At 47.6% G+C, this 283,827-nt stretch overlaps 8 protein-coding genes and 1 long non-coding RNA gene across 33 annotated transcripts; 4 read left to right on the plus strand and 5 right to left on the minus strand.

Annotated features, from left to right (window-relative positions):
* Nucleotides 1–2,569: 2,569 nt before the first annotated feature.
* On the minus strand, nt 2,570–16,206 carry PMM1 (phosphomannomutase 1). 5 transcript variants are annotated; one of them, XM_043490673.1, is made up of 10 exons: nt 16,050–16,180; nt 13,709–13,831; nt 12,303–12,505; nt 11,899–12,016; nt 10,407–10,483; nt 10,005–10,096; nt 9,119–9,218; nt 7,256–7,331; nt 4,490–4,605; nt 2,570–3,618 (listed from the first exon to the last, which is right to left on the minus strand). In XM_043490673.1, exons 3-10 carry the CDS (start codon nt 12,357–12,359, stop codon nt 3,496–3,498), a joined length of 759 nt encoding a protein of 252 aa, XP_043346608.1. In that variant the 5' UTR covers nt 12,360–12,505; nt 13,709–13,831; nt 16,050–16,180; the 3' UTR covers nt 2,570–3,495. The 5 variants fall into 5 exon arrangements, with proteins under 5 accessions (XP_043346608.1, XP_038235443.1, XP_038235409.1 ...); XM_038379515.2 differs by lacking the exon at nt 13,709–13,831 and having other exon boundaries at nt 16,050–16,169; XM_038379481.2 differs by lacking the exons at nt 12,303–12,505; nt 13,709–13,831 and having other exon boundaries at nt 16,050–16,205.
* Nucleotides 16,207–25,824: 9,618 nt separating this feature from the next.
* Nucleotides 25,825–43,123, minus strand: DESI1 (desumoylating isopeptidase 1). The gene is made up of 6 exons (XM_038387236.2): nt 42,687–43,123; nt 34,137–34,158; nt 33,005–33,074; nt 31,416–31,525; nt 30,475–30,597; nt 25,825–28,968 (listed from the first exon to the last, which is right to left on the minus strand). The coding sequence occupies exons 1-6, from the start codon at nt 42,775–42,777 to the stop codon at nt 28,875–28,877; spliced, it is 510 nt and encodes a 169-aa protein (XP_038243164.1). The 5' UTR covers nt 42,778–43,123; the 3' UTR covers nt 25,825–28,874.
* Nucleotides 43,124–43,284: 161 nt separating this feature from the next.
* Nucleotides 43,285–64,898, plus strand: XRCC6 (X-ray repair cross complementing 6). 3 transcript variants are annotated; one of them, XM_038384194.2, is made up of 13 exons: nt 43,285–43,442; nt 45,595–45,688; nt 45,973–46,085; nt 46,785–46,923; nt 48,896–49,150; nt 52,529–52,712; nt 54,619–54,805; nt 56,345–56,513; nt 58,855–59,016; nt 60,277–60,406; nt 61,795–61,895; nt 62,654–62,767; nt 64,171–64,898. In XM_038384194.2, the coding sequence occupies exons 2-13, from the start codon at nt 45,610–45,612 to the stop codon at nt 64,368–64,370; spliced, it is 1,833 nt and encodes a 610-aa protein (XP_038240122.1). In that variant the 5' UTR covers nt 43,285–43,442; nt 45,595–45,609; the 3' UTR covers nt 64,371–64,898. The 3 variants fall into 3 exon arrangements, with proteins under 3 accessions (XP_038240122.1, XP_043346622.1, XP_038240111.1); XM_043490687.1 differs by lacking the exon at nt 43,285–43,442 and adding an exon at nt 43,625–43,809; XM_038384183.2 differs by lacking the exon at nt 43,285–43,442 and adding an exon at nt 44,722–44,942.
* Nucleotides 64,899–72,539: 7,641 nt separating this feature from the next.
* On the minus strand, nt 72,540–77,144 carry SNU13 (small nuclear ribonucleoprotein 13). The gene is made up of 3 exons (XM_038384518.2): nt 76,938–77,144; nt 74,788–74,908; nt 72,540–73,566 (listed from the first exon to the last, which is right to left on the minus strand). The coding sequence occupies exons 1-3, from the start codon at nt 76,938–76,940 to the stop codon at nt 73,304–73,306; spliced, it is 387 nt and encodes a 128-aa protein (XP_038240446.1). The 5' UTR covers nt 76,941–77,144; the 3' UTR covers nt 72,540–73,303.
* A 1,308-nt stretch (nt 77,145–78,452) lies between these two features.
* MEI1 (meiotic double-stranded break formation protein 1) lies at nt 78,453–144,462 on the plus strand. 13 transcript variants are annotated; one of them, XM_043490725.1, is made up of 31 exons: nt 78,453–78,669; nt 79,196–79,319; nt 85,610–85,660; nt 88,746–88,819; nt 89,476–89,581; nt 93,154–93,357; nt 95,091–95,221; nt 95,766–95,880; nt 97,116–97,232; nt 98,081–98,180; nt 101,179–101,313; nt 101,731–101,845; nt 103,699–103,790; nt 104,989–105,130; nt 106,585–106,696; nt 107,373–107,433; nt 109,703–109,800; nt 110,612–110,786; nt 110,890–111,037; nt 111,559–111,843; nt 115,524–115,689; nt 117,548–117,652; nt 120,605–120,715; nt 121,339–121,520; nt 128,061–128,142; nt 132,173–132,294; nt 132,736–132,817; nt 141,188–141,294; nt 142,007–142,138; nt 142,571–142,686; nt 144,232–144,462. In XM_043490725.1, the coding sequence occupies exons 1-31, from the start codon at nt 78,538–78,540 to the stop codon at nt 144,275–144,277; spliced, it is 3,768 nt and encodes a 1,255-aa protein (XP_043346660.1). In that variant the 5' UTR covers nt 78,453–78,537; the 3' UTR covers nt 144,278–144,462. The 13 variants fall into 13 exon arrangements, 10 of the variants coding, with proteins under 10 accessions (XP_043346660.1, XP_043346639.1, XP_043346656.1 ...); XM_043490704.1 differs by having other exon boundaries at nt 78,485–78,669; nt 132,104–132,294; nt 142,571–142,714; XM_043490721.1 differs by having other exon boundaries at nt 78,485–78,669; nt 106,588–106,696; nt 132,104–132,294.
* A 3,309-nt stretch (nt 144,463–147,771) lies between these two features.
* CCDC134 (coiled-coil domain containing 134) lies at nt 147,772–161,165 on the plus strand. Of its 4 annotated transcripts, none has more exons than XM_038420372.2 (7): nt 147,772–147,927; nt 152,699–152,811; nt 154,936–155,057; nt 155,509–155,593; nt 157,222–157,403; nt 157,658–157,729; nt 158,782–161,165. In XM_038420372.2, exons 2-7 carry the CDS (start codon nt 152,709–152,711, stop codon nt 158,905–158,907), a joined length of 690 nt encoding a protein of 229 aa, XP_038276300.1. In that variant the 5' UTR covers nt 147,772–147,927; nt 152,699–152,708; the 3' UTR covers nt 158,908–161,165. The 4 variants fall into 4 exon arrangements, with proteins under 4 accessions (XP_038276300.1, XP_043346716.1, XP_043346710.1 ...); XM_043490781.1 differs by having other exon boundaries at nt 159,064–161,165; XM_043490775.1 differs by lacking the exon at nt 147,772–147,927 and adding an exon at nt 148,215–148,236.
* Nucleotides 159,015–167,282, minus strand: LOC119862922. Of its 2 annotated transcripts, none has more exons than XR_005295437.2 (3): nt 166,915–167,282; nt 163,192–163,450; nt 159,015–162,357 (listed from the first exon to the last, which is right to left on the minus strand). It is a non-coding gene; the product is annotated as an uncharacterized LOC119862922 (long non-coding RNA). The 2 variants fall into 2 exon arrangements; XR_006273736.1 differs by having other exon boundaries at nt 162,880–163,450.
* An 844-nt stretch (nt 167,283–168,126) lies between these two features.
* On the plus strand, nt 168,127–206,094 carry SREBF2 (sterol regulatory element binding transcription factor 2). 2 transcript variants are annotated; one of them, XM_038419989.2, is made up of 19 exons: nt 168,127–168,312; nt 173,708–174,091; nt 175,233–175,414; nt 179,725–179,865; nt 181,105–181,326; nt 182,732–182,846; nt 183,037–183,218; nt 184,115–184,307; nt 187,359–187,540; nt 189,551–189,824; nt 191,487–191,656; nt 193,179–193,347; nt 194,002–194,128; nt 196,024–196,133; nt 197,188–197,320; nt 198,393–198,561; nt 200,410–200,595; nt 201,879–201,990; nt 202,877–206,094. In XM_038419989.2, the coding sequence occupies exons 1-19, from the start codon at nt 168,231–168,233 to the stop codon at nt 203,095–203,097; spliced, it is 3,354 nt and encodes a 1,117-aa protein (XP_038275917.1). In that variant the 5' UTR covers nt 168,127–168,230; the 3' UTR covers nt 203,098–206,094. The 2 variants fall into 2 exon arrangements, with proteins under 2 accessions (XP_038275917.1, XP_038275829.1); XM_038419901.2 differs by having other exon boundaries at nt 168,134–168,312; nt 179,725–179,871.
* Nucleotides 206,095–218,731: 12,637 nt separating this feature from the next.
* On the minus strand, nt 218,732–246,056 carry SHISA8 (shisa family member 8). 2 transcript variants are annotated; one of them, XM_038368689.1, is made up of 4 exons: nt 244,748–246,056; nt 226,262–226,389; nt 222,865–223,014; nt 218,732–222,310 (listed from the first exon to the last, which is right to left on the minus strand). In XM_038368689.1, exons 1-4 carry the CDS (start codon nt 245,308–245,310, stop codon nt 221,928–221,930), a joined length of 1,224 nt encoding a protein of 407 aa, XP_038224617.1. In that variant the 5' UTR covers nt 245,311–246,056; the 3' UTR covers nt 218,732–221,927. The 2 variants fall into 2 exon arrangements, with proteins under 2 accessions (XP_038224617.1, XP_038224607.1); XM_038368679.2 differs by having other exon boundaries at nt 218,749–222,310; nt 222,865–223,035; nt 244,748–246,040.
* Nucleotides 246,057–283,827: the final 37,771 nt, after the last annotated feature.

Below are 283,827 nucleotides of genomic sequence, written 5' to 3' on the forward strand. Positions count from 1 at the left end.
TGTTGGTACAAGCCCATCCCCTTCCCCCCATGGTGCTGCCTCCTTACTGCTGTCGCTGCCAGGCCAGGTGGGGGCCTGTGGGCAGGGAAAGGCTAGAACAGGAGGCCTGGCTCAATCTTTGCTTTTGCCAAGGATGGTAGCAGGGTGAGCTCTGCTCTACCCTAGCCAGGCTAACTGCTTAAACCCAGCCCAGCTGCTCCACTTACACAGCCTTAAAAGCAGGGCTGTGACAGCCCGGGCATTGGCCAACAGTGCAGTTTGGAGAAGGGGCCTCCACAGCTAAATCCATGAGCCTCTACAGCCAGAGCTGCAGAGCCTGGTGCTGTGGCTGCGAGATGCAATGGACTCCCCTCTGCTGTGGACTGGCACGGGGGGAAGCCCACCGCATGCTGACTTGGCCCCTAATATAGTTTGGGTTCTAACAGAGAGGGAGCCTAATGGTAGCCCAGGGCTGGCAGGGCATCACCTACTACAGTGGTTCTGAAACAGATTCATGGAGCTGCATCTGCTACCACGAGGAGCAATATTCAGGCGGCAGGTGCTGAACTGTGCTGGGCTCCCGCTAATGCAAGGCCAAGGGCGCACAACTCCATGTGAAGCTTAGCACTGCTGAGGAAAGGCCCTTTGCGTTCCCAGCTGAGTAGGGAAGCCAGCATTGCCCACCTTCCAGTAGTGGGCTCCTGGGAAGATGACCCCAGGCGAGTCCCAAGTGGGTGCAGTGCAGGCAGAGCACTGTGATGAGCTGGAGCCGGTTCGCACCAGTTCGCTGGAACCGGTTGTTAAATTTAGAAGCCCTTTTAGAACCGGTTGTCCTGCGAGGGACAAGTGGTTCTAAAAGGGCTTCTAAATTTAACAACCGGCCAAAAGTGGCGCCATGGGTGCTCCGGGGCTGGATTGGTGGCAGGGAGGGAGCCACGGGGAAAATTTGCTGGAGCACCCACGGAGAAAATTTGGTGGGTGTAGAGCACCCCCGGCAGCTCCCTGCCCCGCCCCAGCTCACCTCTGCTCTGCCTCCGCCCCCGAGTTACGCACTGCCCTGCTCTGCTTCTCTGCCCCCCCGACTTCCTGCGAATCAGCTCTTCGCGCGGGAAGCCAGGGGGCTGAGAAGCAAGTGGCAGCTTTGTGCTCAGGCCCAGGGAGGCAGAGGTGAGCTGGGGGGGAAGGAGGGGCAAGGAGGGCCACCCGCACTGCAGCAGGTAACCTGGGGTGCAGGTAACCCCACCCCACTCCAGCTCACCTCTGCCTCCCTGGGCCTGAGTGCGAAGCTGCCGCTTGCTTCTCAGCCCTCCCAGGCTTCCCGCACGAAGAGCTGATTCGCAGGAAGCCGGGGCGGGGAGGTGGAGAAGCAGAGCAGGGCGGCGCGTTAAGGGGAGGAGTCGGAGCGGAGGTGAGGTGAGCTGGGGCCGGGTGTGGGCAGGGAGCTGCTGGTGGCTGCTCTGCACCCACCAAGTTTTCCCCATGGGTGCTCCAGCCCTGGAGCACCCATGGAATCGGTGCCTAAAGTGCCACTTTTGATGTGATCGGTGGGAGGACGGCCGCTCCCCCTGCTCCCCACCTAGCTACGCTCCCCTGCCCCTAGGAGCCAGAGGGACCTGCCAGATGCTTCCTGGGAACCACCCCAGGTAAGCACCGCTGGGACTCCCCACCTCACCCACCGGCAGGTCCCTCTGGCTCTTAGGGGCGGGGTGGGCACCCACTATGGTGGCCCATGAGACCCTCCTGCCCAGTTCTGGGGGCAGTCAGGGGACAGGGGTGGATGGGGCAGGGATCTGGGGGGTATCAAGGAATGCAGGGGGCAGGGATGGGGCAGGAGTCCCAGGGGGGCGTGGATGGGCCATGACCCCCTCGTGGGGTGAGGAGGGAACCGGTTGTTAAGATTTTGGCAGCTCATCACTGGCAGAGCACCACGGGGTGGGGAAGCTGTGTAACCCTGCATCATGGCACAGATAAGCTCCTGAATAGGAAAAGCACCCATGTTAAGTATCCTCACACCTTCTTGTCAACTGTCTAAATGGGCCATCTTGATGATCACTACAAAAGGTTTTTTTCTCCTGCTGATAATAGCTTATCTTAATTAATTAGCCTCTTACAGTTTGTATGGCAACTTGCACCTTCTCTGTATGTGTATATATATATTTATCTTCTTACTGTATGTTCCATTCTATGTGTCTGCTGAAGTGGGCTGTGCCCATGAAAGCTTATGCTCTAATAAATTTGTTAGTCTCTAAGGTGCCACAAGTCCTCCTGTTCTTTTTGCCTCCTTAAAAGGTGACTGGCAAAAGGGAATGCGGCAAATTAGAGCTGTTCCGTGCTTTGTTTCCAGCTGGATAAAGAACGCTTGAAAGGGTTGGGTTGGCTTTTTAAAGTGTGGGGATTTTTGAACTAGAAATCGAGCTCTTGTCTAGGCTGGCAGTCCTAAGGGTGTCTGGTGTTGTCATCACTTCATAGCTTCTCCAGACAGGAAGACTTGAGCAATTGGGAGAGAAAAGGGCATAACTCTTAGACTGCTGAAACTGCCAGAGGTGGTGTTTGTTGGTGGTTTTTGTTTTTGTTTTTTTTCTTTTTACACAAACTTAATACCCACCCAACTCCAATGCCTAATAGTTAAAAAAATGTCTTTGTTAAAGTTTCCACTTCCTAACCTCTTCAACTGAGGTGCTAAGGGCAGAATAACCCCCCACAGACCTCCCACAAGTCCTCCAGCAAAATAAGAGATCAGGCACAACCTTCCTCATGTTTCTAGGGTAAACAAAAACAGAAATCCAGTGCACCCTTTTTCTATATTTTTTATAAATAAAAAGGGTACAAGCTCATAAGATCAGCCATAATGGATCAGACCAATGGTCCATCTAGCTATTATCAGGTCTTCTTATGGTCAACAGTGCCCTATGCTTCAGAGGGAATGAACAGAACAGGTAATCACTGAGTGATCCATCATCCCCCTGTCGCCCACTCCCAGCTTCTGGCAATCAAAGACTAGGGACACCCAGAGCATGGGGTTACAGCCCTGATAATTTTTTAAAACCCTTTGCAGCTCACCTTTAAGGATTGGTCTGCTGTGTGAAGCAGTCCGAGAACCACCTGACTTGCGGGGGTCCTAGACCCTGCTTCCTATTTAAAGGTGCTAACTGATGAGGAGTGCATCCCTTGTGCAAATATGTTTAGAGAGAGTGAGACTGTGATTGGCCCCTACAAATGCCTCAGATGAACAGAGCAGGAACTGTCTCCCACCAAGAACTGAACGTTCACCCGGAAAAGGGAAGAGAGTCTGGCAGCAGGAAGGAGCCTGGTCCCACACAGCCCACCTGTAACTGGGGGTAGTGGAAGGTTAATAACCCCGCTCCCTATCACCTCCTCCACCTCAGTTTAAATCCTTCCCTCACAACCAGCTCTGGAAATCTTTCTTAAAAGGGCCCTGCACAGAGGCCTCGAATGAAGGTGGTTTTCATGATGTGGGATCTTGGGAGGCGGGGTGCTGGAGAAGGGGTAATAGAGTCACGATTCATTAGCTCTCTCTGGAAAAAAGATCTCACGGCACCTTCGGACTGTGTCCTGGGGAGACTGGATGCTGTGTCCTACTGTCCGGGGGTCATCGTAAATTTCATAATCATTCCCTCCCTGTAGGAGAAAAAGAAAATAGGGAGGAGGGTAATAATCACAACCATAATCCCCTCTCTAGCTATAGCTTGCTTTGTCTTGCACAACCCACAATGCACTGGAGACTTTGTAGAAGGGTCATTCATCTGCCACTGAAATGCAGCCACCTCTGCAGCTGGAGGAGAACGTGGCAGCTTGTAACAGGCTACACTGTATGAATTGTGCTAATGGAGTATGTGGGAAAGGTCCCTGCTTACACCACTGTTCTGCAGCTACAACACTGTGGAGCAGTTTAGAACAGGAAGTGAAGAATACCACACCCATCTGAAATGATGAGAGAATTTTAGAACAGCACAATGTAGTCACCCAAGCCGGAGCTTGGCTAACACCACTCCCTCTACATCGATGGAGATGCCCAAGTCAGCTTATTGCAGCAGGTAAGGATCATCTTGTAACCGACTCCAGAGAGCAGGCAGAGCCGTTCCTGTTTAAACTGAAAAAGCCTCTGTGGAAGTGGGCGAGGTTTTGGTTTACATCTCATTGGTTACAGGGCACCTTCAGCAGCATAGCCCTTCCCAGACTTGTGCTGGGCCACTAGGTCAGTAAGGACTCAGAAGGAAGAGAGCCACCCGCTGAATCCCCAACACCACTTCTTACAGCACTCAGTTTCCCCTGGAGACGCAAGTTCTGCTGGGACTGCAGCCTGCTATGGTATAGTTGCAGGCCCTCATTTGCACTAGAGAGACCCCCACCTCCCCACTTGAGGGCAGTGTTGCTTGACAGCAATTCCAAAGGGAGTTAGGTAAAGTCCCATATAGCTGGGGAAGGACTCCTGCCTTCTCCTCTGAGAGGTTGCCAGCCTAGGAGAGAAATGTCCCCCGCGTATACTCACTGGGGTCGTCTCGTTCCCGAAGAAGTGGATGGTGTCGAACCTCTCATCGTCGAGGATGTCGAGGCAGTATCGCTTGTCCCAGCCCTCAGGGAAGACATCAAAGCTGATCATACCACCTGCCAGCAGAAGGGAGGTTGTTAGGCCAGGTGCGGGGTAAATTCCAGACCTCACTACCCTGGGGCAAAGGGAAATGTCTGTCCACGTTGTCGTCGAGGCAGGCACCAGCCCAGCCATGGTGATCGAGTCTCTAATGCATTATCAGGATGACAGCAGCTGCTGTTTCTATGACAATGGGCTGTGGTGGCGTCAGCAAGGCCCTTGTGATTCCAGTCAAGGGCACAAGCAGGAACCAGTGAGGCTGGTGGTGGTGGTGCTCCAGAGGAATCTGCCATGGGTACTGTACCAGAGTGGTCTGTCCCCTTTCAGGTGTAGTGGGATCTGGGGCTAGCCAACCCTGTTTCATGACATGGCCCCTTTAAAGAACAGCTGTTTAAGGAGGCAGCAGAGAAGCTAGAGAATGGGGGCCAGGTGTTAGTCATGAAGCTACCTCCTGATCCAGGATAAAACCCAGCTGTTGGCTGAGCAGAGTGGAAGAAGAGAGACTCCGTAGAGTAGGCCTGGATCCTAGCAGGCTGGGGAACTTGACTCTGTGCACAACCCATGGAGGAGCTGTGGAATCCCTTGACCAGAGGAATGGCACTGAGACACCAGGGCGAGACACCTGGGGAAAAAACTCCCCAGAGTGGCCAGAAGCTGCAGTGGGAATGACAACGCTCCCTAGCAATGAGCTAACTGGAGGAGGAACTGCGAACCTGAAGGCCTAGATGGAGGGTGAAATGGGAAACCCCGAGAGGGAAGGGCTTGGGCCTGAAAGGGCCAAAGGAGACTATTTCCTAAAGTCTTAACTGAACCCCAAGAAGGGGAACGTTACTGCAAGTATTCTGGGCTATGACCATGTTCTTGGGAGAACTAGGAAGGAACTGAGGGCTGGGTGCCTGCAGGGCCATGCTGTGCCATGAGGGGGTGTGCTTTGGGACAGACCCCTGCCACAGTACTTCCATGGCCCCATCCCCACAGTAACTCCCTGACCTCACAGGGGTGTTGAGAAAAGTACGAGCCTCCCCTTTTACATGGGAGGAGCTGTGGCACAGAGACACTAAGTGACTTGCTTGAAGGTCCCACAGAAAGCCTGGGGCAGACTAGGAATTGAACCCAGGTCTGTAAATTCCAGGCTGGAGCCCTACCCTAATCCTTCCCTTTAATACATCCATATGCATTCAGATATGGAAAATATCATCAGTGTGCTCTGTCTCTAAGCAGAGCTGGGCAGCGAGAGAGGCTCCTGGTACTGGCAGGGCTAGAAGATCAAATGCAGAAGGAACGACAGATGGCACTCAAGGACACCAAGTTCTGTCTCCTTGTTGATCAGTGGTGTGAGCAGAGGACTGGGCTCTAGGAACTCCTGAGGCGTTCTGCCACTTTTCAGCTCTATGCACACCCCTTTCAGAAGGAGTCCTTAATTTTGTGTGTCTCCACTTTGGGGTGCTCAACACTTTATGCCTTATTTTTAGAGGGGCTGAGCCCCCGCAGCTCCCATTATCTTTGTGTGCTTACTTACAATCCTAGCCTACTGCTGGCAGCTTACCAAAGTCATAGGAGAAAGGACCATTGTTCTGTTCTTGTTCCATGTGCATTTGAGGAGGAGAACAGGACTGCAATGCCTTTGTCCTTCTCTGCTATGACATGGTCTGTGTAAATGCTGGCTGGGATCACGAGATGTTTTTACTGGGGCAACCAAGGGGGATGCTGCCTAGAGATGCAGGTTCCTCCGAGCTCAGAGTCTCGGGGATTCTGAATTACACATAAGGTGGCAAATGATGTGCCACCTCCACCACGCTTCCCCCATCACTCATCCCTGCTACACTCTTAGTAATGGGCTTTCTTTTTGATGAGTGACTTCCATTTTCAGCCATACCTACCTTCCCTGGTGAATAGCTTTAAAGAATTCAGCCCAGTCACTCACCCAGCCTGATGACATTCTACTTCAGTGGAAAGACCCAAGAATGCTCCTCTCCTGCTGTGTTCCATGAGGATGGCTTGGGGCTGAGCACTCCTGAAAATCTGGCCATTAAAGTGAGTGACTGCATAAAATGGCATATTGGGTTCCACATTTATTGCCTCTCAGTGACTCCATATGCAGCTTTTCCTTGTAAATGGAGTAAAGGCAGTTTTCTTAACAGTCACCCCTGCAAACACCACCTGGGAGCTCAGACTCAGGCTGGGTTCTTCCACTCTCCTGCACCAGTGGATTCAGTGGGGTTACGTAGGTGGGACTGAAGGTAGAATTTGGCTCTGTAGTTGGAATGCAGTTAGCAATCCTGTTGCTGTTGTTTGAGACAGAACAGATTCAAGCTCTGTCCTAGAACTGTGTTGGCTCAGTACAGCTAACAGAAGTAAAATATAGTTAAAACTTAGTGTGTCACTAAAGCCAGCACATCTGAGTGATACCAGGGAAGCAGATCTACAGTTTTCAGACCATAATCATGCATTAAATAGGAAACAGGGCTTGAGATCCCTCCGCAGGGATGAACATGGGCAATACCCCTCCCAGGGATCTCCACTGGGAGTACACCTCTGACATTCACTCAAGCAGATGCTCTACTACTTTTAAGCAGGCAACACCCTAGCATCATTCCCTTCCAAGATCTCGACAGGAAATTCATCACACAGGGAAACCCCACAGTAGCTGTGATGCACTCTGCTCACCTCGAGAGAACCGTAGGCCCTTGCCAGCAAACTCTCTCTGCAGGGCTGCCACAAACTTCTCACGGATCCTCTCTTTCTGCAGATGAATAAACAGGAGGACAGTGGGATAGGGATAGGATTTTGAATGACTGTATCCTTGATAGGCCTCATTCCATTGATTGTCTAGATTTACCTACAGGCCTTGCAAGCCTCTCTCTGTACATCACCAGGTTATTTTCTCTGCTCTGATCCCAGTTTCCAGGCCAGAATCTCCTTGTTACCCCAGCAGCAAGTACAACCTCCTTCCTCTGTCTCCTGTACTGAGCACCCAGGACAACTGTTGGGGAGGGAGGGGGGAAAACGAGGGAGGCATTCAACACGGGCTGTGGGGATTCAAAATGGCCTCTGCATTAATGCTACTTTCATTTCTCCCTATATCTGATTCCCCTCCCCAGATCAGTCTCACACTGCTATAGCCAGCCCACATTAGCCTTGGCCATGTCAGCCTAGAGCCGGGGTGGGCAAACTACAGCCCAGCGGCCACATCCAGCCCTCGAACTTCCAGTGAGGAGCAGGATTCGGTGCTTGCCCCGCTCCAGCCGGGGAGCGGGATCAAGGCCTTGCCCTGCTCCGCGTGGCTCCCAGAAGCAGCAGCATGTCCCCTCTCTGGCTCCTATGTATAGGGGCAGCCAGGGGGCTCCGCATGCCATACCTGCCCCAAGCGCAGGAATTGCGGCCAATAGGAGCAGATGGACAGCGCCTCCGTGTAGGAGCTGGAGGGGGGGGGGACACGCTGCTGCTTCTGGGAGCTGCTTGAGGTAAGCATCACCTCGAGCCTGCACCCCTGAGCTCCAACCCCCTGCCCAGGCCCTGATCCCCCTCCCATCCTCTGAATCCCTCAGTCCCAGCCCAGAGCACCCCTCCTCCATCCCCAACCCCTCTTTCCCAGCCCCACCCAAGAACCTGCACCCCCAGCTGGAGCGCTCACCCCCTCCCATGCCCCAACCCCCAATTTCATGAGCATTCATGGCCCACCATACAGTTTCCATTCCCAGATGTGGCCCTCGGGCCAAAAAGTTTGCCCACCCCTGGCCTAGAGGACCCCAGGTCAGCTGTTGAGCAACCCCAAACCAAAGCCCCTTCCTGCTCTCCCCCCCACCCCAAGAGCTGATGCATTTCACCATCAACACTACTCTCCCTTGGAGGTTCAGAGGCCCAGTTCAGGACGCAAAGTCCATAGGTTCTCCACTCATCTGCCTTCATGTCTTGACGTAGTCTGACCCCTTCTGCCCTTGGGGAGGGGAGAAAGAAGCCATCACAGCTAGGTTGGTTCAGCCAGCATTTGCCAGGATCTGAGAGCTCTGTAGATCCATTTAGGAGACTGATCCTGGTCTGGAAGGCCCATTGAGGAGACACCTGCTCCGTTTGGGCTGGGGAATGGGACATGTCGTCAGCTGACAATGCTCCTTCGCTATGACTGGAGATGGGCCCCGAGCTGTAAGTTCACTACCTAAGTTCAGGGCTGCTGGCTTTGAGGTTCTGGTCTAAGACCATCTCTAATCATGACACTGAAGAAACACCACTGAAAATGAGAGGCTCTTCTTAGGACAGCTTCTCCGCATAGGGAGCCTGCACCCCTACTTGATCAGTGGCAGCAGATTAGGTCAGTTCTCTTATCTCATCTACATATTTCCTTTGGTTTCCCATCCTTATCACAGCCTCAACCTCCAGAGCTTATGCAGGCAAGCCCACAGGCAACAGAGTCATTGACATGGATATAAGATGAGACCCGAGTGCTGTGGTATTACATGGCCAGAAACAGTCAACGCCCCACAACTTAACGCCCAGTCATGGAGGAAGGGAGGGTGGATCTTGGCCAGTTACCTTGTCCAGCTCGGAGAATTCTATTCGCTCCTCCAGGGTGCAGCTTCGGCCAATGGGAGAGATGTTCAGCATTCCGTTGCGGAATTCTATGAAGGTCCCGCTGGGCGTGTGTAGATGTCCATTTTAAGAATTGGGAAGGGAAGAGAGAAGGAGCCATTAAAATAGGAGTGCCTGTAAAACACGTGATGCAAGGAATGTTTGCAGGGACACTAGGCAGGCTAAAAATGACAACAGGATTATCCTCATGCTTCAGGTATCAAGTGCTCACGCTCTAAGCCTAGAAATAAATAACTCTCCACTTTTGCTGCTGCAGAAGCACACCAAGGCACATCACTGGGATATTAATCACAGCCAAGCTTTGCCGATACAGAGTTGAGGGGAGTTGCCCCAGAATGACAGGGTGTCTTTAGAGAGAAGGAAACATGTCAACTCAATCCAGGCCAGAGCTCAGGGGGAGGGAGCAGTGTTTTGGAAGCTTAGATCATGCAAGAGCAAAGCTGATCTTGTGGTTAAGGCACTGGGACTCAAGTGACGTGGGTTCAATTCTTAGCTCTGCCATAGACTGTGTGAGATCCTGGGCAAGTCAGTCTTTGTGCCCCAGTTTCCTATCTGTAGGGAGGGAATAACAATACTTCCACTCTTCCATCCCCTGGTTCGTCTACTTAGATCAACTCTTTAGAACAGGGACTGTCTCTTAAATTGTGCGTTTGCAACACCAAGCACAGTAGGACTCTGCTCTTGGTTAGGGCCTCTAGGTGCTATCAAAATACAGAAATGAGGCCAAGAACAAAGCCAGTGGATCTGCAATTCTAAATGGGAGTGTGATGTCCAAATGCCTGGACCTGAATGGTACAGGAACAGCAGCTAGGTACAGGAGGATCATTACCGTTTCTTGGGCAGCTTCAGTAGCGCCATGTAGTTGAGACAGAAGTTGATCAGCTCCTGCAAAAGCTCCTCCCCCAGGTGATTCTGGATAGCCTTTGGGAGCAGGGGGAAGAAAAGGTTAGAGGTCACATGAAGCCAAGACTACCATCAACTTACCACAAAGCACGTGGACTGAACTATTCTACAAAATTCATCCAGGATGCCCACTATGATGTGATGACTGGACAGAAGGAGTAGGGAGGCTTTGGTAGGAACTGCGGGGAGTGGAGCTGGCAGAGCTCTGGATGGTGGCATACGGCTGGTTTCATTTGTTGATGATGGAACTGGAGACAGACTTGGTGGAGGAGACAGGGAAAGAGCCCCTGTGGCTTGGTGGGAGACATAGCAAGTAAGCTAGGCCTACCTGTTTGGCGACCAACTGCCCATTCTTGTACTGCACGGTGCCATTCTCCGCAAAGACGTAATCAAACTTGTCGATGACTGTGGGGAATGGGTGTGTGGGGCAGGGGACAGCAGGGTGGGGAAGGGAGATGAAGGCAAGAGAAAAAACATTAGCACAACCTGGTCCGTAACTCGGCGACGGAGCAGTGCGGAGTGGTGGACGTTGGCTGGATTCAGAGCTCTTTGAGATTTTACTCCATGGCCGTAGGCTGAGCAAACGGGTCTTGAGCCTCACAACTCCCTGGATGTTATGCCCATTTTACACATGGGGAAACAAAGGCATAGACAGCAGAAGCAAGCTACTCAAGGCCCTGCAGGGAGTCAGTGGCAGAGTTGAGATTAGAGCTCAGGAATGTCAGACTCCCAGCCATGTGCTCATTCTCCTAGACCATCCTGCCTCCACCCCTCCCCATCCCCACCCTCCCCACAGCAATGCACTTGGTGGTTATCTAACCCTAGCTTCTCCTCCAGCAATAAACAGATTGTTGCTGACTCTGCAATTAACTTCATGCTCCCTTGAGCCATGAGTTGTGTCACCAGGCAGCCTCTCTTTGCTAAGGAGCTAGGAAGAGGATTTCAGAACTCCGCTGTAGATGTTATACTGATATTAGAAAAGAGGAAAAAGGAAAGTGAGAGGAGAGGACAGCTGTCACTTCACCAGTCGTTCCTTCTCATCTAATCTGCCCAATCTCCCACTGCTGTTCAGGACCTTCAGACCTTCAAAACAGAGCATGTCCAAGCATAGGAGAGAGTTTGTGCACATTCCCTTTCCATTTACTCGGACTGTCAATGGGCTATGGAACTAATGGAGGTGACAGCTGATCAAACCTGGAGATGGTAGGACTATATTGCTCCTGGAGGTAGGGAAGAGAAGGTAAACTCTAAATGGGCCTCTTTCTATCCTCCCATGCTCTTTGCAGGCCCATGACAGCTAAAAGCACCTGCTGCAACTGCTGGAGTTGAAGACTACTCATGGGCTGGCCCAGAAGGAGACACACACAAATACGGTGGGTTACATGTGCACCTCTGCTCTGTTACAGAGGTCAGCTCTGCTGACGTGGATAGCCACAGTTCTGGTTGTTAGCTGAGCTGCTCCTGCTCTCAATGGCAAAATTTCTGTTCGTTCCAGTAACTTCAATGGGAGCAGGAGCAGGCCCTTAGGTACAAGCGCTACGCTTCTAGCAAGAGTGGCTGCCTGGGGGAGACTCTCTGAGCTCAGTAGCACGAGTGGCAATGGTAGCAGTGCAAGCGCTCTCTGTGGGTATGATTTTATCCTCTCTGTGGGTGGAATCAAACTCAGTGTTCAGGTGTCTATAGCTGCATGTAATTACTAAGAGCAGACAAGCCAAACTACCTCCCTCCCTGCAAAGGAGAGTAGCCTCTCTCTCTCCACCTTCTGTTTCCCCCACCTCTTCCCACACTCCCCTGATCTGGGGTAGGGGGAAGTGTCTCACCTTCATCCCCTTCCCCCAGCTGCTCAGCTATCTTGGAGTAGTCAGAGCCTCCCACCACGCCGATCTGGACTCTCTCACGCAGCTCCTGAAGGAACTTGTCCACTTCGGGATCAATTTTCTAGAGGGGCAGGAGCGAGAGGGCAGGTCAGAATACAGCCAGAGTAATGGACAAGCTCTGGCCCCACTTACAGCAGGGTCTCCAACGAAGGCCGTTCCCAGCCAGTAGTGACTAGTCTTTAACAGTGTTTCCCTGCCTGGTGAGCACCACTTTAGTCCAGGGAGGCAGGTGCACTGGAATTGTGAATAGCTGCATGACCCCAGATCTGGCCATCATCCCCTCCCCCTGCAGATGGGCTTCCATGGCTCTGAATAAAGTGGCAAGGGGTTCTTTGAAAACCACCTGCCTTCTCTCTGCTCTCACAGCAGCCTCTGTGAGTGGGCTGTGGGAGCTGCTCACACATGGAGCTGCAGGCAGCATCCCATGAACCCACACTTCTCTTCTCTGCTTCTGCGGCATTCAGCTCAGCCTTGGCAGCATGTGAGGCCTAGTCCCACGGCGATAGGAAGGGGTGCTGTCATCTTCCCAAGCCCAGCAGCACACAGTCATCTGGGGGGAATGGGAACAGGAAGGGGGTACCACCAGGGCATGGAGGAAAAAATACACTAGGAGGGGTGGAAAAATGATATGGAGGAAAGAAACAGCAAAGGACTGGTGGAGGGGGAAGAGACAAACAAGGAAAGGAGTGCATGTATGTATCCCCCCTCCATTTGAGGAATTAGTAAATTGGCACCCCATTCCCGCATGTCCTGTTGCTCCATGTCTTTCCCCTCGCCCTGACACACAAAGTGGTAATATACGCACTTTTCTGTATTTAACTAAGGGGGTGGGAGGTGCCTATACATCAATAATCCCTCACAAATGGGAGAGATCCTACCCAGAACATTTGGGAACCAGGCAGAGAAGTGTCCTAAGGGCTGGCTCCCCACAGGGACAAACCAAACTGCATCACAGAATTCACTAAAAAAGGAAAGGAGGACTTGTGGCACCTTAGAGACTAACAAATTTATTTGCGCATAAGCTTTCGTGAGCTACGGCTCACTTCATGGGATGTGAAGGAGCTGGAGATGAAGCAGTGACAGCAGCGGCCATAACGAAGGCGGCACTCAGGGGCCTGCTCTTGCTCCCTTCCCCTCCCACTGAAGGGCTGCCCCATTACTGCCTAATCCCATTAACAGAACGCCAGCTGAAGCAGCACAAGTCGCACCAAGCCTTTAACTTCCCCCTGCTCCCTGCAGGTCTGGCCAGAATAGTCACAAGCCATGCCGAGACAGGAGAGGAGAGGCATCCCACTATCGCAGGGCTGGACAACATGTGTCTGCCAGGAGCAGACTCTGCCACCACCCTGCTGTTTATCTTCTCTAGATAAAGGTAATTTGCTAAGGCTGGAGGGCTGACTGCACCCAGCAACAGCGCCTCCCCTCCTCCCCCTTCCCTTGGCCTGGGGACTTGTGTTCTCCTGCATCACCCCCTACAGAATAACTAGCTTTAAAGGTCGGTGTAGTTAATCACATGGATACTTTGCCCTCCCATACAGCCAGAGCCTGATAAACATGATTCTAGCCTCACAATCCATCTGCAAGGTAGGGAAGTGTTAATGGTTTGTACCTATAGGTCATGTCTCCACTAGAGAACTGAGCTGGTGGGATGATGCTGGTCTAGACACAAACATTGCAACATGTCCATTTGGCATTGTATCCACACTAGTGCTGTTCTAAGCTACTTCCCCTGCAGTGTCTTCTGGGTACCTACCCCACAGTTCCCAGCTCAGCTGCCAGCAGCAGTGGATTCTGGGAGATCTCAAAAGGTCACCAGTGGACTGTGGGTTAGTAGGGAGAGGACTGTGTGGTCTGTTCTGGTGCTGTCCAATGCAGGCTGAAATGATTCAGGGTAAATCCAATATTGTGCCCTGTTTAAAGCAAGTCATTTCTATTGGGTAAACAGTTAGAGGTTCTCATCACAGGCCCCGTTATGTTGGGCTCACGCACCATAAGTCTAATTCAAATGCATTTGGCTCACAGGTAAGCCATTGAGAGCACTTACGTGTTGTGGGCCAAACAAGTTTTACAAGCATGCAAGGGGGCCACACAGATCTTGGTCTGGTAAGTCCCTCTATTGTAGACAAGGCCATAACAGACAGATGAGTAAACTCAGTACCATAGCGGACAAGGTCGCAGTAAAAGAAGAGGCATGTGGGGTTAGTCTGTGTGTGGGCAAGAGGCCTTCACTACAGTGGGGCTCAGAACAGTTTATACGTGGATGCAGGGCCAGGGGCAGAACTTCATCCTGGAGTGCCAAAGAACGAAGGAATGTGGAGTACAGGTGGGATTACGCTGGAAAAGCCAGATGCTTCTAGGCTTCACCAGCTAGGCCCACCAGACCTGCTCTCGTTCCTTGCAAGGCTCCAGCATCTTTCGCAGGCTGTGAGGAGAAAGCAGGCCTCTCCCCTTTCCCTGCTTCTAATACCAAGCAGATGCTGTAAAATGGTTATTGCATAACAAACATACGGCAGGCAGCAATTTAAAGGAACTTTGACATATTAATCAGAGATTTTTTCTATTTCCCCAAAAGCCAAAACAACTAGGATGCAGGGAGGAGATTTAACCCCAAAATATATGTCTATGCTGCAATTAAAAACCTGTAGCTGGCCGGTGCAAACTGACTTGGGCTCAAGAGGTTTGGGTGAAGGGTCTGTTTAATTGCAGTGTAGATGTTTGTGCTAGAGAAAGTGGTAAGGTCCCAGAGCTTGGGCAGTCTGAATGTCTACACTGCAACTTAAACAGCCCCTTAGCTGGAGCCCTGCGAGTCTGAGGCAGTTGGCATAAACCAGCCCAAGGTGTTTAAGTGCAGTGTAGACATACCCAGCCCCTAAGAGGCTGTTAGACCCTGTCATCTAGCCCGTTCTTGTCTCTAAGTGATGTAAAGATCTTGTCCCAGATAAAACAAAAAGGTGCCCCTATGTGGGCTGTGGGAGGGGCAAGTGTGCAGGTTACTAGAAAGGTGGCCAGATCTCCTTAATCAAACATAACCTGTGGTCTGTGCATCCAGCCAGCTGGGCTGACACCTTGGGGTGATTGCCTATGAAAGGAGCTTTTTGGTTTAAGGTAAGGCTGAGACACATCAGTTTGCAGCACAATATGAGCATACTGAATTGGCACCTTTGAGAAACCTCTGCTTGGGGGGAGGCCTGGGATGGGAATAGCAGGGAGTGCGGCATGTTGGGATCACGGTGCATTGGAAGAACAGTGGGGGAGGATGCAGGGATAGCAAAGGTTGTAGCAGGGACAGCAAAGGTTGTAGCAGGGCAGGAGTGAGTGCACCGGCAGAGCTATGCATGTCAGTCTAGGACAGGAACAGCGGCGGGAGGGCATTAGCAGAGCTATGGGATCAGGAGTGAAATAGCAGTGGCTGCTGCAGGTCAGAGTGGTGCGTTCGTAGAGCGGCATGAGAGGAAGCTTGTCCAGCCCTTGCCCATAGTGTGTCAGCCCCTTCCCAGGACCATCTGCCCCTCACTTTTAGAAGCAATACATGTTCTCCCCCTGTTAAATCACTCTACAACACAGAAGAGCTACAGTTAAATCCAAAGGGCCAAGGCAAAGAGAATCCCTGGTGCTCAATGGTTACGTGACCTTGCACGGTCTCCTCCTTCCACCCACAGGGTATTTCACAGAAAGGCAGAGTAGGGCTCCAGACCTGCTAGAACAAGGCCCTGAGCTTGCACGCTTGGCTTCCAACAGGGCGCAGCAGGCGTGCTGGGGGCAGCACTGGCTGGGGAGGTCCGACTCCATCTCGCCACCCGCCGCCAGGCGGGGCTTAGGCGACCTGTTGCCCAGGAGGGAGAAACAGCCCCAGAAGAGATGCCGCAGGAGGCCGCTTCCTCAGCGGAGGGCAGCAGGGGCTGGGAGGCCGGGCTCCCCACCGCGCTAGACCCGACAGGCTCCCAGCGGGGCCACAGGGCGCCTCTGCGCGGGGCAGACGGGCAGGGACTCCGCTCCCGAGCCCGCTGCGCGCTCCGCACCCGCGGACACCTCCCCGGCCGGCTCCTCTCATTGCCCTGCCCGCGATGCTCAAGGAGGGGCCCACGGGCGGGTACCTGGCGAGCCGGCGTGAGCGTCCCGTCCACGTCGAAGAGGCAGAGGACGCGCTCCCGGCTCGGCGGCTCGGTGCCAGCCATCGCTGCGGCGCCGGCCGAGCCCCAGGCTGCGGAAGGCGCGCAAGGGAGAGAGGGCGGGAGGCGTCGCCCCGTCCGGGCCAATCGCGGCGCACGGGCGGGATCCGGGTGAGGGGCGGGGGGGGGGGAAGCACAGGGCTGGCGACACGTACACCCCGGCCCGCTCCCTGCAGCCCCAGGCAGGTAGCAACCCCCCTGCCCGTGCAGGACGGCCCCCAGGGGCGCGGGACGAGTTGATCGCGCCCGGCCCGGCGAGGGGGCCCTCGGGGAGGAGGGATGATAAGGGCTGCCAGAGCCTCCCGCCTGCCGAGCCGAAAGCTCCCCCAGCGTCTCAGAGACCATGGGAGGTGTTTTAGCCTCGATCGCGACGCAGCCGAAAATAGGCAGGAGAAAATGAGGGCAGAATTTGGCTCGCCCACCCCTAAAGTGCCGCCGCGTCTGGGGTGGAGCGCAGCGGCTGATGAACAGCCCACAGCAACGCTGCACAAGCTTTGGGGCAGTGAATGAAAACGAAGGTGCCCGAGTTTCTCTCTTCCCCCTCCCCCCACGGTTATTCAAAGTCTTTCTCAGCAACTGCTTTCACAGAGCAGCAGATTTTACAACCTGTTTTTACCATGAGAGGGACTGTTAGACTAGACATCAGTATTATTTTTGACCCTTTCTGCAAAGTACCCCAGGGGACAGTATCAGAGGCTGGACAAGAGGTAGTTACGTTTAAGGTCACCCCTAGCCTGTGGCTACAGTTCTCACATACCCTCGTCATGGTTCCTTATTCTTACCAGCTTAGGTTAAAAACTTCCCCATGGTACAAACTTTGCCTTGTCCTTGAACAGTATGCTGCCACCACCAAGCCTTTTAAACAAAGAACAGGGAAAGAGACCACTTGGAGACATCTTCCCCCAAAATATCCCACCAAGCCCTACACATCCCCATTCCTGGGGAGGCTTGAGAATGATATCCTAACCAATTTGTTACAAAATCAAAGACCCAAACCCCTGGATCTTGGAACAATGGAAAAAATCAGTCAGGTTCTTAAAAGAAGGTTTGCTTGTTTTTTTTTTAAAAAAAGGTCAAAATCATCTCTGTAAAATCAGGATGGAAAATACTTTACAGGATATTCAGATTCAAAACAAAGAGGATCCCCCTCTGGGCAAAGCCTTAAAGTTACAGAAAACAGGAATAAACCTCCCTCTTAACACAGGGAAAATTCACACAAACAAAAGATAAACTAATCTGCCTTGCCTGGTTTAGCTATACTGGTTGCAATATTGGAGACACGGGTTGGAGAAGATGGATTTCTGTCTGGCCTCTCTCAGTCCCAAGAGAGAACAACCCCACAAACAAAAGCCTTCCCTCCCCAAGATTTGAAAGTATCTTGTTCCCTTATTGGTCCTTTGGGTCAGGTGCTAGCCAGGTTAGCTGAGCATCTTAACCATTTACAGGTAACAGGATGTTGCCTCTGGCTAGGAGGGATTTTATAGCACTGTATACAGAAAGGTGGTTACCCTTCCCTTTATATTTATGACACCTTGGGACTGGGGGGTTGTTGGAAAGAGGAATCTAATCTTATGATGATCATGGAGGCTGGAAAATAATGAGGTAGGGATGACCAATCCCTTATTCCAATTACAGTTAAATTAATTGCATTTGTAAACCGTGCAAGACAGCAGCTGCTGTGGATGCTGTGATGAGCCTGAGGTAATCAGCTTTGGGCTTTACAGCCAAACAGCTCCATCAGTGAGGAAAGTAAATCAAGGATCAGTCTTAAAAAGCTACCCAATCTCACCACTTCTGGGGTTTGATGTAACACCTATCATCATGGTATCTATGTGTCACACCAAAACCCTGAACAAAAGGTGTTTTGTCTCTCCCAATTCCTCTGGGACAGAGGAGCATGACTGTGTGTTTGATTGGATAGTATCATTTCTGAGGAAGGCTTTATGGAAAAGGCATGGTTTGATCAGCACAACACCTGGGTTTGGCTTCAGTCTGGTCTCTGACAGAGATCTGCAGCTGGGGCTCTGCCACTAACAATGCTCTGTTCCCAGTGTCTGGGTTATCCATCTATACAGGTACTTACACAGGGCTGTCACAATAGGAGCTGAGAACCTCACAATAATTAATGAGCATTCCTCAGAACACCCCATGAGGTAGGGGAGCACTAGCCCCATTGAACAGTTGGGAAACTGAGGCATAAATGGATTAAGTGACTTGCTTAAGATCACACAGGAAATCTGTGGCAAATCTGGGAATTGAACCTAGAGCTCCTGAGTGTTTATGTACTGCCTAAACCACAAGGTCATCCTTTCTCATCAATAATAGCCTTGTGGAATGTAGCTGATTTGAAGGATTGCGCAAGATAAGGCATTCTCTGCACTAACTATATCCAAATATGTTCAGTGCCTTGTAGATTAGGATCAGGACTTTACACTATGCTCTGAAATGAATGGGGAGCCAGTGGTGTTCACAAAGCATGGTTGTTGTGTGTCTGTGTTGGCCTTTGCTGCTAATGAGGTGCATGGGGTTAGGGAACAGCATGTGGACTGGCATTGCCAAGGGAACTGCAGGTGATGTGTCTGTGGGGTAGCTCATCGTTATTGGATGGGGTCTTTCTTCTACCTCAACCACTGTAACAGAAGCAGTGGATGCCCAAGAAGACTGCTCTGCCCCACTCTTGAGTGCTGGCTCAAGCCATGCCTAGACTCGGCAAATTAGCTAACATGTTAACAAACGCTTTCACTTGGGAAACACAATTTTCAGTTTCAGAGTAGCAGCCGTGTTAGTCTGTATTCGCAAAAAGAAAAGGAGTACTTGTGGCACCTTAGAGACTAACAAATTTATTAGAGCATAAGCTTTCGTGAGCTACAGCTCACTCTCTCCTCTGTTTTTTCCACCAAATGCATCCGATGAAGTGAGCTGTAGCTCACGAAAGCTTATGCTCTAATAAATTTGTTAGTCTCTAAGGTGCCACAAGTACTCCTTTTCTTTTTACAATTTTCAGTGTCAACTCTTCTTTGCAAAGTCAAGTCTATTTCTTCCAGTTATATTGCTTTGACCTGGCTATCAGTTATACCACAAATAATTTGGTCCATCTGGAGTTCATGTGATTTAGCATTATTATGCAGGCCTGTACATAATGGTCAATAGTCTCACCTCACCCCCAGCTTCTTGTAAAGAATATATCTTTCCCAAATTGCATTCTTATATGGATCACAGTGTTCTTGACATTTCGGAATATTTGCTCTCTTGCTCTCATTGGAATGTGCTGTTGGGCTTCAACATCTCTGGACCCACCACATTTCACCCTGTCTGGTTTCTCTTCAATATTTATTGCTTTCAGTAAAATCTGCAACCATTTCTTCCTGTTCTCTGCCAGATTGAGGGATTCAGGTGACATCACTTGCTCCATTTTTGTCAAAGATTTTGTTTTTTTCTGATACTGTGTGTTAACACTGTGACCCACAGAAGTGCTGGTAAAAGACTTGTCTCTATTTCCTGGGTTATCAGCTGGCCTGGTCATACAAAAGATATAACCTTATCACACAGCAGGCGGCAGTATCCCTAATGTAACCAAGGTGACTATTACTAGGGTGCAGCGGTCCACTTCAGTGGAGATTTGCTCCATGAGTTTCTACCACTCCTCCCCATCTGCCAGAGATCATTCATAAGCTGTTGTGCCAATTCCCATAGCATCTCTGGTGCAGAGGATTCTAGAGCACCTTTTCGAAGAGGCAATTATTGCAAGTGGCTAAATGTGGGAGGGTCTGGAAATCTCTTTGGGGGGCGGGTCTATCTTTTTTGTTCTGTGTATGTTCAGCACCTAGCACAGGGGGGTCATGCTTCAGGACTGTGAGTCCTAGGTGCTAATGCAATACAAATAAGTGGTATGAACATACATGGAACTTTCTGTTGAGGTTCTTATACTGTGCTTGTATCAGAGTGCCTGCCAGTCATGCGTTAAGAAATGTGACTACACATCTGTCGTGTTGTTTGTTCTCTTATCCTCTTCCCAGCAGGAAAAGCATGTATAGTGGAGTGTCTTGTTTTTGGTAGGTTTCGTTTTGATCTCTATATACCTGCTGCTATGTGTTTATGTTAGAGAAAGCAGGTCAAAGAAACAGACTGGTCACTTGGAGCAGAAGATACAGAGGCTTGTGATGGTCCTTAGTTCCTAAGGGAGTTTATTCCACTGTCTTGGACCAGCCCAGGAGAAAGGGCTGGTTCCCAGACACACAAGCTTTACTCTTAGTGGGAGAATCCCAATAACACTGAAAGTCTGACCATGCCCCTTTACTAAAGAAGACAGAACCTTGGTAATTAGCAACCAAGAGACAATGAATCTCAGGTGCTTTCGAATGCACTTCATCAACCATCCTGTACTTCTGACTAATGAGGGACTTGGGGTCCCTGGGCTGCTCTGTATCCAAGGAAACAGAGACACATCCACCATCTTCATACAGAAGGTCTTGGCTCGTGCAAGATGTGTGTGCATGGGCTTTGTTCTCCCTCAGTTTACCCTGCGCCACAGCTACTGTTCTCTCCTGAGGAGCAGGAGGTCAGATTCTGAAAGGTGAGTTTGGTCTGGGTTATTTGCTTATCACTTTGGTGGTACTGGAATAATCCAGGTGGGACTGGAATGAGCTGGGAAGGTATATGGGTAGGATAGGCTTCAGTATAGAATGTCAGGTTTCAGAGTAGCAGCCTGTTAGTCTGTATTTGCAAAAAGAAAAGGAGTACTTGTGGCATCTTAGAGACTAACAAATTCATGAGAGCATAAGCTTTCGTGAGCTACAGCTCACTTCATCATGTAGCTCACGAAAGCTTATGCTCTCATAAATTGGTTAATCTCTAAAGTGACACAAGTACTCCTTTTTCTTTTTAGTATAGAATGTGACACTCTCCATCTGATTTCCACCCCCCCTTTGCTTTTCTAAGAGCCCCTCCCTACATCATCCCCATTAATGTCTTTGTGTGCTTTAATCTCTGATCTTTTAATCCCTCCCTTGGAGGAGTCTATTCTACTCTACTGTCCATTTGCTCTGACTGGTAAAGCTGGACTGCATACTAGGTAACAGATGTGAGCAGGACTCCTCTGTTCCAAATGCTGGGGAGTGGAGTTGCAGGGGATTGGGTCATTTACTGTATTTCCCCAGACTTTGGTGCTCTCACATTAATTTATGTTTGGTCTACTGGGTTCTCTCTGTTCTACTTGTGCCATAGCCTGCTTATAACAATCGTGTTCTACTAGGCTGGAAATATGGGTTTAGCTATAGGATGTGATCCCCAGGTACACTAGAAAGCTGTGTTTAGTGTGGCTGGCATACAGTTAGGTGGCTGAATGTTTATGTAGATCAGAGAACATGCCCTAACTATGGGCTTGTTTACACATGGAGTTATTACTGATTAACTTTCTGTGTGAACACTGTTATTCCAGGTTTCAGAGTAGCAGCCGTGTTAGTCTGTATTCGCAAAAAGAAAAGGAGTACTTGTGGCACCTTATTGACTAACAAATCTATTTGAGCATAAGCTTTCGTGAGCTACAGCTCATTTCATCGATGCATCCGATGAAATGAGCTGTAGCTCACGAAAGCTTATGCTCAAATAAATTTGTTAGTCAATAAGGTGCCACAAGTACTCCTTTTCTTTTTACTGTTATTCCAGAATAAGAATGCCTTGTTCCTGATTAGCTTCACCCAGTGGGTTAGATAACTAATGCACATGAGCTATCTTAGTGTAAAATCCTAGTGGAGACATGGCTCTGTAGTTCTACCTGCAGTGTAGCTAGGCAAGCTCAAGTGGGTGGAGGGGTATAGTGTTGACCTTCCCTAGTTACATCGTGGTGAAAACTGCCTGTCCCTTGTCTCCACTGGGATTTTACAGCAAGATAACAACTGAGTTATCTTATTATATTAAAAAACCCCAAACGGTGGGTGTGTTTTGGTAGTGAAGATGAGCGCATGTCTGGCAAGTTCTAGAAGAATCTAGCTTTGCACTGATGTGGCCTTCTCCTAACAGCCATGGAGGAATTTAGATGGAAGCATTCATATTTAGAATCCTGAAACCAGGTTGTTTGCCAACTTTATCTGTTGGGATTTAAGGTTTGTCTCTCTGTAATTAAAGGTCATCTGCAAAGAGGAAAACAATAATTAGAGTTCTGCTTCTTCCCTGGGTCCCCTTTTTTATGTTCCATAATGCAGACCTGCTTATGCTTTACCATAGACATTCAGGGCATAGCTAGGCTGGAAGAGAGTATGTCAACTCTGCAATGGGAGGTGTGATTGCTGCACATGTAGGCATACCCAAGCTAGCTTGGATCTAGCCAGGGTGAGTCCCGGCAGCAGTGACAACACCATGGGCTTCAATGCAGGCTGTACAAACCCATCCAGGATTCTGGCTAATTACTCTGGTGGCTAGCCTATGCTGCTGTGACATCTCTGCTATTGGTACTCAGGCTAGTTAGATTAAAGCTACCTCAGGTTTGACTGCATCATGAGGCAGTCACACCATGTGATTGCAATGGGCACCTATCTTGAGGTGACTGGAGAGCTAGGAAAATGGTGACATCAAGCAAGTGACAGTTGAGCAACTGAGAAACAAAGGGATTTGTCAGACTGTTGATGTCTCTTTGGCTGAGACTCTCAAAGCTGTACAGAGCATTTACCCCACACCTGCGATTAGTTTCAATGGAAGAGGTGTAGCTAAGGCTGTCCCCTGGGTATAGCCACCAGTGGCCAGCTGCCAGTGTAACTGCATCAGAGGAAACCCCTCGTGTAGCCAGGCAAAGCCATGATTTGACAGATACTGTTTTATTTCAACATAGCCACAGAATACCTCAGTTGCCCCCTCTCATCATAGTCCAAGCAGTCTCCACCTTCTTTCACTAACTCTAATGTTGTCTGATTAGTTATCAGACTTTCTTGGTTTTAAAAGACGCAGTTCCTGACTGCCAGCCCTGTCATCTCAACCTGCCCAGCTGAAAGCCAAGTCGGTCTCTCTCTTCCCTGTGCTTGGCATCACTGCTACAGATTCTGCAAGTTGTGCTCTGCTCCACAGTTCCATTTAGCCTTCAGATCTTTACGCAGTTGGTCCCAACACTCTTAAACATCAGAAAATATTTTGAGTTCTGCTCAGACTGAGTTGGCTTTTATTTATTTTTGATTGGTCTCCTCACAACGAGAAATCTCCAGAGAAGCTGAACGCAATGGCAGAGCCATGGACAGGGGAGGGAAGGGAAACAATTGTGGATGAAAGAACAAAGGTTCCTCACACTCTGTGTGAAACCACAGCCTTCTTGGGGGTTGGCTTCTTGGCTGGCTTCTTGGTTGCCTTCTTGGCTGGCGATATGTACTCTCCAAATCCTTGCGGTTATCATTTAACCTTTGAGCAGCTTTGAGCAGGGGGTTGGACTAGATGACCTTCTGGGGTCCCTTCCAACCCTGATATTCTATGATTCTATGATTTCAGTTCTCCTTGTGCTCGTTGCTTTCAGGAAGAAGTGCTCAGCTACTGTTGTTCTCCAGAACCTTCCAGCCTGGGTTCTTGCTGATGCTTTGGATCAGCTTCCAGGCCAGCAGGTGCATGGCTGAACATTCTAGACTAGTGAGGCTTGCCCATAATCCAGGAAGCTGTGCTTTCTCTTTGTAGCATGTTACAAGGATGAGAAACTGGGCCCCAATAAAGGTCACTCTTACAAAGTGAATCTTGCATAGATGAAAGGGATGTGGCTTGGGAGACTAGAGACCTCGCTTTACTCACAAACTAGTGCAGCAGCAGCAGCACTGCAGGGCCACAAATGTGTCTTGACCCTGGGCTTAATACGAAGAGGCTGCCTCAGGCTCTATGCGCAGGCTTCATTCCTTGGCATCTCTGGGACCGAGAAGGCGGCTTGCGGTGATAGTAGTTTGTGTGGAGACCTGTCCCCCTAGGAAGTGGACTGGAAATGAACTATCTTCAATCACAGAGGCCACCAGACAGCCATTGGATGGTCACGACCTTCAGGCACTGCTTCCCACTTGGCATTTCCCAGTCTGGCTTTGCAACAGCAACACCATGAGACCCAAAGCGTTTGTAGGAAATGCAAAAAGAAAAGGAGTACTTGTGGCACCTTAGAGACTAACAAATTTATTAGAGCATAAGCTTTCGTGAGCTACAGCTCACTTCATCGGATAACCATGAGACAAAATAGCAGTGCCATCTAGAGGTAGCTTGTTGTAGCAACTACAAGTGAGTTGGCATTTTGCATTTTTCACTCCTATATACAGATGTCAGACCAACTTCACGCCTCAAAATTGATGGGAGTCACACCTGGGATGAATTTGGCCTGTTCTTCCAAATCTGTCTCTCTTACTATTTTGGACACCTCTTTGCAAGAGTGTATGGAGAGTCCAAACCACTCTCTAACCATGCTGTCTACTGTTTAGTACCAGCTGGCTAGGAGGAATGCTCACTTCCCTCTGACAACAGGAATTTGCCCTTTGGGCAGTAGCAATATGTTTAATCATTCATAATTCATCTGGGCTTGCTGTAAGGCTGCACTTGCTCTGGGCAAACTGTCTGTCATTCCATAGTTACTGAACACTTTGAAGCCCTAACCAAAGCACCTGCTCTGACTATATGCTAGAGATCCCTTGATACATTCCCTCCACAGCAGCTGCTGCATAAAAGCAGTGCACTGTAACAATCAGCAGGGACTATCTGCTGGAATTCCCCCTTTGGAATAGGTGTCTGCTCTGCTTGAGGCCACTGCTGATAGTTAATGTCTAAGACCAGCTTTCCCATGCATGAATCTACGTTTGGTAACTATGTAGCCACTGATGCAACTGCAATCCTGACTCTGACCACTGTTTGAAATTCTTTGCCCTTTAAAATATCAGCAGAACACAGCTTCTTAGCATTAAGGGGGAGAGGTGGACATAATTACTCTGTCATTAACGTGCTCTGAAGTTATGTGGAGAGATGCTGAAGCATGATAACTTGCCTGCATTCTGAGGGCTGAACTGATCACTAACTAAAATTGAGAAGGAATTTTTCCTTTTTCCGCAAAGCTGTGTTGATGGGAGCACAGGGATTCCTATAAAGCAATGAATGTGTTTGGATGAGGTGGGTATTCTAAGCAATCTCTCCCCTACTTCAGCAAGGAAAGCCAGGCATTGGGCCTCCCTGTTATTTAAAAAAAACAAAATACTTGGCTGATATCTCAACATTTTGAATGGAAGATAACTAGAGTGGGTTCAGGGAGGTTCCAGCCTAGGCTCCCTCACTGCCCAGCCCCTCTTCCTCTGTTTTTTAACTCAGTTTACCTCCTCTAGCAGCAAAGATTAGGAGGTTTTATTTTTCCCCATCCATTCAATGTTATGAAGGCATCTTACTCAAGTGAGAGCCAAAGAGCACCCCCCTTCCATCCAGCCATTGTTCCGCAGCACTGACAGGCTCTTCAGAGCTCTGTCAAGCATGAAGGAAAGTAGCCCTGATGCAGGAGCAGGATGTGCGTGGAACCATTGTCCCCAGACTTGATGCTGCTTGTGACCTCCACCAGAGTGAGGTAGCTAGTACTCCCTTCAGTATCACCAAACGGCATGAGCTGCTGGGGCAGTTTCCCAGCCCACATCTTGGTATTGACAGATAGGCCCTGATGGGGCTCTAGTCACTTGCTTGTGTTCAGGAGCTGTGTCGACACACAAAGTAACACAGAACAACATACCATAGTTCTGTTTATTGCAATAGGGAAAAAAACAGAATAAACCAAACACCACTTTCTGCCTAGAGATGACATTATTTTAATGTAAAAATGCATCCCCTCTGTCCAGGCATTGTTCAGCAGCACTAAGGGGAACCCCAGAAATACAAGACAGAAAACAAGAGTTGAGGCAAAGGGGTTCTGCTCTCTTCCAAGAGAAAAAGTTCAGTTTCCATGCGCCTTTGTTAGTCAACTCACTGGAAGTACTTTACTTACATACATTTACGTATTTATTTCTCATTCTATCTTCTATACCTATAAATAAGTGTGGGTGGGTGGAATGCTGGGTATATGCACCTGCAATTTATACATAACCCGTCTGAGGGAGTAGGCTACTAATAAGCCTACAGAGCATTGGGTGGGCTCACTACACAACCATGTTAATTGGTTGGGGCAGAGGGGGCCCACTTTCATGTAATTAGTTTATCAAGGATCCCAGTGTTAGTGTTGAACTCAGGCCCCTTTCTGGGTTCCCCCCTACAGTGGGACTGTCCCACGGTGACTGAAAATGGAAGCCGCTGCTCAGTAAAATTTTGTCCAGTAACTTGTTTTAAAAAAGTAGCAGCACTAGATGTACTGGGATTAATGGGGTGGAAGGATGGCAGATTCCAAAATACACAAGGTGAATCTGTTCCCCTTCTCTCCTCCCTCCCAGAATAGATGTAAAAGGTCCTGAAGTTTGCTGGGCAGTCAAGTAAGATCCAGGCTCAGGCCTAATTAGTGGGATACATTGCTAGGGTGTATGCTGGTCTCCATTTATACAACAGGAGATGAGGAAGGACAGGACAGGAAGACATGTAGAGTATAGGAAAGCAAAGGAATACAAAGACCTGTTTGTTGGTGCTTCTGGAGGAGCAGAGAAAGAAGGGCTCTGAAAACCACTCACTTTAGAACAGTTTCTGCAGACTATGCATTTTCTGGGTTCGGGGAATGTTTATGCAAACCAGGAGCTGTTTCTAAAGGGCATCTGCTCCCACGTGGAGTCCAGATTCATCACAATGAAGGGCTGAGGAAAAGGACTGTTATGTTACAAGAAGATGACACAATGAAACACATGCTGGGTTGCATTGACCATTGCCCTGCACCTTGTGTAGTTATATACATTTTCAGTCTGATTTGATAACACATTTTACACCCACTATGCACTTCTGTAAAGGACTACACAACATGCAGTGCAACAGCAAACAAATTAAAATCCTCCTCTTCCTCCCAAATAGAGTGCACCACTTATAGTTGTTATTGAATAAGTGCAACAGAAATTGCTCTCCAAAGGATATCCTTTTGGAACCATTATCAAGGGTAGAAGCCTAACAGAGCAAGGACACAACTGCTTTAGGATCCTAGGAAGTGTTCTGTGCACTTGTGTGATTAGAAGTTGAGGCAAGTCTGGACTAAGCTTGGAGCAGTTCTTTGCACAACAAGACACTGGGCAAAGGGTTCTGCACATGCAAGGTGTTCCTGTTGGCAGGATCTGGGCCAAGTACTCCCCATTAGAGAGTATCAGCAACACAAGGCGCCATGGGGAAGTTCCCTCTGTCCCGTGACTATCTTTCTTGCATTCTCTCTCCTAAATACTGTTGCTGGAGAATCAATGGGGGGAGAATATCTATACTTGAAGGAGAGATAGCACAAAGTACCCCTTCTTTCCTTTCCCTAACCTCCTACCCACAAGAGAGTTAAATGGAGAGGCCTCAGTAATCTTAAATCGGGGAGGATGTAGTTCTGACCCAATCCTTTGCCTATTGTTCAGCCTTACCCACTTCCATGATAGGCACATGTATCCCTTGAAGTGTCCCTGATGGAAAAGTGGAGAAATTCTATTTAGAGGCTGTTCTGCTTTTGTCTTGCTCATCCCTCTTCTTCTTTAATTTGGGGAAATTTACATGGAAACCAGATAGGAGCTCCTGCAATGCCGACCCACTGCTTTCTTCACACATTTAATCAGACTCATCTGTGACATCACACTCAACTGCCATGGAAAGGATTATGGTGCTGCGGAAGGCTGGGACCTTAGTGCTTATGTTGTGACTGCAAACAGATGCAGCAGACTGTTTGCAAACTTTAGATTAATGTGCAGCTGCCATGCTATTTTTTCCCCACTGTGCATGCAACACTGGCTCAGCAAGGCAAGAACAGGCCCCATACAAAGGGAGTCAGTTTCCAGGGGTTCTGCACAGGGGCCTATGAGCTTGCTTGCTATGGAAAGAAGGAAAAGTTTTATTTAATTTTGCTTTTACTTGACCCTTATTTTCCCCTGACTGAAAGGGATACTGATCTTTTGGAGATGTCCTGTCCTCCATCCCTTAATTCTTGGATCTAGCATTACGAGGCTGGTGGTGACACTCTGCTGCAGCCACTATCCAACTCATACCTAATGTCACTGAAGACTGTAACACTGAGAGGCTAGCAGGTTTTATTAAGCTAGGACACCTTTCCCCTGTAAGTATCCCACTGTGAATGTTCTGACTAGGTTAGGTTAACTTCTCCACTTGAGCAAACACCACAACATTAATGGAATAGTGAGAAGGTTTTAATATTGGGGGACCCACTGCAGTATTACAAAACTCACTGTATCCTTCTGTTACAGACTGCAGCAAATATCCCATAATATGGGCAGTGAAAAAGAAAAAAAGATGCAAGTCTGGCAAGGGATTGCTAGGACTCTTAATCCATTGTCTCCCCTTGGGTACCCCAAATTGAGTAATGGGCTCTCTAGTCTCCATAGAATGCATTCCACATCTCCAGCATGGGGGCTATTTAGAAAATGTCAGTGTACACAGACAAGACAGCCTTAACAAGTTAGAATAATGCTATTGGAAATTATGGCAATCTTTTTTGGTAGCATTGTCCTACATGCAACCCAATAAATCATCTCCCTGGGAAATCTGAAAAAACATCTTGTCATTTCCTTGGAGACAATGCTGATGTGAAATTATAAAATAGAAATCTGATAGATTTGTGTGTTTAAAAAGGAAAAGCCTGGTGAGGCTGGGCACATCCATCCACTCGTGTTAGCTCTGTCCATTATGTCTGCGGAAGGTATTCCCACCAGGTGGCTGGATCTGGATGGAGTCCAGGAGAGGCCTCAAAGCTTGTCCAAAGGGTCTGAGGTGGCAAAGAAATTTAAAAAAGAAAATAAAAAGGGATATTTATAGATCAAAGTGATCATGCTACATATATACAAGGATTTCTCATGCACCCGTGAAATACAGCCACCTCTGAAATAGAATGAGGTGGCCTTTATAAAGGCAACTTAGTAAAGTCCTGCTCTTCAGTGAGTTACTTTATATGGTTTAATTTAACCAGTTAAATAAAACTTGCTACAGCAGCAACTTTAAATGTTTGTTCAAACTCTAGTTTTCATGAGCCAATTCCTTGAATCCTAACAAAGTAGTGTCAAGATAGCAGTACCCTGTCTGATACTAACTTTTAGTAATTTATCTAGTTACCTGAAGTGATCAGAATATGATTTTGCAAAGCAGTTTTCCATTAAGTGTCAAACATCATTAAATAGCGGAGTAGTAGCTATCCAACTGAAACGCCTAAGAGAAAGTTAGGGAGGCAGAATGTCAAATTTGAGCTAAACTGAAACGTGGCCAGAAACATAGTGACTATCATCAGTAACCTTGGGAAAAGGGCTATGGGATCCGCTAGTGGTCACAAGTGTCCAAATCTTAGTTTAATATCTCTTCTGAAAGGTGGCATCTCTGACAGCAGAACAATCTCTAGCACTTCTGTGCAACACTGGATCAGTATTCACTGAATAATCCCTACTGAATCCTGCAGCATCTGAGTTTTCCTTGAAGGTCTCCTATTCAAGTATACACTAGATCTGACTTTGCTTAGCATGAGCTTACAGCCTGGTATAGGAGAAACTTTTCTACCAACTGACCTTGTGTGTCATAGTCAGGTACAGTGCTGTTTGTGATAAGAGAACTGGATGGTGCAGCTCTCCTTACCTACTCAACTGAAAGTACATACCAAAGGAGGGCTGAGCTAGCCTCTAAGGCAGTGAGATCTACAAATCTCAGTTGTGATGAGAAGGGATGTTATAGAACTTTCAGTTATTTCCTCCCTTCTGCATCCTCTCCTCCCTTCCAGTCCCTGCTTTTAAGTATTTTAAAAGCAACTTTAAAGCTTTACCCCCATAAGGCAATATGGCAAGCCTCAACACAGTGATGGCCCTCTAGGGCAGGAAAGGTGACTCATTAGCGATGCCCACATCCTGCCCTGAGATGTAGACATTGCTTATTTTAATTTCAAAGAGGTACTAGTATCCTTAGCCACTGGCTTTTATACGGCTCTCTGACCTCTTATATACATCTTGTCAAGTGATTTAAAAAAAAGCTATAGGGAAGCAGTTAGTTTACGTTCATTGATGGTAGAAGAAAAGAATCTTACACCCTTCCCGCATCATGACAGGGCCAGTCATGGTATGGAGACTGTCATTGCATATAAAGGCCCAAATAAATGAAGCGGCATCCTCTCCCTGATCTACGAGGTACAGCAGGTACTAGTCCCCACCAAGGGCTTACTGGATGTGGCAGCAAACATCCGGGCATCAGCATGAAGCAACATACTACAGATAGAAGCAGAGAAGATTGTACTCACGTGGAAAGGACTTCGGACGGAAGGTCAGTGATGTAGGAAGGTATCTTTCTTCCTGTCAGGAACTGCGCCACTTCGTTACTAAAGGTGTTGCAGTTATGTTCAAAGAGGTTATAAGACTCTCCTCTGTCCCCAAGAAAGGAGTTCAAACACAGGAGAGTGAGAGTCAGCAATACATACCACAAGAAAAGGAACTCAAAGTAATAATCAATTACATCAGCACCCTTCATCCTAATGGGCCCTAACACGATTTAGACAACACACACAAGTCCATTCTCTCTCCAAAACTCAGCTGAGTTGGGGTGGAACATGGCAACCATTCTGTACTACTGACACTACACAACAGCCTTTTGGAGGAGAAATGAGGACCAACTTCTTCACTTGAAATTACAGAAGAAATAGTAGATCCAAGTAATTGCTGAGGTTGGAATTTCACCAGGACACTAAGTATTATTGTTAATTACTTTTGTAAGAAGTGCCCTGGGCTTTCTAATGAACCCAGGAAGTCAGAACCTTGATTTTACATATCATCTGAAAGAGGGCAGCTCCAGCACAGTGTTTCAGTACTGGCTCTCATGGTAAAGTGCCCCTGTTGAACGAACACCATTTCCTCCATCACTTAGATCTTCCATGAAGGTCTCATCCAATAAATACCAGGTAAAACCCTGTTTGCTGTCAAATCCAGTGCTCAAGATCCAGCGTTGCAGGCATCCTGATAGAATGCTTTTCCACCGTTGATCAAGGCCTGGGTCTGCCCAAGTGTTACGTAGCTTGCAGTTGATCATGTGCCAGTTCTAGCCCCATTATTACTTATTATCTGGATAGTACTAAACAGCATACTAGGCAGATGAAGCTTTGTATTAGTGAGACAGGCCCTGAGACCCCCACCCCAATTTTCTTTTTTTGGAAAAGATGTTAAAAATCAAATAAAACCCATAGCTCACCGGAACATGGATTCTCCCAGCGAGGACAAATATTCCAGAAAAATTTCTTCTGTAACTTCCGTGCTCCCCAGGTCTACAACTGAGTCTGGGGGCCCAAGCAACGTCCCTCCCTGTGAAATGCACAAGCAAAAGAAGATGCTAAATGGACAGAATGGATTCTAATGGAGCACTTCAAGGAGTGGGGATTCCTGCAGTCCAGAATGCTGCTGACATAAACAAACTAACATGGTTTGCCCAGGAGCAGGGAAAGAGGCTTACAGTATCAGATTCAGAGCAAACTATTCTGTCCCCAGCTCTCCCCAGTTAGAGAATGAGAGGTATAAGACACTTCATGTGGCTTATTTTGCAACTTGCTGCTTTATTCTCCATGCTGTTCCAGAACTGTGTGGCAGACCTGTGTTTTAAGGTGCTTTCAGATGGTGAACTTAGGGCTAAGACCACCCCAAGAACTGGAGAGGATGTCAAGGTAGTCAATGTGTGTGCATTTTAAATACCATGAATCACCAAGGTCTAAGTATAAAAATCCTCCATTTAGAGCAGGGGTGGGCAAACTTTTTGGCATGAGGGCCCCATCGGGGTTCTGAAACTGTAGGGAGGGCTGGGTAGGGAGGGCTGTGCTTCCACAAACAGCCTGGCCCCCGCCCCTTCCCACCCCCTGACTGCCCCCCTCAGAACCACCGACCCAGCCAATCCCCCCTCCCCCCGTTTCTTGTCCCCTGTCTACCTGCTCCTGGGAACCCCCTGCCCCTAAGCGCCTCACCACGACCCCACCCCCTATCCAGCCCCCCTGCTCCCTGTCTGCCCTGACCCCATCCATACCCCCGCCCCCAGACAGGGCCCCGGGACTCCCATGCCTATCCAACCGCCCCCTGCTCCCTGTCCCCTGACTGCCCCCCGGGATCTGCTGCCCCTTATCCAATCCCCCTGCTCCCTGCCCCTTTACCATGCCGCTCAGAGCGCCAGGACTGGCAGCCGTGCCGCCCAGCTGGAACCAGCCATGTCACCGCACGGTCTAGAATACCAGAGCAGCCCAGGGGCTCTCACAGCTGTGCTGCCCGGCAGGAGCTTGCAGCCCCATCGCCCAGAGTGCTGGCAGCACAGCAAGCTGAGGCTTTGGGGGATGGGAGACAGCGGGGGAGGGGCCGGGGGTGAGCCTCCCCGGCTGGGAGCTCAAGGGCTGGCAGGATTGTCCCCTGGGCTGGATGTGGCCTGTAGTTTGCCCACCTCTGATTTACAGCCAACTAAGGCAACCAAGGAGTGGCTGAGCTGCAGGAAGCTTCTTCCTTCTCAGAATGCTGAGCACAGGAAACCCCATAGTTTGTTTTGAACTCTCGCTGATGTTCTAACTTGTGGTTGGGACCAAACCCATTGTGCAGGTTCCCTTTTCCCCAGCTGACCAGCCATCATGACCCTTAGCACCTCACCTGGCTGCATCATGCAATCTCTTAAGACTAAATACACTTGTACACTTTTCCTAAAGGTCAAACACAGGGCACTCCTGATTAGAGAAATTAATCATCATCAAGAAACCATATGGGAAGAGAAAAAAGAGTAGAGCTAGGAAAAAGACCCAAGAAGGCTGAACTTACAGGTGCACAGCTCGAAATCCCACCACTGCCATAGAAGAACTCATCCTTATGGACCATTATGGAGGAGTGCCTGTTGAGGGAGAGCAAGGAGACATGAAAAGGAAGCCACATGAAAGAAGAGGAGGAAATGTTTAAGACAGCATATAAACCACTCATATGAGTGGATGAAAGGCTAGAACTGTAGTACATGTTGCCTAAGATATTACTGAGGCAAATAACTTAGTAAGAGGCAAGAAAAGATTAAGACCCTTCTCTGAGTATGAATAATGTCTGCTGGTACACTAACCAGAAGAAAAATGGTCACACTGGTTATCAAGCCTCATGCTACACTGCAGATGGGAGCGAATGCCTCAGTCAGGACCACCATGGTATCCACCAGAAAAGGTGGGAGAAGAACCCCCAATAGTTTCCCTTCTCCAGCCATATGTGGCAAAGGACAAAACTTCTCTCACGGGCGGTTAGAAATTTGGGAAAGTTTGGGGCATGAATTACCCAGGGTCACCATATGGACAGAGGGTGGCTGGATATGGGGATTGGAAAAGAGTTGGACAGTGAGTGGGATAGTTGGATGAGGGATGACAGAGTGGTTGATTGGTGAGGGAGGATGGAAGACATTGGTCAAGGGGCGCGTAATCCTGGATGGAGACTTTGGTGAGTTGGGCATGATGGTGTTTTATCTATTGGAGAACATATATTTTCTAACAAAATGTGCATATAGCTACTAAGTAACCATGTGGTGTTATTTTTGTAATCTTTGTCAGCAATCCTCCTATTTTCACCTGCTGTTGGTGCTCTCATGTTGAGCCATGCCTGCAATCAGAAGCTAAGTTGTTTGGGACACAGACAGTATCCTATGTTTGAAAAATGACTAGTACATTTAGGGTGCTACTGCAATAAAATATGTAATAATAATTATTGTTGGTATGGAGGTCCATTGACAAGAACTGAAAGGAGATTTGCACAGTGCCTAATTCAATGCTATCAATCTTTCTTCTAGTAACTCTAAGAACATTCAGAAAGTACCTCAAACTCTGTTCAGTACCAATGGGTTTCTTCAGATCTAAAACATGCCATATTGGAAATGCTATCCAATGTCGAACACACATTATGCAAGTTAAATCTAGTCACTTACCAGATCCCATCCAGCTGTTTTCCTGTATGTGGAGAGAAGGAGAGTGTGTCATCGGCAACTTCCTTTACACAGTTCAGTCTACTTGCTGTCACTTACCTATGCATCTTCACCTATTACCACATCCTGCCTTAAACCCAAGCTGCAACCTTAATGCCCAAGTTGCATCTTTCTAAAGCAGTGATTCTCAACATGGGCTACTTGTACCCCTGGGGAGACGCACAAGTCTTCCAGGGGGTACATCAACTCATCTAGATATTTGCCAAGTTTTATAACAGGCTACATAACAAACACTAGCAAGATCAGTAAAAGTAAAATTTCATACAGACAATGACCTGTTTATACTGCTCGATATACTATACACCAAAATGCGAGTACAATATTTATATTCCAATTGATTTATTTTATAATTATATGGTAAAAATGGGAAAGTAAACAATTTTTCAGTAATAGTGTGCTGTGACACACTTATGTCTGGTTTTGTAAACAAGTAGTTCAAGTGAGGTGAAACTTTGCAAGACAAATCAGACTCCTGAAAGGGGTACAGTAGTCTGGAGAGGTTGAGAGCCATTGTTCTAAAGGATCGAGAAAAATAGCTTTTTTTCCATTTTGTAATGAACTGTAGCGCTAGTGAATGGTGCCACACTGTCTGCACTGGTGACTTAATTTCTCTGTTTACTTGCATGAGGAATTGGCAGTGCCAGACTTCTCTGCCAACATACATCCTCCTAACCCTGAATAGGCCCACTTCTAGGGAGAAGAGAGCACCATTTCAGTGGCTGTCAGTCAGTCCTTGGCCTCTAAGCTTACCAACAAAGGTGCTCAGTCAGTACTAAGTGTACAAGTTTCATACTAATTTCACATAGTCCATTATAGAGCCATCATATAATAATGAATTTCCTTTTCAGTCACTACTGATAAAGGGCTAGATTAGAACTGGTGACTTACAAGTGAAGGCTCTGTAGCTCATTCTCAGTATCTCTTCTTAAAAATAAAGTATGGGGCTGAAATTTAAATAGGTTTTAAAATTATAACCTACCAAATCTGAGTTGTTGTTTTTTAAATCTATCACCTTATCCAGTTTTGTGACTTCAGCCAGCAGCAACAGTTAAAGACTTGTTGCGAAGATCACTGAATTCAGAAGATGAAACAAAAAAAGCCACTTTGGTTTCAGCTCATTTAGAAACATGGAAATCTGCCTCATGACACTAAACTAATTAGAAAGTGACTAAAAACCAATACATGGAAAGTGACTTGATCAGTGGAAGAGGAATTGGAGAATGGATAATGGAGAATTATACATACAGTGTCTATTCTTATGTATTTGTACATCACCTAACATAACTGGATCCTTATATGCACTATTAGAATATAAATAATTTATTTGAAAGAGAACCCAATAGTGTCTCCCTTTCAAATATAACCTATAGGGCATTTTAAAAACAGGATTGGGGTAGATTAAAAAGTTACAAATATTTACATCTTGAAACTAAATGTGAAAACAGCTTCCTCCTTCACTCATCATGTCAAGAACATAGTTCAGAACTCATTGTTTTCTCTGGCAACAGGTGATGACTCTGTCTAAGCAGTACAGATAAAATAAATTTCAGCTGCTAGTTTATAGAGACAGAATTCTGGCAGCAGGTTGGAGAGGAAGGAACTAGTTTTCTAAAATGTGATTTTCTCTCTAAAATTCTCTCTAAAAACGTATTTTATTAAACAGAGAGGATGTCAAGATAAACTGTGTTTTAAAGCATTCCTTTACATGTGCCAATGCCTAAGATTCCTAAATTGGAAATGTTTTAAAATCAAGGTCTCTTCACTATTTCTGCTGTTAGTTTTTGTACTTCATTTGTCATAGACAGTGAAGCTCTACTGGATAGTTCCACTTACTGATTATAATTTATTAGTAAAGAGAAGTTGTGTTTGGATTCCCAATGCTGCAGGGGAATATCAAAATTAAGATCAAGACATTTTAAATTGCTTTTTATAAAATTTACTAAAATTTAGGACTAAGCTATTTGATAGCCTTTAAGCCTTGATTCATCAAGATAGTTAAGCATATGCATATCTTTAAGCATGCAAGTAGTCCCATTAATCACATATTTATATATGATTTGCTGAATCAGAGCCTAAGTGATTTGGGAGCCTACATAAGGGTTTTTTTGATACTTTATTTTTTAAAAAGGTTCCCGTTTCAAATAACTATCTTGCCAACCTAAACACTATTTATGGGGACAAGAAAATAGGTTAAAGCTCATGGGAAACAATTCCACTGCCCTCAAATTAATTGTGGGAATTTGAAGAATTACTAGACTTTATTTACTTGTGCTGTGACTACGTTAGGACACAGGTTCATAGTTAGGATACAAGGTCACTTTTAGACTAGAAACTGAGCCTGTATAATTTTAGAATCCAATCAAACCAGATTACTCCCATGCCTGGGTTTATCCAGAAGGCCACGTAGTGGGAAGATTAGATGGCTGTGAATCATCTATCTTGTTGGCACAGTTAATTTATTAATCTTGAGGGTTAGGGGATGGAGCATGTGCAGGTTTTTAACCTCAAATAAAAGTGGAGTTTGTAGATGGATCTGGATTAATCAAATCCAAGAACAGTGTACTAGTGATGCATGAAGGGATTATATAAGGAGACAGCTACTACTCAGGATACAAATACCCTGACTGGGATGCAAAACTGGTGCCTACACTGGCACAAAAGTGAGAGCAACACCTATTCCCTCAGCTGGGTAGCAGGGAAATAAGATACTATCAAATTTAGCGTGTATAGGCACTTAGTATGCCACCTCATTTCTGAAAGAATATTGCCCTACTTAGTGAAACTGCAGCACAATGCCAACGGAGGGAGTGAAGAGGAGTCTGCATCTGAGTCTCAGTCCCTCATTCCCAGAGGTGGCTTAGAGTGTGCGGAGATAGGGTGTATGGGGGAAAGCACAGACTGTTTCATTTTCAAGCAATCCTGTTTAGCAAATGCTTTGGGACAAAGCTGATTCAGTCTTGCTCTGGAACCATCCAGTCCTCTTATTTAAATCATGAGAAGCTGGATTGCGGATAGAAGGAAAAAGATAGGAGATAACTCAAGTAACAGTTATCCCCTGCTCTCAGAGTCTTTACTGGCTAGTGAAGTGGGAAGGATGGTAGTGCTGGCTGAATATTCCATCAAGAACTGTTCCAACTAATGTATTCTTAATTGATTGACTGATTCGCACAGTGGCAGCTTTTGCCTTATACTGCAGTCTTCGGCTCCACTCATACAGGGATCCCACGTACATACATCTGACCCATGAGTCAGCCTCATTGGCTCAGGTACATGAGGGAAGCAAGTTAGAAAAGGCCCTGAACATTTCATTTGCATATCACCCTGAAAAACTTGTGCCAGCACTGAAGTGACAGTACATTAATCCTCACCATGGATCTCTCTTAATATTAGGGTAGTTTGTCCACAATCAGGGTGTTAGAACAGCTCAGCTTCCAGTTCTCATTTGCCCCCACCCCCTCCTGGAAGAATAAGACCAAACATTCTAAGAATGGAACTTTCACTGCTTTCCCATTGGTGAATATTATTTTACTGTTTTAAAGCAAGTTTAGTTGGACATGCTAAATTAGTCAAAGCACATCCCAAAGGGTAGAGCAAGTCAGATAAATGCCATTACAGTTTTGGCTTGCACATATGACGTCATAGACAAAGAAGCTGATAGTCCCTAAATGCAGTAGAGACTACAGTGTTCAATAGTGCATACCTCAATATCAGAAAGATGTCTGGTATACTAGAAGGAAATTCAGGGAACAGTAACACCAGAAAATGGATTAAGGGGATGGAAGGAAAACTATATGTGGCCAAAGGACATAATTAAATCACTATAACATCTGTTTCAACAATGCTATGGAAATCTAGAATTGTCCCAGTTCAGCATTCAGCTACTGTGGTGATGATCATTATAAAGTTACCTTACCGAACTTTCTACAAGTATTTGAGGGATAAGAGGACTAATCCTTGAGCTTTGTACTGACAAATATTAACACAATACCCATTACTACTTCAGGATTCCTCTAGCCTATCTGAAATTGCCAGGCAATTATGCCTTTGTTGTGGTAGGTCCTATGATGTGGATTCTGCTTCCCTTTGATACACATCTCATTCCATTCTTCCCCTCCTCTAAAACACGTTAAGAATCTTTTGGTTCTATATTTGTCACCTTTCTTTCCAATCTTTATTTTAAATATATTTGTATTTTAAGAAGGTGGCATTATGAGGAATTATCCCACCAAAGAAAGAGTCACATTGCTTTATCCAGTTTAGCTCTAACAAAGAAGAAGATACTATAAGAAGTAATCCTGGACTGGCTAGGGATGACAAGGGTTTAGAACTAAACCATCTAATACGTTATTTCCCTGTCTAATTTTTGTATTCCATGAAGCTTAAGAGTCTCACATCTGAACCGCTCTGGGCTCCAAAGGAATAAAAGCTATTGGCTGCATGAGATCCTCATATAAAGCCCATCTATGGAGTAGTGCCAAACCGCTTTTGTGGCCACTTAAAAAGGGGATTGGATGTATTTCAAGAAAGAAGGTACTTTTCCCATCTGCCTACTTTGGGGAGATCTGTGGAAAACAACTAAGGTCAGTTTTGGCAACGGGGAGCCCACATTAGAGATTTACTATCACTCAAAGAATAAAAACCAAGATCTATCTTTGGGACAATCCAATCACCAAATTCATATGATCCCAAATATTCTGAAGTTTGCCTTGTCACTGTGACTGAACAAGCCTAGTGGGCATTATTCCCAGAACTCATGACAACTTGCCCAACCTCAGCTGGTTATTAACCATCACTAGCAATCAGTATTTCCCACAAAGCTGTGGACTCTGATCCAATTTGTAATTTTCTCTTTCTTTCTGCAGACTCCTACAAACTTAGACCTGTGCACTGTTTTTCAAACACATTATTTTGCAATTATTGGTATCATAAAAATCATAGCATACTTATTACCATTCAAAAAAAAGTAAATAAAGAATAAGTGCTAAGTTTCAGAGTAGCAGCCGTGTTAGTCTGTATTCGCAAAAAGAAAAGGAGTACTTGTGGCACCTTAGAGACTAACAAATTTATTTGAGCATAAGCTTTCGTGAGCTACAGCTCACTTCATGGGATGCATTCAGTGGAAAATACAGTGGGGAGATTTATATACACAGAGAACATAAAACAATGGGTGCTCCCATACATACTGTAAGGAAAGTGATCACTTAAGATGAGCTATTATCAGCAGGAGAGTGGGGGGAGGGGACCTTTTGTAGTGATAATCAAGGTGGGCCATTTCCAGCAGTTGACAAGAACCTCTGAGGAACAGTGGGGGGGGGGGGAAATAAACATGGGGAAATAGTGTTACTTTGTGTAATGACCCATCCACTCCCAGTCTCTATTCAAGCCTAAGTTAATTGTATCCAGTTTGCAAATTAATTCCAATTCAGCAGTCTCTCGTTGGAGTCTGTTTTTGAAGTTTTTTTGTTGAAAAAACAAAGTCCATTGCCAACTGTTTCCATACATCTATTCAGGGGACACCATCACAGGGCCTAATCACATCAGCCACACTATCAGAGGCTCGTTCATCTGCACATCTACCAATGTGATATATGCCATCATGTGCCAGCAATGCCCCTCTGCCGTGTACATTGGCCAAACTAGATAGTCTCTACATAAAAGAATAAATGGACACAAATCAGACGTCAAGAATTATAACATTCAAAAACCAGTCGGAGAACACTTCAATCTCTCTGGTCACTCGATTACAGACCTAAAATTCTTCAACAAAAAAACTTCAAAAACAGACTCCAATGAGAGACGGCTGAATTGGAATTAATTTGTAAACTGGATACAATTAACTTAGGCTTGAATAGAGACTGGGAGTGGATGAGTCATTACACAAAGTAAAACTATTTCCCCATGTTTATTCCCCCCACCCCCGACTTTCTTGTCAACTGCTGGAAATGGCCCACCTTGATTATCACTACAAAAGGTCCCCTCCCCCCACTCTCCTGCTGATAATAGCTCATCTTAAGTGATCACTTTCCTTACAGTATGTATGGGAGCACCCATTGTTTTATGTTCTGTGTATATAAATCTCCCCACTGTATTTTCCACTGAATGCATCCCATGAAGTGAGCTGTAGCTCACAAAAGCTTATGCTCAAATAAATTTGTTAGTCTCTAAGGTGCCACAAGTCCTCCTTTTCTTTTTGCGAATAAGTGCTAAGTGTATCATGCAAGAACTTATAAAGCAGCAAAATACTAAGACTGGAATCTTATGTCATACCAGAGCTAGAATGCTTTGGCTTGGTCTGCATATGAATTTGCATTGTAATAACAAAAGATGTGAATGAACATCAGTTTAGTTTTCAGTACAAGCCTGTGGGTGGACACTTATTCCAGAAGAAGCATGGCTAAGGTTGATTCAGCTAAACTTCCTCACATTTAGTTAAATAATTGCAAATTTGTGTGTAAACCATGCTTTAGAGTCATATTGATATTTCCCCTCCAGCCCAAGATAAAACGTAGTCACTTAAACCATTACAAGAGAAAGTTGCATCCTTGCCAGTACAGTGGAAAAGAGCCTGAAGGGAGAAATAAGTATCTGTAAATATTTTGAAATTATCCAGCATGGGGTGGGATAGTGAAATGCACTCCTCTCAAAGCTGCTGTTTCTGTCCATCTGTCATACACAGAATTAATCACTTAGGGTCTCAACAGGAATGTTTTCTTCTCAAACTCACTGTTAGCATATATGGACCTTCATGCGGCGTATAATTCAGGCTTTCATTTTCACTTTTAAAAAGCCACAGGAAAGCACAACATCTTTCTCTCAGGACAGGCAGATGAAGTTACTGCCAGCAGTTCACACAGTCCATAGGGCCATCTATTCAGATACTGAGGTGGCTGGGAAGGCGGATATACATTGTTAGCCTGACATGGGGCAGACTCTGTAAGAGACTTTTACAGGTCCTCCTCTTCCAACAAGGCCACTTCACACTTCAGAAACCATACACAAGAGACACAATTCCTCAAAGTCATCAAACTATTGATCAGTCAGTTGACAAAGGACAAGTTCTTGGTAAGAGAATTGATAGTGATATGCATAAACTATTTCAGAGTAGCAGCCGTGTTAGTCTGTATTCGCAAAAAGAAAAGGAGGACTTGTGGCACCTTAGAGACTAACAAATTTATTAGAGCATAAGCTTTCATGAGCTACAGCTCACTTCATCGGATGCATTTGGTGGAAAAAACAGAGGGGAGATTTATATACACACACAGAGAACATGAAACAATAGAGACTGGGAATGGATGAGTCATTACACAAAGTAAAACTATTTCCCCATGTTATTTCTCCCCCCACCCCACCCCACCCCACCGTTCCTCAGATATTCTTGTTAACTGCTGGAATTAGCCTACCTTGCCTGTCACCATGAAAGGTTTTCCTCCTCCCCCCCCCCCCCCCGCTGGTGATGGCTTATCTTAAGTGATCACTCTCCTTACAGTGTGTATGATAAACCCATTGTTTCATGTTCTCTGTGTGTGTGTATATAAATCTCCCCTCTGTTTTTTCCACCAAATGCATCCGATGAAGTGAGCTGTAGCTCACGAAAGCTTATGCTCTAATAAATTTGTTAGTCTCTAAGGTGCCACAAGTCCTCCTTTTCTTTTTGCATAAACTATTGTAACCCAATTGGTAGGATACATGGCCTAGTCTACACCACAGACAGTCCAGGGTGTATGGCCTTATCATGAGTCAGAGTACAACATTAACAATTAGTTAGGGCCTGCACCTCCTTTACTCATAAAGTTCACCACTAAGATTCTGGGCAGAAAGATTATAATATCTCTTGTGAAAAATCTGTAAAGTGATAATAAATTCATACACTTCCAGGAATTGCTCTTTAGATGCACAAGTGTCACATAGTGTAGCATTTGACACTGGAACACTGCCACGGTAGAATTCGGTACTTCTACCACAGACATGTATAAACGGCTTGAAACAGGTATATATTCTAGCACATTTCAAAACTGGATCAGTCCCACCCTAATGGGATTTTATCAACAGTGTTGCACTGATCTGTGAACCCTACTCTATCGTGTCAAACGGGAAAATGTATCGTTGCTGCCTTGAAAATCTCTTTTCTTTTAGATAGAGGGCCACAGCTCCACTCCACCACGATACAATTACTGCGAGCGAGCCTTTGTCCCCTCGGGGTGTGTGTGTGTGTGTGTGTGTGTTGGGGGGCTCCGCAGGTGCCAGCGCTCTGGCGGGACACACGTTACTTTGCAGCTTGGGAAGCCGTCCCAGCGTCCGACTCCCAGGAGCGACTCGCCTCCAGAGCAGCAAACCGGGGTGGGGGGGACCAAAGGGCCACCGGGAGCAGGACCCAGGACAGTCCTCCCCGCCACGGCCCGGCCCAGCGCTGCCCCCATCCCACGGCCTCGCAGGCCCTTCCCCGTCCCAACCCTCCTCACCCCAGCGACCCTGCCCCCGGGCCAGCCCCCTTACCCAGCATGAGGGGGCTGAGGCGCCGGGCCATGCCCTTGGACAGGTCGTAGACATAGAGCTTCACCGGGTGCAGGGTGGGCGGCGGCTCCATGGGGGGGATAAGGGCCCTGAGAGGGAACTAGGAGGCTCCTTGCCCGGGGGAGGGCGGGCAGGTGCCGGCCGAGCAGAGGGAAGGGGAAGGGGGAGGGAGAGCCCGGGCCGGCCCCGCTACTCCTGGCTCTACAGCACCGGCAGTGGCGGTACCGGCACCAACTATGAGGTGACAGAGGGGGCGGAATGGGGAATGCTCCCTCTGCGCATGCGCCACAGCCATAGCCCGGCCGGGCGGCTTGTCCCTGCGCCGCTATGGAACCCGGCACCGCTGCTGAGGCGGGGCTAGAGGCAGGGCGGGGCGGGGCTATGCCGTTAGGATGCGTGGCTCCTGCTGGTGGGAGGGGCTATTTCATCAGGAGGGGTACATGAGGTAAGTGAGCGGGACTCCATCTTGTGGGCGGGGTTACGGATGGGCCCCAGTTATTGGCTGGAAGGCGGTGATGCCCTGTGAATTGAGCTCTTTCTGGGCGGTGAGTGGGCGGGGCTGTAACCTGGAGCTGAGGTGCCGGCTCTGGAGAGGGGGTAGAAGGTAAGGGGCGTGGTTTCCTCGCAGGCAATCGCACGGGGGCGTGGTTTCCCTCGGGCCACACCCACTTTCGCAGGATTGGGTGGGATTGTTTCCGGGGGCGGGTTTCCGGTTTCGGTGAGCTGCTACGGGCTCAGGTAATGGTGGGAGTCTCTTATGCGCGCGGAGCCGAGCCGCTCTAGAGGCTGTTGGAGCCCCGTCTCCTTCTCTACCGAGCCCACCGCCCATTCAGGAGGCTGCCGGTCCCCCTCCCCCAGTGCCCATGATTTCCCCCTTTCTCTCCCTCTCCCCCTCTCCCGGGTCCCGGCCTCCCATTGCTAGGGCGGCGCTGAGCTATGGCTGGCAGCGGGAGCGCTTGTTCCCGTCGCCTCTCGCGCCACATCCCCGGGGCGCGTGTCCTGTCCGGGCTGCCGCTGCAGGGACAGCCCGTGCCCTGCAGCCCGAGATCAGAGGGCGGGTCGCGGCTGATGGGCACTCGCGACTCGCTCTGTTGCGGCGCCGCACGTGAGGGCGCGAGACGCTAGCGGCGGGCTGGAGACCAGCGAGAGGGGGCGTGTCCCGTTCGCTTCCCCTGGCGCGAGGCCGGGGGGGGGGGGCAGCAGTTCCGGGCCGTTATCCCACCAGCGCTACTTCGCGCGCCTTCCCCTGCTGGCGGACGGGACGTGGGGCTCGGCGCCCCTCCCCCTCGCGGCCCGGGATTCTCCAACCGCTCCGAGCGGCTCTGGGATCCCCCCCCCCCCCGCAGGGCGCTTCCCGCTCAGCCCCGCTGGTGACTCCGGCCATCGCTGCCGTGGCAAAGTAACGTTCGGGGGGCCTCTTAGCATAGGCGCCTCCCACGCTACACAGTTAAGTCGACCTAAACTAGGTCAAGGTAGAGCCGCTGCAGTCATGCCTGTGGGGGTTCGTGTCCGCTCTGTCGGCGGTGCCCCCGCACTGACTTCACCGTGCGGGGCGTTGTGAGCCCCACGCGGGCCCGACAGACCTGTCTGCACTGACACTGCATCACCCTTGCTGTCTGGACAGCGCTGTGCCTCTCACGGAGGTGGCGTTATTAGGTCGGTGACTTACATTGAGGGGAGCAACGTTGTAGTGCAGACACTTAGGCTATGTCTGCGCTTATCATTTAAAACCCCTTCTTTGTGCTAACACCCTATGGTCGTTAATAGAAAGAACGAGGAGAACTTATGGCACCTTAGAGGCTAACAAATTTATTAGAGCATAAACTTTCATGGGCTAAAGCCCACTTCATCGGATGCATGTAGTGGAAAATACAGTAGGAAGATCGATACAGAGAGAGATACACAGAGAACATGAAAAAATGGGGGTTGCCATGCGTCTCTAAGGTGCCACAAGTAGTCCTTGTTCTTTCTGCTGATACAGACACGTGGCTACCGCTCTGAAACCTACACTTGTTAATGACTTTTTGCAGTGAAACTCAGAAGTTTCACTGCAGAAAGAAAACCACCTTCACGAGAGGTGTATAGCTCTTACCGCTGTCCTTTTTGCGCTGTTGTGAAAGTGAAGACACGTTCTACCAGCGTAAACACCTTTGGCCTCCGGAGGATGTTCCACGGTTCCAAAAATGACCGCTTCGTCCAGCATCTCCACTACTCTGACTCCAAGTAAATGAACTTCCTGTAAGCCCCAGGGAGTTTGAAACTCCCTTTCCCTTTGCTTGTAGATATGGTGGGGAAAGCAGGCAGACAGCAGGGGTTTTTAAAAAAATGTCACAAAAGAAACAAGGAAGTAATGGGGCTGCTGGGACATGAACCAATGCAGTAGGGGGCACTGAGCAGGGACCCAGAATGCCTTCCACTCACCTCCCCCTTTCCACAAGACCTATCGAGAGAGCTGCACTGTGGGATAGCTGCCCTACAGCGTTGCTCTCATCAGCGATGGAAGTGCTGGTAGAGTAAACACTCTGATGCCTGAGGAATTGAGTGAGTACACAAACCAGCTCTTTACTTTCACCAGTTCCCTATCACTGGTGAAACTTAAAGCGCAAAAACTCTGTAAGTGTAGACATACCCTTAGTTAGGTTGACGTAAGCTGCCTAACTCTGTAGTGTAGATCAAGCCTTACTTGTATCTACTTCAGGGGTTAGGCCTCCCTGACTACCATGCTTAGGGCATTAAATTTTTCCCAGCAGTATAGCTAGGTCGATCTAATTTTTAAGTGTGGACCAGACCTTAGCAACTGAAAATGAGTGCCCAAACCATGTGATCAGTTATTTGGATGGTCTTCAGACTGAAGATCAGTACAAACACCTGCCTCGTCTGCTCTTTTTAGCAAACAGTGGCAGCCATGTCAGAGTGGATGTCTTACTACAAAAATGAGGAGGATGAGGAAGAGGAAGAATATCCTGAAGAAGTTGAAACTGATGGTAAGAATTTGACCTTTAATCAAAAAGTGTTCTGTGAATGTGATCCTGAGTGCCTGCTTTCTTCCCCTTAGCATGGGGTCCTCTGCTCCAGACATATTTCTGAGGATCTCCATAGGTTCTTTTATTTTTGTTCTTTCAAGCCCCTGTATTGTGAATAACCTTCTGTGGATGAATTTTGGCTACTCAAGCCACTCCTCACATGTGCTTATATTACAGAGCACAAATAACATGGGTGGGTACTTTAAGTGGGGGAAAAAGATTATACTTTTTTTTTTTTTCTTCAGGGGAATATAAATATTCAGGTCGAGACAGCCTGATTTTTTTAGTTGATGCTTCCAAGGCCATGTTTGAATATTATGATGATGATGAGTGGACTCCTTTTGATATGACAATTCAGGTAAGATCATGTGTTAGAGATTAATAATGACCTATCTTGTAGACTGAAAGATTTCAACGTGCTTTATGGGTTGCCTATATACAGATTTCTTATCCACTATAACATAGCTGATGTAGCTAGTTGACTGCCTTATCTATTTATGTATTTCTCATCACCATGCTATCAGAGCACCATATCTTTGGTGTGAAAATCAGAAATCATTCTGCAGCAACAGGAGTGGTTGTGGGCTGGAGAGGTCTGATCTGTAGTAGGGATGTAAAATGTTAACCCATTAACTGGTGAGCATTAGTCTTAGTCCTGGCCGGGGCAGCCCTTTAATTGGTTAACCATTTAAATGATTAAAAATAGTTAACTTTTTAAACTATATTTACATCCCTAATCTGTAGTCAAACCCAGAAATTTTGTTGATGATTGTGTTTACAAAATGAGGAATAAATTTGTATTAGAGTAGTATCTCTAGGAAGTCTTTCTCTTGTCCTCTTCTGTAGAAAATGGTGTTATAATGAAAAGTACTTTAATGTTCAAATGAATCATAAACATCTTGTACCTAACTTGTTATGAAATGTGGCTCAAAACATTGTGGCAGCCCTTGGCATTGCCATTATGAAGGGCTGATTGCCAAAGATCGAACTCTAGCACCATTTTTTCAGCTAACTTTCTCCCTCTGTTTTCCCTGATTCTACTGTTTTCTCTTTCCAGTGCATCCGGAATGTGTACACCAGCAAGATCATTAGTAGTAACAGGGACCTCTTGAGTGTTGTGTTTTATGGCACTGAGAAAGACAAGAATTCTGTGGATTTCAAACACGTGTATGTTCTTCAGGAGCTGGACAATCCAGGTAAGAGATAATAGGAATATAAGGCTTAAGAGGAAATGGGGAAGTTTGTAAAATGCTTTTATCACCATTTGTCCCCTTTGGGGAGAGAAGCCTGTTACTGTAGCATTTTAATTTCTTTTTCTGTGCTGGGATTTTTGATAGGTGTAGCAACTTCCCTGCTTAGAGTTTCCTTATTGAATCAGGTAAAGAATACACGATATCCGTGTTTTATTTCCTTTGTGTTGGGTTCCATATTTTTCTGTACTTTAACACAAGGCCCCATTTTATGGCCACTGCCCTCTTTGATTAAAGAGGACTTCTAGCACATACATGATACATTTAGCAGTACAGCAGGTGCCTGACAGGCTTTCAAGAGAGTCCCATCCCGACTCTTGAAAGATTGTCAGGCACCTGCTGTACTGTTGAATGTACCATGTATGTGTGCCATACCTTTTGATTGCAACAGAAAATGGACAGGATGACCTGCTAGCGGTATTCTGTCTCAGACTTCCCTAATAATAATGTTAGCAGCATAGTAACTCTGGTTGAGAACCAACAGCAGGAGTAAGGTTAATGTGACAAAGTGTAGGAAGCAGAGTGAGATGTGGGACGCTCTGTAGAGAGAGAGATAAGATAATACTGTAATTTCCTTGTTTGAGGGAGGGGCAGGAAATAGAAGGTGAGTGCTTCCAGCCAGAGTGACTTAATGGAACTAAGCGCCCATATCTGTCATGGCAAAGCGGCATTTTATCTAAAAGCTATTGCTTTTTCTCTAGTGGGAATATTCAATAAATAGGAGTGGGAGAACAAGCAGATGTTTCTTCAGAGGGCTTGGACTGTTCTTTCTCATTGAGACTTCTTAGCCCTCGTGCTGAAGTACTTTTATGAGAGTGGGATGTTGTATGCAGAAAGAAGGGCAGCTCTGTTTTAGCTACTGTACTGGCAGGGTAGGAGTATCTCTGAAGTCTGATTCCCAGACTACTTCTTTGCAGCACCTCTTATAAGCAAAGTGCATCATGGTGGAAGTTATGCCTATCAAACTCTAATATATCACACCTCCAGAGACATGAGGCTATTGTTCTCTTGGCCCAAAGGTGCAGATGAAAGGTGTGGGCCATTAATGGGGGAAAGAGTTGGGGAAAGACTCCTGCTTGCTGGAGGATGTACCCTGGAGGGGGAAGGGTTTATGTAATCTAATTCTTCTCTCAGAACACTAACTCTAAAACTATATGCAGTTAGTTAAATAATAGAAGAAGGGGTAGGAAATTAAATAGTGATAGGATCAGGTGAGATCTTAAGAGATGGAGAATCCAGTGAGGGAGCAAGATATGAAAAAGCTGATCAGATAGCAGTGGTTGCAGAGTAAAAGGTTCTTCCGCTATCACTGGCAAGGTTTTGAAGCGAGAGAGAGAAGCTGGCACTAGACAAGCAGAAGGGGGAGCCATTGGTCAACTTGAGCAAGTCAATAGTTTGAAAAATGAGGATGGTTATCGATGAGTCCATACACCTAAGGATATGTGTACACAGTAGGTCGGAGGTGTAATTCCCAGCACATATAGACATATATGTGCCAGCTGTGCTTGAGTTAATGCCCAAAAATAGCAGTATGTCTGTAGCAGCTTGGGCTAGCTACATGGCTAGTTGCCCATTTACAATCCTGCCCGATCCTCTGCGTACGTACATGGGTGACTATCCCAAGCCACCGCCTGGGCTGCTGTGGCCACACTGCTATTTTTAGGCACTAACTTGAGTAGTGCTAACATGTATATGTCTACTCATGTTGGGAAGCATGCCTTTCAGTTGCTGTGTAGACATACCCTAAGATGCTGAACACTTTTCCTACTCAACTACTGGAAGGGCCATGCTGTGAAATGTTAGTCAAACATAAGCTGTAGGGAGCTATGTGTTTTCTCTGGCTGGAAAAATGGTCAGCAGGTTTTGGCTTTTATGTGCGAACCAGAACCAGTAATGCCCTTGCTGTCCTTCCATTTAGGTGCCAAACGAGTGCTAGAGTTGGATAAGTACAAGGGAGATCAGGGAAAAGCACTCTTTCGTGAGTCTTTTGGCCATAATGCTGACTACTCACTGGGTGAGGCACTTTGGGCCTGCTGTAATCTCTTCAGTGATGTCCGGCTCAAGATGAGCCACAAGAGAATCATGCTGTTCACCAATGAAGACAACCCTCACGGGCATGACAACACTAAAGCTAAGCTGGCCAGGACCAAAGCTGCTGACCTTCGAGACACAGGTGAGTATTTTCACTTTTAATTTAGAAATTGAGCCTTAATGAAGAGTAAAAGTGATGCTTCCCTGCAGCAGACACCAACTAATTGCTTTGTACAATCTTGGAGGAAAGTGAATGATGTGATCGGACTTGGGGAATTGCTAGGAGTAAACAGGACTTTGGGCTACTACATTTCTGGAGACAATTCTTCAAAATAGATTCATAGATTCATAGATACTAAGGTCAGAAGGGACCATTCTGATCATCTAGTCTGACCTCCTGCACAGCGCAGGCCACAGAATCTCACCCACCCACTCCTATGAAAAACCTCACCCATGTCTGAGCTATTGAAGTCCTTAAATCATGGTTCAAAGACTTCAAAGAGCAGAGAAGCCTCCCTCAAGTCAACCATGCCCCATGCTACAGAGGAAGGCGAAAAACCTCCAGGGCCTCTCCAATCTGCCCTGGAGGAAAATTCCTTCCCGACCCCAAATATGGCAATCAGCTAAACCCTGAGCATATGGGCAAGATTCACCAGCCAGATACTACAGAAAATTCTTTCCTGGGTAACTCAGATCCCATCCATCTAATATCCCATCTCAGGGGATTTGGCCTATTTACCTTGAATATTTAAAGATCAATTACTTACCAAAATCCCATTATCCCATCATACCATCTCCTCCATAAACTTATCGAATAGAATCTTAAAACCAGATAGATCTTTTGCCCCCACTGCTTCCCTTGGAAGGTTATTCCAAAACTTCACTCCTCTGATGGTTAGAAACCTTCGTCTGATTTCAAGTCTAAACTTCCTGGTGGCCAGTTTATACCCATTTGTTCTTGTGTCCACATTGGTGCTGAGCTTAAATAATTCCTCTCCCTCTCCTGTATTTATCCCTCTGATATATTTATAGAGAGCAATCATATCTCCCCTCAACCTTCTTTTAGTTAGGCTAAACAAGCCAAGCTCCTTAAGTCTCCTTTCATAAGACAAGGTTTCCATTCCTCGGATCATCCTAGTAGCCCGTCTCTGTACCTGCTCCAGTTTGAATTCATCCTTTTTTAACATGGGAGACCAGAACTGCACACAGTATTCTAGGTGAGGTCTCACCAGTGCCTTTTGTATAATGGTACTAAAACCTCCTTATCCCTACTGGAAATGCCTCTCCTGATGCATCCCAAAACTGCATTAGCTTTTTTCACAGCCATATCACATTGGCAGCTCATAGTCATCCTATGATCAACCAATACTCCAAGGTCCTTCTCCTCTTCTGTTACTTCTAATTGATGCGTCCCCAACTTATAACTAAAATTCTTGTTATTAATCTCTAAATGCATAACCTTACACTTCTCACTATTAAATTTCATCCTATTACTATTACTCCAGTTTACAAGGTCATCCAGATCCTCCTGTATAATATCCCGATCCTTCTCCGAATTGGCAATACCTCCCAGCTTTGTATCATCTGCAAACTTTATTAGCACACTCCCACTTTTTGTGCCAAGGTCAGTAATAAAAAGATTAAATAAGATTGGTCCCAAAACCGATCCCTGAGGAACTCCACTGGTAACCTCCCTCCAACCTGACAGTTCGCCTTTCAGTAGGACCCGTTGCAGTCTCCCCTTTAACCAATTCCTTATCCACCTTTTGATGTTCATAAAATATTTGAATCAAAATATAAAAACCCTTTCTAAATTAGAGGTGCTCAGTCCAGTTTTTTGTGGTTAATAGACACTAATTAAGCACCTTTTGTTTGTCTTGGCTTGTAGTCAGGGATTGAATGGGCCATAGAAATTAAACCCCCCTCATACTTCCTTATTTCCCCCCTCTTTTAGGAATGGAGTGACATGATCAGATTGACAGGCAAAGAGGATTACTTTAGTGTCTGTTGTCACACTGCAGGGCAACTGCATCTGTTTCCCTCTCCGTGGTTCAACAGCAGCACACATTCTAGGCTCCCGGTTCCTCAGCCATCATCACCTCTCTTTGGTGAAGACCCGCATCTCTCTCCCTTCTGACTGGGGTTTTTTCAGCCTGCATAGTTCCCTGCTTATACTGAAATATCCCCTGCAAGCTAGAATGCCTAAACAGGCCAGTGTCTGTGCTTTGCTTTCTCACCAGAGGCTATGAACAGCTGTAGTTGCCAGCAGTCACAAGTTAGCACACAGCTTTTTCTAAGTAAACATATTTATTCTTAAGGTGAAAGCATTACAAAGAAAATTTGTATGAAAAATAATAAAATAATCTACATGCATTCTAATAAGTTTACAAGAGATCACCCCCCAACTCCAGCTAGGACTCTGATAAGGATCAGTCTTTCAAACTCTGCAAAGGGGTTTTTCTGTGGTTACAGGTTCATAGCAGACTTAGCTCAGAACTAACACACCCATGAATAGTGCAGTCTTTCCTTTATAAAGCTTGGGCCTTTGATCTTGAGATTCTGGGAAGAGGTAATCAGTAGACAGTGGTCCCCTCCTCAAGCCATAGCTTGAAAAAGCTGGGTTTTTGCGTAACTGGAAATGGGAATTTGCATTCACCTTCCCTCTAGAGATTTCCCCTGGCAAATCACTTGACATTTAGTCTCCCAAGTCCATTCGTGCCTGGCACGTTGCTGAATATAGTCTTTTGACATTCACAACACTTTCCAGGGTTCACATCATATCTCTTCCCTTCCCTCTCCCCATCCAGAAAGGTTGCATACAATCTAAGCCAATAATAACACATCACCTTTGTATTTAATACGATGGACTCCAGAGATACTTTAACTTAATTCACTAAGGTTTTTCGAGGATATTGCAGAAATTGCCTTCGGTCACAGCTGCATTTTATATGAATTGAAGGAAAGCAATATGTTTCGAGGCCAGGAAGGAGGATGTTGTAGTAGTCACAGCAAGTGGCTGAGAGCCAATTCCTTCAGAATTCAGTTGGTGTGCTAGAACCTAAGGGTCGTCAAACATTCTTAAGACATTATCCCTTATACCTGGCAAAAGAGAATTTTTGTGGGGGTTTCTCTATAATGTTCCATCTTCTCTTCCTCTTCTCTCCCTATGGACAAGAGTGGGATGGATGCTAATTCTTCTGGAGCCTGTCAGTGCTGCTTTGAGCATTGGCCACAGTGGGTCACTCCCTCCCAGGTAGGGGCTGAGCATGGTCCCTCTGCTGCATTGCTTGACTAGATGCAAAGAACTACCAGGCCAATTCTCATTAATTACTTTCTTTCAAGAACCAACACTTGCCAAAAAAGAAAAATACTAAACAAAAGGACACCTCTTTGTTTTTGGACGACTGTCCATTTCCACTTTCTTTTCCATATAAAGGAATATCTGAGTATTGTATGAAGATGCCAAAATAAGTAGAAATCAATTTGAACGATCCTCCCTACATTTCTACCTTGCCCCCAGGTATCTTCCTTGACTTGATGCATCTGAAGAAGCCTGGGGGGTTCGATATCTCCTTGTTCTACAGGGACATCGTTAACACAGCAGAGGACGAAGACGTAGGGATCCATACTGATGCCTCAGGCAAACTGGAAGATCTCATGAAGAAAGTGCGAGCAAAGGAGACAAAGAAGCGGGCTTTGGCCAGGTGCGTACCACATGTCAACATTTTGAACATGTCAACATTTTGAATAACCATTTTGAAATAACAGCATCAGCAGCCTCTGGAAGGGATGTCCAGCCTTCTTCATGTGGAAGGATTGTTCTATAAAGACACCATTTGAGCAGTATTTTCACTCCTGGGCCTTAACTCTCTAGCATAAGACTAATGGAACTCTTCTAGCTCTTAGACCCTTGAGGATTGCAGTAGTGGAAAACAGAACGTGAGCTAGGCCCCTTCTGGCTATCACATGCCTCCTCCTATTCTGAGAGGTTGGCCTGAAATGATCCTTGCTCCATCCTGACCCCAGAGCCCTTTTCTTGACATGGTAGTCTGAGTATGGGGTTCATGTCCTCCAGGCATCTCAGAAATCATTTACTGGAAAAAAATCTACAACTCAAACCAAAAAATGTTTGTGTTTGTGGTAAAGTCAGGCTTAAGTCAGCCTTTGCACAAAAACTTCTTGACTGCCTTCACTTGTCTGAGTTTAGCTTACTGCATTCCAGCATGTTTGGTAGCTATTTCAGCTTGTCGCACCTGCATTAGTCATATGTGAGCCAGTGTCTTTGCAGGCCCTTGTTTTCTGGTTCTTATGGGGAGTGACACTTCTGAAAACTCACATTTAAAAAGTGTTATGCGATATTATTGTGCTCTTGACAAAGCTGCTGAAAATTCCTTCTGAACCATCCAGTTTGTGTGAGTTTGTTTCTTACAGAAAGTTCATTTTCATGGTGGCAATGATTTCAGCTCAGAGTGAGTTCAAGGGCCTAGTGATTGATTCCTCTTATGCCATGTTTTATAAGGATAAGTTAATGCTGCAGACTCATCCGAGCTTCCTCTTCAAGGTGGTGATAGACTTCTACCTATCCTTCTGCCAACATGTTTCCGCAGGCCGTGTGCCTGTCTGGGGAGGCCTTTCACCCTATGCTAGATGTCAAAATGTCCCTGGAGATTCTGTATGGAGCAGATTGAAACCCTTAGAAATTTTACCCAACTTCTTGTGGTGTGTGTGGTTTTTTTTGTTTTGTTTTTTGTTTAACACCAATTTGATCAGTAGTATTGTACTTGAAAAGATCATGTCTAAATGGATGTCTGCATTTCATGACTTGGCTGGGTTGAAACTAGAAGTCTCTGTCAAGGCTCTCACTCAGTTTGAGGGAAGGTTCCAGCCATAGCCAGCCTCAAGGTTCAGTCACAGATGTCAGCAAAGCAAACAAATGGTCATCTTTCTATGCATTTATAGAGCATTATTGCTTGAGTTCAGGGACAGGAGAGAGTCCCTTCTCAGGATGTTATCCCAGGTTTTCAGGTTGTCAGTTGCTCTTTAACTCTTGTGGAGTGAGAATCCTATACTGACATTATCTTTAGAGGAAGGGAAATGCCTTGCCTCACTCTCTTGCTTTTCTACTCATAAGTTTGTAGGTTTCCTTCTTTCTCAAGCCTTGTTTCTTTTTTCCCCAGAGGCATGTTTTTGCTATTGCATTGTCTTGCATTGGCTTTTTCTGGGAGTTTTGCCTCCTGCTCACTCAAAGGAGCTGGCTAAGAGTTTAATGGGCAGCATTTACATTCAGCCTGGGTGCGGTGCAGAGTTGTCAGTAGTGGGTGTGCCTTGTGCTCTACCTCACTGTAGCTGCCCTCAAGGATAAAAAGCAAAGAGAAGCTGTGAGTTCTGCTAAGTGGTTTGTATTAAAGAGCTATGACCCAGGACTGAGAATCCTGTACAATATCTTCAGAGAAGCAGAATTGCAAGGTAAGTAATATTTCCATTTCAGAGATGCAGATGGTGTTGGGAAGTGAATAAAGGTGAGCCTGGGGGAATAGACTGTCATGTGAGAGACCCACTTTATGAAGTGTCCCTTTAGAAATTTGAAGTCTGTCTGTTATTTCCACACAGGTTAAACCTCCATCTGGGTAAAGACCTGTCCCTCACTGTAGGTGTTTACAACCTGGTCCAGAAAGCTTTCAAACCATCTCCAGTGAAACTTTATAGGGAAACCAATGAGCCTGTGAAAACAAAGACACGGACATTTAACCGAGAGACAGGCAGCTTGCTTCTACCTAGTGATACCAAGAAGGCTCAGGTAACACACTCCCTACACACTTTGTTCTTCCTGTTGCTGGGGGACCTGTAGGGACATTAAACATCTAAATAAACCTGCTGCTTATTTTTGTGTTGGACTTTTAAGATGATCTGCAGAAAGGCACAGTACCACTTGTTCATACTGTTTGCATCTCTGTCCTCTTTGGTCTTTGTCACATTCATAAGTTAAGCAGAATTTGAGTGGGTCATTGCTTGGGTGAGGCTTTCAAGGGAGAAAACAGCTACTAGTGGAAGTGAAGCTGGGGCTTTATAGGGTGTGCCCTTCTGCCGGAGTCAAAACTGTATCATCCTGAAAACATGACACTAGCAGCCCTTGTTCTGTTGCTGGTGCTGTTCCTTGATGATCTAATTAGAGGATTTGACCACTTATGAAGAATATCATGGAATCATTAATTACCATAAGGTCAGGGGTATGAATCCCAATATTTAAGTTAACTTCCTACCTGGGTAATTGCACTCTGCATCCCTAAAATTCCCTCTTTATTCTTCACTTCCTCTGTTGCCATGTAATATTGCTGGTACAGAATGATTGCCATGCTCAGGTGTAGCTATATTTCAGGGCAGGATAAGTGATTCCTATACACACAGTTTGCAAAATACTTTGAGGTTCTGGGATGGAAGGAGTTATAGGCCTATACAATTATTTTGAGTCCATCCTTTTAGCTGAAGATGCTGGGTTTTATTGTCATTAGACACTGATTGCTCAAAGCAGAAGGTTTCTGGAAGAAGCACAAGGCTGAAATCCAAACATCTCTCTCCTGTCTGACCTTTTGTAGACTGGATGAAAGTACGGAGATTAAACACTGTTCTGATCAGCTCTATGAAACAGAGCAGTACTTTCAACCACCAGGTTGCTAGCAAATGTCTGCTTAGAAGAGAGGGTTGTGAGCACACTCCCATTACTGGGAATTTGCTGAAGCAGATTTTCTTAGTCATTCATGCCCAAACTTCCTCCATAAACTATCCTGCCAGGTCCTACATTGAATGCCATGGAGTACCATGGAAACTAGTGCAAAGGGATTCAAAGTGTGTCTGAGAGAGACTGGTGATGAATAGATAAAAATTAAACTATTGTCTGAATGTCTGATAAAAACCTGGGATTAGAGAAATCGAAAGGCGCATGAGAGATGCTCCATTATGGGCAGTAGCAGGTCTGCTCTTCACGTAGACTGGCTATCAGTCCTTTTAAACTGCTGGCTTTGTCAGTGTTGAATGTATTGGATTTGTTCAATCCTGTGTGTGAAACTGATTTGGATTTTGCTTTAACCAGCAGTGAGCTGGTAGTTCCATGCTGGCATGAGGAGAAACATCTCACAGATCTTTCCTTTGAGGTGGAAAATATCTTCAGTGGGTAATCTAGTCATCTTCCCCATTCCCACAGTCCTCTTTTTGCCACTCTCCCATATGTTCCATCATAGCTGAATTGATTCCATTGTCTCTTATGCCCTCTCTGCTGAATGGGTGACCTGTCCATTCTCATAATTGTCTTTTTTTTTTTTTTTCTTTCTGTATTTATTAGACCTATGGGAACCGTCAGATTGTGCTGGAGAAAGAGGAGGCAGAAGAAGTGAAGAGATTTGATTCCCCAGGTTTGGTCCTGATTGGCTTTAAACCATTGGTGATGCTAAAACAGCACCATTACATCAAGCCCTCCCAGTTCATCTATCCTGAAGAGTCTTTCATTAATGGTAAACAAAACTGGGAGAGATTGACCACCTGGCAGTGCAACAGCAAACTAATTGACAGAAGAGTGGAACAGAGCTATCATTTGAGAGGGACACGGGATATACAGAGTTTAGTTTGCTCCCTTGCCCAGTACAGTAACTCCTCGCTTAATGTTGTAGTTATGTTCCTGAAAAATGCTATTTTAAGCGAATCCAATTTCCCCATAAGAATTAATGTAAATAGTGGGGGTTACATTCCAGGGAAATTTTTTTTTGCCAGACAAAAGATTTTACACACTCTCTCTCTCTCTCTCTCTCTCCACGTTTTAAACAAACAATTTAATCCTGTACACAGCAATGATGATTGGTTGAGGTGGTGGAGTCAGAGGGTGGAAGAGGGTGGGATATTTCCCAGGGAATGCCTTGACGCTAAATGATGAACTAGAACTCGGCTGAGCGCTCAAAGGTTAACACGTTGTTAATGTAGCCTCACACTCTACAAGACAGCATGAAAGGAGGGAGGAGACACCATGGCAGAGAGAAACACAGACACACACCGTGTGTGTGTGTGTGTGTGTGTGTGTGAGAGAGAGAGAGACGCACTGGTGTGCGAGAGAGAGAGATGCATGCATTGCCCCTTTAAGTACGCTGACCCCACTCTAAGTACATTGCCTTTTTAAGTAAATCAGCAAGTTCATTCAGCAGCTGCTGCCAGCACGCTCCCTCCCTCCTGAGCCCTGTTGTGTCCATCCCTTCCCCCGCCCTTGCTCTGTGGAGATGAGGTACAGGAGTGGGGAGAGGGGGACACCTTGACATTAGCACCGATCTCGTGTCTTCCCCCCCCCCCCCCCCGCACAGCAAGCAGGAGACTCCCGGGAGCAGCTCCAAGGCAGAGGGCAGGAGCAGCACACAGCAGTGTGGGGAGGGACAGCTGAACTGCCTGGCTATTGATAGCCTGCTGGGCGGCTGCCGCATAGGGAACTTAGGGGTGCTGATGGGGGGGCTGTCGGTCCACCCTGTTCCAAGTCCCCACCAGCTCGCTCCAACGGGCTGTTCTTTCTGCAAACAGTGGACAAAGCAGGCGGCTCCCAAACAATGTTATAAGGGAGCCTTGTGCAACTTTAAACAAGCATGTTCTCCAATTGATCAGCAACAAAACAACGTTAACCGGGGCAACGTTAAGTGAGGAGTTACTGTGCAAAATCTTAAAAGAGCAATAATGTGGGTTTAACTGCCACTCTCTGCTCCCTAATCACAGCTAATATTCTCTTCCTTCCACACTATGCTTCTGAACCTGTTCTGTCTTCTATTTCCAACCTACAAGCAGCTGATCAAATGTGTCCACAAAAGGTTTGCTTTTGTCATTCATAGCAGTGTCTGTATTTGAAACCTGAAGTATATTGGAAGATGGACCAGAATAGAGAACTCTAGGGACATGGGTAGGAAATCTAGATTCAAAGGTGGCAATTATATTAGCTAAGCAGGACAAAGGCAATGCTAAGGAGGGATGTATGCGTTAGCGGCATTTGGGGGTTCTGGATTGTTTTATAAGCAGATGTAACTATAAGGGATGGAACTGGGACCTTTTTTCTCTTCTGTCACCATGTTATGTGTGTACTTGGGGTGGGGAGGTAATACTGTAACTTGTAAGTTAAAAGTGCTTAAGATGAAGTAGTTAATACTTCTCTCACACAGACAGTAGGCCATGAACTAAAAAGGGCTCTGTTAGGACAAGGTGCCCTTCTCCTTCAGCGTTTGAGACAATGCTCCTGGTATGGGGAATAAGGCATTACTCCCTAGAGCGTTGCACTGTTGGGGTGGATATTTAGCTAACTCCTTTACTGCCTTACAGTCCATTTAGGTCCAGCAGAACAGCACCTGCATGACTCTTGACTACATAGTCTGAGTTAGGTGTCTGGTGAAAATAAAAGCTCATGTTTGGTCTGGAAAGAGGATGGAGTTTTTACAACCTAGATTCTTAGTACCCTGCCTCTGCAGTGAGGGCTTGGGTCCACCAGTGCTAGGCCTCCAAGAGGGTGTCACTGTCTATATCCAAATTGAAGGGGGGCTTTTCCAGATGTCTCCTTCCATTCTCTCCCCCATCTCCTGTTGCAAATGTTGGCGAGTCCAGCAATTTCACCAGCATTCTCTTGCTCTTCTGTTCAGTTGAGACCATGTTGTCATCTCAGAGTTTTGCCCTGTTAACGTTATTTTTCTGCCTTCTGTTCTGGCCTCCATCTGGAGTATTGCAGGTATATTTAAAAAGTGGCAGATACTAAGTTCTGTAATGCTTTGGGTCAAGTGTCTGTATTCCAGGAGGGCACAGGGTTCTTAATCTGACAGATGTATGGCTTTTGTTGCACAGGGAGTACGACTCTGTTTAATGCCTTACTGACCAAGTGCCTGGACAAGGAGGTGATGGCATTGTGCCGGTACACCCCCCGCCGGAACACCCCCCCCCGTTTTGTGGCCCTGGTTCCACAGGAAGAGGAGCTGGATGAACAGAAAGTGCAGACAGCCCCTCCAGGTATGTGAAGAGACTGCATTTTTTCCATCTTGCAGCATGAAAAAAGCTGCCAGCTAGAGAACATGCACTATCCCTGCCAGATACTGTGTGCTGCGTAGTATAAAGATTGGGGAGAAAATGACTTGCAGAAAGAGGACATGGGCATGTCAGGAATCTGACACAGAACAAGGTGCTTATTGGTCTCTAGCCAAGGTTGCTCACCTGAAATATTTACTTTGCACAGGTTTTCCACAGTTTTTCGATTGAGGCAATTTAAAATGAATGCCTGCTACTATGGATTTCTGATGCAAGGCTGGTATTGGCCTTGTTTAGCTGTGCCTGTGTAGTGTGCCCTGCTACACATTTTAAAAGCCTCCATTTGTGTCAGTTCTTGCCCTGCATAAAATAACATTCAAGTCCAATGTGGCTGCAACAGTTTCCCTCCCCTCTCACATCTTTGCTAACTGCTTCAGGTAGCCAACATCAGAATGGAAAAACCTCTTTCTCTGTTGGTTACCTAGAGCTCTTATGCCTCCTTGAATTTTGTTCTGTCCCTGGGCTCTTCTGAAGGTTTTGTGTAGTGATGATTTTCATTTGATCATCACCGTGTACCAGTTGAGTGGGTTGTTATGAAAGAGCATGGTAAATTATTTTCCTTCTGCTTTTCCTCACTTTTATAATTGGAGAGCCCTGGATTGAGAGGTTTGTGGAGAAAAATAATGCTCCTGGCATGTAGTGTGTAATTCCATCCAAATCTCTTCATAAGCATTAATTCCATTGTCACAACACCACTGTGAGATGGATGAGTGTTCTCCTGATTAAAAGATGGGGTGATGCTGAAAAGACAGGTGACTTGCCCAGCTCCACTGAGAATCAGTGTCCGATGGAATTACAGCTCAAGAATCCCTAGTTCCTGCTCGCATACTTAGATTGTATCTCTCAAAAGTCAGCAGCATTAACTATTATTGATACTGATTTATATTATGTTAGTGCCCAGAGGCTCCAGTCAGGATTAGGGCTTCGCTGTGATGTGTGCTGTTTGAATACACCTGAAGATATTGTTGGCTCTTCAGAAAAGAAACTGCGTAAGAAATGTCTGAAAAGGGAAGAGATGCTAGTTAATTGTGCATAATTGACAGATTGTATACAATGTGTCTGGCTAGCATAGATAGATAGATTTTTCCTGCCAACCCAACTTCTGAGCATTTTGGGCTTGTCCTTGACATGCTGTTCTGAGGTCAGGCTTTCAGATAACTGCTCTCTGGTCTCTCTCTGGTCTAGGTTTCCACCTCATTTTCCTGCCTTATGCAGATGACAAACGGAAAATTGACTTCACAGAAAAGGTCCCAGCTAATCAACAACAGGTGGACAAAATGAAGGAAGTAATCCAAAAGCTCCGGTTCAAGTACAGGTGAATGGAGGCCAGAGGCATGGGGTATGAAAATGCAAAGCTATCACCAGCTGTGTTGTACAGTGTTCAGTGGCAGCTGTGGTATGCACACACAATCATAGATTTCAAAGCACTAAGTGGCTGAAACTGTGCAATTTGTAATGCAACTTGGGTGCTTTTTCTTAACTCTGAATGAATCTGTTAGGCTGTCTGGTGATCCAAGGACATGTCTACTCTAAACACTGTATAAAACCATTGTTTAAAATGCTTTGATCGTGCAACGCTTTTACAATATGTTGTCCACATACAACAGCTAAGCCAGAGAGCTTCCAGGTATTGATTATAATAGTTGGCCACAAAACTTGAGAGCAGAGCTTTAGGTAATGTCTGATTGATCTGGTGCAATCCACTGTGATGTCTGCCCCAGTGTGGTCAAACCTCCGATATATGTATAGCTGCACTGGTTCAGATACCATAATGATGGGTACAGTGTAAGTCTAGATAAGATGAGTTAGTCCTAACTCCATCCCAGGGTGCAATGTCTCACATTTGGAAATTACCCCAAAGCTCCTACTTCTAGGGGCCAAAATTGAGCTGCTAATTGAAAATTAGCTGTGGTATAGATCTCCATATATATAGGTTTAGGTCTGTTTGCACTGAGCTAGGAGACTGTTGCAGGGAGATCGATTGCCTGAACTAGTTTGTTACATTGTTTGTCCTTGTAACAGTTTACTGCATACATTCACATGCAGTGGGCTATGGCTAAGATATAGTTTTTAGTTTATTAATATAACATGTGTAGCAACTCTTACCGACAGCCATTTTGACACCACCCACACACAGCATGCCTTACTACAGTTGTACCGGTACATTCTGGGACTCCTTTAACACATGTCCCATAGAGCAGGGCCATTACACCATATTCCAGAGGCAGTCTGTTTCAGTGGCAATGAGAGAACCCATGTCTGATCTATCTGTAAGTCAAGCATTTTAGGATGTTTAAAATGAAAAGTACTACAGAATACTTGTTTAAAGGAAGTTATGCCTCTCCATCTTGAGGAGGCTCAACTTCATAGTGCTCACATTAAAGCGGACGTGTATTCAGATATTGGCTGTGTGGAAAGGGGCAAAGCTGGTTTTGAAGTGTGGGCTGATGCCATCTTCATTTTTTTTCACATATACACATCATGCTTATTAATAAGCTGGCAGCTTATTAAGCTAGTGACATGGTCACTACTTCTGCAGGCAGTAAACCTGAGAGAAAACCAGTCTTCCATGAAGCACCACTGGTGATGGAGATACTTAACTGTGCAGGGGAGAATAGGCTGAACTGGGGGCTCAGTAGCCCTATTTATGGGATCAGCTTACTCCTGATGTGTGTGTTGAATGTTTCTGGGTTTTGTTGGCAGGAATGACAGCTTTGAGAATCCAGTTCTGCAGCAGCATTTTAGGAACTTGGAGGCTTTGGCACTGGACTTGATAGAGCCTGAACAAGCTGAGGATCTGACACGTGAGAACGATGAGTGGATGCAAAGAGGGTGGGGGTAGAGGCCACTTGATTTTTCACTCTAGGCGGTGGTGTGTTTCTAGAAAACACAAACGGACTTCTTGTGCTTTTAAACCAGTTAGCGTTGTGCAATGCTAGGACTTAATTCAGAGTGTGTGGTGGTAGTAACACACTTCAGTCTCTTTAATGTTGTAATTCTGGTTCTGTACTCTTCCTCACATGCACCCCTTCCTCCCCAATAAATACTTGATAAAATGTCCCTTTCAGTACACATGGCAAAAATGATTTCTATGCCAAAGTGCTTGTAGTCTAACATGAGAGACAACAGGTGACTATAAAAAACAGATAGGGATAGCCCAACATAACAGTGAGATGAATTAAAAGCTGCAGCATACCTATTTCTCTAGCATGCTGTTATATTTTTTCTTCTGTTTGGTCTGTGCATAAGCATGTCTGTCCTTCCTATTTAGGTATACGTACAAGTCTAATTAGTAATAAGACATTATACATGGGCAATATAAGTTAATGGTATCATCGAGAACCTTCCTGACTCTTGTGCATTCAAAATTTGTAACTATCATTGCATTAACATACTTTTTTGCATTTAATTTCTCATGTTTGCAAAGCCTTTTGGAATGATAGTTATTCTGAAGACAATCCTCTCTTGCTGTACACTGGAATATGGTGGTGACATTTTAAAGTCATACAGGTTTCCCTGTGCTTGGTTATGTTTTTGTGAGTATGAATTTCTCTTCTGCCAGAGCCCAAGGTTGAGGCGATGAACCACAGACTGGGTGATCTGGTGGAGCAGTTTAAGCAGCTGGTTTACCCTCCTGACTACAATCCTGAGGGGAAGGCTGTGAAGCGGAAACAGGGTGAGTGGCGGTGAGGAGCCTGCACTATTGTGACATGCAGCATTCTGTCCATATCAGCTGTTGCTGAGAGGTCTGCATTTCTCAGTTTATCTCATGATTTAAAGAAACCTATTATGAAACCACTCTCGCTGATAGACTGTCGGTTGGCTTCATGCCAAAATGATGATGATCCACTTTGGATTGTGAACTCTCATTAGAACTCTCAAGCTGAAATAGTGTTTGGTCAGATTGGATTGTTTTTTGAATGGGAGATCTCTTAAGGAAAACCCAGCTTGCAGCAGGAAGTAATGTGGGTCAATAAATAGAGCAACCTTTAAATGTTTTTGCTCATTTGGCTTGAGGTGATTTTTTTGCGGGGGCAGGGGGAACAGGCCAGCAAAACTATTTTTTTATTTACCCATACCCTGGGCTGCTAAATTTTTTTTGTAAGGCTGTAGTAAGAGATTTCTTCCTTCAAAGTAATGATGCAGTGTTCCGCTATGAACTTGTCTTGAATTAGCTGTACACCGCAATTGTAGTTAGATTCCATGGGACTTCTCATAAGAGTGGGGTGTTAGCAAGGGTGTCCTAGCCAAATTCCATGTTGGGACTTTACATTCTGCTGTGCTGTCTCTGTGAAAATCCCCCATAGTGTCATTTCGTTATGAGTCTTTCCCATTAAGCCACAAAATGTTCTAGCCAGCATATATTAGTCAACAGCATATAAATATGTATATATTAATATGCATTAAGCACCAGTAATATTAAGCACAAATATTGTAACAATGATGTAGCCTAAACTGGCTGATGTCCTAATCCTGTTCACTTATGCTAAGTATCCTATATCTCCTTGAATTTGCTGAAGTAACCATTTGGCACAATCAGATAGGAAATTTGTTCTATGTCTTAGTACAAACTAGGGAAGTACCTTCACAGATCAGTAATTGGAATGCTAGTATCCAAAACAAAGATAAGGGAGGAACAGAAAAACAAGATAGGGACCTGAAATAAATTGATGGGTTGGATTTTAGTGACATATAAAGAAATGTGTAACTTGTAAAATCATATAAATAATACCAGCTGAAATGTGTAATTTGAGGAGCACACCTTCTGTATAAGGTGAATATAATATCGCTCCATGGGACTGCTCTTCAGAGACTGGTATTGTATAGAATCTTTTTTCCTGCACCATATCAATAAACCTAACTGACATTTGTTATTTGATCTCCTATGATCACTCACCAATTAAATACAGCTGCTTCTGAGATGAAACGCAGAATCTAGAAATTTGCCATGTATCCATACATAGCTATTAAGCCACTGCTTACTTATTGGTTACTAGACTGGCATATTAAGTGTAGCAGTGTTTTCCCTATACTTACAGTTCTTTTAATGTCGTGGGTCCAAATTTATTTTTCTAATAGGAGAAGGTGCTGGCCAAACAGAGAAGAAGCCCAAGATGGCAGTCTCCAAGGATGAGCTTAGGAGCCATGTACAGAAGGGCACTCTGGGCAAATTCACTGTGCCTGTTCTGAAGGAAGCATGCAGGGTTTATGGGCTGAAAGGCGGTGGGAAGAAGCAAGAACTTCTAGATGTACTGACTGAGTATTTCAACAAGTTCTAACCAGGAGCTGAGGACTTTGATGACAAAGGGGTGACTCCCTTCCGCTTAAAACTTCAATCTACTTACCTGGGTGTTGGGTCGGAGTTCAGTTTTGATGCTGGTGGAAGAGGGGGTGGGGAAAGGATCCCTTCTCTACATCCAACACTGCAGACTCCAGTCGGGAGGAAACTTATTTCTTCCTTTTGGTGATAATAGATCCTCTTAGCAAATGTGTCTTCTGCTGGTGGTAGCAGAGGGCAAAATAAACCCCATCCCAACTCTGGTCCTACAATTCAAATGAACACTGTTGTGCCTTGTTGATGTCTGAATAAATGCAAGTTAGTTTTGGAACCCTTACTTCTTTGGAACAGCAGGAATGGCATAAAAGAGATGTTGTCATGTACAACAAAACTTGTTCATTTTAAATAAGGAAGTGGAATAATCTATGGTAGCGGATGAAATAGTGCTATATTGCTATCAGACTTCCAAGAACTATAAAAGTGGCATCTTACTGTACTGATTAACACATTAAACTTATCAGAACCAAAATCATTATGCAAGAACAAGTTGGATTCTATTCTGCCTTAAGCATAATCAAAGTTGTCAGCATATACTGATAATGACATAGGCAGAAAACTATTTAGGGCTGAGTAATAGCAGTTGTTAAAAAAAAAAAAAATAAAAAATCTTTTCCCTTTTGAAAGCTAAATTGCCAAAGGAAAAAAAGGCTAAGGATAACTAGTTTCTTCTTAAACACTAAATATCAGGTCATGTATTCCCTTTGAGGAGAGAAGAGGGATAACAACATCCCATTAGGTGGTTTTTCAACAAACCCAGTGGTTTTCAAACTTTTTTTCTGGGAACCCAGTTGAAGAAAATTGTTGGTGCCCGCGACCCAACAGAGCTGGGGCTGAGGGGTTTGGGGTGTGGGAGGGGCTCAGGGCTGGGACAGAGGTTTGGGGTGTTGGCGTGAGGGCTGAAGGGAGTGGCTGGGAATGAGGGGTTCAGGGTGTGGGAGGGGGCTCTGGGCTGGGGTTGGGGTGCAGGAGGGGATCAGGGCTCTGGGCTGGGGATGAGGAGTTCGGGGTGCAGGAGGGACTCTGGGTTTGGGGCGCTCAGGACTGGGGGCTTTGGGGTGTAGGAGGAGCTCCAGGTTTGGGGGGTGGGCTCAGGGCTGGGGCACGGGCACGAACTTACCTCCAGTGGCTCAGTGGCGCAGCTGGGGTGCCCCATAGACTGCGCTGTGCCCTGGAAATGGCCAGCAGCCGGTCTGGCTCCTAGGTGGAGGCGCACAAGTGGCTCAGCGTGACTCTTGCCTGCAGGCACTGCCCCTGCCTCCCTCCCAGTTCCCAGTGGCCCATGCAAGGCCTGTGGCAGAGCCAGGGGTTGAGCAGTGAGCACGCTCCGGCACATTGGAAAGTTGGCGCCTGTAGCTCCAGCCCCGGAGTTGGTGACTATACAAGGAGCCGCATATTAACTTCTGAGGAGCCGCATGTGGCTCTGGAGCCACAGGTTGGTCACCCCTGCTCTAGTTTGTAGGTCTGATTAGGTAAGTTGCATCTTCATAGCACTCAAGTGGACTTCATGGTCTATTTCACTTTTAGCCTTTCCTCAGTCCTGTTTTTTAACAGACCCTTTTGTTGTGTAAGAATTTAGCAGATAGGCAGTGAAAATTGGGTTAGTTTAATTGCCTCTGCTTGCATTGTTAACTAGCGAACTCTCCCTTCACTCAAGAATCCTTTATTCCTGGTGCTCTTGTGCAGTGTGTTAAAGGAGACAACTGTCTTGGCATGTTGTGAATTGTCTAGGTCCTTTAATAGTGGTGGTTTTGAATATGTTCAGCTATCATAGTTGAGATAAACTCCCTTATAAGGAAATGACAGCTCTACTGTAGTTAAGGTTGAGAGGTTTACTGTTTAAAAGAGAACTATTCGAAGAGCTCTAAAATCCCCCTGGTAACACAATTGTCTTGTAGTGGTGTGGGATAGGGCTAGTAATCCAAATTTGGGATCATTTGAGCCTCAGATCCAGTATCCCTAAAAATCAGCCATTTACAAATGACTTTTAATGTGTTCTTGTGCACAGCTGGGGCTCAGGCAAATCCCAGCTGAGATCAATCTTACCTATGGCAAGCTTACAATTCCAGGTTGGTGCATCATCAGCTTGAGCCAAAGCCAATGAAATGTGCATGTAGCTAGAGTAGGGCTTTGCTAACAGCTGTAGGGCTTGCATGCCATCTCTTGTCACAGTAACTGGGTGACTCAAGGTGACATGCTGTGGTCAGTGAATCTGACCATGCCCAGTGTAAATTTGAGCCCTACTCTTGGCAGTTTTCAGAGACGGTGGCATGGTCTACACTTACAAGTTGGAGAACATTAAATCAGCCCTGGGTGCCCTAACTCCTGAGGTGTCCTCACTGGCAAGGCATGTAGAGTGCCCACACTCCATGGCTGGAGTGCCCCTGGTAATCCACCTTCATGAGAAGCATAGAGCTTTCTGCACCCCAGCTGGAGTGCCGCAGTGCCAGTGTGCATGCCCTGGTCTATTAATGTGCTCTGATCGGCCTCCAAGAAGTGTCCCACAGTGCCTGTTCTAGCCACTCTGGTTATCACTTAGAAGTCTATCACCCTGCCCTCAGGTGACCAACTGTCAGACTGCCCTTTAAATTCTCTGGGAATTTTGAAGGTTTGCCCAGCAAGGTGTGGAATGCTCTCAGTGCATCTTTCTCTGTGACCATGCCTCCATGCACCAAGTGATCCCCAGTATGGAGCAATGACGAGGTGCTGGACCTCATCAGTGTTTCGGGGGAGGAAGCTGTCCATTCCCAGCTACGCTCCAGCCTTAGGAATTACGATACCTATGGGCATATATCAAGAGCCATGACCTGGATCCAGTGCAGGGTTAGAGTGAAGGAGTTGCAGAATGCCTACCACAAACTGCCGCTCCAGTGCTGCCCCCATGACCTCCTGGTTCTACAAAGAGCTGGATGAGATACTTGTGGGCAACCCCACCTCCACTCCAAAGAGCAACATGGACACTTGAGAGGCCGTGGCAGCCCAGAGTGCAACAAGGCAGGAAAAGGAGAGCGGGAGCGAGCGAGGGTGCTGAGGAGGAGGGGGGCCCAGAGCCAAAGGATGACCCAAAATCCCTAGATGCATGGAGGCAGGAGCTGTTTTCAAGCCAGGAGGAAGGTAGCCAGTCACAGCAGATGATGCTTGGGGAAGAACAAACAGCAGCCTAGTAAGTGGCCTTTATTTTGAGAAGAGGATTGTTGGGGCGAGGAGGGTTGCAGAAAGAAGGGTTAGGGCTGTATGCATGCCTAGATGCGGAATAGGGCATTGATGTGCTCTCTCTCACATCGTGGTAATCGGCCTCAGTGATCTCATTGAAGGTCTCATGCAGAAGCTAGGCAATCTGCCTGCGCAGGTTCCTTGGCAGAGCTACTGTGCTCCTTGTCCCAGTCAGGCTAACATGTCTGCACCACTGTGCGATGAGGGGGCGGGGGGGATCATTGCTGCACACAGGCATAAGGGCCAGGGTGGAAGCTGCATTGTTGCAGAAGACCCTCCCTTGCTTCCCAGGTCACCCTCAGAAGCAAGATATCTTCCAGGACAAACCCATCCTGTGGAAACTTTGGGGAGAAGTGTTGAGTATAGGGGCCCCCTGCAACTGTTAGCTCTTCCCAAAGCACAGGACCCCAGAGGACAGTATGGCCTCAGAACAATCAGTCCCCCCTGCCCCTCTGGTTACTCACCATTTCGGGGTTCTTGTGGGTTGTGTGTGCTCACCTTGGGACATGCAGTTTGTACTATTGTGTGCACTGTGCTTGTCTTTAAGTTAGTCAGAATCATTGCTCTGGCTTGTGTTAACAATGCTGCCTCTGTTAAATGTTGCATTTTGGCTTTATAGATGCAATCTTGAGATCCCAGCTATCCTTGTTATCAGTGGCCGAAAGGCTGCACAAACTCAGGAAGTGGCCGTGAAGAAGCAAGGAGGACCTTTTGCATGAAGTCATGCAGTAGTCCCTCACTGAGACCAAAAGGAGGGTGTGCCCAGAGCATGTGGATCGCTGGCAACAAACCACAGGGGGGCTCCTAAGCATTATGGAGCACCAAACAGACTTGATGCAGAAGCTCATAGCACTGAATACAGAGCAGATTTGCACCTCTTTCCCTTGTACCCCCATGTCACAGCTAACCCACTTTTCCCAACATCCAGTTTCTTATTGCCAGCAGGTGCCTCCAACACCTTCACCACCCAGCCCTGTAAACTATGATCCCTTCACTCAATCCCCATCACATGCATTTTAACCAGCCTGAAGTGCAGCACGCATTGCCCAGTACTCCAGGGAGAAAGGCTGAATATGAAAACAGGACATATGCAAATCTTATTGTCCCATTCCCCTTCCCCCACAGCACAGATAGGTCATGGTATGTGTTTCTCTCCAGCAGTTGTGTTTCTTTTCAGTACATCAGTTTTGGAAACATTCTTTATTGCATTAAGTAAAAGAGAGCATAGCCCAGGAAAGTAACAGGCACTACGAGTCAGTGTATCATATGTAGATGCTACTAGCACCTGAACCACTGCACTTCACTCTCATGCAGGGCACCAAACGTTACTGGTGGCTTTCAGCACCAAATTACTTCAAGGCATCCCTAATCCTTACTCCCCACAGTAGGCCCCTCTTAATAATCCTGGTCTCGGGCTGTTCAAATTCAGCCTCCAGATGTTGAACCTCAGTGATCCATGCCTAAGTGAAGCTTTCACTCTTCCCTTCACAAATGTTATGGAGGGTTTAGCACATGGCTCTAAGCATAGGGGTGTTGTCATCGGCCAGGTCCGGCTTCCTATACAGACAGCGCCAGCAGGCCTTTAAACAGCCAAAAGCACACACAGTCATTCTGCACCAACTCAGCCTGTCGTTGAACCGCTCTTTGCTGCTGTCAAGGCTCCCTGTGTAGGGTTTCATGAGCAATGGCATTAAAGGGAGGCAGGGTCTTCAAGGATCACAATGGCCATTTCAACTTGCTTTATGGTGATATTCTGGTCCAGGAAGAAAGTCTCAACTTGCAGCTTCCTGAACAGGCCTGTGTTCCAAAAGATGCGTGCGTCATGCATCTTTGCAGACCAGACTGCGTTAATGTCCATGAAATGCCCACAGTGATCCACATGCACATGGAGAATCGTCAAAATACACCCCTTCTGATTTATGTACCCAGCCGCTAGGTGGTCTGGTGCCAGAATTGGAATGTGTTTGATCTGTCGCCCCATGGCAGTTAAGGAAACCCATTTGTGCACAGCCATCTACAATGTCACGTACGTTGCCCAGAGTCACGGTTCTTCTAAGCAGGATGCAATTAAGGGCCCTGCGTACTTGCATCAACACTATTCCAATTGTAGACTTGCCCACACCAAAGTGGTTAGCGACCAATTGATAGCTGTCTGGAGTAGCCAGCTTCCAGATTGCAATCACCACATGCTTCTCCACCAGCAGGGCAGCTCTCAATCTCATGTCCTTGCACCATGGGGTGGGGGCGAGCTCAGCACAGTCCCATAAAAGTGGCTTTTCTCATCCGAAAGTTCTGCAGTCACTGCTTGTCATCCCAGACTTACACGACGATGTGATCCCACCATTCAGTGCTCGTTTCCCAAGTCCAAAAGCGGTATTCCATGTTGGTGAGCATGTTTGTGAATGCCACAAGCAATCTCGTGTTGTATGCATGTCAACATCATCAGCAGACTCCTCACTGTCACTTTGTAGCTTAAGGAGTAACTAGACTGCAATTTGTGACGTGCTGGCGAGACTCATCCGCATATTCCTCAGCAGTTCGGGATCCATTCCCGCAGACCGAAAGGGAAGACAGAGGACGCAGTACAAAAACTGTTGAGAGATGGCACCAAATGTGGATGGAAGAAAAGGGATTGCTGGGATGCAAAGCAATGCCTCACGGGGCATGGGGACAGGACCCAGGATGCCCTGCACCCCCACCCCACAAGCCTCAGTGCCAGAATGGGAAGAGATGCTCTGTGGTGTCCGCGGGCACCATGGCATCCACCGGTGCATTTGTGTGTGCCCACAGGACACCTGCCAAAATGCCACCAGGAAGAGTTGCCGTTTCTTGGCGGCAGTGCTTCTTCCCGCTGCTGCTTTTCGGTGGCAGCATTTCGGCTGCTGGGTGTTTGACGCCCGCCACAGTCTTCTGGGAATAGCGATATGCTATTCGCATAAAAAAGATTGGGGACCACTGCTCTGTGGGATAGCTGCCCATAATGTACGGCTCTGAATGGCATCACAGCAGCGACACTGTAGTGTGGACACTTCCTACAGCCACAGAAGGGGTTTTTTTCCAGTAGTATAGTAACACCTCCCTGATTAACTGTAGATATCAATACTGCCACATCTACAGTGCTGTTATCATCAAAAAGGACATTTGCTCTCTGAGGCCTGGTCAACATAGCTAAGGTGGTCAGGATGTGAAAATCCACACCCGACCTACATTACTATGCCAGCCTAACAGTGTAAATGCAGCAATGTTGATGGGAGAATGCTTGATGCCGGGAGGTAGTGTTCCTATACTGCCAAAAACAAACCTGGTCAGCATAGTCTACTCTATAGGACTACTCTTGGATTCCTTGCCGACACTGGGCTCTCCCCATCATAATGGCCATGACTAATGCTTTCTACCATCAAAGACCTGAACTTAGGTATTCATGCCTATATCACCTCTCAGGTGGACTACAGCAATGAGATATACCTAGGCATGATATCTGCAGCACCTCTCAGCAATACATGCAACTGTGAGCACACCACACCTGTCCTGTGCTCTCTACAGAATACTGAATCAAGGTCTTAGTCTTTATCTTCAAAGTACTCAAGGGCCCAGACCCTATCTAAAGTTCCAGGACAAAGTGTGATTGACAGCTTTGCTCCTCTCACACAGTGGAACTGTCAAACAGTACGAGTAAAGCTAGTCTCTGGTGTAGACAGAACTTGTTCCACAGTTTGTTGGAGACGGTAGAACCAACACTGCCCAGGAACCATTACAAGCCACTACTTTCTGTTTCAAGTGTAAGGCATTTCTTTGACCTTGCTTTCTCCACTATAAACAAGGCAAACAAACACCTTATCAAAGACACTCCATTGCCTATGCTTCCCCTTGTGGGGAAGAGGGTGGGAGAACATGACAGTGTAGTCACGTTACTTAATATACTATTAGAAGGTGCCAAGAGATATGAGGAGTATGGTATAAAAACCTATATAGACTAGAAGACAGCCTGGTATACCTCTGACAGTCTCCAGAACTCAATGCTGAAACAGCATATACTTATCCCTCAAAATACACGTGCATCTCTGTATCAGAGCAAGAGCCCTTCCTACCTGCTCCAACTGATCCTACCATTCAGTACAGTTACACCTAACAGTTAACGCACTCAGAGTGCATCTAGATTAGCAGAACCCAGCCAATGGAAAATATATTCATGTCCACTTATGGCACCCTCCCCCACTCCCCTTCTAGTGGTAATGTCAGCTCCAAGATTGTAGTTAATACAGTGTTGTAGGGGTGGCACCTATTTTAACTCTTGAACAAAACAGAAGATTAACAATTAAAAAAAACAAACACGCAAGCGCTGGTATGGGTGGTAGGCAAATTGGCCAAACTAGCTCTTAGACCTAAAAAACAGCATTCCAATGAATAAAGGCCATGCCTCATTTCACCTTTAAAGTGAAAAGAATAATAGACTTTCTGTTTTCATGTTCAGTTCTAAAGCTAGGCCTTTGCTGACAGTAACAATACACTTTTGGGAAGAGTATGTGAGTATTTACACTGTTCCTTGCTATCCTTATTTCCCCTGCACGACATGTGGGCCTTGATAAGCTATTTCCTACCAGGAGTAGCAAGCTTTTTTTTTTTTTTCCCTCCCCTCTCTGTGTGTGTGTGTTTGTTTTTGTTTTTTGGGGGGGGGAGGGTAGAACACTCTGGAGAACTAGCTTTTTATAGATCACAGCAATGCTCCAGGCAGACATCACTACTAAACAAAATTATAGGGGGCAGCTCTAATATGCTGTATTATAATGCACAGCATTAGCCCTGGGGTGGTCTCCAATTCATTTTAACTAGTAAGAGGCAGTTAGCAGCACATTCCTATCCAAGACGGGCTGAGAGAAGTCATGTACATGAGTTGACAAACCTGGGAGTAAATGGATTTATTTAAAAAAATACCGGTTTAAAAAAAAAAAAAACACCCAAAACAAACAAACAAGCAAGGTTAGAACTATCACCCATAGCATTGTAGTAGGATTTCTCCTCCCTCTACACCTTACATACAGTGGCCGCTTGTCCAGTTTCACCATGTCTGCTGACCTGATCTTGGCCTGTATCCTACACTACATATCTCCCACTGTCTTTATTTCCCCCCCCCCCAATTATTTGCCTCTCCCTTAAAGCAGCAATTGCTGAACATACACCATTACACTACAGATCCACCTTAATTTTCCTCATTGGACCAAAGCATCTAGAACTCACATTAAATGATTCATGTCCGTTACAAGTCAAACTTATCACAGAAGAATGTGTGGCAAAATGAAGGAAGCCAATCCATTACTGGTGGAGAAAGAGATAGGTTAATCATGGCATAGTGGGGCAATATGTTACTTTGCATATCACACAGGAGGAGCTACTCTCACTCTGTTGAACAACAGGGTTTTGAGAACTAGTATAGCAAGAATGTCTTCTGAAAAGCCAGTGAGGGAGAGAGGGAGGAGAGAAGTCTAGTCTGACCCACAGTGGAGAGTGGAAATATATAATAGGAACAAGCCGCTGGAAAAACAAACACCTGGCATTTTGAAACGAGTTTGGTATCAAACTATTGTATTGTCTAGCTATCATTAATTCCCTCCCCAACTGATTTTTTTTTTTTAATTATAGATTTCAGCTGTGGGGTTTTAGGCAGATTTAGACCAACAGTCTCTCTATGGCTTGCTGGACCGATTGAATCTGAGGCTTCAGTTGTGACCCTTCCTTGATGGTAATTGAGCAGGCAATGACAGGCCGGGAGACACCACATGCCCGGCCCAGGGCCTGCTTGGAGCGCACAAAGACATAGGGCACATTCTTGTCCTCACACAAGAGAGGGAGGTGCAGGATGATCTCCAGGGGCTCAGCATCTGCAGCCATCACAATGAATTCCGCTATTCCTCTGTTCAATGTTTTAGTGGCTGTAGAGAGAAAAGGAAGAGGATTAGGTCGAGGTCTTGCGGTGGAGCATATTAACACAAGAGAATGTTACGAAACACAAAAATCTATTTAGTAACAGTGAGTCTATTATTGGTAGATGCCATGATAATGTTACTAGGAGCCCTAGTTAAGGGCCAGGACCCCACTGAGCTGGGTGTTGTACAACCAGAACAGAGACAGTCCCGCCCCAAAGAGCTTGTGAAAATCTCCTGAGGAAAATGGTGGATTTGGTGTCATAAAAAACAAACAAACATGCATGCAGATTGGACAAGGCTGTAGGGAACATATTCTAGGAATCAAACCTGTATTGTGTGACAGGGAGGGAGTGAAGGAAGGTGATGTAAGCGATTGTATAGATAAAACTGATCCAACAACTGTTTTCATTCTATTTTTTATAATTAGGACATAGGAGTCCTATTTGTCTGGATCCTTCCCCAAAGCCAATAATGTCCAAACTTTCCTCCTCATGTATTGCCTTACCAGTAATGGAATATGTCTGCAGCCCCCTGGGCTAGGAGTACAGTCACAGCTGGGTTGGGGGCAGGTGGCTGAGTCGTGGCAAGGAGCAGGGCTGCAGCCAACGTCCAGGAGGAGCGCTAGGGCTGGATGCCCTCTCCCCCCATGGGGGCTGGACTGGGCCCCCCCGGACATTCCTCCAGACACCCCAGTTTGGGACCACTGCCCTAAACACTATCTGTTCTTATGCAGCACAGTAATGGGCATTACAGACAAATATTAAGGATGTAATCCTGACAAATTAGTCTCACCACCAACCAGCCATCTTCCATAACACTCTCCCGATACCCCTCCCCAAAACACGCACAGGAACTGTTATACCAACAGCCCTTTTTATGCTGTTAACAGAGAGGCAGGTGAAAGCTGCAGACAGTTTTGTTCCTGTTAGAATATTCTGTGGGGGGATGGACCCAAACATTTACACAAGCCAGAAACTGTATAAAACAATGTGAATTTGGAAGGGTGAATTACCAAACATCCTAATCCCACAGCTGTAGACGGGAAGCCAACCATCATCTGTAACATCTAGTGTGGTAAACTAGATACTCTAGGAATTATCTGGGGGAAGTTCTCTTGCCTCAGAGGTCAGACTTAGACGATCACAGTGATCCCTTCTGGCCTCAATCTATGAAACCCTTTCTTTACTTTCTGCAAACACAGCATGTTTTATAACAAACAGACCTCACCTTCATTGGCACCCTTGCGTAGCTGTTTGTAGTTGCAGGACTGCTGTACAAGGTCCAGCAGGGTTTTGGTGAGTTGTGCATCAGCTAGTGGGTAAGCTTTGGGGTTCACATCTGCCTCAGTCTAGAAAAAGGCAAGAATTACAAGAAGCAGAGGAAGGCTTCACTTGGAACATTCACAGGCAGGTACTGAGTTGAACACATCCAAACTTCCTAGAACCACAGGTTCACATCCTGCCAGGATCAACTCAGTCCCTGATTCTTCTGAAAGACCTACACAAAATCTATCTGCAGATGAGACAGGAAACACTGAGATCTCAACTGCTCTGTATGGACACTAAAGATTGCCTGGCATCCCAAAGTTACATACACACACAGGTTTGTTCTCAATCCTAAACCAAAGTTCCCCTCTACATGCTGTTGTTTCACATATACCATACCAATTCCAGCCCAGACGTAGTTCAACAGTGAGCCCTTTGTAATTTCATGTGTGATGTTAATATAAAATGTTTATCTGCCAACATAGGGAGAGCAATTGCACATTTTTAGATCTGAACTTAAAAGAATAATCCTCTTAAGAGAGTCAGGCACCAGGTTTATTTTGCAAAGGCATGTTTTCAATATTAAGAAGGGAATGTTCTGAGAACAATTCAAAAGGAAATTTTCTACTTAACACTTCTCCCTTCTGCCCCCCGCAAGTGTTGGAACAATTCTGTGCTAGCGCATAACAAGCGGGAATTAAAATCAACCATGCTAGTTTGTGTCCATGATAAGTGAAGACAAACAGACAGCATCAATAGGGGAAGAGTTAGAATTCTTTTCTGTTTTAATTAAGGCTTTTCTAAAACCTTAAGTTAACAATTAAGCTGTTCTAGATACGCACAAATAAGTGACAGGATTTTTGAGGCCCTTCTGTAACAGGGACATGCTTCTGCTCAGGGTCAGCTCTACTACATAGGTAGCCAGATACATAGTAAATACTCAGATAGGTGATTGTGGAACTGAAAGGAAATTACACAGGTTTGTCTAGACAGAGACAGGCACAAGAACATCTCAAACTGGAGAAGCAGAGCTAAGAAAGGCACAACAGGATACTCCTAAAGGAGAGGTTTCAGAGTAGCAGCCGTGTTAGTCTGTATTTGCAAAAAGAAAAGGAGTACTTGTGGCACCTTAGAGACTAACAAATTTATTAGAGCATAAGCTTTCGTGAGCTACAGCTCACTTCATCGGATGCATCCGATGAAGTGAGCTGTAGCTCACGAAAGCTTATGCTCTAATAAATTTGTTAGTCTCTAAGGTGCCACAAGTACTCCTTTTCTTTTTCCTAAAGGAGAGTGTGTGATCTGGTGGCTAGAACACTGTGTGCAACTTGGGAGACCAGGGTCACGTGCCACTGGATGGCTCGGTGAGCTTTGGCAAGTCTGTCACCTCTTTCTCTCTCTGTTTCCCCTCTGTAAAGTGGTTTGAAATCTACAGACAAAAAGCACTATAAGAACTAAATATGGTTATTGCTACACGAACTTTCGCTGTAAGTTACCCCTTTAAATAACCCCTTATTATGGTCAATTAACATTCAATAAACGGAGACTCACGCTGTGAAATAATCAGCAACATCCTGTACTGGTGTCATACAAGGCAGGGGAGAAGCATAACCTTCATTTGTTCCCACCCAGCCCTGTACCCCCCCCCCCCCCCCCCCACACACACACCAAGAGGTGGGGAGGCAGCATAGCATCCTGCTGCTCTTCGCAAACTCCCACCCCACCCAACGGAGGAGCACGTGGGCAGCAAAGGGGCTGAGAGAGAATCGGGACACAGGGCTCAGAGGAGGGCGAGCAGTTGCCCACACAAAAGCCACAGGACATGGCCGCAGTTTGCTGTGACCGGCCAGCGGCCCTGTGCGCGGCAGCTGGAATCATGGAGGGGCGCTGAGATACACGCCCCCCACCCCAGCGGCCTCGTCCCCCGCCCACATGGCGGCGCCTGTGCTCCACGTGCCCCGGCCCAGGCAGGGCTCCCGGGAGCCAGCCCGGCGATCCGCCGCCGTGCGCACGCTGCTCGCAGAACGCGGAGTGTCCCAGCGTTCCGCCCGCCTCCCGCCACGTGCTCTGCCACCAGCTCACATGGGCCACCGCGGCCTGGGCGCCACTCACCATGGCTGCGCTGTAGGCGAACCGAGCCCTTCCCTGTGTGGAGCGGCGCGATCCTCTCGGCCCGAAAGCTTCACGGAGGAAAAAAACCTAAAATGCTCTAAATGCGTCGCGCCCGGAAATGAGGTTTAGCCGAGCCCGGCCGGGGAGGGGAGCCAGGAGAGACTCTCACCTTAAAGGGCCAGCGCTGCTCTTTTTAAAAACCAGCCGGGTCTAAGGTCCTGGATATACGTGGGTTGTGTTGTGTTGTGCATTGCGCCCCCTGCGCGTGATCAGATCCCCAGACAGAAGCAACAATTCAGGAACCAGAGGCCTGCTTCGCTTGCAGCTGAAAGAGATTTTTGGCTGTCTTCAGTATCCTGCTCAGTCTGGGATTTCCACGTAGAGATTGTTATGCTGGAGGTTAGAGGCAGAGCTGAATTCTGATTTCAAATGCATTCTGAATAGAAAGACAAACCTACTCACACTACACAAGGCACATAAATTATTCAGGTACAGGAGGGGGTAGGCAACCTGCGGCAGGCCAGCTGAGTTTCAGCGGCAGTCATGCTGACGGAGTCCTGGCCACTGCTCTGGGGGGACTCTGCATTTTAATTTAATTTTAAATGACGCTTCTTAAACATTTTAAAAACCTTATTTACTTTACATACAACAATAGTTTAGTTATATATTACAGACTTATAGAAAAATACCTAAAAACGTTAAAATGTATTACTGACATGTAAAACCTTAAATTAGAGTGAATAAATGAAGACTTGGCACACCACTTCTGAAAGGTTGCCGACCCCTGGGGTACACTTTGGAGTAACGGGGTGAAATTTTAACTGGGCATCAACATATGTTTCTAACAGTGCAATCTTTCAGATGACTGAATCCTCTCCCAAAGAAAGAGGTGGACGCTTTGTTGACAATATACTGAAGGATACAATTCCCTACTAGGCAGGGTATGGAGAATGAACAAGATGTGACTGAAAAGTATATCAGGTTTCAGAGTAGCAGCCGCGTTAGTCTGTATTCGCAAAAAAGAAAAGGAGTACTTGTGGCACTTTAGAGACTAACAAATAAATTTGTTAGTTTCTAAGGTGCCACAAGTACTCCTTTTCTTTTTTGAAAAGTATATGTCATTACAATTTTAATTTCTGTTGCTTTAGACTCTAAGGACTTGCTTTTCAGAACAGCTGATAATTCATAGTTTAGCTGAAGGCTCTGAGAGCTGTCGCACTTTGGAAAACCAGAGAGAGAGTGTTGGTTAAAAGATCAATATACACCTATTGCTGGGCAGGCAGCAGGCGCGTTGCATGGACAGTGGCTCCGCTAGGGGACGGGCTCAGGCCCGGGATGGAAAGAAAGGTGCGGAGGGTGATGTGTGTGGCCCTTTAAGGACAGAGGGAGCCGGAGAGGAATCAACTGCCTCCTTCGCCTGGGCCCCGCCCTCACCTCCGGGATGCACGTGCTCGGAACGCACAGAGCTTCTCCCCATGCGCCAAAACGAAACTCCGCCCCTCCAATTACGCATGCGCAGGTCTTTCCCCGCCAATTCTCTGCTTTTCTGTCCCCCCTAAGCACGTGACGCCTACTGGCGGCGAGGCCTGGGCGGCGCGCGATGGAGGCGGGGACGGGGCTGCTGGTCTGCGAGCGGCTCCACGCGCGCCACGACTCGCGCTGGCTCCTGCTGTTGCCCCCGGCGCTTTGCCTGGCCTGCGTCATCGAGACGCTGGGGGACGGCGGCGCCTCGGTACGGAGCCCAGCCAGGCCCACCCCGCGCCAGCGCGCCCCGCCCCCGCCTGTCGGGACAGGCCGCTGGGGGCGGAGCGGGCTCGGGTTCCACACCCGCCTCCAGCGCGTCCCCACACGTCTCCCCGAGCCGGCCCAGCCCCGCCCCGCCCCCTGCCTAGTCCGGCTCGGCGCCCCGCCAGCCCCGCCCCGTGCGCAGCCAGGCTTGGCTCGGCTCCCGCCGGTCCGGCCGGCTCCCCGCCCCCAGCCGGTCCAGTCTCGCCCGGAGTCTTGCCTGGCCCGGCTCCTTTCCGCCCCCTGCCGGTCCATTCCTCCCAGGTCCCCTTCAGATGGGACGGCCTCTGTGACTTGCGTCCTGGTCTCTGATGGGGGAATAGGGCTCGTGCCCTGCTGCGTTTCTGGGCTCCAGCACGGGTCAGTCGGGCACCTCGGCACGCTGGGCTGTCGTCCCCTTGTCTTCTTCGGCCCCTTTGCATGTCATGAGGGAGATCTCCAGTGATACTTTTCATTCCATCTTCAACCTTCAGCTGGTGCGCAAGAAGCACGTGCTGTCTTGCTTCCGGGATGTCCTGGCCTGGCATGCCGTGCCAGTTCTCCAGCTGCTAGCACAGGAGGAAAGGGTGTGTGTCCATTTCATAGGAACCCTCTTTGGTAAGAGCACCCCCTTTATGTTAACTAATACCGCTAACGGGGGAAGGCAGTGCTGATCTTTACTTTTCTGGGATCCCTCTGCCTCAGTGCTCCCTGTTTCTCTCTGCCCCATCTTGACTTTCAAAGCTCTGTGTCATGAATACTACACTCCCGGAGAAACACTATGCCTGCACCAGATCATACAGAACGCAAGTTTTTCTCATCCAGCTGGAGGCAGAACCAGCATATCTGTGTGGATCATGCTCCTCTTTTTGTTTCCTTTTTAAAGTCTTGCTACAAACAGAGAGCTTTTGGGGGTTATGTCTCTTCCCAGAATGCACTGCTGTTCTTCCACAGCACTGTCAGAGGTATAGAATAGATGAGACTGTAGCTTTGGGATGAAGTGGTAGAAAACCAAAGGGGTCTGGGTGGAAAGAACACATTGTGTGGTTTAACAGCACAATATCCAAAACACTAATCTGTATCACAGGTTTCAGAGTAGCAGCCGTGTTAGTCTGTATTCGCAAAAAGAAAAGGAGTACTTGTGGCACCTTAGAGACTAACAAATTTATTAGAGCATGCATCCGATGAAGTGAGCTGTAGCTCACGAAAGCTTATGCTCTAATAAATTTGTTAGTCTCTAAGGTGCCACAAGTACTCCTTTTCTTTTTACTAATCTGTATGATACCTTTTCAACCCATATCTCTGAATTTGTAGAAATTCTCATTGAAGCTTAAGGGCCATTCACCTGCTCCTTTCCAATCAGCATCACAGTAGAGCAGGGATTAGAAGAGGCGTCTTTCCAAGAATGATCTTTGCTGGACAGAGCATATGCATGATCAGTTTTTGTTTGCATCACAGCCCTTGCAGGAAGAGTTGCAAAGGAATGTTGGCCCATTGAACAAAGGAATAGTAAGGGAAGGGGAAGGTGGTGGGGTGCATAGAGGTCCCAGAAGCTGGTTATTTCACTGAACAAATATTGGATTCTCTGTTTCTGCCTTGTTACTCCCCAGATCTCCTTTACACTTGAGATTTTTCTTGCTCTTTAAGGGAAAATACATCTCAAGATCGCTCCCTCTTGTTCTTCTATCCTGGCACATTGAATAATTTCAGTGGTGTTTTCCTATTTTATTTGTATATATGATGCTGTGCGTTGTTCGGAACACAGCTTTGTAGATTTTAATAATTTTATTCACAGAGGTTATACCGAGCACAGTCTGTGCATTTGGCCCAGTATAAATGTGAAGGAAGCAGCCCTTGCCCTGAGGAGTTTACAGACAATTCAGACCTAGATAATATAGTGCTAACACTAAACACACACGAATCCAATAACTTAAGAGGCCAATGCGTGCTTTAAAAACAGGCAATAGCATAAAAAAATACCACTTCTCTATATTTTGGAAGGCTTACTGTAGAGAGGTTTTTGGGGTAGGAACTGTCTTTTACTGTATGTTTGTACAGTGCTTGGCACAATAGGGTCCTAACTGGGGCCTCTGGGTGTCACTGTAATACATATAATCAATAATAATAAGTATTAAAGAGGGATTGGAATGAGCTGATTTTGGTTTTTTTGGTACACTACCTGTGGGAGGGAGGTCCAAGGGTAAGGGCAGCAGCATGGGAAAGGCAAAACGACCAATGTGGTGGAGTAATAATTGGCCCTACAAATGTATGTAATTAAGAACTCAACTGTAAAAAGTATCAGAGTAGCAGCCATGTTAGTCTGTATTCGCAAAAAGAAAAGGAGTACTGTGGCACCTTAGAGACTAACAAATTTATTAGAGCATAAGCTTTCGTGAGCTGTAGCTCACGAAAGCTTATGCTCTAATAAATTTGTTAGTCTCTAAGGTGCCACAAGTACTCCTTTTCTTTTTGTAAAAAGTATGTGAAAGTTCCTAAAATGTCAAAGTAACCTATCAAGAATAAATGTTAATGGGAAAAGATATGAAAGGGAGACAGAAAAACTGAATTAGTCTAAACAAAAAGGCTACGGATGTAACTCAAGGATGGTGTTTGTTTGTTTTTTAAAGTGTAAAACCAGTTGTCAAGGCTGAATCCCCACTCTGTCATTTAGAGTGCAAAAGGTGGGGGCCCGCAAGGATTTTAAAAATTAATACTTGCCACTCCAGGCTTGTATTAAACTCCCAAGGTTACACTTTTTCTCTGACCTTGGCTTGGTAAACGCTACCACCACCCAAATGCAAAAAAAACCCCTTGGACCCTGGAAGGAGCACTTGGGAATTCCTCCCTGTGGGATACCCTTAGGCCTTTCACCCCATCCCCCTGGGGAAGAGCTGAGAAAGAAAACAAAGGAAATTAGCTGTTGCTACCAGCTAATCAAACATCATGCACAAACCTCTTAGGACACCAAAAATCCCATCCTATTCTTAAAAAAGGTAAAAGTTATTTAAAAAAAGAAAGAAAGAAAATACGTTTGGAACTTAGGCTTTTTGCTAGATCTTAAAAGAAACAGTTACAGAAAATAAGCATCAAGATAGCTCTCTTGAGGTTCAGCTTAAAGGTTACAAGCAAAACCAAAAGAAAAGGAGTACTTGTGGCACCTTAGAGACTAACAAATTTATTAGAGCATAAGCTTTCGTGAGCAGCTCACGAAAGCTTATGCTCTAATAAATTTGTTAGTCTCTAAGGTGCCACAAGTACTCCTTTTCTTTTTGCGAATACAGACTAACACGGCTGCTACTCTGAAAAAAGCAAAACAAAAGCATCTAGGGTTAGCACAGAGGAGATCCACAAGCCAAAATAAAGAAATACATCTAATCGCGTCTATTTAAACATGCCCTGTCCAATGATTTCTTCTAGATATGGAAGATGAATTCCTGCTTATAGCATTGCTGCTCCCTCTCGTTCTCTGGAGACAAAGGGAAAGTTTCTTTCTCAATTTTAAAAAAATTCTACCTTCCCATTGGCTCTTTTGGTCAGGTGGCCACTTTTTTTTTCTTTACCTGGGGGACTTTTTAACCCTTTACAGGTAAAGCAAGTAGAAAACAGCTACCAAGAGGGATTTTACAGCTAACTGTCTGCCTGGGTGTCCATCAAAGGGAGCTGCCCCTCCCCCCCACTTCATTTATCACACCGGAAAAACAAAATTGATGTATCAAAATCTAGGCCTAATTGGTAGACAAAATAATGTGACATTCCACTGGTGTTATCCGGACCGCTGATTTGCTAGGTCACTCCAATCCTTTACTCTGGGAATTAGCCTTACCCTACTGTGCTGTGAGAACCCCAATTCCTGGGCTGTTCACACACAACCTCTGGTATGTAAGCTGCTCCTTGGATTGTGCAATCGAATGACACTAGCCAATATCTCTGGTCCCAGACACAACCCTAGGAACCGCTGTCTTGAAGTGTCCAGTTCTGCCCGCTAGACGTTGCAAGCTTATATGAGTTCAACAATTTAACAAAGAAATTGATATGTACCCAGGCTTGTTATCCCAAGGGGAGTCTCTGACACGCCTCAAACCAAACACACTGCTTTAGGTAGAATAAACAGACAGATTTATTAACTACAAAGCTACATTTTAAGTGATTATAAGTCAAAGCACAACAAATCAGATTTGGTCAAATGAAATAAAAGCAAAATGCATTCTAAGCTGATCTTAACACTTTCAATGCCCTTACAAACTTAGATGCTTCTTACCACAGGCTGGCAGGTTGCTCTTCAGCCAGGCTCTCCTCTTTGATCAGTGCTTCAGTCGCTTGGTGTGGTGTCTGTAGATATAGGTGGAAGAGAGAGGAAGAGCATAGCAAACATCTCTCCCTTTTATCACGTTCTTTCTTCCCCCTTGGCTTTGTCCCCCCTCCCCCCTTCAGAGTCAGGTGAACATTACCTCATCACAGTCCCAAACTGACCAAAGGAAGGGGGGCGACTCACTCTAGAGTCCAACAGATCCTCTGTTGTTGCTTAGGCCAGTGTCCTTTGTTCCTGTGAGGCTGGGCTGGGTTTGTTCCATACATGCCCTGATAAGGTGTGAACTGCCCCTCTACTTTTGGAGAGTTTTTGTCTGGGCTTTTTTTAAGCCATGAGGACACATTTTCAGCCTCATAACTATATACATGAAATTACAACCTATAATATTACTGTAACAATAATTACTATGTCTAGTATCAGAGGGGTAGCCGTGTTAGTCTGGAGCTGTAAAAGCGGCAAAGAGTCCTGTGGCACCTTATAGACTAATAGACGTATTGGAGCATAAGCTTTTGTAAGTGAATACTCAGTTCATCAGATACATCCGACAAAGTGGGTATTCACCCACGAAAGCTTATGTTCCAATACATCTGTTAGTCTATAAGGTGCTACAGGACTCTTTGCCAATAATTACTATAATATCATGATAACAATGCCCAACACATCATGAGCCTTCCGAAGACACCCAACATGACAAACTTTGCATTAAATACCACACAATCATAAGGATGAACATGGGGGTGTTGGGTGTTTCCACGAGGTACAGAACGTCACACACTCCTTATGTGGTTCTTAAATTAAAAAACTTTGGAAGAAAAATTGGCTACTGAATGAAGCGTCACCATCATGGCTGCCACTCCGATGATCTACAGGGACCCCAGGCTTTCATCATCCATATCCTAAAAAATGTTCAGACCAAACTAGGCCAAAAAAAAGACCCAAATGACATTGCCACCTCTACTGGTTCCAACTAAATCTCAAACACCACCTAAAATAAAACAAAATCAAATGTTAACAAGAACAGCAACACCAACAGCTCAAGCCTCTCTCAACCAATTTCTTCTCTTGTCACTAAAAGAACAGTTATTACCATTTAAAAACTGTCAAACAAAGGGTTTTTTTCCTTCTAAAAACTCGCTCCAGCTAATTCCCCTCTCCCCCAAAAAAAGTTGTTTAAAATAAAAACCTTGTTTAATACTTTACCTTTCAAATCCTTTAACTGTTTTCCTTTCTTTGCTTTATCTTTAATTTAAAAGTTTTTTTAAAATATAATGGTATGTTTGCCATGGTACTAAGCAGGCTGAAGTCTCTGTATATCAAACCCCAGACCTGGTTTAATACTGTTTAAAGTTGAACAGTGACTGGGTTATGTTAACACCTTTAACCCATTTATTTAATCTAAATCAATTCTATGTTGGAAAAGGATAAAAAAGGAGGGCGTTTTGGGAGGAACATAGGCAGAAGAAAGGGAGATTAAAAGTGAAAGAGGGAAGAGATGTAGGCTCGGGTATTGTGAAGGACCATGATGGTGGGCATGAATAGTCTGAATTTAATGTGGAAAGTGAAAGGAAGCTAACTCTACAATATTCAGTAATAAAGGTAATTGATCCTATGACCTAGAGGGGATGGGATGAGGCAGGAAATAAAACTGCTTTCTCCCGATCTAGTGTCTCAGTACTGTTCAGTTGATCAGCTGTTTTATGTGGAGGGTTTTTGTCCTTTTGAAGCATCAGAAGCAAAAGGACAAAACTAGAACTAGAAATACTGTTGGTGGAACAGGCCCGGTATGGCAGAAGAAGGGATTGTGGTAGACCAATGCTATAATGTGGAAGGAGGTGGGGTACTGGATTAGAAGTCTCATCTGGTGCAGCAGAAGGTGGGATGATGGCCAAATCTTATTTTCCGGTTGTGAAAATAAAAAATTATGATGAACAGTTCTGTAACAATAGGTTCAGTTTACCTCTGGAATAGTCTCCACGGGAATGTGAATTTCTAATACTGATGGTGTTTAACTTTAGACTAGATAATCTGTTTGGAAGCGTTCACTGCTGTAAGGGAACAGGAACAAAACAGTTTATGGCAGGAGTGAGTAGAACATAAGAGACTGATCTGACAGACAGTCTGTAACTTCTGGGATTCTGGGTAGTGTGCTGTATGTTTCTAGAAACAGACTTTTGTGAGTTGGATTTAATAATACCAGCCGCAGACACTCAGATACACTGGTGATGGGGGTTGGGTAGGTACCTAGGTGGGTGGAAACAATTATTTTAGCAAAAAAAAAAATCTCTCACTATACCCCCTAAAAATAAAAACACAGCAAACAAGTTAAAATATTACAAGTTAGGTTGTATGTTTCAGCATCTTGTGAACTGGATACAGGGAGCACCTTGTATCCTGCTCCCATCGAGCAATGTCCTCTCATTCTTGACCAGAAAGACAGGTTGGTCTCATGTGAAGCAGGGCTAATAAATGGGTAAAATGCGAGAGTCCTGAACGGTCCCCAGATTTCTTTCAAAATCAGAGATTACAAGCCCCAACACTGATGATCTCAAATGGGAGATATATTACATAATTGTGGTTTATATGTGAGTTAATCTTTCAGGGATGTTGCATGCAGCAGAAGACAGTAGTGCACTGGATCTACCCACTGAAGGTGAGAGGGAGGTTCTGGGTCTCACTGGCAGGTTGGGAAGAGGAATCAACTGTATCTGGTCTGATGCTGGTATTGAGAGTCTCAGCAACTTCACAAATTGAAGAGAGCAGCTGTTCCCTCTCGTTGCCAGGGTGCTTTGCATGCACAGTGAGAGGGGAATCGTCTCCTAAGAGTTGTTTTTGGGGGAAGCACACCCACAGCTCATTTAATCTTTGGCATTTCTGCTGACATTGGTGTCTTTCTCACAAAAATCTTAAGACCTGACCTGAGAAGTAACCAGCTCTCTTCAGGGAGGGTAACAATTTTCAGTCAGTAGGAATGTGGGCTGGACTTGACGTGGTGACACAGAGGTAAAGTGTCTGTGTCACATTACTAATCCTCTGAGATGTGCACACTCCCAAACTGTAAAACTGTTTAACTTATTGGTGCCTCATACCTGAAGGTTTTCATAGATTTTAAGGCCAGAAGGGACTGTTAGATGCTATTTGCACCTCATTTTTGGCTTTACTAACAAAACAACCGGTGAGTTGCATGAAGAAAGACAACTGCTTTCCCAGTAAAAAAAAAAACTGTATAACCTCCTGTCCTGGATGGTCACCTCTTGCCTGATATGAAGAACCAAAACAATTTCTGACATGTTTAGATCACAGGCTTTACATGGGCATAAGGAACATTCAGTCTGACTTAAGAGTAAAAGTTTTCCAGCAGAAAACCAGACAAGAAAGCTATTATGAGGGTAATACACAGAGAATGGAGTCAGGGTACAGTAACTCCTCACTTAAAGTCGTCCCGGTTAATGTTGTTTCGTTGTTACATTGCTGATCAATTAGAGAACATGCTTGTTTAAAATTGCGCAATGCTCCCTTATAACTTTGTTTGGCAGCCACCTGCTTTGTTCACTGCTTGCAGAAAGAGCAGCCCGTTGGAGCTAGCTGGTGGGGGCTTGGAAATAGAGGGGACCGGAAGCCCCCCAATCAGCTCCCCTAAGTTCCCTGTGCGGCAGCTGCCCAGCAGGCTACCAGTTGCTGGGCAGTTCCGCTGTCCCTCCCCCCACTGCCGTGTGCTGCTCCTGCCCTCTGCCTTGGAGCTGCTCCTGGGAGCTTTCTGCTTGCTGTGTGGGGGGGAGGGAGTGGGGTGCTAATGTCAGTGTGTCCCCCTCCTCCCCACTCCTTTACCCCATCTCCACAGAGCGGGGGAACACACAACAGGGCTCAGGACAGAGGGAGCTTGCTGGCAGCAGCAGCTGTCTCAACATGCTGATCTACTTTAAAAGGCAGTGTACTGTATTTAGAGTGGGGCCAGCGTACTTAAAGGGGCAATGCACGTCTCTCTCTCACACACAGTATGTGTCTCTGTCTCTCTCTGCCATGCTGTCTCCCCTCCCTCCATTCCTGCTACCTTGTACAGTGTGAGGCTACATTAACAAAAATGTGTTAACCTTTGCGGGCTAAGCCAAGTGCTAGTTCATCATTTAGCAGTAATGCATTCCCTGGGAAATATGCCACCCTCTTCTACCCTCTGACTTCACCATCTCAACCAAGCTTCTCAATCGTCATTGCTGTGTACAGTATTAAATTGTTTAAAACTTATACTGTGTATATGTGTGTGTATATATATAGAATATAGTTTTTTGTCTGGCGAAAAAAATTTCCCTGTAACCTAACCCCCCCCATTAATTCTTTTGGGGAAATTGGATTCACTTACCATCGTTTCGCTTAAAGTAGCATTTTTCAGGAACATAACTACAATATTAAGCGAGAAGTTACTGTATATTGTTTGATATTATATGAAGGGTTGTTGTGGGTTTTTCTTGCTCCCATTGTGTGGTTTGTTTTGGGCATTTTATACTTTTATGGAACATACTTTTTTCCGTTTATATTGTTATAGTATTCAGTGACACGTTAAAAGTGAAGTGTGGTTAACCATTTGAATAAGTTACTAGGGAACTTGGTGGATTCTCCATCTCTTCAGGATTTCAAGTCAAGACTTTGGACCTTTCTGGAAGAAGTGCTTTAGCCAAACACAAGTTACTGGCTCAATACAGATGTAACAGGGTAAAATTTTAAGGCCTTTGTTATGCAGGAGACTAGATGATCTAACAGTCCCTTCTGGCCTTAAAATCTATGAAAACCTTCAGGTATGAGGCACCAATAAGTTAAACAGTTTTACGGTTTGGGAGTGTGCACATCTCAGAGGATTAGTAATGTGACACAGACACTTTACCTCTGTGTCACCACGTCAAGTCCAGCCCACATTCCTACTAGGGCAGATGGAATAAGGTTTTCTTACAGTTACTGTGAGCCAAAAATAAGAGGTCTTAATTGGTGCTGAGGAGGTGGAAAGATACAATTGGGACACCAATCTGAAGATATAGGACTTGATACACAGAATAATCACAATTGGTGTAAATAACACTTAGCTGTTATCATCAGTAGACCTTAAAGCACTTTACAAAAGAGATCAGTATCATCATCCTATATTTGGGGAAACTGAGGGAGAAAAGTGGTTTAGTAGCACTCACCCAGCAACAGAGCTGGGACTCAAACACAGGTCTCCAGAGTCCTAATTCAGCCCCCTGTCCACTAGGTTATTACAGTCTGGTCTGAACAAGACCACAGGTACTATTGAAGAGCCTGATACTAGATGAGAGCCCCTCAAATTATATCTGGTCATCAATGTGTTCTTATCTAATTTTGGAAAGGAAGTGTGGGAAACTTGCCCTGTGCATTGCTTATGTGTGTACTTGTGCTTGAAATAAGGGACTAATTCTTTTCCAGCCTGATATCTCTTCTTTACTTGACATCAAAACGCTGAATTGGTGACTTGAAGTTAATTTCCTTGTAAACAGACGGCAGTCACTAATGTAGGGTTTATTATGACTTCACTGCAGAAAGATCAAGCTGGGGCAGGAGGGATATCACATAACAGCAAAGGGAATGGAGATGTTACCTTGCTTTATAAGCACCCATATATGCGTTAAACACATACTCCACCTGCTCACTTGCCTGGTAAAGCTCTGTGGAAGATGTGTTCTGAGTAAACTCTAGTATGTGTAATTGTTACTGATCCTGTTTCTTCTGCTCAGTTCTGGTGCGACTTGTGGCGGAGCTGAAGTTGGAACAGTATGTACACTGTGTGTTGGATGAAAGCCAGAAAGAGGTCAGTAAAGATTATATCCTTGCTCCCTTTGGTTCCCCAAATTTGAAAATATGGAAAGTTACACAATATTGTGAATGGGCTCTTGTGGAATGTCCTAAATGCTGCCACTGCCTTCGTGACTTTGGCAATGTTGACATCTGCCCTGGAATTTTTACCATCATATCCCCTCCACCATGGCAACATAGCATCCTCTGTGGTTTCTCTTTTCCTTCCATTACTGCGGCAATAATATGGGCAGCTTTTTAGACCTGGAGCTGCTTGGCAGGCCTGCTCCCTTCGCTTGTGCTCTCTTCATTGCCAGGTTCATCACAAAATGTCAGACTTCCCCATAGCACAGACACTTGGGAGACAGCAGAAGTGGGGAGAGAGTTAGCCAGCTCCCCCATCCACCTACACATCAGCTTTGGGGGTGCAGCAGCAGGGCAAAAACCAGGAGGAGATTACAGCTGGGAGATTTGGTGGATGTGTTTAGGGACAATTGGCTGGACAAACACATATCTTCCGCTGATTTATCCTGAACAGTTAAGGGGGTTCCACTGGCTTAGAAGGTCCCATTTCATGGTGTTCATTGCACCATGAGGGGAGTTCACCATTTTGTGTGTGTTTCCCATTTTGGGCCACATCCTTATTGGTGATTCGTTTTCTTCCCTCCCCAGTTATCTAAGGCAGCCACCATGAGAGGGAGCCTGCCTACGTTTAATCTCCTGGGCAAACTGGCAGATGCCATCCCGGGCTTAGCTGATATATTGGTGATTGAACACGGTGAGTCATGCTTCATTATATCATGGTAGCATCTAGAGGCACTAACTGAAAGAGTGAGACAGACACTAAAAAGAAGAGGAGTCTGGGGGCACCTTAAAGACTAACAGATTTATTAGGGCATTCGCTTTCGTGGGTAAAAAACCCCACTTCTTCAGATGCATGGAGTGAAAATTACAGATACGGGCATATATATACTGGCACATGAAGAGAAGGAAGTTACCTTACAAGTGAAGAACCAGTGTTGACAAGGCAAATTCAGTCAGGGTGAATGTGGTCCACACTCAATAATTGATGAGGAGGTGTCAATACCAAGAGGGAAAATGGCTTTTATAGTGAGCCTGCCACTTCCAGTGATCTTCCTGAAAGCACCATCCTGGCCACCATGGATGTAGAAGCTCTTTACACCAATATTCCACTCAAGGATGAATTACAAGATGTCAAGAACAGTCTCCCTGATGAGGCCACGGCATACTTGGTGGCTGAGCTTTGTGACTTTGCTCTCACCCGCAACCATTTCAGATCTGGGGACAACATATATCTTTAAGTCAGCGACACTGCTATGGGTACCCACATGCCAACATTTTTATGGCTGACTTAGAACAACGCTTCCTCAGCTCTCGTCCCCTAGCGCCCCTCCTCTACTTGAGCTACATTGATGACATCTTCATCATATGGACCCACGGGAAGGAGGCCCTTGAAGAATTCCACCTGGATTTCAACAATTTCCACCCCACCATCAACCTCAGCCTCCAAGAGATCCACTTCTTGGACACTACAGTGCAAATAAGTGATGGTCACATAAACGCTACCCTATACCGGAAACCTACTGACCGTTATAGTTATCTACATGCCTCCACCTTCCATCCAAGACACATCACACAATCCATTGTCTACAGCCAAGCCCTAAGATACAACCCATATTTGCTCCTATCCCTCAGACAGAAAAAAACACCTACAAGAATCTTTATCAATTCTTAAAACTACAGTACCCAACTGGGAAAGTGAGGAAACAGATTGACAGAACAAGACGGGTACCCAGAAGTCACCTACTACTGGACAGGCCCAACAGGGAAAATAACAGAACACCACTGGCCATCATGTACATCCCCCAGCTAAAACCTCTCCAGCACGTCATCAACGATGTACAACCTATCCTGGAAAACGATCCCTCACTCTCACAGACGTTGGGAGACAGGCCAGTCCTCGCTTACAGACAGCCCCCCAACCTGGAGCAAATACTCACCAGCAACTACACACCACACAATAGAAACACTAACCCAGGAACCGATTCCTGTAACAAACCCTGTTGCCTCTTCTGTCCCCATATCTACTCTAGCAACACCGTCAGAGGACCCAACCACATCAGCCACACCATCAGGGGCTCATTCATCTGCACATCTACTAATGTCATATGTGCCAGCAATGCCCCTCTGCCATGTACATTGGCCAAACCGGACAGTCCCTATGTAAAAGAATAAATGGACACAAATCAGAAATGGTAACATACAAAAGCCAGTAGGAGAACACTTCAATCTCCCTGGACATTCAATAACAGATTTAAAAGTAGCTGCACTTGAACAAAAAACTTCAAAACCAGACTTCAAAGAGAAACTGCAGAACTAAAATTCATTTGCAAATTATCACCATTAATTTCATCTTGAATAGGGACTGGGAGTGGCTGGCTCATTACAAAAGCAGCTTTGCCTCTCCTGGAATTGACATCTCCTCATCAATTATTGGGAGTGGACTACATCCACCCTGATAGAATTGGCCCTATTAACACTGGTTCTCCACTTGTGAACACTGGTTCTCCTTCTCTTCATGTGTCAATATATAATGCCTGCCTCGTTGATAATGGGCTGTATGTGATGGCTGGTGGTGTTCTGTTATTTTCCTTCTTGGGCCTGTCCTATAGTAGGTGATTTCTGGGTACCTTTCTCACTCTGTCAGTCTTTTTCCTCATTTCCCCAGGTGGGTATTGTAGTTTTAAGAATGCTTGATAAAGATCTTGTAGGTGTTTGTCTCTGTCTGAGGGATTGGAGCAAATTTGGTTGTATCTTAGGGCTTGGCTGTAGACAATGGATTGTGTGATATGTCCTGGATGGAAGGTGAAGGCATGTAGGTAAGTATAGCGGTCAGTAGATTTCCGATATAGGATGGTGTTTATGTGACCATCACTTATTTGCACTGTAGTGTCCAGGAAGTGGATCTCTTGTGTGGACTGGTCCATGCTGAGGTTGATGGTGGGGTGGAAATTGTTGAAATCCAGGTGGAATTCTTCAAGGGCCTCCTTCCCGTGGGTCCATACGATGAAGATGTCATCAATGGTCTGAGGAGAGAGTCCAAATCGCCAGATAATCTGCCTTAAGAGTGCCGATGCCTGAGATGATGGGGCATCTAGGGTTTCCAGGTTTATGGATCTTGGGTAGCAGATAGAATACCCTGGTTGGGGCTCTGGGCGTGTGTCCGTGTAGATTTGTTCCCGTGCCGTAGCAGGGAGTTTCTTGAGCAGATGGTGTAGTTTCTTTTGGTACTCCTAAGTGGGATCAGAAGATAGTAGCCTGTAGAATGTGGTGTTTGAAGGTTGCCTGCAGTCTCCTGTTCATAATCTGACCTGTTCATTATGACAACAGCACCTCCTTTGTCAGCCCCTTTGATTATAATGTCAGAGTTGTTTCTGAGGCTGTAGATGGTATTGTGTTCTATACGGCTGAGGTTATGGGGCAAGTGATGCTGTTTGTTCACAATTTTAGCCTTGCACATCTGCCTTGTCAACACTGGTTCTTCACTTGTAAGGTAATTCCCTTCTCTCCATGTGCCAGTATATATATGCCTGTTTCTGTAATTTTCACTCCATGCATCTGAAGAAGTGAGGTTTTTTACCCATGAAAGCTTATGCCCAAATAAATCTGTTAATCTTTAAGGTGCCACCGGACTCCTCGTTGTTTTTGTGGATACAGACTAACACAGCTGCCCCTCTGATACAATCAGACCTTTTTCCCAAGGTCACAAAGCGAATCTGTGGCAGAACTAGACACTGGATCCCGATCTCTTGAGTCTCTGTCCAGTGCTTAGCCGCAAGACTGCTCTACCTCTCCTGCCAGTTCAGCCTGTTGAAGACCAGTCTTAGTGGACTGGAATTTGGAGATCTGTTTGCCTCTTGGGAGACATGCATGTGGTTGCACTTCCCCAGGTCTCCCTTCCCCAAGGTAGGAGTGTTGGTGTGAGCATGCTCAGCCCCTGAGTAGAGGAGTTGGGGAGCATGTATTGTTATGTAGTTTAACTGTGACCCCCTCTGGACAATTGTTACAGCATCACTCACTCCTCAGAGAATCACAATAGGTGGCCCCACATCTCTAAATATAAAGCTTGATTAGGGAAATAGGGAAAGATCAATTAACATGCCTTAGCTAATCTCAACCTAACCTCGACCTCTTTTCCTAGCCTTCATGGATAGGTCTGTAAAGTGTTTGTGGAGGCTTTTGCAGGGAATGTGCCTCTGCTGGATGACTTAGAAATGTCTGTTACCAGTGTTTTCTCTCAACAGCGGTCATTGTCGTTCACCACTCTAGGTAACTTAATGGAACACCTGCTGGCAGGCTTGATGTACCCCAACGAGGGTATAAAGGCTACTGTCTGCTATCTTTACGGCAAGCTGTATTCTTCCCCCATCAGTTCAGAAAGGCTGTCAGTGCACTTCACAGAGAAGCTGTGTGACCTCTTCCTGGCTACCCTAAGGAATGCACAGACAAAGGAACTGCAGGTTAACTGCATGGGTAAGACACCTCAGAGAAACAAAAGGTGGAGGGTTGTCTTTATTAGTCTGGGAGTCCTAATGTGTGCTGGATTCTGGATTGTTCCTCAGAACTCTGAACTTGCAAACTCTCAGCTGGTTGGACTGTTTCGGAGGTGGTGAGCATACTTGTCCACAGCTGCTGATCCCTTCTGTTACTGCACAACAATCGTTCATCCTAGCCCCATTGCCAAACCCTCCTGGTAACCAGGGAAGCAACACACCCTGCCCCACCTTGTTGCTGGAACCCCAGTGGTATCTGCTGTAACTGTCTCTGAAGGCCTCCAGCTTGCACCATGGCTTAACCTATCCCAATTTAACTATGTCATCTTCCTGGAAATCAAGTAATCCCCTAAGGTTAAAGTGACTGATTCCAACCTCTACATACAATCAGATAGATTGGTTTTGTAAAGTAGCTGGATTGATTCTGAGAAATGCAACTTGGAGATATGAAGTGTCTGTTAGTTGAGGCTGAAAAACTAAAATGGAGATTGGCTTTCTCTCACAAGCGCTGACTTTCCAATATGCTCACCTCTTCTCGCGCCTGGCTCACCCCTGCCCTGCCTCTTTCCACCGCTCCCCTGAGCGCACCGCGTCCTCACTCCTCCCCCTTCCTGCTGAGATCCTCCTGCATGCTGCAAAACAGCTGATCACGTTGGGTGGGAGGCACAGGATTGGAGGGGGAGGCACTGATCAGTGGGGCCCACCGGCAGGCGGGAGGCGCTGGGAGAAGAAGGGGGGCTGTTATGGGGGCTGCCAGTGGGTGCTTAGCATCCAGCATTTTTTTCTCCATGGGTGCTTCAGCCCTGGAGTACCCACGGAGTCGGTGCCTATGCTTTCTCTACGCTTCTGGGTGATGCAGTCAGAACCATTGCTTTGCATAGAGCAGCGATGTCATGCAGTACACAGGATGGTTTTGGCTTCACTCACACAGCTCAAATGCACACCACACAGCAATCTCTCTCTTTACTGTAGAAGGGGAACAGTAGTCTGCTTGCTTTTCACATCCAGCAGTCAGCCATTTGTAACAGATGACTCTTTTCAAAAGTTCACTCCAACAGCCGTGCTACATCACTTCTGAACTTACATTGGAGTGTCGCCTACAAAATCTCTTGTTTATGATTTGCATCAGTGCATGTTATGACGTACACTGTATGTTTATAATGTGCTGCTTGTGGTAGTATCTTTAAACTTGCAGCAGTTATAGAAATGGGATTATTAAATGGGAAGGTGTGAGAGCAGGTCGGGAGAATGGATAGCGAGAGGTGTGAATGGTTGGCACTAGTAAGTATCTGGGGGAGAAACTGGTGGTTGGGTCCCTGGCTGCAAGCAGCAGAGAAGTGGTGGGTTTTGGGCTGCGCTTTTTAAAAAGAGTTTGGAGGTGAGGAATCAGAAAGGCAGAAGGAGTGGATCAGGTTGTTGCAGAGAGCTGGTGCAATGGCAATTAAAGGATCCACCTATAGAAGAGGGAATGGGGAATGAGAGAATCAGAAATGGCAAAGAGGAGAATTGGGGATGGGGTGGGGTGTAAAGCATTGATGGACGGTGGAGATACATGGGGGCATGCCCAGAGAAGGTCCTGAATGTAAGCAGAAGGGTTTTGTCAAGAATACAGAAGTGGGTAAGGAGTTAGTGATATGTTTCAGGGCAAAATGTTGTGAAGCTCCCAATCCTCCCACTCCCAGTTTGCTGCTTGTTCTTTCTCTCCCTTTGTAGGTTTGCTAAAGGAGCTGCTGAATTCTGACCATTTTGTATCCGTTATTATGAGCAATTCAAGAAGAGGGGCAGATTCCGAGAATGCTGAGTTGCTAGAGGAAGAGAGCCCACTGCCGCTCATGCTCAAAAAGGTAATTGCTGCAGGGGTTACCACATCTGTCAACATGCCTTGTACAAGTGGCCATCAAATTATCTGTTTCTGTGAGGCGAGTTATCAATAGGAGCAGTTATTTGCTGCACTGGTTCAAGTAGCCTCATATTATGTCCCCCATACTGATCAATGTCAGATGCAGCCTAGGAAGGTGGAAATCCCCCATGATGCACCAGTTGTTGAATAGTGCACAGGTAGTGAGTGGAATTTCTTCCTGATCCCAGCTATGTTTAGCTTATACTCTGAAGCATGAGGATCAACATAGCTCTTGTAAGCATTAGCCTGGCTAGTGTGATTGCAGAGCTATTCTTAGTCATAGGCTTCTTTAATGTTTTTCTTAATCTTGCTGAATTACTTGCCTTGGTATTACCTTGCCATAGCAAGTTACCCTAGGGAATTATATGTTGCTTAAAGAGATTTCTTTTTGCCTGTTTTAAATTGGTCTTTTTCAAGCTCCCTCTAGGAATTATTTCCTAATCAAGTCTGTGATTTTGATTTTTTTCTTCATTTTTGTTTCCACACAGCTGTTGCTGTCCAGAGACGAGCTGCTACAGGTGGCAAGTGTTCAGTGTATGACTTCTGTGCTTGTGCATTCTCCCATCAGATATGCTCCTGCCTTCATTCACGCAGACGTCCCAGGTGAAGAAATACAATAATACCTTGTAGTTCTACAGTATCTTTCCCTCTGGGGGCACCTTACCGGTGTACAGTTTGGGCACATAGGTAATCAGCCTCAATCCATGTAATGCATCCACCTCTGGGGTAGTCACAACAGCCATTCTGCATCGACAAAAGCCACCAACAGTATTTTGGGAAGAGAAGTGAAAAATAAGCTCCTAGTTGAAATTGTAGGGGGAGTTTTATGTAATGTCCTGAGTTGGAATTTGGGCAGGTCATCAAGTCTAAGACTCCTCTTGCAAAAAGTGCCAAGGAGGATACTTATTAACTGTAATTGGTGTAAAAACTGCACTTCCAAATGCATGGCTAGGAGGCATTGGTGCAGTAGTGATTCAGAGCACAGACCATCCTTTACCAAATTACTAATTACTTCCTGCAGCATCTGAATTTTCCTTTGAAGTCTCCCATCTAAGAATTGACCAGGCCCAACCCTGCTTAGATTATGCATTCTCATGAGACCACAGCCCATGGAAGTATAACTGCAGAACCCAAACAAGCCAACTTCTGTCCTGAATTAACCCTATGTCATCCCCTTGACTTCAGTGGGGTTGCACAGGATGTTATTCAGCTCAGACTTTGGCCCAGGATGCCAACCCAGGGAGATGTTAAACTTTAATTTCCCGTCCGCAGAGGAATTAATCACTTTGGTTTTGTGCATCCCCTTCTTTGGATGTGTAAGAGTTTGAGAGGAGGGGTCACAGCTGCTGTGACAAAGCTGGCTTTATATCCCTTAAATCACATCAAAGTCTATAGCCATATTTCAGCTGCTTGCTAGCTCTGTACTGGAAGGATAGCAGCCCACCTGCCTTCAGGACCCTGCTGCTTTTTAGTCACTTTATTCTGAGGATAATGTACCATAATTTTCCTCTGCGTTCTCTCTACCTCCTTTAAGAGTCCTATTCCACAGTAATCCTTGCTTTGGCTGAGCAGAGCTGGAATCCCTTTTTCCTTCAGGACTCGTCAGTGCTGCTGGACACCAGCCAGAGGTGGTGGGTGGTTGTCTCCTCTTCCCTAGGGACCATTACTGAGTGTTACTGTTAAATTAGTATGGCAATAGGGTGGAAAAAAGAAGACATTGCACCCAGTTAAAGCCCCTGTCGTTCTCCCTGGCCCCCTTTCCCTTATACTAGGGGCCGTTGTGCCATGCATGGCGGAGACGCTGTTTTACTACAATGGTTTTATTTGTTTGTTTGCAGAATTCCTGTTTGAGCATCTCTCCTGCACCAGTGAAATTCTCCTCTGGTCGGTTTATTGCTGCCTGTTGCTCCTAACTGAGGAGCGGCTTTTCTTTTCCAAGTGTCACACAGTCTATGGTAGGTCCCAGTCTTTCCTAGCCTGGCAAAATTGCTAGAGTAATATCACATGGACACTGAAGATGGGGTTGGAATTTCAGAGCCTTTTACTGCAAAGTCACTGGTCCCAGTCAGGCCCCAAATTGGTAGTAACTGAAAATTATTCCTACATGATGCTTGTCTGGAGACTTCCATGACATAGGTTTATGGTGCCTGAGTCCAGTTCCTGATGGGCATATGTCCACATTACAGAAGCCACCAGCACTGTTGACATTAACTGATGTCTTGTTGGCAGTCTCCAGAAAGAGGCCAAGGACATAGGAAGACAGAAGCTGAATTCACCATTAGGGTGTGTCTATATTTGAGCTGGCAATATGATTCCTGGCTTGTGTAAATGTACTCACCCTAGCTCTGCTTGAGTCAGCACCTAAAAATAGCACCGTGTCTGCACCGGCGCAGGTGGTGGCTTGGGGTAGCCAGCTGAGTGTGAACCCAGAGGAGTAGTGGGATTGTACTTGGGGTAGCGACCCCAAGCAGCCATCTGGGCCACCACAGCCACTCTACCGTTTTTAGGTGCTAGCTCAAGCAGAGCTAGTGCAGGTATGTCTGCGTGAGCTGGGAATCATACCTTCCAGCTCAAATGTAGATGTGGCCTTTACAAGTGGAAGCTGAGGCATGTTGGCAGAGAGCACAGTGAATGGGGAACTTTTTGCTGCCATTGCCTATGTCCTGCCAATGTCAGCAGATCCTCCAACCCCTGTCCCCCTTTGAAAACTCATCTCCCACCCCCATCATAACTCTTCTTGGCCTTTTGGCATGTGTGTTAAAATCTCCCTGATGACATCTCGTGAATGCATGCCCCTCTGCAGGCATCGAGTCTGTGGTGAGGAGCCTGAAAGGGATCCTGCAGCTGAATAATGTGGAGCTGCACAAGCAGGGACTCTTGCTGTTCACTGAAATACTGAAACGGTAAGGGACCTCCTACTCACTCACACGTCACTGAATTGGAGGACATTGCGAAGGCAAGGGAGAGCACCTGTTCACCAAAGAAGGGCCCGAGAGCAAGTTTCAGATAAAACTGACTCATCCACATCTCACGCACCACCTACCAAAACAACTGCCCCTCAGTAGCTCCCGTGGCAGTGTCAGCAGAGAACTGAGTAAACAGTCCTCTCAGCCTTGGGAAGGACATTTCCAGGGTAGGACAGAGGCACATTGGTGGGGAAGAGAAGGGGGAGCCAGGGGATTGGGTCAGTGTATGTGAGCAGCTCTGCACAGCTTGTGCTGCTCTATGGCTAAACAGAGAACACAGCCTCCAGGGCTTTCAGTCCAACACCTGTCACCTGGGTTAAATTTTACATAGAAAAGAAACACTAGGCTGAAATACAAATTTGTTTCCCATCACTCTTCTTTTCTGCAAAATAGGAGAATTCATGTAGTGTCTGTTTTTACCCCACCCCCCTTTATTTCTTTGCCTTTCCATCACCCCAGTATCTCATCCTTTTTTTTTTTTGTTTTTGCTCAGTTCCCCAAGCTGGATTGCTGTGGCATGGCATTACAGTCATTTCTGTAGCAATAAAAAAAATGTGATGCTATTGGCACAGGATGGTGCTGGCAGAGCAGGGTCCGTCAGAAGGAGAGAAACCAGGACATGGGAAGGGAAAAGCTCTTGCTCAAAGTACACATTTCTGCATTAATCATTGCAAATGGAAGAGAGGATAATACTGTATCTTGCCAAGCTAATGGCATATTTAGTATGTGTTCTTTGCTATGCTTTGAAGTACAGTGTTTCTTTCACATGATCTATTTTGTGTTGGGGAAAGGGATCCCATCAATGATCCTCTAATTTTTCCCCTTCTGCTTGCTCTCTAACTGAGGGTTGCTGCATTGCAGTAACACCTCCTCTCCCCCACACCACCACAGTCACTGGCCAAAGGGGTGGCTGAATACAGGAATCCATCCCTTAGGAATCCATTCACTTTTTGAAAGGGTCAGGTGACTTGCAGGAGTGTCAGCACAGGAGGAGCAGTGGGCAGAGTTTGGGACCCAAACAGAGATGCTGCATTTAGACCTTTCCTCCAATACAAGATTACATCATAAAGTGCCCTACTGCAGTGATGTTTGTGCCCCCAGTAGGGAAGCATTTCTCAAGGATTCGTGTTTCAAACAAGAAAGTAAAGTTAATTAACAAAATAAGAAAGTAAGTAGAAGAAGGTGGGGTTTGATGCATGGAGACCATCCTTCCCAACAGCATTCTCCTCACCCTGTCTCCCAAGCAGCTGTTCCAGCTCTTCTTTCAGCTCTTGCCTGAAGCACCCGTGCATGGGGTAGGGATGGGGTGCTGAGCTGGAATTAATCCTTTCTTCACTGAGTGACCAAATACTGCTACTGCACCCAGTCATGCTTACTCCTGGCCTTTCCCCATTGGTAAAGGCCCCTGAGGGCTGAACGCTGTGGCACTGAAGGTTCTAATGTGTTCTGCAATGAGAAGGTCAAGTCACCAAAGCTATCATTTTTCAAGAACTAGAACCTTTTCTGAGACTTAAAAAGGGGATGTATCCAGTCAGTGCAGTTCTCCCTGCCTCTGTGATCCAGTGATATTTTTAAATTAAATATATTGGTCAATGTGGTGCTCTTATTTAAAAGATTACTTTTCAAGTTCATGGCATCATCCATGCTTCCTGGCCCCATTCGGCATTAGAAGTCCCACAATACTGCAAGAGAAGCTCCTTTCATGGCATTTCCAGCCTCTCTGGAAGCAGGGTATTTGTTTCTGTATTTAGAAATGTCTTTGTTCAGGTAGACATTCAGGTGCCAGAGTGTTGAGCATGGTGTGAAGTCCTAGGGAGGTGAGTTCTTTCTCTTGTAGGGAGGCTGTTTGTCCTGAAGTTTTCAGACCAGTGTTTGTTGATCCAATCACACACTTAGGTTTTTCTCCAAATCTTCTGACATTTATTTGATGTGACGAAGTGGGAATGTTCTTGATGTTTTCTCTGAATACTGTGTGGGTGCCTCAGTTTCTCCTATGCAGTTCTTAAGTATCTAGGTAGTGGGATAAGGGTGTGTGATTGTTGCAGAGCCCTAGAGGGGCCGCACAGAGAATGGCTGACCCCCTGTCTCCTGGCAACTGATGGCCCGGGCCCCTCTCCTCTGAAAAAGTGCCTACTGAAGGTGTTGGAGAACAAAAAGATCAGGTGAACTCCTGGCCCTGGAAAGAGACAAAGGCTGGAGGAGGAGCCGGGGGGGGGGCGAAGGCTGGGGGAGACTGCTGGAGAGTGAGTCAGTTTGGGCTGGCTGGGGATGTGGAGTGAAGTACAGTTGTTGTTGTCTGGCTCACTGCCCCCCAAAATGGACCCGGCTGAGGGGTCCTGTTCTCTGTACCTACAAGCTCTGTTTTAGACTGTGTTCTGTCATCTAATAAACCTCTGTTTTACTGGCTGGCTAAGAGTCACATATGACTGCAAAGTTGGGGTGCAGGACTCTCTGGCTTCCCCAGGATCCTGCCTGAGTGGACTCGCTGTGGGAAGCGCACGGAGGGGCAGAAGATGCTGAATGCTCCAAGGTCAGACCCAGGAACATGGAAGCCATGTGAGCTTCTTGCTCTGAAGACAGTCTGCTCACAGAAAGGAGATTTCACCAAAGTCCTGACTGGCTTCATAGGGAGCAGTTCCAGAGCATCGCCCGGGAACTAATTTGCCTGTCATGAGTGGTGCTGGGATCCAGCCATAACAGACTCATAGACAGCATGAATGTTTTGCCTGGAGACTACATGAAATCCATGGAGAGTCACTATCTCAGTACAATGCTAGGACTTTGCTGTGTGACATCTGGTAGCATGGCCTGAAGCTGCAAGACTTAGCGTCTTTTGGGGAATAAACACCGAGATGGTCTTATTTTTTGATACTCTCTTTTCAAGCAGGGGTTGTCACAAAGCTTTACTCATTTGCTCCTTGTTTCCCCTTCTCAGGCAGCCAGTGGAAATCAAGTTATTCACAAATCTAGCCATGTGTAAAGATGCCATTGGTGTTCTTGTGGAGGCAGTAAAATGTCCGGTGCTGGAGGTAGCAGCAGAGGCTGTGAAAGCGGTGGCAGCTATTATGAGGTAAGCAGGAAGGGGTCTGATAGGCTTCTTTCAGGAGAGATGTATTTTGGATGTGACACATTTGTCTTATCCATATTGGCCTCTTCAGATCTACTCCTGTCTGTCCAAATCCATCATAGTTGCCTTCAGCCCAGTTACAGGCTGAAGGCTTTGATTCTGTATAATGTGGCTGTGCCAAGAGTTGGTGAAGGTGTGCTGTTGTCAATCAAGTCTTTCTTCATGCTGACCTTGCCACGACATGTGACCTTCTAGGAAGTGAGCTGTAGCTCACGAAAGCTTATGCTCAAATAAATTTGTTAGTCTCTAAGGTGCCACAAGTACTCCTTTTCTTTTTAGGGAGTTCTGTCTCTAATGGGGAAATTTCAGAGGTTTCTTCCAACTCCCAGCTGCTGTCCTTCTTTCTCCCCGTCTCCACAGGAAGGACCACTTGAGCTGTCCCCCAGTGCAGTATGTAGAGTTGCAGAGACTGATTGAGACTATGCTGAAGCGGTGCGCTGACCTCTCACTGCCACCCATTAACAGGAGGTCTGCAGTAAGTCAAGGAGGACCACTGCTGTTCCTCAACAGGGGTGGCGGATGATGGCTTTTGTATATAGATGCCGCATAAACTCATACTTCCCCTTTTTCCATGGGTGGTGGGTAGCCGTTAGGGATCCCTACAGTTTCTCTTTATTCCTCCTTCTCTGGAAAGGCCTCAGTTCCTCTCTAGTTGAGGAAGGCTGGGTATGGGTCCCTTTGGAGGCCATTCTTGCTTCTGCCAGATCAATGGAAATGTGGGGAGGTTTGCTAAGAAGTGGTGCAAGGCATTCCTTCCCTCAGGGCTGAGTTTGCTCCCTCCATGTGGTGTCCTCAGCTCCAAGAGAGTTCAAGCTCCCCACCTTCAGGCTCCTTCACAGCGTGCTTCCTCTTTCATGTTTATTACCGGTGATGATCTTCACTCTGCCTTAAACTCAGGGGGTCACATTCCTTGGGCTGTGACCCCCCTCTCACCAAGAGAGCTACCAGCAATCATTTGGATTGCAAATCTGGTCCTCTTCTCGTGAAGGGGAATTGGGCAAAGATCCAGAGGTGTATTTGAGGAGGAGGAGCAATTTCAGGTGGCTGAACACGAGCACGAAGGTTAAGAACCCCTGTTTTAGATCTATATGCACATGGGTTTATGTCACAGGTGTGTTTGTAATGGAAGGAGCACTTGGCTGAAACGTAGGGTTGTGCAGGTAGGTGCTGAATTTTCTCTAAAAGAATTGTGCATGGTCTGAGTAATGTAGCATCTGTTGTTTTTGTCTTATCTGATGGGGGACTATGAAGTTGTTTCATGCTGCTTGGTTAGACCTTAGATGTCAGTCTATTTGCTTTTCATGAGCTATGAGCTCCATTAGCACTAGTGAATCTCTAATAGAGGGGGAACTGGGCTGTGGAAAAGAAACTAGGTGCTGACTTCTTTTGACTCAGGGAAAGCAGAAAATGCTTATTATAAGGTGGAAGTTGTTTCGGCATCAGATGGGAAAGGGGCTCATGGACATGCAGTTCTCAGACTGCTCAGGCATCAATCTGTAACTGTTCTTAAATGTTGTCCATTCGGAGGGAATTCAGAGAAGTAGCTCACGAAAGCTTATGCTCAAATAAATTTGTTAGTCTCTAAGGTGCCACAAGTCCTCCTTTTCTTTTTGCGAATACAGACTAACACAGCTGCTACTCTGAAACCTGTCAGATGATTAAGGAGCTGGTGGGTTTGACGTATGAAGAAAGATTAAAAGAGCCATGTATGTCCTTGCTCACCAAATGACTAACAGCCTGGTCCTACAATTGAGAAGATGCAGGAAGACTCCTGTGGTCCCTTGAAGCCACATTGAAGTCATGGGACTCTGTGGGAGTCTGCCCATTCAGTCAGCTGCAGGATTGGGGTCTAAGGAGGGATATAACAATCTACAAGCAACTTGAATGATGTAAAAACTGAGGAGGAAGAGGAATTGTTCAGGGTTGTCCAAGAAGTAATGAGATGAAACTGAATTAAGAGAAAATTAAAGCTGAATAGTCTGCCCAGAGCAATGGTGGAAGCCTCATTATCTGAGCCATTTAAAACTGGATCAGACAAACCCTTGGCAATATATTGCATTGTGCAATGGGCAAGATATTATCTAATAGACCTGTTCCGTCTCTAATCTTGATGAGGGAAGTGCAGATGGGTAATAATATTGAACAGAAAGGAACCCATCTGTGGATGAAATGAGTTTCGAGACAGGTTTTTTCCCCTACCCCACCCCTGGTTGGTTAGATGGTTTGGGGGGAGAACGTTAATTTGTTTCACATATAAACACAAGCTCTTGAGGACATGTCCCTGCTTCTGTCCTTTAACGGGGTGATCTTCTCTCCTCAATCTCTCAGAGTCACCTGGGGCACAGCACTCAGAACAAAGCGGTTTTGCGACAGGGGCAGTTCCTGCTCAGCACTGTGGAAGGCTTCAGAAATGCTTGTAGGTGAGGAGATAAGGGGATTTCTGTTGGTTCTGGCTCTGTCTAGTCTATTGGTGAGCGAGTTTCCCCCTCCCACACACACACCCTGTGCCCGGCTAACATTCCTTACAGTCTCTCTTCAGCATGAGGTGAAAGTACAGTATATGGTCTATCAGCAAAACTTTTGGAAGAGCTGCTCTTTGGTGAGTCTGCCAGCTGTTAGCCAGATGCTAGAGCAGACTGAACTACTTAGAGGAATCATTCTCTGTGCCCTTCAAGCCACTAGAGTGGATGTATCCAGTCAGTGGAGTTCTCCCCATGCGTCTGCGATCCAGCTGCTGGACCTGCTGGCCAGAGGCTAGAGATGATATTTTTAAATTAAATGTATTGGTAAATGTGGTGCTCTTGAAACTGGAGATTTAAGTTGTCTGTTTAAGCCACATAACACGTAAACTGCAGGAAGTTGCAGAGTATAGTCCCCCTCATGATGATTCTACCCAGATGTGGAGGGACTCACTTCTAAGAGTGAGAGAAGAATCTCCTGTGGCCTATTTAATCCTTGGTGGCTTCACTGAGATTCCAAAAGAAGGGGGACCCAGTACTGGTTTTGATGGTTTTATGACACAAACCTGTCCCATTAGAAACTTGCCTGAGACCCACCAGCTCATTCCCTGAACAGCTATTAGAAAATAACAACTTCTGGTCACTAACCAAATTTGGTGGCTAAACTTGAACTAGTGGAAGACTGTATTCCATTTCCAGTCCCCTCGTTTTAGTAGGTGCTGAAACAATGCCTTGGTACAGTGTTAGGGGGTTCTGTGCTTATATAATACTGTCTTGTGGATGAGATGCAAAACTGGGTTCATGGCCATTCATGATCATTAAATACCCTATGGCATTTTTATAAGATTTGAGGTGTTAGTCCTGGCGTTCAGGTCAAATTCCAAACTGGCTAAGTACATTTAACCAAACAATATTGTCTCCTTGCCCTGCAGCAGGAATTTCATTTAATTCTTTCCCCTCCTGTGATACTATTGTGTAGTGTCACTGGCTCAAAATGGCTGTCAGGTTTCACTCGAGACAGCTCATTTCATTGACTCATCCCTGTACATACAGCGTGTGATGTGCTCTGGGGTCCACCAGGTTCTAGAGGTGTAACACACTGTAGGTTCTGCAGAGAGCAGGAGAGTGCGTTCTCTGATGTCCATGTGTATGTTTCTAGGTTAGCTGTGGAATGTCAAAGCGACCCCTTGGCTCAGGAGAACGTTTTCACTGCGCCTGGCTCGGAGAGCGAGAATACTCTGAGCAGCTACTCTGAGTTTCTGCTGAGGATTTGCGACAGCCTTTGTATCCCCATAGTCCTGGTAGGGTTAGTTCAGAACCCATGCTGTCCCTCAGGCATAAGGGGCACCCAAGCAGTAGAGATGCTTATGGGAGATTGTTGAGAAGAATTTGTGTGGGAAAGAGGAGAATTAGGGATGGACCAGTGCATCAAGCTCATACAAGTGTAGTTGTGGCATATTCTGTCTCACGCTGAGCAATCCTCAAATTATTTGGCTTATGGGAAACGGAAGAGAGAAGTCTAGAGGGAGGGTGTACGAACTCAAAACCCTGCCTGCACTCCATAGAGAAGACAGCAAATGTCTCCAGACCATGAAGTCTCTGAAATAGCATCCCACGCAAATTATATAATAAATGACAGGTTTTGCCACTGCTGGAGGTGATGTATGTATGAACCACTCTCCCTCTTCTCCTCTCTCAAGGCCTGCCACTAGCCTGGCAAGCAACAGAACTTGCAAGTTCCTTTTCATATAGGCTTATGCAGCATATTGATTAACCTGTGGAACTTGCAAGCACAGGGCATTATTGAAGCGCATAGCTCCAAAAAGCAAAGAATAAAGGTAAAAGAAGGAGCAGGTGCACATAGCTTTGTACTTTGTTTCTTACAAATCTATCACTACACCCCTTACAGACTTAGGGCCATAATGAGCAAAGCACTTAAGTGCTTATGTCCATCTCTATTCAGCAAAGCGCTTAAGCACGTGCTTAACTCCCATTGATATCAAAGCACATGCTTAAGTGCTTTGGAGAATTGAGCCCTCAGTATCTGAACAGAAATACCATTTACTTAGAGGAATACCATTTACTGTGTAGAGTAAAAATGACAATATCAGTCTTATGCTTCAGGGCATTAGCTGATTAACAACTGCAAACAGGAAGAATTTTTCTCCTTGGTGTAGAGTCTTGCACAGTTAGGAACAATTATTCAGAGAGGGAAGTTGTTAAATCTGCCTCTGAAACACCTGGCATAGGCCACCGTCTGAGGCAGGATACTTGCTGTCAGCCATCTTGCTGGAACAAGGGCTTTTTGGCTTCAGTCACATTTGCCTGGCTTTGTAACCATGTGAGACTCACTGGAAGATCACAGATTCCTCCTGTGTGTGCTTGCATGTTTCTCACCACAAAGGCATAGGTACTGACTCCATGGGTGCTCTGGGACTGGAGCACCCATGGAAAAAAAAAGCGGGTGCTCAGCACCCACCAACCACAGCTGTTGGGCTGGCCCTGCTGATTAGCTGTTCAGTGACTGGCAGGAGGTGCTCGGAGGAGGGGATGGAGTGTGGGTGGAAAGAGGCGGAGTGAGGGTGGGGCCTTAGGGGAAGAGGTAGGGCAAGGGTGGGGCACTGGAGAAGAGGCAGAGTGGGGATGGTGCCGCAGGGCGGAGCAGGAGTGGAGCACCCATCTGGAAAAATGAAAGTCAGTGCCTGTGCACAAAGGGATACGGCATTTGCTTGCTGACCATTTCCTCTCCCCACAGAAGCACTCAGAAAGGACTTTCAGCCCAGGTCTGATGGAGGTTTTCATATCTGCCCTCAGCACTCTGTTCGCTGTTGTGCCGAGCATGCATGAGAAATTCTCTAGGAAGCTGGGTATGCAGAATTCTGACATTGTATTCACTGTGCTTTTTTACACAGTGAATAACCTGATTAACCTGGGGAACTTGCTGCTGCTGGATATGATTGAAGAAAAGAGCTTAGCAAGATTTCACATAGAGCCATTTATTTGAGTAAGACTAGCATCTGCACTTATGTTAACTAGGATAAAACCCTGGATTAAAAACAAGATCTGCTGGGTGCTGGAAGGAGTTTACCCAATAGCATAGCACTTCAGTTAGGTCCATTATGGGAGCTTTGTACTTTTCCTCTGAAGCCTCCAGAATTGGCTACTTTTGGAGTCAGGAGATCAGACAAAGTGTTTTATTTCCTCTATATTTCCTGTCTTCTTTACTGCCTTCTCGGTCAGAGATGAAGAGGAATTCACTCTCACCCTGAGCTAGTACACTGGGCAGTGCTTAACTCTTCTTTCCCATGGGCCTGTAGACCCAGTGAATCACAGATACACTCTTCTCTCCAAAATCTGGAAAAATAATTTGCCCATGGAACCTAAAAGAGAATGAGCCTGGCAGTTGCATTCTGTCTGGGGTGACCTGTGTTGTTTGCCCGTTGTTGCTTTGAAAAGCCATGGATGGTTGTTTGTGACATGGGGTCCTGCATTCTGTGCTCTCATGATATGTTTATCTTCCCTCCTACTCTGCCTTCTCTCTAGCGTCCTCTTCTTTCATTCGACTGGCATTGGAACTAAAGGCCAAATTCTGCACTGGACAAAGGTACTGTCCTCTATATTGAAACCAAACCAAGAGTTTCCATTTGAGAAAAGAGGAAATATCCTATTCTTGCAGTAGAGTTAAATGTGAATATATCTGAAATACCCTCTGTTCAGTTAGGCCAGCACCATTTTCCTTCATCTGTTGAAAGACCTAAATAGTAATTGAAAAGGAAAAATGAGGTGGATGGAGGTGGGATGGGAAACTGATCATATAGTGGCAAAGTGAACTCCAAACTTCTCCAGAACTGGTTTAAAAGATACCCAGTAAGGAACATGCTATGCAGATTCAGTAGAATGGTGCTGCTGTGATGGAGTGATGACACTGGATGCCATGGAGAGGAGAAGTTACAGCAGATTCCATCTCACTGGAGCTCTGGCATTCCAGGAACAGAACATATCATCTGTAGAAATACTGGTGCACTGATTAGACAGGACGGGGAGGGGAAGAACGCTAAACAAAATACATTATGCTGGGTCATTTCAAGCAGAGCTTGGAAGCTTATGGATAGAGCCCTGCGTGCATAGGCGACACATAGGGGGATGTGTGGGGTCAATTGCCCCCTTCCTCCCATATTTCTCTGGGCCTGCCGGGCAGTGGGGAAGGAGAGGGGCTCCCTACTCTCACTGCATTTGCCCCCTGGCACACTTAGCCCCTGTCCCTAGCAACTAGGCCGAGGTGGGGAGCGGAAGGGGCGGGATCAACGACTTTTCACCCAAGCAGCTCCAGGTCGCAGCTCTGGCAGCACAGCAGCTGCCTGAGAGAGAGCCTGGCTTGGGTGACTGTCCTCCCCGCTCCCTCTGCACCTCCTGCCAGTCACTGAACAGCTAATCAGCAGGGCCAGCCCAACAGCTGTGGTTGGTGGGTGCTGAGCACCCGCTTTTTTTTTTCCATGGGTGCTCCAGCCCCAGAGCACCCATGGAGTCAGCGCCTATGCCTTTGTGGTGAGAAACATGCAAGCACACACAGGAGGAATCTGTGATCTTCCAGTGAGTCTCACATGGTTACAAAGCCAGGCAAATATGACTGAAGTCAAACAGCCCTTGTTCCAGCAAGATGGTTGTCAGCAAGTATCCTGCCTCAGACGGTGGCCTATGCCAGGGACAGGGGCCGAGTGAGCTGGAAACTTGCTGGGGAGGAGGAGAGACTCTGGCTCACTCAGCCCCTGCCCCCAGCAGCTGGCTTGGATGGGGAGCAGAGGGATGGGGCAGGCCTGGCCGCCACCCCAGCCAGATTCTCTCTCAGGCAGCTGCTGCGCTGCACAGAGTTGGCAACTCAGAGTGGCCAACTTCAGCCAGCATGAGAAGTGGCTCCCTTCTGCTCCCCGCCCAGGCCCAGCTGTCAGGGAGAGCGGTTGAAAGTTGAGGGGAAATAGAGTGGAAGAAGGACAGAGCCTCCTATCTGTCTCCCCTGCTAGTGGGGCGGGGAGAGCATGGCGGCCCCGGGCTGGGTGCAGGCAGTCGCTGGACAGAGGAGACATGTGGGGCAGTCATGTGTCCTCCCCTTTAGATTGTGCCCTCTCCCCCAGTATCCGGAGGCACGAGTCGTCTATGCCTGCACGGATACAAAATTTGTATCCGTATCCAATCTGCAAGCCTGGTCCACTGATATCTATGGATATAAAGCAGATATCGCAGATTTGTAGGGTTCTACTTATGGAGCACTTGCTAATAGTCTGCAGCAAGCAGGCTAGTTGCATGGTATTGGCTCTCCTTGTATCCAGCTGCTACATCTCATTACAAGAGTAGCTAAAAATACATCTGCTATGATCCTAGTATCACTTGTCCACGTGAGCAGGTGTGATAGTTAAAACGGGGATAGTTTGTGATTGCTATTGGGCAGGGAGGTGGTCTGTGACTGGGAATAAACGGGCAGGCGGCCCATGAGACACTGGGCTCTGTGATGGTCCTGTTCTATAGGGGTCTTCGTGAGAAGTCCTCACAGCCAGGGAGGGAAGTGCCTGGATTGTGTTATTCTCACCCTTTTAGGTAATTTTTTTGCCACTCTTCAGTGTTAACCCCTGGAATGCCACTGCTCTGATAGCTCTTCACTGCAGTTTGCTATTCATCCCAAAATGTGTGAGGTGCCCCTGTGTCTCCTGGAGCCCCAAGCTCTGGGTGTCATGTCTTGACAGAGGAGATGTTGTGTGCAGTTAGTTGTTGTCCTTAGGCTGATGCTCTCCTGTCAAATAAGCACAAGGAATCCTGAGCCTGGAGAGGATGCATCAGCCTAGATCTCCATTTTCATAATATCTTTTTGTTCTCCCTTCAAGTAACCCTGCTTTGAATCAAGCCTGTTCTAGCTTCCTCTACAGCATGTGCCTCAGCCTTCATTCAGCTGCAGAGAAGATGGAGGACTCTTCCCAGGAGGGCAAGTTTGATGGAGACAATTTAATCTGGTTCAGTTTGGGTGGACCCAGTCTGCCCCTGATTTAAAGGTTTTTCAGCTGGTTTAGCTTGTCTGACAGGGAGGCGAATGGGGCTTTTCTAAACATAGTTACTCCATACTCAAAACCAAGCCTTGAGCCATTTAAAAATCCATCCCTGTTTCAGCAATCTCTGGGGCTGGACTGCACGCGAAATTTACTGGCACAATACTGCTGGTATAATTATACGATGATGTGCATGTAGTTGTAGCCATGTCAGTGCCAGGATATTAGAGATACTGTGATAGTTTTATTGATATAACTCTCAGTGGGGATCCCATTCTCCTGGAATCAGAGTGCTTTTTTCCAATTTAGTTGCACTGATAATTTCAAGCCCTAAGTGAAATGAGTGTGTCGGTCTCTCACTCCAGTTCTGGGTGGGTGCAGATTTCTACACCACAAAAACCACACAGTTGGCACTAATTAGTATCTCTGTTGATGGCCTCAGCAGAGAGCCAAGGACGGAATGGGCTGTGAAAGTAGAACTCCCTTTTCATCTTTAGATTTGGTCTCACTAGTTAGTGTTGAGGCATGTACAGTGGATCTGCACCAGAGAATCATGCTTTGCTGTCGCTTGTGCTATAGCTGCTCTGGGGATAAATGAAGGACTTCAGTATTTCTCAGCCAGATCTCTCCCTGATTTTATATTCCTGACTTTGGGTTGGGGAACTATGCACCCCTCGCTCCAGACCTCTCTGCCTTTGCTCTGGTATTCCTAAGTCCTTCCTGCCCTTCTCTTGCTGGTTTCGTTTTTAGAGCGAGAGCTGTCTGATCTCCTGCAGAGGAGTCTGCCCCAGTTAAACTGCAGCGTGCCTGAAAGCCTCACCCTCCTGTCAGAAACCCCAGATCCCTTCTGTTTAGATGAAGCTCTTCGTAGCCACCAATATTGCCTCCTGCTCCTCTTGTACTGTGCCTATGCCCTGGAAGACAGGTGAGCCAAGTGGTGTGATTGAGGAGGGGGCAGCACTGTACACAGATACCAGAGGGTTCAGCCTGTCATCATTACTGTTCCCCCTCCCCATCCTCGTTTGCAGGTTTGTTCCAGAGGCAGAATTATTTTCAGCCATAAGAAATTTCCTTCTGTCAGTGCAGGACCAGGGAGACTGTCCCCCTCCTTATGTCTTCAGAGCCGTTCTTTACCTTCTGGCAGTCTGTCAAGACAAAGGCGAAGCCTTAGACTTGGTAAAAGCTGATTTCATCACCACCACTCAGAGCTTCTTTAAGTTTTTTACCTTATCCCCTCCACCCCAGGAAAGTGACTGTGTGTGATGGTCAGTGAATAGACTGGGGGAGCTCACACCATGTATACTCTCAGGTTATTTAACTGTGACAAACACTTCGGGATACAGATTGTATTGAATAAAGTTGTGTACATTTGGGAAGGTATTTGCATGATGGGTAGTCCTGGGAGTGCACATGAATGCTGTTATAAATTCCATAGCTTCAGTCTCCTGAGAGCATCAGCAGCCTCTGCAGTAGGCTTTCTAATGCTTCCATTTGGCTTTTGCTGGTTTAGAGCACTGAACAGAGTTTACAAGAGTTTTTTAGACTTTGTGATTCAAAGGCTTTCACAAGACTGTATTTAATTGATATTGATAGACTGCATAAACAGGGCACATAATTGCACTTCTCACAATGGGGTCTCATTACATCAGCTTCATCTAATGGTTATATCTCTCTCTTTGTCTCTCCACTCTTGTCAGAGTCCACTGTGTGCCATAAGGAGGGTCCTGGAGAATACATCAGATCTGAGCTTGGTCTACATTCATCATCCTCTTCTGCTTAAATTTTTCCTGCATTACTCTGAGCTTATGGGCAGATTCGGTCACCGGTTCCTCCAGCTCTGGTTTTCCTGGGAAGACTACAGTCAGATTGAGACTGAAGATGCTGTCTCTGGGCTCTCCTTTGGCTTGCCTGATTATCCAAACAGCTTTACCACTTTGCTTCACATCCTGAAGGACAATTCCAGTGTTTTACTCATTTTGCTGGTATGTGACTTTCACAAGGACAGTTTGCCATCTGTGGCCCCCTATTCAGGAGAGCACTTAAGCACATGGATAAGTGCTTTTTTGAATCTGGGCCTAAGCGAGCAGTCTCACATGTGCATATGCAGTCAGAGACAGTGTCTGATTTGTAAAGAAAGAGGTGCTGGGGCTCAAGCAATAATGATAATACTGTTCCTAGAACAAAATGGCACCATTCAGGCAAGGTCATGCTGCATGGAGGAGGCCATTTTGCAGAACAACATGGTATCCTCCGCACAGAGTGCCTTCTGCACACACCATACGTGCAAGGCCATGCCTTGCGTGCCAGTGTGGAATTACATGCTTTACTGTAAATGTCACAGCCCGCCACTGACAGGAGAGGGTTCAGGGCTGTGCCCTGGCACAAATTAAGCTCTGGTCACAAACCGGACATGCATACCTGACATGGAAAATGGGATTGTGGGCCTTTGGCTGTACCTGGGCAACCTGCCTGGAGGGCCTTCGGCAACCCAGATAGGTAGTGAAGCCCATCAGAAAGGTGCTGCTTAACTGGCACTTGTTTATACACGGTACAAAAAAATTCACATGTACTGTGAGCTCCTTGCATATAGCTGGTAATCTCTTCTGTGGTAGCTTTGCAAGAAATTGCTCTGTTAATGTGGGGACTGTGATAGGATAAGGATAGAATAGGATAGGAAAGAAAGGGAGGAATAAAGAGCTTCCAAAATGGCATGTAAAGACTAGAACTGAGGGAGTCTATTTATTAACTGGGAGGTGTTTCTTTGTGCTGCTCCCAGGATTCCCAGGACTGTAAATAGCACCCTGTGCTGCTCTTACAAAAACTGAAATCAGAAGCCTTTGGGATCAACGAGGCAAGGTTCTCCCAGCAGTTGGAATAATGAGCCAGATCCTCAGCTAATGTAAATCAGTGTAGCTCCATTGAAGTCAGTGACACAATGTCATTATGAAAGTATCAAGCCCTTGGTGGCTGTAAAGGAGAGTTCTTTGATAAGACTAAGATAAGTTAGCTTTTCACAAAGCAAATATTTTTAACATCTCTTCAGGCAAATCTGTATGGCCTGAATCTGTAAGGGAAACATAACAATTGTGTTGTTATTTCTTCCCAAACCTGATAAGGATACTATATATTCTTCAGAATAGAGACCTATTTCATTACTAAAACTGTTAAGCTTTTAGATAAAGTAATAGCATGCTCTTGGATAAAAAGCCTCCCAAAATAATTAAGAAACAAGGTAGGTTTTATTATGAATAGACACATACAAGGCAGCATACACAGGGCTTGGGGTGTTGGTACATCTGGCCTGGTCTAAGAGGTTGCAAAGTATTTTTTTCTCTCTAGTTCCTGAAAGGGCCAACAGACAGAATGGACATTTCTTAGAGAAATCCTTCACCATTTGGGATTAGGTTCCAGAATACGAAACAGTATTCAGGCAATTGATATTTCCAGAGAATCAGTGAAAGTGAATGATGAGCTGACAAATCAATGTGAATTAAAAGGAGGGATGCCCCAGGATGACTTATCTACCCCATTGTCTTTCACAATAATTTTGAAACCCTTCATTCAGCAAACTAAAATCAGGTTAAATATTACAGGTATAAACAGGTAAAAGAAAAACAAATTGCATCATTTGTGAATGATATTATGTTCCCATTTTCTCTTTGCCATGCACTCCTACAGAAAGAAATTAATTTAGCTCTGTTTCAGGCTTTAAAGTAAACAACAGTAAATCACAGATATTGGCAATTCACCTCTCTGCAGGGGTACAGCATGATCAGTTTGAATTTAGATGAGCTAATCAAACAGTCCAGTGTCTTGGTATAAATATACCATCAGTTATAAACTAAATTTATGAGAAAAATAACCACCATCTGTTAGGGCAAGTTAAAACTCTAGTACAATGGAAAGACTTGTCACAGGAAGACAAAAATGAATATCCTTCCCAAAATGTTTTATTTGCTTAGCTGTTCTTATTAAAACTCTGGATTAGATAAGACAGATGGTGCGTGGCTTCATTTGGGACCGTTAGCTCCTGAGTAAAAAAAGAAAAAAATTAACATATACAGTGAAGACATTCTGCCAATTTTAGATTATATTCCTGACCTGCACAGATGAAGGCCACCCTGGAATGAATTCAAGACTAAATATAAGCAGTAGCTCGTAGGAACGGTGTTGTATTGTGTTAAGAACAAAGGACTTTTTGGGTCAGACCACTGGTCTATTTCTTGTGGTGTTCAGTATCCTTTATCTCACAGGAAGATGCAAGAAACCCCATAATGGATGATTATGAAAAAACTTGCTCATAAGGGAAGTTTTTTTCCTAACCCTGGGAAATAAGTGGTCAGCTCATGCATGTAAGCCTAAGGGTTTCTATCTCTTGGAAATATTTTATCTTGTTAATGTAACTGTGGATGTTCTCATTATCTATATAGATATCTAATCCTTGCTTAATAGAATTCAAATCTTTATATCTCGTTGCAGTGAGTTCTACAGGGCAATTATACATAATTGTATGAAGGATTTCCTTTTATCACTCTTAAATATGTTGTCTTTCTGCTTTACTGAATGTCCCCCTGTTCTTGTATTACAAACTAGGGTAAATAGGAGTGCTCAATTTACCTTCTCTGCATTCATTACATTTGTACTTCCATTGTGTCTCCTCGTACTCCTCTCTGAACAGCCCCCCTTTTTTCAGTCTCTCTTCATATGGAAATCTCTCTATCCTTCAGAGTATTTTTGTGGCCTCTCTCTGAATCCTTTCTGTTTTGGCTATACTTTTTTGAGATGCCGCAGCCAGAGCTCAGTCTGTTATTCCAGGTGAGGGAATACTGCTGATTTATAGGATGGCATTATAATATTCTCAGTATTTTCTACCCCAGTCTTCTTAGGTCCCAATTCACCAAAGCACTTAAAAATGAGCTTAACTTTAAGCATGTACTTAAGTCCTTTCCTGTTCAGCAAATACTGAAGCACATGCATAAAGTAAAGCACGTGCTTAAGTGCTGTGCTGAATCTTGGCCAGAGCTAGTGGGAATTGAGCTATGAGACTCCAGGAAGGACAATGCTGGGGGCGGGGATGGACTAGGTGATCTATACAAGTCGTTTCCATTTCTAATTTCAGTGATTCTAGGAATATTTGGTTTATGTATCACACAGTTGATCACTTTTATTCATTATGTTGCTTCTATATGTGCTAGGCTTCTAGGTCAAGAACTTTAAAACAAAGTACCTAAAGTTAGGCTCATAAATCCATATTTAGGCACTTATCATAAGTGGCCTGATTTTTCAAAGCAGTAGTTCCCCATGAGAGTGGCGGGCTGCTCAACACTCTTGAAACTCAGTCCACTGATTTGGGTGCCTATCTTCAGGCACTTGTTTTTAAAATTCTTGGCCTTCAGCTTGTATTACTTTCTATGCCTATGCACTTGATAGCCACATATCAATATTTTAATTCTAACAGCCCACTTACAGAAGGTGTTTGGTTATCAAAGAGGGGAGCCTACCTATGTTATACAATACACTCTGCTTAACGGCCATACTTAGTTTGAACAGCCATGTCACTAGGGTGTCTCCCAAGGAACCAATGTAGCATAATGATAGTGAACAACAATGACTTCTGCTTAATGAAGACAGAAAGGTAATGTCTGCACTTCTTCCCTTTCAGGACCTGGTCTGCCTGAGCACCACAGAAGTGGCTCACAAGATTTTGATGACCTTGAGTATGTTCCTGAAAAGAAACGAGGATGTTGTTGTTTGTGACCTCCTTCGGAGTCAGTTTCTACAGATCCTGCAGCAGCTTCTAGTGGAGAGCAGCTCCACCACTTTACGAGGTGAATCCCACGTGTAATTAGGGACACACATGCTAAAATTTGTGAAAGGACTGGATAGCTCAAGGGGCTAAATCTAGGATAAAAAGCCTTTGATTTCTGAGTTACTGGTTCTAATCTAGGCCTTGCCTACATAGGAAACCCTGCAAGTGGAGATATGGGTTATACCAATTTCCCGAAATACACAGCATATACATTAGGGTTTGTACTGGCATAGCTATGCTAGTCAAAAAAATCACACCCCTACCTGACATAGCTCTGCTGGCATGAGATTTAAATGTAGACCAGACCCTAATGATGGGGCTTGTCTACATGGGGAAATTTAGCGGCAGTACTGTACCACTATAGTTACACTGATATAACTCCCCATGTGGACACACTTTTATTCCAGAATCCAAGAGCCTTTTCTGGTTTGCTTATGTCACTTTGAAAACTGTCTGAAATAAATTTTAAAAAGGCATTCTGATTCTGGGGTACAAGAATGTGCCCACAGAAAGTTACATCAGTATAACTAGAGCTGTAGAGTTCTGCCAGTATATGTCCCATGTAGACACACCCTCAGGTAGCTAGTCACTGAAAGTCATTCCTGTCTCTTTTCTGTTCAGCTCCTTATGCAGCATGAGTTTGTGGAGCTCAGTACAGTTCCTAGTGCATAGGTAACAACATGGGTGCAGATTATCCCACCTCTGCCTACTGTCAGGGTTCTTGCACCTTCCTCTGAAGCATTTGGTGCTGACCACTGTCAGAGACAGAGTACTAAGCAAGATAGATCTGAGGTCTGATCTACCATTGCAGTTCCTGTATTCCTAACATCACAGGCACCTGCTTGTGTTGCGGTTTATGCTAGCTGTGGCTCAGTTATTCATAGTCTCATCTGGGAAGCCAACGACCGAATGAGCCTCGGAGACTTGAATTCTTGCCTCCCACTGGAGGTGGCCCCTTTGACAAGGTCTGTGGCAGGTCAGGGAAGGGACAGTGTATCTGGAAAACTTGTATAAATAACCATAGGGCTTTGGGCTCAAGTTCTCTGAACCCCAAGTGGATTTTAAAAAACAGTTAAACCCTCCCAAAAGGAAAACCCCCTGAGCAGCATTTGGAAAAGTTTTTCTAAGGCTATGGTAATTCATCCTGCATATATCACTCAGACACATTTACAAACACACACACACATATGTAACTATTCACCTGTGTGCTGCCTGTCAGACAGAAGCTCAGGTAGAGGCAGGGGAGGAAAGATGGCTTTGTGGTTAAGATTGAGGACCGAAGCTCTGGAGACAAAGCTTCAATTCTCTGCTGCAGCCATCCTTTGTGACCCTGTATAAGTTGTTCAGTCACCACGTGCCTCAGTTTCTCATCTGCAAAATGGGGATACTAATGCTCCCTTACATCCCAGGGGCATTGTGAGGATTAATACATTTGAGTGTGAGGTGCCACATAATTACCTAAGATGGATAAATGTTTGGGACAAAAAGCATCAAAATGGAAAGAAATGCTTTCCAGCTTCTCAGAGGGTTTTGGACCCTTTTGTAAAAATGTAGGGGAGAGAGTCTCTTAAATGGCTCACTAAGAAAGTGAAACCCAAGTTCTGTGCTGAAGGGGCTCTGGCCTCCTGGCAGAGGAAGTATTACCCCATATCCCATCCTTTTTGCTCTTCTCTAGCTAATCTAGAACAGTGTTGGTGGGACCCAGTGTTGAAGGGAAGGAAGCTCAGCCCTGATCTAGAGTGAACAAAGGGTTTGGGATGGCAAAGATTGTGAAAGTAAATTTACAACCCCTCCTTCCCCCAGCTCCAAAATGTGCAGTACCTGTCAGACAGCAGGAGGATGGCGTGCATTGACCAACTCTTCATATCCTTTCTTAGCTAGCAAGAACCTGCCTCTGTTGCTGAACCTTCTCTTCCTGGTGCAGCTGAGGAATGAGGCTGAGAGAGAGCTGGACAGCACAGACTTCAAGCTGCTTCACCATGGTGAGTCTCTGCATCCATTGTTTTCCTGTTGGGATGTTATTCTGCATTCCCCAGGGTGCTCTAACCCAGCAGTTCTGTACTGAGACCAAGGGCCTGGTTCTTATTGGAGCTCAGGTCCCATTACACTGCCCTGGCAGTAAGTTACATCTTACAGTCACTTAAAGGTCCCTTTCCACCACCAGAGTGTGGTATAAAGCATCTGTACAATAAATGAGGCTCAAGCTGTGAGAGTGTTTCCTCTGCTTCCTGCCTTTAAAGCACCTTTGTTGCCTGAGACCTCACATCAAGGCCACAGTTTTTTCCCTTTGGGTGGGATTGGACTGGACTGGATGAGAATGGAGTCTATCACTGGTGCTCCTTAGGTGGCTAGAGTGGGTTGCTGATGCGCAGTGCATTGCCTGCAGGTGTCCCGCACCAGTGGCTGACCAGATGGTCTCTGCCTTACTCATAGTCCTGGGAATGAGGTTTGAACTGGGTTTCCAACATAGCAGTGGAGGATACTTCTAGCCTCCAGCAGCCAAAGGTACCAGAGAATGAGGCAGGGTATTGTGCTTAGCTTTCACATGTAGCTGGAGGGAAATGCAATAGCCAGGGCTTTAGGCAGATGAAAATTACTCCAAACTCCTTCAGACAAGATTTTGAACCTCTGATGCTCCTTTTTGCCCATGTAGTTATGTCACATCTCTCTTTCTCTTCTGAACCCCATCTGTGTACTTCTGTATCTGTCTCCATTCCTCAGGAGCAGAAAATCTCCCTCCTCCTTTCTCAGTTTATTCCAGTTCTCCCTCTGCAGACAAGGCAGAGAAGGGGAAGCTGCGTGTAGGAAAATGAAATCAGATGGGCCTTTTCATGGCAGCCTCAAAGATGTGCTTTGGGCTGCTGGAACGTACCCTTTCACCTTTCTGTGCATATGGGGACAGCAGATGGTCATGTCATGCAAGCTTCTCAGTTATCATAGACATTAGATGTGGAAAAGAGGTTACTAGATCATCTGCTCCCTCCTCTCCTATTTCCCACCATGGCCAATGCAGGGATATTCTTTACAATGTTCTTCAGGTGCTATCCTTTCAATAGAACAGCGCCGCCTGGGGTGGGGTGCGGGGATGCTATTCCATTGAAAGATCCACACTTTGGTGCTTCCACTACTTTCCTTGTGACTATTCCACAGATTCTCAGGTAGCAGCTAATTCAGTGGTTCCTAAACTTTAACAACCTGTGAACCCCTTTCACTAAAATGTCAAGTATTGTGAACCCCCTCCTAAAAATTAATATTTCCAAGGATTTTCTCCCTTACCTCAGCATAAATTATAAAAGCAGTGATCTTGGAAATATAAAATTTGTTTTTATGAGATGCTTATTACACACTATTAATTATTATTTATCATTACAATATTTTTATCACATGATGAAAACAGCAACACTCCTCCAAGATCTCACTTTTGTAGCTTGTATCACTTTTGATTAAGCCTGTTATAAGACAAGGCTCCTATCAGAAGTGCCAGTAATAAAAAACGGTGCGTGGGTGAAGCCAATGTGCACCCCAGGGCCTGGGGAGGCACCGCCGGAAAAGTGGGGAGGCCTTTGGGGGCTGCTGGGGAAAAAGGGGAGGGACCCACTGGGGGGGGCGTGCTGACGCGGGGGCGACACGTGACCCTCGTCGCCTCCCGTGTACTGGCGCCTCTGGCTCCTATGTTTCATCAAGGAGTATCAGATGTGAAACAGCATGAAGGTATTTAAGAAGCCAACTCAAGAGTTCCTCCTACACAAGCATTCAGGTCTTGAGCAGTCCAGGCAAACAATGCACGTTACAACAAAGCTCAAACTTGTTCTTCATAATAATTTAAAAACAACACTAGCAGCCTATTTAATTTTAAAAATAGCAAAAAATATCCACCTCCCTTTCTATTTCGTATAAGGAGTCTTGAAGTTTAAATCTCCTTGGTGTGATAGATATGCTTGCTTTGATCTGATTAGCTCTTGGAAGTGCACAAGGCTCCAGGCTACTGGCCTCGGGCTGCCCGAGGTCCCTATAGACAGCTCTGTCTGCCATTAGGGAATTTTTTCCCGAGAACCTCCTGTAACATTTTGTGAATCCCAGGGGTTCATGAACCTCAGTTTGGGAACCACTGAGCTCACTAAAAGAAAAGGAGTACTTGTGGCACCTTAGAGACTAACAAATTTATTAGAGCATAAGCTTTCGTGAGCTACAGCTCACTTCAAAAGCATCTCCTTTTAGACTGTCATCTTTTCTGAGTAGGGGACTGTCTTTTTGTTATGTTTGTCTAACCTAGCATACTGGGGGTTGGAGTCTCCAGGCTGTACTGCAACACAAATAATAAATGGGCAGGCAATTCATCATGGTGTTTCTTGCACTTTCCTCTGAAGTATCTGGTGCTGGCCTTTCTATGAGACGGAATACAGGACTGGATGGACCATGGTGCTGGTCTGATATGGCAGTTCTATGCTTAGCCTTTCAGTCCTTAACCTCCTCCCAGGCCTTCTTGCTAGACATGATCCCCCAAATGTTTGATGTTATGAACAGACAATATACACATGTAACAATCAGTTTATCTCCCAGTCCATCACTATTGGGCCCCTCATCCTTCCATGCTCTCTGCCCCAACCCTTTGTTTTGCTGTTGTCATCCCTTGCTGCACTCTGTCTAGTATAGAACATAATCTCTTTGTTGCAGGGGCCTGTCAGTCTGTATGTGCTGTGTACCATGCACACCTGGGGTGCTGCATTAATTTGTACTCTTCGTTTAGCCAAAGTATTCTATTAGTTTTGTTAATTTTCCTCAATCCCTCCAGCCCATCCATCATTTTGCTGCTCTTACCTGAATTCTCCCCAGTTAAATGGCATCTTTCTTGTAGTGAGCTGCTCAGAATTGTCTTTATATCAGATATTTCAGAGGGTGCTGTGTACTGATATATAGCGTTCTGTCTTCTCTAGTCAGTGACCTCTGTGGGAAATGCAGACCAGGAGATGTTGAGCTGCTGCAGCCTTCCTTGAACTTCCTGTATTGGAGCCTTCACCAGACAACAACATGTAGTCAACAGAGAGGTGAAGTGGAATTGTGACAAATGATGTGGGGTTGGATGATTTCACTGACTTAGTCTCATCATGGTTGTAGCTGGGCTAAATAAGGTAATAAGGGCAATCAGTGATAGCTGATCACCTCCATGGGGAAGTCAAGAAGGAGTTTTTTTCCTTCCATTTACAGCATTATGCAGTTGGCCAGGTGCATTATGGGATTGGGATGTGGTTTTTTTTTTTTGCTTCAGGATTCAGTATTGGCCACTGTGGATCATGGGACTAGCTTTGTTTTACTTGTTCGTACAATAGCTAGCTAGCACAGTTGAGCCCTGATGCCTGACTGGGGCTTCCAGGCTCTACCCCCAATTAAATAATAATAGCAGAGAGAGAAAAATTAAGATGGCCACCGTACTAGATTATTTTAATGCTGTTTATTCTATTAGCTGTATCAGGGATCACATCTGTGTGGCACAAGGTGGAATGCCAGACTAGACTGACCATTGGTCTGAGGTGCTGTGCCCTGTGGGGTTTTTTGGTTGCCTCTTGATTGTAGTGGCTTGCTTAAATCACTTGTGTCACATACATGCTGATTTCTTCTATGCCATCCCAGCAGACTCTTGAAGCCTGTTGTACTCTTTTCTCCTGCATAGTGGTGGCTGTGCTGCTCTCTAGTGTGCCTTTGTTGGAGTTGCTCCAGAAGGTTTTGGAGCTCACCTGGATGTGGCCCTGTCGCTCTGGACCCACTTTATCTTCATCAGAAGAGGCGCTTCTCTGCTCTGCTTGGCTTCTGACTGCTTCCCTCTTAGCTCATCAGCACCGTTACAACTCTGAGGTTAGAACTGCTGTCAAGCCAGAACCCAAGCTGTGAGGGAACAATCATCATCATGCTAAAATAAAATCCCCGTTCACAGGCAGAAATGGTTCACATTGTCCTGGACTCTGCTGGCCCTTGCAGTTACTGCACTGTTCTGTGCAGGGGATTCCTAGTTCTGGTCTCCTGCTGTCCCAGCCTGGCAGGGGGCTAGGAATCCTATCCAGTGGCTAGCTAGGATGTAGACCATTTGAGGGCTCAGGAGAAGGGTGGTGATCCTGGGGAAAAATCTCCAAACTCCCCTTTCCCCCCCAAAAGCTAAACTTTCTGTGAGAGAGTGACACATTTTAAAGGTGCTTTTCAGGAGGCTAACAACCATTCTGTAAATTATAAACCATTTTGTTGGTGCACTCTATTGGAATTACAGGTAACTGAGAATGGAGTATATTCTAACACCAATGCAAGGGGGTGACCTTTCCCTCTAAATATATATGCCGGTGCCTCATACCATTCCCTTGTGATAAAATGGAGTTAAAGCCGCAGTGGCGTGAACTTAGGCTCTGATCCTGCAAACACTTACGCAAATGCTGAAATTGACTCGTCAGTAGTCTTACTGAAGTTAGCAGGGCTACTCATAGGCCATGTCTACACTACGAAAGTACTCCGATTTTACAGAAGTTGATTTTTGGGAACATATTGTATAAAGTCGAGTGCATGCGTCCACACTAAACACATTAATTTGGCGGTGTGCGTCCACAGTACCGTGGCAAGCGTCGACATTCCGAGCGGTGCACTGTAGGTAGCTATCCCACGGTTCCCGCAGTCCCCACTGCCCATTGGAATTCTGGGCTGAGCTCCCAAAGCCTGATGGGGCCAAAAATTTTTTGCGGGTGGTTATGGGTAAATGTCGTCAGTCAACCCTCCCTCCCTCCGTGAAAGCAACGGCAGACAATCATTTTGCACCCTTTTCCCTGGATTGCCTGAGCAGATGCTATAGCATGGCAAGCATGGAGCCTGTTCAGCTCACCACAGCAGTTATGACCATTGTAAACACCTCACGCATTATCGTGCAGTTTATGCAGAACCAGCACCTGAAAAACCAGGCGAGGAGGTGACGGCAGTGTGGTGATGAGGACATGAACACAGATTTCTTTAAAACCGCAGTCCCCGGCAATTTGGAGATCATGGTGTTACTGGGGCAGGCTCATGCCGTGGAACGCCAATTCTGGGCCCGGGAAACAAGCACAGAGTGGTGGGACCACGTAGTGTTGCAGGTTTGGGGTGATTCCCAGTGGCTCTGAAACTTTTGCATGCGTAAGGGCACTTTCATGGAACTTTGTGATTTACGTTCCCCTGCCCTGAAGCACAAGAATACCAAGATGAGAGCAGCCCTCACAGTTCACAAGCGAGTGGCAATAGCCCTGTGGAAGCTTGCAACGCCAGACAGCTACCAGTCAGTCGGTAATCAATTTGGAGTGGGCAAATCTACTGTGGGGGTTGCTGTGTTGCAAATAGCCAACGCAATCATTGAGCTGCTGCTATCAAAGGTAGTGACTCTGGGAAATGTGCAGGTCATAGTAGATAGCTTTGCTGCAATGGGATTCCCTAACTGTGGTGGGGCTATAGTCAGAACGCATATCCCTATCTTGGGACCAGATCACCAGAGCAGCCAGTACCGCAAGGGATACTTTTCAATAGTGCTGCAAGCACTGTTGGATCAAAAGAGACCTTTCACCAACATCAACGTGGGATGGCCGGGAAAGGTTCATGACGCTCGCATGTTCAGGAACTCTGGTCTGTTTAAACGGCTGCAGGATGGGATTTACTTCCCAGACCAGAAAATAACTGTTGGGAATGTTGAAATGCCTATAGTTATCCTTGGGGACCCAGCCTACCCCTTAATGCCCTGGCTCATGAAGCCTTACACAGGCACCCTGGACAGTATTAAGGAGTTCAACTATAGGCTGAGCAAGTGCAGAATGGTGGTAGAGTGTGCATTTGGACATTTAAAGGGTCGCTGGCGCAGTTTACTGACTCACTTAGACCTCAGCAAAACCAATATTCCCATTGTTACTGCTGCTTGCTGTGTGCTCCACAATCTCTGTGAGAATAAGGGGGAGACGTTTATGGAGGGGTGGGAGGTTGAAGCAAATTGCCTGGCCGCTGAATACGTGCAGCCAGACACCAGGGTGATTAGAAGAGCACAGCAGGAAGCGCTGTGCATCAGAGAAGCTTTGAAAACCAGTTTCATGACTGGCCAGGGTACTGTGTGACAGTTCTGTTTGTTTCTCCTTGATGAAAAGGTGCCCCCTTGGTTGTCTCTAAATTCCCTGTAAGCCACCCGCCCTCCCCCCTTCGATCACAGCTTGCTTGCAAAGGAAATAAAGTCACTATTGTTTAAAAAACTTGTATTCTTATTAATTGATTATAAAAATAGGGAGATAACTCACAAGGTAGTCTGGGTGGGGTGTGGGAGGAGGGTAGGAGGGAAGGAAAAGGCCACTTCAAAACTTGTTGAATGACAGCCTTCTGTTGCTTGGGCTGTCCACTGTGGTGGAGTGGTTGGGTGCCCGGAGCCTCCCCCGCCGCGTTCTTGGGCGTCTGGGTGAGGAGGCTATGGAACTTGGGGAGGAGAGAGGGCAGTTAAGCAGGGGCTGCAGCGGCAATTTGTGATTCTGCTGCCATTCATGAACCTCCACCAGATGCCGGAGCATGTCCGTTTGATTCTGCAGTAGCCCCAGCATTTCATCATTCCTCCTCTGATCTTCCTGCCGCCACCTCTCCTCACGTTCATCAGCCGCTTTCCTGTACTCTGCTATTGTGTCCTTCCACACATTCTGCTGAGCTCTGTCAGTGCTGGACGACTGCATGAGCTCAGAGAACATTTCATCGTGTGTGTGGTTTTTTCACCGCCTTATCTGAGATAGCCTTTGGGATGGAGGAGGGAGGCTTGAAACTTTTGCAGCTGCTGGAGGAAAAAAAGGGAGTGAAGTATTTTAAAAGATACATTTTACAGAACAATGGCTATACTCTTTCACTGTGAACAACACTATTCACATTACATAGCACATGTGATTTTGGTACAAGGTCACATTTTGCATCTTATATTGAGTGCCTGCGGCTTTGGTGTTAGAGATCACACACGCAATGCCAGGCAACAGAATTCGGCTTGCAGGCAGCCATGGTAAGCCATAGTCTTTCGGCTTCTGCAACTTTCATAACAGCAGCGCCCTCCTCTCCCATACCAAGCAAAGCATGTTGAGTTGGCCATTTAGTGCTGCGGTTTTCCTGTTAACGCGCAGCAGCAGAAACCAAACTAACCTCCCCGCATCCAATTTTCTGGGATGATCGCTTTACCCCTCACCCCACTCCATGGCTGGTATCAGGGAAAATCCTTGCTAGCCAAACGCGAACAGCTCAGCGCCAATGCCCCCCACTCCCACCGTGTGGCTAACTGCGGGGAGGATTTCTTTTCAGCCACAGGCAAACAGCCCAGTAGGAATGGCCACCTCTGAATGTCCCCTTAAATAAATTTCCCTATTTCAACCAGGTTACCATGAACGATATCACTCTCCTGAAGATAACACAGAGAGATAAAGAATGGATGTTGCTTGAATGCCAGCAAACACTGGGACCATACGCTGCTAGGCTTTGTCATGCAATTATACCAGATTACTTGCTACTAGCATGGCGTGGTAAAGTGTCCTACCATGGAGGACGGAATAAGGTTGCTCTTCCCAGAAACCTTCTGCAAAGGCTTTTAAAGTACCTCCAGGAGAGCTTCATGGAGATGTCCCTGGAGGATTTCCGCTCCATCCCCAGACACGTTAACAGACTTTTCCAGGAACTGAACTGACCACTAATGTATCCCAAGTCCTCAGGGCTACTTAATCATTAAAAAACACTTGCTTTTATAACGTGTTATATTTAAAAAGGTACACTCACCAGAGGTCCCTTCTCCAGCTTGGTTGGGTTGGGAGGGTATTTCAGCCAGGGTGATAAAAAGATCCTGGCTGTTGGGGAGAACGGTGTGCTGTGTGCTCTCCTCAAGCTTGTCCTCCTCCTCCTCATATTCCCCATCCGCAAAATCCTCAGCCTTGGCGGAGAGTACCCCATCATCGGAGTCCACGGACAGGGGTGGGGCAGTGGTGGCAGCCCCCCCCTAGAATTGCATGCAGCTCAATTCCATCAACATGGAAGCAGCATGTCTGGGGCTCTGTCCCGGAGCGTCCGTTTGATTCTTTGGTTTTCTGGTACGCTTGTCTGAGCTCCTTAAGTTTCACATGGCACTGTGTTGCATCCCTGCTGTAGCCTCTGTCCCTCATGGCCTCGGAGATTTTTTGAAATGTTTTGGCATTTTGTCTTTTGGAATGTAGTTCTGATAGCACAGATTCCTCTCCCCATACAGCGATCAAATCCAGTATCTCCCGTTCGGTCCATGCTAGAGCTCTTTTTCGATTCTGGGACTGCATGATCACCTCTGCTGATGAGCTCACCTGGCCAAACAGGAAATGAGATTCAAAAGTTCCCGGGGGTTTTCCTGTACACCTGGCCAGTGCATCCGAGTTCAGAGTGCTGTCCAGAGCAGTCACAATGGTGCACTGTGGGATAGCTCCCAGAGGCCAATACCTTCGAATTGCATCCACGCTAACCCTAATTCGAAACGGCGATGTCGATTTCAGCGCTAATCCCCTCATTGGGGAGGAGTACAGAAATTGGTTTTAAGAGCCCTTTATGTCGAAAAAAATGGCTTCATTGTGTGGATGGGTGCAGGGTCAATTCGATTTAACGCTGCTAAATCCAACATAAACTCGTCGCGTAGACCAGGCCACAGTCAGTGAAGTTACTCAAGTATGTAAGCTTGTGCAGGATTGGGGACTAAGTCTATATGGCCAGGAAAGGGTGCACAGGTTTTGGGCCCCTTGATGGGTGTGTAGCCCCTTGTAATCCCTTGCAGTGCTGGACTTTTCCATAGGAAGACTGATGTGTTTCTAACCTGTCCATCGGATAGATCTGTAACCTGCAAAAGGCTCAGCTTCTCAGGGCTTACAAACCTAACATCATGAGATACCAGGTGAGGAACAGGTTTCAGAGTAGCAGCTGTGTTAGTCTGTATTCGCAAAAAGAAAAGGAGTACTTGTGGCACCTTAGAGACTAACAAATTTATTTGAGCATAAGCTTTCGTGAGCTACAGCTCACTTCATCGGATCCACAAGTACTCCTTTTCTTTTTTCAGGTGATGAACAGAGACCCTGAGACAAATCAGTCACAGTTTGTCATCTCACTTACACTTTCTCCTCCAGAACACACTCTTCAAGGCTGTGATGTTGTGAAGGCTCCAGGGATTGTTTTATCCTACTGGCCGATACTGTGCTGTGTCTTTGGGAGACCCAGGTTTGGTTTTCCCAGCCCATATTGGTCACTGGGATGTGAGCATTTACTGTCTTGTAAATCTCTAAAATTCCACAGCACTTGATTGGCACGACAGTTTACACGGGTACTGCCGCAGAGAGCTCTCCAGTATCAGTCAGAGGTAATTAAAGTAACCATGGATACAGGATAGGTGGTGGACACTTAGGAATGGCTCGGGGATCAGGCTGAGAAGTGAGATACTTCAGTGGTATTTCTCTGGAAGTCCCATCAGTTTCTGAAGAATTTAAGCTTTCCTTAAAATGGGAGGGAGGGGTAGAGCCACTGTTGTTCTCTGGCTGCTTTCCACTGTTCCATTGCTGCTCATGCAGTACTGCTGGAGTCACGCAAAGCAGCCAGATCTGGCCCAGAGCTTTTTGCCTTTATGGTTGTGAATGAGAGCTGATGCCATGCTGTCTCCCTGAGCCTGCAGAAAAGTGTGAACTGCCCTCCGAGGGGTCTTAATGAGTTCAGTTTATCTGCCAGCAACAGGTTTGGTCAGTATCTCTTTTACTGCTGATCATTTTAGTAGAAACAACTGACTGTTTGGGGAAAGCAGGCAGAGTGCAGGATAACAAGTGAAGCTTGGGCCCCCGTCATTCCTTACCCAGTCTGACCCCAGAAATCTTGTCATCTTTACCTAGTCACATATTTCCAAATGGTCATTTATGGACACTGGCAAAAGAAAGGCAGAGGACAGCAGGGAAAGAAGTGATTGCAGTCTATAGGTATCTTCGTGGGGAACAAATATTTTGACAATGGACTCTTCAGTCTATCAGGGAATGGTCTTCTATGATCCAGTGCCTGGAAGTTGAAGTTAGACAAATTGAGACTGGAAATAAGGCATACATTTTTAACCGTGAGCATAATTAACCATTGGAACCACTCACCAAGGGCTGTGGTGGATTCTCCGTCACTGGTGATTTTTAAATCAAGACTGGCAGTTTTTCTAAAAGATCTGCTGTAGGAATTATCTATGGCCTGCGTTATGCAGGAGGTCAGGCTAGATGAACAAAATGGTCCCTTCTGGCCTTGGAATCTATGAGAATTAAAAGCATTTAAGGGGACAGTCTTCCACCTGGTAACCCGTTGACCCAACACAGAAATAGGTTTTTACTCATTCTTCTTTCCCCTGGTGTTTCATTCTCCTAGGTTCACCAGACGATCTCTCTGGATGTAGAAAAGGTACTGAATGCAGTCATCCTCAGAAGGAAGAAGCCTGCGCTGCTCTTAGGTATGCAGAGGCTGTCTAGGGTCATGCTTCTGTTGCCTGGGAACAATAACTGGCACTTGCTTAGTTCCAAGACTGTTTAAAGTAGATAGAGAGAATGTTGGGAGGGAAGTTGAGACTATTGGAAGGCGAAAAGAACACAAATAAGAGTGACTGACATACTGGAGGTGAACATGCAGGTGGGAGCCTGGCACCTTTGGTGCATTTATCCTTGTCCACATAGGCGGTGGTTATCATAGGCTGGGGAAGGCTACACCTCCCCAGACAGGTTTAAGAGTAGCAGCCGTGTTAGTCTGTATTCGCAAAAAGAAAAGGAGTACTTGTTGCACCTTAGAGACTAACAAATTTATTAGAGCATAAGCTTTCGTGAGCTATAGCTCACTTCATCGGATGCATTTGTTGGAAAAAACAGAGGAGAGATTTATATACACACACAGAGAACATGAAACAATGGGTTTATCATACACACTGTAAGGAGAGTGATCACTTAAGATAAGCCATCACCAGCAGCAGGGGGGGGAAAGGAGGAAAACCTTTCATGGTGACAAGCAAGGTAGGCTAATTCCAGCAGTTAACAAGAATATCAGAGGAACAGTGGGGGGCGGGGTGGGGGGGAGAAATACCATGGGGAAATAGTTTTACTTTGTGTAATGACTCATCCATTCCCAGTCTCTATTCAAGCCTAAGTTAATTGTATCCAGTTTGCAAATTAATTCCAATTCAGCAGTCTCTCGTTGGAGTCTGTTTTTGAAGCTTTTGTTAATCTATCCAACTATACTCTTAGCCCAGCAGAAGAATCTGTCCTATCTCGGGGCCTCTCCTTTTGCCCCTCGAACATGATACAGTTCTGTGGTGACCTAGAATCCTATTTTCGACGTCTCAGACTCAAGGAATATTTCCAACACACCTCTGACCAACATATTAACCCACAGAGACCTTCCTGCCAACACTACAAAAAGAAGGATTCTGGGTGGACTCCTCCTGGAGGTCGAAACAGCAGCCTGGATTTCTACATAGAGTGCTTCCGCCGACGTGCACGAGCTGAAATTGTGGAAAAGCAGCATCTCTTACCCCATAACCTCAGCCATGCAGAACACAGTGCCATCCACAGCCTCAGAAACAACTCTGACATCATAATCAAAAAGGCTGACAAAGGAGGTGCTGTCGTCATCATGAATAGGTCGGAGTATGAACAAGAGGCTACTAGGCAGCTCTCCAACACCACTTTCTACAAGCCATTACCCTCTATCCCACTGAGAGTTACCAAAAGAAACTACAGCATTTGCTCAAGAAACTCCCTGAAAAAGCACAAGAACAAATCCGCACAGACACACCCCTAGAACCCCGACCTGGGGTATTCTATCTGCTACCCAAGATCCATAAACCTGGAAATCCTGGACGCCCCATCATCTCAGGCATTGGCACCCTGACAGCAGGATTGTCTGGCTATGTAGACTCCCTCCTCAGGCCTTTCGTTACCAGCACTCCCAGCTATCTTCGAGACACCACTGACTTCCTGAGGAAACTATAGTCCATTGGTGATCTTCCTAAAAACACCATCCTAGCCACTATGGATGTAGAAGCCCTCTACACCAACATTCCACACAAAGATGGACTACAAGCCGTCAGGAACAGTATCCCCAATACTGTCACGGCTAACCTGGTGGCTGAACTTTGTGACTTTGTCCTCACCCATAACTATTTCACATTTGGTGACAATGTATACCTTCAAATCAGCGGCACTGCGATGGGTACCCGCATGGCCCCACAGTATGCCAACATTTTTATGGCTGACTTAGAACAACGCTTCCTCAGCTCTCGTCCCCTAATGCCCCTACTCTACTTGCGCTACATTGATGACATCTTCATCATCTGGACCCATGGAAAAGAAGCTCTTGAGGAATTCCACCATGATTTCAACAATTTCCATCCCACCATCAACCTCAGCCTGGACCAGTCCACACAAGAGATCCACTTCCTGGACACTACGGTGCTAATAAGCGATGGTCACATAAACACCACCCTATATCGGAAACCTACTGACCGCTATTCCTACCTACATGCCTCTAGCTTTCATCCAGATCATACCACTCGATCCATTGTCTACAGCCAAGCTCTACGATATAACCGCATTTTCTCCAACCCCTCAGACAGAGACAAACACCTACAAGATCTCTATCATGCATTCCTACAACTACAATACCCACCTGCTGAAGTGAAGAAACAGATTGACAGAGCCAGAAGAGTACCCAGAAGTCACCTACTACAGGACAGGCCCAACAAAGAAAATAACAGAACGCCACTAGCCATCACCTTCAGCCCCCAACTAAAACCTCTCCAACGCATCATCAAGGATCTACAACCTATCCTGAAGGACGACCCATCACTCTCACAGATCTTGGGAGACAGGCCAGTCCTTGCTTACAGACAGCCCCCCAATCTGAAGCAAATACTCACCAGCAACCACACACCACACAACAGAACCACTAACCCAGGAACCTATCCTTGCAACAAAGCCCGTTGCCAACTCTGTCCACATATCTATTCAGGGGATACCATCATAGGGCCTAATCACATCAGCCACACTATCAGAGGCTCCTTCACCTGCGTATCTACCAATGTGATCTATGCCATCATGTGCCAGCAATGCCCCTCTGCCATGTACATTGGCCAAACTGGACAGTCTCTACGTAAAAGAATGAATGGACACAAATCAGACGTCAAGAATTATAACATTCAAAAACCAGTTGGAGAACACTTCAATCTCTCTGTTCACTCGATTACAGACCTAAGAGTGGCTATCCTTCAACAAAAAAGCTTCAAAAACAGACTCCAACGAGAGACTGCTGAATTGGAATTAATTTGCAAACTGGATACAATTAACTTAGGCTTGAATAGAGACTGGGAATGGATGAGTCATTACACAAAGTAAAACTATTTCCCCATGGTATTTCTCCCCCCCACCCCACCCCCCACTGTTCCTCTGATATTCTTGTTAACTGCTGGAATTAGCCTACCTTGCTTGTCACCATGAAAGGTTTTCCTCCTTTCCCCCCCCCTGCTGCTGGTGATGGCTTATCTTAAGTGATCACTCTCCTTACAGTGTGTATGATAAACCCATTGTTTCATGTTCTCTGTGTGTGTATATAAATCTCTCCTCCGTTTTTTCCACCAAATGCATCCGATGAAGTGAGCTGTAGCTCACGAAAGCTTATGCTCTAATAAATTTGTTAGTCTCTAAGGTGCCACAAGTACTCCTTTCCTCCCCAGACAGCCAGTCATGGCCCCAGCCACGCTCCACCCCTAGACCCCCTCCTCCTGCTTCGCAGCTCCCCCTGTGCTGCCTACCCTCCTGGGGCTGGGGGAACTGGGGCTGTGCTGCCCACCCTCCTGGCACTCTGGGCCTGAGGGTGCTAGCTTGGGGCAGGGGCTGACGGCTGCAGTGGGAGGGGCTCTGGGCTCTTGCGGGGGATGGGGGTGCAGAAAGGGAAGGGCCTCAGGTGGAAGGGGCAGGGCTGTGGGCTAGCCTCCTCCAGCCGACGGTTCACGTGCCACCGATGTTTGTCCACTACAGATTTGGGGTACTTGGGGCAAAGGTAAAATGAGTTTGATGATGTTCATCCCTGGTGGATATTTTTTCATTTCTTAAAACCACCATAGAGTTAGGTAACAGGGCTTGAAACTGAGCAAAAGTTGGAATAACAACCGAGGTTGTGCTGCAGGGCAGGGTGTGTGGGGACTTAATTTAGTGGCATTCATGCCTGCAGACACTAGCCAGTGCAATCTCTCTTTAGTGGATCCTGAAAATAAATCCACCCAACTTTTCCTTCTCTCCTCTGCCAGGCTTTGTTCTGGGCATTCATGTGTAGGGTCGGGTTCCTTGGTGCGGAATGGTTTTGGTTTCATGGGATTGGGGTGGGGGAGGGAAATGTTGTGCTGTAATAACAAACAGTTGTGTGTGCAGTCAGTATCCTTCAGTTCCTGCGAGCCATCCTCAGGCAGAACTTCTCTTCCGCCCTTCTGGTGCTCATAGTCCAGCCCACAGCTCAAAGCAGGATAGAGTCATCGTCGTCAGAGGACGATGCCTCCCTGTATCCACTGGCCACGTGGCAGGTGCTCTCGCTTGTCGTCAGTCTGCAGAACCTTCTGGTCCAGGTACATTTATAGATATAAATAAACACAGATTAGTCTGAGGAAAAACACCTCAAATAACATGGCCTAAGGGAATTTCTCCCATTCTTCACCCCTTACAGAATGATAGAAATTTGATCTGTAAGGAAGCATTAGACCACATTCTCCCACCACAGCCAGTGCAGGGCTGTTATATACGGTATATCCTCCAGGACTTTGCCCAGTCCAGCATGCTTTCACTATTTCCCTTGGGACACTGTTCCTTGGTCTTATAATTTCTGAAGCAAGTTCTGGCCTTATATGATTTTATGGTATAACTGAGAGCAGAGCTGGCTTTGTAAGGTATGCATACCCTGAGGACAATGAAAAGTGTAATTTGCCTATGCTACACCTTTTGCACCTCCTGTCCCTTGAATTTTCCTCTCTCAACAACCATCGCCCTTATTCTTTTCTCTGTGTTTTCAGAAAGATCTATTGCTGTCTCAGAGTGTTGTTGCCTGCCTGGAGGTCTTGATGGAGTACCTGCATAGGAAGAATCAGGGCATCGGTAAACCTGCCCAGTCCTTGCTCATTTGGGCCTCAATCCTACTGAGCATGCTGGCCCTGATCCAACAAGCACATGTCTGACGTCAAGCCTGTGGCTATAGTCCCGTTGAAGTCAGAGGAACTACCTGTGTGCCTAAAGTTAATCACGTGCTTCAGTGCATTGTTGGATTGAGGCCAGAATACCCAGGCCCCTGCAGAATCAAGCCCTTGCTGTGGTCACGGACCCATCCCATGGTTGGTTTTCAGAAGAACAAAAATCATGTTCCCCATCCTCATGTCTGCTATGATTGAAAAGACTAGATAGCTTGGGAATGGGATTCAGAACCTTTCACCTGCAGGGCATTTGTTCCAGTCCTTGAGGCCAGAACAACTAGGTGACTGAGGGGCCCAAAAGTGGATATGGAGCCTTTTACCTGTAGGTTGCCAGTTGCACTTTGGTCCCAGGTTAGGGGAACAGGGAAATGGGATAATGGTGGTATTCCCAGAGACCAAGAGTTCAACACAGAATTTGAACTCAAGAACCCCATGTCACAGTGCGCTCTGCTAGCATGGCAAAAAAGTTTTTTTTACAGCTGAGCCAGTGGAATCGAAGGTTTTCCTTAGTTTCAGCCTCCTGATACAGGGCAGTGGGCTCTGTCTTCAGTCTTGAAACAGAAAAGTTCCCTGCTCCATGACCCATTTGAATCAGTCACAAAGGGTATATCCACCCAGCAAGGAGGAGCCCAAGGCAGCAAATCTCAGACCCTGGTGTAACACACTGCTGGGGACACCCAGAGCTGTGAGTCACTGCGTTACCTCTCTGCCTCCACAAAAGCGAGCTTTGCTGGAGGTTAGATTATGTCAGCTCCCTGCCCCACCAATCTGTCTTCCTGACCAGCAAACTTCTCAAGGCTCTCCCAGCCCAAACCTTGCCTAGCAGATAATGATCAGTGAACTCCAGCCACCCAGCTCCTCAAAGTGACATTTCTTTGCAGTGCACAGCACCTATTTGTACATTCACTGAGGATATTAAGTTTGCTTCTCTGTTAAATAGTCAGTACATTACATTTTAATTTAACTGGGGTAAACACATCTTCTCTTCAACCACAGCTCTGAATGGGCTTATAGTAAAGGTAAAACAAGTTTATTAAACAAAAGTTATGGTTAAGTGATATCAAGAAAAAGGGATAAAGGTAGAAATGGTTACAAGCAAATACAAAACAGGCATCTAAAAGACTAAAATTTAATCTAGCAAGATACAGTCTTTGTTCAAGATAGTCTCTCTCCCCCACAGTTGTCTTTCCAGCTTTTTCTGGCAGGATCCATTACAATGATCAAATTGCTTGGTTCCTTTGTTTCCTAAGGTGAAGGATATGGAATCTCTCTCTGTTTCCTGTAGCCCCAAGGGAACTGTGTTTGTCTTACAAGTCAGGAAGGCCTTTTGGCAATTCAGTCTCCTGTCTTTCTGTGGGATGCAGGAGCCATCATAATTCTCTGTCTCTTGAGTTTAGGATCAGGATAACCCCCATTGGTTTAACTTGATAGCTTTGTTTATTGCTAATATCTAAATTGAGGTAAACCCACATTCCTTTGTCTAGGACAGACCTGTTTATTACCTTTCCCTAGGGTAGGCTGTCTGGTCTTAACCATGTTAGAGAGAATTCATAACTTCACATATAACATTAATGCATGCATTTTACAGTGATATTAATAATCAGCATGTTATTAGCTTTCATATGACGCCTTATACAATATCTTTTGGATAAATATCATGGAGAAGTGATTATGACCCTTGTTAAATTGTTACCCTCACTGTTAAAAATTTATACCTAATTTCCAGTCTGAATTTGTCTAGCTTCAACTTCTAGCCATTGGAGCATGTTACACATTTCTCTGCTAGATTGAAGAGCCCATTATTAACTATTTGTTCCCCCATATAGATAGTTGCAGACTATGATCACGTCACTTCTTAACCTTCTTTTTGTTAAGCTAAATAGATTGAACTTCTTGAGCCTGTCACTATAAGGTATGTCTTCTAATCCTTTAATCATTCTCTTGTCTTTTCTCTGCACTCTCTCCAATTTATCAACATCCTTCTTGAATCGTGGGCACCAGAACTGGACATAGTATTCCAGCAGCAGTCGCAGCAGTGCCAAATAGAGAAAAAATAACCTCTCTACTCCAACTCAAGATTCACCTGTTTAAGCATCCAAGAATCACATTGGCCCTTTTGGCCACAGAACTGGGAACTGATATTCAGGTGATTAACCACCACAACCCCCAAATCTTTTTCAGAGTCACTGCTTCTCAGGATAGAGACTCTCATCATGTCGATGTAGCCTGCATTTTTTGTTCCTAGATGTATACATTTACATTTAGCAATATTAAAATGCATATTAAAATGGTTTGCTTGCACCTAGTGTACCAAGCAATCCAGATCACTCTGAATCAGTGACCTGTCCTCTTCATTATTTATCACTCCCCCAGTTTTTGTGTCGTCTGCAAACTTTATCAGTGATAAGTTTATATTTTCTTGCAGGTCATTGATAAAAATATTAAATAGCCTAGGGCCAAGAAACCATCCCTACGGAACCCTGCTGGAAACACATCTGCTTGATGATGATTCCCCATTTCCAATTACATTTTGAGACCTGTCAGCCTGTGACGGGGTCTGCTTACCCCGCACTAGCCCAGACAGGGTTAGGCCCATATTATTGACAGAGGAAGTCCCACCTCGCTGGCGGGACTGGGCATGCTCCAAATGCTCTAGCAGTATAAAGGGAGGAAGCCTAGCTCATTCTGGGCTGGAGGCTGCAGGGGAAGGACCTGTCTGGGAAGCTCCTGTGGAGGGTCAGTCACAGCCCCTGACTATGCCGGGAATCAGAGCCTCCTTGGGCCCTCCTGAACCCTGGTGACTGGAGGAGCTGCTGGAGGTGACAGGCTCAGCTAACCACAGAGAATCCGACATCTCATGGGAGATCCCAATGCAGACACTGGTAGGAAGTGACCCAGGGAGGGTGATGGAGTAGTACCTCCCATCCGGGAAATCTCAGCATGTTTCGGTAGAATCCCCCTGCTGCGTCAGTGGCAAGTTGCTACACCACTGTTAGGGCCCTGGGTTGGGGCCTGGTGGAGTCTAGTGGGCCCGGGCCCCCCTACCGTGGCTGCCACACCCCTTGGTGGGCACCCCACCTCCATAGACTCTGGCTGCTAGGCCACACTGCCCTGCACCTAAGGGCTGCCCTATAGACTGGCCGCTAGGCCACACTGCCCTGCACCTAAGGGCTGCTCTATAGACTTTGGCCACTAGGCCATGCTGCCCAACCCTAGGGGCGTAGATCATCACACAGCCCATTTATAATCTATTTAATGCGTGTCATGTTAATTTTATATTGTTCTAGTTTTTTAATCAAAATGCTGTGCGGTACCAAATCAAATACCTTAAACAAGTCTAAGAATAATATGTCAACACTATGATCTTTATCAACCAAACTTAGAACCTCATCCAAAAAAAGAAAAAAGTTGATTTGCATTAATTACATTACCCTCCCTTAATTCTTTATTAATCAAGTCCCATATCAGCTGTTCCATTGTCTTGCCTGAGATCAATGTGGTTTACTGGCATACAATTATCCTGGTTATTCTGTTTACCCTTCTAGTCTTCTGGAATTTCCCCATACTCCAAGACTTACTGAAAATCAATATTAATGGCCCAGCGAACTTCTCAGCCAGCTCTTTTAAAACTTTTGGATGCTGGTTATCTGAAGCTGGTGTTTTAAAAATGTCCAACCTTAGTAGTTTCTGTTTAACATCCTCCAGAGATAGTAGTGGAATGGATTATTATCTAATGATGAAACTATTTCATCTGTTTTTTGCCCAAAATACAGAACAGATATATTTATTGAAGACCTCGCCTTTTCTTCATTATTATTGATAATTCCACCAGTTTTATCTAGTAATAAACCAATAAGAACGTAAGAATGGCCATACTGGTTCAGACCAAAGGTCCAACCAGCCCAGTATCCCGTCTACCAACAGTGGCCAATGCCAGGTGCCCCAGAGGGAGTGAACCTAACAAGTAATGATCAAGTGATCTCTCTCCTGCTATCCATCTCCACCCTCTGACAAACAGAGGCTAGGGACACCATTCCTTACCCATCCTGGCTAATAGCCAGTAATGGATTTAACCTCCATGGATTTATCCAGTTCTCTTTTAAACCCTGTTATAGTTCTAGCCTTCACAACCTCCTCAAGCAAGGAGTTCCACAGGTTGACTGTGTGCTGAGTGAAGAACTTTCTTTTATTTGTTTTAAACCTGCTGCCCATTAATTTCATTTGGTGGCCCCTAATTCTTATATTATGGGAACAAGTAAATAACTTTTCCTTATTCACTTTCTCCACACCACTCATGATTTTATAGACCTCTATCATATCCCCCCTGAGTCTCCTCTTTTCCAAGCTGAAAAGTCCTAGCCTCTTTAATCTCCCCTCATATGGGATCCATTCCAAACTCCTAATCTTTTTAGTTTCCCTTTTCTGAACCTTTTCCGATGCCAGTATATCTTTTTTGAGATGAGGGGACCACATCTGTATGCAGTATTCAAGGTGTGGGCGTACCATGGATTTATATAAGGGCAATAAGATATTCTCCGTCTTATTCTCTATCCCTTTTTTAATGATTCCTAACATCCCGTTTGCTTTTTTGACTGCCTCTGCACACTGCGTGGACGTCTTCAGAGAACTATCCACGATGACTCCAAGATCTTTCTCCTGATTAGTTGTAGCTAAATTAACCCCCATCATATTGTATGTATAGTTGGGGTTATTTTTTTCTGGTGTGCATTACTTTACATTTATCCACATTAAATTTCATTTGCCATTTTGTTGCTCAATCACTTAGTTTTGTGAGATCTTTTTGAAGTTCTTCACAGTCTGCTTTGGTCTTAACTATCTTGAGCAGGTTAGTATCGTCTGCAAACTTTGCCACCTCACTGTTTACCTCTTCCTCCAGATCATTTATGAATAAGTTGAATAGGATTGGTTCTGAGACTGACCCTTGAGGAACACCACTAGTTACCCCTCACCATTCTGAAAATTTACCATTTATTCCTACCCTTTGTTCCCTATCTTTTAAGCAGTTCTCAAGCCATGAAAGGATCCTCCCTCTTATCCCATGACAACTTAATTTACATAAGAGCCTTTGGTGAGGGACCTTGTCAAAGGCTTTCTGGAAATCTAAGTACACTATGTCCACTGGATTCCTCTTGTCCACATTTGTTGACCCTCCCAAGAACTCTAATAGATTAGTAAGACATGATTTCCCTTTACAGAAACCATGTTGACTTTTGCCCAACAACTTATGTTCTTCTATGTGTCTGACAATTTTATTCTTTACTGTTATTTCAACTAATTTGCCCGGTACTGACGTTAGACTTAATGGTCTGTAATTGCCAGGATCACCTCTAGAGCTGTTCTTAAATGTTAGCGTTACATTAGCTATCTTCCAGTCATTGGGTACAGTAGCTGATTTAAAGGACAGGTTACCAACCATAGTTCCGCAATTTCACATTAGAGTTCTTTCAGAACTCTTGGGTGATGCCATCTGGTCCCTGGACTTGTTACTGTTAAGTTCTTCAATTAATTCCAAAACCTCCTCTAGTGACACTTCAGTCTGTGACAATTCCTCAGATTTGTTACCTACAAAAGACGGCTCAGGTTTGGGAATCTCCCTAACATCCTCAGCCATGAAGACTGAAGCAAAGAATTCATTTAGTTTCTCTGCGATTACTTTATCGTCTTTAAGTGCTCCTTTTGTATCTTGATCGTCCAGGGGCCCCACTAGTTATTTAGCAGGCTTCTTGCTTCTGATTTACTTAATACCATTGTCAGTATTCTTTTTGTTCCTAATATAGTTAAAAAAACCTCCTTCTTATTGACCTTCTCTCTGGTGGCTACAAATTTCTCCTTGTGTCCCTTTGTTTCCCTTATCAATTTTCTACAGTTCCTAACTTCTGACTTATATTCATTGCTATCAAGTTCCCCCTTTTTCCATTTGTTATATATATTTTTATTATTATTTTTTATAGCTGCTTTCACTTCCCCTCTAAACCAAGTTCATTTTTAATCAGTACTGTCTTCTTCCTCGATTGTGGCTTTTTGGGCATCTATAGTAAAGTGTTCTTAAATGATTCCCAATTATCATTCAAACTTTTCATATTAAATTCTTCCTCACAGTTGGTTTGGCTCATAAGTGCTTTGTGAAATTTGCCCTATTAAAGCACCAAGTATATATATTTCTGGTCTGGACTTAATTCTGCTTTCCCATTATAAATGCAATTAATTAATTAAAACAGATCACGTGCTATTTCAGCATTTCAACAACAGTCTAATATCACAAACTGTGGAGTTTGGAGTGTTCTAGTTTGGAATTCTAAGAAAGGGGAAAACAGTATGGATCTGTTTTTATGGCCGTAGTGCCCAGAACCCCAGGTTAGGATCGCGGTCCCATTGTGCTGGGTGGCATAGAAATACACAGGAAGATATGCTCCCTACCTGTGTAAGAGCTTACAACGTAAGAAGGTGAATGACCTACAAAAGGTGGGGAGACAACCAAAGGGGTACAGCTTTTCTGAGGCCCTGAGCTTGTTTACACACCCAGTTGCACCGGTTTGATTTAAGGTATGATTTTAAACTGATTTAGCTAAAACAGTTAGCTATGTGGATACAGACGGCTATGTGGATGCTCCTTTTGGTCTGAACCAAGCTTATTTAGCTTAAATAGATTAGGAAGATGCTTAAGCAAAACTGAAATAGAAGTGTCCACAGGGGTTTTAGTCAATTTAACTAAACTAGTTTTATTAAACCATTACAAACTTTTGTGTGGACAAGGTCTACTCCTGAGGGAATTCTGCACCAAAAAAAAAATCTGCACACAATATTTGAAAATTCTGCAAAAATCTGCATATTTTGTTTGTCAAAATAACACAATATAATCACACCAGTTATAATTATTTTGGTAATTTATTTCAAAATATCTGTCTGCAAGTATGTCTGCAACAATACAGACCAAAAAAAAAAGATTCTGGTAATTTTTTTTTTTTGACGAATCGATTCCTTACGGGGCATATTAATACAGAACGTTGTGTAATTCATTTAAATTACAATTCAGAACTGTATTTCCTGCACCTGTCAGAAGCAGTGCAAAGGCTTGGGAAAGTCAGGGGTAATGGAGGAACTGAGGGAGAGGGAAGGAGCCTAGGAGTGAACCTGGAGGCTGTTGAGTGTGGATGAGAGGTTTTTCTTTTGTGGGGGGGGGGAGGATTGTTAGGGTGCTGGGAAGCCTTCTCCATTCAGACCCTAGCTGATGCCAAGCCTTTCCCATTCAATCAGGCACGTCTGCCCCTGTCCCCACACCCCTCATCCCCATGGGTCTCTGCAGGCCCACACTCCTGAGCCCATGCTTCATTCTGTCCTGCTCACTAGCCATTCTGAACCCCAGTCTCTAGCACCCCCCCTAAACAGCCCTGTGTGCCCTGCTCTGTCCAAACCTGGCACTGCGGGCAGGGTGCTGTGATGAACTCTACCCCTGGGGGAATTCTGCAGAATTGGGCATAGGATTTTGTATTTCCCCCCCATAAAATACATTTTGCCTAAGTGCTGCAGTTCTGCCTTGTGTCCACCAGAGGCCGCTGTGGCACTAGTACAGTTGGCATGAACACTGCTGTCCTGTTTCAGAGTAGCAGCCATGTTAGTCTGTATTCGCAAAAAGAAAAGGAGGACTTGTGGCACCTTAGAGACTAACAAATGTATTAGAGCATAAGCTTTCGTGAGCTACAGCTCACTGGTGCCACAGCAGCCTCTGGTGAGCAAAAGGCAGAACTACAGCACTTCTTAGACAAAATGTTTTTTTATGTGGGAAAATACAAAATTATGCAAGACAGCTTAATTCTGTGCATCCCTTGTAGTTCTGGGCTAGGGATAGCCCGCTACTCTTTCTGAAAAGTGCCCCTGGAGATCAGTTTAACTATTACTTGTACAAATGCCAGAGTTGGGGAGAAGGCAACTGGGTTTACTATCTCAGATGATTGGCTCATCTGATACTGCAGCCCCCACACCCAGTACTTCACTGTAGTGTCTGAATTAGCTATGAGCTCAAGTCCTGGGGTGAGGCCCCAAACCAGAAAGCAGTGGTTGAAGATGCTAAGCCTTTGGCCTCCTAGCTGATAAACCCTCCCCTGATGAAGGGATATAAAACAAATACCACTCTTGTCTCCAGTGGCTTGTTGTCTCGCAGAAGGATTTGGATTTGGCATGAAGGAGTGCTCTTAGCTAAGAGCACCCTGCCACTGCAGTTTTTAAAACCACCTGTGATGAGTTTTTCTTGCTCCTCCAGCGCTCCATGTCGTCTCACAGCCCTGGAATCGATTCCTGCTCTTCACCCTACTGGATGGTGGCGAGAACTCCTTCCTTCGTCCAGAAATTCTCAGGCTGATGACTTTGGTGAGCAGGGGAGGAATAGACAGTTCTGTGAATCAATTGTGTATTAGTGCAATGCAGGTGTGTAAGTTATTGGACGGTACATCATAAGTTTACCTCCCAACACGCACCCTTCCATTGCTTTCAGTCTGTACCTGTATTGTTGGTCCATAATTGGACAACAAACTAATATTCTTGAAGTGCAGAAGGGAAGTCACCTATACATTTTGACCTTTAGGTGGATACACCCTGTTCTTCCTTTGTGTAACATTCCCATCATACGTGGGGGCAGGGAGAGAAAAGAGGAACAGGGAATATGTGGTTTTCTTTGCTTTACTGTATTGTTGAAGCACTGATCTCACATGTCAAATATGTGTGAAGATATTGTTGAAAGAAAGATGATGGCAGCTAATATCTAAGACTCTGCCCTTCCCTAGCCGAGCTCTTGCCTGCACAGACGTTTCAACGGATTTAGTTAAAGCAGTGCAAACCCCTGTGTGGATTGGCTTATTTTGGTTTGGCTTCAACTGATTCTTAATTAACTAACGCTAAACGGAATTAAGCCTGATTTAAACCATAAGTAGAGTGTTTGCACAGCCTTTTGCATTGTTTTAACTAAATTGGTTTGAAATCTCACCTTTGGTTAAGTGCAGTTTCCTTGTGTAGCTGTAGATGAGTCACCGCTGGAATCAGTATGACTTCTGTTATTAAATGTCCCTTTTTCCTGTTTGTCAAGTTTGTGAGATATCGGAGCAGCGATATTATTTCTCAAAGTGAAATTAGCCAAATACTCCAAGAGGCAGCAAAAGCCAAGTTAGCAGAGCTTTCTGGTGCCACATCCCACGCTCTACGCCTCTTTCTACTTCAGGTAAGAGTGCTGGCAAGGCCCAGGAAGAAAAGAGAAATGGGGGAATGTGGGAAGAAGTTATAAGAAGGGGATCCTGCAAACAATCTCTTCTGTTTTTGCTATGACATTTGGGAAACGCTTCGGGTTCTGTGAGGTAGAAGGTAATGGGGTGGGGAGGATCCTGCAGATGATCAGCTTGGCTGTTTGTGTCTGGTGCGGTCAGGGAGGAACTGTGGAACGGGAAAGCAAAACGTTTCAAGCAGTGCCCAGATTGTATTGTTTATGTTGCTATGAGCTCCTCTGCCTACTGAATCTCACCCTTTGTAATAAGAAGAGTGCAAATGTTCATTGCCATGGATGGGGGAGGGGGGGGAGTAAGGGATGGAGATGTGAAGGAACAAACCAGTTAGTTGCCCTTTGGTCTGGAAATCATCCCTTTCCTTTGGTATTCAGCTTCAGAGTGGGAGTTGTGAGATGGAGCCAGCCCAAGAAGGGACCATTCAGACCTTGCTGGAGAGCCTCCCAGCCAGGACCCGGACCCGGACCCATCTAAGCCCACAGGACATGGTGTATCCTTTTGCAAGACGCACATCCTTGGTAAATGACATTGCTAAGCAAGGCGCAGCAGTTGGGCGAGGGGTGATATTTAATCTGTTGCTCCATGCCATCGTCCAGCTAGGATTGAATGAGTAAGAATGTATTCAGTACCTCTCCACTTGTTGCAGATGCCAAGACCCTCATGCCAAGAACTGGCCAGGGGCATCATGTGGTGAAAAAAAATCCTAATTGTGCGGAAAAGGGATTAATGATACCTACCCCCTCGCTACTTGTGCTGGGAACAGTGTCCTGATGGGACGATGCTTGTCTACCTGACAGAGACAGCTTGAGGAGTGAGCACAGGATTGGGAGCCAGGGATATCTGATCATGGCCCCGTCACTGACTCCTCCCTAGGACGAGTGATTCATTTAACTTCTCTGTCTGCCTCAGTTTTTCCATCTGTTAACCTGTGCTGCTACTCATTTTTCCTTCCTCACAGAGGTGACAAAAAGATAACTGGATGCTTGTAAAGCACTTTGAAAACAACCACGGTTATGCAAGGACTAGGTATTATTGTTAGCCCTTGTTAAAAGGGCAGGCATGTCTTGTGGCATTGTCAAGCATTTCCCCCACCCAGCCTGAGCTAGAAGCAGAGTTGATGGGCACTGCTAGCAATTGCAACTAGCTCTTCTCAACCAGAAGAGTCATTTAGCCCAAAATTGCCTTTGTTGGGGGTTGGGAAATACATGAGGGAGCCTAGAGTATATGCTTAAGTGGCTACTTCTCTCTAAAATTAGCTGCTTTAGCCTGCCTGGCTTCTTCACACTGCATTGTCTCAGCCAGCTAATGCCCCAGATACTGTCTCTGTTCTTGTGCCTGGGCAGGGGACTCTGTCCAAAGTGCTGCTGAAGCTAATGCTGTTGCGAGCCACCTGTAGTGCAGTATCTGTGAAGCATCTCTGTTACATTTGACAATCACATGGGAGTCGCCCCTTAAGGATCCATCTTCTAAGTAAAACCCTGTCTGGTTAGTGATCAGCCCCCACTGGGAGGCTGGCACCACCCTCGGGATTCCTGCTAGAGTGGTTCCACCATTATCCCATGTTGGGTGCTGAGGTTTGCTCCAGAATAAAAGTTCTCAACCTGCACTTATTGATCCCATTCCACACGAGAGTCCCTGCAATTGTCTTTTTTGCAGGTAGAGGGGGTAGCGCCGTGAGCCATCTCCCTTATTCCTTGCCTCCGGGCTGTTGCAAAGTGGTCTTCCGATGCTGGGGGGCCCATAAATCCTTGCATTGTTTTTTACAAAGTATTCTGGATGCATCTGAGTAGGAGTATGAGGGTCACTATATGGAAGAGCGAGAATCCTCTACTTGAAAGCCAGGTTTTTAAGTTTAACATTGTCTGGAAAGCTGTTCCCCTCCCCACAGCCAGAACCCAGTTTTAGGGAAAGGACAGGCGTAGTAGCTTCACAGAAACATTTGTTGAGCACTGCCCAAACAGGAAATTACAACAGCAAGTTGGGTTTTCCTGGCTTGTCCTTCCCTTTGGTTTTCCATTCATGCCATCAACGTCAGATGCCTGGGAGGAGTGGCAGTGTCTCTCTTGCACACTGCAGACTGAAACAAGAGGAGGGAGCACGTGTAGCAGAGAAATAAGAAATGGACAGAGAAAGACCATTCCTTCCCTTTTTCCCAGACAGTGGCTTAGAGAGGAACAATAACAGAAATGGTTGGTAGCTGGTTTTCAAAAGTTATGTGTTTACTGTTGTTGAAAAGCAATCACAAAATAAAATCTTGCATTCCCTCTTTTTTCCATTCGTTTGTTAGAAATGGCTTGGTTGAAACCTGCCCTTTAGGTCAGACTTGCATTCATTGGGAGCACACCACAGCACTTCCCAGGTGGTATGTGTGGGGGGAGGCAGTGTCTCGGCCTGTAGCAGCAGTTAAAATAGATTGAAACAGAAGGGGGAGCTCTCACCACACTAATCAGCAAGGAGGATGAGCACTGCTTACCTCAGCCAGAGCATGGCAGCTCCTCTCTGCTTATAGTAGAGATGGGGGACCTGGGCCACAAAAAGACAAAGGCAACCCCTTTACATTAACCCTGGCTCCACAGCCTCCTCTCAGAGCCCCTTGCTTCCACTTGACAGACTTGTAGATGCAATGAAATCAATTCCCTACTTGTCTGTAAAAGAGTCACTTCTTCTCCAAAGCTGTGGTAGCATCTGAATGTGTCATGGATCATAACTCATATCATCACAAGCCTCTATCTACTACTGCTGACCACAGCCAAAGCTTTTATGTTAATTGCTTCTACCTGAAAAAACTCTGTTGGCTTACCATCCATTTTCTTTCCCATTCAAATGCCCTCTTCTCATCCTCAAACACCATCACAACTGTCGGTGAGGGAAAGGTCCCAGGCAGGTGTTGGGCAACCGGATGTAAGGAGGCAGAGGGCATTTCCCAGGGCTGTTGCTGCAGCCAACCAAAGCCTTTAGGAAGGAGAACAGAGTAAGCAGTGTTGTTGCCTACTAGGGCCCCTGGTGTGGTGTCAACTGGCCATAGCTGGTATCCCACAGAGCCATGCAGTGCACAGCCCTGCCCCTTTACTCGTTGGTATAGTGGTGAGTATCCCCGCCTGTCACACAGGACCCCGGGGTTCGATTCCCTGATGGGGAGAGTGATACCTTTTGAATGTGGAGAAAGAAATGCATTGCCTGGCCAGTACATTCCTCATCTCCTTCGATGGCGACTTCCCTTCATGTTCCCCCCCTCCCTCCCCACAAAGTGTTGATTTTCATCTCCAGAGAGACAATTAGCCCACAAGGCCACCCCTGCCCTAGCAAAAGCCTCCACATCGCATCCCGCCACTGGGCCCAGCTTCAAGACCTATGTGTCAGGGCATACTTCAGAGTCGCAAAGGGAAATACTCTGGCCAAGGGCATGAGGCCAATTGCCCAGCCTAACGTAGTGGCAACTGGTCAAGGGGTGAAGAAGAGAGAAAAGCGGACAGGCAGCAGGCTGGCCTCCTGTCTTTTTTCCCTTTTGTTACGATTTTAACCGTGACAGTAATGGGGAGACTTGAGAAATAGCTGTGGCCGTAGGTGAGGTTGGCAGCTGCCCCAAGAGCACAGAAGGGAGCAGTTCCCATTCAGTTGCTGTGTCACCTGGCGGCTGGCTGTGATCGTATAGTGGTCAGTAGTCTTCACTGTGGCCACAGCAAGCTGCATTCGAATCCGAATCACGCCTTTGTTTTTCGGTGGAGGATCTCCTAACGCACGCCCAGTGGCTCAGCCTGATTGTGTCCATTTGCAAAGAGAGCCAGCAGCTGATGCCTAGTTTCCGCTTGGTAGAGGAACGTCAATGACATAAATCCATCAGAAAAAGAGTAACGGGGATGAGTAACAGGAAGTTTTCCTGGGCGCCAACGTCTGGAAGCAGCGTATTCCATCCTGGAAAGGGCTGAGTTTGGAATGTCCGGCTACTGCATGTTGAAGGGAAGGTTGTTCGGGCCTGGGAAGCTACGGCCCTCAAGAGGGGCTTATAAAGCCAAAGGGGCCTTGGGTGAGTTTGTGAGGGTGTGACTTTGAGGAGCGTCTGAAGCGTGGAACGGGGAGGGTAGAAACAAATGGTTGTGTGAGGAAGAAGGTGCTGAGCAGCCCGTTGGTGAGGGAGAACAGATCTAAATAACATGGTGTTACAAGTGCCTATAGCTGCCTATCCACAGTGGGACACCCAACGTTGCTAACAGTAGGACCAATGCAACAGTGGGAAATACATAGACAGTTGCCCCATGGTGGATGGTGTTTTTTTGAGGTCTCCCATCTAAGTACTGGCCCTGCTTTGCACTTGGTGCTATGGCTGCAGGCATTCACACTTTAAGGACTTAATTCTGCAAACATTTATGCAGGTGAGGTGACCCAACTTTATCCATATGAGCAGCCTTATTGACCTCAGTGGGAACACTGGAATGAGCAAAGGCACATATGCAAGCACCGGCCTGAGCTAGGCTTTTGCCTGTGTGTATTTAACACTTTAACTCTACACATTTTATTTTGAAGGCTTCCTTTTCATTTTCATCATTTATTTTTGATCTATTTCCACTCCATGTTCTGTATGGTTCAAAGACATTTTGTTTTTAAAAAATCCTCATAGTCATCACTTTACATTTCCATGGTCTTTCAGCTTGAAGGATCCAAAAGATTTTACAGATTGAATATACAGCAAATACTCCTCTGCCCCAGAAATGCAGCCCTTGCTGCACTGGCATCCGATCGCACATTTGTGTTACTGAGGTTACCATGTATGTGTGTGCTAGGGTGACCAGACAACAAGTATGAAAAATCAGGAGGGGAGGGTAATCGAGGCCTATGCAGTGCTTAATTTTTGCTGGGGCAGCCCTGGCACCTCTAGGCTTTGCAGTTCAAGGCCCAAGCACCTCTGGGTTTGCCCAGTCAGGTATGAAAGTAAAAAACTTGCTTGAGGCCCAGCATCTCTTTCGTTACAAATAAAGCACTGATCCTATATAAGACAAAGCCCCGCTAATCCGGATGATCCTTTTCACACCGGGACATCTGGTCTGTCTCTGTGTGTGCGCGACACCAAGCCGTTGACGGGAGTCAGGGGCCTGTGTGGTCCCCCGGCTGAAGTCCAGGAGTCTGGGCTCATGGTCTGCTCGGAAGGGCTGTTGCAGTGAAAGTGGGGGCAGGGGGGAGTCAGCGCTGGGGATAGCTCAGTGGTTTGAGCGTTGGCCTGCTAAACCCTGGGTTGTGAGTTCAGTCCTGGAATATCAATCTCCCCTCTGTATTTTCCACCAAATGCATCCGATGAAGCGAGCTGTAGCTCACGAAAGCTTCTGCTCCAATAAATGTGTTAGTCTCTCAGGTGCCCCAAGTCCTCCTGTTCCTTTTGCGGATACAGACTCCCACGGCTGCTACTCTGAGTCCTGGAAGGGACCATTTAGGGATCTGGGCCAAAAATTGGGGATTGGCCCTGCTTCGAGGGGGGTTGGGCTAGGGGACCTCCTGAGGGCCCTTCCAAGCCTGGTGTCCTATGCTCCAAATGCCCCGCCCTGCGCTCCCGCCCCGGCTGAGCCCGCGGGCCCTGCAGCGACCCGGCTCAGGAAGTGACATCGCCGAGCGGTGCATGCCGGACCGTCCTTCGCACAGCCCGCTCCGGGGCAGAAGAAGCGCGGCGGCGGCGGCGGCGGCATGACAGCCCGGTGCCAGTGAGCGGCGGCCCCGCAGGCTGCAGCCTCCCCGGCGGCGGCAGGTGCGATCGCGGCGGAGCCGGTCCCGGGGGAGCGCGGGCTGAGCGCTGCCCGCACGTGCCGGGCGCGGGCTGCTCAGCACCGGGCGGGGCGGGGCGGGGCGAGAGGCCGGCTCGGCACCGCCGCCGGGCCTGCAGGGTGCAGCGGCGCCAGCCCCGGGGAGGCTCGTTGCTCTCTCGTGGGCAGGGGGAGACGGGAACGTGGCTTTCTGCCCTAGCCCGCTCTCCTGGGCCCTGCGCCAGCCGACAGAAATCTCCTGCTTAACGAGCCCACCTGCTCCTGCCAGGGGGCACCCACCGCAAGTTCCCGTGATGGGTCATCCCTGGCTGGTGCTTCATGGCTAGACACAGAGGGGGTTAAAGGAGAAGAGGGGGTGCATTGCTGGCGAGTGGTGGTACCTAACTCAGGCTGGCCACAAGACAGTAACACACCCCCCCCCCCACTAAACTAGGTAGCGCAAGACGAAGTGTGGTGTGCAGGGAACAATTTTGAGATCAAGCTATTAAAATGCAAGCAAATAACTGGGCTAGATGGTCTTCTCCATGTCGCTTAGAGCATCTTTCATTGAAGTATCTCAGAGTGCTTCATAAACCAGCCTCACAACACCCGGTGTGGCAGCTATGTTGTTATATCCATTTTACAGATGGGTAAACTGCAGCACAGGTAAGTTAAGTGCCCCCTTGCCTCCCCCCCATGGTCATGGAGGCCATGAGTCATAGGCAGAGCTAGGCATAGATCTAGTGCTTACTTTTGTAATGAAAGAGGTTTCCAACTCAAGCAATTAGGTGCCAAGACTCAAGAAATGTTTTTACTTTCATAACTGACAGGGCAAACCCAGAGGTGTCAGGTCTATGAATTGCCAAGCCTAGAGGTACTGGAGCTCAGCCCTGGCACAAATTAAGCACTCCATAGATCCCCATTGTTCTTCAGTTCCTTGCTCACAATACTTAATTGAGCAGTCTGGCCCGTACCTGGTACGGTTTTGTTTCTGCCTAAAAGGGTGATTTTCTGACTAGATATTAGTCTGATATGTTGTGTGCAAAAAATGGTGTCCTATTTCTAACTATGGAAAAGATTGTGATATTGGATCAGCCCAATGACCTTGCTGATCTATTATCCTGTGTCTCTGATAGCGGCCAAATCTAGATGTTTCAGAGGAAGGCTTAAACTCCCCATAATGCCTCTGACTTTGCATTATTATACCACAAAGGAGGAAGCTTGTTTCTGACCTCATACACCCACCTCTGAAGATCTGCTTCTCAGCATCTCTCAGGAGTAGAGTAGTGAAAGAAAAAGATATGAGGGACCAAAGGCCACCAGATCTCCTTCCCCCCATCCATGGCACCTGTGGCCTCTGGTATAGGATACGCCTGATAGACTCCCAACAGATGATCTCTGCTGAATGCTCCATAGAAAGGTGGAATTCACATGGGAGGTTTGTGATGCTTTAATTCATGTCTGTAAATCACTTTGATCTTTCCTGCAGTTACTCTTCAGTGTATCCCAATAGATAATCCCTCTGACATGCTTAGGAGAGGTAATTTTCTTTCCCCTTTTTCCAGTGTTGGAAGCATGTCACTTTTATAAAAGGCTCTGTTGCTGTCAAACACTGAAATTTTCTGTACTTGAATCTCTCCTTCACACCCACACACGGCACCTATCCTCATATCATCTATGTGCTGGACAACAATTACAGGGAGTATGCGCATTCCCTAAAGGGAATTCCCCCCTAAAGGGATTCTCCTATATCACATCATGGTCTCATTCCCCTCCTCCCCCTCTACTCTTATGCTCTCATTCTAGTCAATAAAAAGCAGTCCTTAAAAAGGACAGAGATACCTTTCAAGATGGGAGGGAGGAAGGGAAGGATAGCTCAGTGATTTGAGCATTGGCCTGCTAAACCTAGGGTTGTGAGTTCAATCGTTGAGGGGGACATTTAGGGATCTGGGGCAAACATTGGGGATTGGTCCTGCTTTGAGGAGGGGGTAGGACTAAATGACCTCCTGAGGTCTCTTCCAACCCTGATATTCTATGATTTTTCACAGCGTGCATTGTGACAGAATTATGTCCTATTTGTGTAGTGCTTACTATTCTGTAATTGATGTGTGGATGACAATCTGATGGTTGGGTTTTTCAGAAAGCTGCTGGGGAAATGAGAGCTAATCCAATTTCCACACCATTACCACCCAATGTGTTAAAGACTGGATCCCGCAGTGCTTAAAGGGAAGCTCTATGGTTCAACCATACCACACGTGAGCCTTTTAAGGTGCTGCTGATTTCCCTTAAGTGAACACAAGCCACTAAAATGAAATATGCTGGGGCCGGATCCGTAGCTGGCGTAAATCATGGTGGCTCCAGTGACTTCAACAGGAGTGATGCCAATTAACACCATGTCATGATCTGCTCCAGAATATTTAATCTATCTAATCTGCATTTTTAAGGGACCACTGAGGTAATTGTATTTAAATATTTCATACCTGCATTACTAATAATCATAAAATCAAGTGCTGCCCTTGGCCATAGAGGTCTCAGAAATATAGCAAAAAGCCTGCATTTGATTGCAGCCTTCAGTTTGTCTGCTCTGTAACGCTCCCTCATGCAGCGCTCAGCGTCTCTAAACCTGGTAGTCTGGTGTGGTGGGACTCCGACTCCTAAGGGAGAGAGGTTTACCTAATGATTCATGTTCTGGGATTTGCAGCTACCAGTGCATATCCCCCATCTCAGTTAGATAAATTACCTATTTGGAAAGAATTGACTTGCAGTGTTTGTTACATTGCAATAAAAAGTTTAGTCCTGTCAACGGTCAGCCTTCCTCCCTGGAGGGAGCGGCCCGGAGTGGGGGGTGTGTGGGTGGCTCTGCTGCTCTCCATAAGTAATGTTACTACCCATGTTCTTTTCCCTTGGATAAGCAGAATAGATTCTTGAGAGTGCTCTCAATCCCTGAATAACCAGGGACGGTTTTTCTTTGTATGCCTTAGCTATCCTGATATGTGCCAAGAAATCTGTGCCTGGAGAGAAGACACATGCTGACTTACATGTGGACCTCTCTGACCCTCCTTGACGTCTCTCTCATTCCCCACCTGAGGGATTACTGTAAATCTAGCACTCCAGGCAGGACCACTTCTACCTGATAACGTTCTCTTTTCTTGTTCAGGGACTGGATCCCCCAGGCAGAACAAGTTCTGTTATGCAGCTCCTACAGTGCCTGTCTTTACTTATCACATACACTAGTGCAATGGTTCTCAACCAGGGGTCTATGGCCCCCTGCTCATCTGTGAGTTGTTTTCAGGGGGGCTGCAGGGGCCACGACTGAAGCCTGGAGTCCTGGCGCCCCCTGTGGGGCTAAACCCGGGAGCAGTGGAGAGGAAGCCCGGAGCCATGAGCCCCAGCATCCCTCACAGGGCTGAAGCCAAGAGCTGCAGGTCTTAAACCGAGCCCCGGCGCCCCCCGAAGGGCTAAAGCCACAAGTCCCGCTGCCCACCACGGGGCTGAAGCCGGGAGCTATGGCACTCCCTGTAGGGCTGAAGCCTGAAGACCCTGGGCAGAGTTGCAAGGGCTGGGTGTGTCCTCCAAACTTATCCAGAGTGCGGCAGTCCCGAGGACATCTCCTCCCCTCCCCCCTACACACATATACACATCTCTCCTGCAGTCCCTCTACACCCTGTCCCCTGGCCAGGTTGCAGGCTTGATTTGGGTAGTGCGGGGCAGCTGCTGCTTTGGCTGGTGCCACGGAGCGGGAAGCTGCGGCATTCCCCATCTTCTGCTGCTGCTGGTCACCTGAGTTGTGGCTGCTCCTCAGCTCCCAGCCCCCTTTGACTTCTCGGGCTGCTGATAAGACCCACCTGGGTGGGGATCCCAGCTCCAGGGCCAGCAGAGCCCTTGGGGAGCAGCAACTGCAACAAGGTGTGCCCGCCCCAGCACACAGCTCCAGCTACTCCTCTCCCTGCATCCTCAGCTACATGCCTCGCTGCACACAGCTCCGAGCTACCCCCTGCCTGCACACAGCTCCGAGCTACCTGCTCTCTGAGCTACCCCCTGCCTGCACACAGCTCTGAGCTACCCCCTCCCTGGATCCTGATCAGTTTTCAAACTCTTTGAGCTGAGTCCCCCCTGCTTTGAATTATAATTGTTGATTGTGCCTCCCTACCCCCGAACCCTGCTCAGGCGATTAAGTGGGGAGGATCCTAACAGGACTGCATAGATAATACCCCCAAGGAGCTAATGCCAAGGCAGGAACGGGAGTGAGCCTGCAGTGAAATATAGAACTGTTTGGGCTGGAAGTTCGGAACAAGTTTTTAAGAGAGTGATTTTAGGCAATAGCATAGTATATGGTTGCTAAAGGCAAGTTTGAAGAGTAGGTTAAACTGAGTTCAGACTTCAGTGGGAATAAGCGGATTTGCTGAACGGGGTCAGAGCCCGGTCCCATCTAGTCTGATATCCCTGTCTCTTGTGCTGGGCAGTCTTAGGCTCCTGATGGATCTTGGCCACCATCCTGCTTCTGCCAGTGACTATTGGATGAAATATAAGAGGAAGTGGCAGCCCTGCCTCCCCCTATTAATGCACCTGTTGTGCAGTGGGGAGACGACAGGGAAATGGATAGAAGACTGTTCAGAAAGGAGCCTCTTCAACAAGAACCCCTGTCATCTGTCCTGGGGATGCTATTTGGCCCCGGATGTCAAAGGGTTGTGTGGCATGTGGCGTTGGGATGTGTGGGACATTTTGTACATCTTATACAGCTCATGAAGTTTTTGTTGTTGTTTTGTTCTGATCCAGGACTTCAGACATGGATCTGTTCCGGGTCTGCACCTTTCTCTTCATGCTGATGTTGTCCAGGGGCAGCTCTTCAGACCCAGAGAAACAGAGCATAGACTCTGGGTTGGAAATCTGTATCCTTCTCTCCAGGCCTGCACTTGGGCTGTGAGTGAGGGCGGGCTGGGGGAGAACTGCAAGAGCAGTTGACAGGTATTAGAAGGATTAAACACTGAAGAGGGAGAGGAGTTATTGAGGGGCCCTCAGGGTTATAATTACAGATAATGATGTAAAAGTGAACTAAGGAAAATACAGACTGAATATTGGGAACTCTTTCCTCACAGATCTAACACACTGGGGAACAGTCTCCGGGGCAATGGTGGGAATCCCATTAACTGAGTCAGGTAGAGCTGGGCTGAGAAAAGGAATTGCAAAGACCAATCCTGTGTTAGCTAGGCAATAGGTGATGAACTACATGACCTTCTGGCTCATTTCTGACTCCGACTTCTCTGATTAGGTGATAGCATCAGAACTGCTGAGCTGCCCCATCTTTGCTCTTCTGTAGGGAGGATTTATCTAGGCTCTGTAGCTTGCTTATATAAGGCCCATTTCGCTTCATTCTTTTATCATTGGTTAGCATAGAGGCAGATTCTCAGCTTGGCGTGGAGTAGGTACAGATTGTATTCTAGACAAGGGTTTGAGCCACAGTGTGGTGACCTGTCCTGTGCTCCCAGGAAGAAAAGAAGAGTGACCCGTAATACACTTTCTCCCCCTGCTTCCAAATACTCTCAGTGAGATTCTTGCAGGAATTGTCAGGGTTTGTCCTGTCTTAGTCCATATGCATTCTCCAAAAATAATCCAAAATCTCCCAAATGTCTGGGATTGAAGCCAAAAGGTCCTATTCCTTCCAAGTCGTAGAGATCAGCCAGGCAATTCTCTTACCAATCAGCATGCACCACGCAGTCACGATCGATGGCTTCTTCAGCTGGGAAAATGACTGAACTTTTCAGCTAGATCATGCATTGGTGTAGCTTGGTGCTGCTCCATTGACTTCCCTGGAGCTATGCCAGCGTACACCAGCTGAGGACCTGGACCTTACTTCTCTCTTCGTAACTTGGGGGAATCACACTGGAGTGTGACAATCTGGAGTGCTGTCCTTTAAGTGAACCCTCAAGGAACCAGTAAAAATAGTTGTTTAGTTGAAGTGACTTTTAGCTTAAAACTTTAACCAAGTTACATTAAGAATGCATGGGGCTATTTCACCATGATTACCTGACGCTGTTGCTGTTGGCGAGGGGCTGCTTTGTACATGGTTTCACTCGGCCTGGTCTATGTCTCTTCTGTGTTTATCATTCTTACTGGGCATCAGCAGCTGACATGAATCCTTCCTATCTGTGCCAGCCTCCCTTGGTGAAGGGTTAATCAGATTGGCATTGCAGGATGCTCAAAGCCCCCCGATGTATTACAGGAGAGGTTGGGAATTGACATGAGTTCAGAGTGGCTGTTCCTAGACTGACAGTAATGTCAGTGGGTTGTAAATGTTAAGCTTGATATCAGTGCTTAGTATTTATTAAATGCCCCAAGGGGGCTGTTGGCAGATGTCTGTGTTGCAGGGTTGTTAAAAGCCTGCTCCTGTTTCCCATCTCTGAACTGCTGGAGCGAATAGGCTCAGTCGCTTACACCCTGCCCTCAGACACCATGGAGGCCCCATAAATGATTGGTTGTACTGGCCTGGGTGGTCTCTTTTCTGGAGCGCTGCATGGATCAGTGCATCTCAGCTGGAAATGGTTGAGTTCGGAGTTGTGGGAGGGAAAACCTGTTACAAGCCCGTAAAATGAGATCATGGGGCCGAGCCCAGTTCTGGGAAAGAGGGAGGTGGCCTATCTGTGGGAGACTTCAGGGTGGGGGGTTTTTAAGGGTATATCTACACTGCCTTTGGGAGTCAACCTCCCATCCCAGGTCTACAAACGTGTGCTGGCAGGACACATGCTAGTGCACTAAAAATAGCTGTGTAGATGCTACAGTAATGTTGCAACTCAGGCTTTTGAGCCTAGGGGGGCGGGGAGGTTCTGCACAGCTATTTTGAGCACAATAATGCGAGCCCTGCCAACACAAGTGTGTGCACCCGGGCTGGGAGGCTCGATCCCAGCCAGATGCAATGTAGACATAACCTCAGAGGCCCCAATGTTGGACATCAGGAGGCAGGACCTGGTCCAGCAGTGAAGTCTGGGCAGTGGGCATGATCCTTGACAGAGCTGCAGATAAGAAGCTGTTTGAGGTGAAGCGCAAAGACCAGATGAATGCGCTGAAGAACCTGATTGAGCTCAACGACGTGAACCAACAATATAAAATCATCGACATCATGCTCAAGGGACTCTTCAAAGTGAGCGTCACCCACTAACTGCCACCCCCATCCCTCCTCCGGGGCTTTGAGTGCTGCTGGATGCTCTTTGGGAGCCCTTCCACCAATGGCTGAGCAGGGAAGGCTCACAGTACATCTTACCTTTATCCCGTGTTCCTGAAGGCATGTCCCAGCCCAGAGCACCAGAATGGGAACGTGACAATGGGGAGAGGGGAGAAGAAGGGGGTTGATAAGAGTGAGCAGTGGAATTAGGGACTAGACCCAAGGTCACTATGGGTACAAGAGGGCAGGGCTATGTTTTAAAACAGGGTGGGAGAGTCGGGGCAGACTGCACCACCGAGCTGCTGCAGCAGCAAAAAGGAGGAGGGGATGTGAGACGAGGCTGGAGCTGGCAGGATGCCTGTGGCAGGCAGGAGAAAGATGAGATCTGGGAGGCAGATGGATTCACTGAGTTCATTTTCTGAATGTTCAGGTGCTGGAGGACTCCCGGGCGGTCCTTATAGCTGCAGATGTTCCTCCAGATGGGCCCTTCCCTCAGGATGAGAAGCTAAAGGATGGTAGGACTTCCTCTCTTTTTAGTCCCAGTTTCCGCTTCCAATTCTCTTTCATACTTCTCTCTCCCTCTCATTTGCCATTTCAAATGGGCTCAGTGCAGGGATAATGAGGGAAATTCGATGGCCTGTGTTGTTCAGGAGGTCTGACTAGATGATCTAATGGTCCCTGCTGGCCTTAAAAGTCTATGAAACCATTACCGCCTCCCTGGTCAGTCCGCGCTCGGAACCCTTTCTCATCCACTTGGCTCTTTGTCCTGCTTCCTGCATCATTGTTGCCAGCATCTAGAAGATCCTAGGATGGGAGTGGAGCCAGGGAACTCTGCCAGTAATCTGTGAAGCAGAACAGAATCTGGGTGTTTCTTCTGCATGGCTGATGAAAAGTAAGCACTTGGGGTTCTGTCCAGTGAGCTGAAAAGGGAGGACATTGGAGACCAAAACAATTGATTGGACCACCTCGTCTGGTATCCTGTCTTCAATGCTGAATGCTTCAGAGGGAGGTGTAAAACCTCCCATAATGCATCTCTTTGTGCAATGCTATGCAGAACGTGGAGGAAGAAATTTCTTCCTGACCCCAGCCAATGATTAGTTTATGACCTGAAGCATGAGGATTGAGAGCCCTTACATTGTAGAGGAACACAACAACCTCTGTCAATTACCCTCTCTTTAAGCAGTTGCTGGCCAGTAATGGTTTCAGAAGAGAAAATCACTCCAAGGATGGAGGCTGGGGAGAGATGTATTTTACCCTGTCCCCAGCCTATGGGCCAGTATCTGTGATGGCTGGAGGGTTGACTTATGCAGGAAACAAAGACCATCAGACAACTCCCACCCAGAGAGAGATGCACAGATTGGTATCTGAGGGATGAATTCAGCCCTGTGGGATGACTAAATTGTCTTTACGAATTTGGCTAAATGATAGCAAAGAGGGTGAGGGGACTATGCAAACCTTCTAAAGTACCTGTAGGCTGTAAATAGCAAGCACGAGGGAAGGTGAATCAACGGGGTTTATAACTCTGAATTAAAATCAAGAAATTAACCAAGGGAAAAGTTGGGCTGAGTATAAAAACCCACTTCCTAATACCTAGGTCTATTATACAGGAGAGCACTCTCCCAAGGGGAACGAGTGCTGGAGGCCACGTCACTTGAATTATTTAAAACTAGACTAGATGAGGCCCCTGGAGTTGGCAGCGTAAGGAATAATCCTGCATTGGCCAGGTCTGAGGAGAGCAGAGAAGATATTGCCTGTTGGGGCTCTTCCATCCCTCGTCTCTGTCAGTAGGAAAGTGCACAGTCTTGTGCCGTGCTTATGAGCGCCCTGCTGAGCCAGACCCAGCCAGGGTGCTCACTCGTTGGGACGTCTGCTGACTGGAGCAGACGTAGACAATTAGAAGCCTCCAGGCTTGCTGTGTTTGAGGGCACATCCTGCATGTTACCACTTAAACTGGGATTGCCATGGAATCTTTTTGGCAGCTTGAGAGGAGGGCTTTCCTCTTGGCCTGACCACGCAAGTAGGGGCCACACCGAGAGTTTCTTGGCTGGAAGGCGATCTCTGCTGGCTTACATGCAGTAGGAAGTGGACATGTGCATGTGAAGCAAGACCCTCTGCTGACTGTCCCTGTGACTCTGCTCCCTAGCCTATTCCCATGTGGTGGAGAACACGGCTTTCTTTGGAGACGTGGTTCTGCGCTTCCCCAAAATCGTCCACCATTACTTTGACCGCAACTCCAACTGGAACAACCTCGTCCGCTGGGGTATCAGCTTCTCCAACCAGACAGGCGTGTTCGATCAGGGACCTCACTCCCAAGTGCTTGGATTGGTAAGGCTCTGCACTCAATCATCCTGACTCCCGGCATGTCCGGCCCCCGGAGGCAGGGGACAGGCCAAATGGAGGGGGAGATGACTGCGGTTATTGGACTGGAGAAATGGGGAGAGAAGGGAATGGAGAGAAGTGAGTCGAGAGGGGGAGAGATGGGGTTGGAGGAGAGGGAGGAATAAGAGAGGTATGGCAAGGCATGGAGCAGTAGGGTGAGACATGCTGCTCTCTAGCACTGACTTTCTTTTGATCCACAGATGGCTCAGGAGCTGGGAATTAGTGAGAAGTCTCCGGATTACCGGAATCCCTTTAAAACCGACCATTCCGAGGTAAGACAGCAAAGCCACGAGTCATTCCTTGTGCATGTTTCCTCCTCCACCTTTATCACATGCTGAAGGCAGCTGGTTTGGGAATGGAAAGGCCAAACGTTCGGGGCTGTTGACGCCTGGGATGGAGGTGGGGGAGGATTCTAAGTTCACACCAAGCCATTTGTGTTGTCCATGATGGTGGCACCATTTGGTGAACAGTCTGATCATGCCCTTCCCTTCCCCTCCCTCCCAGCCCATGGAGCAGTGCCGGCGACCCCTCCCTACAGGCTCGCAATGCTCCAGCTCCAGAGAGTGAATTCCTTTTACTGCTGAATGCATGAGATGGACAGCAGTATGGGAAAAGCAGGTCCATGCACTCTGCCGTTTGCCCTCAAAGGGCTGCGTTTGGGCCTGTCTGTCCTGTCGGACACAGCTCTTCCCGGAGCCTGGTGCTGTGTCCAGATTGACTGCTGAGTCCTGGTCTTTCAACACCGTTCCCCCGCAGAAAGCTTTCCATAGCGTTTGGCAGAGAATGATCACGTGGCAGTAAGGCAAGGAGCCATCCCTACTGCCTACAGGCCCTGCTGCCCTCGCAAACCCAACTCTCTCCCTTCTCTCTGATGGTCCACATTTGGCTCCACCATAGCCTCAGAGTTGGGGGGCCCCTTCCACTGTCAGTGTGGCTAGGAGAGTCGGGACGCTGACCTTACGGAAGTGCCTTGGGCATATCGCTTAATCTTTCTATTCCTGAATGTCCCTATCGGTAGGATGGGGGCAGTCGTACCTGCCTCACAGAATTAATTGGGCTTGATTTGCCTCTTGCTTAGCGTCTGGTCTAAAGCCCACGGGAGTCATCAAGAGTCTATCCATGGGTTTTGGATCACCTGCTTTCTCCACTGACATCAGTAAGGCTACAACTGTCAGAAGGGAGTGAAGACTCTCCCCTCTTTACGGATTAAAAGGCTTAATGAATTAATACTGTAAGGCTTCCCGAGACTGCTGAGGCATTGGGATTGCTTTTCCTGTCTCCACCTGTACGGCCTGAGGAGCTGAGCTCCTCCTTGTGCTTTCAGTTTTTTCCCAGTGCAGACACGTTCCAGAAGGCCCTGCGAGAGGAGGAGAAACGGAGAAAGAAAGAAGAGAAACGGAAGGAGATCCGCAAGGGGCCCCGCATCTCGCGCTCGCAGTCGGAGTTATAGTGTTGCCTTGTTGCTGAGACCTCTGCTGGCGGGAGATGCTGCGTCTGGAAGCAGAGTGTCCTACTCCCTCAGCAGCCTCAGGAGAAGGCCAGGCGGGTCACCTTTAATTTGTTTAATGGTTTTTGTTTTCCTTTTTTCTGTGGTGTATCGGACAAGGACTGGATTGAATCCTGAGAAGGGACTGGACACAGATCCTGGATACAACCCCCCCGTGGGAAAGCTCTCCATAGCTATTGGCATATGGAGGGTCCAGCAGAGAACATCCATTGGGTGCATGCACTGTATGGCTTTCCTGATACTAACAACGAGACTGCCTGGAGGCAGGGAGGGATTAGAGTGGTACCCGCCCCCCTGGAACCACAATGCAGGATACAGGGCATAGTTATACCTGTCAGAGGGAAAGCATGGTAGGTGTGTGGTTAGACCAGATACCCACAGGCCTTGGGAATCTTCAGTTACTGGAGAAATACAACGTATCATGTATTAAACATGCTCCCTTCCCCCTGGAAATGGGGGATAGGTGGTGTAACTCAGCTGCTCCAAAGGGGATGGCGCTTTTGTATGGTTCAGTTAGCCAGCTAGTCTCTCCCCTGCCACTTATACCAAATCCTGCATTGTTGGAACCTCCATCCACAAATCAGATCTATCCTTTCTAGATGGCTGTTTTATTAAAGAAACACAATTTAAAAATGTCTAAACAGACCATTGGCTGATCTGGATTGGAGAGAGCCAACAAGGGTGAACCCCCACCTATGTAGTGGGAGGCAGCCCACTTTCCCAGGGCTGCAGGAGGAAAGGGTTTTTTGGGGGAGGGGGGACTGGGTGAAGGAGAGGGGGGCTGCTGTGCATGCAAGGACTGACTGAGCAGGCTCCAGAGAGTCTAACATCACCGTAAGGCCTCCCAACAAAGGATCTGGAGTAAAGACTTGGCTTGAACTGCCAAAAAAAAAAAAAAAAAAGTGTCTCCTTGTGGTGGCTTGCATGAGCTGAACTTGTGGTTTCTGGTCTCGGCTCAGTTCCTGGCAAACAGGTGCCCACATGACAACCACCAGGGCCACTGTCACTCAGTGGGAACCTCAACAAAAAGACCAAGGATTGAATAAGCTATGGAGGCAGAACACCTCTTCCCCACCTTCCCCCTAGAGAATCCCACTTGCTCTGGATTAGAGGTACGTTGTTGGGGGGATGTGAAGCCCAAACTGTGACTACCTTTACTGTACTTCTTTTGGGGCTAAAGAGGGGACCTCAGACTCCATGGGTGCCAGTTGGGCACTTTGTCTCACTAACTTCACTTAGTGCTTTGGGTTGTGGGTTTTTTTAATGACCTTTATTTTGCTGTGTTGAAATGAAAAGCTACCCACCTACTAGATCACCGTGGCAGGATGACCTGCCACTACATAAACAGTGGGAAGAAAGAGAGGTGATGATCATGTGTTCTGTCAAAAATGGATTCTTTCCATTGGACCAAGCAACCGACTGTAGATTTAAACGTCCCATCAGAGTTAGTGTGAGTGCACTATTACTGACCTGCTGCCTTACTGTCTCAGAGCAACAAGCCTTCTCTTTTGCATGTGCAGCTATTCCATACAGGCATTTTCTTGTAAGTGTACTAGAAATAAGCTGGTTTCTGACTGATGTTCATTTTAACTGTCATCAGTAAGGTGAAGGTTAGTGATCCAGCCTTGGGCTCAATGCAGCTAACGCTCTAGTCCAGATCCAGAGCTGGTTGCCAGTTAAATGAATTTGATAGATCTCCTCCAGATCCCCAGTGGACGTTTGCACAGAAGCCAAATTTTATGGAGGCTCTGTATCAAGTGGTACTCACTGCACAGGGGCTCACGACTGGAGCTGCGGGGGATGCTGCAGGTCGGGATTGATGGCCGTTGGCAGAGCTGTGCATGAGTAGCTTGTGCAGCGTTCGCCTGGTTCCAGCTAGCGCTGTCAGCCCCTTGCTGTCTTGAATTCGAGAACTGAAATTTACTCTCTCACGATTTGTTTTTGATGTATTTCCAGTTGCTGATCAAATCACACACCCCTAGCTCGTTCTTGCTGGGAGAGTATCCTTCTGTGGGGAATAAGGGACTCTATCAGGGGATGCTGTAGTCTGACTTGCTGCCTTCAGGCTATTTTACATGGCCAGAGATGAGAAATGTTTATTTTTAAATGAAGAGCCAGTTACATGTGTTTTGTTCCTTGGACATGCATTGAAAGAGGAAGCCATTTTTTTTCTTGAATAAATCAGAATTTTTAAAATCAAACCATTCCTCGTTAGTGTTTCAGTGGGAGCTATTTTGAACCAAGGCATGCCTGGGGGTGTGTCTGGGATGGGAATGGGTATTGGGGCTGTTGAGAACCTCCTACATTTTAGAGGCTGGATTGGTGCTGAGATACAATTGGAAGAGTTCCCTTGATCCTATCTGGTTACCTGCTAAATTAGTTACTGTAGCACTTTAAAGATGAATCTTCCTCTAAAATATACTGTGTGTCTATATTCCAAAAATCCTGTCCCACAACCACCAACTGCCATCTTCAGACTGACACAAATACCCCTGGGGTGTCTCATTTAACATACACAGTACTATAACTTTGAACTTTTTAATGGTACTCTTTCCCCATACTCCACCAACCTTCCTTGGCATCTAGGGCCAGATTTTCAAAGGTATTTAGGGGCCTAGTGGGATTTTCAAAATGCCCAAGCAAGCTAGTCACCTAACTCCCATTGGTTTCAGTGGGATTCAGGGGCCTAACCTGCTTAGGTGCTTTTGAAAATCCCATTAGTGTCTATAGCCTGCATCTTTAAGCACTAAATACATTCTAAAATCTGGCCCCTCCTGGCTGCCATGCTAGATCAGACGTGGTCTATCCCCTATGGCTATCCCATCTCCTGTTCTGCACCATCAGAGCTCTCGTGGGGAAGACATGCAACCCACAGGGCCTGCACTTACCCTTGCTCCTTGCTGGTTTCTCATGCAGTTGGGGAGAGATTTGTTGCTTGCATCTCTCCTTGTTCTCCCTTGTATGTATACCTTTGCTCCCTCTCCCAAAGAAAGGATAGGGCTCCAGAAACCAATGTTCAGGTATTATTTTGTTCTGCAGTAGCATCCAGGAGCTTGAGTCGGGAACTAGAACCCCATTGTGCTAGGCGTTGTACAAACAGAAGAAAAAAAGATGGTCCCTATCCCAAAGAGCTTACAGTCTAAGTATAAGACAAGAGACGATGGGTAGAGAGAGAGGGAGGGGAATACCAGGAAACAAGACAATACTGATCAGCATGACAGGAAGTGTTCTCAGCTCACCAGCAGCCTGTTGGCAAGGTTTTTTGTAGGCATCACAGCAAAAGAGTTTCCAAGAGGGAGCTGGAGGTGGACAGTGAGGTGACCTTGGAGATGTTTATGGGGCTCTGGCTCCAAGTGTGAGGGGCAGTACAGGCAAGAGCAAGGAGGTGATTGTCTGAAAATGAAACAAGCGGACAATGAAGGCCGGAAAAATGGAAGCAGAAGTTGACATCTCATAGTGAATGAGAGACAATAGCAAGGGTGGGGATAGGCTATAAAGGTATCTGATGATGGTGCCCAGCTGCTGTAGCAGCTTGGGTTATGATTGCCTCCGAGCCCACAGGTGAAATAAGACTATGCCTGATCACTACTAGCCTGATTTGTCAGAGGTGTCGAATACCCACAACTGGCATTGATTCAATGGAATCTATAGGAGCTCAGCACCTCTGAAATCCAGGTCCCCAATGGTTGGGACCAAGGCAAATAAAGCAACTGTTGGAAGTGGTGCTCTCCTTCCCATGCTTGGTACTGACCTTATGTCCCAGCATGGTGCTTTGGTTGTGCTGCTGGAGGCACCATCTTTTGACTGGATAATGAAATGGAGACCCAAGTGTGTGGGGTCCCTGAAGATCTGATGACACTCTTGCAAAAGCAGGGATACAAATCCCTGGTCAAATTTCAATTTGGGCTAATTTACCTTTGCCTCTCAAGCCACTCCTGGCATCTGAGCGGGATATAGGTGGCCAGATACTTCAGAGCCTGGGTGCAAGGGGGATGGAGGAAGACTCTCCCATGTGAGGTGGGCCACTGCTTGCAGCCCCCTCCAAAATCTGTACTGCAGCAAAGATGCACGATTTGACACAACAGACAGCTTCATGTTTGTCAGTCCTCTGAATGACAGCTCTTCCAACAGCCAAGCATATGGCCAGCTAGTTCTGTTGCTTGCTTCTACTACTGTCATAGTTGGAGATGGAAGGGGGCAGGAAGGCCTGACAGAGTATTTGCTTACCAAGAAGGTATATAGGCTAGAAAGCAATGAGCAGGACCAACAGTCAGCAGTGATGGCACAGCCCCCCATTCTTGATTCTCAGCTGGTTAGTTGTGATCCTCTCCTTCTGGTGGTGTGTTGATTGGAAGCGCTGGGGAGGTGCAAGCCCATTCCAGTTCTCTGTATCTGACTTTCCACCAACATGCGTTTGCTCAGAGGATGCCACGAGCAGCACTCCACAAATTCCCTCATTGGAATCCAATCTCTCATGGGTTGGTAACTGGTTAAAAGATAGGAAACAAAGGGTAGGAATAAACGGTCAGTTTTCAGAATGTAGAAAAGTAAATAGTGGTGTCCCCCTAGGGTCTGTACTGGGATCAGTCCTATTCACCATATTCATAAATGATCTGGAAAAAGGGGTAAACAGTGAGGTGACAAAATTTGCAGATGATACAAAAGTACCCAAGATAATTAAGTCCCAGGCAGATGGCGAAGAGCTACTAAAGGATCTCTCAGAACTGGGTGACTCAGCAACAAGAAGGCAAATGAAATTCAGTGTTGATAAATGCAAAGTAATGCACATTGGAAAACATAATCCCCACTATACATATCAAATGATGGGATCTAAATTAGTTACCACCACTCAAGAAAGATCATGGAGTCATTGTGGATAGTTCTCTGAAAACATCCACTCAATGTGCAGTGACAGTCAAAAAAGCAAAAAGAATGTTGGGAATCATTAAGGGATAAAAAATAAGACAGAAAATATCATATTGCCTCTATATAAATCCATGGTATGGCCACATCTTAAATACTGTGTGAGATGTGCTCACCCCATCTCAGAAAAGATATATTGGAATTGGAAGAGGTTCAGAAAAGTGCAACAAAAATTATTAGTGGTATGAAGCATCTGCCATATGAGGAGAGATTAATAAGACTGGGACTTTTCAGCTTGGAAAAGAAAAGACTAAGGGGGGATATGATAGAGGTCTATAAAATTATGACTCGTGTGGAGAAAGTAAGTAAGGAAGTGTTATTTACTCCTTCTTATAACACAAGAACTAGGGGGTCACCAAATGAAATTAATAGGCAGCAGGTTTAAAACAAACAAAAGGAAGTATTTTTTCACACAACGCAAAGTCAACCTGTGGAACTCCTTGCCAGAGGATGTTGTGAAGGTCAAGACTATAACACGGTTCAAAAAATAACTAGATAAATTCATGGAGCATAGGTTCATCAATGGTTATTAGCCAGGATGGGCAGGAATGGTGTCCCTAGCCTCTGTTTGCCAGAAGCTGGAAATGGGCAACAGAGAATGGATCACTTGATGATTACCTGTTCATTCCCTCTGGGGCACCTGACATTGGCCACTGCCGGAAGACAGGATACTAGGCTAGATGGACCTTTGGTTTGACCTAGTATGGCTGTTCTTATGTTCTTTTTGCCTCCTGGGACACGATGCAGAGGAGTTGGGAAGACAGATGAGAAGGAGCAGTTGCAAATGACTGAATATACGATAACCTTTCGAAAAACATTCAGACTCTTTGTTTTAGAGAGTCTCATTTTTGCATAGCTACTCATGTTACAGATTGGTTGCTCCACTCTGCAAGGGAAGAGGTTTGCCTGGTAAGATTTCTGTCTCCTTGCTCTGGTCAAACATGGTCCATCTGCAGTGCTGAGAATCCATGGGTAGGAGTTCATTTTGGAAATGTCTCCATTCACGTGTCTTGTGCTAACAGCTGGTTTTGCAGGGTTACATTTCAGCTGCGTCATATACAGGGAATGGGGTGGCTATGCCACCTGGTGGTGTGATCACCTCACATCTTGTATTATACTAAGCAGAGTTGGGTCTGATTTGGAAAATAGTTGGATGGGAGACTTCCCAGGAAAATCCAAGGTGTTGCAGGAAGTATTATTTGTAATTGATGGTGGTCATCCTTTAGAGTCTATAATAAACCAGTGCCCCAGAACAGTGCTAGAAGAGCAGTGTTGCGGTTGTCTTTCAGATGGCACACAAACAGAGAGGCTCTAAGTTCTAATGATCACCAGAACTTGAAACAGACTCCATGGCACATTCCATAAAAGTAGGGGTTGTAGCCCCAATGGTCTGGCTAAACTTTAATTGGGAAGTTGCATTCTGCTGATCAAAACTCTCCCCACAATTTCAATTGGATGCTATTGTCTTCACTTCTTGTACTGAACTGTTGTGCAATGCTGCTATTAAATGCCTGCTCTATTTCACTATTAATTATTACTATTTTTTTATATAGTACTATAAGGTTATGCAGCACTTTACTTCTAGATCAATGTTTTCTACCCACAGAACTGACTCCCAAACTATGACCAACACAACGCACAGGCAATGATTCAGGATGGGGAGGATGTGGTGATTATTAATGAGGAAGAGGGAGGAGAGACGGCTGGACAAAGAGATTTGGAGGAGGATGACGACAGGGATACAATAGGAAAGAAGGATATAGAGCTGCGGGGGAGAGGGAGAGAATATAGAAAAAAGGAACAGTAAACTGAGAGGACTGGGAAGAGTTTAGATGGTGGGTGAGGAGTTGCTAAGGGAAAGTGAGAGCAGAGGTGTAGGTGGGGAATTACATAAGGCCTTGCATATTAACATGAGCTTGAATTGGATGTGTTGAGGCAGGAAGCCACAAGAATAAGAAGGCATCACTATGGAGCAGAAGGAGACAAAGATGACATTACTAGTGGTATTTTGGACACATTGAAGAGGAGAAGGTTACAACAATAAGGGCAAGAACTGACCATGATTTTAATGGTGGGAACAGAAAGGAAAAGGTGGATTCTGGTGATAATTAAAAGGAAGAAGCGACAGGACTTAGCGAGAGCCTAAGTGGTGGGTGTGTTCCTGGGAACACGAGGGAAAAGGCAGATTAGAAAAGATCAGAGGCAGTAAACTGAATGTTGTTAGACTCCATAGAAAAAGGGGTCTTAGCAAAGAAGACGATCCAGCATGAGAGCACTGAATTAGATAGAAGAGGAGCTGTGACAGAAGGGAGAGCTAGGGAGGAGAGCCAGGAGAATGGAGTGATTTATAATACAAAGGCTGCAGTGAGGTAAGGAGCCTGGAAAGAGGTTTTTAACTATATAGAGAACATGTGTATTTCAGGATCTATGGGAGGCTCGTGTAGAATGCACCATGACCAGGTGAGGCACAGGCAGCTGCATGAAGCTGGTTTAACCTTAACCAGCTAGAGGGCCTAAAGTTGTTCTTATTTTACTCTAGTGAAACTCCAATGTACTATTGCCAGCCCCAGACATTCAAAGATCATGAGTCAGGTCCCAAAAAATCACAGAGATTGGCTTTAAAATCATGAGAATTAAAAAAATAATAATTAAATTTGACTTCTGGTTTCTGAGCCTTTAGGAGCACTCAGGCACAGGTGCCAGCTTCCTCATTTCCCCCAGTGGTTGCTAGATCTTTGCTCTGCCCCAGGCCCCGCCCAACTCCACCCCTAACTCCAAGGCCCCACCCCTGCCTCCCTCACCTTTTCCTGCCCCCCTCCATCCCCTCCCCTCCCCTCCAGCATCTCCTGCACCCTGCTGTTTGGGAGGCGGGGGAGGAGCTGATTGGCAGGGCCGCTGGTGGGTGCTGAGCACCCACTATTTTTCCCCATTGGTTCTCCAGCCCCAGAGTACCCATGGAGTCAGCATCTATGCACTCAGGTCACATTTGCAATACTTTCTCTGCTATCAGGAGGGCTAGAAACTTACCCTTTTTATATGAAAGCTGAAAATCTCACAATCACTTGCCTCCAGGATCTGGGGCAGTAAGTAAAACACCAAATATTATGAGACTCATAATAAAAATAGAGTAAAGGGACAACAAGATGACCTTTGACTGCACTGGAATTACTCTTCGTTTCGGGTAGTTTTCACTGCAGCATTAACTTGGGTGATTGGCACCCAAATTAGCCTAGCCTGGGCAAGAGCAGCCATGCTGAAAAACCATATCCAAGCTACTGTGTCTTTACTGGTGCTGCACTGTGGTAGCTCTTGCCAGGAGGGCATGTTACTGGGCCAAAATTACCCTGTTGGCATTATATTGTGGGCTTGACTTGAGATTTTTGAATGCTTCAGATTGATAATACATCCATGCCTCTCGCCTGCCTTGCCATTCCCCCGTCCCTCGCCTACCCCTTCACCTTCCCCGTCCCTCGCCCTCACCACACCCGCTGTTCCCCCTCCCTCCCTGTCACCACACCAGCAGCCCCCCACCCTCGTCACCACACCCGCTGCCCACCTCCCCCTCTCCACGCCCGCTGCCCCCCCCCTCACCACACCCGCTGCCCCCCACCCTCGTCACCATGCCCGCTACCCACCTCCCCCTCCCCACGCCCGCTGCCCCCTCCCTCCCCACACCCGCTGCCCCCCCACCCTCGTCACCACACCCGCTACTCACCTCCCCCTCCCCACGCCCGCTGCCCCCCTCCCTTCCCACACCCGCTGCCCCCCACCCTCGTCACCACACCTGCTACCCACCTCCCCCTCCCCACGCCCGCTGTCCCCCCACCCTCGTCACCACACCCGCTACTCACCTCCCCCTCCCCACGCCCGCTGCCCCCCTCCCTCCCCACACCCGCTACCCACCTCCCCCTCCCCACACCTGCTACCCACCTCCCCACGCCCACCGCCCTCCATCCCCATCCCTCCCCCACACCCGCTGCCCACCAGGCCACTTCGCCCTTGTCCCAGATTCGTCCTGCCTCTTTAAATCCTACTTCGGACTAATGACTAAGCAGCGTTCTGTCCCCGCCCCCTCATGCATATTCCACCTGGGAAGGAGGCAGGGCTCGGCGCCCGTATGCTAATCGCAGCTGCTGATCGCTGACGTGCAATCACACCACGAGCCGCCTCGCCCGCTGATTGGCTGGAGGAGACCTGGTCTCATTGACAACAAACCGAGGAAGCGCGCGGCCCTGGCGCCTGGCACGCAGGTGGGGGCGGGGCTGGCCCAAGATGGCGGTGGGTGCCGGGAGCCTGGGCTGAGGTGGTGCCCGGGCGGGGGTGGGCTCGTGTGCGGAGCCGGGATGGAGACCCGCGAGCTGGGGATGGAAACCATGGAGACCCTGACCGAGCTGGGGGACGAGCTCACGCTGGGAGACATCGACGGTGAGAGCGAGGAGTCCGCAGGGCAGGGAGCCCGGGCTGTGCCCGCCCCTCGGGGGGAGGGTGTGTGCCTGGAGGTGGTGCACACGCTGCATAAATCACCCGTGGAACTCATTGCCAGGGGATGTTGTGCAGGCCAAAAGTGTAAGGGGGTTAAAAAAGAGCTAGATAAGTTCATAAAGGATAGGTCCATCAAGGGCTATTAGGCAGGGATGTGACCCCGTGCACTCGGAGACCCTAAAGCTCTGATTGCCAGAAGCTGGGACTGGGTTGCAGGGGTTGATCGCTCCATAATTGCCTTGTTCTGTGTGTGTCTCTCGGTGCTCCGGTACCGGCCACTGTCAGAAGACCGGCTACTGGGCTAGATGGATCATTGGTCTGACCCAGCATGCCATCTCTTAGGTGGTTGGTGTATGGGGGGGTCCTGACATATGCCCAGGCTCTGCCCACCTCACTGGGGGGTACACCAAGGGGCACTACCATGTGTGTGGAGAGAGATGCTGATGTGTGACTGGGCTGTGGTTGCTTCTGATGGTGGCCTCAGCATGTGTGATTTCAAGTTTTGCCCCCTCCCTTCTAAGGTATGTAGTGGGTGTATGGCAAGCTTGTGGCCCCTCCCTTTCTCTGATGGGGAGAGTGATGTGTGCGGCTGCTTAAGCCTGAGTCTTCCTCCATAGAGTAGCTGGCAGGGGAATGAAATGTGTGGGGTTCACTAAGGCGCATGTGGCCATTCTGTGGCCATCCACTCTGGGGTGTGTAGCATAGGTGTGACGTATATGTGGCAAGCCTGTGATCACCTGCACAGTATCTAGCGGGGCAAAATCATTCAGTAGACTTGCAGGGTGTGTGATAAAACTTGCTCCTTTAGATACGTCGCTTCCTCTTATGATATGTGTATGATGTGCATTGTGAGGCCACCCCTGCAGTCCTGGATACATGTGCCTGCCTAGACAAATTTATGTACCCACCTAGGAATATCGGCCTGTTATAGATATGAGTCATGTGTGGTGAAACTGTCCCCATCCCACCCTAGGCAGGCATGCAACGTGTGTGTCCTGTTCATTGGTCTTCCCATGATGTGCCTGTAGCATCCTGTGTGCCTCCATGTGAAATAGTACTGACTTGAAGAAAAGGAGTACTTGTGGCACCTTGGAGACTAACAAATTTATTTGAGCATAAGCTTTTGTGAGCTACAGATCAGCTAGCATGGTAGCTGCACCCTAGAAACTTGCTTTCTGTTAGTGTCAGGGGACTTCCTTAGGGGATAGAGGTGTGCCTGCTTGCTTTCTTCCTGTATCCCTATTGACTACCTTGTTGTGTTATGGGTGTGTAGAATGTCTCTAGAGCAGCATGTATACCAGTCTGTCAGTTTAAGACACTTATTTAAGAGTCCACAGTGTGGAACGCTCTATCTAAAAATGCTGCTACTTTGATGTGTGGGAACAGTCCTGTCACTTGATGAACAATCTTGTTTAACTTGTACACGCTGTTCGTTTGTTTTTGTTTAATGTTTTTCAAGTGAATGACTCACTGTGGATGGTGCTCGGATACCCTGGTGGTGAGTGTGGTATAGGAACCTATATGGAACATATTAGAATAGTGCCCTTTCGTTCTGGGACAGGTGCTCTGTCCCAGGTCTGGTAGGTCCTGTCGCTTTTTTCTAGTTCTTGTTTTTAGCTTCTTGCCAGTACTACCCAGCAGTAATAGGGATTAAAATATCTTTCTTAGAATCAAAGAAATTAGAGATGGAAGAGCCCAATTAAGTCGCATCTTTTCTCCCAGCACCACCCTTGCTGAAATCAAGGCTTGGCTGTTTCCAACAGCAGATTCCCCAGGGCTTTTTCAAAGTCAGTTTCAAACGACTCAAGTGATTTGGCTTCCACTAATTGCTATGAGAGGTTATTCTACAGATCATGTACCGTACTGTTAGAAAAGTTTTCCCTTCGTTCAGTTTCATCTTGTTGCTCCTTGTTGCATCTCTTTGGATCACTCTAAACATTTCTACCTCTTCTTTACTGTTTATACTCTTCATTTTGTAGAGAACTCAGATGGTGGGGCAGTGCCAGAGAGGATGGGAATCTACTTTCCAGCAACCTGGGGCAACCAAAAACTTAGCTTCAACAAATGAGAGCTAATTACTTACTGCTTGACATACAGCTCTTGTTGATTCCCCAGGGGCTGAAAATGAAAACTGACCTGCAAAAGACAGTGGAGATTTGCCAACCTGGCCTGCTATTTGGCTAACTGTCTTTTCTTGCTTTGCTCACCAGTTGTGCCCTTGGGTGGATATGGCTGAGGCAGTGGGTGTCTAATGGGTGCAACACAGGATTGAGTCAGATGTCCTTGAGTAATAACTGCAACTGATTTGCAGTGTAGCCTTGGGCAAATCAGTTGTTGTTTCTCTCTGCTTCCCAGTCTGTAAAATGGGGGTCATATTCTTATTTTACAAGATTGTTGTAAGGTTTCATTACAGTAATTAGTGGTTATGATGTACACTGAAGATTGAGTTACTCCATGTGAGTATAAATAACATATGCTCTCCCTGAGGAGCGGCATGGGATGCAACTTACAGCTTGGACATAGAGGCAAGAGGCAAATTCTAATCAGTCTGCAGTCAGTGTTCTGGTTGCACTCATGATTATGTTCAGTTCAAAGCAAAGGAGAGGCTTATCAGGGAGGGAAGGAAAGCCCAGGAGCCTTTCTTCCTTCAACAAATTGTGGTTCTATGTGCCTAGCCACTGATTTCCACCAGCTCAGTGGTTTGGTTTTCTTTAAAACTTGGCAGCAAAGGTGATGTTTAATGTTAATTTTTTGTATTTAATAGAAATGATTTGAATAGATTATTTAAAATTAAATTTGAAATTGACTGATATATTTTTTAAAAATAAACCTGTATTTATTTAAATAAAAAAGCAAAATTCCGGTCACCATCCAAGGAGGAGAGAGAAACATAATTCAAGTGTTGGAATAGTTCTTTGCATTTGTTTAATTGGTAAAGAGCTCAGCTTCTTTACTGATGTGATTGTGGTGGACTCAATGTCATAGGTGGACTCAATGTCACAACGTTTTGTTGACATTTTACTGGTACAGGGTTGCCTAGAACTGTGTTCTGTAGTAACTTGTCTTGTTCCTCTTTAGTGGTTCACTCCTTCCAAACACATAAGGGCATATATAATCTTTGCAAAATAAGAGGTTCATCGTTTAGTTGCTAGCTGTTGGCAGCCTTCCATATTCCTGAAATCTTATTTTCTGGCTTATGCAGTTTGCGTGGTTATTTTGCAGGTTTCCTCTCTCCTTCTTTGCTTTGGCAAATAGGTTTTAGGAGGGAGAGTTTTCACCTGGCTTTGTGTTTCTTACAATTCTTTGTATTTTATTCTCCTTATTGTACTTCTGCTAGCAAAGCTATATAGTTTTTGGAAAATGTTTTTTTCCATATGCAACCAAATTTCCTGAAATTCATCCTTTGGGGTTTTTTTGTTTTTGACTTTTTGGTCAAATTCAGGTTAGACAGCACTTGGTTACTGATAAAAGTGGGATTTGACTTGTTGATGAAGCAATATATTTTTAAACAAAAAACTCCTAAGATTCCAAATCAGTAACTTCAGAACTGTGAATAAATGCTCTTTAATATAAAATAGTTGAAAATCAGCACCTAAATAGGAACTACCATGCCAGAACAAAACCTTGTCCAATTTAGACCTGTTACCTGCCTCCAATAATAGCCGCTGATGGATTTTTCAGAGGAAACTGAAAAGCCTTGTTGTGTAAGACTACAGTGATAAGCATGGTGGGTATTTTATTCCTGACCCCAGCTGGTGATCAGTTTGACAGCTTATGAGGATAAATATCTTTTGTCATTTTATCCACGTTAGCACCGATGTAGATGTTATCCTTATTTACAAATGTTAAATTTTCTTGACATTTTCCTACATGCTTCAATAGTATTTTGTGACAGGTTCATTGGATGCTGCATAAAAATGTATGTCCTTCATTCAGTGGCCAAAACCGCAATTAGATTAGTCTTTTGCCCCATCTGGTATCTGTTTCCCTCAGATAGCTGATGTGCAGATGGAAAGTAAATTATTGGGCATCATGCAGCCAAAGTAACATCAACTTATTTTTGATGTATAACTAGGCTGAGAGGGGGGGAAAAATCCATTTGGGCCTCCCAGACTTGACAGTTTTTTTTTCTTTAAAATAGATTATCCTCATTCTTGGGGATTTATCCCATCAATTTACTGATGTGCCCATTGGGTAGAAGTGAGACAGATTAATATGGTAAAAGGCATAGAGGATGCAAAGGTGCTGGATAATATTTACTTGCTTTTCTGCCATGGAGGCTTTGAAAATTAATTAGTTAATATGTATGTGGCATTTTGAAGGAGTGAAGTCCTATGTAAATGCGGAGTATTAAGAGCTCTTCTGCTGTGTCTGTACAAACTGAGCCAACATCTTATGAAGAGCTCTTGTTTCCCCTACACCCCTACCTAGCCACCAAGGCAGCCTTATGGACTTGTTGCACTCTGCAGGATAAAATGTAAGGATCTCTAGGTTAGATCCTTTTAGGGAGCAGCGATGCTTTCATTTCTAATGTCTTTTTCTTTGTTTCCATTGTTAATGGATCAATGCTTGCATTAGATTAATGATTGCTGTAGAACTCTAGCCTGGTTAGAAGGGACATGTATTGCAGGAGATCATGAGGCATGTTTATTATTAAAATAAGCACCTTTTAAAAAAAAAAAAATCTAAGAACTATATGTGGGCATTTCTTCCTCTCACCAAAGCCCTGGAGGATGATGTTCCACTAGGTTTTTGTCTTTTTCCCTTAGGTTTAAACTTTAACTTAAGCCAAATTCTTGTCCAAATTTCCCCAATTCTGAGGTGCTTATTGAGACAACTACCATTTATTTCCTTACGCTTCCCTAAAAGCTTGGTGGGAGAGTAACTGTTGGGTGATGCTCTGCAATTGTTTTGTTCCTATATGACATCTGATTGCCTCAGAAGGCTGCTGCGTTAAAATGTGGGTTTTTGTAGTGTCTGCGCTCATTTTGGAGATGGCTTTATTAATTCTTGTTTGCGTGGGAGTTGCGGAACAGGCTGCAGTCAGACTCCACGTGGGTAGATGCTGTTGCAGACTTTTCTTATGCAGCTCTTCTGCCTCTCACTCCTGACTGTAGCAACCTCCTCCCCACCACTGTTCTAGATGTGGCCCCTTGCTGTCTGCAAATACTACCTGTGTGTTTGTGTCATGTAGGCTCTCCTATTACAGTCCTGGATCACCCTGAACCTCTGTCCCCTCCCTCCCACGCTCACATAAGCTTCTGAACCTAACCTAATGAGGGTGGAGGAATGGAGCAGTATGAGGATAGCACTTAAAATGTTTTCTTATTCTTTTCAGAGATGCTGCAATTCGTCAGCAACCAGGCCGGGGAGTTTCCGGATCTGTTTTCAGAGCAGTTATGTGGCACCTTCCAGAGCAGTGGTGGAGGTAGCAGTGGTGGAACCTTGGACCATCCACTGCAGAGCTCATACAGCCAAGCACAGCTGCAGTCCTTCCCATCCACCGCTGCCTCTCCCCAGCTCCAGCCTGTGCAAGTCAAAGTGCCCCAGGCAACAGCACCTGCCCCTCAGAGATCTGCACCCCTTCTTCAGCCTCGTCCCCAGCTCCAGCCCCAGCTCCAGCAGCAGACTGTGATGATTACTCCAACTTTCAGCTCTGCTCCCCAGACCAGGTTCATTCAGCAACCGCTAATATACCAGAATGCAGCCACGAGTTTTCAAGGTAGTGCCTGGGGGCTCAGAACACTGTATTTTTTATTTTGTAGTCCTGAAAAAGAGCTACCTTTCAAAGAAAACTTAGGCATGATGGCTCTAGAGGATGCTGTTTTCCCAGTAATTCTAATTTATGACCTGGTCTTTGGGAAATCACTTGTATTGCATGAAGAGTTTCAATCTAAATGAAGTGTACTTTCACTCAGATTCCATGGGCAAGACAGGAAAACTCTAGTGTATGGGTTTCTATCTCTTTTCATATGATCTACTTGTGACTCATCTCCACTTGCTCACCTCAAATGTGGCCCTACAATCCTTTGCATTGGCTTCTTGGGGGGGCTTTGTAATTGCTGCTTTAGGAATTATGTCATAGTTTACTTTTGTAGTGCTCCTAGCTGTGGGAGCAAACCCAGGACCTGAACTCTCATCCTCTCCCGTATGGCAGTATGTTTTGCCACTAGAAGGTTGAGCTGTCTTCCCTCTGTGACTGCATCCAGGGCAATAAAATAAGGGACTAAGGCATGTGGTATGAGAGTTCAGGTACTCAGAGTAATACTTTTGGTGAGTAGGGGCTCTTCCCAGAAGGTTTAATTGGAACACATCTGACCTTAGTGCCTGGGAGCCCTAGTCATGGACCAGGACCCCTCTGAGCTAGGTGCTGGACAAACACGGAACACAAAGCTCTTGCCCTGGGGGGCTAAAATAATAATAATAATGAGCGCTCATTAAGGTCAGTCATCATAGTTCTCTATTGCATAGGCACTGGATTCTGTTCTCATTTCAGGCGCTAAGAGTTGATGCAAGGATAAGTCACATGGAGTACTAATGGCTGCATTGAAGGGAAGGCCGGGCAAGAGACTCTGTTATAACTCTAAGACTCTGTTATAACTAAAGCGTTCAGCAGACAAAAGGGTGCCCAATCTCTTCCTCCTAGGCTCTTGCCATTCAGCTGCTCCCAACTGGTCCCCACTGCATCCCAGATTCTTTTGTGCTAGGTCCAGTGCCATTAAGGGAATTGTGTGATAGTTCACAAGGTAGTGATGGTGCCATGAGTTACCTACTCGGCCGTTTACAGTCTTCCTGGGTGTCACAACCTCCAGACTGAGAGCCTCTCTGCTGTGCTATCCCTTACATCTTTTTCTCCTTTTCAGTACTTCAGCCTCAAGTTCAGAGTCTGGTGACCTCCTCCCAAGTTCAGCCAGTGACCATCCAGCAGCAGGTGCAGACTGTGCAGGCTCAGAGGGTGTTCACGCAGGCTGCCAATGGCACCATCCAAACGCTAACCCCTGCCACAGTCCAGACAGTAGCTGCTCCTCAGGTCCAGCAAGTTCCAGTAAGTAAAAATATGGAATATGCAAAGAAGGGAGTGTCTAGTGCCCTCAGCAAATGCAGTGTGGAGGGCACAACTTGCAGAACTTCAGGGATCCCCAGGATCCATCGAGGAGGATATTGCAGGAGCAGGCTTGGTTGCTTGACTGATCCAAGGATGGGGTGTGGTGCGTGGGGCTAGCTGAGACTTAGTTGCTTGATTGGTGCTGGGCTTACTCTGGGATCCTGAGTTGTTGGGTGTGGAAAGTGATTCTAACAAATCTTTCTGCCTTCCAAAAACATCTTGCTTTATTTAACTCAGACAAAGGAGCTCCTTATTGTGAACATACCACTTGGAATATCTGTCCTGTCACATAGCACGAGTAGATGTAGCACTGGGCAAACTTCACAAGGTTCTGTTTGACTAAGCATCTAAAAATCTGGCTGCATAGTTATGTTATCCTGTGTGTCTAAGTTGCTTTGGTCAGCCAAAACAGACTGGAAATCTCATGCTAGCAGTCTTTTTATGGTAGATTTCTAATTCTTCCTACTTCTGGTGAGGCTGCCAATAACCCGTCTGCTGCTTCTATTCCTGTTAAAATTTCACCGATGCAGCTATTAGAGCCTTTTCCACTGTGGACTTCTGCCATATGGAACATCTTCCTGTATTTCTCTGCTGCTTCATCTCTTATCAAATCTTTTGAAAATATATCCACAAGAGTAAAGGGATTTTTCTCCCTTTGCTGTTATGTGAAGTGCTTCACCATAGGGTATACGGTAGGGTATGAAAGAGATTACGGCGGTTAAGCAAAACTGTATCATGCCACTTCTTGTCCCACGCAGGATAAGGAATGGTGAAACAGCTGCAAAAATGGAAAAGCAAAGAAGAATATTTAGGATAAAGGGTAACCACCCTTTACTGTTGGCTTCAATTTGAGTGAAGTTTGGGTTAACTGGTTATTTCAGCCAAATGAGGTTAAAACCTGATTTTAATTTTCAGGCGATAGGTGAGAATAATGGAATCCTAGAAGAGACCTCGAGACGTCATTGAGTTCAGCACTCTGCAGGACCAAGTACACCTAGACCATCCCGGTCAGGTGTTTATATAACGTGTTCTTAAAAACCTCCAATGATGGGGATTCCACAATCTTCCCTTGGAAGCCTATTACAAAGCTTAATTACTAAGAAAAACTTTTTAACTATAAGGATATCTAATGTAAATCTCTCTTGTTGTTGTCCTACATTCAGAGGACATGGAGAACAATTGACCACCGTCCTCTTTATAACAGCCCTTAACCTATTTGAAGGCTGTTATCAGGATTTCCTCAGTCATCTTTTCTCAAGACTAAACATGCCCAGTTTTTGAACCTTTCCACTTAGGTCAAGTTTTCTAAGCCTTTTATCATTTTTGTTGCTCTCCTCTGGACTTTGTCCGCATCTTTCTTAAAGTATAGCACCCAGAGCTGGATGCAGTACTCCAGCTGAGACCTCACCACTGCCAAGTAGAGCAGAACAGTTACCGAATGCTATTAGACTTTTTCACAATTGCACCACATTGTTGACTCCTCTTCCATTTGTGATCCATTATACCATCCAGATCCTTGTCAGAAATACGATCGCTCAGCTAGTTGTGCATTTGATTTTTCCTTCCTCAGTGTAGTAATTTGCACTTGTCTTTATTGAATTTCATCTTGTTGACTTCAAAACAATTCTCTAATTTGTCAAGGTTGTTTTGAATTCTAATCCTGTATGCCAAAAGCGCTTGCAGCCACTCCCAGCTTGGTGTCTGCAGATTTTATAAGTGTACTTTCTACACCATTAAACAAGTCATTAATGAAAATATTAAGTTGTATTGGACTCAGGACTGACCCCTGTGGGATCCCACTAAGTACACCTCTTTATTTTGACACTAAATGGTTGATAACTACTCTCTGAGTATAGTCTTGCAGCCAATTGTGCACCCACATTAGAGTAATTTTGCCTAGTTTGCTCATGAGAATGTAATGTTGGACTGTGTCAAATGCCTTACTAAAATCAAGCTATTTCACGTCTACAGCTTTCCCCTATCTCTTAGTCCAGTAACCCTGTCAAAGAAGGAAATTAGGTTGGTTTGGCATGTTCTTGACAAATGGCATGGTTCTTCACAAATTCCATGCTGGGTATATGTATAAGCCATTCTCCTTTAGATCAGAGGTGGGCAAACTACAGCCCATGGGCCACATCCGGCCTGCGGGACCATCCTACCTGGCCCGGGAGGCTTGCCCCGACCCCTCCCCTGCAGCCTCAGCTCACTGTGCCAGTAGTGCAATGCTCTGGGCAGCGGGGCTGCGAGCTCCTGCAGCAGTGCAGCTGCAGAGCCCGGCCTGACCCGGTGCTCTGTGCTCCGTGGCTGCCTGTTCCTGGTGCAGCTGCTCCACCAGTCACTGGCGCTCCAGGCAGTGCAGTAAGGAGGCAAGGGGGGGAGGGTTGGATAGAGGGCAGGGGAGTTCGGGGGGTAGTCAGGAGCTGGGAGTGTGGACAGGGGTCGGGGCGGTCAGAGGGCGGGGAACAGGGGTCCCGGGGGGGGGTAGTGAGGAAGGAGAGGAGGTGGGATGGAGCAGCGGGGGGCAGTCAGGGGCTGAGGGACCAGGGGCGGTCAGGGGACAAAGTGGGGGGTTGGATGGGGCAGGGGTTCCTGAGGGGCTTGCCAGGTATCAGTTAGGCTGACTGGTCTATAATTCCCCAAGACCTCTTTGTTCCCCTTTGTAAAGATAGGTACTGTTTGCCCTTCTCCAATCCACTGGGATCTCGCTCATGCTCCAAGAATTCTTGGTGCATATGACTGGCAACTGTTCAGAAATTGATTCAACTAGTTCCTTAAGGACCTTAGAGTGAATTTCATCAGGCCCTGCTGACTTGAATACCTCTAACTTATCTAAATATTCTTGAACCTGTTCTTTCCCTATTTTGGCTTGCATTCCTTCCCCCTTGTTGTCAATATTATGTTGAGTATCTGGTCGCCATTAACTTTTTAGTGAAGACTGGAGCAAAATAGGCATTAAACTTCTCGGCTTTCTTGATGTCCCCACTTATTAGCTCTCCTTCCCTGCTAAGAGAGGACCTACATTTTTCTTTGTCTGTCTCTTGCTCCTGCTGTGTCTGAAGAACCTTTTCTTACTGCCTTTTATGTTCTTGCTAGTGGAATTTATTCTGTGCCTTGACTGTTCTGACTTTGTCTTTACGTGCCTGTGCTTTCTTTGTTGTACTCTTCCTTAGCAATTTGTCCACGTTTCCACCTTTTTTTTTTTTTTTCAGGATTCCTTTTTGATTTTTCAGGTAGTTAGAGGTCCTGGTGGGCTGTATTGGCCTCTCTTGCTTTTCTTCCTATCTGTCCTTTGCATTGGGATAGTTTTCAGTTGTGACTTTAACGTTCTCTCCTTGAGAAACTGCCATATCACTTGAACTCCTTTATCCTTTAGATTGACTTCCCATGGAACCTTACCTACCAGTTCTGAGTTTGTTTAAAATCTGCTTCTTTCAAGTCCATTGTCCTTGTTCTGCTGCTCTCATTCCTTCCTTTTCTTAGACTCATCAGTCTCTCATTTCATGATCACTTTTCACCCAAATTACCTTCCACCTTTAACTCCACAATGAAACCCTCCCTGTTGATGAGAATCAAATCTAAAATGGCCTCTTATGTCCTCCACTTTCTGAAATAAAAAGTTATCCCCAGTATATTCCAGGAACTTACTAGAGATTTTGTGTGTTGCTGTATTACTTTAACTACTCAGACATCTGTTGGAAAAGACCTCCATTACTATCAGGCTTGTGTTTTGGATATTTGTTTGTTCACCACCACCACATCCTCCTGACTTGGTGGTCTGTAATATCACCAGAAATGATGTGTTCAAACCAGGTGGCTGCCAGAGGCTGTCTAGCCCTGTCTAGGTACTGACTGCTCCCCCCAGTAAAATCGGGTATGTTTTCAGGGCAGCCAGTTATAGGTGCAACCACTGCAGAGAGGAGACTTAGGCCCACCCTTCTATTTTTGCATGTTAATTTCCCCATAGAAATTGTCATGACTTGAAAACCAGTGGCCGTCTTGTTCCTCCCTTTCCCATCTTCCAGGTTTGTGTACCGGTGTCTCATTGTGGAGTTTGTTGACTTCTGATGTTTGGAGAAAGTCTTGGTGGTGTGGGGTGAGGGAAATGGGGTTTACAGACCCCGGGCTTTTGCAACCTACCAACTCTTCATGCAGTCAGATAGGTCTGTTATGTGACAGGTTTGTGGTTACTGGAGATGGAGATGTATTTCCTGATGCTCACCTGCTGTGTTCCCATATTCTGTAACCCCTAGGTCCTGGTCCAGCCTCAGATCATAAAGACAGATTCTCTTGTCTTGACAACTTTGAAGGCAGATGGCAATCCGGTTATGGCTGCAGTTCATAATCCGACCCTCACTACACTGACCACCCCTATTCAGACAACGGCACTGCAGGTACCGGTATGAACCTTTCCTCTAAGTTGTTGCCTCTCTCTTTTGTTATGTGTGTGTTAGTGCTCTCCATGAGTGACAATGGGAGGGAGTTGGAGTGTTACCTGGTCATGCCCAAGATGAGAAATAGCCTCTCTCTTCCACCAAGGCTACATATGCGGTTTGTGCATTTTTGGCAGTGTCTGCTGACCAGGGAGCAAAGACCAAGGGTAGACTCCTGTTTACCTTTTTCATGCATTAGCTGGAGAGGAACATGACCAAATAATCTACTGCCATTTTAAAGCTCAGTGGAACAGGAGAGCACTCATAATTACAAGGCAGCAAACTTAAAATAGCTCAAAGAAACATTAATGAACACTCTGAAACTTGCTACTACTGGATATTATTGAGGCAAATGGCATGGTAAATTTCAAAAACAGATGTCTCTGTGAACAGTATGCTCAGAGACACTTAACTGTAATAGCGATTGCAGGAACTGTAAGGCATGCTTCATGGCATAAAAAGATCACTGACTCCAAGAAAATCTTCTTTTTCCTGGAAAGGTTCTAGTATTGCATAGACTGGTTCATGATGAGAGGGTTTCTTTTTCTCGCAAAGCACCCACAGTTGGAGACAAATTTACAAGCCTAGATTAACCATTGGCTGGTTCTGACATGGTAGCTGGGTTTAATGAGTAGTTGTGAGCAAACTTTAAACAGAATTGTCAAAATATTGGCTCCTTTTTAAAAAAGGAGTTGCTATCCTAGCTTGAAAAAGACCATCTGGCCAAGCAGCACAAGGATTTGAAGGGATAGTAAAATAGAAGCCTTGGGCGATACTTGTTAGCTGGTGGAATTGTATGTTTTTTTCACTTTTCTTCCACAAAGGGATTCTCAAAGAGCTTTATTTCTCATTGTATGAAGGTAGCTTTGGAGATCCATTAGTTAGTACAAAGGATTCTGGGATCCAGCAGGATCCTGGGTTTGTTTTTCACATCTTCAAATGAAAGTGACTCAACACTGGTGAAAAGACTTAGGTCAGCAGTCCTGGAGAATGAAGTACTTTCTCTCCATACAAATATTGGCATGGCCAATGGCATTGCTCTACTAATGTGTCTTATCCTCGACTTGGGGATGGGGTGTGTACTGAGGTGAGGGGGGTGTATTTCCTTGGTCTTTGTAACCCTTTTTTCAGACTCGTTTTTCTAATGAGGCACATATATCGTCTGTAACTGGGCTGTTTGTTTGTTCGCTGCCTTTTTAGACTTTGGTTGGCAGCAATGGGACCATTTTGACCACGATGCCCATGATGATGGGACAGGAAAAGATGCCCATCAAACAGGTGCCTGGTGGGGTCAAGCAGCTGGAACCGCCCAAAGAAGGAGAGAGGAGGACGACCCATAACATCATTGAGAAGCGCTACCGGTCATCTATAAATGACAAGATCATTGAGCTGAAGGACCTGGTTATGGGAACAGATGCCAAGGTAAAGAGATGAAAGTTGCTGTCCTTAAGCTTGTGTGATCTGCAGCCCTCTCACCTCCAGATGTTAGATAAGAAGAATCCTGCTTGACTGCTTCGCTGGTGAGACCTTAGCTGGTGCAAGCTATTAATAATAGTTGGTTTTAATAATTTTAATTTTATTGTGATATAGACTGTCAAGGAAAACCCATGAATAAGAATACTACTGGCTAAGTATTCCATGGTGATGCTAGGGGCACTGTTGCTGGAAACTGAGGTAACAAAACACATAACCTAACCTGTCTTGGTGGTTAAAGATCCCCTGGGCCCTTTGTAAGAGTTAACTGTGTTAAATAACTCTCTGGCCAAATTCCAACCTGGCTAACTACATTGTTACACCTTTTCCCAGTAGTTTCAATAGGATATTCTTTGTTTCCTTTCTTAACTGTACTGTGCTGTTAAGTAGCTTCCTGGAAGTGGCTGCATTTCCCTGATGGGTAGATGAATCCTATAAAATGTCTCAAAAGAGCTTTGGAATGAAATCTGTAGCAATATAAAACAATTTTTTTACATGGAACTGGTCAATTTGATTCCTTGTTGCTTTGGTTTGTGAGAACTACTAGTGGTTCAAATGCAAAAATGTGCACTGTGAAAGGCTTTGGCACCATTCAAGACCTGAGTTCAGGGTCGTGCCCTTTCATTCGCACTATTTGCTGACATCACTCTTGCAGATCAGGGAGCTGCAATTCTTAACATTTCTTCTGGTATTAGTGAGGTCATCAGCAATTGCTTGGGGAAATGGGAAACTTGAGTTTTGAAAATCCAGGTGATGCACAGTGCTTCCATAGCTGTTTGTGTCTGAGCAGCTCCATGTGCTTTACAAGCTAAACCTAGCAGTGTCCCATAAGGAGTCAAATATTTTCACTCTGCAGATGAAGGTGGGTTAGGGGGTCTGAGGCATGTAGAAGTTATGGAACTGGCTCAGGATCTCCTAGTGAGCCAATCGAAGAGTGAGAGATGGTCCTAGCGTTAACCCATAAGAGCATGCTCCTCCTGAAAAGAGCCCCTTTACTTTCTAGCTATGCACTTGTATCTTTTGTGGTTAAGGCTAGACTTGAATTCTGTTACTCTGGGGTTCTTAAACTGTTTTTAATGTTTGTTTCCAATAAATGTTAGTTCACCCCTATGGTTCCCAGACACACTAACTCCCACTCTAGATAGCAAGCCACTCTGCATCTTTCAAAGTGTAATCTTTCCTGACTTCAGCGCTGACATTTTCAGTGGCTGTGTTGGTGCTACTGGATGGTCATTTTTCGACACTCTCTCTGTATATCACATGGTGAAGAGGATGGCACTGCTTAGGGCAGATGGACCTCTGGTTATGTAATTGCTCTTATAAACTGCTTTCTGTATGTGTTGCTTCCATGCAGATGCACAAATCTGGAGTACTGAGGAAGGCCATTGATTACATTAAATACCTACAGCAGGTCAACCATAAGCTGAGACAGGAGAACATGGTTCTGAAGCTGGCTAACCAGAAAAACAGTAAGTTGTCAGAGTCAGGCAGGAGCGGGCCAGGAAGCAGGAGCATGTGCTTCCCCCTGCCCATTTGCACAAATGATGAAAGATTACATGTGAAATCAGATCAGTGTTGGCCCATATCTCTGAGCAGGGTGGGCATGGCACAAAGCGTGGTCGAGAGGTGTGTAGTAAGTGGAATCTCTGATCTTTGCAGAGCTGCTGAAGGGCATTGACCTGAGCAGTCTCGTGGACAACGATGTGGACCTGAAGATGGATGACTTCAACCAAAATGTTCTCTTGATGTCTCCCCCGGCCTCTGACTCAGGGTCTCAGGAGGGCTTCTCCCCCTATTCCATTGACTCTGAGCCAGGAAGCCCACTCCTGGATGATGCAAAGGTAATGGTAGTTAACAGGAGAGCAAGGCAGGTAGCCTCTCCAATGGTACGTCATGGCCAGGACTTTAGATCCTTGAGAGTCTCAACAGTGCCAGCTGCTTGTCATTCAGGAGCAGCGCTGACAGAGCTCTGAAGGGTAGGGCTGCAGGGAATGGAGAGGATCTGTAGGGCAAGGAATGGTGTGGGAGGAAAAGCAGATTGTTGTAAAGGGTGCAAGATATTCTTTTTGGATGAGACATGACTCTCAACTAAAAGGACTCTACTTCAGGGGGAGAGCCATATGTTCGCTCTTGTTTATTTGTATTACAGTGGCACATACAGGCTCCAACCAAGCCAGGCTGCATCATGCTAAGCTCTGTACAGATATATATGTAGTAAAAGACCCTGCCTCAAAGAGCTTTTAATCTTGAAGATAAGACACATGACACAGATGAAATAGGAGATGAAGGAATGGAGGATGGGTTAATAGTAACAGCATGTATTTACACAAACTAGCTGTGCGCCTAACTTCTACAGGCAATAAGCCCATGAGTAGTTGCAATATTAACTCACCACCTGCCTAGTTATTATCAGATAAAAGGATTTTGTAGGCATCACAACCAAGATGAGTCTTATGCAGGATCTGCAGGAGGGCAAGGTGGCTGCATGTGGCTTTGATGGAAGCTTTATGCTGGCCTAAAATAAGGAATCAAAGAAACTGAAATGATTGGGGGCCCCTCTTACTGAGCCTGGAAAGGCTGCCCCAGAGTTCTTGGTGACATTAGTCAAAGATGTTGAAACTCATGTTCTCCCCCACATGCATGTGTGTGCACGCGCACGCACACACATGCTGTTTTACAGTGTGTTTAAAGTTATTTCTCTTCTTGCTCTTCCTCTCCATCCCTGCCCTTTGTGAAGGTTAAAGATGAACCCGACTCTCCTCCTGTGGCCCTTGGTATGGTGGATCGCTCTCGAATACTTCTCTGTGCTCTCACATTCCTCTGCCTCTCCTTCAACCCTCTGACATCCCTCCTGGAGGGCCGAGGGATGCCTGAATCAGACAGCCCTGTACACCATGGCTCTGGAAGAAATGTGCTGGCCTTCGAGTCAGGTAACCATTTGAAAACAGAAAAGGAGTACTTGTGGCACCTTAGAGGCTTACAAATTTATTTGAGCATAAGCTTTCGTGAGCTAAAGCTCAGCTAGCATGGTAGCTGCACCCTAGAAACCGACTTTCTGTTAGTGTCAGGGGACTTCCTTAGGGGATAGAGGTGTGCCTGCTTGCTTTCTTCCTGTATCCCTGCTGACTACCTTGTTGTGTTATGGGTGTGTAGAATGTCTCTCAGAGCAGCATGTATACCAAACTGTCAGTTTAAGACACTTATTTAAGAGTTTACAGTGTGGAACTCTCTATCTAAAAATGCTGCTACTTTGATGTTTCTTGACTTTAGCAAAGCTTTTGACACGGTCTCCCACAGCATTCTTGTCAGCAAGTTAAGGAAGTATGGGCTGGATGAATGCACTATAAGGTGGGTAGAAAGCTGGCTAGATTGTCGGGCTCAACGGGTAGTGATCAATGGCTCCATGTCTAGTTGGCAGCCGGTGTCAAGTGGAGTGCCCCAGGGGTCGGTCCTGGGGCCCGTTTTGTTCAATATCTTCATAAATGATCTGGAGGATGGCGTGGATTGCACTCTCAGCAAATTTGCGGATGATACTAAACTGGGAGGAGTGGTAGATACGCTGGAGGGCAGGGATAGGATACAGAAGGACCTAGACAAATTGGAAGATTGGGCCAAAAGAAATCTAATGAGGTTCAATAAGGATAAGTGCAGGGTCCTGCACTTAGGATGGAAGAATCCAATGCACCGCTACAGACTAGGGACCGAATGGCTCGGCAGCAGTTCTGCGGAAAAGGACCTAGGGGTGACAGTGGACGAGAAGCTGGATATGAGTCAGCAGTGTGCCCTTGTTGCCAAGAAGGCCAATGGCATTTTGGGATGTATAAGTAGGGGCATAGCGAGCAGATCGAGGGACGTGATCGTTCCCCTCTATTCGACACTGGTGAGGCCTCATCTGGAGTACTGTGTCCAGTTTTGGGCCCCACACTACAAGAAGGATGTGGATAAATTGGAAAGAGTACAGCGAAGGGCAACAAAAATGATTAGGGGTCTAGAGCACATGACTTATGAGGAGAGGCTGAGGGAGCTGGGATTGTTTAGTCTGCAGAAGAGAAGAATGAGGGGGGATTTGATAGCTGCTTTCAACTACCTGAAAGGGGGTTTCAAAGAGGATGGCTCTAGACTGTTCTCAATGGTAGCAGATGACAGAACGAGGAGTAATGGTCTCAAGTTGCAATGGGGGAGGTTTAGATTGGATATTAGGAAAAACTTTTTCACTAAGAGGGTGGTGAAACACTGGAATGCGTTACCTAGGGAGGTGGTAGAATCTCCTTCCTTAGAGGTTTTTAAGGTCAGGCTTGACAAAGCCCTGGCTAGGATGATTTAACTGGGACTTGGTCCTGCTTTGAGCAGGGGGTTGGACTAGATGACCTTCTGGGGTCCCTTCCAACCCTGATATTCTATGATTCTATGATTCTATGTGTGGGAACAGTCCTGTCACTTGATGAACAATCTTGTTTAACTTGTACACGCTGTTTGGTTTTTTTAACGTTTTTCAAGTGAATGACTCACTGTGGATGGTGCTCGGATACCCTGGTGGTGAGTGTGGTATAGGAACCTATATGGAACATATTAGAATAGTGCCCTTTCGTTCTGGGACAGGTGCTCTGTCCCAGGTTTAGTAGGTCCTGTTGCTTTTTTCTAGTTCTTGTTTTTAGCTTCTTGCCAGTACTACCCAGCAGTAATAGGGATTAAAATATCTTTCTTAGAATCAAAGAAATTAGAGATGGAAGAGCCCAATTAAGTCGCATCTTTTCTCCCAGCACCACCCTTGCTGAAATCAAGGCTTGGCTGTTTCCAACAGCAGATTCCCCAGGGCTTTTTCAAAGTCAGTTTCAAATGACTCAAGTGATTTGGCTTCCACTAATTGGTATGAGAGGTTATTCTACAGATTATGTACCGTACTGTTAGAAAAGTTTTCCCTTTGTTCAGTTTCATCTTGTTGCTCCTTGTTACTGAATGTATCCGATGAAGTGAGCTGTAGCTCACTTCAAGCTTATGCTCAAATAAATTTGTTAGTCTCTAAGGTGCCACAAGTACTCTTTCTTTTTGCGGATACAGACTAACATGGCTGCTAGTCTGAAAACTGTCATTTGAAAACAGACTTTCAGAGTGCATCACGCCTCCTTTGTTTACAAAGTATTGTAGTAGTGAGCTAGATCCCGGCAAAGTGGGAGGTCAGAAACCTGAATAGACTGGTGAGTGCTTTGGCATGAATAGTACTTACAAGAAAAAAACTAGGGGTGGTAAAATCAAACAGTCCAGTGGGCTACCAGAAGGTACCTGTCTATAGCCCATCACCACAAGCTACCTTGGTTGGACAGATGTCATGGAGTTTTGAACTAGGTCACTTTTTTCTATTTCCATAAGGGTGAACTTTCTAACTTTCTATTTCTCTAGTCATTTTTCATAATTTACAAATCAAGTTATTTGTGAAAATCAGTGCAGAAATCATGGGTACTGACACAATATTAACTTGGCTGTGCTTCCCAGACTGTTTGGTTTATGGTGTGTGTTTAACACCCTACACAGATGTGTTAAATTACACTTTTAACAAGGACCAGGAACCCTATAGGGATGTCTGCAGTTCCCTGACTATGCAGCCTTCATGTTGCACTAGCTTACCTTTATGCATTTAATTAATATGTTACTGTGTTCCTTTCAGGCATCAAGCATCCTGGGATGCCCAGTTCTTCACTAGAGCCACTTGCGCAGTCCTCCCCTCATGTGGAAGTTTAATTTTTTTTAAATTAACTTTGTGAAATGAGATTTTTTTTTAATGTTGCAAGCGTCTAAGTCAGTATTCAGATGGAGAGAAATCAATAACTACAGTCATTTGAAGAAAATCAAATCTTTCCAAGATTCAGGACATGTTAAATGAAGTCACAGTGGCAAGTTGACAGGGCTGGACAGGTTTGTCACCTGTTGCCTGCTGAACTTGTGCTATCCAGGCTGACTTCTCTGTATTTCTCTTTTTCTGCCAGGTGCTGGCGGCTGGTTTGGCTGGATGATGCCCACTTTGCTTTTGTGGCTGGTGAATGGTGTAATTGTCCTGAGTGTGTTTATAAAGCTCCTTGTGCATGGGGAGCCGGTGACCCGGCTGCACTCCCGCTCGTCTGTAATGTTCTGGCGGCATCGCAAGCAGGCTGACCTGGATTTGGCAAGGGTAAAGCAACCCCTCATTATGCAGAGCAAATCCTGCCCTTCCCCCAGTGAACCCTTTGGAGGTGCCGATGGATGGCACTTGGGAGAATGCCAGCATTTCTGGGGTTAACCTTCCTGTGCATTTTGAAGTGGAAAACATGGAGAGAATTGGTGCCAAATAAAGGACACCAGTCTGCGCGAAACATCAAACTACTAAACATGTATGGCACAGAGAGCAGCGCTGTAAGCCTCCCATCTACAGCCCCTGCATCTGTGCCTCACTCCTGCCTTGTAGGGCAGCCTCTGGGGGAGCGAGGGGAGTTCAGTCTTCATTCCTGCTCGTACTTGGCCAGCAAAGAGTCAGCTGTTTGGGGATTTTTAACGTAGGCACTTGTCTCATTCAGAACTAGACTGAACCCATCAACTTGCTGCCCACAGGCCACTGAACAGCTTTCCTGTGGTTGCACCCTCATTGCGAAAGGCCCTCTGTTTTATGACCATCACAATTCCCCTGCCCTCCAGCCCCCCAGGAGAGCTTTCTATACTGTTCTCTGGCACTGAACAATGTGCTGTTTTTGATAGCAGGGGCCCAGTGCTTCCACCTGTTTTGCTACAACTTCATCCTGCCTCTCCCCCAAGCTTCTCTGTTTCTCACAGTTGCTTTTTCAGCACTCAGCATGTCCAGGTATTCGATATGTGGCTCAGATCCTCAGCTGGGGTCAGTCAGCGCTGAAGTTGGTGGAGATATGCTGACCAGTCCCAGCTGGTGCTAACATTGAGCACTTGGTCTGTTCAATTCCTAATGGACAGGAGTCCTCAAAAAGCCTCGGCTTTGTCTACACGACACAGTTTTGTCAGCAAAACGGGAGGGGTACAAACTACAAAGCTACTTTCGGCAGCAAAACTATTCTGTTTTGCCGACAAAATAAAACCACCTTGACGAGAGGCACAAAGCCCTTTGCCGCAAAGTTAAAGTGACAAAGCATCTGTGTAGACACTGCTGTTTGGTTTTGTCGACGTCCACCAGTATCTCACAATGCCAACCGTGACCGCTCTGCTCACGGTTCTGATCTCTGCTGCCCTGCAGGCTTGTGCCCCTCCCCGATCAAAGCTCTGGAAAGTATCTGACAGCTGAGCGTGACAAAGATCCAATCATTAACGGGGAATGCTCCTTTTTCTGATGTGCAGCAGGAACACTGTGGCCTGCTGTGGGGCGGGAGGTATGGGGGGATGGCTGCCATGCTGCTTGGACATTCCTCAGCACAGAGAGCTCCCAGAGCTGCTCAGAATGCCGCTCCCTGCAAGAATCACAGAACCATAAGCAGGCAGGCAGAGCGCGGGCTGGTTTGGGAGAAACTGCTGTGCTGAGCAGAGCTGGGGGCTGATGTGGGGGGCGGGTGGGGTGTCCCCCTTCCCCTTCCTCAGGATAGGTTGGTCAGCCTGCTGTCTCCCCCACCCCAGACACACCACTCTCCTCTCCCTCCCCCCCACACCTCAATTGGAAAAGCATCTGACAATCTACTAGGATCTCCCTGAACGATGGGATTGAGAAACCTGCATCATGTGAGGCTGTACCTGTCCCTTGAGGCATTGCAAACCCTTCCCAAAGCACCCTGTAGCCAGTTGCACAGTGAGGCAGCTACCCACAGTGCACTGCTCTGTGTTGATGCTAAAGCTGCTAGAGTGGATGCACTCTGGACATGCAGCAGCAATTTTAATTAAAGCAGCGTAACTTTTGCTGACAAAATTTAGTGTAGACAAGTCCCTACGCTGGCACTCAGCTGAGAGTAGTCAGATTACATGGGCCATGGAGACTTAACTCTCCTGGTTCCTGGAGGTGGGGCTTCAGGGCTTGGGAGGAGAAAGGAGTGAAAATGGGTGTGGAGGTGCATGGAAGAAGCTTGCACTGCCTCTGCTTAGACTGTACATGTTCTGGGGGTAAATAGAGCCCTCAGGTCTCAAGGACTGCCAATGCAGCCCTGTTCACCAGCTTAAATGATCTTTGTTTAACCATTCACCATTGCGTTTGCAGGGGGATTTTGCAGCTGCTGCATCAAATCTGCAGATCTGCCTGTCCGTTCTGGGCCGAGCGCTGCCTGCGTCCCGCTTGGACTTGGTCTGCAGCTTGTCCTGGAACGTGATCCGCTACAGTCTACAGAAGCTGGGGCTGGTTCGCTGGCTACTGAAGAGGACTTCACAGCGACAGCGAGCAAGAGAGGCTGCTGCTGGCTTTGAGGATGAGGCCAAGACCAGTGCTCGGGATGCAGCTCTGGCATATCACAAGCTCCATCAGCTCCACATCACAGGTAAGGGCAGAGGTTGCAATGGGACTGTCTTCCCCTGACAGAATGAGGATGCTCATAGCTGCCCTTCTCATGGGGTCCTTGGAAAGGCTCCTTGTCCTGCTCTTCCCAAATCTGCTCCTAGCTCAAGGGACAAGTTACACACAGACTGACTTGAAATGTCACAAGGGAACAATGCCATTCAGAAGAACAGCTCAGTAAGCGTCACCTCTCCTGGGGTAATAGTATCAACTCTGGAGTGCTGTGATCTGTAAGGCACTTCCAGGGCTTTAGCTGGCATGATGGAACACCGTTATAAGGTCCTGTCTACACCACAAAATGGAAGTGTGTCAAACTGGGTGGGGGGTTAACCATGTAGTAACCTGATAGCCCTACTCAGTTGTAATTGTACCATGGATGGGCTCCAGAAATGCCCCATGGCACATTTTGTAAGAGTAAGCTGTTAGCAGGTGCCCTGGGCAAATTCCAGATTGGTTATGCCAGCCTAAAATTAATGTTTTTTTCAATAAAACCTTGGGTTTCTCTGACTCCTCCTCCACTGAACTGCTGGGTGGCATTGCTGGATGCTGTTACACAGCTGATGCAGTCCACCTGGCAGGTTTCCATGGTAAGTGATCCATGTACATTGGGCTTGAAAAATCAGCTTGTCCCTGGGAGCAAGAGGCTTTCCCAGGTAGCTGTCATTAACTGCTATAGAATCTAAGCTTTCATTGAAATGATAAACATTGTTTCTAGCCCTTACGGCTGTGGAGATAATCTTCCAGCCATGAACAGCAGGGACGGATGCCATGCCGTCTGCAGAAAGACGGAGCCCTCTTGCTGCTGCTCGGAGCTTTCCGATGCAGCAGCAGATTGAGAATGGACCTGAGTCTTGTCAGTGTTCACTGCTGCTAGTGGGGACTGTGAGGGTCAAATTCACTCATGTCACTTAAGCAGGGGAAGCGGAAGCAGGTGCCAGGCTAATCACTGGCAGAACCTCCGAAAATTAGAGACGGGGGGAGGAGTAGATTAGCAGAGACCATCACTAACACTCTCAGGCTTGCATCAGCCAATAGGTGTGGTACACTTCTGAAGCTCTGTTTACATGTATGTACACACAGACGAGCTTTTGGGGATCGTTATGTGATGAGTGGAGCTTTCACCACTTCATTTGGTAGAATAATTCACAGTCTAACAAACCACTGACACATCCTGATGTGTAGCCTAAGCTGCCCTTTGCCAATTTTATCCCATTAATGCTCGTTAGGCCACCTTGGATCACCCTGAGCAATTCTCCACCCTTCTTGATCATGCTGTTCAAATACCTGTACAGTTCTGGGCCCCGAAGAAAGCTGGCTATTCCAGTGATGACGTGTGCAGCAGCACACCTTCATCTCATTCCCTCCATGGCTGTTTGGATCTTAGAGCTGGGGTGGGGAAGCAGGGAAAGTTCAGAGCTGTGGCTGCAGCTCACAGAATCTAGGGAGAGAAGTTCAGGGGCAGCTGCTCTGTACACAGAGCACTGGGTCGTGATGCCTATGGCACTATAAACTTTTTCTGCCAAGATGGTCCAGTCTATGTATGGTGCAGGCTGTGAGATGCATAGTTATTGTATTAGTTGCACTAAGATCTGTTTTGTATGGTGACTGTATAGAAGAGGTGAATTCTTCTCTGTTCCTGGCACAGGTAAACTTCCATCCAGCTCAGCCTATTCGGGTTTGCACATGGCCCTGTGCGCTGTGAATCTGGCTGAGTGTGCGGAGGAGAAGATCCCACCCAGCATGATGGCAGAGATCCACCTGACTGCTGCTGTCGGCCTGAAAACCCGCTGCGGAGGCAAGCTGGGCTTCCTGGCGGTGAGTGAGTCCCACTGTTCTCCCCACAGTGCCTCCCAGCAGAGCTCTGAGCAGGGGAGGACTGCGTATCTCCAGTCAGTCACTGTTTAGCCAAAGGGGGCATAGTTAGGTGTTGGTGGTTGTGATGCTTTGAAGTTCAACCCAGACCAGTGAGTGGTTGTCATCACCTGCCTTGCAGCTCTGGGTGCCTTCAATGCTATGCTGCCATGGCTCACAGCCCTGACACAACACCAGTCTACAAGCATGCTGGTCACACCTATCTTCTATCACCCGGTTACATTTTGCAGAGTGATCCCAACACCCTCCCGGTCGGAAACAGTCTCCCTGTGACAATCTACTGGGGTTCCCAGAACTGAGAGTTAGTGTGTTCCCCCTCTCAGCCGCAGCAAGTGAGAGCTTTGCTACAGCTAAGCTGAGAGACAGCTCCCTGATGCACCAGCTTGTCTGCCTTGCCAGCAAACTCTTCGGGACTCTGCCAGTCCAAACCTTGCCTTGCAGATAACAGTGAACCCCAACTCCTGAGTTCCCCAGAGACATCTCCCCTTTTACTGAACGCTCTCAGAAGTTCAGTTCGCTGCTCCTTTAGCGAGACAATACACTGCAGCTCATGAATTTAACTGGGGTTTGACAAACACTCTTATTTCAATCAGTGCACTGGAAAGGGTTAGAGTAAAAGTAAATTGAAATTTATTTGCCGAAAGGACACATGTTTAAGGGTTACCGAGTATATAGCACAAAGAGAGAGAGGGTTACAAGCAAACAAAAGTAAAAATACGCTTCTAAGACTAAAACTTAACTGCAGCAAGTTACAATCCTTACCTAAGCAGGTTTCTCACCTAAACTTTTAATTCCCAAAGACTTCAACCCCTTTGCTTGAAGGATCCAATGTTCTGTTTTCAAGAGCTTTGATCCCCAAGGGATGGATAACTCAAATGCCTTTTTGCCTTCCCCCCGCCCCCAAATGTTCATGGTCTCTGTTATCAAAAGCCAGTAAGGCTTCCTGCAGTTCTTCCCTTCCTGTGCACTTCCCATCCCCCTGCTGATTTGTATGTCAATGGGGCTTCCATTGTTTTGATTCCACACTAATAAAATTACACTGGAGACCGGTAGCTGCCTTTCCTCTCTGGGAGAGAACCTATTTCTCTGTTTATTTGGTCACGGACTTTAAAGCATAATATCAGTGAGTATCCATAATTCTTCATAGTGTTAATATATGCATTGCATAATATTAATCACTAGTGTGACCTGCTTTAATAAAATGTTACTCTATGCTTTTATAGTACAGTAATACTGTATACAATCAGCTGATTCAATTGCTTGTTCATTGGAATTTAGACCCTTCTATTTTCCCAATGGTATGTCTGGCCCGTGATTCTCACAGTGGTGCCCAACAATTCCACTGAATTGGAATTACTTTGAGCTGGCCTGTAACGAACCTTGCCCCTGCTTACTGTCACTGAGTCATATGCATGATGTTTGCATGTGTCTCCCTCTTCTTGGCACCATTCTCCTTTCTTCCCAGAGTTATTTCTTAAATAAAGCCCAGAGCCTGTGTAGCTCAGAGCGGAGTGCCATTCCCGACTCCCTGCGCTGGCTGTGTCACCCACTGGGACAGAGGTTTTTTGTGGAACGGAGCTGGACAGTGAAATCTGCTACAAAGGAGAGTCTATACTGTGCCCCGAGGAACCCAGGTAAGCACCACTGTGTCTGACACCCACAAATGCATGACCTTCCAACATCTTGCGCAGGGATTCTTTTCTCCACTGTAATATCTGGGACAGCTTGCAGTACCTGATCCCAGATGATTCTCCAATTCCTGCAAACCCCGCCCCCCCCCACCCCAAGTCAAGATCACTTGACTTCCTCCATTGCTAGCAGCTGAGGGCAAGTTTAATCCCTTTGTTTCCTATTGTGTGCTGTGTTTCTGCACATAGTCCCGCCTCTGTCCTCCAGTCACGTAACAGAGCAGCATTCCCTCAAGGTGTGGGGCTGAGTGACTAAGAGGCGTAAAACCATGGTCCTTTCTCTTTAGAACAATATCATACCATTCTTTTCCACGGGTGAAGTGGCATTTCTGATTGGGATCTGTGGGCTGGCTGTGCAGAGCTAGATCACTAATAATGAACAAACCAACAGAGGTATGGAGGGTCACTTTGAATAAGTCAAAAGTTTGAATTTTTGGGATCTTTTAGTTCCCTGCACCAGTCCCTCAAGAACATCCCTCTTGCTGGCTCCTACTGTTTCTGTCTTGGAGTCTGCTTCCCTCCTCCAGCTGGTCTTGTTGTCTGGAGATGCTTGGGTTTGTGAATAAGAGAAGAGCAAGACTCTTGTTCTCTTCTTTCCAGCTGATCCCATAGCCCAGGTTCACCAGGCATTCTGTGAGAATCTGTTGGAGAGAGCTGTGGATTCCCTCGTGAAGCCTCAGGCCAGGAAAGGGGCTGCGGGACAGGAGGAGGAGGAGCCAGAGCCCTGGTAAGTTTCAATGCTTAGGTTATTACTGTCTAGATGAGGGGGACCCAATACTCTGAGGCATCAAGGGCTGCATTCATAATTTACTAGGAGCCCTGAGGACAATAACTGACTTGCATCTTTTCAATCAAACTGATAGGGGCCACTGTGATCATCAGTGGGGATTGAACTCAAGACCTGCCAAATCCCTCCCTCTCCCCCTCCCCCGAATTTGAAGGAGAAATATTAGCTATAACCATTTTGGGCCCAGAACTTGCGGGGGGGGAGACCTGGTGACACACGCTGGCTCCATGCCTAACATTTGCTTGTCAGTATCTTGATAGCTAAAGAAAAAATATTACACTGCTGGTAAATGCAAGCTAAACCAAACCAAAATATATAGATACGTGAGGGGCAGAGCAAACTTCAGCTGCAGTCTTTGTTGTTGGTCTCTGTCTCCATATCTGAGTGAAATAGAGAGAAAGGAAAAAGCTGATTTTTCTACTCCGAGCCGTGTCTAGTTTGGGACTGAACTATGGTCATGTCTTGTCCTAAACCAGTTCTAATTGTCTCTCATAAATCTCTGAACTTGTGTAGTGATCTACCCCCCAAAAGAGGAGTGAGGGCCAAGAGGACACTGCACTTCTCCCCTCCCCATCCCCTGATCAGTTAGGAAAAAGTATAGTTTTTATTATAGTGCAGGTTTAGTTACATTTTTGTTTGTACATCTAAGTACTGGTATAGTCCCAGTGGGTGACAAACAACTTGATCCAGCTCATTGAAATTGATGTATGACAAGCTACTGCTATTGCCAATGTGTCGGAAAGGTTGCAAGGTGTTCTACACCATGCGTGGACTGCAGTGAGAAGGTAGCCCTATGTCTCTAATTGGCAGGGGTATCTTTTGTACTAATAAATTTTCCATGGACAGCATCCCAAAATCCTCTGTGACAGACAAAAAGGAACTGGATAAGTACAACATGTGCTGTTGTCTTTGGCCAAGGTCGAGAACATTTGATAGCTTTTGTGACTTGCTGAAATGTACTTCAGATTGTCTTGGAAGCTACGCATGGAAAGGAGCCTATAAAGGACTCGTGATGCTGTCACACCTAATGTCAGCAGGTGTCAGATACTGGAGAGAAGGCTGGCAGCTTCCAGACAGCATCTTAAAATTTAAAGTGCTAATTAAAATGTTCCCTTTCCTATAAACGTCACTTGTTACACACAGTAATTCTCTGTTCGTTCCAACTAGTCCTTCCCATAATAAATAGCCTGTTTTACAGTTTGTGTCTTCCCACCTATCAACAGACTAAAAGAGCAGGTAGAGCATGTTGTGACCTTGGGTGTACTCCTGGCCCTGATTATGCTGACAGTGAAGCACTAGCTAACGCTGCCCCCTGGAGACTGAGGATCCGTCTACACTGCGGCTGGGAGGGTGCATCTCAGCATGGGTAGACAGACACAAGCTAGCTTCTCTTGAGCTAGTGCACTAAAAAGAAGTGTGGCGGATGCAGCGCCAGTGAACACTCAGGTTAGCCACCTGAATCCAAGCCCGTGCAACCCTTGGGTCTGAGCTCGGGGGACTAGCCTCAGTCTCTGCCGGAGCTGCAATGTCCATACTGCTCAAGCTAGCATGAGTCTGTTTATCCGTGTGGGGAGGCACTCGTCCAGCTGCAGTGTAGACATACCCAGCAGGGTTTCCTCTTGACCCAGTCGTATTCTTTCAGGCCTGGGAAGGTTGCTTGTAGTAAAGCAGAACTACTCGGAACTTGAACTCCTGTACCTGTCCCCTAACTCACTAACCTAGTGGGTCGGTGGAGCTTATAAATGCGACTCATCCAGATTATATTGTGACATGCTGTAAATGTGGCATCTCATACCTTGCTGCCTAGTGAATGTCTGTCTTGCCTCTGCTTCCAGCGAATTCTCTAGTGCTTTGGAGTACCTGAAATTAGTCAACTCCTTTGTGGACTCCATGGGAAGCGGGACTCCACCTTTCAATAGCAGTTCGGTGCTGAAGTTGGCCCTGGGTGAGTGTTGTGGTTCAAAGCTTCTCCATCTCTGGGACTCTGAATGATGGCCCAGTTTCTGAAACGCCCTTCATCTTGGGGTTTACTAACTACAGAGGAATCATCCTTTGCTGATGTGCAGCCCCTTCTGAGGTGGGACAGAGCTATTCAGCAGCACACCATGTACGGCAGTTCAGGACAGGACGTGAAGAAAGCTCCATGGAATAGAAACTCCACTGGTAACTTCAGGTGGACGGAGTGGATTGTAGTGGCTGTTCATGTTGCTGCAGTGCCCAAAATGTGTTACGTACTTTCCAAACACCGGTAGGAGCACTCCTGTACTAGAGAGCTTCCAGCTGTCAAAGAGTAGGTGGACACAGGGCAAAGGGGCGCAACACAGAGACAGAAGTGCAGTGGGCAGGACTCTCTGATCTCACAAGGGGAAGGCCTCTTGCCTTCCCCCCCCTTCCCCCCCGGAATAGGATTGGCCAACGATAGTTACTGAACCTGGAAATAGATCAGGCTAGTGGAAGCAAACACCCTTACCCTAGCAAAGTTGGGTCTCATCTGTACTTGGATGGGAGACCTTCAAGGCAAGGTTAGGTGACTCAATAAACTCCCCTCAGTCAGCGGGAACCAATGCGTGAGCATTCTGTGTGCTGCTGGAGCAGCTGCTCTTTGGATGAGAGAGGAAAACAGATCTTGACAGCTTGGGATCTGAAGATTCCTTGGCCCCCTTCATTGGAGTAAGGGAGAGAGTCTGGCTAGGCTGACTACGTTCTGAAGGCCTAAAATTCCCCTTGCAGTTTTGAGTGAGTACAGTGTTCTTCACTTCTTGTCCCAGTCTGCTGTGTAGCATTGCTGTGTACTATCGAAGTTGCAGTATTTCACCCTAGAGACAGTTGCATTTCAGTGCTGGGTGAAATAACTTCTAGCCATACATTTCTTAAAGCTTTTCTGGATTCATCAAGGTGGAAGGCACTAGAAATATTAGGCATTATCCTTTTGCTTGTCTGTTCTTGGCACTGCTTTTTGTGCTTTCCCTGGCTGCAGCGTTGTCTTACTGTTTCCATAGGCCCTGATTTGGTGTGCAGATGGTGGTCAGCGGCAATCGGCATGGCAATCAGTTGGCTCAGAGGGGACGATGCAGGCGTGAGGTCACGTTTTACAGAAGTGGAGCGCATGCCCAAATCCCTGGAGATGTCAGAGTGCGTGGGCCTTTTACCTTCTTCAAACCACCATATCTTTCCAGAAACGAATATATCAATGGCCCAATTGAAAGCAGATGTTCTGTGGGGCAGGCACATGCTGACACTTGTCCTGTGGGCTAAACCTATTAGTGCTTGCAACAGAAGATGGTTGCAGAGTCATGCTGTGAGATTGCTTCAATGCCTGCTGATGTAATGGCATGATGTGGAAACATCCAGCACGTAGGAGTGTTTGTTATGTTAATCAGCGCCTGTGTTGCAGATCTCTGGGCAGTGGGTTGCGGAAGGTCCCGTGGGAATGTAATGCCCCTGTACTTGTTATCTAAACAAAATTATGGGTGAATGTTATCCTCATCTGGGGACTTTCTCTCTGAGTTCCCTAGGCTGATGCCCTGTGTGAGGGGAAAGCATGTAAACCTTTCCTAATAACACTGAAAGCAGCAGCAATCCCCATCACTGATGAAAGCCCCTTCGTCCAGCTGCATGTAGGCTCCTATATATAGAAACTCAGGCTTGGTCTACACTATAAACGTATGTTGGTATAACTACGTTGTTCAGGTGTAGACAGTGCTATGGAGAGCTTCTCCTGTCGACATAGGTACTGCATCTTGGGGAGGTGGATCACCTATGCCGATGGGAGGAGCTGTCCTGTCGGTCTCAATAGTGTCTTTGCTAAGTGCTACAGCAGCCCAGCTGCTCTGCTGTAAGTGTAGACAAGTCCTTAGTGGTCCTAGAACTACTAGCACATGCACAGACATGGGCTTTGTGGTGGGTGCCCCCCATGCCCTTGGATCTGCCAGTGCTGCATGTGTTTCTATACCAGTCTGCAGCTTCTCCGGGTTGGCAATCCTCTTATGTCAGATTATGTGGTGTCTTTTGTGATTAAACCAATTGGGGTGGGGAGAAGATGAGACCACTGAACTCCTTTCCCTTAGGACTTAAGGTCGGTTCAGTAAAGGTCCTTGGAGGCCAAAGGCTTGTTTGATTAGAACTGGAAGGTGCTTTAGAACAGCTGCTGGAAAGGCCTGGACATAGCACTGTTTGAAAGTGTTGCCCTGTCTCTGTCTTTCAGGAACGCCCTGGTGAAAGCGATCTTCCATGTATGCAAAGCCATGCAGGCCTCTCTGTCGGGGAAGGCAGATGGGCAGCAGAGCTCCTTTGGTCACTGCGAGAGGGCCAGCAGCCACCTGTGGAACAGCCTTAACATGAGCAGTGGTGTGTCTAACACTGGCCTCAACAATGTAAGGGTCCAGGGAGGGTGCCCTCTGCTAGGTTGTGCTTCCTTCCTGATTCCTACAGGGAACTACCATGTAGTTTTCACTAAGGCTGGAACGTTGCTCTGGTCTCCCCTTGTGGAGGAGTTGAAGGCGTGTCACACTTCTTCTCCAGCCTGGAGCAGAGCAGAAGGGGGCAGATTTCCCTCCACCCAGTACCCCATGCTTATGACTGAAGAAGAGGGAGAGATGGACTCCTCATCCAGCTTCCCTCCCCTCCTGCTTGGTGTGGAGGTGGCTCTCTGTTGTAGTGCCATACTGGGGGCACGTGGTTGTAGCTTGGTGCTTGGCTGTGTCATCTTGCCTGTTGCCACCCCTTCCTTGTTCCCTTAATCACTTCTCCATATTGTGGTGTTCCCATAGCAGCCCCTATCTCTGGTCTGCTCTGGGGGAGGCCACTGATAACTGTGTAAAGTAGGGACTGCTTACATCCACTCTGGTCTGGCTTGGGGCACTTGACATCATTTGAACTATCACTTCCTCTCCTCAACAGGAGTAAGACTGTACTAAGCCATTTCTCTGCATTGGTGCATCTCTCGTATCTTTACTTTTCAGAGCACCACAAAGCTCAAGCTTCCCTGCAAGACATGTGGGATGCTGAGCTCTGGCCTGCTCTGTTATTCCTGGGGGGCAGCTGTAGTGCATTGTAGTTGCATTGCATGTTCTGGCAGTACTTGTGCAATGTTTCTGCAGTGCAGTACAGAGGCACGCTCCATTTCTGCAGCACAGGTAGGCTCTCCGAAGGATGGCTAGGATAACACCCCATTCCCCCTGCCTGGAAGCAGCAACGGGTGGGATTCGGGGAGCTTGGGTGGGGACAAGGCCTCCCTTTTCTGCATATGGTACAGCTCTCTATGGCCTGAAGCCTTGTACCCCCGGTGGGGATCTTGGTAGATCTCAGTAAGCTAAGGCCTGGTCAGTACTTGGATGGGAAGGCGTCTAAGGAAGACTGTGGTGCTGCTGATTCCATTTGGAACTCCCTCTTGGTGTGTACCTAGAGTGTGTGTTGAAGGGTGGTGTCGCCCTGGGTGACACCATGGAGCTCTGAGGTGGGGTTGGTGGCTCTGCCATAGCCATCTCCAGGTGGGCCTGCCTGTCATTGTGCGGTTGGAAGGCACTTCGTTTTCATTTGGTTAATGGATCAAGCCAAATGTGCTCATTGAAATTTCCTTTCTGTGGTTTAATGTAACAATACAGAGCAGGCTGTGGTGTGCTGAAGGAGGTTGCACCAAGTGTTTGCTTGCTTTAGGCATGCTGTCCTGCAGCCTTTAGCTTTAAGGGTCTCAGGTTACCCAAGCCTGCCTAGGAGGTAACTAGCTCTCTGGGGCAGGATGGCTCCAGGTGACTGATCAAATGTGGAGCCTTTTGCCTTGAGGCTGGTGATTTGAATCCAGCTCAGCTTGGTATTGACTGAAGGTTGTTTTGGATTTTTGGTGGCTGGTCTGCAGTGTGTTTGGAGCTCTCCAGCTACTTCCTGCTGAGCCGGCACCACATCGCAGAGCCATAACACCATGTCAGCAGCACTCACCCTCTAGAAATGGTCCCTTCTTGGCAGGGCCTGCCCCACCGTCCCTGTTCTGAGATGAAGGGAAAGGACTTTGGTCCCCAGAGCCATTGATTGGGCACCACTGCAGCACTAAATTCCCCTTCAAAATTACTCTCGGCACAGCTAAGTGCTTCTGCTCAGGTGGGCTGGTCACTGCCTGCAGCTAGAGGGCACTGCTGCTCCCAACCACAGATAATCCTGGCCACTCTGCAGTGGGCAGCTGTTGGGTTTCTTACCTTCTGTGTCCTCTCTTGGGGGCCTCCTTGCAGATGATCCAGCTGCTGACTTGCGACTTACTGCTCTCACTCCGCACCATGCTGTGGCAGAAGCAGGCGAACTCCAGCCAGGCCCTGGGTGAGACCTACCATGCCTCAGCATCTGAGCTGACGGGTTTCCAGCGAGACCTCGGCAGCTTGCGCAAACTGGCCCATGGCTTCAGGCCCACTTATCACAAGGTAAAGTCCTGCCTCTTTTCTCATTCCCATTTGCCTTCCCCTCAGTCCCACAGAGCAAGCACTGTTCATTTTCAGCCTGCTCTGCACAGCAATACGCTTTCAAATAGACATCCCAAAGAAGTTTCGTCACTTGAGTTTGTAAATCTGAAGTGCAGAAGAGGACAGAATGGCCCAGGGGCTAGAGACGGTGCATGGAGTTCTTACATCTCCAACAGCATTCAGTCTCTCCCCAGGCACTTAGTGAGCGAGAGCCACTCCCCTCCGACATCTGGGTGGGGAGCTGGCAGTATCAGTCCTGTTCCCAATGGGCAGGTGTCTGTATTAGTTAATTGGTCTCCTTTGTGATATAGACTGCTGCGATTGCCAATGAGACTGCCTCTCCTATCCCTAGAGGTGACTGCAGGTTCGGATTGAGGCCCATTGGCAGAGGGTAGGGCAGGGAAGGGAACCTTGCCCTGTCTGTCCATGCTGCTCCTGATCTGTGGATAAATGGAGGACTTGGGTTCCGTCACTTGGATGCTTTTCACTGATTGGACAAAGCATCAGGGAGCATCCTGTGAACACAGTCATGTAATGTCCTGAGGGGATGCATGAGCCATGTGGAAGGGATGGAGGTGAAGGCCTGGGGTTTCTTTCATACCTAATCCCTGTGATCTTCCTGCTCAGGCTGGGGCCCTGGGGAGTCGGGTGGGGGAAGAGTCTGTGCAGTGTGGGACTCCGTTCACCATGTCCTAAACAGTGGCTGAGAAGTATGGGGCAAACCTTCGTGTCTCATCCGGGGTCCTCCATCTCTTTCCACGCCATGTCTCTGGTCAGTGCAGGGTTACTCCTTATGGTCTAAACTGCAGAGCTTTATCCAGTCGAGTTCTAAATGTGTGCAAACAGTGTGTGTTAAACAGCTAACCCTACTGTCCTGGTTCTCATGGCCAGCTCTGTTCCTGGGGCATCAGACCTATTCTCTGGGATAAGGAAATCTAGGGCTGGGGCCACACCTCTTCCATTTTCTGCTCTGGTTCCTGTGTTGCTGATGTGCTCCTGCCAGCCTCTTCCACCCAGCCCCTTCCTTGCCCTCCTGTACCCTGGCAATGTAACAGCTTTGCTTCTCACTCTGTTCTTGCCCCCGTTTTGGGACCACTCAGTAGGGAGCTCCTGAGGCGAGGCGGGAGGGGAAACAGTATCCCTGCTTGTGAGCTGGGAGCCGTCTCCCACGTTGTGGCAGTATGGATGTAGGATCTTCCCAGCGTGAGGCTGCCCATCATTGCCTTCTGCTCTATTCCCCCCAGGTGTTCCTGCACGAGGCTACTGTGCGTTTGATGGCAGGCGCCAGCCCAACCCGCACCCACCAGCTGCTGGAGCACAGCTTGAGGCGACGCACTGCCCAGAGTGGCAAACAAGGTCAGCGTGGGAACAGGCTCCCTGTTGGGAGGGGGATCTGTAGCATTCGTTTGTGCTGTGGGCTCTTTGGCAAGCAGGGGGTTATTTGGCAAGGCTTAGTGTCTGGAACTGAGCTGCCCAGCATGGTGTGTGTTGGCAGTGACCTTGCTGAACGATGCAGGGGTTGGAGGCAGGGTGCAGGATATGTTAGATCTTCCTGAAGTCCGTAGCTGAGCTGCTGGGGTTTGTGGGGCGTTGGCGCTCTGGTTCAGGGAAATAGATCCCAGCAGAGCCTGGGATCCCTACACAGACCTGCAGCAGAAGATGGCATCTCACTGGAGACTCCTATATTCTAGCAACAGGAACCAGTCCTGGGGACTTCGGGTCACAGGGCAAACCTTAAAACGCTTCTTAAAAACCATCATTAGGCTGAATTTAAGGGAAGTGAACTACCCTAATGAGCTACCCTCAGGAAGCAGAGAATTCACAGATAAGGGTAAAGTTTAAAGTGCTGATCTCCTAAAGAAAAACCATCAGCTTTATATAAAAAAAAAAAAAAAAAATCCTTTTAGCAAGTCAAATGTCTTTGCTCAGGTCACAGTGAACATCTGAGATCACTAATACTGGCACAAGTTAAATTTGGAACAGAGGGCCTGGCCCTTGGTTATAGATCCAATCAGTGTTTTCCCTGGGATCAGGGTGTTACCGCTGCAATCCTGGCCAAACTGCAGCTTGGGCCACCTCACCTTGCTGCCTTAAAATAACTCCCTGAAGGTTTCATCCTGTCATACTCAGGCGTGGTGTATTGACCTCCGCGGCTGTTCAGCCAGCCCGGGGAAGGCTGTATTTTATGGTGGGCTAGAGCTATGCAAGGCTTGGTTGCAGTGGTTTTTCTTCTCCTGCACAGGTGAGCTGGACACACTGCCAGGACAGAGAGAGCGAGCCACGGCGATTCTCCTGGCCTGCCGCCACCTTCCCCTCTCCTTCCTCTCGTCCCCGGGCCAGCGAGCAGTCCTGCTGGCAGAAGCAGCCCGCACGCTGGAGAAAGTGGGGGACAAGCGCTCCTGCAATGACTGCCAGCAAATGATTGTCAAACTGAGTGGGGGCACCGCTATTGCCGCCTCCTAGCCCAGGGGCCGTGTGGCCAAAGCTAGCCTTGTGAGCCGTCAGACTGGACTCTCCCCCCCGTTATCCTCCCTCTTTAGAGCAGACCGTTCTAGATTAGGGCCATGCAAGTGGAATCACTTGGGCCAGGGAGGGCTCTGGACTAGCCCAGGGTTAGCTTTCCTAGCCATTGGCTGCGTTCAGGCCTGGTGGCAGGACTGGAATCTGGCTAGTGCTATTCTAGCTGTGTAACCAGACCAGCGGCAGCTAGCAGCTCCCCCACTCCCTTGCCCCTCACTGGGGTAAGAGAGGCAATGCCAGTTCAGGAGGAGGGGTCAGCAAGCCCTGAGGACAGAAAAGTGCCATTTTCTGGTGCTGGATGGATCTGTGTTCCGGGGGCTGCTCTCCCTTCCCTCCTAAGCCAGACCCCCTGGGGGTGGGAAGGGGAGCCACCTAGACCCCCCCCTACAAGGCAAAACCAGCATCTCAGGCAACTCTCTACCTGCAAGCTGGCTGCTCTGGGCTGGCTGGAATGAGGAGGGGAGATTTCTAGCACTCTCCTCAAGGCGGGACTCACTAAGCTGTTTTTATGGGAGCCTTTTTCTGTAGACTTGGTATGTGTGGGGAGCTCTGTTGGAGGGGTGGTGCTTGGGGCCAGCCCACCCCACCCAGGAATCTCCCTGTGTTTTTTTTTATACAGTTTTTTATAGCGCTGTTTGTGTCTTTACAAAATGTAGGGAACGGTTTCAGTAGATTTCTCTTCTCCACACTCCCTGCCCCGTGTGCCTCTCCCCCCTCTGGTCACAGAGCTGCCTCTGTTGGCGCAAAGTTCTAGTGTAAATCAGCAGCATCCATAGTGAGGGCACAAGGGTGCCTTTTTCTGGACTGCTCATGTGGTGAGTGACCTAGGATGTGCAGAGACCTGGGCTGAGGCGAAGGGAGAGAACAATCCCTGCTGGGCCCTCTTTTTTGGCACAGATTAAAATGGGTTTTAAAAAAGAGAAGGTTTGATACTTCATTAAAAAAGAGAAGGTTTGATACTTCATTACACAAAATCCTAGATCCAGTGGTTCCCCCCTGCTCCAGGCCCCTTTGTGTGTCCTTACCTGCACACCCCTCAGTCTGAGTCTGAATGGCAGGATGTGCCCCTGGGGAAGGAGCTTACATAAACCTGGTGTCTGCCATGGTTTGGAGAATCCTGGGGCTGGCTGGATCCTCGGTGTACTAATCTCAAGTCCTGTGACTCTGAGAGAGGGTGGGGTAGGGGAGTGACCCAGTTTTCCCTTTTTGCTCCGCCGCTCACATTGCCTCTATCCAAAGACTGTGTGAAATCATTCCTGTTCACACCTGCGATATGGAAGCTAGCGCTCGGCAGAAACGCATTGCTGCTTCTCTCCATGTGCATGTGCTGTGTGTATGTGTATAGCTAGAACTACACTGGTACTGGGTACAAACTTATCCCGAGCAGGTGCCTGCCGCTGTTCGTTACCCAGAATGGTGTCTCATTGCAGAAGCAGAACTCGCATTTTTGTAACATTTTGTCTAGATTTATTCGGTTTTCTGCAGCAACTGCTGTTGGAGCTTCAGTTACTGCAAAGAAAAGGCCATTACAATACACGTGGGACCTTCTGCCTCTGTTTTGCAGCATGCTCCTGGCAAAGGTTTTTCAAATGCCACAAAACTAAACACCGTGGGAATATTGTCCACCACAGCTTTGCTAAGATGTAAATCTTACTGACGTAATTCCGCCTGCCATCAAACCACATGTTCACAGTGGTTCCATACTCACCATTATTGAACTGCAGGGCATTCTGGAGGCTGCAGTGAAATGCCTCCCCCCTGCCTCCGCATCTCTCTCACCCCTTTTGAGGGGCATTTAATGGAAGAGTCATAATTGTAATTATTTTCTCAAATGAAAATATCCTTTGTTTCTTCCCAGTGTGTGGGTGGATGCATTCAAAGGCTCCACTTAGAACTCCTGCTTCACATTGGTGTCAGCAGCCCATGATAAGTGGGACATGCGGGAGTGGTTTTCTTACCTCTGGTTTCTGGCTCCTGATCTCTCTGTGTACGTGAGATGTTCTAATGCAGATTGTGTTGGCTGCTTCTGCGTTAAACCCACATGAGTACAATCGCATGGTGATACATGTACCCTGGTAGTTTGGCACAAGAACAGATGCTGTTTTTTATGGCTCAGCACTACAGCTTCTGGCTTGTCAGATGGGACAGAGATACTGCTTGTTTGTGGAGAGGCTAATGCCCACCCACCCCTCCAAGGCAGGATTAAACTAAGACCCTGGTTTCCAAACAAACAACTCCCATAAGGGCTTCCTGATCTAAAGCCCCAAGCTTTTTTAATCTTTTCGGGAATGTATCTGCCCATGGCATCCTCCATGTCACTTCAAACCTCCACTGATCGGTCTGCAACGGCAACAGTAGTATACTAGGGAGGGGAGGAGTTCCACACCCATTCCTGTTTGTCCAGTAGAGTCAGAGAGACTGAGCACTCATGGGAAATGGTGAACCTCCTCCTTCCCTGGTCACTTCATTTGAAGGTGAACAGAACACAGTGCTGGAGCATTAGCTAGGGGAGTTGGGATAGGCTCCTAGAAGATGTTGAGGGCAGTATTGATAGCTTAAGGCCCAGTGCAGGCGGCCCTTGTGGGAATGGTCCATGCATGATGTTCATTCTTTACACCTGTGGAACTTCTTCAGGTGTGAGGTTCCTCTGTGTGCCTGTTAGTGTGCTGTTATTTATGGACCAGCTGTCTCTCTGTCCCCCCATCTTTTTCCGTGTATACACTGTAATATTTTTATGGGGGGGGCGGTGTTTATGGATGATGTGAAAAACTGTCTATTTATCCAACTGATATTAGGAGTGGGACACTTCGCTGTAAAAGATATAGCTGGTGATGTCTCTAGGGAACCATTTCTGCTCTCTTTGAAAGGTGCTCAGTTATGTACCCTGTCCCAGTGCTAGAGAGCGACTGTTGCCTAATAAAGACCGATGGAACCACCTGGCCCCTGTGTATGGTGTATTTATTAATAGCCTCCCCCACAATCCATACTGCCTTTGGGCAGTGGTAAGACTGAATAGCTTTTAAACTCAGCAGTGAAAGGGGTTGGACTAGCAATGACCAAACCACCAAAGTTCTTAAAGGGGAGTCGCGTCATAGAAGTATCTACAAGACCCAGTACTTCTCTAGACATCTTGTCTGCTAAACGAGGCTGGAAATCTTGCCAGGAAGGACTTCCTACTGCTCACCACACCAGGAATGTAAGCAAGAGCAGCATTTCCTGGTAGTTCGGGGTTCCTGTTTCTTATGGAACCTGCCAGTACAGCGCACCAGATTGCACTAGTGGTCCGTCTAGTCCAGGATCCTGTCTCTGCCAGTGGTCATCATCAAATGCTTCAGGGATAGGTGTAAAACCCTGTAATGGACAATTATGAAATAACATGCTCATAGGGGAAACTTTTGCTTAACCCCTGTTATTTCTGCTCTTTATTTGATCCCTTAGTTTCTTTTATAGCCCCTTGTGAAGGGCTTCTAACAAAAGCTTTTAAAAATTCAAATTAGAACAATTTGAACAAATCTCCTTTTTCCACTATTTTGTCCACATGCTCAAAGAATCCTAGTTGATGAGGGCTGGACTTTCATTTTCAAAAGCCCTACTGGCTTGTCTCATCACGTAAATCTGTCTTCATTTTACTTGTAATTATAGCTTTCAACCAGTTGTCTTGGTGGTCTGAAACTCCTAGGATCACCTCATTGCTTAAGATAGGCACAGCATTTGCTATAGTAGCTGATCTTAACAAGAGGATGTTTTTGTTTGCAGCTCAGCTATTTCAGTCTTAAAAACCTTTAAATACAGTGTGTATCCTCTGAAGCTCATGAATTGGTGGTCCTGAATCTAGCCATTGTTCCAGCTTCTCCTTGGATATCTTGTTCTGACAGTGCTTCATCTTAACCACATGAAGAGCAGTTTTGGATAGATCTCTCCCCCAGTCTCCTCTAAGTGATGAGGACTGATGCAAAGGAATGCTTTACCCTCCATTTCTCTTTGTTTTGGGAGTAAAGCAGATTGATCCCCAGGCTTTCTGCTTCAGACGCACATGTCACACACACTTTTCTCATTTTAATGTCCTTGATTATTCTTCAAAATTCTCTTGTAACCCACCTGATTCCCATTTTACTTGCCATTGTTTTGTTATTGGCTTCACTAGGGATGGATTTCCATTTTCTGAAAGATGCTTGTTTGACCCAAATAACCTCTTGAAGCTTGCCATTTAGCCATACTGGTTTTATTCTCCTTGCCTTCCTACTTCCTTGTTTGTTTAGGGGTATGCCTAACTTCTGTGACTTGGTTAGAGTTGCAGACCTAGCCTCCATTCAGACCCTAGGCATCTTAATTTCCCTTTTTTGTGTCTTTGATTTAGCTTCCTCATTTAAAAAAAAAAAAAAAAAGCAAAAACCAAAAATCTTCTAAAGCTGTGTCTGTGCTATGGTTTGTCCAATTCCTTCCCTAAGAGTGTTTCACTTAATTTAATAGGCCCAGATTCACAAAGGAATTTAGTTTCCTAACTTCCAGTGAAATCAATGAAAGTTAGGAGCCTGAATGTTTTTGAGGGTGTGTGCCTTTGTGATCACTATTCCTCAGTGGGTCTGTTGTTGTGTGTAAACCAATTCACTCAAGAATAACCTCTGCTCTTGGGTGCTTTAGAACTAGCTGTTCCAGAACCTGTTGGGAAATTGCTTCTCTAACCCTTGTCTGGCTGGGAGATTTGACCAGTTATGAGCAGCTGACTGGAGTTGCCCACTATGTGATGTTTGACTTAGTTCCCTTGTCAATCAATCATAACATGGTGCACCTGCTGCCCTTTCCCTGAGTAGGTAGTGGCATAACCCTCATAGTATAGTTGTGCCCTGGTTGGGGTCTGTACCCATGCAGATACTACAGCGTTTCCTTTCCCTCGTGAATCTTATTTCACCAAGCGCTTGGGGCCTCTCAGGATCTGTGCAAATGGAAAATGAGGCAGTGGGGGGTCAGTGAGGGAGGGCCGTTAGGACAGTAGCTAACACTTTCTTTGTTCAAATATCAAAGAAGGCGCTCGTCTCAGTTTTGGATGAAAGCTTGGGTTGGATCTTTAGAGTTGTATGCTAGCTCTGCAGCTTTACAGCAGCTGGTGACTGATTCGATGTGTACATACCTCAGGTGCAGCCTGTCCATGTGCCTCTGTCCTTCAGAAACCAGCTCTAGCTGAGGCAGGAGTTTACTCTTGGGCCTGATGTCAGTTGCCCTGGTGTTGTGTGGGTGGTGGGACAAGCTCCACACTAAAGCTGTGTTTCTGAACTGCAGCCAGGCACAGAAACAATTTAGCGTTTGCTCTTCTCTTCCCAGGTGAAATGATCTCCAGCCTAGGCCTTGCTTTGTAACTCAGGACTTCCTCTCTGAAATCTCAGAGGAGTCCTGGGCTAGCAGCGGTCCTGCCGTGCCTCCCCTTCCCAGACCCCAAGCCACTGCAGGGAAAAGCCTCTCAGCAGGCTGCCAGTGGGGGCTAGGCAGCTCCTCTCACCACATCTGCCTGGGACCTCTCTCTCACCCACAGGCTGCTCAGCACCTTCTTCCTCTGACAACCCTTTCTTTCTACCTTCCCCATTCCACACTTCAGACGCTCCTCATACTCACGCCCTCACAAACTCACCCAAGGCCCCTTTGACTTTAGAAGCCCCTCTTGAGATCCTTCCCTTCAATACGCAGTGGCCGGACGTTCCAAACTCAGCCCTTTCCAGGATGGAATACGCTGCTTCCGGATGTTGGCGCCCAGCGAAACTTCCTGTTACTCATCCCTATTACTTTTTTTCTGATGGATTTACCTCAGTATTCCTCGACCAAGCAGGAACTAGGCACAAGCTACTGGCTCTCTTTGCAAATGGATGCAATCAGGCTGAGCCACTGGGCGTGCGTCAGGAGATTCCCCCACCAAAAAGCAAAGATGCGACTTGCATTCAAAGATAGGTTGCTGCAGCCACAGTGCAGACTGACTGCTACACGATCATAGCCAGGTGCCATAGCAGCTGAGTAGGAATTGCTCAGTTCTCTGCTCTTGGGGTGGCTGCCGACCTCACCTATGACCACAGCTGTTTCTCAAGTCTCCCCATTATTGTCACAGTTAAAATTGTAACAAAAGGGAAAAAGACAGGCCAGCCTGCTGCCTGTCCACTTTTCGCTCTTCTTTGCCCCTTGACCAGCTGCCATGACCTTAGGCTGAGCGATTGTCCTCATGCCCTTGGCCAGAGTATTTCCCTTTGAGACTCTGAAGTGTGCCCCAATGTGCAGGTCTTGAAGCTGGGCCTAGTGGCAGAAGGCAACGTAGAGGCTTTCGCTGTCGAGGCCTTTGCTAGGGCAAGCCGCCAGGGGTGGCCTTGTGGGCTAATTATCTCTCCCAAGGTGAAAATCAACACTGGAAGGTGTGAACGGAAGTTGCCATAGAAGGTGGTGGTGAGGAATGTGTTGGCCTGGCCAGGTATTTCTTTGTCCCCATTCAAAAGGTAAAAACAATGAGGAGTCCTTGTGGCACTTTATAGACTAAAATTTATTTGGGTGGGTTTTAGCCCACGAAAGCTTATGCCCAAATAAATTTGTTAGTCTATAAGGTGCCATAAGGACTCCTCATTGTTTTTGCTGTTGCAGACTAACACAGCTACCACTCAGAAACCATTCAGAAAGTGACATCCTCCCTGTCAGGGAATTGAACCCCTGTCTCTTGCATGATAGGCAGGGATACTCACCACTATACTAATAAGGGATAGAGTGGGGTTTTGTGCTACACGGATCTCCTACAGAGCAGTTAGGGCCAGCTTACACCGCACCATGGCCACCAGGCAAGGACACCTCTTGCTCTCTTCCTAAAGCCTTTGGCTGCAGCAACAGCCCTGGGAAAAGCCCTGTCCCTCCTCATATGCGGTTGCCTCTCACTCTCATCAGAAGAAGCTTTTATGTGCCCCACCATGCAGCTTCCAGGGTGGCTGAGATGGCAGTATTTGCTACTCAGCTCCCTGGGTCCATCAGTAATCTCCCTGGATATATTGGTTAATACAGAGTACTTCTCTCTGCTGTAGTACATAATCCACCAGGCATTAGTTCAGCAGAGATCATCCCTAACACAGAGTACTGGTAAAGGGGCCACTCTGAAAGAGCCTCACTCGCCTTACAAGACAAACGCAGCAAGGGGGAAGTATCAAAGTTGATTACATTTGCTATGCTTATGGCCACCAGAGGGCTGTAGAGATCTAGCAGAGAAATAGCGTGTGAATGCTGCAAAGGAAGGACTATAGCTAGCTGGGAATTTTTTCAACAACTTTTTTTTTTTTTTTTGGTCAGGCGATGCTGATTTGTTGAAATCGCAACTTTCTTAGACTGGGCTGGTTTTGATGAATTTCTCCACTTGAAAACATTTTGGAACTGCCTGTTTAGTTTTGATGTCTTTTGAAATGAAAAGCTCCAGTTTTCTAGTTTAAAAACTACTTTTTGTGCGCATTTCCTTAGGATGTGCACCCAGGGAAATTTTTATTTATTTATTTTAAAGGCAAACATTCATTGAATACTCAATCATAAAGGACATTATTTTTATTCATCAAACAAACTAAAGAAACTGAAACTTAACTGAACTTAATTTTTTTAAATTAACAGCTAAACTTTTACTTAAAAAAACAAAACTTAAAAAATGAGACACAATACCAAATTTTTCCTGTAGTGATAACCAGGCGTATACAAAGATACAGTCAATTTCCATGATCTTTGTCTTTAACCAGATAATGAGCAAACCTAAATTGACCAAAACAGATTAAGGTTTCTTCATTTTCCTGTCCTAGAGAATGAGATATTGCTCACCAGGGTGTTATGGACTTAAATTCCTCACTCACATAATTACAATTAACTGACTAAACCAATTCTTGTTTAATGTACAAAATCATGAGTGAGTCGAGGCGCTGTTGGGACATTGTACTACTTAGTTTGTTTTTTACATGTGCTAGTTTTGAAAAGGCTCTTTCACATGAACAGCTTGTAGCAGGTAAGACTGCAAACCATTGAATAGATTTGTAAAAGGCCTGGAACATGGAAGACTGATCCGATTCCTTTAGCCAATCAAGCCCCTCTCTCTGGTGGTGGTCGTAGTGCTACCTGTGGGAACAGATCTGTCATAACACTGAAGCAATCTGACTTCAGCTTCCAACTCATCCAAGGACGCTTTAAATTTGTTAGCAATGATTCTCAGATTGTCCCTGCCAATGTCTAAGCTCTGCAGTTTTCCTATTGCAGTCACAATTTTACAAGTCTACTTTTCAAATCGCTGGTCAATGCCAGTAATCACGGAGTCTAGAAGTGGGTAAAATGAAGTTATTCTCTCCCGCTCCTCTTTTGTATCAAAGAGATGCTGGGACTCAAATGCATCATCCAATACTAGTGGACATTTTTCTCTTAAGTGGGGGGAATCGATATATCATTCTCTACACACATTTTCATACTGTCATTGAAAATAGATTGAAAATATTCTGGGCCACTTCTCATTACAGCCAAAGAGTTATGCAAGCTTTTCACCCCTGTCATTGCAGTAAGTAAGTTGAGATCTGGAGCTTGAAGAGCCTTACTCACTTTTACCACCATCTGAAAAATAAGGGTGCATCATGTGAAGGGCAAAGATGAACTCGAATGAATTTAGTTCATGGATAAGACCCCTGGCTTTTATTTTAGCGTCAGCAAGGCAAGTTGTTTCGATAATCTCTTGTACAGCTTGTAAAATGATGAAGTAGTTTTGTTTTACAGCAGCCGCTGCTTCAGCTCTGCATGTCCATCTTGTGTTTGATAGTGACTTCAAAGTCTTCAACGGGGATCCTACTTCTTGTGAAATCTTCTCCATTACTGCATGTCGCACAGGACTCCCCTCCATGCAGGCATAAAGAGTCTGAATAACACCAAAAAAAATCAGACAGTTCTGTTTTGTTTACTTGCAGTGCATGCAGCTTCTAGGAGGAGGTTCAAACAATGCGCATAGCAGTGTACATAGAGTATTTCACTGTTTCTTTCTTTACATTTCATTTGAACTCCCACAGTACATCTAGACATAGTAGATGTAGGGGTGGTGAGTTCTATGGGCCTGTGGGGCCCGGGCACCAGGAATATTCCTGTCCTAGGGGCTCTGCTCCAGCAAAGTTTCCTGCCACCCCTGGGTGATTTAAAACAGCCCAGGGGCTCCCACCACCACCCGGCAGCACAGCGGGGCTGAGCGGCTTCCTGCACGCTCATTCTGCGTGGCTGCTGGCAGGTCCTGCAGCTCGTGTGAGGGCGTTGTTCCGCTGCACACTGCCCCTGCCCCAAACGCCCCTGTGGCCAAGGGGAAGCTGCAGGGGTGGTGCCTGGAGACAGCAGCATGAGGAGCTTTCCACCCCCCCCCCCTGCAGCCTGCCTTGCCTAGGAGCCCTGCCGGAGGGGGTGCCCCAGGTAAGCATTGAACCCCCACCATCCACTTCCAGAGCCTGCACCCACACCCCCTCTGCAAACACACCCTTCAGCCCCCAAATTTCCTCCTGCACCCCCTCACCCCCAAACTCCCTCCCAGAGCCTGAAGCCCGCACTCCCACTCCCTAACTCCCTCTTGTACTCCCACCTCTCCCCTGCACCTACTTTTGTCCCCAAACTCCCTCCCAGAGCCTGCACCCAGCACCCAAACTTGTTCCCAGACCCTGCACTCCAAACTCCCTCCCAGAGCCCAACCTCTCACCCCTTCTGCACTCAAATTCCCGCCCAGAGCCTACAGCCAAACTCCCTCTCAGAGCCTGCATCCCCACCCCCTTGTGCACCACAATCGCTTGAATCCCAGACCCCCTCCCCCACCCGAACTCCCTCCTAAAGCTTTAGGCAGGTGTGTGTGGGGAGTTTGCAGGGGTGGGCGAGTTTCTGGGTGTTCTGGGCACCACCAAAATTTCTACAAACCTGCCGTGCCAGAGTAGATGTGCCATCAAAACAGACGGCCATCACTGATGACCAGTCAATTTTAAGAATGCCAAGGACATAATTTAACAGGTCAAAAATAGACTGAACATCAACTGTTAATAATCTCTGACCAGACACAAAATATTCAACTGGACTATGTTTTTCATTGTCAAAATACCACACCACCATGGACATCTGTTCATGGTGTCCACAGTCAGTAGTGTTGTCAGCAATTATTGAGACCATTTTTCCATTTAGTGAAAACACAATATTTTGTTGCACAATGTTGTGCAAGGCTACAATTAAATCATTTTGGATGCGATTACTCAGGTAGCGTTTCGAGGAGATTGTTGCATATGCTTTGCTATTATGGGATCATATTTTTGGAGCATTTGACAAGATTTAGAAATAAAGCTTTTTCATTATGACCCCTGAATGGTTTCCCACCTTTCACCAAACATAGAACAGTGTCAATCAGTTGCTCCATTACACTTCAGTTGCACCGTTCTTCTTCTTGTTTAGACGGATAAGCCTGCTTGCCCTCATCCACCAATACATCAATAGGTTTCCCTTCATTAAAACTTGACCATGAAGAACAGCTCAACACATGAGATGTTAACAGTTAGTAGTTTTTAAAACATTTGTTAGCCCTCTGCCAGTTTCTGAATCCTTTATCAATAAATACTGGATCAGTGTGACCTTTGTTTGCTGCATCGTTAAAGGAGACGAAACAGCAGTAAAAGCAAAATTCTGCGTCCTTTGATGGGCTATATTCTAACCACCTATACTTTTCATATCAATCGGACTGAAAACTTTTGTTAGTTCCCTATTTTACTTCTAGGAAACATGCTCTATCTAGGCTGATAAGGACCTCTAGATAATCGAGACTGGCATTCTAATCTATTTTTTGGAATATCACAGACCAGGTCATCAGAAGGAATGTTTGATGGCTTTGAATAGGAACTACACTGACCTGAACTAAGAGACAAAGTCTGTTTCTGTTGGTCATTACTCAGTTTATTGTATGTACTGGAACTGGTGGCAGCATTATCTTCATGTAAGTTCTTAACCGAGGAGTTCGAGGTATTTGCACTACCATCAGCACATTCATTATAATTCAGTTTGTCTGCTCCTTTTCTTATCTTAACAACGAACCGATCCATATTTTAAAATTAAAAGGGAGTATCATATGATTGAATTAAAACATAAAGCCATGGGCTTGTTACGCTATTTCAGTAGAGTACATGCGACACAGATTACAAACGCTGTAGACACTGCGCTGGGCATGCCTGACGCGGCCACTTATATAGGTCAAAGAATTTTCTAGAATAGTAGTCGGAGCGGGAGGGGAGGACCAATGGTAATGCGGCACCGTAGTATTGGGGGCGCATGCTGTGAGCGAATGTGGGCTTTCAATACATTTTGACAACTTCTATATTACGCAATTTGGCGCTTATTGCATAATCCAACAATCCATATTTTAAAACTAAAAGAGCATATCCTGCGATTAAATTCAAATGCAAAGCCACTTTTTTTTTGGAGACATTAGGGTGGGTGGGGGCACACCCTATATGCCCGCCTGTGTTTGTGTATCTATTTAAGTTAATTATAGTGCCATTAAACAAAAGTGATTAGATCAAACCGAAACACTTTGACCCAAACCAATTTTTATTTTTTGGTTCAGGAAAATGTTTGAGCTCTTGACTTTTTTGTCCTGGTTCAATGTGGGAAATTTCTCCCCCCCCCCACTCCCCCCAAATCCCAGCTTTTGATGGAATAGGAAAAGCTTCCTACCCAGGTACACTAAAGACTTCCAATGCTACTACCATGAAAGGAAGAGCTTGTGCCACATCTGATGTGTTTTTCTGGGGACGGTTTTGAGGGACATAAGAATGCAGTTTTGCCTGGGTACTGGTGTGCTGATGAGTTGAGAGAATCTGGGCTTTTGCCCCTGCCCATCTCACTGTATGTTGTAACAGGCATGTCTGAATGTCCTGCAGCAGTGGCCAACTTGTTTGCAATGGATCAGTGATGATCCACACAGATGGGGTTGGAGATGCCCCAGCACAGAAGTCAGGTCTTCCTTGGGCTTTTGTAGCAGTAATGATCAGGACGCTAGTAAAGGCTTGGGATGGAGTGGAGGTGGTCCCCAAAGAGGCTGCTGTAGGTGGGGCTTCTGTTGTTGGGTGCAGAATAACTCTTCAGCTGTGCAAGTTGAGTTTGATGTTGGGCTCATCATTAGGGTAGGAGAGCCCCAGTCACCAGATTTCTGTGTGAAGCTGTTTGTTCTAACGGTGGTGCCTGCCCAGGGCCTACCCTCTGGGCTCTGATTGTGGACTGTCAAGTTAAGCAGGGTGGTGCCTGGTTAGATCTTGGCTAGGAGAGCTGGGCTGCAAACCAAGTACTTCCTAAGAGGTGGTGGCAATTGATGGCCAGGCGCCCTGAGGCAGGAATTTGCTCATTCAGGGGAACTGCTACCAGTGGTGCTGTGTCAGGCACGCGGGGACCCAGCCTCTGACCCTGGCTTGCCATTAAAGATTTTGTGGCACTTTCACCAGACTGGCATGTTAGACCTGCAGAACTGGCCACCGGCATCCCGCTCTGGTCATTCCATTGTCTGCCTAAAGCCCCTTAGCTAGCCTCTCTTGGAGACCTCACTCCCTGCTCCAAACCTCTGTGTGGCGTCACCCCACGGGGCAGGGCCACAGCCTGCTTCCCTCAGAGGTGGATGCGTCTCGGGACACCAGCCTATTCTGCACGGTGGGACGAAAAGCGCCATTGAACTGTAAGCCGTTCTCATTAAAAAGTGACGGAGGCCTTTGTGTGGGATTCCACCGAGAGCCTCCCCCCCACGCCCTCAGGAAGCGAAATCAGGTTGGTGGAGTGTCGCTCTTTGTGCGGAGGGTCTGCACCTGTTCTGCTATTGAAGACTGATACTCCTGGGGGACTCCCTGGCGTAAGATGTTAGAATGAGGACAGGCTGCTCTGGGCGCTTGCAGTGCTCTGACTTCGGTTCTCTTGCTGGGATTTTTTTGGGTGGGGGGTGATTCATTGTAGTCCCAGCTGTGCAGGAAACCACCAGCAAGGTGCAGCTGCCCTGACAGAGATGATAGGACAGGGTCCTGCTGTCACCCTCAGGGCTGGCAGCAGCTGCCTGGCAGCTGGTACGTGTGGGTGAGGGGCACTGAGCTGCTCCCGGGAGGCCTGAACACTGTGCTGGCTCGGTGCCAATGCCAGCTTTTGATTTCTGTCACCACGAATTGGCAGAGGACAGACAGGAGGGGGATGGGGAAGGAGGGAGAAAGGACTGATTAGAGCAGCACGTGCCTTCCCCATGTCTCCTTGCTCCTGGGACATGCTTTGTATGGTGTGGTGCAATACTGCCGCCTTTCACAAACCTTGGGGGTGGGGGGGTTGAAGAATCCCTCTCCCCCCCTTTTCTCTATCAAAGGCTCCCCAGCCTCGTGGGGGGGAACAGGGGTTCTATTCCTGGCCTGAGAGTGATTCACGGCATGACTGTAGCAAATCGCTTCTTGCCTGCCACAATTTCCTCTTCCATGGCGTGGGTCTGACTGTCCTGGGCAGAGCACAGCGAAGGGCTCAGCCAGGGTGGGTGAAGAGCTCCCTGGTGCCCCCACTGTCAGGCGCTTTGTACCTGCAGTGGTTTACGAGGAAGCTGTGGTGATGCAAAGGGCCCCTGTGGCTGTCTCCTCCCCGGAGAACTGGTGTGTTAATAAAGGCGGGGGCAGGTGATACTTGAGGGTGAGGAGTGAGGTACCCCAGCTATAATGGGACCAGGCTGGGACCAGGCTTGGACTGCGAGTTGATAGTGGAGCACTGCTGGGCTCAGGCTGTTCCTGGCAGAGGCAGGAGCTGGGACTTAGATGCCTGTGATCTGAAGGGGCCCAGACAAGGGGCCTGCATGGTGGCAGGGCAGGGCGTGAGCAATGGGGCAGGGTGGGAGCTGGTATTATGGCCAGGGGTTGGGCCCCAAGCTGGTGCTGGCTGAGGGGGCGAGCCGGGCCTGCTATAAACATTCCCATCTGACCCATGTGTTGCTGTAGCCCATGTAGCTTTACATATGGCCCCGAGCAGAGGCTGTATCCTACCACAGAGCTACGGACGGCTCCTGATTCCAGCCAATCTGTCGCTGCTCTTGCTCCACCTTGCCCTGCTCCCGCCAGCTGTTCCCCCTTGGAGCGGAAGATGGACAAGGAAAAGCGCCTGGGGTTTTATACAGCACCGGAGTAGCTGACCACACTATTTGCAGCCAGCTGGCCCCTGACCCCTGTTTGCTGCCCGGTCCTTGTGGAACCTGACCCCCAGATGATCAGCTGGAAAACCCTTGCTCAGATTGACGGTCTCCATGGGCCAGGCATGGCCCAGGGCCGTGGTGGGCTAGTTCCAGGAGTGGCTGAAGTGAGGCTACTTGATCGGTGTAGCTGCATCCATGTTGACTGCCAAGGCTAGACCAGGACATACAGACTCTGCGCTGATCCGTCCTTTTCCATTAGCAGCAAACCTGCGTTTGCCCTTCTCTATGGCTGGAGCTTAAAGCCATTGCAGCTTGACCAAGCGCTAGCTCCTGCCCATGGCCAGAGCTTCTTCTGAAGGGGGATGATGGGGCCATGGCTGGCTCTGGTGTGGGGGTGGGGACTTTGAAGGCATCTGTTCAAGGCCTGATGGTGCTGGCAGGAATGTGTTTAAATTTCAGAATGCTTTCCCTGCAGGTGTTGCTCCATTTGTCACCAGCAGACAAAGAACAGACCCACCCTCTGTGGGACATGATTAATCCTGGGTGCCCCAAGTGGGTGGGAGCTCTCTCAGCTGAGCATGCGCTGCACGGGGGGAGCGGAGTTTTGGGGCGTGTAAAGCAGCCGGTGCTGGGGAAGTCAGGCGTTGATTACCACGGCTCTTGGGGATGGGGGCTTGCAGGCCCACTTGCCTTCTTCCATCCCAGGACTGAGATCAAGGCCAAATGTGCCCTTTCTTCTTCAACCTTTCTGCTGTTGGGAAAGGCCTACACCTCCCTTGCCTTACGGCCCTCCCAGGAGAAACCAGAAGGCAAGTTTCCGCCTTGACCCATGCTGCAACCTTCCTAATAGGCTGGGCATGCATCACCCTCCCTGTACAGAATGGGGTGGGGGGGCCCACAGGCTCTTAACAGGGACAGCTCTACCCTTAGTCACCGGCACGGGCCCACAGCAATCAGCACATGGAAAGTGTCCCAACCCCACCCACTGCCTCAGCTCCAATACGCCTCAGCCCCAGGCTGCTCATGTGTAGCTGGGACGGGGCTGGTGCCTGGTGCTGAGAGGCACTGAATGAAGCGCAGCTGGGCTGAAGGGCTGCAGTAATTTATGTGCTTCCCCCCCAGAGTCAGTAGGGGCAAGGGGAGGCTGTGTGGCCCTGTGGCACAAGCCCTTGTGGGGCAGAGAAGTCCTGCTCTGCCCCTTACTAAAGACCACAAGGCTTCAATGCCGGTGTAGCTCTTCCTGGGCCTAAGGTCACACCCTTGGGCCTAAAGCTGCCAGAAGCAAAGGGGCTGCTGGATGTGTATTTCTGAAAGAGGGACCCTCCAAAATGCTGCGAACACCCACCTTCCCCACCTCCAAGCTGGGAGTCCGGGTCTGCACCTGCACAACCGCCACTGGACACACACTCAGTCTGGCACCAGGGGCACTTTTATTTCTGTAGGAGATGGGAGGACTTACAAACAAAAATGACCCAAGGCCGGCAGGACACAAGGGTTGAGCCCTGGTTCTGCTTTGTCTGTCCATGGGCCGGGCTGTGCTGTACTGCCCAGCCCGCTCATGTTACCCCGTCACAGCCAGTTGCACCACTCAGGCTCCTGGGGGTGAGGGGGGGTGGTATTTATTGCTAAGGGATGCAGCGGCTCAAAGGACCAGGGGCTGGAATGAAGTGAATGGGGGGAGAGGAACCTTTCCCCTTTGGGGCACCAGTCCAACCCCCATCCCCCACTGGGAGGCTTTGCCAGCTGATTGGTGCTTGGTGGCCCATGTGAAACACGTTAATGGCTTTATTTCAGCATCCGCCGGAGGGGCCAGGTGGCCAGCGCTCTCTGTCTCACACACCTGGCAATTGGCACTATTGGCCTCCTTGTTCACAGCCTCGGCAGAAGCCAAGAGCCAAATGGGCCTTGATGAGTCAAAGCCCCTTGGTTTACAAAAAAGGCCCGTGTGGGCTGGCGGGGGGAGGGTGTGGTGTGGTAGCCTGCAGCTAACCCACTGCAGGGCTAAGCCCAGCTTTACCCACTGCAGGGCTTGGGCTGGCACAAGGCCTAAAGTCACTTAATATCCAGGCATCAGAAACAAGATGGAAGCCCTAGTTCAACAAGGGGAGGAAGGTAGGCACCCTGCCTGGCATCAGCATGAAGTGGGTATGCAGCTCTTGGTGAGGGTCTGCCCTGGCTGTCGCTGGGGGTGCACACCTCAGCCAGGAGCAGACAAGACGGACACACCACATGGGCTTGTGCCAGAGGAGGCATCCCATGGTGCTAACACGCCCCCTGCCCCCACTACTGAGCAGAGGTCCATGCCTGCTGTAGGCTGTTCAGTGCATTGTGCAAAGGGCATGCACTGAGTCCTCCCCACTGATGCCTTTGCCACATGCAGCAACCAGAGCACAGTAGGAAGGAAAACTGGCAGCTGTTTGTCAGCTCCTGCAGAGCCCTAAAGTTTGTGTGTGAACTTCAAATCAGTGGGGGGGGGCAAGCAAGCCGGGACTAAAGGAGCATTTTTGTTCCACTTTTCTCCCCGCGCGTCTCCCTGTTGCTCACTGTTACCCTGCGGACAGATGAATTAGGTGGGGAGGGTGGGGGGAGGGATGGGGATTAGAAGGTAACGCAGTGTGGCATGTTTACCTTTAGTAGCTGGTCCAGCTAAGAGGTTTATGTGGTTGTTGCTGCTCATTAGAGGAGCTGTCCTCTAGCTCAAGCATTAATGGCTTATTATTCTGGGGCTGAAGGTCCCCAGTTCAAATCTGACCTCAGCAGCGTCACCTGTACCAACCCTGCAAGCTGTATGTGGTTTGGCCCTTCCAGTGGCCAAGCATGTGCTTCTTGCCCAGGCAGTAGAAATACAGCTCTAGAGAGGGACTGCTCAGGGGCGTGGCACCCTTACAGGGCTAGCAGTCTGCCTGGCAACCATTAGCCACCCACAGACACACGTGCCAGTGGTACAAAGCCCTTTTGAAAAGGACTGGAGCAGAATTAAGGAAACAAAAATTGACAAGGGCTGCGACTGAGTGAAACACGCACGTGACTAGCAAAGCGCGGCCCCTACGAAGGGAAGAGAGTCGTTTCCCCAGGCTGAGAGCTGCAGTGGCTTTTCAAACCCTTGCTGGGGGCGGGGGTGTCTAAACAGCTTGGGCACAAAGGAGCTTGACCACCTCTATGGTGGACCACGGTGAGTGGCTGAACATGGTCAGGGAGACGTGGGCTGACCCAGGCTGAGGCCCAGTGGCTACAGTTCCATGGGGCCACAGCTGCTGGGCGGGGCTGTGCCATAGGTAGCCAGTGCGTGCAAAAACCGGTGGTAGGGGAGTGACTGATGCCCTGCAGGCCCAGCATTAGCAGCAAGCCCAGCGGCCAGCTTGGCACTGCTGCCTACTCTGGAACCTGTACGAGTGGAGAGGAACATGGTTGGGCCTGGGGCAGGGGTGTGTATGAGAGAACAACTCAAGGTTGAGGGGGAAGCAGTGAAGTGCATGACACGTATGGCCCACACACCCAGCGCGGTGGGAGCGCTCAGGCCTTGCTCTGGAGCCACCGCAAGCCCCACACGCCTTGCTGGAAGGAGCGACCGACAGGGCCGGGTGCTGGGCAGTAGCTGCAGCCAGACCATAGAGCCTACCCATTGAGACAGCTTTGCACCCCCTTTAAACCACCATGCCCCCATCAGCCCCCGCCTGAGCTGCCAAAGCCAGCACTCAGCCTTGCCCCGGCTGACAGAAGTGTCCCACAGAAATTAAAAATAATGATCAGCCCCCAACCTCAGCCAGCAGTCACTGTTTACGTAGGACCTATGTTTTGCTACTCTGCAACCAGCAAGAGGCAACCCTGCGTTCACCTACTGACCTACAGCCCTGGCCCGCAGGCGCTAAATGCAACAAGAACTGCAGGGTCAGCTAGGCCATCATTCGAAACATTCAAAAACGGTGTAAGACAAATCCCCAACCCCACTCGGCGCTGGTGCCTAGCGTGTGAAGGGGAGCAAGCTGAGCTGGTAGTGAAGGGAAATGTAAAACTCCTTGTAAGCCCTTGACAGCTGCCCTTTTGTACAGGTCGTTTATATTGGCATGACTGGTGATTGTGTGCCCTTGTTTAAAACCCACGTGGAGGGGCAGAGGGAGGGGACGGGTTGCACGTGCGAACCCAATGGGCCTTAATGGCTATTGCAATTGCTTGTTTCACAGCTCCCGCCAGTTGTCCTTCCCCTCGGGGGAGGGGAGGGGCGGGGGTGCCTTCCCTCTCGCCAGCTGGGCTTGGACGTGACTCCCCTAGCCAGAGCAGTGGCGTCCCCCGGCTCCTATCAACATTGACTGTTCTGGTACAAGTGTGATGTGATGGACAGGTGAACTGAAAACAACAGCCGTGCGTCAATCACAGGGCACATGCATGCCTGTTTCACCATGCACGTTATCCGCGTACTCTCAGGAGGTGTGGGCATCTGTCCTGGAGGGGATTCCCCCCCCTTCCTCGCCCCTCCTGATACCCAGCCTAGTGCCACCAGCTATAATGGGGAAGCACCTCTGGTACTTCGCTAGCAGGTGGTCTGGACTGACAAGACCGTTAGCCCCAGAGGCTGCTGGGACATAAAACGAAAAGATGAAGGTTCTTTTTAGACAGTGACCTCAGTCTTGCTATTGGTGGAGAAGGGCCGCGGGGGCTGGACATAGTGGGTGGGTGTCTGGCTGAAGACCTCCGGCAGCTTCTCGACACTGAACTGGCGCTTGTTGGCATAGATCTGTCGGCGGACATCTGGGGGGTGGTGATGGCTGGGGTCCCAGCCTCCCTTGAAGGCCGGACTGGCCACCAGTGGGTGGGCGTTGGTTTTCACCACTTTGGCCTTCTGCCCAGGTGTAGCCAAGCCAACCAAGGCACAGCTGTCGTGCAGGGGAGGCATGTCTTTCTGTTGCAGCCCCATGGGTGGGAAGGCCAGAGGACCAGGCAGAGCCATGTCCACCATGGGAAACCGCTTGTAGAATTCTTCGGGCGCACTCTCTGCAGGGGAAAACAAAGCAAAGGGCAGGAAGTCAGACAGCCAGGGAACACACCCGCCTTCCTGGGCTGCACAAGAGCCTTCCACCTCTCTGCCTGCCAGGATGGCTCTCCTCCATGCCCGTCCCCGCCTCCCCCGGCCTGGGCTTCAACTCTGCTGCGAGGGACAGAACTGTGGCCATCTCAATTTCTGTCCCCCACTCCATGAATGCGGCAGCTTCCCTTGCGCTGCCTGTCCCCGGCCCCTTTCCTTCTCTAATGCCTGTGCTGAACCCCCACCCCTGAGCTAAACTTTGCTCAAACTCAGCCCCCATGACACTTGCAGCCCCTGCCTCTCTCTCCAGGCCTGCAGAACCACTAGAGCTGGGGGCTGCACTGCTCTCCCTGACAGCACCAAGGGTGTCCCGTTTCCTTCCCTCTGGCCTTGGGGAAATCACAGTCACTGCTACCATGGGCTGCGGGGAGAGAGGAGCTGAAGCAAAGCCAGAGGAAGCACAGGCTGGTAAAGCAGCCCTGTCCGGTACCTGGGCCAGCGATACGGCGGCAGTAGCACATACCTACGGCCTTGAGCGTGGCGTACTTGGCATAGTCCGGAGCTTGGTGGGGCATGGTGCTCGTCATCTGCAGCCGGTTGCTGTGGGCATGTGGCAGCCCCATCTGGGGGGCGATAGGGGGACTGACCACAGCATTATTCAAGTGCATATTGTCTGGAAATGCAAAGAAAGATTCTGGGAGGGAAGGTTTAAAGGGTCAGAGAGTCAGAATTTAAGGCCAGAAAGAACCATTAGATCATCTAGCCTGTCCCTCTGTCCAGCACAGGTCAGTCCATTTCAGCTGCTTACCCCAGTACTGAGCCCAGGAACTTGTGCGTAGCTACAGCACATCTTCCAGAGAGGCCTCCAGCCTTGATCTGAAGGCAGCAAGAGCCTGAAAATCGACCACTTCCCTTGGTAGTTTGTCCCAATGGTTTCACCCCCCACACTGATAAAAATCTGTGCCTTAATTTTAATCTGAATTTGTCTGGCTTCAGCGTCCAGCCATTGGTGCTTGGTACAGCTTTTGCCACCACATTAAAGAGCCTGTGTGTTCTCCCCGTGAAGGTGCTTGTGCACTAATCAAGTTACCTCTCCATCTTCTTTTTGAGAGGCTACGCAGATGGCACTTGTTAAGTGGCTCACTGCAAGGCATCTCCTCCCGTCTGTCAATCCTTGTTTGTTGCTCTTTTCTGCACCTTCTCCAATTTTTAAACATTCTTTTTAAACTGCCCACCCCAGAACTGGATGCGTATGCCAGGGTCAGTCTCACCAGGGACATACACAGAGGTAAAATCACCCCTCGCCCTCCTGTTTATACACCCAAGGAGAGTTAACAGCACCGCACTTTTTGCCACAGCACCGCACTGGGAGCTCAGGTGGAGTTGCTGGTCCCCTAGGGCTCCTTGCTCTTTTTCTGAGTCACTGATTTTCAGGCTAGAGTGTCTGGCCTGCCTTCCTTGGTCCTAATTATATATATTTGCATTTAGCTGCATAAAAAAGCTCACTCTTTCCCCACCCTGGCCTCAGGTTTGGATACTCCCTTCCCCCATGTGTCCCCACAGTCTCCCCTGGCTCTGCCCTGAGCAGTCAGACATCTGTGCTGTGAGTATACATCACCACCTGCCTAGTGGGACTGGACACCTTGGAGGATTGATCAGGGAACCTTCCATGGCTGTGGCTCTGGTGATAGTCTGTCCCCAGATCAGGAGAGGCCAAAAGCCCTTTGTGACCGACAGCTGTTTGGTGGCCGGCGTGAAGGGCGCATTCCCATTCCAATGGGGCACCCACAGCCCTGACATCGCCATTCCCGTCGGCACTAACTGGCCCCCTCTGCAGAGAGACCAACGGCTGAATGGGCCACAGGACCTGATCTCCCGTCACTCCTAGCAACAGCCCCTTGGTGCCAGGGTTGGTGTGGGCTGTGTGGGTGCAAAGCTAGGAGAGTGGCTGCCCGTGTACCTGTTCAGACTTCAGGCACCAGAGCTCTCGGTTGGGTGACATTCACCAGCGGTAACTTCATATCAGAGCATTTCAATGCAAATTCCCCTTGCCCCCTTTAACCTGGGACAAGCATCACTGACAAATGAAAGAGAAAACAGAGCCTTCCTCATCTTCCCCGAGCAGAGTTGAACTAAACTAAAAGGCCACTGGATTAGCAGCTGATTTTCCCGTGTTACACAGCTGGGGACCACAGTGGTACCAGTGACTCCTGGCTCCACCAATCCTCCTATTGCCACCACCCAGGAGAGTCCCAAGGGGACAGCATGGGATAGCGATCAGCCCATCCTTCAGCAGAGGAGAAACACTTCCCCCCACCCACCCCGAAAGCAGATCCCCTGCGGGGACATCCCCCCTCCACATGCTGGGTGACCTCACCCGTCGCCATTCACCAGCACTGGGACTATCTCCAGCTCTGAGGGGGAAATCCCAGCCACCTCTGCTCTAGAAGGATGAGATACAGAATGGATCCCACCCACCCCAGGTACACTCCGGCCAGTGCCGGACGCTGCCCTGAAGCATATTCTGCCATGCTTTGCTCAGCCTAGCTTTAAAGAACCCAAGTGATGGGACTTTCCCCAGCACTGTCCCACCACGGGACTGCTCCACCACCTAACACACCTCACGGCTAGGACAGTTTTCCTCCCTCCTCTATGCTCCCACTTGCTAGTCTGGGTGCAGCTAGTAACCTGCCAGCCTGGGGGCTCCTGCAGCTTGTCCTGGCCGGATGACTGCACTGTGCTCTGACCTGTGAGTGGCAAACACACACTGGCTGCTGCCAGGGCAAATGTCACTTCCGATCTTTCAGAGAAGCAAGCGGGGGACTGTCAGCCTGGAGGGGGAGCCTCCTCCCAGAGGCTGAATGGGTAGGCAGCAGGAAGAGCACTGGAGAAGGGGCAGAAGGCACAAATGCAACTTATGCAAGCCTCGAAAGCTGCCATCCTACAGCAGGGGCAGACACAGCCACCACAGATCCAAATCAGTGTCGTGTTTCACCTGTGCCAGCTGTTATTGGTGGTGACTGTCCCAGAACCAGGAGCAGAACCATCAGGAAGCCCAAACTTCCTGATCCTCAGCATATCTCTCACCCACAGCCTCTGCAACATCCATGAGAGCAGCAGATACTGGGAGGGTGGAGAGAGGCATTTCCAGCTTCCCAGGGGAGTGTCGACAAAGAGCAGTGACAGGGCCCCAAGTAGGAAATCTGGCCCCTTGAAGAGGAAGCAGAGTAGCAGCCGTGTTAGTCTGTATTCGCAAAAAGAAAAGGAGTACTTGTGGCACCTTAGAGACTAACAAATTTATTAGAGCATAAGCTTTCGTGAGCTACAGCATCCGATGAAGTGAGCTGTAGCTCACGAAAGCTTATGCTCTAATAAATTTGTTAGTCTCTAAGGTGCCACAAGTACTCCTTTTCTTTTTGAAGAGGAAGGAATTCCTCATTTGAGAGTAGGGTTCTGGTGAAAGAATTTCCTGGGGCTGTATCCCCTCCTCCCTGGGAACCCCTGATGCCAGCATGGTGCCCCCAGAACTCCCCATGAGCAGCGCCCCCTTATGCTGGGTTGACGTTAGGAGAGGAGCTCAATGCCTGCAATACTCCCCATGACCAGCATTTTGGTGGGGGGGCGCTCTCTCACCCTGGAGTCCACTGCGGGAGGGCTGCCTTTAATGCTCTACTTTAAATAGGAAACAACAGAAACAAGGGAATGGACTTCCTCCCATGCATGTTCTTCTACTGCCAGACACCTGTGCCTCTGTGCAAACTGCCCTGCTTGGTTTGCTCCACCCCCCCCAGCTTCCTTCCTGCCCCCTTGAGCCCCATTCACAGAAATGGAAGGAGACCGGGAGGCCCTCTGCTGCCCACAAACCGGTCCCTGCCCAGCACAGATGGGACTGTGAGGGGGACGGGAGGCGATGCTCTTACCTGTGCCATTTCTGGGGGAGCTCCGGGCAAGCCCATCACCCATCTGGACCTGGATGCTGCCCAAGTGGCCGTCAGTCATGTGGTCAGAGGGGCCATGGCCCGGCTGCTTCAGCAAGTCTGTGAGCGTTCTGGAGAAGGCGGAAAGGAAAGAAGCAAACCAGCGTCACGTGAGGGGAGTCTCCACACTCTCCACCTCACGGGTGAGTGATACAGACACTTGGTGCAGACATAAGATCACTCGGCCAATGCACCTCAGTTCAGACCCACAGGGCAGGCCTACACTTCGTATGCTGCACTGGCGCAGCTGCACTGCTGCAGTGCTTTAATGAAGATGCTCTCCCGTCGGCGTAGTTAATCCTCCTCCCTGAGAGGCAGTAGCGGTGTTGGCGGGAGAAGCTCTCCTGCCATGATAGCACTGTCTGCATCAGCACTTAGGTCGGTGTAACTACGTAGCCCAGGGGGTGGATTAGTCACATTCCCGAGGGACATAGTTATATTGAAGTAATTCTGTAGTGTAGACCTCCCCACAGAAACCCTGGTTATTTCAGCCTAGGGCTCAATACAGCACTGCCAATGCACCTCCACTCCGGCCTGTAGAACCCACTGCTATTCCAGTGCCGGGCCACTACATGGGTCTCCCAGTGCCTCTCACACAGCCGCTTTCCAGCCCTGTGCAGCGACGGCCGAACAAACCAAACGTCATGCTGGCCAACCTCCAAACTCACCTGCCAACCCAAGGTGGGATCTGAACTGTGTGCTAGCCAAGGATAGAAGGAAAGGCCAAGCCCCACGTAGCCACGCCCTCCCAGCACACTCAGCCTTGTAGCATGATCCACTTCCTCTTGAAAAGCACGAATACTGTGGGGCACCTTGTCAATGTTACAAGAGATCACCTAGTAAATGGTCAGTTGTTGCTAATGTTAAACGGGTGGGGTGGGGGGCAGGGGAATTAACGAGTGAAACCTTTGTGTTCATCACACTGCCCTCTTCCCCTTCCTGCACATCCAGAAGCTGGAGAGACCCATTTGCATGACTAGATTAAAATAAAAAAAGACACGAGGCTTGGCAAAGGTTAAGGGCTTGGGGACAGAATACCTGAAGGGTGTAAAAGCAGCGAGGGAGAGGAATTGTTCCGAGTGCATCAAAGGTGTATAACTAGGAGTAATGGGATGAAACAGAGGAGAAAAACTCAGGCTGAATAACAGGGGAGGTTTCCCAAGAGACAGAACTACCAGAGTGTGGAATTGTCTGCTAAGGGAAGCGATGGAAACCCCAGCGCTTGAGTCATTTCAGACTGAAGTGGAGAAAGCCCTGGAGAAGAGACTGTAGGGAAAGATCTGGCATCAGCAGGGATGTGGATGAGCCAGATGTGACCTTTCTTGGCTATTCTATCCATTTTTAATCATCCCTTTCTGAATAATGACATTAAAGAACATTACATAAACGTAATTTGTTTAACATTCATGTGTGAAGACATCCCAGAAATTCCATGGTGCATGGAAGCTCCCAGAGCAACATATACAGTCAGAAACCAGAACAGCCATGGACAGCAAGTCCCAGGATCAGATCCCCATGGTAATATTTGCATGAAAATTAGCATAAAAAACAAGCCTATCCTGCAAGGAAAGACCACGCAAGGAGCGTCCAGATAGATTTTTTCTGCCTCCAGTCTGTATGATCATTCTCCCCCGCCTGCCCCCACTTTCCTTCTGAACACAGATTCGCTGCTTTTACTCCGTATTTATCGCATATTCCACTGCGGATGCTTCTGTCACAACCTGTCCCTTTCCCCACCTCTGGACAGACACCAGTCTGTTGCTAGTGGACTCAACCACTGGATCCCACATGCTCCTAAGTCAATCAGATCTGGGCAGAACCTGGTCATTGGTTCTAGCTCTGGGTTTCTCAGATTCACTCCCAGGTATCTGTTTGTGATCCTGTGTGCCTAGGTCAGGGCAGGCTGCAAAAGGGAGAGAGATACTCCCAAGACTGGTGGGCAACACTGAAGTTAAACTCCCCAACCAGTCACAAACTGTGCTCCTGATCCCCCACACTGGTTATCAAGAAGCAAAAAAGGAAATCACACCGCCCCCTTTTATTTCATTCCAGTTCTCTGGCTCCCAGTCAGAACATAGGTCCAGTACAGTGAGAAGTTATTTTAAACTTGGCTCACATATACAAAATGTTCTTCTGACCCCAAAGGGTCAATCACATTACCAGGTCAATATGAGTTTGGATCTTACCCAAACTACCACACTGCCAGCCACATCACCAGTAATTACTTCCACCCCATCCAGATCCTCGAAATAATAGGACAGGACAGGACACATTAGTACAGCTCAGGTGCTGAGGCAATCCCAAAAGGAAGTAGCTTTAGCCATTGGGTCTCCCCACTCACCCCCCCCCACCCCAACCCAAGTGAAATGTTGAAGGCACAGAGATTTGTTTTGATTTGTATTTTGGGGTGATGATTTGAACTGGGTTTTCTTTTTTAGGAATTGATTCACATTCCTCCCCACTCTGTGTCCCCCAATAAAAATACTATTTTTTCCACCTTTTTACAACCATAGCTATGAGTCAGTTCCAGCAGGCTGGAAACTGGTGGGCTAGGCTTTTATCTTTTGTCTCTGGCAGTGGAAGGACATCTCTGTCACTGAAGACCATGCTACCTGAGGCAACTGGCTTGTTCTTCTTTTATCAGCACTCAAACGGGCCTGTTGCATCAGCAAGTTCAATGTTATTTGACCTACATTTTCTTGGGCCTCTTTGTGAAGTCTGGTCATTCTTTTTTGTGACTTTTCCCCTTGAAATAAAAAGAACATCAATACCAGCAACCCAAAGCAACCTTACAATATCAGAACAGTGTAGACAGCTGTCAATAAGAGTCTATGCTATAATAAAAACAGTGCAAAGCCCAACAGTAAGCAGCAACACTATAAACACAATGAAACAGTTTGCAAAGCTCTATGCGCATAAGCAACACTACATCAACAAATGAAGCTCACAGCCTCAAGCAAACCTCCCCCACTCCCAACCAACGCAAATAATATACCAGGAACTGCTTCAATAGCCAAGAGTATTCTTAAATAGGGAGGGTGTCACAAGCACGTTAAAGTATCCAAAAATATTAGATTTCACCAACTTCCACTGTCACTGTCTAGAGCAATGGTTCTCAATCAGGGGCACATGTACCCCTAGGGGTACACAGAGGTCTTCCAGGAGGTACCTCAACTTATCTAGATATTTGCCTAGTTTTACAACAGGCCACATAAAAAGTACTTGCGAAGTCAGTACAAACTAAAATTTCATACAGACAATGACTTGTTTATACTGCTCTATATACTATACATGGAAATTGAAGTACAATATTTATATTACAGTTGATTTACTTTTTAATTATATGGTAAAAATGAGAAAGTCAACAATTTGTCAATAACAGTGTGGCTGTGACTTTTGTATTCTTATATCTGATTTTGTAAGCAAGTCGTTTTTAAGTGAAGTGAAACTTGGGGTACACAAGACAAATCAGATTCCTGCAAGGGGCACAGTAGACTGGAAAGGTTGAGAAGCACTGCACTAGCGCAACCCCACAACAAACGTATGTGTGCCACTGTCAAGGTTCCTTCCCCACTCTGAACTCTAGGGTACAGATGTGGGGACCTGCATGAAAGACCCCCTAAGCTTATTCTTACCAGCTTAGGTTAAAAGCTGCCTCCACCAAAGTGTTACACAAAGAACAGGGGAAGTGCCCACTTGGAAACGTCTCACCCCCAAAAAATATCCCCCCAAGTACTACACCCCCTTTCCTGAGGAAGGCTTGATAAAAATCCTCACCAATTTGCATAGGTGAACACAGACCCAAATCTTTGGATCTTAAGAACAATGAAAAAGCAATCAGGTTCTTAAAAGAAGAATTTTAATTAAAGAAAAAGTAGAAGAATCACCTCTGTAAAATAAGGATGGTAAATACCTTACAGGGTAGTCAGATTCAAAACATAGAGAATCCCTCTAGGCAAAACCTTAAGTTACAAAAAGACACAAAAACAGGAATATACATTTCATTCAGCACAACTTATTTTATCAGCCATTTAAACAAAACAGAATCTAATGCATATCTAACTAGATTGCTTACTGACTTGTTACAGGAGTTCTGACCTGCATTCCTGCTCTGGTCCCGGCAAAAGCATCACACAGACAGAGCAGACCCTCTGTTTCCCCCCCCACAGTTTTGAAAGTATCTTGTCTCCTCATTGGTCATTTTGGTCAGGTACCAGCGAGGTTATCTTAGCTTCTTAACCCTTTACAGGTGAAAGGGTTTTTCCTCTGGCCAGGAGGGATTTAAAGGTGTTTACCCTTCCCTTTATATTTATGACAGCCACGCATGGCTAGTGTAACACTGAGGGGGTCATTAGCAGCAGGGCTTGAGTTTGGAACATCTGGAGCTTAATGCACAAGCCTCTACTGCTTGAGCTAAGACCCAGGGCTGTTAAGCTTGCTACGGGGTGGGCTATCAACTTTTATGTGGTCTAACCACCACTGAGTGAGCATGTCTTATACTAGCAAAAACCCCTACAATAGGCCATTGTGGACAGACCAACCAACCAACCAATGAGCGTATGCAAACATTCATGAGAATCCCTCCAATGACAGACTGGTGGGAGCATCCCAGTGGTTGTTAGCAAGCCAGACATCAGAAACCCATATGCACAAACCAGTGCTCAGAAAAAACTCTACAGTAACAAAAGTTTCACAGGCCTATCACTCAGAACCAGCCTTCTGACAACAAAACATACACTGTCCAGTATTCTTGAGCAAACCTAAAATGATCGCCATGCATGTGCAATGACGGAAACCTGTTAGTAAAGATGGAGATGTCAAGCTGGGGAGCCAGAGCCTGAAGATCCAAATCAAGCCCTCAGGTCTGACTAACCCCCAGCTTTTGGATACTTTGGATCCAACCCTGACTGCAGTTGAGGCCCATCTCTGGAAGGAACCGCTGGCAATTCTTTTCCAACCCATCAGCAAGAGGAGCCAGAGCAGGGCAAAGGAGACAGTGTGGCCATCCAAGGAGTGGAGCAGCAAATTAGTGACAATCACGGGTGACATTGCCCAAAGCCAGGATGAATTCTTCACCTCTGCACTCAGAGGGAAGCTGAAGGTCGCAGGCTGGTGACTGGGAAGGAAGGTGTGGGAGGGAAACCAGTGAATTATTGAGTGAGTAGAAATGTGGCAGCTCTGTGGGGGTGCTGCAGGGTACCTACCTCATGGCCGAATTGGGTCACTGCACTGGCCTACCACACTGAAGTTCAAATCATTAGCTAAAGCAACACGTGAGATAAGCTTGGGAGTCTCAACTTAATCTCCAGTGGAACTGTGTCAGCATTACTTAGATTGTAAGCTCTTTGGGGCAGGGACTGTCTTACTCTGTTTGTACAGGGCCTGGCACACTGGGATTGTGGTCCATAACTGGAACTCCTAGGCACTGTCCTAATACAAATAATAAAGCAGCAACCACCAAATATGGACCACAAAATTCATCAAGAATGGCAATCAATCACTGAAGAGAGGCCCACTACTGGAGTGGCAGGAGAGGTTTTATGTCAAGATCAAGGATCGGCTAGACTGGGCCTGGAATAGCAGGGGGTGGTCCATCAGGTCAGGATAGAGGAGACCTGGCAAAGCAGTTGGGGAGCGGGGGATGGGATGGGGCCCTTGGACTGGAATAGGGGATGGGGTAGGTCAGGATCATGACACTGGAGCGTTATGAACGCGTTGTTGCCGCTAGACTATTATTTGTATTCTGGCAGCAAAAAGAGGCCTATTGTGATAACTGGGCCTACAAATTTACCCTAATTGTAAGCTCAATGGTAAAAATGTGTGCAAGTCTCTAAGTTGTCACAGTAACCTGTCCCCACACATGCTGATGGGGGGAAGGGATGAAACGCAGACAGAATGATGGATGTACGCAGATACAATAGCGCTATGGAATTAGTCCAACCAAAAAGCCCTACTGATATAACTCGAGGACTGTGTTATGATCATGCTTGGCAAACAAGAAAGTGTGGGTCCAGAAATCAGTTAACCAAAACTGGTGGGTAAAACATTCAGCCTAAATGGTGAACAAAATAAGAGGGGAATGGGCTATTCCACCCATCACTCCCTTTTGGGTCCTTAAAGAAAGATTTTGTGCTGGGAAACATAGAAAAAGAAACAGACTGAGGCTACTGGAATGAGTGCCCCCAACACGGCTGCCACCCCCTTCGTCCTGTGAGACCCTTGAACCTCTTCGTCTGAACCCTGAGAGATGGTCCTGACCACAGCAGGCCAGCGAGAGGGGCCCAGATGACAATCACCACCTCTACTTGCTCCAGCTGAATCCCAGATGCCACCTGGATAAAAAGGGATCGGACAACAGCAACGATGACAGGTCCAGCCCATCTCGGCTAACTTCTTCTCTTTCCCCCAAAAGGACAGTTATTACCATCTTTGACACCGCCGCAGAGAGTGTCAAACAAGGGGGGGTTTCCTTCTAAACACTTTCTCTAGCTGAAGAGAAAGGGAACAAGGGATGCTGTTAAAATGAAAGCCTCACTTAATGCTATACATCTCAGGTGCTTTCACTGCTTTTGTCCCCATTGATCAGGGCCCCATTGTGTAGAGCAGAGGTGGGCAAACTTTTTGGATCGAGGGCCACATCTGGGTATGGAAATTGTACGGTGGGCCATAAATGCTCACAAAATTGGGGGTTGGGGTCCAGGAGGGAGTGAGGGCTCTGTCTGGGGGTGTGGACTCTGGGTGGGGCCAGAAATGAGGATTTCAGGGTGCAGGAGGGGGCTCCAGGCTGGGGCAGGGGGTTGGAGTGTGGGAGTGTGTGAGGGCTCTGGCTGGAGGTGTGGGCTCTGGGGTGGTGCTGGGGATGAGGGGTTGGGGGTACAGGAGGGTGCTCCAGGCTGGGACTGAGGGGTTCAGAGGGTGGAGGGAGATTGGGGCTGGGCAGGGGGTTGGGGCACAGGAGGGACTCGGGGTGCAGGCTCTGGGCAGTGCTTACCTCAGGCAGCTCCCGGAAGCAGTGGCCATGTCCCTCCTCCAGCTCCTATGCGGAGGCACGGCCAGGTGGTTCTCCATGCTGCCCCATCCACAGGCCCTGTCCCCACAGCTCCCATTGGCTGCAGTTCCTGGCCAATGGGAGCTGTGGGGGTGGCGCTTGGGGTGGGGATAGCATGGGGAGCCCCCTGGCTGCCTCTAAACATAGGAGCTGGATGGGGGGACATGGTGCTGCTTCTGGGAGTTGCGTGGAGCTGTGGCAGGTGCATGTGGAGTGGCTGCTGACCCTGCTCCCTGGTTGGATCGTGAGAGCGGGGCAAGCCCCAGACCCCACTACCCAGTAGGAGCTCGAGGTCCAGATTAAATCAGCTGGTGGGCCATAGTAGACACAGCACACTAGGTGTAGACACAGCACACTAGGTCCAATTGAGCTAGCAAGCTAAAAATAGAAATGTAGCTGCAGCGGCATGGGCTGTCTGCCCTGAATACAGTCCCAGCCGGGACCCTAGGTACTTCCTAAGGCAGCTGTGTTGTCCTGCCACCAGTGGCCACACTTCCATTTTTAGCGTACTAGTTTGATCAAAGCTAGTGCACATGTGTCTAACCGGACTGGAAATATCACCTCCAGCCCGCAGTGCAGAGGTACCCTCGGAGACAGCCCCTGCTCCAAAGAGTTTATAAATGAAGGACTGGCAAGGGAAGCAGATTCGCCCCAGGCCACAGTGCTGATCAGTGGCTGAGCCAGGCCCAAGTCTCCTAAGCCGTATACCCACTGCCTCCCAATTCACGTGAACGTCTCCCTGCCAATCAGACAGGTCCCTTCCCTGAGGCAACAGTATTGCTGCACGGTAGAAAACATGCTATTAGGGCAGATCTAAGGAGACATGACGGATGTCACAGAGCCATAACCTTGTCTAGCATTCTCAAGCTGTCCCATATGGGGGCAATGGATCAGCAACCGCTGTGAAACAGCCTGACTAGGGTTCCTGCTAAGACTTTCAGTTACTGGCCCCGTACTGGCCCCAAAAGAACACTAGCTCTGTTCTTCTCACTGGCTGTAGGGGCTCCTCACTCTCTGGGCAGGTTTCAGAGATCCCTCGATCCAGAGGCAGCAAGTTGCCATGGCCTCAGCGTCAAAACGTGTCAGAGGCCTGACTCCTCTACTGATTCATTCATGTCAGGAAAAAAGAAAAGGAGTACTTGTGGCACCTTAGAGACTAACAAATTTATTAGAGCATAAGCTTTCGTGAGCTACAGCTCACTTCATCGGAAACCATTCATGTCAGGGTTCAACTTAGCCAGACAGGGTCAAAAGCTCACTTTTGTCCTTCCTCACCGGGACCTTGCTCGGCAAATCAAACAAATGAGCAGAATTCTACCCCCTTCACCCAGCTCCCCACCGCCGTGGGTCTGTTATCACTGCAAATGCCAGGGGCTAAATTCACACCTGGAAATAGCAGGATGCCCCTTTTGGCCTTTGGAAAGGAGCAAAGGGGCAGCATTTGGCGCGCCCAACCCACACTTATGGAAAGAGATGGACAGACAGAAGCGGGAGATGGAGAAAGATACAGAGAAAGGGCCGATCCTGCTCTCACACTAGGGCCAGTGAGGAACAATTCCTACTCCTGAGGGCATTCTGCACCAAAAAAATAAAAATTCTGCACACTATATTTTAAAATTCTGCAAATTTTGTCAAATAAATGTGGAAGCTCCAGCATGGCATTGGGGAGCACAGGCCACTGGGTTCACAGAGGTGGGAGATCATAGTGCAGCTCCCCCACTCCCTCAAGGACACGGACTCAGCGTTGAGGCTGTGCCCAACCCTGACACAGCGCAAGGACCAGGCCTGCCCCAGAAACACCCCAGGGCCCTGCCCCTCTGTGCCAGGTGCACCAGGTGTGGGCAGGCAGGCTCAGCAAGGCAGGATCCAAGTGTGGAGGGGCTTAGTGTGGGGGGATCCAGGTGTGGATTGAGAGGGTTCTGTGTGGGGCATCCTGGATGCGGGCAGCTCAGTGGAGGATCCGGGCATGGGGAGGAATCTGGATGCACAGGGGCTTGTTGGGGATTCTGGGTGCAACGGTAATGGGACTCTACAGGGGGGTCCAGGTGAAGATGGTTTGGGGCTCAGTGAGGGGGTTCTGGGTATGGGGGAGATAGTGCTCAGCAGAGGGTTCAGAAGCAGCTGGTTGGGGCTCGGTGGGGTGGGGATCAGGGTGTGGGTGGCTCATCGGGGTGGTCCAGGTGCAGGGGGAGTAGGGATCATGGTGGGGGGGGGTCTGAGTGCAGGGGGGGTGAGGCTCGGCAAGAAGGTCTGGGTATGAGGGGATCTGGATGCACAGGGGTTGGGTGGATGGGGGAGCAGCTTCCTGTACAAGGATCCCTCCCTCTGCAGCTAAGGAGCGATGGGAGGGGAGTTTGCAGAGTTTCCTTCAGCTGGGGGAGAAATCTGGGGGTGGGTCTGACCTGGCCCAGGATGCTGTGCAAGGTAAGAGGGAGTTCTGTCCTCCCCAGCCTAGCAGACTAGCAGATGAGCCTGGCACACGGTAGGAGCCACCAGCTGGGTCTTCCCCAGTGCCACCTCCTGCCCCACAGTGATTTACCTCTCTTCCAGCTTCCCCGGGCCCCCAAAACATATTGCTATGGCGGGTTGCGTAACAGTTCAGTCAGAAAGTCATTTTTCTATATGTATATATATATAATATATATATATAATGCATCCGATGAAGTGAGCTGTAGCTCACGAAGGCTTATGCTCTAATAAATTTGTTAGTCTCTAAGGTGCCACAAGTACTCCTTTTCTTTTTGCGAATACAGACTAACATGGCTGCTACTCTGAAACCTGTGATTTTTCTATAGGGAAGCAAAGAAATCTGTGGGAAACATAAATTCCCCTAGGAGTAAACTCCTCCATTGAGGTCAGTGGAGTTCACAGCAGCATCAGCCTGGTACACGCAAGAGGGACAGGATCTTCTAATACAGCACTTTAGTCTGTGGTGTGACCACTCCAATCTCATGCATTTGACAAAGTGGGTATTCACCCATGAAAGCTTATGCTCCAATACATCTGTTAGTCTATAAGGTGCCACAGGACTCTTTGCTGCTTTTACAGATCCAGACTAACACGGTTACCCCTCTGATACTTCACTCCAATCTTGTCATGCACATCCTCCAATAGGCATTCAGGCTCCCTTCCCCGCAGCTTCCACCCTTCTCTTCTACTGTTTGGTTACATTAGGACGGATTTAAGAAGGCAAGATGAGAATGAACTCCCTTTAATGTGATGGGGCGGCTGCTGCTTAGGTTTCTGCACTTGTGGGAGGCTACAATGCTGCTGTCCTTACTCTCAGCGAGTAGCACCACCGCCGCTAATAGTGCTTCTAGCAGAACAGGGTACTAGCCCACATGAGGCAGGGTGGCAGGCTTGGGGATGTAGATTGGAAGCTGTTTGGGGCCAGGGCTGTATTTACTTCTAGGGCAGGTGTGATGCCCTTCCTCACACCAGCGAGTACCTTGCTCCATTGGCTTCAGGAGGCCACCACAGTTCAGGAAGGTACAAGGGCAAATAAAGGCAGCACAATCAGGCCCTCTGTTTCTGTACAGCACCAAGTCCATCCTGACCCTGAGTGGGGTCCCTGGGCACTACCATAATGCAAGGAAGGAAATAATACATCTCCCCCCCGCCCCGTACTTATCTCTCAGTTTGTTCTCTCCCCCCCAGATCTAAGACCTGCGGCCTGCGCTGTGCAGGAGGTCGGACTAGATGATCAGAATGGTCCCTTCTGACCTTAGTATCTATGAATCTAAGACTTCACATATCCTAGAACCAACCCTTTCCTCCTTGCCTGCAACCTCCCCTGCCCTGCTCTAATCTCCCCAGCTCTCTCTGCAATTTGGTTCTGCCTCCTGGGGCTTTGTCACCCCTCTGACCATGCTTTCAGCCGCAAGTGCAATCACAGTTGAATCCACACCAAAGAAACACCCGCCCCAGATAGACATAAAGCAGCCCCACAGATCGCTGAGCGGCGCTGACTTTTATAACATCAGTTGATCTAAAAAGCTTCTAGAAGCTTAAGACATCAGGACTAGGCCACAATTCACTTAATGACAGGTGGAATTTCTGCCATTGTGACAGGGACCACCTTGGGAGTGCTCCAGGAACCATTGTGTCAATATGAAGATAGCCTGACTGGCTGCCATGGTACACGGCCAGTACGTACAGTAAAGGGTACAAGGTGCTACCAGCCACCCTTTGCGCCAGCTACACAAAGAAGGCAGTGATATTCCGTGACCCTGTGTGTTTGTGGAGAGCACGAGCAACGGACCCCGCCCACTGTAACCTGGGCCTGCTGCATGCAAATTGAGACAGGGCCAACGGGAAGCCTGTCTGCGCTGCCTGCTCCCTCTTCGGCATGTGGGATTTCAAGACTTCTGCTGCAGCTCTTCAGCCAGGCACCTGATTCTCCTCTCACCTGAGCGTCGATCACGTGGAACTCCACTGAAGCTACACCCATATAAAACAAGAGTAGGAGGCAGATTGGGCTCCCTTCTGCAAAGGGCCGCTGTGTCCATGGAGTGAGGTTAAAGAAGGAGCCATGGGGAGCCTCCACCAATAGCCTGCAGGGGCTGTGGTGAGGGAGCCAGGAGACAACACAGTGCACAGATATGCTGAGTGTGTTGCTGATTGCATGCTGCCTGTTTTTACAGTGGCTGTGGCCAACATCCGCTCCAGAAGAAGCTACCCACAGCCTCTGCCAAGCACGAGCCATGTGATGGTTGTCGCAGTCATTGGTGCCTTGTCTTCTAGAATCTCTTCAGACCCATGGGCTGTCCTCTGCTTTCCTTGTGCGGTGCAGACCCTGTTGTACCAGAGTCAGGACTCTGACACATTCTGATGCTGAGGCAATTGCAAGCCTGATCCCTCCACATCAAGAGACTCTGAAATCAGCGCAGACCCTGTGCTACCTCTGCAGAGACACTTCCTGCATCCTCTCCTAGCCCAGGCAGCTTAGGCAGCCGCTGTTATCTTCTCCCTCCACAGTGTGGTCTTGTTAGAAGCCATCTGTCCGGGGACAGGTTACCAGCTTCAACGCCTCTTGCTGCTGGGGTTGCTGGCCTGCATCATCAGGCCGCCTGGATTTGTCACGGTTGCATTACTGCTTCTGTGCGCTTGCAGATGTTGTGAGACACGCCCCACTCCTATCTCTGCACATAAGTCTCCAGTGCATTTCAGTGGAGAATGCCGGCGCATAACATCTACTCCCTGCTATTAGCACAGTATAGGTGCAGCTCTCCCCTTTCCATGACATTTTGTGTCAAAGGGAACTATCAGGGTCATAGACAATATATTTCATAATAAACTGGCTAGAGTGTACCTGTGCTACTGCCCTCTGCTGGAAGGAGTCAGAACTCCTCAAGTGTGTGTCATACAGCCTATGCTGCTAACAGAGATATTCTTTTAGCTCATGTGGTAGAAGTCAGAGGATGCAAGTTCTACGTCTCCTTTTGCTGTGAAGTTCAGAAAGACCACGGTGTTCAGCGCAGCAATAGCCATTATGGTGCTCTGGTAGGTGGCCAGAGATTAGCTCCTATACTGCATATGCAGGATGGGCTGGTGTGGGGTCCTACTTTTGTCACATGGAAGAAGTGCAAAGGCATGCAAGAAAAACCTGCCTTTTCCCACTCCATATGCTCGTGTCCAAAAATATGCAGCTTCTGGGGAAGAGATCTGTTCAGTGATGACCCACATATTTCAAAGTACCACCCCATGTGATTGGAATGTGTGTTTATGGGGAGCTAGACCTTGAGGGGGATCAGAATACATTACCGGCTCAGTTAAACAGGGACCGCTAGCGAAGGGAAAAAAACCCAAATGCTCAGCGCTGGTACCACAGAAACCAGACTACAAGTAAAAAACAGGTTTCCTCTGGTTAACCCAATCTGCCAAGAGGACAGCTCATAGGTTAACCCCCTGATGGCAAGAAATGCAGGAGAATAAATGGAACCCAACCACACGTGTCCTGAAGAAAGATCTGATGGTTCTCATTATTGGATTAGGAAAATGTGATTCCCAACAGTGGGCTAAGCTTTTAGGGTACTGGTGTATCTGCGTATCACTGCTAGGTGCTACCAGTTTCATGGAAAGTCTCTCTTTCTTTCTGTTACCCACACACATGAAATGGGAAATTACCCCCCTTCCCTGACATTGTATGACTAAACGCAGCCCCAGGCATGGACAGGGCCAGCCGAGGGAAAAGCACGACTCTGAGATTCCAGCAGCTGGATCTGGCAGCGGACAGCTCCTGGGGATCTCGCTGATAAAGCTGGTAGGGCACCGACTGAGTCCTAGTTCAAGCGTGTAGGTAGGCACTGCGGTGAGGGAGTTCACATTGCTGGCCAGAGAGGAACTATAGCTAATGACCACCAGACAATACTTTCCCTCCCCTCTTCTCACTTTGGTTTCCCTTGGAGAGGGCAGGGTTAGAATACCCCCCTTGCTCAGGCACACATTCTTCATACCCCACCCCAGTCCCACCAAACCCTCCCATCACAGAAAAGGCAACAGACCTTCTCTGCACGCCCCAGCGGAGCAGAGAGAGATGTGTTATGACAGGAGTCATCGCAGCATCCCTGAGGATGGAGTGTTCTTCCCCCAGTTGTCCCAGCCAGGAAAACGAGTGCACGCAAACACGCACACGCACTCTCAGACGTGTGCACACCCCAAGAATGCAGAGAGCTCCTTCCCAGGAGCAGGCTAGTGGCAGTGGGCAAAGGGCAGAGTAGTTGGAGCGGAGGGAGGCGGGGGGAGTTTGTATCGATTTGGTAGACCTGCCAGCATTTTGTCAGGCAAACGAGGAACAGGGAGGAGGTGGCTGGGATGGGGGCAGACAAAAAGAGACAGAGAGGACGAGGCTTCATCTCGGAGATGGACTGAGGCTTAATTGAACCTGGATTCACCAAAATGTTGGGCCTCCTAAGTCCTGCCTGCTCCCAGATGGACACTTGGCCAAAGTCAGGCAGACCCCAGCTCAGCAGGCAGCTGGCTATTAGCGATCACTGGTGCATGGCACCGCTGTTTGTTACTCTTGAGGATGAGTGTGTCCCCTCTGAGCATGGGGCTGAATCTTGCCTTCATCTGTCCCTGTCTTCACTTCCTCAGCGCTCTTATTCCTCCTCCCAGCCCTGAGCGGCAGCTGCCTTTCAAGGGATTCTGTAATCACCCTGCCACCCACCCCAGCCTTCTCCTCTACACCCATCACGCCCAGCTGCTCGGCTGAGTCAGCACTTGGGGGGGGTGGAGCTCTTATGTCAGTGACTGGCAGGAGGTGGGGCTTCTCTCTGTGCTGACTCAGTGGCTGCCAGTGGTGGGGGAGCAGAGGCTGCTACTGGTTTGGAGACCGAACGCAGGGCATTTAGCTGCTACAAAATTGTCTAACAAAGCAAGGGGGACGGGTGCTAAGGCCCCCGACATTTCAGGGGATGGAGATATTTTGAGATGCTCTCCTGATCATTATCTGTCCTGGTCAGTCATCTCCTCAGGCGCTGCCTTTTTACTAGATCCCCTAACCCGGCCGCATATAATGGATTCGTCACCAGAGCTAACCCCCTGGCCGACAATCTGCAAACTAGAACTTGATTCGAAACTCACCCAGTTGCTTGATGGATGTTCCGCCCTCTTTGTCCCCTGCCTCTCCGGCTCCCTTCTGTCTATGCCTTTCCTCATCCCTCGGGCCCCTATCATCCGCTCCCCCTTTGTTTTATAGCATACAACTTCCTTACTTCTGCACAACTGCAGTTCTCTGCGAACAAGAGATCTCACATTCCACCAGCGGTGGTGCTGCTGATCAGGAGGGAGATCCCCAGGCAGAGCTGTGGTTGGGGTGGGTCCGGGTAGGGGAAGGCCGGGCTAACAGGGGGTGCTGGCAATCAGGAGCCACGGGCACTGGCCGGGCTACATGTGGAGCCTCCATGATTGGCTTAGGAGGGGCAGCTCTGGGTCAGGACTGAGATGCATCATCAGAGATCTGCATGGGAAACTTGCACCCTGCCTGGCACCAGCTGCTCTTATTAGCACCTCACTGTGAAGAGCATAAAACTTGCTAAAAAAAGAAAAAATCAAGCTGAAGAGAGAAGCTGCAAAAAAGTAAAACCAACAAAGCTGTGTCAATTGTGCTGCTGCTGCTGCCCTTCCTCCCCCACCCACAGCACTGCCAATGCCCCTCCATCCTGACCCCTGGCACTCTGGCTACTCCAGTCCTAGCCTCCCCTCCCCCTCCACTGCCAATGCCCTGCCATCCTGACCTCTGGCACCCTGGCTACTCCAGTCCTAGCCCACCACCAACGCTGCCAATGCCCCTTTGTCCTGAGCGCTGGCACCCCTGCTATTCCAGTCCAAGACCCTCCCCAGCACTGCTAATGCCCCTCTGCCCTAGCCCCCCCAGCTCCCCAGCTACTCCAGTCCTATTCCCTCATAGCACTGCCAATACCCCTCCATTCTGAATCCCGCACCTTGGCTACTCCAGCCCTAGCCCCCTCACAGCACTGACGATGCCCCTCCATCCTGACCCTCAGCACCTCTGCTATTCCAGGCCCTTTGCCAATGTGCCTCAGCTCTGTCTTGCACCATCCCATGATGTTCCAGTTGGGGGTCCTCTGCTGCCCTTGGAGCGACAGTCCCCATCAGCTGTGTGCCAGCTCCTAGGAGACAATGTCACCACATAGGGCATTCTCTACTAGGACCTAGGATGAAAACCCAACCAAACTCACCAAACCTGGAGTGACCAAACCCGGAGCCGAGATATATGAATAGCAAGAGGCTACATTCCTGATTTCCTTTTCATAGCAAAGTGCTGTACAGAATGAATGTTGGGGGATCACTCACACTGCCAGGAACTGCAACTGTCTCTGCAGTGGAATGCCACGGCCATGCTCACCCAGCAGAATGATCCAGCCAAGCCATAGGCTGGATAAATTAGGATAATCCCCTCCATTGAAATTTGAGAAGGAATTTGAGAGGTGCAGTGCAGTTACCTAGGGTGGATTTGATTGAGATGCCAGTTTTAACCCCCATACTATTGCAAAAAGTGACGTGGGGCCTTTAAAGACCGCATGCCTGCCCCTCAGGATGGTGTACATTGACTCCAGTGGAGGATCCCCATGAGTGGTCAAGGCAGCATTTGCAGGCTTCCCCTGAGAGACGGCACTGATTCCATGATCTCAGCGCGGGACCATTCAGAGTGCGGCATCAGGGGAACACTCCGGATGGCACAATACACCTGCTTTGTGTCAGGCGCCCTGTGGCCAGTGCTGGGCACTTGGCATAGCCCTGGTCTGTGACATCACCACCTGCCAGCCGGCCCGAGAGACCTGGTGCACAGAAGTCAGGACTTTCCTAAGGAGTTTGGCTCTGGAGTTGCTCTCCCTGGTTGCAGCTCATTAGCGGCTCTCTCTCCGCCTGCCACTCAACAGGGGTCAGTGGAGCAGCTGGTTGCAGGCACAAGGCTGAGCAAGTTCCCCCAAGTCATGCGAGCTGGACTCTCTGGCAGCCCCAGTGAGTCTGTCAGTGGGCGACACAGTCTTGCCTTAAATATGTCCCCCACCGAAGGACCGTGGCACCTCGCTGACTGTCTCCCCCCCCCCCCGAGGTCCACTAGTGTCATGAGTCAGGCGAGGTCTCATGTTCTCCTGTCCTGCCACAGAAGGAAGCAATGGGAAGGGGAGGCATGGGCATTTTAAGGAGTTGGCATCTCAGGTGCCACTGCCTCCCCCCATCTCCCCGCCACCTGCCTTTACACACACACGCTGCCTTTCATCATGGACAAGCCCCTGAATCACTCCCCACCCCGCCCCGCCAGAAAATTGATAACAACTGAACGTGTATCAAAGGCCTCTGGGGGCCATTGCTGGGGCAGAATGGCGTGGCTGGGGGTGACATACCTCTGCCCCGAGCTGGGACTGAACCTTCCCAGAATCCTGCGGGGGGGGGTGAGACGTTCCCCGAGGGGGAACGTGTGTGTGTGTGTGTAGCAGGGATGGGTGCGGGGGACAGGCAGAAGTGATGCTAGCCCATTGGGAGCCCTAAGCAGGAATATTTGGGGGGGGCCCACAACACATAATAAAAAGTGAATTCCTCCCTCTCCCGAGCTGCTTGGGGCCCTGAGCAATTGCTTAGTTTGCTTCTGGGAACACGATAAGAAGAACATTTATTTGAAGTCAAGAACTGACATATTAAGAGAGTGCGCGCCAGAGAAGAAAAGAGAGAGAAGGCGGAACACAGGGAGGGAGGGACAGACAGCAACACAGAGATGAGGAGAGAGTGAGAGAGAAGGAAAGAGGGAGAAAGCGGGTGGTGCTGGGGGAATCCTGTACCCATCCCTGTTACTCTCTCACTGCTGGGAAGTTCAGCCCCTCGGACTTGCTGGACAAAATAGAGGAGACACAGAGGTTGAGAAGAGTCCCAGCAGTGTCCAGGTGCTGCAGCTGTAGTCCCACCTGCCATCCTGATCCCTCGCTCCCACTCATCCCTTCATCTGGCTGCCTACTCCCTCCTGGCACCCACACAGAAAGCCACCCTGCCGGAGAGAGGAGGTGCCCTGGCTGAACTTTTTGCCCACAGCACAATCAAAACCAGCCCGGACAATGCTCATAGCCCAGCTGCTGTCCTCTGGCAACCTGCTGGCAAGGAGGTGTGAGGGTCATATGGTAAACATATAGACATCCATGTGTGCGCAAACACACACACACACACACCACTTTGACAGGACAGAAACTAATGAAGCCGCTCAGCAAGCTCTCCCCCAAAGCAGGATGCTGCAGGAAAGCCAAGACATTCATTGTAAGTAAACATCCTGTATAGAATCGAACTCTGAAATGTCCCCAAACAGATGGCAAAACTATGAGCCTTACACTCAGAATCACAGAAATCAGGGCAGGAGAAGACCGGTTAGAGTAGGACACACCTTGTCCATTCCCTGAGGACTGTTCCCCTTGGTATATCCTCCCAGGATCTGACCAGTCCATTGTTAAATGACCCAAGTGATGGGGCTTCAATCCCCCCACTCCATCTGGGGGACTGTTCCATAGCCCAGCAGGCCTCACTGGTAGGAAAGGGTTCCTGATCTCCAGCCTAAATTTCCAGTTGCTCAGCTTCAACCCGACAGCTCTGATTTCTACCCCCTTGACTCATTCCTCTCCCTCCTCGGTGTATCAGATACCTGGCTCCCCCATAGATTGTTTTATCAGGGTCCAGAGCCAAAATTAAGGAGGGTTTGAGGGGTGGCAGGTCACTGTGGGGATCTGGGGTGGACTGGGTCTTGCCCTCTGGAAGGGAAGGTGACAATGTAGCCGAGAGGGAAAGTCTGGAAGTATCGTCTATCTGTTGTGGAGCGAGACAGAGGGAGCGGGGACAGAGACAGAGCGGAAGGGAAGAAGTGAGGTCTCTTTTACCTGGACATGGTCATCTCCGTTGGGGGGCTCCGTGATTTCTCCAGGCCCAGCTTGGTGAAGATGCCCACCAGCACCATGATGGCCACCACACCACAGATGATATATACAATCAGGTTGGTCTTGTCTCGGGTAGGATCCTCGGGGGTCTCATCCACCCGGGCTGGCGGCTGGCCTGTGTTGACCCAGTTGGGGGTGTCGTAATTGGAGCATCCACTTTGGTCCAGCCGCCCAGGCTTGAACTGGCAGCAGAAGCGGTACCCACAGGTCCCACAGCAGTACCGGTAGATCCCTGAGTTGCAATTGAATGGAGGGTCCCATTGCCCCATGACATCGTAGTAACCACGGCACCGGTCGCTGCCTGGCACAGCCTCAGTGGGGGCTACCACAGTGTCCTCCAAGGTGGGAGCCCAGCTGGTGTTACCATGGCTCTCCACCTGCCCCTCCAGCTCAGGATCCTGGGTGCTGGGAGCCCTGGTCCAAACCCGCCCTGGGTCCAACAGAACCAGGCAACAGAATCCGAAGATGTAACCCCGCTCCATCCATGCGCCACTCCCGCTTGCCATCGCGCTCTCCTCGTCAATGGGGACGGAGACTGGTTAGCTCCTCGCCTGCCTCCTCGGGGGAGAAAAGCCCCTCTCCTCTGGAGACGCAGCAAGAAGGGTGTTCAAAAATTTCCAGCCAGATGCTAGGACACAAGCTATATCACTCCGTCTGCCCGTGGGAAAAGACGAGTAACCCCCTCCTCACTAAACAGCTCCCCCTGAGCAAACCCCACAACTAGAACAAGCAACCAGCTCAGCCAAGGGCTTAGGGTGGGTTGGGGGGCAGGGGAAGGAAAAAAGGAGAAGAGGAAAATCCTAAAGATAAAAACAGCAGTATGGGGGGTGTCAGCCTTGCATCAGGGCAACCCCTGAAATTCCTAGCAAGAGCCCAAGTGCAAGGAGGCGGGAGATGCAGACCCCCCTCTGCTCCTCGTCCTTTAGGAGTGAATTTTGGATCTTTGTTGTGTCAGTCGAAAGGCTGCCCTGGAAACAGCGAGGGCTATTCCCATCTCGGCTGCTCGAGGCTGGGAAAGGATCCTGGAGGCAGCCAGCGCGGCTCTGTCTCTCTCCCCCTTTCTTGGAGACACTGAGCTTTCTGAAAAAAACAACACACACACACACAACCTTCACACCAGAGAGGGAGGGAGCGAGGGAGGGAGTAACTGAGAGAGCAGGAGGGAGACCAAGGAAGGGGAAAGAAGGAGAAATAGTCCTTATTCCTTCTTAAACCGAGCGGGCTCCTGTGCCACAATTGTCTGACAGTTACCAAAGGAAACCAGGGAAGAACCTTAGCCAAGTCCTTAACACATCCACTGTCCTCCGTGCAGAGCCTTGGATGGCAGCCAAATCCAGGCTGTCACCAGGCCAGAGGGGATACAAGAGGACACTAGCGGCTCCTTATTGACTGTAGCCACAGGCACTGGTGCACAAGTGGCTTGAATGAGAGATACATCCACAAACACACACTGGTCAAAGGAGGGATTGAAAAAGCCTGGACCTCTGCAGGGCTACTCCCACTACACACACACACACACACACACACACAGAGCAGGGCTACTCCCCCTACCCCCCTACACACACACACACACACACAAACACAGAGCAGGGCTACTCCCCTTACCCCCCCCACACACACTGCAGGGCTACTCCCCCTACCCCCCTACACACACACACACACACACACACACACACACACACACACAGAGCAGGGCTACTCCCCTTACCCCCCCCCCCCACACACTGCAGGGCTACTCCCCCTACCCCCCCTACACACACACACACACTGCAGGGCTACTCCCCCTACCCCCCCTACACACACACACACACACACACTGCAGGGCTACTCCCCCTATCCCCCCTACACACACACACACACTGCAGGGCTACTCCCCCTACCCCCTTTACACACACACACACAGAGCAGGGCTACTCCCCTTACCCCCCCACACACACTGCAGGGCTACTCCCCCTACCCCCCCTACACACACACACACACTGCAGGGCTACTCCCCCTACCCCCCTACACACACACACACACATGCACACACACTGCAGGGCTACTCCCCCTACCCCCCCTACACACACACACACACACACACTGCAGGGCTACTCCCCCTACCCCCCCTACACACACACACACACACAAACACAGCAGGGCTACTCCCCCTACCCCCTCTACACACACACACACACACACACTGCAGGGCTACCCCTCCCTACACACACACACACACTGCAGGGCTACCCCTCCCTACACACACACACACACACACATACTCCCTCCTCTGGCAAAGCACTACCACCCCTTAAGGGCCCACTGCAGTTAGAGCCCCAGCCCTGTAGTACCCCAGTTTTAAGCCATCATGTCTGGGACCATTACTGGAGTGCATTTCCTAAGGGTCAGAAAGCGCCCATACAGTGTTGTCATTATCCCCACCCACCTGAAGTTAGATCTTCCACCCAGGTGGGCGGGTGTGGGGAGAGGGCACTTCTCTGAGGAGCTTTGAAGGCTAATACATGTCACCGTTTATAAGCATAACCCTCTGGTGCAAGCTTTTGCAGCTCCAACTCAGGCAAAGCTCCCTATTGACTTCAGTGGGGAGTTTTGCCAGAGGGAGGATTGCAGGATCAGCACATCCCCCCAGCCTTGCCCATACACCCAGCCATCAAACAGGGATGTGTGACATTAGGCCCCCAAGTCCAGCTGTAGGCACCCAGATAAATGGGCTGCTTGCCAGGAGTTCTGCGCACTCAATGAAGTGCTGAGTTCAGCAGGAGCTGCTGGGCATTGAACACTTTCAAAAGCCAGGTCCCTTATTTCAGAATCTATGTCCGCACTGAGTCACTGGAGTAGAGGCCCTTGTTTCTGAAAATCTTGGCCGTAGTTAATGGGCCAAGGGGCCTGCGCTGGCTCCAGAGGTTGAGCACATGGCATGGAGCCATCCACCTCTAAGTGGGTCCAGTTCAGGCTCAGGTGGCTGGTGACCAAATGCCCTTTATTGGGCGCTCTGCCAGCTCTTATACGGTGCCCACCACTCTGGGCCGAACGCCTTCCAGCAACACATAAAGCAAAGATATTAGCCTCTGGCGCAATGTGGATTCTCCACAGGCCTCTCCCCAGAAGGACAGATGGTGGGTGGGGCTCAGTTTTCTCAGACAGTTTTTTCAGTTTTCCTAGCGAAGGCAGGGGGCGGACGTGCACCTCCCCCTGCAGAAGGAAGGGGCAGCTCTTGGTTTCTGCGGGAGCGAGATGTGAGGTCCAGTGCGAAATGTCCTGCACAAATGGGCTTCCCCCCAGTGCTGTTCCCTGGGTGCACCAAGGTGAGGCCAGGCCATTTCCTGGTGGGAAGGCCAGTCCTCTGAGCGCTGTTCTCAATGGGCAAGTCATGGTATCTGCACCACACGTGGCACAGGTCCAGGAGTATTTTTACTCTCAGCCCAGAGCAGCCTCTCCCAGCCAGAAAATAAAGGCCTTTGTCCCCTTCTCCTCCCCACAGAGTGCTGAGAATGAAGCGGCATAGCTTCATGCATACCCAAGAATGCGGGGGACTCAGCATCCGCGTGACCAGAGCACCCATGGGCCATAGTGAAATGCACAAATAAATCAGCATGGCAATGGTGATATATTATGGAGAGTCAGCTGGGTAGCCATCGCCTCTCTCTTCTGACTGGGCAGTTTTGCTCCTTTGTTTATTATTGCCCTGGGAGATGCACCCCATCCAATCCATGGGGTACTGCATCCTTTTTGTTGGTGGTTGTCTTAGCACCCTGGACTGCATCTCAGGAAAGCTGGATTTGACTCCTTGCTCTGTGACAGCCCTCCTTGGGCTAATCACTTCACTTCTCTATGCCTAAATCCCCCATCTGGAAAGTGAGGTTAGCACTCTCTTCCTTTCACCCCCGTGGGTGTTGTCTGTTTACATAGTAAGACCCAGTCTGTGCTATAAGGTTAGGGTAACATAAGCCACCTTGCGTTGAGCCAGCTGTGTATGTGTCTACACTTAGATTTGTCTCCCACTGATATAAGCGCCCCATTACAATGATGCCGTGACACTACCTCCCTGAGCAGTGTTGAGCCATGGTTGATGTACTGAGGTTAATGTAGTGTGAGTGTAGACCAGACGGGGGCAAAGTATGGCCCGCGGGCCACATGTGGCCCACAGAACCATTCCCTCTGGCCGCCGAGCTCCTGGCAGGGAGTGGGGTCAGGACAGGCTTGTGGAAGAGCCAGCCCAACTCCCCGGCAGGACAGTGAGCGAGGCGGAGGCTAGTCCCTGGCCCCTCCCATTCTGTTCCCCTCCCTCCCTCGCAGTCACAGTTCCCCCAATGCCTGGGCAGTGTGGCTGCAGCTCCGGCTGGGTGGCACGGCTATAGTTCCCCCAGACCTGGTGCTCCAGGGCTGCACGGTCAGGGAGCAGGCAGTAGGGGGAGTTCTGGGGGGGGCGAGGAGCAGGGGGGATTGCAGGGGTGCAGTCAAGGGGCCTCGGCACTGCTGCCGGGGAAAGGGGCAGAGCAAGCCAGGGCCCCTCTCCACCCCAGTATGCTTGGCCCCTGTCTCCAGCAGCCAAGCCCAGATAGGGAGCGATCCCTGCCTGACTGCCAGGGAGAGCAGACAAACGAGCAGGGGAAATGCACAGGGAAAGGACTGAGCCCCTCTTTCCCCCACCCCAGAGGTAACATGGGGCAGGGAGAGCAGGGAGGGTTGGATAGGGGGCGGGGTCCCAGGGGAATGGTCAGGGGCCAGAGAGGAGGGGTGTTTGGATAGGATGTGGGAGTCTTGGGGGGCAGTCAGGGGTGGGAAGCAGGGGGGGTTGGATGGGGTGGAGGTTCTGGGGGGCTGGATAGGGGCCAGGGGCCAGGCCACGCCTCGCTGTCTGGGGAGGCATAGCCTCCCCCAGCCTTCCCTACCCGGCCCTCTGTACAATTCCTGTACCCAATGTGGCCCTAGGACCAAAAAGTTTGCTCACCCCTAGTGTAGACACTGCGTTACCTACGCTGAACCTAACAATCCTCCAGCAGCTGTCCCACAATGCCCGACAGTGACCGCTCTGGTCACAATTGTGAACTCCACTGCCTGGGGTCACAGAGACTGGAAGCCCTTCCCTTCCACCTGCTTTAAAGCCCTGTGAATTTTTGAAATGCCTTGTCCTGATTGTCCAGCTTGGTGTGCACACCTAGCAGCTCTCCACTGCTGGGTGTCCCTGCCCAGGTGACCATGCTGGCAACACATCACAGACATGCTCCGGCTTGGAATAGGCAGGAGATATTGGATCTCCTGGGTCTGTGGGGAGAAGAGGCTGGAGCAGCTGTAGAAACATGGACATCTCCGAGCAGCTTGCATGGGGGATGCAGGAAAAGGGGTAAGACAGAGACCAGCAGCAGTGCCATGTGAGAGTGAAGGAAATGTGGTAGGCACACCAGAAGGCTAGGGAAGCGTATCAGCAGAGCTGCTACTTTTACAAAGAGCTGCATGCCAGACTTGGTGGACACCCCACAACCACCCCACACACCACCGTGGATACCTCAAAGGAGCCCAAGTCACACACCCCAGCGTGAACAGCAAAGACGAGGAGGAGATGAAAGAGGACAATGGGGGCCATGCAACCGGGGGGGTGGTGATCCAGCTACGTCGCTTGCCAGGCCCTGTTTAAGACTGTACTGCAAGCCAGTCAGTCCCGGTAGTCGAGCATAGGTGAGCCCGATGCAGGAGAAGGAGCCCCGTGTAAGTGTGTAAATGTATTTCCCATTGCAGTGATGTTCTGATGGTGCCACCGACTTAGTAGGACACAGCTATCGACTTTTCAGGCATTTACTCGTACTAGGAGAGGAAGCGGAACAACTGAGAGAGGTGGCATTAGCTGCTGTTCATTCCCCTGTACAGTGAGGTGGGGGCATGCAGAGCAGTTTATGCACACAGGGGTGTCCCTTGAATCCTCCTGAGAGATCTCGATGAAACTTCCGTGGAGCTACTCTGCAATCCTTCCCGAAGGTTTCTAGGGATAGCAGCCTTATTTCTTCCTCTGCGGTGGGACATGTTCCCATGCCAGTCAGTGATCACTTCGGCAGGCACCATTGCAGACCACAGACTAGCAGCATACGGGCCCGGGAGGCTTTGGGATGCCTGCAGCAGCTTTGCTCTCTGTGCCTTTGTCACCCTCAGGAGTGAGATATCAGCTAAGACCACGACCACCTGTGGGAAATGGTGCCCGTATTCAGTGCCAGGGCCCTATAGTCATATAGTTTCATGCAACAGAGCAGTTCCCTCATTTTCCTCACCCCTGACAGGTTTAGTGGCTGCTGCAGCAGTGGGGGAGTGAGGCAGGCAGGGAGCCTGGTGCTGGCAACTGAGACTACCTGCACAGAGTCCACTTTCCCTGCCCGCTTTCCCTGCTGGACAGAGCCCCCTCCTAACTCTAGCCATTCAGCGTGGCCTCATCAGGTCTTCATGCCCACCTGATTAACTGTATCGTGCCCCCCACCCCTCGTGGGGCCATGCCCCACAGTTTGGGAACCTATTGCGTTAGAGGTACATAGGTTCAGCAAATCATGGGACCAATTCTAAATTGTCTAATTTTACAAACTTTATTTAATTGGAAAGTGAGGTAATACTAAAACTGGCTTTGAATAATGAGAATATGTTTAACAAGTTAAAATAGGGGCTAAAAGGCATCCCGTACGACAGGCAATTTTCTATTTAAATAAGTGTAAACAGGGTTTGAGTGAGCTCTCTCCTGATATCTAGTGGAAGACTTCAGGAGCCAACCTTGTTTGCATGGACATGCCCACCCTGCCTAGGTGCTAAGCGTGATGGGACGATTGGATCACAAGTCACTTTCTTATTGGGCGCAGGGGTAATAAAGGGTCATTATCCTTGTTGTGTGAATCAAGGGGTGGGCAGAACTGTGCTCAGCATGCCCTGATTGAGGGGTTCACCCTCAACTGAACTGCTCTCGCTAGTTCGGGGACGGGGTACCACACGCCAGTGGAGTTGAGGAAGGGTGGGGATGAGTATGTGGATGTTGGAGCAAGTAACCCTCACCCCTACCAGGGTGGGAGGTGAACTTGCACAGATGCACCTCTGAACTCTGGGTCTTCACTGACCAAGGACAACCACTTTAAGTGGGGCATGTTGGAGGGAGAAGGGAGGGGTATGTTAAAGGAATTTTTGTTTGTTGGACTTAAGAACCTGAGGCAAAAGGACACTGCCCAACATGCTCTCTGGTGCAGGTTTTGTTCATGGTTTTATGCTTATGAATCCTGCATGCAGCATTTTCCCAAGCTAATGTTGGGTTACTCTCCCCCTTTTTATTATGTTCCTTTTCTACACTCAGACTCTGTGCTTGTGAGAGGGGAAGTGTTGCCTCTAAAGGTGCCCAAGGGGTGATGTGTGATTGTCCCAGGTTACGGGGGTGGAGCCTCCAGACAGTTCTGTATTGCACTGTTGAAAATGTCAGGTTTCAGAGTAGCAGCCGTGATAGTCTGTATTTGCAAAAAGAAAAGGAGTACTTGTGGCACCTTAATTACAGTTAATAATTACAATCTACATACCGCACAGACTATGCTGACAGCTTGTGCCACACACTCTCAAAGAAACTGCGGAACCACCTGATCAACATCCTCTACAGTATAATAAGGTGCCACAAGTACTCCTTTTCTTTTTACTGTTGAAAATGAATTCATAGATTCATAGATACTAAGGTCAGAAGGGACCACTCTGATCATCTAGTCCGACCTCCTGCACAGCGCAGGCCACAGAATGTCACCCACCACTCCTATGAAAAACCTCACCCATGTCTGAGCTATTGAAGTCCTCAAATCATGGTTCAAAACTTCAAGGAGCAGAGAAGCCTCCCTCCAGTCAACCATGCCCCATGCTACAGAGGAAGGCAAAAAAACCTCCAGGGCCTCTCCAATCTGCCCTGGAGGAAAACTCCCTCCCGACCCCAAACATGGCAATCAGCCAAACCCTGAGCACATGGGCAAGATTCACCAGCCAGATACCCAGGAAAGAATTTTCTATAGTAACTCAGATCCCATCCATCTAATATCCCATCTCAGGGGATTTGGCCTATTTACCCTGAATATTTAAAGATAAATTACTTACCAAAATCCCATTATCCCATCATACCATCTCCTCCATAAACTTATCGAGTAGAATCTTAAAACCAGATAGATCTTTTGCCCCCACTGCTTCCCTTGGAAGGTTATTCCAAAACTTCACTCCTCTGATGGTTAAAAACCTTTGTCTGATTTCAAGTCTAAACTTCCTGGTGGCCAGTTTATACCCATTTGTTCTTGTGTCCACATTGGTGCTGAGCTGAAATAATTCCTCTCCCTCTCCTATATTTATCCCTCTGATATATTTATAGATAACAATCATATCTCCCCTCAGCCTTCTTTTAGTTAGGCTAAACAAGCCAAGCTCCTTAAGTCTCCTTTCATAAGACAAGTTTTCCATTCCTCGGATCATCCTAGTAGCCCTTCTCTGTACCTGCTCCAGTTTGAATTCATCCTTTTTAAACATGGGAGACCAGAACTGCACACAGTATTCTAGGTGAGGTCTCACCAGTGCCTTGTATAACGGTACTAAAACCTCCTTATCCCTACTGGAAATGCCTCTCCTGATGCATCCCAAAACCGCATTAGCTTTTTTCACAGCCATATCACATTGGCAGCTCATAGTCATCCTATGATCAACCAATACTCCAAGGTCCTTCTCCTCTTCCGTTACTTCTAATTGATGCGTCCCCAACTTATAACTAAAATTCTTGTTATTAATCCCTAAATGCATAACCTTACACTTCTCACTATTAAATTTCATCCTATTACTATTACTCCAGTTTACAAGGTCATCCAGATCCTCCTGTATAATATCCCGATCCTTCTCCGAATTGGCAATACCTCCCAGCTTTGTATCATCTGCAAACTTTATTAGCACACTCCCACTTTTTGTGCCAAGGTCAGTAACAAAAAGATTAAATAAGATTGGTCCCAAAACCGATCCCTGAGGAACTCCACTGGTAACCTCCCTCCAACCTGACAGTTCGCCTTTCAGTAGGACCCGTTGCAGTCTCCCCTTTAACCAATTCCTTATCCACCTTCTGATGTTCATATTGATCCCCATCTTCTCCAATTTAACTAATAATTCCCCATGTGGCACGGTATCAAATGCCTTACTGAAATCTAGGTAAATTAGATCCACCGCATTTCCTTTATCTAAAAAATCTGTTACTTTTTCAAAAAAGGAGATTAGGTTGGTTTGGCACGATCTACCTTTTGTAAAACCATGTTGTATTTTGTCCCATTTACCATTGACTTCAATGTCCTTAACTAATTTCTCCTTCAAAATTTTTTCCAGGACCTTGCATACTACAGATGTCAAACTAACTGGCCTGTAGTTACCCGGATCACTTTTTTTTCCTTTCTTAAAAATAGGAACTATATTAGCAATTCTCCAATCATTCGGTACTATTCCTGAGTTTACAGATTCATTAAAAATTCTTGCTAATGGGCTTGCAATTTCAGGTGCCAATTCCTTTAATATTCTTGGATGAAGATTATCTGGACCCCCCGATTTAGTCCCATTCCTAGATATTGAGCCCAGCCCTTGTTGCTGCTGACTTCAGCTGGCGGAAGGGTTACATACGGGACTTGTAACAGAGGACTGTCGGCCACCCTAGCTGTAATGGAGTTCTCCATGGACTGCAAAGGGAGGTGAGCCTATGCTGTTGAACCTGGAGGTCTACAAGAGACTGCAGCATCTGTGTTTGCTGCTGAAGAAGCTCCTAGTGTATCTCCCTCTCTTCTTCCTGCTGGGACTTCTGGGCCTTTCTCCTGTCTGCTTTTTCTTTCTCCAAGCCATCTTGAGTGTTCGCTCTCCAGGCCCTTTGCTCAGGGCCTGATGCAGCACTGGCTTGCAGGATCTCAGTGAACACATCATCCTGAGTCCTCTTCTTTCTCCTTCTCATTTGTCTCAGGCGTTCCATGGAGGGGGAACCCCTCAAGGCCGCAACAGTAGCCATTGCAGATACCACACCCAGAGGTACCATTGTCAGGACAGTCACAATAGAAAGTGAAAGTTAAGATTGAGAACTCCCTTTCCTCGGTCCCCTGATGTTTTAAAGAAGACGTGCTTATTGTTGTTCTGCTTCTGAGTGCTTGTGCATGGTGCCACTCACAACACCAGCCGTGTTGTTTAGTCACTGCTGCAGCAGCCACTAAACCAGCAGTTATGCTCCTCTGCTAGGGATGTTGGCAGAGACTCTGTGAGCAGGAAATGGAAGGCTATACCCCAGGAGTGCTGACCCCCGTGCCAGACAGAGCCCCTTCCTGGCCCTGGCCCTTCAGTGCAGTTCCAGGGCACACAGCCCTGTCCACTTGCCCTGCTAGATGGCACCTGCGCAGGGAAAGCAGATGGAGCCATGCTCAAGAGCTGGAGTCAGCAGGATGCCCTGTCCAGCAGGAGGCCAGTACTCAGGGGTGCATCTTTCCACTCCTCTCCCGACCCTGGCCCTGCAGTGCTGCCCTGTTCACTTCCAGAGCTGGGTCCCGGCAGCCAAGACTGCTGCAGGAAATGGAAAGTTTCCTTAACAGCCCCATGATTAGTGCTCTCCCACCTTGTGATATTGGGAGCCCCCTCCTCCCCCATAGGGGTGCTAAGAAAACAGTCCTATATATTTTTGAAATACAATTTTGGCAACCCTAATTACCTTCCTGAGCCCCCCCCTCAGCATTCCACATGACATCAGGGGCCGCATCCCTAGCCCTCCCGCTCCACCCCGGGGGGGGGACATTAAAGGACAACCACAGCTTTACATGCATTGACTTGTGAAAGCCAGTTGCTGTCTGTGTAGCTAAAATGGACAGGCATGTTCTTTCCCCTAGTTAAGTTCTTTTCCATTCCTTCACTAAGTTTTTAGTGTATTTGCTTTTAAATTGCACAGATTTTAATTTGCACTGTTTTTGTTGCTCAATAAAATTCTATTATTTGGAAAATAAATTCCTCTTTATTAGTTCACAACATATGCTGCAGAGTGCTTAGCAGTTCTGAAAGCACCCGCTTACTTGTTATTGTATAGTGCGATGACTTGTAGTCAGTGACGAACAGGGTAACAATCATAAACGTACAGCAAGCACCACACAATTAGTAGATGCATTGACAGTGTTATATTCAGAGATGTACACCAAGCACTGCACAATTTCTAACAGGCCCTGAAACAGCAGGGACAAGTAGAGCCCAGTACATCACAATGCATCACTGTGGCTCACTGTTAAAGTGCTCTTTCAAAGCCTCCTTGAGCCATTGAGCTCTTCTAATAGCCCTGTGTTCAAACACAACAGAGAGCCGCTCCATCTGCACCCCGGTGGCAGCTTTGCTTCACAGATATGATGCAGGACGCAGCAGGCAGCTATAGCCATTGGGATGTTTTTTTCCACTGAGATCCAATCTTGTGAGTAAACAGTGCCAGCATCCCTTCAGACTACCAAAAGCACATGCAACTGTATTTCTACACCTGATGAGCTCGTAGGTGAATCTTTGTTTGGTGCTGTTGAGGTGGCTTCATGAGCCAAGGAGCAAGGGGTAGACTGAGTCCCTCGGGATCATTACTGGCATTTCAACATTGCCAATGGTAATCCATTGGTTGAGAAAGATCCCTGATTGTAGCTTTCTGAACAGTCCGGCATTCTTAAAGATGTGAGTGTTACGCATCTTTCTTGATGCGCCAACACTGATGGCAGTGAAGCATCCCTGGTGATCCACCAACGCTTGCATAACCATAGAAAAGCAGACCTTTCTGTTGATGTACCCTATGGCAATGTGGTCTCATGCCAAAATAGGGATATGCATGCTGCTTATTGTACCACCGCAGTTTGGCAATTCCATTGCCTCAAATCCAGCCACTATGTCCTGCATATTGATAAGAGTCGCAGTCCTGCATAGCAGGAGACAATTAATAGCCCTACACACTTGCATGACAATGGTCCCCCACAGTGGATTTTCTCCACTCTAAAATGATTTCCCAAGTTTCCACAGTGCAGTTGACACTCGCTTCTCCACTGTCAGTGCAGCTCTCAGCTTGGTATCCCTGCACTGGAGGGCTCGGGCGCGCTCAGAACACAGATCCAGGAATGTGGCCTTGCACATTCAGAAGTTCTGCAGCCACGGCTCATCATCCCAAGCCAGCATTATGATGCGATCCCACCAGTCAGTGCTCATTTCTCAGGCCCAGAAGCGGCGCTCCACCCTCTGCAGCTGCTCCGTGAACACCAACAACAACCGGGAACTGGTTCTCGCTATGTCCACAGCCACCTGTTCTCCCTGAAACCACCACGTTCCCTGCTGATTTGGTCTTCTCACAAATAGCTCTGCAAATACGGGAGGATTGTGCATCCTGTGTTTGCGGCACTTAAAATAGTGTGGAGCTGTGAAGGCTCCATGTTTCTGTTAGAGATGGCGGGCAGTGAGGAAGGCCACATGGGTTCATGGGATTTTTTTTTTAAAAAAAGGTGCAAAAATAATGGGATATAGCTGACATGATGGGATGGAGACAGTTGCACCCTGGAAAAGTTGACCCCTTGCTCCCAGACACCCCTGCACGACTCATTTCTGCCCCACCAGGCATTGCCAAAACTTCCCAAAAGACACTGCGCTGGATGGTAGCAGGTTGCACACTGGGCTCCCTACCCATGATGCACTGCACCATGCATTGACACACCCACTCCTGGCGAGTACCCGCAGCACTGATGCCAGGAGCCAAATATGCATGCTCACAAGTGAAATACTAACTGTGGTGGCTTTATGCTGACATAATTTGCATTGGCAAGAGTTTGTAGTACAGACATGGCATTAGTTACTCAGGGCAGGGATTGTCCTTACTAAATTTGTACGGTGCCCAGCACAATGGAGCCCCCAGAGCCTCCAGGCACTACTGTAACATACATAATAATAACAACAACAACCAACAACAACAGAGAAACAAATGATTAAATGGGTCATAGAGATTCAACTCCCTCCTAGAGGAAGTTGACTCCTTGTTACAGGATGACTGGCCCCTTTAAAAGGGAGCAGGATCCAGCGCACCTGTAACTGATTACCTACTGTCCAATTGGACTTTAGGGAAAGATACTGCAATGTCTAGCGAGAGGGGGAAACCAGATCACAAGAGGTCAGGGGGTAATTTTTTTTATTCCTGAAAAAGATGGCACCTCTAGCAGCCCCTGCAAGTGCTATACAGGAGCACTAGTTCATGGCTGACTGACCCTGCAGGAATTGTGCCCCTTACTGAGTCACCCACATCACTTCCTGCAGCACCCTTAGTTTTCCCATCCAAGTACTGACAAGGGCCAAAGTTGCTCATTAGAACTGAGAGAATTACAGCCCAAGTTACTACAAATCTCAGCAGCAGTCAAACCCTTTAACCAGTCAGATCACCCAGTTCACTCTGAAGCCCTGCCTGAGATCCGTTTTGCAAATTAACACTACTCCCTCCACCGTCACAAAATGACAAAAAAATTACATGTAATATTATTAGCAGTTACCAGATGGCACTATTGTGTGTAGCCTTACAAGTTCTGTTTAACTGAATGTAGAGGCAGTTAGACTGTGGAGACAAGCTTGTGGTCAGTTGTGATACAATACTTTCTAGAAGTTAGTCACCAGTAAAGTTTGTTCCCTGCCTGAATGCCAACCGGAATAATCTCTTAGGTGCAGAGATGCTGCTCACTGTCATGCATGCAGAGAAAACTATCCAGGGCTCAGAAGGCCTGTGAGTGCAGAAGCAGCCTAAGAAAGGAATTGACCAAAGTTAGGGAGCTTACTGGAGTCTCATTGCCCACGAGGAACTGGGAAAGAAAGGACCTTACTGAGGGCTGGATGAAGTTCATGCAGCAGGAAGCACTTGTCTTCAAGAGCCCTCTGAAGTCTGAAGAGGAGAAAAATGACCTGTGGGCACAGCACACTATATTTGGTTCATATGTCCCGCCTAAGCTAACCTAATTGTTGGCATGTTATACAAATACAAAGTCCAAGTAGACACATAAAAGAGCGTGTCACAGAATGAATGTTGCTATCTGAAGACTGTGCAATCACTGACATGGATGCTCTGAAGCAGTGGTTGCTAAATCTTATTGCTTCACATTCCACCTTCTTCTTCTTCAAAAAAGGGATGTTTGAAATACCATATGAAAATACCTTCTACTTGTGTACATTTATTTTAAGTATTTCTGGACTCTATAGCAACGTAAGTGCCTGAGGAACCCTAAAACATTGGATTATAACGTCCTTTTTAAACATTGCAGGTTTTTATCAGTGCACCAGTGTGTATTTTTCAGGTGAGGGGGGCTCTGGGAGCATTACACAGAATTATACATGTTCGCCTCAGTAGCCCAAACTGCACGGCTTGGGGCAAGCTGAAGGTAGACCTAGCAGAAAGCTGGAGAAGAGTACAGTGCCCATCTGCACAGCCACAGCGCACGGCACACCACTTTATGCCAGTAGAATTGGTGAGCGTTAGCCACTGTTATGGCTGAAAGCAACCAGAAAAATGCATTTTGATTCTGGGGCATTTTCTGCTCTGCCACAGTGCATGCGACAATTTCTTGTTTGAGACTGAAAGACGTTTACGTTTTTGGCATCCCACTTCCAACAAACTCCCGTATTGCCGCTGTTTGGAAACCCTGCTCTAAAGTAGGTTGAGGCTGGTGTCGGCACAGAGCCAGCTCCAAAGGCAGGGAACCACAACCAGAATCTGGCCTATGCCCTAATGAGATGCCCAGCAAGGTTCTGTGTTTACCAGAATGAGGCAACTAATTGCCAGTTCAGATATTCTCCATCCTTTTTTAATGATTCCCAACATCCTGTTTGCTTTTTTGACTGCCACTGCACAGTGCGTGGACGTCTTTGGAGAACTATCCACGATGACTCCAAGATCTTTCTCCTGATTAGTTGTAGCTAAATTAGCCCCCATCAGATTGTATGTATAGTTGGGGTTATTTTTTCCAGTGTGCATTTCTTTACATTTATCCACATTAAATTTCATTTGCCATTTTGTTGAACAATCACTTAGTTTTGTGAGATCTTTTTGAAGTTCTTCACAGTCTGCTTTGGTCTTAACTATTTTGAGCATTTTAGTATCATCTGCGAACTTTGCCATCTCACTGTTTACCCCTTCCTCCAGATCATTTATGAATAAGTTGAATAGGACTGGTCCTAGGACTGACTCTTGGGGAACAACACTAGTTACCCCTCTCCATTCTGAAAATTTACCACTTATTCCTACCCTTTGTCTTTTAACCAGTTCTCAATCCGTGAAAGGATCTTCCCTCTTATCCCATTAGTATCACATTAGTATCATATCAAGCTCCCATTAGTCACAATTCAATGGGCAAACAGAAACAACAGCACAGACTGCAAACAGTTTACTGGGACAGATAAAACAGAGCCAAGGAGCCCAATGCTTTGCTCTGCTGGAGTTGCGGAGCACACCGGCTCATGGCATGGGATCCTCTGCCAAACTCTTAATCTGCTTTGTCAGTGAAAACAAGAAATCATCAGTCCAGGTAAAGCTCAGGAAAAGTTGAAGGCTAGAGAAGCCTGCTGGACAGACATGACACTCGGAACTTCAGAGCCAAACCTCTTCTCCAGGAAGGAGAGAGAGGATGCATGTGCAGAACCCTGATGGTCAGTGGCAGCCGGCACTGTCAAAGCCAAGTTATACAACTAGCAAGCCCATCTGGTAACAACAGACAATGGAGGAATTTAACTTTAACCCAGTTGGCTCTAATTTTTATTCCAGAAGGTCTCTGTCCTGCCCACAAGGCAGATTTGTTTGCCAGGATGACTTCACACTACCTCTGACCATGCCTGAGGTTTGGTTGCCACAAACCAAACTTTCGGTTGCCACCTAAAAGGCTTGGACGATCATTTTACCTGTGATGGTCGTATAGCATCCAACTCTATCAACATTTGGGACAGAGTTAACCTCTGAATATTGCAATTTAAAGTCAAATAGTGTTCTGAAGTTATACTTGGGTCCAATGTTTTTTTAAATATTAAAAAATGGTGTTCAGCAAAGGTGAAGTCTATGATAATAGCAAACTTGATAAATTTTCTTTTTCTTCTCTCAGAAGGGTGTGTAGCATTAGGAGTCATCAGACGGTACTATTACAGTCTTACAAGAATAATTTAATGGATGGCATAGTGTCAAGGCTGATTCCCCACTCTGGCACTTTGAGCGCAGAAGGTGGAGGCCTGCAAGGATTCTAAAAATTAATACTGATCACTCCAGGCTTTTATTAAACTTCCAAGGTTACAGCTTCTCTCTGACCTTGGATGGGTAGATGCTGCCACCACCCAAGTGCAAAAACTCTTTGAGAACCCAGGAAGGTGCAGTTGGGAATTCCTTCCCGTGGGGTACCCTCAAGCCCTTTCACTCCCCCTGCTCCCCCCGGGGGAAGATCTGAGAAAGAAAACAAAGGAAATCAGCTGTTGCCACCAGCTAATTAAACAATATGTGCACAAACCTCTTAGGACACAAAAATCCAATTCTGTTCTTAAAAAATGGTAAATTTTATTAAAAACAAAAGAAAGAAAATACATCTGGAACTTAGGCTTTTTTCTATATAAAAAAACCCCAAACAATTACAAGCATTGTAAGCATCAAGATTGCTCTCTTGAGGTCCAGCTTAAAGGTTACAAGCAAAACAAAAGCACCTGGGGTTGGCACAGAGGAGTCTACAAGCCATAAAGAAATAAAAGAGATAAACCTAAATGCCTCTTCCTAGACATTTCCTGATCTACTTACGTATCTGGGGTTTCAAATGAGTAGTTTCTAGGTATGATTTGATGATTTTTCATACCCAGCGCTAGCTCTTACAGCATAGTTCCAGCCCTGTCTCTGCTCTCTGGGAGAACAATACAGACAGACAAAAGGGGAGTCTTGTTTCAATTTTAAAGAGTTCTAGCCTTCCCATTGGCTCTTTTGGTGAGGTGCCCACTCATTTCCTTTTATCTATGCATCGCAGTGATGCTTTGTAACGCTTTACATGTAAAGCAAGTAGAGAACAGCTACTGAGAGGAATTTATAGCTAACTGGATGGCTGGATGTCCATAAAAGCAAGCTGCCCTCAACCCCCTCTTCTTTTTAGAAACTGTGATGCACCGGGATTTTTTTTCTCTCCAATTTGCACTCCACGTCTATGTTCCTGGTCATGCCAAAGGGAACATCTGTGCCATGTGCTGTTTCTATATACACACAGAATGCCTGATGTTCCTTACACTAATGTAAGTGCAAATCACAGTTGCACCAGAGTAAGACTGGTGTAAAGGAGAGGTGTTTCCTGCTTTTGACTCCATACCAGAGGAATGACCTTTGTACTAATGATGATTTTCCAAGTGGTGTCCAGGATCCATTCTTGTTATTTGTATCACAGTGGTGCATTGAGGCGAAGATCAGGGGTCCCATTATGCTAGGTCAGGGGTGGCCAAACTGAGCATGAGAAGGAGCCAGAATTTACCAATGTGCATTGCCAAAGAGCCACAGTAATACGTCAGCAGCCCCCCATCAGCTCCCCCACCCTACTCCCAGCGCTTCCCACCCACCGGTAGTCCCACTGATCAGCACCTCCCAATCAGCTGTTTTGTAGCATGCAGGAGGCTGGGGGGGGGGAGGAGGAGGAGCAAGGGCACTGCAGGCTGAGGGGAGGGACCGGAAAGGGGTGGAGTGCCCGGGGGCAGGGCCTGTGGTAGAGCCACGGGTTGAGCAGTGAGTACACCCTCCCCCCCACCTCGGCACATTAGAAAGTTGGCGGCTGTAGCGCCAGCCCCAGAGTCGGTGCCTATACAAGGAGCCGCATATTAACTTCTGAAGAGCCGCATGTGGTTCCAGAGCCACAGGTTGGCCACCCTGTGCTAGGTGCTGTACAAACATGCAGTAAGAGAGAGCCCTTGTCGTAAAGAACTTATGAACTAGGTCGACTAGACAAAGGAAGGAAGTATTAGCATTCCCACTGGACAGCTGCAGCCCAGAGAAGTTAGGTGACTTGTCCAAGGTCGCACTGGAAGTCTGCAGCAGAAGCAGGAATCAAGCCTAGGACTCCCAAGGCTCACTCCATTGCCTTACCTGCAAGGCCATTATTCCTCTGGCCGGGTTTGGTGTTCTGGCTGTCAGGGTGCCCTGATGTAGGATTTATAAACCCAGACATTAATGAGATGAAATACAGAAACTGAGGTTCATTTAACAGTCAGATTACAATTTTAAATACCCCAAAGTCAGGAAATGCAAGATTTAAGGTTCCCAGAGGAGGCCATATTCTGATCTCTTAGTTACAGCCGCAGAAATCCCCTCAAATCAGTGGAGTTATTCTGGATTTACACTGCTGGATCTGAGATCAGAATATAGCCCAGTAACCTTAAATTCACACTGCAAATGCAGGAACCCAGTCTTGCCCGCAGATACATCTGTGCAGCTCCTGCTGAAGTCATTCGGAACTGCATGAGATCACCAGAGGCACAATTGGGCTTGTGGCATATTAAGTTTACATTTCACAGTATTATTTATAATCCCAAATATTCCAAAGGGTCCATGTTCATTGGTGGTGTCCAGGATTACACTAACATATGTTAAGCGTGCCAGGTGAGAGTGCCTGGAGAGCATACCTCGCATGCAGTCACAAGCCACCGGTAATGCAAGTGTGGCAGACGCACCTCTGGTCACTAGAGGGAAAGCAGGGGGGGCCTAGTCAGAACATGGGAGTGAAATAAATGCAAATAGGTGCATGATCTTGGGTACTGACCTTTATGCTCAGACTGTGGTGGCATATGTGGTGGCATAACAGCGCCTCGAGGCGACTCGCAGCATGGCTAAATTATGCTGCTCCCCCACGTTTACCATGCAAGCGTCCCAGTGCTCAGACACAAGCAGACAGGTTCCCGGTCTCATGTATTCCTTACGAGTGCTCCTGGCTGCTGGAGTCCATGCCCCATAAAGGTCCTGGGAAGGTCTCGATGGCATCATCCTTTTTCTGGAGGAAACAGCATCCCAAACTTATGCCCTTATGTTGAAGAGTCCAGGACGTCTCTGGATCAAATTATAATGACAAACAGCAACAAAAGCCCCCTTTTGTTCTGTGCTATATGAGCACCTAGCAGGGAGAGGTGGGAGTGTGTGTGGCTACTTGTGTGGCAGGAATATATGGAGTTATTTCCGCAGCACCATTGTGGGCTCCATGTGCAATAGCAGTACAAAGCCACACCTACGCAGCTCACCCAGGCACTGCTGGGCTAACTATGCTCTCAGTCACACAGATAAATCCCAAGTGACCTGACAGAAGCCAGGGGAGTGACTGGAGTAGACAGCAGCGTAGCTGACAGCAGGGTTTAGCCCCGTTTACGTGATTCCTTCGATCAAGAGATAGCACCTTATGTCAAAGGGTCTGGAAATGTCACACTGGGCACATTGCCAAGTGGTTTTCCAGTTCCCATGCAATGTAACTAGCTTTCAGAAAATGTGGAGATGGGAGGGGGCTTAGACTGACCATCACCTCACCTCCAGCTGCTGTAATGTCCCGATACTGCCTGCACAAATACCCAACCCGCCTCAATCGAAGGCACTGATCGGGGTGTACGAGCCCCTCACAACAGCCCTATGAGGTAGGGGGTGGTAGAAACCTCACTGTACAGAATGACTTGCCCAAGGTGAGGTCACACAGGAAGCCTGTATCAGAGCAGGGCACTGAACCCAGGTCCCCAGCTAGTCCCTGCACCATCTGATGCCCTGTACGGCAATGCAGCACAGACTCTGGCTTCTTTGGGCCCAATCCTGAGTAGTGCAATGTTCTCACATCCCCCAGAAGTGTAAAAGGGCCAAATGCTGAGGTCCTTATTGAACCGGTGAGGTGCTGAGCATCAGGAGTGAAGGGCTGGACTGAAGTCAATGGAGCAGAACTGGGGCCTTCAATGGGACCTGAGACCACTCAGCTCCTCATAGGATCGTGTCCTCATTCCTAGTGCAGGTGGAACGCCTCAGGCAATCAAACCACCGCCACCCCCATTTCTGCAGAGGAGTCGGCATTGCTCAGCTGCCCACCTGACCCACAGCCTGGGGCCTCAAGAATGACACTGCAAGACTCACGTGCATTTCGGTGTGCAAAGGGCTGCTGTCCCCCCACCGCTGCGGGCCGCATCAGTCAGCAGCACGTGAGCTGTTGGGCAGTGGGAAGCCAGTTGCTGGAGCTCTGCCAATAAGATACCTTTGCTGGGGGCGGGGGGAGGAGTCTGTTCCCCATTCCCCTCCCAACACAAAAATCCTAGCTCCAAGCACCGGAGGTCCTGAAAAAGACCGAAGTGCTAAAACACTCCTATGAATGTCAGCAGCTGGAGCGGTTAAGAAATGCTGAATAATTCAGGGCAAGAGACCTCCGAAAGGAGAGAGCACAAGGAGGAAGAGAATAACAGTGCTCCACCTCGAGTCTCAGGGGGCTGGGGGAAGGCTGGCACAGGTACACTGCAGAGGGTCGGGCAGAGGCCAGGCCAGCCTCGCCTCTCCCTCAGAGCACCTGTGCAACACCAAGTCAGGATGGTGGAATCCGGCACTTGCCCAGGTGGGAAAACTCCCAGACAGAGCCAAGGAGGCCTCCTGTGTTTCCTGCAGCCCTTCCATTTCCCTGCCTTCTGACCCTGGCTCCGTGGCCACTCAGTGACGCCACGCTGGCCTGTGCTTATTATGTCTCTCAGGTGAAGCAGGGCCAGGCTAGGTGCAAGGACCCCCGGGGCAGTGCAGGATGATCCAGTAGGGGATGTTCTCCTCTCTGCATCAATAGTGAGTCAGTTCCCCAGTGCTGTGCTGCTGGAAGGGACATCTTTCAGAGGAGCCCTATAACCAAGGTCTTTACCATTTGTGGCCATTAAAGACCCCGGGGTGTGTTTTGCCAGTGTAGGGATGCAACTGCTGTACCTTGAGTCCTGGCCAATTCCAGTTAGGTAATTGAAACGGAGATTGCAACAGCAGAAGAGACCAATGGTCCATCTATTCTGGTATTCTGTATCTCTCAGCGGTCCGTTCCTGAAGCTTCGATGGGAGACAAAAACTGTTCCTTCTGCACCTCATTGTGCACTACAGTACCACGGGGGGACATTTCCTCCTGCCTCCAGCTGGTGATTGGTTTATGCCCTGAAGCATGAGGATTAATAGTTCTCATTTCACTACGTTCTGCAGACCTGCAATTCCCCAGGCCTTTTCACTTGGAGAAGTTACTCTTCACTCTCCTTCCCTCAGAGAACTGTGTGGGGCTGGTGGTGCAGAATGGGGGTGGCTGTGCTTCGTATACCCCCTCAGTACAGCACTATGGTGTCAGGGTATCCAGACCAGTTGAACCAGGTGAGTGGAACCGGCCCATGTGGTTTTGTTTTTAGAACAGGACAGTCTCCATGGTCTGGCCGGTTCTCATGAAGCCAGGGATTTGCCTCAGTTTCTCTAGAAGCAGCTGATGGATATCCTCTCTGCTCATCCGCTTTTCAGCTGCCCTCTGGCCCAGCAGCTGCCTCTGTGCTGGACCCGATGCCAGGCCACCTCCAAGGCTGCCATGTGGTACTGCAAGATACTGCAGCTACATAGCTGGATGTAATGGAGAAGCAGCTGGCAGTGACATAAGGGGTTCTGCACAGAGACAGCTGCTGGATCTGATTGAAGTGTTCTAGTACAGGGGCCTCAGACCAAGGAGAGGGGGGCATAGCAATCCTCGTGACAACCGTCTGCCTCATTCTCCCCCAGAGTCTACAGCTGATGCTGGTGGGATGAAAACAAGGTGAGCTGGGGCTGCTGAAGGACACCCAGAAGGCAAAAGCTAGCTCTGCGTTTCGCCCTGACTGAGTGCACACAGACCCAGTGAAGGCAACAGCTTGCACAGGGAGGAATTTGCCCCAGAGTTTATAGTAGGCTTTGTTCTCAGAGTGGGTGCCGGCCAGGCACTTCAGACACTGGGTTCTGATCCCAGCTGTGGCTATGGGCAAGACATGTCAGCTCTCTGATTTCCCTCCCATCCTTTGTCTTGTCTATTTAGACTGCAAGCTTTCTTGGGGCAGAAACTCTTACTCTAGGTTTCTACAGTGCCTCGCACAACAGGGCCCTGATCTTAGGGCACTCAGCACTACTGGGAATATAAAAAATAAGTATAAAACCAGCCAGGAAAGTCATTAGATACAAAGATAGGAAGGTCTGAGCCCCTCAAATGTCTGATGTCCCCTGCACTCACTGGGAATTGTCAATGTGGGCTATGCTCACCTGATCCTAACAAGTAGCCCCCGGGCAGAGAGAGGTGAACAGCCACAAGAAGAAGAGCAGTCTTTTCTGACTCTACATCACACCCTGTTCACGTGCGTGAGAGTCACGGCAGTTAACCAGCAGCGTTCCAGCAGTTACAGAAACAACTGGTCCCCATGCTGAGATTTGCCAGGCTTGGGGACTGGGGAAACAGCAGCAGCGGAGAGACGTTTTGCATTTGCTGGGTGGTGATTTTCTGAGCGCTTGTGCCTGGCTAGGCAGAGTCGCTCGGATGAGAGCATATGGGCCGGAACAGCGTGTGGCATGCCTTCGCAGTGGCAGATCGGCAGCAGGAGGCAGAGCCTCTCTTCAGGAAGAGAGGCTGTGCCGAGCTCATTTGGAGCCAGAGCATGAGTATGTTTGCAACCATGTGTGCTTAGGAGCTCAATAAGGCACTCGGGTATCCGCGATGAGTGCAGTATAAATAGAAAGATCCGCGTGTTTGCTGAGACCACAGCCTGTCACGCTGACCAGTGTTGTCGCTTCGTTTGCTTGTGCTCCCCAGTCTGTCTGTATTCAGCTGTTGTTTCTTGTCTTACATATAGATTGTAAGCTCTTTGGGGCAGGGACCGTGACTCATGGGGGCCTGGTCTGTGACTGACAAACCCAAACCTCCCCTTCCCCCGGTTCTTAAGGCTGTGACTCAGCTGGGCCATGAGAATGAGGTGGAGGCATCTCTTCTCACAGGCTATTCATTACAGGAGTCTGGCTGTCCCAGCAGGCATATGGGAATGCTGGGGTCCCCCCCATTTTCTGTCCACTGCCTTCCCCCACAGGCACCCAGCCTTCCCACCCACTCATCTCTCTGCCTGTTTCCCTCTCCTGGTGAAGTTTAGAAGGGTGAAGCAGACAAAGGCTGCTCTCTGTATAGTTAAGCAATTGGAGGTCCTCAGAGCAGTGAGCAATTAAAAATCGGGATAATTGCTGAGTTTGGAAGGGGGAGGAACTAGAGGTAAAATAACAGAGGTACCTAAAATCATGAATTTTGAAGAAAAGGCCAGTTGGTCCCTCCCTTTTCCTTTTTCACATGGCAGAGCATGGGGACCGAGCGCCCAGGAGGGAAACAAAACCCACCACAAAACGGATACCAGGAAATCCTGTTGTACTCAGAAGATAATCAAGCCGTGGAACTCACTGCTGCTGGATAGTCCAAAGCAAATAGTTCAGTGAGAGTCTAAAAAGAACCATGCACTTCTAGGAATACAAACAGCATCTGCTTTTAGGATAACAATGAAAGGATGGGCAGTCCTCCCACTACAGGAGAGAAGCCAATCCCCTGGTGGGCTCAAAAAGAAATCTTACCGCTAGGGTACTATACAGCAAAATCAGATAAACTGGGGCAGAGCATGGGGTTCCTGCACTCTTTTGACTGGTCTGTCCTTAGTTACTGGGAGACTTTGGATACTAGGTTAGGGGACCATTGGTCTGCTCCAGTGTGACATTTCCCAGGCCCTGTTGAAGGGTGAAAGAGGTTAGAGGGCAGCTGACAGCGCAGGGAGGGTGTGTGCTCAGTCCAGAATGGTAGGAGGGGCTAGGAACGGTTTGGGGGTCAGTACGGCCTCGTCTCTCCTCCGTGTGGCGATGAAGAAGGTATAGATGTTCTAATAGTGGCCCGGGATGAGAGGTGTGTTCAGCCTCCATGGATCAGTCAGTGTTTGGCCTCTCTGCTGACACTGCCAACTAGGGGCTGCACAATGCCAGTCACGATGGGGGACAAGGATCAGAGGCAGAGGACAGAGGAGCTGCATGGGGCCAGAGATTATCCTGATTGAGCCCTTGGCTTCCTGAGGATTGTGGGAAATGCTGAGTATCAGATGTTTTAGAAATGTGTACCAAGTAATGGAAAAGAACAGTACAAGAGGCGGGGCTGCGGGTAACAAGTTGAAGGACAAGGCCAGAAGATTTTGGCTGGACTGAGGACTAAACTTTGGCTGAACTAAGGACTAATGATATAAGCAGCACCTGAGAGTCTTTACCACCACAAGATAATGGAACCCAAAGATAAGAATGATGAGAACATTGGGTGATAAACAACAGAAAAGGAATAAACAAGTGCTGTATATATATGGCTGTGGGAAGGGAAATAAAGTGCTTTTTACCAGCAACTGTTTCAGTTGTCCTGTAAGCCAGCCTGCTAGCAGCAACAGAGGATTTTGAAAAAAAATACCCTCTTCGCAGAGGAAATATGATTCCCAGGAAGCATAACCAGTGAGTGTGATGAGTCCCCAGCTCTGTGGCACACTAGGCAGAGGTGTCTATGGCACATGGGGTGACACTGGCTGCCCCTGCCGTGTTGTAGGAGAGCGAGAGCAAGCAGAACCCCGCCAGGGACAGTGACAGGCTCCGGGTGAGGAATCCTTTGTTCTGCAGCCCCAATGATTCTTACAAAGCTTGAGTGGCCTGGATGCCTGTTATGTGTTACTTTTCTGCCTGGCTGCATGGTGGAATGTGACAGATGCCTCCATCGGTGCCTTAACCTGCCACTAGCCCCAGCTTAAATGGGCCATGCACATGGCTCACAATGCTTTGCCACTCCCCGCTCTGCGCCAGGCACACCCAGAGCTGCCTCCTTCTTTGTTTTGTTACCCAGCCCAGGCTCTGTTTGCCCTTGGCTAATGGAGAGCCACTCCCAGCTGGGGGAGGCTTTTGCTGTTTTGTGCCTTACTTTCCTTTGGCTTTATGAATCACAGGGGAGGGAGAGAGCTTCAGTATAGGAGGGCTGGGTACAGACAGATCCTCCCACTGAGCTGTGTCAGCTCTCAAGCTAAGCAAGTTGAGGCCTGGTCAGCCTTTGACTGGGAGAGCTATTAGGGAAACCAAAGTGGTGATTCAGTAAGAGGACTCTCCTTTGAGTCACTGCTAACCCAGCCAGCTTGCTGTGCTGTGGAGGAGCTGCCTTTCATAGAAGATGTAAAACCAAGTTCCTGGCCACTCCTGGCCAGTACTGAGCTGGGGAATGGTGTCTAGCGGGGTACTGCAGGCCTCAGTTTTAGCACAGGTCTCACTTGACACCTTCGTTAATTGTCTGGAACACAGTGCTAAAGAGCACATTAGTTACATTTATAGGTGACACTGAACTGAGAGGAGTTTAAAATGCCAATCACCTCAGAGAAATAAGACACTGGAGCCTACAGAGTCCCTAGTCCAGGACTGCTCTTGGATTCCTCGCCTACACTGAGCAGTCACACAGCAGCATCTGCAAGTAACGCTTTCTACCACCTCTGCTTGGCTAGGAAATTCTGTCCCATGTTGGTGGATGAAGACCTGGCCTCAGCTATTCATGCCTTTGTCACCTCCCGACTGGATTACAGCAACGCAATATATGAAGCCTTGGGCACTTAGGAAGCTCCATCTAGTACCGAACACTGCAGCGCATCTCCTCAGCAACACAGGCTATTGTGAGAACATCACACCTGTCCTCTGCTCTCTATGCTGGCTTCCCACAGAATAGCAAATCAAGTTCAAGTTCTTGGTCCTTATGTTCAAAGTGCTCCATGGCTTGGCCCAGGATGTCTAGAAGATCGTGGTTGACAGTTTTGCTCCTCTGGCACAAGAGCACTCTCAGCAATAGGAGTAACGCTCATCTGTGAGAGAGAAAGAACTTTCTCCAGGGCTAATCCAAGACTGTGGAATGAACTCCCTCAGGAACTAAAGACCATCACAAACCACACTTCCCTCTGCTCCAAATGTAAGGCACGTTGCTTTAACTTCGCCTTCTCCAACATCACACAGCCACAGGTATATTTGCATAAATCAATTTAAAAAAACCCACACACTACCAAAACAAAACACTCTTCTGCATGCATGTCTCCTGCTGGGGAGAGGATGAGAGAACAAAGAATACATGACAAATGTGCAGTCCCCATGCTTAATGCACCACTGGATACTATGGATATGAGCATGGTATAAAAACCTATATAGAATAGAACAGAAAACTCAGAGCTAGAAAGGCAGTGTAGTCTAGTGGGCAGGGAAATCTGATGAAGTGAGCTGTAGCTCACGAAAGCTTATGCTCAAATAAATTTGTTAGTCTCTAAGGTGCCACAAGTACTCCTTTTCTTTTTTGCGAATACAGACTAACACGGCTGCTACTCTGAAAGGTAGAATCAGTAGAGCTAGGTTCTATTCCTGGCTCAATCAGCGTCTGGCTGTGATTTGTTGCCCTAGCTTCCACTTCACTTCTTTATTTTCCATCTCTCTCTTGTCTCTTCAGATTGTAATACTCTGGAGCAGAAACTGTCTCTCACTGTGTATGTATAAAATAGAGCTTCCAAAATTGGTTCGATGAATAGAAATTTTGCCAAAAAGTGCATTTTTCAAGGCTCCAAACTATTTGTCAATTCACATCAGATTCCATGAATACTTTTGTCTGGAAAAATAATTGGAAATGTCGAAACATTTCATTTTTAAAATGTCAGTGTTTTGTTTTGCAAATGTCCCTTTCGGTGACATGTGAAAGTTTCGCTGGACTCAAGCAAATCTCTTTTGTTTTTGCTTTATCAAGAAAAATGGAATAATTTCTGTTTTGGTTCAAAATTAACCAAATTTTTCTTCAGATTTTTCAGTTCCACCACTGAACTGAAAAACCAATTATTCACTCAGCTCTAGTACAAAGGGCCTGGCCTTCCTTAGGACCTCTTGGTGTGACTGGTTTCAGAGTAGCAGCCGTGTTAGTCTGTATTCGCAAAAAGAAAAGGAGTACTTGTGGCACCTTAGAGACTAACAAATTTATTTGAGTATATGCTTTCATGACTGTAATTCAAATAAATAACAACAGAGAAATTTAGGAACCTAAGGAGAAAATAAAATAATATTCGTCGAGAAAAAAATTAAGCTAATATCACTGGGGAAAAATAACCCAACAGTCATATTGACTGAGGAATGGAGAAACCTGGGGATGCTCAGAGAAATCTAGGGCATTTCAGTGTGGACAGCAAATTAGATGGAAGCTTCCAGTAGCCTATAGCCACTAAGGCAGATGCTGTTGTTTACTGCATACGCAGAGGTGCCACTTCATGGAAGGTGGAATATGTGTCTGGGGGAATGTCTCATTCCATTTTGGGCCTCTTGTTACCAGAAAGATATTGACAAACTGGAGGGAATTCAAAGAAGAGCAGCGTAAAATTGTCAGCCAGGATGGAGGGTTTGACTTCCAAGAAACGATTAAAAGAGCTAAATGTGTAAAGCTGGCCAAGTGCTGAGAACTAAGAAGGGCTATGATAACAGTCTGCAAATCTCTGACGGATATAACCATGAAGGAGGGGTAGAATTATTTAATGTGATACACAAATATAATTAGGAGTAGGAGGATGAAATTATGAAAGGGAAAAGTTAGGATGAAAGGCAGTAAACATTTCCTGATGGTGAGATGTGTCTGGCTGTGGAATAGTCTCAAACTAGAACGAACAAAACACTATAGAAATCTGCCATAGGGAACAATCTTGCTTTGGCTGGCATGGACTAGAAGATCCGATAGGGCTGCTCTCTCTCTCTAGCTCCTGTGATCAGCTGTTCATGTGTTCCAGTGTAGTGCATTTCTGCACATGCCCTGCTTTGGGAACTCCTACGCACTGTGGCACTGATGTGATGAATGTGGATGTGAATGTTAAACCTACTCTGCATGTTCTTATATAATGCTGGATAATGTTAGTGTTAATAAAAGGATTATTAAAAATGAATTAGAAGCACAGGAATTGGAGATGAGAAAGACAGCTACGCCGGCCAAAGCTGGATTGGTCTCTTCAATACATTCTCCAAGGCCTTGTTTAGTACAGTCTTTAAATGTCCCTCCGTCACTTGTCATGGTAGATTACTTCACAATCGAATAGACCTTGCAGGAAGTGTCCTCCAATATTCAGCCTGAGTTTCGTCTCATAATTATACCTCCTTGGACCATCCTGAACAATTCCTCTTCCCCCCATGAAGTTTACATCCTTTGGCTGTTGTTCCAAAGGTGAACACATCAGCTGCAGGTGGAGAAGCTGCAGGCTGGCTACAGAACTGGCTTTTGAGATGTATAAAAGGAATAACTTGCTGTCACAGATTCCAACTGAGCCCCCCTCCTGGCCACTCAATAGACTGCTGTGAGGGAACCCTGATGCTGGGTCCCTGGGTGATTTGACCCTCTGGAGCCTGAATGGAGCTCAACCACTGCCAGTCTGGGGTCCCGAGGCACAATCTTGGAGCATGGACCTCTGGATAACTCCCCCTCATGAGGGTGGGAACCTGCAGTCCAGTTGCCCCTGGACTCAGTGTTGACCGTTCAAGACTCCCCTGTACTTAAACACTCCCTCTCCGAGGACACCCCTCCAACCCCCAAGGTGTAAGCCTCCTGGGTTACGGTTTAACTCTCTCAGGAGACCCCTGGGAAGTGTTACACACACATACTTGTACGGGATCTAACAGCATTGCTCTTTTACTTAGCAGAGAAAGCACAAGCGAGTACAGATCATTTAGAAAACAACAGGCATCCTACATGCAATGCCCCTTACTAGCTCACCCTTCCCTTGGGAGCCATCTGTGTTCAGGAAGGTAGACAGGGTCCCCTGCCTCATCAGGGGTCGTTTCTTTCTCCTCTTGAGCTGGAGGAAAATCTCCCCTCCCCCCAGTAAAGAGATGCCTGTCCTTTTATAACTTTTACCCCCCTTTGTCAGGTGATGTACTCAGCCTCCTCAGTAATCTGACGCCTCTACCAGGTGACTCCATTGCTAGGCAGCTTCTCCCCACGGCTAAACCAGTTCTTCTGGGCAGGGGCCCCTATTGTTTAGAGCTATTCCATTTCAATAGTTGTCCCTTCCTGTGCCAGCATCCCTCTAGCATTTTAGTTCAAGATGGAGGTCAAAGGACAATAGGAAGGTAAAGACCAATCTTATAATCAAAATAGAGGCTGTAGACTGACCCAGAGTTCATAGTCTCACACAGAATTCATAAATTGTACAGAGTCCCCAAGTCATCACAGCTGCCTTAAACTCAGGCTCTGTGGAACAGGCCCCAGGAGTGGGAATGCAGAGCAGGGAGAAATCATTTTGGTGAGGATAGAACTAATGGAAGTGTAGTTTGAGAAACACTTTGGTTAATGTAGTAAGGCAGCTCCACTCTGTTTCTTCCAAAATGGCCACATGGAACCATTGCCAGCTCCATAGAACTGTGGGAGGGGAAAGACGGGAGTCTGTGAGATTCTGGATAAATCTTCTCCCCCTTCACCCCACTATCTTTCCCACCTCCCTAGCGATGACTTCCATTTCCATGGCATCTTTCATCCCAAGGCGCCTCATAAATACGCAGCAACCACTTCACTCACCACTGCCAAAGAGTCGCTTGCAGGGTGGCAGGAGCACAACTGCCATTCCATGCCAGCCACTCGGCATAACCATGTGTGGAAGGGGAAGTGAAGAGCCTCTTCCCAACTGAAGCTGCAGGCAGATTTTAGAGGCCGCTGGAATGTCTGATCTGCAGCACCCAACAAACACCCTGTTCCCCCTCCAGCTGGCACCAATTAGCCCCCTGATTGGTGAGCTCAATGGAGAGGCTGAGGATTGAATAGACCCAGGAGGGTGAACGCTATTCTGCCCTCTCCAGAGCACAGCAGTGGTACAGAAGGGGTCACTGTGATGATCCGGTCTGACCTCCTGTGTAACACAGGCAGGAGAACTTCCCCACCATAGTTCCTTTTGAACCAGAGCACAACTTAAAAACAAACTACAATCTTGACTTAAAAATTGCCAGTGATAGAGGATCCACAACCAGTCTTGGTAAATTGTTCCAGTGGTTAATTGTTTAATGACCTGTACTGCATCTGGTCTGGAGATAAACAGAAGACTTCCCTCTCCAGAGATTTCACCAGTGCAAAGACTTAGCTGGTATAAATTATCACCACACCACAATGGAGTGATGGCACTTTACACCAGTTGAGCATCTGCTCTATTAGTGTCAAAACTAAAAAAAAAAAAAGTCTAAAACAACATTGCAGTCTGTGGCAAACAGTCTGTGGCGGTCAGCCAGTCATAGTTAGTGCCAGAAATGATCAGTTAGATCACCTGGTCCATCCCCCACCCAATGCAGGGTCATTTCCCATACTCTCCACTGATGTTTCATTTAAATTGATATGGCTTCCACTGGGTCCTATTCTCACTATTCAGATTTCCCTGGTTGTCCTCTCAAATTTCCCCTTTGCTCTTCACCCTCACTCTCCTCTGAATTTCCCTCTCCCCTACCCCCCCAAAAAAAACCGGTACTGAGCTTCCCAGAGTTGAGTACAATATGCTTGGGGAGGGTCTCAGCAGTGCTACTTGGAAAGGGACTGTCACGTCCTTGCCCCACAAACCAACGTCATGATGCACAGTATGAAATGCATTGGCTTGGTCTTGCCACTGTGTCACAGTCCTATAGCGTGCTGTAGTGACGCTGTTGAGTTTAAAAAACAATGGCATTACAGTAGTGCCTAAAGGCTGCAGCTGTGTCTGATCCTATTGAGCAAGGCACTGCCCAAATACATAGTAAGAGATGGGCCCAGCCCCAAAGAGTTTACAGTCTACAAGACCAAAAATGGACTGGGAAACAGGGGAAGTGATTTTTCTAAGGTCACCCTCCTGATCAGTGGCAAAGCCAGAGGGCTGGAATACAGGTGCCTTAAGGCCGGTGGCAGCCCATGGGCATTGCTGCTTGTCTGCAGCTACCCGCTTTTAAAATGCACTGATTTGTTTTACTATAAAGAGAGCTTCTTAAAATGAAATAATTTAAAAATGTATTTACTTTTCAGTAATGATGGTTTTTATTTCTTTCATTGTACTTCATCAGTGCCCTCAGCCCTAAACGCTCAAAAATCATGAGACTGGCTTAAAACCATAAGCCGTTTTAAAAATTATAATTTTTGACTCTTTTTCTTTGCTTTGGGTTTTTGAGCCTTTAGGTTACACTTGGGTGATATTTTCCAGTTTTTCATTGCAAGCGTGAAGTCTAGAAATTTAGGGTAGAGGGCAAGCAGCAGCAGGTGTGAAATGAAAGCTCAGATTCTCCTGACTCCAGGCGCTGGGGCTTTAAGAAAAACACCCAATAACTATGACCTTCATGATAAAATAGCAAGAACTGGCTACATTGCTTCATGCAGACGCTGATCCTGCAGTGAGTTCAGTGTAGGGCTCATTGGCATCAGTGCGGCTTGGCATGGGTGCAGAGATGGATCTGCATTGAGTTCATTGTAGGCTCAAGGCCTTAGCTTGGATGCTGGAAGCAGACAGCTTTGTTTCAGTTTCTGGATGGCTTCCTTTCTGATTTTCACAAACCATGCTGTTGTGTTTTTCTGCCTGACAGTGGAGGGCAACATTTAAACCCAAACCAGAAAGAAAACATCTGTTATTAACAAGAACATAATGAAAATATTTTTATTCCTCGCAGGTGCATAAAAAGAAAAGGAGTACTTGTGGCACCTTAGAGACTAACAAATTTATTTGAGCATAAGCTTTCGTGAGCTACAGCTCACTTCATCGGAAGCATTCAGTGGAAAATACAGTGGGTACATAAAACATTTTTTTAAAGAAAACTCAAATGTTGGGCCTAAACTAGATCTCACCCCCTCTCCAACCCTGACACAAATCATGTACATATTAGTGCATGGAAGGGAGTGATGTCTAGTGGCTAAAGTACAGAGTTGACTGTAAGAAGATGAGCGTTCTAGTCTGGCCTGAGGCTTCCTGGGGCACCTTAGGCAAATCACTTAGGGCAACACTTCCAAAAATGCCTATTGCCTTAGCTTTTGGGTGTCCAGCCTGAGGCTCCCTAACACCTAATTTTCAGAGGTGCTGAGCACACATACAACAGCTCAGCACCTCTCAAAAAATCAAGCCCCTGAATACCTTAAATTGGGCACCCAATAACAGAGGAACCCTACATTAAGGAGATACATTTGAAAATGTGGGCCTTTGCCTTTGTTTTGCTTCAGTTTCCCCAGTAAGATGGTGATAACAATACTGCACAGTGTGGGCTGTCGGGCTTTAATTAATCTATGTACAATCATTTGCAATCCTGAGATGTTTCAGAGTAGCAGCCGTGTTAGTCTGTATTCGCAAAAAGAAAAGGAGTGCATCCAATGAAGTGAGCTGTAGCTAACGAAAGCTTATGCTCTAATAAATTTGTTAGTCTCTAAGGTGCCACAAGTACTCCTTTTCTTTTTGCGAATCCTGAGATGGAAAGGGCAACAGTAGTGGAAAGTGCTGTAAACCTGTGATGCTGAGATACCCAAGTGAGGAGTGCCTGGGGATTACCTCAGACAGATAGCAATGGTGGGGTATTTTCTTAACTAGTCTGTCTTTCCATATTCTTCTTCTAGACAACTCAGGAGCCTTCCAGCCCACCTGCCTATGGAAACGCCTGCTTAGGCTCCCCCAGTCAGTCAGTGGCAGGGCTTGGTGGATGAAGAGAGCTGGGCTGGTGCTGGGAAAAGGGCTCACACTTTGGTGAACAAGGTTGTTTGGTGAAAAAATTCATTTCTCTGCTGCCTTGGTAAAGACAAATATTAGCGACATCTGACCAGCCCCTCCTCTGTCTTCCATATCATTGCAAGAGACATTTTCTCATTGCGTTTTTCTTCTGATTCTTTTACCTCGGGGAGACAAGACGGCACAGCAGGCTGCAGTGAGCTCGCTCCCTGTCTAATGTAGCTTCCCCTCCCGCCTGTCCCCTTCCTCCCTCCCTCCCCTCACACAATACAGCCTCAGTGGCTTTTGAATGGGAGACTCAATGGGCTGAAGCTGTTTGGAGGCTCTTGAGACACTTTTTTGTTTTTTGGTCCCTCCTTCGAAAGGAGGAAACAAAAAGGCTCCACTGAGAGGGAGCGGAATTTGTTACTGGCTGAGGCAGAAAAACCCAGTGTGAGTTTCTCAGTATGGTGAGATGGCACAAGTGACACCCACTTAAAGACGAAATGGGGGATGGTGCAGGAGTGCTGGGCTTGTGGGGAGCTCCCAGCTACTGCAATCCCAGCTGCTCCCACCAGGAAATGGAGCGGGGCGGAAGGGAATGGCACAAAGATGCGGGGTGTTGTGGAATTCCCAGTTGCTGGAGCACCAGATGTTTTCAGCAAGAATCACTGGCAGCACTGGCTATGAGCACTTCACAGCTATGACAGCTCCAGTACCAGCTGCTGTAGGGAATGCTGCAGGGACATTAGCTGTAAGGGTACCTCTCCCAGCAAGGCCAGTGCAGGGCAGTTCACAACTCAGTACTGCAGTCCAGGCCTCGCCCAACAGGAGGCAATGTAAGAAACCATCTAGCGTGCACCACCAGGTTTGAGTTCTGCCCAGTTGGCACCAGGCCTAGAAAAAGTTCCTGTAAGGAAAGGTGCAAGAGCTGTGAGGAGCAGTTGCCAGCTCTCACAATTTCATCATGATGTTTTTTAGTAAAGCCCCAGCTGCTGGAAGCAAGAGATTGCAGGTTTCAGAGTAGCAGCCGTGTTAGTCTGCATTCGCAAAAAAAAAAAGGAGTACTTGTGGCACCTTAGAGACTAACGAATTTATTTGAGCATAAGCTTTCATGCGCTACAGCTCACTTCATCGGATGCATTCAGTGAAAAATACAGTGAGGAGATTTATATACACACACAGAGAACATGAAACAATGGGTTTTATCCTACACACTGTAAGGAGAGTGATCACTTAAGATGAACTATTATCAGCAGGAAGTGTGGGGGAGAGGAGGAAAACCTTTTGTGGTGATAATCAAGGTGGGCCATTTCCAGCAGTTAACAAGAACATCCGAGGAACAGTGGGGGGTGAGGGTGGGGGAGAAATAACATGGGGAAAAAGTTTTACTTTGTGTAATGACCCATTCACTCCCAGTCTCTATTCAAGCCTAAGGGTATGCCTACACTATGAAATTAGGTCGAATTTATAGAAGTCGGTTTTGTAGAAAGCGTTTTTATACAGTCGAGTGTGTCCCCCCCCACACAAATGCTCTAAGTGCATGTAGTTGGCGGACTGTGTCCACAGTACCGAGGCAACAGTCGATTTCCGGAGCTTTACACTGTGGGTAGCTATCCCACAGTTCCCACAGTCTCCACCGCCCATTTGAATTCTGGGTAGAAATCCCAGTGCCTGATGGGGCTAAAACATTGTTGCGGGTAGTTCTGGGTACATATCGTCAGGCCCCCGTTCCCTCCCTCCCTCCGTAAAAGCAAGGGCAAACAATCGTTTTGCACCTTTTTTCTTGAGTTACCTGTGGAGACGCCATACCACGGCAAGCATGGAGCCCACTCAGCTAACCGTCACCGTATGTCTCCTGGGTGCTGCCAGACATGGTACTGCATTGCTACACAGCAGCAGTTTATTGCCTTTTGGCAGCAGACAGTGCAGTATGACTGGTAGCCGTTGTCGACGTAGTCCTGGTGCTCTTTTAACCAGGCGCCTGGGAGTGACTCAGCCAGGTCATCTCCCTTGTTTCGTCTCATGGCGATTGAGTCCTACCGGCAGTGCACTATCTTTTAATCTACAGCCAGCAGAAGATGATGGCCAGCAGTCATACTGCACCGTCTTCTGCCGAGCACCCAGGAGGTGACGATGGCTAATGGTCGTACTGCACAGTCTGCTGCCAGTATGATGTATAAAGATAGATGAAGTGGCTGAAAACAAGAAATAGACCAGATTTGTTTTGTATTCATTTTCTCCTCCCTCCCTCTGTGAAATCGATGGCCTGCTAAACCCAGTTTTGAGTTCTATCCTTGAGGTTTTGAGTTCTATCCTTGAGACGGCCATTCAGTTTCTCGCAAAGCCACCCTCTTTGTTGATTTTAATTCCTGGTAAGCCAACCCTGTAAGCCATGTTGTCAGTCACCCCTCCCTCCGTCAGGGCAACAGCAGACAATCGTTCCGCGCCTTTTTTCTGTGCAGATGCCATACCATGGCAAGCATGGAGCCCGCTCAGATCACTTTGGCAATTAGGAGCACATTAAACACCACACGCATTATCCAGCAGTATATGCAGCACCAGAACCTGGCAAAGCGAAACTGGGTGAGTAGGCGACATCAGCGCTGTGACAAGAGTGATGAGGACATGGACACAGACTTCTCTCAAAGCACAGGCCCTGCCAATGTGGGCATCATGGTGCTAATGGGGCAGGTTCATGCGATGGAATGCCGATTCTGGGCTTGGGAAACAAGCACAGACTGGTGGGACTGCATAGTGTTGCAGGTCTGGGACGATTCCCAGTGGCTGCAAAACTTTTGCATGCACAAGGGCACTTTCATGGAACTTTGTGACTTGCTTTCCCCTGCCCTGAGGCGCAAGAATACCAAGATGAGAGCAGCCCTCACAGTTGAGAAGCGAGTGGCAATAGCCCTGTGGAAGCTTGCAATGCCAGACAGCTACTGGTCAGTTGGGAATCAATTTGGAGTGGGCAAATCTACTGTGGGGGCTGCTGAGATGCAAGTAGCCAATGCAATCAAAGATCTGCTGCTATCAAGGGGAGTGACCCTGGGAAATGTGCAGGTCATAGTGGATGGCTTTTCTGCAATGGGATTCCCTAACTGTGGTGGGGCCACAGACGGAACCCATATCCCTATCTTGGCACCGGAGCACCAAGCCAGCAAGTACATAAACCGCAATGGGTACTTTTCAATAGTGCTGCAAGCACTGGTGGATCACAAGGGACGTTTCACCAACATCAACGTGGGATGGCCAGGAAAGGTACATGACGCTCGCATCTTCAGGAACTCTGATCTGTTTCAAAAGCTGCAGGAAGGGACTTTCTTCCCAGACCAGAAAATAACCATTGGGGATGTTGAAATGCCTATAGTTATCCTTGGGGACCCAGCCTACCCCTTAATGCCATGGCTCATGAAGCCATACATAGGCAGCCTGGAGAGTAGTCAAGAGCTGCTCAACTACAGGCTGAGCAAGTGCAGAATGGTGGTAGAATGTGCATTTGGACGTTTAAAAGCGCGCTGGCGCAGTTTACTGACTCGGTTAGACCTCAGTGAAACCAATATTTCCACTGTTATTACTGCTTGCTGTGCGCTCCACGATATCTGTGAGAGTAAGGGGGAGACGTTTATGGCGGGGTGGGAGGTTGAGGCAAATCGCCTGGCTGCTGGTTACGCACAGCCAGACACCAGGGCGGTTAGAAGAGCACAGGAGGGTGCGGTTCGCATCAGAGAAGCTTTGAAAACCAGTTTCATGATTGGCCAGGCTACGGTGTGAAAGTTCTGTTTGTTTCTCCTTGATGAAATCCCCCACCCCTTGGTTCACTCCACTTCCCTGTAAGCTAACCACCCTCCCCACCTCCCTTCGGTCACCGCTTGCAGAGGCAATAAAGTCATTGTTGCTTCACATTCATGCATTCTTTATTAATTCATCACACAAATAGGGGGATAATTACCAAGGTAGCCCAAGAGGGGTGGTGGAGGAGGGTAGGACAAGGCCACACAGCACTTTAAAAGTTTAAAATTTATTGAATGCCAGCTTTCTGTTACTTGGGCAATCCTCTGGGGTGGAGTGGCTGGGTGGCCGGAGGCCCCCGCACCGTGTTCTTGGGCATCTGAGTGAGGAGGCTATGGAACTTGGGTAGGAGGGTGGTTGGTTACACAGGGGCTGTAGCAGCGGTCTGTGCTCCTGCTGCCTTTCCTGCAAATCAACTATACGCTGGAGCATATTAGTTTGAACCTCCAGCATCCTCAGCATTGCATCCTGCCTCCTCTCATCATGCTGCTGCCACTTTTCAGCTTCAGCCCTCTCTTCAGCTCGCAACTTACTCTCTTCAGCCCTCCATCTCTCCTCCCGGTCATTTTGTGCTTTTCTGCACTGACATTGTCTGTCTCCATGCATTCGTCTGTGCTCTGTCAGTGTGGGAGGACAGCATGAGCTCAGAGAACATTTCATCGTGAGTGCGTTTTTTTCGTCTTCTAATCTTCGCTAACCTCTGGGAAGGAGAAGATCCTGTGATCCTTGAAACACATGCAGCTGGTGGAGGAAAAAAAAAGGGACAGTGGTATATAAAAAGGTACATTTTTATAGAACAATGGGTACACTCTCTCTCACGGTAAACCTTGCGGTTAACATTACATACATAGCACATATGCTTTCGTTACAAGGTCGCATTTTGCCTCCCCCCAACCCCGCGTGGCTAACAGAGGGAAACATTTCTGTTCAGCCATAGGCAAACAGCCCAGCAGGAACGGGCACCTCTGAATGTCCCCTTAAGAAAAGCACCCTCTTTCAACCAGGTGACCATGAATGATATCACTCTCCTGAGGATAACACAGAGAGATAAAGAACGGATGTTGTTTGAACACCAGCAAACGTACACTGCAATGCTTTGTTCTACAATGATTCCCAAGTACGTGCTACTGGCCTGGAGTGGTAAAGTGTCCTACCATGGTGGATGGAATAAGGCTGCCCTCCCCAGAAACCTTTTGCAAAGGCTTTGGAAGTACATCCAGGAGAGCCACGAATGCCAGGGCAAATTAATCATTAAACATGCTGGCTTTTAAACCTTGTATAGTATTTTAAATGGTACACTCACCAGAGGTCCCTTCTCCGCCTGGTGGGTCTGGGAGGCAGCCTTGGGTGGGTTCAGGGGGTACTGGCTCCAGGTCCAGGATGAGAAACAGTTCCTGGCTGTCGGGAAAACCGGTTTCTTCACTTGTTTGCTGTGAGCTATCTACAGCCTCCTCCTCATCGTTTTCCTCATTCCCAAAACCTGCTTCCGTGTTGCCTCCATCTCCATTGAAGGAGTCAAACAACATGGCTGGGGTAGTGGTGGCTGAACCCTCTAAAATGGCATGCAGCTCATCATAGAAGTTGCATGTTTGGGGCTGTGACCTGGAGCGGCCGTTCGCCTCTCTGGTTTTCTGGTAGGCTTGCCTCAGCTCCTTAAGTTTCACGTGGCACTGCTTCGGGTCCCTGTTATGGCCTCTGTCCTTCATGCCCTCGGAGATTTTCACAAATGTTTTGGCATTTCGAAAACTGAAACGTAGTTCTGATAGCACGGATTCCTCTCCCCATACAGCGATCAGATCCCGTACCTCCCGTTCGGTCCATGCTGGAGCTCTTTTGCGATTCTGGGACTCCATCACGGTCACCTCTGCTGATGAGCTCTGCATGGTCACCTCCGCTGATGAACTCTGCATGGTCTCCTGCAGCTTGCCACACTGGCCAAACAGGAAAATGAAATTCAAAAGTTCGCGGGTCTTTTCCTGTCTACCTGGTCAATGCATCTGAGTTGAGAGTGCTGTCCAGAGCGGTCACAATGGAGCACTCTGGGATAGCTCCCAGAGGCCAATACCATCTAATTGCATCCACAATACCTTAAATTCGACCCAGCAAAACCGATTTCAGCGCTAATCCCCTTGTTGGGGGTGGAGTAAGGAAATCGATTTTAAGAGCCCTTTAAGTCGAAAAAAAGCACTGTAGTGTCCAGGAAGTGGATCTCTTGTGTGGACTGGTCCAGGCTGAGGTTGATGGTGGGATGGAAATTGTTGAAATCATGGTGGAATTCCTCAAGGACTTCTTTTCCATGGGTCCAGATGATGAAGATGTCATCAATGTAGCGCAAGTAGAGTGGGGGCATTAGGGGACGAGAGCTGAGGAAGCGTTGTTTTAAGTCAGCCATAAAAATGTTGGCATACTGTGGGGCCATGTGGATACCCATCGCAGTGCTGCTGATTTGAAGGTATACATTGTCCCCAAATGTGAAATAGTTATGGGTGAGGACAAAGTCACAAAGTTCAGCCACCAGG

This window comes from Dermochelys coriacea, chromosome 1, assembly GCF_009764565.3.
Source record: "Dermochelys coriacea isolate rDerCor1 chromosome 1, rDerCor1.pri.v4, whole genome shotgun sequence".
In the NCBI taxonomy this organism is placed as follows: Eukaryota; Metazoa; Chordata; order Testudines; family Dermochelyidae; genus Dermochelys; species Dermochelys coriacea.

Coding starts and splice junctions, on each gene's coding strand:
- PMM1 (XM_038379481.2), bottom strand. CDS start 16,130: ATGGCTGGCACCGAGCCGCCGAGCCGGGAGCGCGTCCTCTGCCTCTTC. Junction 12,017..16,049: donor CGCTCACGCCGGCTCGCCAG/GTACCCGCCCGT, acceptor CTGCCCCTCTAG/AAAATTGATCCCGAAGTGGA. Junction 3,619..4,489: donor TCGGGAACGAGACGACCCCA/GTGAGTATACGC, acceptor TTTCTCCTACAG/GGAGGGAATGATTATGAAAT.
- DESI1 (XM_038387236.2), bottom strand. CDS start 42,777: ATGGAGCCGCCGCCCACCCTGCACCCGGTGAAGCTCTATGTCTACGAC. Junction 33,075..34,136: donor AAACAGCTGGATGGGATCTG/GTAAGTGACTAG, acceptor CTCCCTCAACAG/GCACTCCTCCATAATGGTCC. Junction 28,969..30,474: donor CCGTCCGAAGTCCTTTCCAC/GTGAGTACAATC, acceptor TTGCCACCTCAG/ACCCTTTGGACAAGCTTTGA.
- XRCC6 (XM_038384194.2), top strand. CDS start 45,610: ATGTCAGAGTGGATGTCTTACTACAAAAATGAGGAGGATGAGGAAGAG. Junction 49,151..52,528: donor TGCTGACCTTCGAGACACAG/GTGAGTATTTTC, acceptor CCTTGCCCCCAG/GTATCTTCCTTGACTTGATG. Junction 61,896..62,653: donor ACAAGCTGAGGATCTGACAC/GTGAGAACGATG, acceptor CTCTTCTGCCAG/AGCCCAAGGTTGAGGCGATG.
- SNU13 (XM_038384518.2), bottom strand. Junction 73,567..74,787: donor ACGCAAGGGTGCCAATGAAG/GTGAGGTCTGTT, acceptor TTCTCTCTACAG/CCACTAAAACATTGAACAGA.
- MEI1 (XM_038384530.2), top strand. CDS start 78,538: ATGGAGGCGGGGACGGGGCTGCTGGTCTGCGAGCGGCTCCACGCGCGC. Junction 101,314..101,730: donor GCGGTGGCAGCTATTATGAG/GTAAGCAGGAAG, acceptor CCGTCTCCACAG/GAAGGACCACTTGAGCTGTC. Junction 115,690..117,547: donor CAGCTCCACCACTTTACGAG/GTGAATCCCACG, acceptor ATCCTTTCTTAG/CTAGCAAGAACCTGCCTCTG.
- CCDC134 (XM_038420372.2), top strand. CDS start 152,709: ATGGATCTGTTCCGGGTCTGCACCTTTCTCTTCATGCTGATGTTGTCC. Junction 155,594..157,221: donor GGATGAGAAGCTAAAGGATG/GTAGGACTTCCT, acceptor TCTGCTCCCTAG/CCTATTCCCATGTGGTGGAG. Junction 157,404..157,657: donor ACTCCCAAGTGCTTGGATTG/GTAAGGCTCTGC, acceptor TTTGATCCACAG/ATGGCTCAGGAGCTGGGAAT.
- SREBF2 (XM_038419901.2), top strand. CDS start 168,231: ATGGAGACCCGCGAGCTGGGGATGGAAACCATGGAGACCCTGACCGAG. Junction 174,092..175,232: donor TGCAGCCACGAGTTTTCAAG/GTAGTGCCTGGG, acceptor TCTCCTTTTCAG/TACTTCAGCCTCAAGTTCAG. Junction 187,541..189,550: donor CTGACCTGGATTTGGCAAGG/GTAAAGCAACCC, acceptor TTGCGTTTGCAG/GGGGATTTTGCAGCTGCTGC.
- SHISA8 (XM_038368679.2), bottom strand. CDS start 245,310: ATGGCAAGCGGGAGTGGCGCATGGATGGAGCGGGGTTACATCTTCGGA. Junction 226,390..244,747: donor ACGGAGATGACCATGTCCAG/GTAAAAGAGACC, acceptor CGCCTTCTCCAG/AACGCTCACAGACTTGCTGA. Junction 223,036..226,261: donor CTCCCCCAGAAATGGCACAG/GTAAGAGCATCG, acceptor CTTCCCTCCCAG/AATCTTTCTTTGCATTTCCA.